We start from the raw sequence: 250,772 nt of genomic DNA, 5'->3' as shown, positions 1-250,772 counted from the left end.
TCATCCTGGGACCCCACTAAAAATAATATAAAATGTGATATCTAAATACACTAAATTAAATTTAAATTAAGTTTGGCAGTGCCTATTATTAATATTTAGTTATATTAGGAAGAAAAGGGGCTTAGATTTTTTTAAAAAAGAAAATTGAAATGAATAATCAACTTGCTTAATAGTATTTCCTAATGCTAGACATTGCCTTGTGTTTGATTTTTTTACCCTAACAAATTCTATTACATTCACATGTCATTATAATGGATGAATATGCCCAGGGTAATTGTATGACTGTAGATGTAGCTGAGAACAGCGTAGCTGAAAACACTGTTTGGCAAACAGCAGTTTTTAAAATATATGTTAGTACAAAAATCATTTTGGAATTATGATACATTTAACTCTGGTTCTGAATATACTGGAATACAAGACTTAGAAAAAGAAACAATACATTTCTGAAAATTGAACCCTAAACTCATCTGCTTATCGCTATTATATACCTATAACACAAACTGCTTTAGACACCCATACAGCATTTCTTAAGTTCACTTTCCTTCCATTTGCTGCAGTTGACCCAGTTGTCAGAGACTAGATATTTTTCCATTTCCTCTTTTTTGGCCAATTTTACATATAGTAGAACATGAATGTCACCTTTGCCCGCCAAACACTCCACAAAAATCTGGTTGCCCTTCTTACAAAGTACATGAAAGTTAACAGCCAGCTCTCTGTCTCTCCTTCTTGCATCTTCTTAAATTCCCCACCAAATTCTCTTCAACTCCAATAAACAATCCCCAGACCTTTTCTTGTCTTCTATCATAATTCATAGACCTATAACTGATTCTAAATTACCAATGTCTCACTCCATTTGAAATCTATTTCATAACATTCTATCAGCTCTAAACAGGGTAGTCACAAAGTCTGGAAACACAGATAAAATTATTTTATCATATATTGTAATGTAATGCCAACAGCCCATTTATTTTGTATTTACCACTCTTTCCAAATGAGGTGGCCACTTGTTTTTATGTAAATACTTACTGCAGTTAAAAACATCACTATTTTAGGACCTACCAAAAGTCCGAAATTCGGATACGTGTCCTATCAAGGATTGGTAAATCTAGATTTTCATGAAGTAAATTTGAAAGGCAATGGAAAGCAATGTAAGCCAGAGACTGTTGAGAAGCAACTCTTCTTTTCTATATATGCATTTACTGCTAACAAGTTTTCTCTAGGAAATAGGGATTAGAGATTTATTTACCTACCACCCGGCAAAAGTAAGGAAGAACTTTCTGCAGGTGTGGCAGAAGGATCCATTTTTCATTAGTCATTGATTAGAAGTAAAGGCATTGGTATAGGGATGGGGATGATGACTTTCAATTTTAAGGAAGAGATTATATTTTTGTATTCTACTAACAGAATATTAGTTTTGTTTTTAGTTTGCTTTTTAAATATTGAACACAAAGTATAATTCATGAGTTTACTCCGCTGAAAATCTCAATAGAAGTCAGCTAACTGACTTTAATCCAACCAGTCTAGCATACACTATCCAAGGCCTGAAGTGTCAGGCAACAACTCTAGGCCTGATTCTGTGCCAAGACTGTAAGGCCTGATGCTGTCTCTTACCACCTTCAGAAAAAGAATCAAACCCAATAATTGTGAACCAAGATAAGAAGATGTTGAAAAAATGGAAATACAGCAGGCAAACAAACACATGGTGCTTATCATTCATCAGATGGAAAATTAGGTTTCTGTTGTAAAATAAATTATTGTTTACTTAACAGCACCGCTCAAAGTACTGTTTATTCAGTAACTATTACAATGTAAAATGGAATCTGTTCCTTAAAGGATTAAAGAGGAAATTATCATCTCACAGTTAAAAATTTTCAATGTTTAAAGTATAACTACGCCCTCTTTTGGAGTAGTTGCAAAGGGTCTGGGATGAGCCAAAATATGTTCCATATAAACATTAAAAACAACTAATTTACATGTTTAAAATGGCACTTAAGGCTGGACACAGTGGCTCATGCCTGTAAAATCTCAGCACATTGGGAGGCTGAAGCAGGAGGAACCCTGAGACCAGGAGTTCTATACCAGCCTAAGCAACAGGGTAAGAGGTCGTCTCTAGAAAAAATAAAAAAATTAGGCAGGCATAGTGGCCTGCACCTGTAGTCCCAGCTACTTGAGAGGCTGAGGCAGGAGGACTGCTTGAGCCCCGGAGTTCGAGGCTGCAGTGAGCTGTGATCAAGCCACTGCACTCCAGCCTGAGCCACAGAGTGAGACCCTGTCTTTAAAAATAAACAAACAAAATGGCACTGAAGTTTGAGATTAAATGTTACGGAAAAAAGATAACCAAAGAAAAAACTTTTAATAAAGCATGCCTTGAAAATTGTAACATTAATCTCAATATATTTAGATAAAAATATGTGCTTGTAGCTTAATTTTTAAGAACATTTCTTAATTAAAATATTCAATGAGATATTCTTTGATAAATCTATCATAGAATATAAACTACAATACTTAAAAATAAAATCATAGAATTTTGTCATCAATGTTATGGAAAGCAAAAGCAACTGAATACAATTGACGTTTTTCCATGTGTAAAGGTAGTATATAAATGACTGTTAATGTTTCTGACAAAATAAATGCCCGCAGAGCACAAAAGAACTTCTTAAAAAAAAAAAAATGAAACAATCAATATCCTTCAAAAGTAGTAAGTCTAGAAGTACTATTCTTACCTGCCAATTTTGCATACAGGAAATATGCACTACAATATACTATACACACAATTTTAAGACAATTTAAGAATTAAGTGAAAGTGTTAGTAATTGATTTCCTTAATTTCTGGGTTTTAAATTGAGTCTCTAAGATTAAAACAGGTAAATTTTGATAAGGAAATTCTCCCACATAATTATCAAACAGCTTCAAAACAAAGCTTTTAAAATGTTTAAATGTTCACTTAACACCAGTAAAAAAAACACTGTCAGTGCAAGCTTAAAAATAAAATTATTTGACTAGAACCATCTGCCATAAAATGCCTGTATCTTCTTAAATTTTGTTATTCATATGCTGACACAGTGATCACTTAGTCAAGCCTCCACTTTCCTAAAAACTGATTCTGTCTTAACTAAATTGCAATTCTCTATTCCACAATCCCAAGAAACACTGCAACCATTCTATTCAAACACACAAAAGAATAGTCTTCAAATGATAGAGAAATTTTACTTTTAAAACTTAAAACATGTTGCCATGTAAGCAAATATATTTTGTTTTAGTTTTAGATCCATATTTTAGAAAAATGATCTAAAATGTATAATGTATATCAAAAATAAAGCAGCTATTAATAACAACTACAATTAGTAAAATACTGGAAATTTTTTTTTTTTCAATTGAGCATCTGCTCAGAGAAGGAGGACTATGGGTCTAAAAGAGAGGTCTAAAACTTTTTGCCCTGTTTCTATGAACCAAATACACAATCCTATGGCTATGTGGTTTAATATTTAAAAAGCAAACATTTCAGAACTTGTTGAAAACTACTTATGGACAGTTCACCATAAAACCATAAAACAGTGTATCAGTGAGAAAGTAGGTTTATTACATTTTCCTTCAATAAAACTGTGCTTCTGCGTTCAAAATGCAGGTTTCATACGCTGCCACTTAACAGGTCATTCCTACAGACTGTGCTGTCTCAAGCGCACACATTCTCCTAGACTTGAAACTTAAAGGGGCCAGACCATACCAAACATCCCTGCAAGGTTCAGCGTATCAGCAGTACCACAGATGTAAACATTACGTCGGCAAAACAATCTGGGAATGTGACACACAGCCCTAATGTGTTTAAATATTACTGAAATATGACCAGTATTGTGATTGGATTTTAAAAATGTATTTTTTCTTTTCTTTTCTTTTCCAATCTGCAAACTGATGTCAGAGTGCCTCTAGTCCAGGCGGATAGTTAGAACTAATACCAGCTACCAGCTGCCATAAAGTCTCTTTCAACTTTGTCTCTACTTACCCCTCTGAGAGGGATAAGAGACAAATGAAGCGTTCTTCCCTACAGTGAAACAAAGAGCCTGGGTGAACGTCAAAATCCTGTAGTCGTATAGTTTGAGGATGGGTCGCGTACGCCAAGTGGTTTATAAGGCATTAAAATAGAATCAGATCGGTGAAAATCACTGAAACAGCTGCAACTCGCCTGTTCTCTGCTCACTGATTTTTGTAAAAACTGTTCACAAACAGTAACTGAAAATGCCCCCATTAGATGAGCACAAACTTTCTCTGGACGAAAGGCAGCTGTGAGTAGGACGTCTACATGAGTCCAGATGTGAACACGCCCTGGGCCCACGCCACAGCTGGGAACTCAGGAGGCAGACGAGGGACCCATGTCGCCGCGACGTGGAAGGGGCCCTGCGTGGCGCGCGCCGGGGAGAGCCGGGCCGGGAGGCCGACGGCGCGCGCATGCAGACACACAGACACGCTCCCCGGGTGCGAAGGGGTGGTAGGAGGACCACCGGCCACCCCCCGCGCCCAACCCGAGGGAACCGGGGAAGCAGGACTGCAGCCGGGCCACCTGAGGGGCGGCAGAGTCCGAGCCCACCTCCGCCAGGCGTGGGGTCCAACGGGACCCCGCACCCGGCCGCACCGCCTGGACCCCTCCTCGGGACTCCACTTCCCCACGTTCGGGGGCTCTGCATCGAGGATAGAGGGAGTTGGTTCTGGCGCAGCCCGGAGCCCACCCGCCAATCCCGGCAGGACCGGGGACACGCGAGGCGCAGGCCACTGACCGCTCCGGCCGCTGCAGGTTCTCTCGGGGCTGCCCCCCTGCGAGGGGGCTCCTGTCCCGCCCCACGCCGGTGGCCGCGACAGGACTCGTTCTCTAGCTCTTGCCGGGAGAGGCGCCGGGTAGCTCCGAGGGTGGCAAGACCCACTTTTACTTTTCCGGACAAGCGCCGACAGTTGTGACCTGGCCCCCAGTGAGGTGACTCCCGGCTACGACAGCAGCGAAGAGGACCGAAGCTTACAGTTGAGGTTTGAAAACTGCAGCCGCGACTGGGGGCAGTGTCGTTCGCTAGATCCCACCCCCTGGGCCGGGAGAGCCAATCAGAACCCGCGTGGAGGGTGGGTCTGTCACGGGGCGGGAGGGCGGGGTGCAGGCCGCGGCGCGTGCTGCGGGGCGGGGCCCAGCGGTGAGAGGGTGTGGCCCGCTGCGGAGCAGGTGGGGCTCTCGGGCAGCTGCCTCGAGGGACGCGTGAGGTGGCGCTGCCGAGGCTGCGTGCGGGACTGGCACTCTACCCGGGTGCACTCCTTCCCACCTTCAGCGTGGTCAGTCCACGAGGTGTGAACATCCGGAGACTGGAGAGGGGGAAGAACCAAAATTGGTTTCTGTGCCTAACAAAGACCTGTTTTCTGAATCGGTCAGCTTCCCTGTGACCTGGACCTACCCAGCAAGTGGAGAGCCCAGTTTGCTACAAGTTGGCAGAGGTCCTCGGAGCATCAGCATCACTTGGGGATTTATGGAACCTGGACCCCTCTGCTGCTAAAGTCCGCTTCAGGAAATGGTGTCCTTCTGAGGTGTTGACTGAAGGCAATGGAGGGAGAGTCAGAATAGGATGAATTTCCGATTTTGCATATATGGTGCTAAGGAAAAAGATGAAGGTCTGCAACCTGCTCAGGATCTGTTACCCCTTGAAGACAATGAAAAATTTCAGTGCTCTGTGCGAGGCCCAATTGTTTCACGTATATAATCTTAGATTACCTATACATACATATATAGAATTGTGTGTGTGTGCATATATATATATAAATATATAAAATCCAGGATTGGTTGCAGAATATATTTACAATAATTGTAGAAAACTATTGGAAAAGATACTGGGAGTAGAATTGGCCTATTGCTTTCAAAAGACTTTAACAGAGGAAGTTTCTTGTTCTATCCCACTAAGCCAAGCAAATTTCCATCAGGCCGGCTGTTTTCTCTTCCCACTGAATTTTTTCCCAAGGTAAATGCATAGACTGCATCATAGCCATTTAACAAAGTCTGTTTGTCATTACTTACACTGATGCCTCCTCCCAGTTTAGTGTGTCTATCCCTTAAGCCTTGCCAGGTGGAGAATATTGCTTCCTTCTATCTAATGTCTTGTTGCTAACAATTGCTAACTTCTAGAGAAGCCTAAAGTTAGGATGGAAATAAAAAACACTGTATGCTGAAATTGACTTTTTAGGTGTCTAAGAATCCATAAGCCAATGAGGCTATTTTTGTCTCTTCTTTCATGAACATAGGTGCTGCACCCAGAGGTCTCAGCACCAGCACTGGAACCAGTAGCCTCTTGGGGTCACAGGATTACATCATTGAGGTGGTTTTGGGGGGATGTGTGTGTATTTAACTCTGGACCTCCTTAATTTCAACATTTGATCAATCACCAGTTTTTAGCAATCTTTTCACACTCAATCTGTCTTTCCCTCTGTCATTAATCCAGTCCCACATCACTTCACACCTAGACACAGACTTTTCTTTCTCCATCACCACTTTACACAAGTCCTCTTGGTCATGCTCCCTCTGCTCTAACCAACCAGCCCCCTAGGGGTCTTTTCATGTTTTGCATTTTCCTGCTTCTGCCTTGGCTCCAGCTTTTCACCATCCTCTTCATCAGCACCTGTTCGTTAATTTCCACCTTTAAGAAGATTATTCTCGCCAGAGATCACAACTCTTTACTGATTTCTACTTTCTACTCCCGTCCAATCAATTCTTTGCTCTGTGTTCCTTGACCCAGGGCTTATACTTGTTCCATGTGTTTCTTTTATGACCCTAAACAGGTTGTTAACCCTTGTGCCTAATGTCAGACTCATCAACTAGGATTTATCACACTATCCCAAGGACATTCAACTATACTTCCTTGGTCTCAGGCACGATGGTTCAAGTAACAAGGAATTCCTGGTGCTGAGGAGGAAACTGTACCACCTGTGGCCCTGTGGGAAAAGTCAGGAGTCAACACATCCTGCCATTCCACCTTATTGGCCTAAACTCATTCATAATCATGTCAAAGATATATGTTCTTACTCTCATTCCCTTGAGGAAGAAATCCCCGTGTGACCTGATGGTCATTCTGTGGTCTTTGCTTCTGACTACACAGTTCATTAAGCTGACAGTCCTTGAATGCATACCGACCAGGGATAGTGATTGTTATGGGCTGAATTTGGTCCTCTCCCAATACATATGTTGAAGTCCTAACCCCCATTGCCTCAGACTATGACAGTATTTGGAGATAGGGCCTTTAAAGAGGTAATTAAGGTAGAATGAGATAATATGGGTTGGCCCTGATCCAACATGACTAGTGTCCTGATAAGAAGAGGAGTTTGGGATATGGACAACACAGACTGAGGGACAACCATGTGAGGACACAGCAAGAAAGTGGCTATCTGCAAAGCAAGCAGAGAGGCCTCAGAAGAAACTAAACCTGCTGACACTGATCTAGGACTTCTAGTCTGCAACTATGGGACAATCGATTTCTGCTGTTTAAGCCACCCACTCTGTGGTATTTGTTATGGTAGCCTGAGAAAACTACTGCAGCAGTCCTCCCTGATCACTGCAGGTTAGTCATCACACCCTGAGTAGGGCTGGCCATCCTCCTTTGTCACTCCAAGTGAATCACCACACGTGACCAGGGTTGGCGATCCTTTCTGATCATGCCACGATATCCGCTATATTCTGTCCAGGGAAGGTGACCTTCCCCAACCACACCAGGTCAGTCACCAGATACTGACCACATACTGGGCAGAGAAGTTAATTTTCCCTGATCTCATGTTTACTCCCTACGGACACAAAGAAGGAGGGTAGAATTTTACACACAGAAGACTCCAAACTCAAAACTCCTGCTACTGACACACCCTTCTTCTGAAGAAAGCCTTACCAGTTATTTTTTCTGTCAAGATCGTACAGTTCAATCCATGTCGAAAGAGCAAAACAAGCAGTATTCTCTACCTACAACTGAGTAAACCAGAAACCTGTGGTCAGGCTAAAGGTACCTAGGCACAAATAAGGCCAACGGCTTTGGGAACATGGCTCAAATCTGCACCCAACAGGGGGCTCATATTGAAAGGAGACAGGCTCCTCCAAACAGATCTCTGGAGGTGGAAGTGCTGGATGTACTCAGATGGAGATGTCACAGTATGTTTAGCCATGGTGCCACTGCACATGCCAGTTCTGGAAGCATTGAGAACCAGAAAGACTCTAGGAGCCCTGGCTCTCTTGAAGCAAATCCTGTTAGCAAAAGTAATTGGGGCAAGTCTTTCCTGATGAGAATAATGACTCAGACTGGTACAAGTGTCTTCCTCAAAGGGTGACACAGTTTTCTCTGAAACACCCATGATTGACGAGGGCCAGTGTGTCAATCCACCCACCAACGACAGTTTATAGGGCATAACCCTTGAAAACTGTCCAAAAGAAATACCATACATATTTGTAATTTGAAATGTTCTGGTAGCTACATTTTAAAAATTAAGAACAGATAAAATTAATTTTAACAATATATTGTATTTAACCCAATATATTCCAAACATTGTCACTTCAACATATAATCAATATGAAAATTCTTGAGATATTTTACTTCCTTTTTATATTGTCTTAAGTCTGGTGTGTATTTTATACTTACAGCACATCCCAACGCAGATGCCAAATTTTCGTCGGAAACACTTGATCTGTATTTAGATTTCACAAAATTTGCCCTTGAAAAGCAGATTCACATCCCTAAGTTGTTTGGAACATATTAAAAGTTTTTTGATAACTAAATACAGTATTAGTTTCCTAAATTTAATTAAGATTTAAGATTCAGTCACACTAGCCACATTTCAAGTGTTCCATAGCCACATGCCGTTGGTGGCTACTGTATTGGACAGCATAGTTCTAAAGGGCCAGAGAAGTACCTTCTAACGGTGTTTAAACTTCAAGTTGTTTAATGTAGAACTAGAAACAACATAGGTTTCCAATAAATCATAGCATCAGAGCAGTTTCAAACTTCAAAATCCTTAAGGTTCAGTAACCCATCCCTCGTTTTTGAAAGGAAAAAACCTAGAAAGAGAAGTTAAGGGACTTGAAAAAGATCACACTCCTGAACTAGTGGGTGCATATCTGAACAATAATTTAGGTATACTGATTCTTAATCCTGAGATATTTTTACCTCCTTACACAACAAACATACTTCAGGGGAAAATGCTTTTTAAATTTACTTGAATGATCACTTAAATGATACGGGCAAGAGAAAGAAAACCTATATCCTAATTGCATTTTCACAACCTTATAAAAGTATGCCCTACAATATTTAAGGTATCTCCTTACACTGTGGTTTGAAGTCTAGGTGATTTAATCTGTCAGTCCCTCTTACTTCAACCTGTCACCGCTTCCTCTGCTTGGAGCAGCCTGACTGCATATGGATCCTGCCCGCCCCCAGAGCATCCGGCCACATTTTTCTGTCTGCAGCTGTCCTGTTCCAGCTGTCTACCGCACTTTGTTTAAGGTTGCGCTTCAGAGAATACTCTATATTTGCAAACCAAAATACTCAGTAGAAACTGAAGTGTGTGGCATCATCAGACAGACCTGCAGTCAAGTCCCAGCTCTGCCCACTCCTCACAATGTGACTGGGCGATCCTTGGTTTTCTCACCCATATTATGGGGATGAGAAATCTGCCTCCGTGAGATTTAAATGTGATAGCGGGGCCGAAGCACAGTGCCCGTCAGGAGTAAACCCTTGGTTTGTACAAGCTGTTGTTATTTACCAGTGGTCTGCAGGCTCCCGAGAAGAAGCACTGCATATGTCTGGCTCACTACTGCATCCTGTGACCAGCAAAACACTTGAGACATTGTAGGTCCCACATAACTATTTGCCAAATGACTTTAAAAGATACTTTTGATTGCCCTCAAATCTTATGATTGATGCTAGGAGGGATCATTGGGAAAAAATATGGCGAAGTTACTGGTAAGGCAAGGGAGGGGCAGGTGACTCCTTTCCCTTTCAGGATCTGCTTGGCGGAGGCACCTGGGTTCAAAATGAAGCTCAAAGGTCAAAAAGTGGTGAAGTCCCGGGGGCTGTGTGAGATAAGAAATTAGTCACTAGTGTTTAAAGGGAAGTAGATATTGAGTGGAGCAAAGAAATAAACGTAGGGTTTTAAATGGTCATTTATTTGATTTGAGTAAATAATGCCTACTAGCTCTACCCAGCAAATATCCTCCCTTTTCACTCTGCTAAGAAACTTCCTCTATCTACTGTGTGTACCCTGAATCATGACCTGGTGTCACGTTCTCCAGAGCATAGGGAAGGTAAGAAATAGTAAAGTTCCCAGGAACCCTTCACTGCGTGAGTCTTCCCACAACAGGCAGTAACAAGTGTAGATAAGGCAGGGCTAACATTTAACCTCTACCAACTCCCTTGCTAGGACTGATCTTTGCCTCAGTTGGTTTCAGGTGACAGCATGAGCATTGAAAAGGCCAATCTACTCCACTAGTTGAACCCTTTCATGGCATAAAAGCTTTGGTAATGTGGGAAATGGTGCTGTTACTGATTATCACAGTATCCCTGACATTGTGAATATTCAAAGCATTCTTGAGTCTTTTTAGTAGTTAGCCTTAGCTTTGGATTTATAGAGCAGCATTTCATAGCTTCATTTTAACAGAAAAAGAAATAAGTTCAGAGCTGTTCAGAAACCCTTTAAAGGTCACAGATTACGACAGAGTGATTCTGTAATTTATTAGCTGTGAGACCCCTAAGCAGGTTAGAAAAATCTCTGTGCCCCTGTTTTTTTCACCTATAAAATGGTGATGATAATATACCTGCCCAGTAGTGTACATAGTAACACCAGCTCATAAATAATGAGCCTGGTACTGTTCTAGATGTGCTGCTTGTGTTGATTTATCTAATCTTCACATACTCCTGTGAGTTAAAGTGCTATATTTTCCTCCTTTAAAAATAAGAAAACTAAGGGACATTGATTTGAGTAAATAATGCCTTGCTCACAGTAACACAAGCAGTAACTAGTAGAGCCAGGATTCTAGTCCATTCTCTACTACACAGTCCTGTACTGTGGATGTTTAATAACTATAGCTACTAACAAAGGAGCACATGTTCTTGGATATTTAATTCATCTAGTTCCTGGAGTCCCTGCTCTTTTCAGCCTTTTGTTTCCTCTCATATCTACCATCCCAAAGTTGCTTTATTATTAAAATAACTTTACAGTATATAAAAAATGCAAGAGGAGGCAGTTAGAATGATCCATGTGGCAATGGATCAGAATTTAGACACATCTGACATGAACTCATGTTTAGCTTAATAGAGATACAGATGTTTATATATAGAAATATTTGTAGATATGTATGTATACATGGTTTGGTATTTACACATATCTCTCCTTGCTCTGTCAGCTGAGAGTGCCTGAAAGAAATGACACTCCAGAAGCAACAAGCACACCTACTCGGGTCTTGGTTTCTAATACCATTCTCCAATAAAAGGAACCGAAACTCCTTGGGGCAGTGGCTGATTCTATGATTGGGGGTGGAAATATACAAATAGGCTTTAACCATCTTGTAGTCCCTGAAAGAAGGAAGTGCAAGCAAACACACACCACCACACAATAATGGGGGTATGGCAAAGGGAAGGGACCCAGGAGCTATCTGAAAGAGCTCACAATGGCCAAAGCTGGGACAATTTGAACAACACGATAAAGAAAGCAGTATTGGACTATAACCCCAAGCATAAAATAAATATCCATGAGTTCATACTGATATAAATAAATGATTGAACAAATAAAGGAAAGAATAGACAAATCTTCAATGCAGAAGAATTATGAATAATTTATAGAAACTCCACTCTCAAGTTGGTGGTTCATAACTTCGCACTCCTTAAGTATGGCCACCCCTAGTGACCCTGCAGTGGCCCCAACCTTTTTGGCACTAGGGACTGGTTTCATGGAAGACAATTTTTCCATGGGCCTGGGGTGGGGTGGTGGGGTGTTGTGGGTGGCAGGGGTATGGTGTGGAGCTCAGGTGTTGATGCACAGCCCATTTCCTAACAGTCCACAGATCAGTACCTGGCCTTGGCCCAGGGGTTGGGAACCTCAGTAAAGAGTACAGTATGGGCGGGGCGCGGTGGCTCACGCCTATAATCCTAGCACTCTGGGAGGCCGAGGTGTGCAGATCGTTTTAGCTCAGGAGTTCGAGACCAGCCTGAGCAAGAGTGAGACCCCGTCTCTACTAAAAAAAGAGAAAGAAATTAGCTAGAAGACTAAAAAATATATATATATAAAAATAAGCCGGGCATGGTGGCACATACCTGTAGTCCCAGCTACTCAGGAGGCTGAGGCAGTAGGATTGCTTGAGCCCATGAGTTTGAGGTTGCTGTGAGCTAGGCTGAGGCCACGGCACTTTAGCCCCGGCAACAGAGTGAGATTCTGTCTCAAAAAAAAAAAAAAAAAAAAATGCAGTATGGAAAAGGAGGGGAAAAAAGCAACTTTAGAGAGGAGAAAGCTGTCAAAAAGTACCTGAAGCCAGATAAGCAAGGTTAACATCAACAGTCCTAAGTCATGTTGATAGTGTGTACCTTTATTATAATGTGATGAAAATGATGACTTTGCCTTTGTGGTCTTCTTCCCAAAAACTCATGCAACCATGAGAAAAACATCAGACAAATCCTAACTGAGGGACATTATATAAAATACCTGACTTGTACTCCTCAAAACTGTCAAGGCCACCAAAACCAAGGGAAGTCTGAGAAATGGTCACAGCCAAAAGGAGCCTAAGTAGACGTGATGACTAAATGTAATGTAGGATCCTGGGTGGGGTCCTGGAACAGGAAAATGACATTAGGCAAAAACTAAGGAAACCTGAATGAAGTATGAACTTTAGTTAGTAATGTGTTAATATTAGTTCATGAGTTATGACAAATCTGCCCTACTGATGTAAGACACTAAACTGGTTATAGGATATGCAGCAACTCTGTACAATCTTTGCAATTATTTTATAAATGTAAAACTGTTCTAAAATAAAAGTTTTTGTTTAAAAAAATGCATCTGCCTTAGCCGGGCATGGTGGTGCATGCCTGTAGTCCTAGCTACTCGGAGGCTGAGGCAGCAGGATCACTTGAGCCCAGGAGTTTGAAGTTGCAATGAGCTATGATGACACCACTGCAGTCTAGCCCTGGCAACAGAGTGAGACCCTATCGCAAAAAACAATGAGTCTGCCATTGTTAAAATACCTAAATATAGAGAACCATAGAATCAGAAATTAGAGCTAGAAATAACCTTTGAGATCAAAGGAGAGAACAAAGCTCAATAAAATAACCAAAATACAGTCCTGCTATTATATTTGCAGTCTATTCAAAACACCATTGTATTAGTAATTTGATGTAGGTTCAATCCTGCCAACCTCTGAACAAAATTTCCAAGTCTTCGATAAAAGTATGTGTGAGAGGAATATGGAAAGAGATCCACAAAATTGTGTTTCACTATAATATTTATGATCTAATTTTAATCACAAAGTGAATCTTTCATGTAGCAGTTCTCAGACTATGGTAAGGACACCCCAAGACATTTTCAGGGAGTCTCCAACATCAAAATTATTTTCATAATAATACTAAAATGATATTTACCTTTTTCACTCTTAGTCTCTCACAAGTGTATGATGGAGTTTTCCAGAGACTACAGAATATGTGATATTACAACAGATTATCACAGAAGCGTGTATGACAATCCAACTGCTTTCTGAAGGAGATGGCAAAAATGTAAAACAATGCTACCCTTATCACTATTTTGTTTGCTTTGGATAACATAGCTATTTTTCATAAAATATATTATTTATATTAACATGTAATTATTTTAAATAAAGTGATAAATATTTTTAAAATTTCTCTTTTAATTTCTAATATATTAAGTGTTGACCACAGTTCCATGTTACCATACTTACCATCTACCCTGTGTAGATATAACCTACATCAACAAAAACTTTTTCAGGTAAGTATTTTTTTACTTTGTTTTTTTTTATTGGTTTTTTTGTTTTGTTTTGTTTTATCTTTTGAGACAGGGTCTCACTCTGTCACTGGGCCAGAGTGCAGTAGTGTCATGATAGCGCACTGCAACCTCAAACTCCTGGGCTCAAGCGATCCTCCTGCCTCAGCCTCCCAAAGTGCTAGGATTATAGGTGTGAGCCACAGCGCCTGGCCAGAGGTCCTTAGTCATTTTTAAGTGTGAAAATTTCAGAACCAAACGGATTGAGAACTACTGTTCAAATCATAGTGATCCGTCTTCTCCTTCAGGATTGGGACATTTGTTACTCTTTGGTTACTCTGTATCTTAATCCCTTCAATATTTAGAGAATTTCTCACTTTTTGAGTGTATGGTAACAAAAGTGACAAATACATCCCTTGCAGCTTGGGAGGAGCAGTTACCTTAGGTTCCATCAACCACACTGGCTTACACACTTGAACCTTTGAATCTGGAGCAAGTGAGGCTGGGCCATGAACGTCTCTGAGATGGAAGGAGGAGTAGCAGAGGGATCAGGCCCTGAAAGCAGCAGTTGTAGTGGCACCTCTTGTGTCTGCTGCTAGTGGTGTCCACAGCACAAGCTGTGGTGTGGAATCCTGTGCTTGGGCGGTGGTGGTGTCTTCACCTGAACAATCCACGGATGTGGCTTTGAATGTTGTTCGTAGTTACCTTGTCCTGATCTTGGTTTTCCAGCCTGGGTCTCCTTTCTATGAGTTACTCAATATCCTTTAAATACATTCTTCTTCAGCTTCAGTCATCCAGAGATGCTTAACTGCTTGCAATTAAGAACTCTGACTGATCCTATGAAATATTGGTTTCTCAGTTAACTTCTGTAGTTATATATTTTGACCTCTTCTACGCCAATCAGCCTTTCTGAAATTCTACAAATAAGCTATGGTTAATTAAAAGAATAAAGCAAAATAAACCCATTTTTTGCTTTATCTGCCACAGAAAACAAACAACTAGGACAGGGTGCAATGGCTTATGCCTGTAATCCCAGCACTTTGAGAGGCTGAGGAGGGGAGGATCACTTGAGGCCAGCACGGTGGCATGCACCTGTAGTCCCAGCTACTTGGGAGGCTGAAGCAGGAGGATCCCTCGAGCCAGGAGTTAGAGGTCATAATGAGCTATGATCACACCACTGCACTCCAGCAGTCTATGTGACAGAATGAGACCCTTTCTCTAAAAAAGAGAAACAAACAAACAAACAAAAAAACAAGCCAAACAACTGAGCAAATAAATTAAAACATTTAGTTTTTTGAAAGAAGAAAAAAAAAAAAGATGCTGGCATTCTACTCTGGTTATAAACTTTTACCTAGACTTTGGAATTGTAATCCAACTTTCAACAAGCAAAGTGTAAGATTTTCATTGTGTTACTTCCCAGTTATGTAATTTCTATAAAACAGGCAAGAGCTCTGAAGAAAATGCCTGGTGATGCTATGCCATGTGCTTAGTTCATTATAAATTATTTCAAGTACCTCCAGCCATTCGGAGCCAATCAAAACAGAAATGTTCTAACGCATTTGAGAGTATCTTGTTTTATAAAGTGCTTAAGAGAGGCATGAAAAGCACACTAGATTTCAAATGTACCAAATTATCCAGAAAGGATTTTGGAACTGGTTCCTATTAGGTGACTTTTTGTTATTATTTAATGTGGTGTATAAAATATAATGCTTTTCTGTTTGAGCTGCTAGGGCCTGGAATGGTTCTGACTTCTACAATTTGCAAGTAAATTTAAAGTATTTCTATTCTAGTTACTTTATTGCCAGACATCAAAAATGAGAAGTGTGCAGGCCAGTTAGACCCTTCAGATCTTCCCATTTTATGCTAACTCAAATTATTAAGGGTTTAACTAAATTTTGACTAGAAAAAGCAACGTCTTTATACAACTGAAATAGTACCATTAAGGCTTCTTTGAATTGGTGTCTTGAAATAATTTAAGGAAAACATGCAAAGAAAGTAACCCATTGCTTTTTCTTCTCATGCTCTTTGATTACTGGATTTGAGTTTAGGGCTCCCTGGATGTGGTCCAATATTTCCACAGTTAACTTCACAGAAGAAAGGCTTGTGTGTAGGAGAAGTCAAGAGAAAAGCATAAATCAGCACATTTCACCTTGACAACAGGTTGAGAAATTGAAAAACAGGCACATGTAATGACCAATGTTAACCTATTTCTTGCAAGCCTAAATTAGGGAGGTATCTTTTTAAATATGAGATTTTTGAGCACCTTACAAATGATTATCTTGTTGTACTTGAGAGAAGTTGCATAGGCATAAAATCACTCATCTTTATTTCTTCCTGTCTCTCACCCAGGGTATTTGTCTTTTTTCTCTTCCTGCTAAGCACAGGAAATTACAGAAATAAAGGTTTGATCAGTTCCCATTACTTCAATGAGCTTTGTTCAGTTTAACCTAGGCCAACCAGCACATTTATATTTGCCCATATAAATTACACAAGTTATCAGAATAGGCTAGTTTTGTATAGTATTTAATTATCTCTTAATCATCTAGCCCTTGCGTTCTTCTCCCTGTTAAGCCGATCTCTAAGAAGGTTGCTGTTTCAGAGTAAAAATAGGCAATACCTTTGAGACACTTTCCATTACTCATCGACCTAGAAAAATCCCCTTCTGGTAGCTCAGTCAAGAGCAAGTCTGAAAGCTTCGAGGCCAGCATGCATGCTGAATGTGGCACAGGATATGTTAATATTAATAGTACCTGAAGTCTGTACAACATTTTAGAGTCACAAAGCTTTCACATGCAATGTTTTATCTGAGCCTCAACAATCCTGAGACTTTAAGGAAGGCTAGTATTATCCCATTTTACACATGAGAAAAGAGATTGTGAAAGTGATTTGTCCATAGGTCAGGGCTCAGTCTAGAGCTGAAGACTGTAGACCCTTTTGGGCTACCCCTAACAAAGAAGATTCTCCAGAGAGCAAAAGTATCTGACTGCTTTCTCTTCTTTCCCACCCCCACCCCTTTTCCAAAACATTAGAGGAGGCCCTACGATGCAGCAGCTGTGGACAACGTGGAAGAAAGGAAACATGATTTGCCTGGAGGACCCAAAGTCCAGATGGCAAACCAGGCCGTGCGCACGGCTGTCTTACCTGCAGCTGTCTGCAGCCCTAGAGGCCCCTGATATCACCCCCAACTTGCTGTTCACGTCTCCTCCAGCTGGCTGGGCCACACTCCCTCCCTGCTGCTACCTGTATTGCCTGCGGGGGTTTCGGGTGGAGATTTAAGAAAATCAAGATTGATTTACCACCTGAAGTAATAAGATTTAGCACACAACTAAGAATGGCAAACCAAGAGCCAAAGTTAGAGGAAGATATTTAAGAGAAAGGAATGTACCTGTTGTTTTTAAAAGTTGACATTTCTGTAGTTAGATTACACAAATAAGAGTACAAAGAATTGATGTTTTATAGCGAAATGACACACAGGAATGTTCTAAATAATGCATGGCAATATTTTTTATGCTTGATACAATGTTTATGTCATTTCTTTTAATTCTTTTAATTGTGGGAACACAACCTTGAATCATTATTCCCATTTCTCAAATGAGGAAACTGAGACTCAGAAAGTATGAGTGACCTGTTTAAGGTCATACAGCTAGTGAGTGAAGACAAAATTTGAACTGAAACTACAAATGCCGTATCTTTTTCAGTATACTGCACTACAATCTAAGTTATGGGTTACCTGTTTTCATTTCTTATTTCCCATTATGTCCCATCTCCAGAACTCCTTATACAAATGAGTTTGTATTACTATAGTGGAAGCCTCTTGTCTGGCTGTCTAACTTCTAAGGAAGAGGAAGTAGGCCAAAAACTCTTCTGAGAAGCAGAATATATGTTACAACATTCATATGTGAGAAGATTCTCCTTGGCAGTAATTCTGCTTTTATGTATACCCTGTAATTATTTTGGATGTTTACAGGACTGCAATGATAGGATACTGCAAGAGCTTTCCCTCTGATCTCCCAATGACTGGTGCTCTTCCAACCTCAGTTCTCATCTTAAATGTTACATCCACTGAGAGGCTTTCTCTGTCCATTGCTGCACCCTGTTCTTTATAGCACTTTTTATAACAATTAGTAATTATGGATTTATTTTTTTATTGCCTGTCTTCCCCATGATGTTGGAAACTCCTCAGAGGCAGGAACCATGGCTGCTTTATTCAGCAGTGTTTCCCCAGCACTCATTATGGTGCCTGGCACAAAGTAGCAACTCAATAAAATGTTGATTGGATGGATGGAAGGATGGACAGATGGATGGATGGACCTGAGGAAATAGGTGGTTTGGTCATCTGATCTAGGGAAGGCTAGATTACTTTTCTGGGCCAGGGAAAGTCAATTACCCTTCCCCTACAAAGAGACCTGAGATTTGGTGGCCGCCCAAAGATGATACACGGGAACTATGAGGCCAGTCTACTGGGGCAGAAGGGGAAAGGGAAGGAACATCTACTCAGCACTTAACAAGTACAAAGCAACGTGCCAGATATGTATTAACTTATTTAACATAAAAAGCACTACATGAGAAAGGAATTTTATTTTACAAATGAAAAAAGTGAGACTTAGGTTGGTGAGGCTGCCGGAAGTCACATAACAAATAAGTGGCAGAGCCAGGATACGGAGCTAGATTTGTTATACTTCAAAGACCACTTTTTTTTTTTTTTTTAATAAAGCAAACTCACTTTATTTAAAAATTTTCTTTTTATTGACCCATAACTTACATACAAGTGCTAATATGTTAAGCATATAGTGGATAATAACTAAATATGTATATACCCTGGTAACTACCACCCAGGTCAAGAAATAGGACATATTTAGCTTCTCAGATGTTCCCCTGCACTTTTTGCCCAGCCAATATCCCCATAGCAACCACTGTTTTGACTTCTGTCATCATAGGCTCCTGTTGCCTACCTCTAAACCACACATAATAGTGTCTTCTAGAATGCCCTCTTTTGTGTGGGGCTTTTTGTCTTTGAGACTCATCTATGCCATTGTTTGCAGCAGCAGTTGGTCTTTCTCATCACCAAGTTATATTCCAATGAATTAACACAATCACTATTTATTCTACTGTTGACAAACATTTGCATTGTCTCCAGTCTTATTAATAAAGTGCTGTGAAAGTTCTTGACCATGTCTTTGGTGGACAGAAGCGCTCATTTCTATTGAGTACACACTCAGAAGTAAAATTGCTGGTCATAGCTCTACAAATGTTTGGCTTTAGTCAATGCTACCAAACAGTTTTTCGAAGTGGTTACATCAATCTGTGCTCGTGCCAGTAATGCAGAGAATTCCCATCCCTCCATATCCTTGACCAGTGTGGCTATCATCAGGCCTTTTAATTTTAGTCACTCTGGTGGAGGTAGGCCATGCTTTTATAAACTCTTTGGTGCCTTAGAATGGGTTATAAGCCCTCAGAAAAGGAAAGACAAAGAGTTTGCTTCTGGTTTGTGGATGAATCTGATGTGATACTACTACTCCCATGTCTCTAGGATCTCGGGAAAATGGGGCTCACATGTTTGGCCACCTAGTGAGTGAAGTGGAGCCTCCCCGAATATTAGAAACAGACTCTAACAATTGGCTCACAAATGCGATTCAGGCAAATGGACCCATTGAGAGAGAAATGGGTTAGAGCCGAGGGAAGGACTTTCCCCTCTCTGGTCAGAGCCGCAGAGACATGTAGTAGAGGGGAGAATAAAGCCTCTTCACCGTCAGTCCACGTTTGAACAGAACTATTCTGAGGTTAGTAAGGAAGTGCCTACCTCTTGCAGGTGGTCAGATATCACACAAATGCCATACTACAGTCATATTTTGAACACTTTCTGTGTGCCAGACATACTACTATATGCTTTATAGAATGCAATAGTTAGGACTGCAGATTTTAAATAACAGAATACAACCTGATTATTAATAAAAAATAACTTACTTAAAGGACAACCATTTATTCTGAGCTTATCCTTCTCTTTGAGTGTTGTAGTTTATTCTTTCTTGTGCAATAATGAGGAATTGCTGATACTTGCCAATTTTTATTGGTGAATGTCCCTTTTAACCACATGTAAAGTCTGTAACACTAGGCCATAATTCTGTCCCCACCAACCAAAGTTTTTCTTTTGAGGTGCATGTGGGGCTGAATTTCACTGCGGCACGGAAACCAGGTGAGAAAGCCACTGTTTCACACCATTCTCTAAAACACGGGCACTTTGCGCACTTCCGTCCTTTTATCCAAGAATAGCCCTCAGGTTCTTGTCAACATCCCGTCTATTATGAATGTTAGGTGAGCTCGTGTACTTGGTTTCCCAGCATATGGCTAACTTAAGACAGCAAAATAGAGAATAGGAAGCAAAATGGAGTTTTAGCCAACCAGAAAGGAAGATTAGAAAGGTATTAATGGTAAAGCATAGCCTGGACCATTTAATTTAGGGATAAAACAGTTGAACATCCATCAGTATAACAATTATAGCATAATATTATATTTGTTGTCCATAAGGGTGACCTAAGTCATCAACAAATACATTTTGTCCAATATATCCTATTTAAGATTGTAGAAATTTATATATCTTTTAAAATATTCCCACAAGAATGATTAAAATTTTTAGGTTTTCGCACTTAGGGAGTTTTAATAAATTGTAAACTCTTTTATGTGGAATAATTTAGTTCTTGAGAATGGAAGGTAAATAGAAGTATTACTCTAAGAATGTAAAAGAGAAATAAATGTATTTATCAATTACTTGGCAAACAAAGTCATGTGTAGCTTGAATGATGAATTTAGTTGAATACTCAGTGTGAGATTGTTTCTTTAGATTTTTGCACACCCGTCTATACAATGAGTTAACTATTCCAGAACTGTGCTAGGCATGGCATTATAGTAGCTGGTTTCCAAGTCTCTGGAACTTTCCTTATTTCTTTAGGCAGATTCTGTCACTGAGGTATTTTCCTGTAACCTATAATTCTCCATTTTCCCTTTATATGAAATATCAGATTTACTATCTATAACACAATTATATTACTTAGAATGAAAACATTGATTCCATCTTCCATATCAAGCAAATATTCTTCCTATTGCTCGATATTTATGCAGTTGCCTGTGCTCATTTTTATAGTTGCTATTTGGTTATGGTTAAAGACTGGCCTCTGGTTACCCCGTGAATAAAGAATCATCAGTGAATTGATTTTGGGGGCTTTGTTACATGATCTGCTTTTAGAGCTCACTTTTCTCCATAAACTCAGCTTTTAATTTTTAACATATTTTATTTTTTTGAATAGCTTTAGACTTATGGAAAAATTGAGAAAATAGTAGAGAGAGTTCTCATATCCTTCCCACCTGGTTTCCCATTAACATGTTACATTAGTATGGTGTATTTGTTATAATTAATAAATGATATTGATATATTATTAACTGAAGTCCATACTTTCTTCAGATTTCCTTAGTATTTACCTAACGTCCTTTTTCTGTTCCAGGATCCTATCCAGGTACCATATTACATTTCGTCATCATGTCTCATTAGGCTCTTGTTGGCTGTGACCATTTCTCAGACTTTTCTTGGTGTTGATGACTTTGACAGTTTTGACAAGCACTGGTTAGGAATTTTGTAGAATGCCCCTCTATTGGAATTTGTCAGATGTTTTTCTCATGGCTAGACTGGGATTATGTGTTTTGGGAAGCAGGACCACAGAGGTAAATGTCATTTTTATCACATTGTGCAAGGGTACATTCACTATCCACATCATTTATATCCATTGATATTGAACTTGATCACCTGGCTGAGGTGGTATTTGTCAGGTTTTTTCACTATAAAGTTACTTTTCTCCCCTTTCCCCCTTTTCTTTGCTGTACTTTTTTGAAAGATGTCCCTGTAGGTCACCCACATTTAAGGGTGGAGTATCTACATAAATTATTTGGACTTTTTAATAAAGGCCATTCTCACTGGAGTTAAGTGATATCTCATTGTGGTTTTGATTTGCATTTCCCTGATGATTAGAGATGTTGAACACTTTTTCATATGTTTGTTAGCCATTTTTATATCTTCTTTTGAAAAATTTCTATTCATGTCCTTTGCCCACTTTTTGATAGGGTTGTTCGGTTTTTTCTTACTGATTTTCCTGAGTTCTAAATAGATTCTTGTTATCAGTCCTTTATCTGATGTGTAGTATGCGAAAATTTTTTCCCATTCTGTAGGTTGTCTGTTTACTCTCATGACTGTTTCTTTGGCTGTGCAGAAGCTTTTTAATTTGATCAGGTCCCATTTATTTATTTTTGTTGTTGGGTGTGTTGCCTTAGGGGTCTTTGTGGACGTGGAGAGACAGGTACACTCATACACTGCTGGTGGGACTGTAAACTAGTGCAACCCCTGTGGAAAGCAATGTGGAGATACCTTAAACAGATTCAAGTAGACCTACCATTCGATCCAGCAATCCCATTATTGGGCATCTACCCAGAAGAACAAAAGTCATTCTATAAGAAAGACACCTGCACTTGAATGTTTATAGCAGCACAATTCACAATCTCAAAGATGTGGAAGCAACCCAAATGCCCATCAATTCATGAATGGATTAGTAAAATGTGGTATATGTATACCATGGAATATTACTCAGCTATTAGAAATAATGGCGATATGGCATCTCTTTGGTTCTCCTGGAGAGAGCTGGAACCCATTCTATTAAGTGAAGTATCCCAAGAATGGAAAAATAAGCACCACATGTACTCACCAGCAAACTGGTTTCCCTGAGTGCACATTTGGGAATAACACCAACTGGGTATCGGACAGAGGTCGGGGCTGGGTGGAAGGGATGGGTGCATACCTACATGATGAGTGGGATGTGCACTGTCTAGGGAATGGACACACTTGAAGCTCAGACTCGGGGCGACGGGGAGGCATGGGCAATATATGTAGCCTGAACTTTTGTACCCCCATAATGAGCTGAAAAACAAAACAAACAAACAAACAAACAGTTATTTGGAGTCATTCTGCACAGGAGGTCTATCTCTTCATTTATTAATTATTCAATTATCAGTGTGGACTTACATTTATTTTATATGTTTTGTTATAATTTGATATTACTTTCTTTACTTTCTAGCATGCACTATAAGATGCACCAGGCTCATCTTGTATTTTTCCTAGAATCAGTCATTTCTCCAAGGAGGAGGGCTAATTTTTGAAATATGATTTTGTGTCTTAACTAAGGGCCTTAGCTAAGGACAGGTCAGAATCAGCTAGGAAACATTCACTAATGTGTACTTGTACAACTCTTACCACACCTAAACTGTGTGGCAGGGCAGAAAAGATGTGCACATATACTCCAACCACAACACCGTTGGCATTTCTGCTTGGTTCCAAGATTCAGACAGCCTGTTATCTTCATTCCTCCTTAAACATTGTTATGAGTGATATAACAGACAGGCTAATTGCAGATGAGAGAAAACAAACCCAAACATTTTAGCTCCAAATCATCAGTAGTATTATGTGAGAAGAGACTCTGATGATATAGGCATTGCTTTGCAAACCAATGTATACACACCCCTGAGTACACAGCAGACAGCCAAGGAACAGGCAAAATCAAAGTGGTATTTTCCTGGATCATCAGGTAACTTTAGTATTTGAGGGGAGGGGGCAGTTGTTATTAAAGCTAAAGAGGAAAAAATCCTATTTGCAAACTGAAACCAACTTTGATATGTAAAAAGTTTACTTAAAAATAAATAAAACATACAAATAATTTAGTATCAGTAGAGCTGGCTTCAAGCTTCCTCTCCATATTGAAGGATCCTCAATCATTATTGGTAATATGATGCAACATTTAAGAAATGCTGATAAGATTTTCTAATCTAAACTGGAGTACTAGTAAATTAGCACTAATTGGTGTATAGCTCTTTAGCCAACGTTAAAAATGGCTTGTTTTGTTTGTTCTGGGAAGTCAGTCATTCAAGACTAAAATTGGCCCCTAAGAAGAATGCACAGCTCCTCCCCAGTCTCCCTCCCTCCCTCCCAAAGGAGAAATGCCGTTCTGCACAGGACAGGCTCAGAAATCCAAACTTACATTTTCTCTTTTGAGATTTTATCACTTGAGATTTCTTTTAGATTTCTAGGCCATGGAAAGTAAAGGGAGCTGCCCAACCTTAAGCAAGTCTGATCCTCTTATTCCGGGGCCCTCCCATTTTTCTGGACCTATCAGAATGACCTGGGCTGGTTCCATTCAGGGCTTTGCTGCTCTGAGAAGACCTGGAGTGGGCGATCTGGACCAGTGCCACTTTAAGTATTAGAAAATACATTATCTTACTTCTTTTTACGGGCTGGCTTTCTCTTCTGGAACTTGCCTTTCCTTTAAAGTAAGATATGGGGGGTCAAGCTGGGAGTACGGGCTTAGGAAGAAACAGGCACTGGAAACCTCTTGGCCTCTCTTAGTCCATTTGAACTGCTGTAACAGAACATCAGAGACTGGATAGCTTATAAACAACACAAATTTATTTCTCATAGTTCCACAGGCTGGGAAGTCCAAGATGAAGGCTCTGGAAGATTCAGGGTCTGGTAAGGGTCAGCTTCCTGGTCCGTAGATGGCCGTCTTCTCACTTTGAGCTCACATGGCAGTAGGGACAAAGGAGATCACTGAGGTCTCTTTCCTAAGGGCACTAATCCTATTCATGAGAGTTCCACCTTCATGACCTAATCACCTCTCAAAGGCCCCACCTCTAAACACTATCACATTAGGGATTAACTTTTTAACATATGAATTTTGGGTGGACACAAACATTCAGTCTAATCCATTCGGTCTCTTTAGACCTGTTTCTACTTATTCTGCAAAAGATATCCTTATATGGTTTAATCCAATTCTAAAGAGATGGCATTGGACATTGGGACAATCCTTGCAGTAAAAGTAAGTCTTTACTTAGCTGGGAAGTCAGGAATTTAATTTGGGGGTGGGGACAAGGACAGAGACAGGTATGTGTTGGCAATGTCATCACAAGGTTCAAGAATTTGGACCTGGGGTCCATTTTCTAATGCAAGCTGAACACCAACCTGCATATGAATTGTGACACTATCCAAGTATTTTGTGTAGCAAGAGGTGGTATTTTATAACATCATTATAAATTATCAAAGAAACAGATACTGTTCCAATAATTTAAGCTTTGAAAAATTGCTAGTTTTTCCTTTCTAAATGAAAAACCAGTGACTAAACAACTTTTGGAAGGATCTATCTATATGAGGGTTTTTAAATAATTGAACAAATAAAGTGTGTAAAACTCATGTGTCAATGTAAACACTATATCTTTATCAGATATTCTCGTTTCAATTTATTTTGTGATTCCAAAGTTTACTTTGGTTGACAAATGAAATACTAGTGACGTATCTATTTAGAAGGGAAAAAAGTTATTAATGAATAATTTTAGAACAAGTAAAGGAAGAAAATATGAAGAGAAAATCTTCATTCCTTGATGAAGAGGTTAAAGGCTTTCTGGTCCAAGGATGAAGTAAAAAACAGCATGAAAGACTTCCCAAGATGGTAGATGGTGGGAATTATTATTCATTATTAAACATTCACTAATTAAGTGGGTTTCAGATTTATACTAAAAGAAATAATTAAGGCTGATAAATTTATCACAATAAAAGTACATTGAGGACAAAGGATATAGAGGAAACATTATGACACAAAAACCAGGAAGTTGGTGCCATGAATGCAGAATCTTTCTCTTCCCCTACATAACAATGTCACACTTAAATCAGTGATAGAAGATGAATCTTCTGCTTTAACTGCTCTCATGTGATATATGAAGTTCCTTTCTAATCTAAAATAGAGACTAAAAAGTTTAATGCCACATCTGTTTCATGAAATCTTGACAGGAATCATCTTAACTCACTCGATTAACATGAGTCAGTTTTCAGAAAGATAGTGGTATAAACACAGATAATTTTCAAGAATATCCTTTAGTGACTGACTGTGCTTATAGTATGTATTTGCCATTCTCCTTTCCCCATCTCTTCTTCTTAACTGCCATGTCTTAGTCACATTTTTTTATTTGGTCACTTTACACCACCAGTCAATCAAGTATAAAAGATAATGTTATTGATTAAATCAAGGGTTCCAAACTAGCGACCTGCAAGACAAATTCAACCTGTAGACATGTTTGGTTTAATCCATTCTTGATAAATCAGAAGACCTTTCAACACTGAACCTGAATTTCAAGTGGCTAGGATCTGCTGGAGCAAAATATTAGAATGCTCTCTTTAGGTTAGCCCCACCATTCTCTGTTGTTTATATCCAGTCAGATTCACTCATTAAATACCCACCTGGTCCCTGCAGGCATGTGAATATGCGACCCCCAGACTCAACTGCTGTGGGTGGTGGTGGTGGTAGTAGTGGTGTGTATGTGTGTATATGAAGTAATCATTCAACCAAGATGGTTTAACAAATAGTCTCAACCCATGTGAGTTAAGAGATGATTTGTGCTAATTCATCCCTTTACCATTCGTGGCCCATCAAATAGTGAAATATTCTTTAGGGAAAAACAAAATAGATTCCAAATAAAATAAACAAATAATAAATAAATAAAATATATCAAATAAGAAGATATAAAAATAAACAAAATAATTATTAATACCAAAAAAGAGAACCTCCTGTTTTCATAGAGCTGCAAACTAATCCCATGAGATCTTATCTGTACTTTTGTTCTCCTCCCTCCTGTTTTGCTTCCCAAAAGTCTGACAGAAAAGTCATAATCTATTTTTTTAAAGAAGATTTATTTTGGATTAAGTGATTTCATGATGCAACATGGTTTTAAACAAAAATAGAGATCAGTATGAAAATAAAACAAATTGTACACATTAAAATATCTTCCCCTCAAAGCATTTCAGAATCATAAAAAATACAACGAAAGAGTCAGGGGTGCAGGTGAGGGTGAGGATAAGAATACAGATGTCTCAGAAAATAAACAGCTAGTCCCAGTTGAGAGTCTTAGGCTCTATATAATACCTCCCACAAACCATTTCTAAGATGTCAACAATCTGCATTATTTGCTTTGGAAAAAAAAAAGAAATTTAAATGTAAGGTGAAATGAGAGCTATATAATATTGATACTAGTAACAAGTATCCCCCATTATTATTCTCTACTAAAAGCCACATAAATATGAAGCTTAAATCAACTCAAAAATAGAAACATCACTATTAACCGTGATACATGGTGTAGCGGACATGAGTGGGGTTGGTGAAGAGAAATGAAAAGGCTTAAAAAAATACACCACCTGTACTCTCCTGAAATCTTAGAAATAAATATTTTTTTTACAGAGCCTGAATATTAAAAAGTAAGCATTATTATAAAATTAGATTAATACTTCCAGTAAGAGACGAGAGAGATGCATGTATTTTTATTCATTTATTTTGGAATGCCTGCATCCCTATTATAAAAACATGTAATCTTAAGCACTTTCCAACATATTAACAGCCCCAAATTTTACTTATGCTATTATATAAAGAAAAATAGGTTGTAATTACATCTTTTAGAGCATTAGGGTCCAAAAAGAACATTCAGTTCCGTGTTAATTCCTGGCTAATCCTTCCCAAGGTATTTCTTGAACATTACCCTTTTCTTTATTTTATTTTTTATTTTTTTTTACAGAAGGTGATAGTAACCAGAAGTTGTTTACTGATGGTTCCTTACCTGCATCGATAATAGCTGATTCAGTTTGAATCATACAAGTGCCTATCAACACTCCTCAGGGTTGTAATATCTCAAAAGTTGGCTAGAAAGATATCACCTGCCCAAGGCCACTAGACATAAAAATCACATGTATAAATTTGATTCTCCTGTGTTCCCCAGAAACCACACAACTAGGGCTGTCCTATTCTGCTGAGCTGTTCCATCACGAAAGCCAAATCAACTACCTTGCAGATAAAATCTAAGCAAATGTATTTTCTTTCTTGACTAACTTCCTAAATTGGAAACACTGATTCGGTCTCCATTTGCAACCCTCACTTTTAGGGTTTTCCCTTCTAGATTAACAGAGAATATTTGAGTTACCATTAGAAACCATGAAAATGTCTCCAAAGCTATTCTAATGTCAAAGAATGTCTGCTCAAAACCAAATTAAGTATAATCAAATATAAGCACCCTTTCTTTTATTTTATACACCATGTTCAATAATGGTAACACTAATACTTAAGTTAAAAAAATTCATAACATAATTTAATGCTAAATTGTTGAATCTCCTGATTAAGCTATGGTTAGCTTTAATACTCTGAGGCTAAATTCCCTTTTGCAATACAGAAAATGTTAACCTAGTGAAGTTATAAAATGAGGGCATTTCCCACCAAATAGATTATCAAACAGTGCCTCAGTTAGGCAACACAGCATTCTTCTCCAAATTGAAGGATGTTTCTACCCCCACCATGTCCTAAGATGATCCTTCCACCCTTGTTCTCACTTTCCCTCTGCTACACTCCTGTCTTCACCATCATTTTGCTCCTTCTGGCCCACATTGCTATGACATGGGCAGCACACAATCCGGGTATCCTTTGTGCCAGCTCCTTGGAATGCAGTTGCCATGCGGAATCTTGACAGTTGGTCAATAATTAGCATTACATTCTTGGGGGTGGCACAGCTGCTGGGCTCCTCTTTCCTACTTTTTATTTTTATCACCCTTTCAGTGGGCAGCAGTTGGCCTTAAGCCGCAATTCAGATAGCTTTATTGACTCTGGTATTCCTTTGCTTCCATGCTAGACAAACAAATTTATCTGGAAAACACAATTGAACTAGAAAGGAAATAAGTTTTGCAAAATTGGAATCTAAAAGTAACATTATTATTAATTTCAACTCAAGTCTCAAGGAAGTAAGATAGCTAACATCTAGCGTGTTGTCTCATCAACTAAATCAGCCCATAAAATGGAGCACAAGGCCCTGAAACTCAGACTCAGTTTGGAAATTAGACCACATTCTTCTATGCATGTTTTTATTATGCAGGGTTGCAGATACCTTTTAATGATGATACAGCATCATTTCACCTCCCTCTGAATAAGGTTAACTTGAACAGCCTCCCAGACTCTTCATTACAAGAGTGACAAGTGGTCAAGTCATAAATAAAATTTGTGCAGAAAGATATTAAAAAATCATTTGAATGAATGTGAGGAAGACAGGGAGGAAGAACCTGCAGTGGTTCCTTCATGGATATCATTGGAACTCAGCTATCAGGGCTTACTGGATCCATCATTATTAAAAATTAAAAAATAAAATAAGGCTTTTGATTATTGCTTTTTCCATTATCTTACTTACAAATATTTGAGAAAACTATACCATATAAATCCATCAAAAGCAACCAAATTTTGCCCCCCCTTTTCAATTTCTCATGACAAGTATTAAAATGCAAATATTAGGTCTATGGGGAGTTTTTTCCATGAATAGACTAATTTCTTCATGGATTTTTCAGGTGTTACATTTTAAGTGTGTTTGTTTCAGAAAGAGAGTTTGGGTAGATGAAGCATCCTGCAAAAGTCACTGAAAATGGAATATACTGTTACAAACATTACTATCCACATTTCTCGAGATGAAACACAGAATTGTGACTATAGAGTACTGAAACTGATCCCACAAGCCATCCATGAAAATCAGTCTCAACCCAGATGGGACTTGACATTTGTACCCCACAAAGAATGTGAGGATCAAAACAGAGGATGTACCTGAAAGCACTTTGAAACTCTAAAGCACTGTGCAAACATATTCTACCATTACTGTCATTCATTTGAATGCATTTTTACCATTTCTGATTGTTATGCAGGTTAAATGGATTTTCCTTATTATAGAATTTCTACTAAATTATAAATATTATACAACACATGCTAGAAAATTGTGACCATACTTCTTGGACCCGGATCCACTCAATTTGTGCATGAGAAAAAAGTTTTGATGCCAGAAGTTGTTTGGGCTCAGGGACTAGGATTTTTCACACTGAAAACTGAAGGTACACTGTGGTACAGATGAAGGGAAACTGAGGGAAACTACCAGACTTAATTCTGGCATTTCCTTCATAATTTGAAGACCTTGAGTTGCTCCTTCACAGTTCAGCTTCCCACCTACACACTTTAAACCCTCCTGGGCGTCAAAACACTTGACCAGTATTGATACATTATTACATGCCATTAGTTACCAACACAAACAGCACTTATGTGATTTTTTTTTTTTTTTTTAGCTACACTATTTCTCTTATGTGAAGTCATCACTGAATCTCCCAGATAAAATAAGTTGTTCTATCTTCATTCTTTGATTGTAGAACTTGCCAAATTTTATTAAAAATACTTTTTTAAACCTTGGTGTCTACTCTACTAGACTGTGATCTTCTCAAGGGCAGATTTAGTTAGAATCTTGTAGCTCCATCATCAAACACACTGACTAGCACAGAGTGAGTGCCAATACAGTGCCCGTTCTCTCATCCAAGAGATGTTCTGCATACATATATGATGTATTGTGGCTGTCTTCTATAGTATAAGGAGCATCGCTTATGAATTTCTTAAAAAAAAAAAAAAAGACCATAAATCCTAGTTATCTGGGTTCATAGTGCAGAAGAAAATATTTATGGATATTTCTAATTGTAGAATATATTAAAGTCTAATTTATTCTGTGGAAATGTTATTTAATATTTTATATAGTTAGCATTGGCTGTTTTTTATTTTAGTAATAAAGAATAATAGATAGGTTATTATGGTGTTATGATATGCTAAGTATATCTTTGATAACTCCCAATTCTGAGAACAGTATCAACTAGACAATTATACCAAGAATGTCTGCATATATTAAAGTGAACTGTTATTTGGGAAGAAGTTGGATGCCTTAACAAAGAAATGTGTTTGTTAGGAATAAAGAGATACATTTTATTTCAAATCTTTTTTACCTAATAATATGGAATGGTAACAAAGTATATCAAACCAAAATGAAAGCAAACATGGTCTATGAATGTATTTTTGAAAGAAATGCAACCTTCTATATCTGCTGCTTAGAGGATGCCAGCTCTAAAACATCTCATATACCATCAAAAATGTGATTTAAAAAAAAGTGTTATTACTTTTACTTATAATGAAAAAATACAAACAAGTGAAAACAGTTTGCAAAATTAAATATATACTTGTATTCATGATCAATAAGTACAAACTAACATTTCCAGTTAATTTTTTTTTCTTTTCCCTTTTTTTCTGGTCCAATTATTGTATACAGAGAAATCTTCCTTTCTTGTGTCCAGATTTCTATTATATATTTTCTAATATAACCTTTTTTCAGAACGTTTCCCTACATTGCAGTACCTGCCTCTAGTGCAGGAATGCAACATGAGTGCTATTCCTCTTGAGGCTTCCAATAGTAAACACAGCTTAAGCAACAGGAGAGCAATCAGTTCTCATGAAACACCTATGAAAACTATGCATATGACCTCTATAAAATACAAGATTGCCAACATCCCATAATAGGAATTCCATGGCTGCTTATAAATGTAAGTCTCAAAGAAATATTTGGGGAATGCCTGTAAACCCATAGGCTGGCAAACCAAATGTTAATCCAACGCTTTTATCATCCTCAATTTAACTTCACTCTATTGAATGTCTGATTATTTATGGCCATAAGTCAAGAAATAAACAATGATGTGGAGTAATCCCAAAAGCAATTAAGATGAAGGACACCCTCTCATAAAAATTAAGAAGAAATAAGGTGAATGATATCATGCAGTTTTGGAGTTACCATAGAAAACCTGTTTCTTAATAAGAAAATTATGCATCAGTGAAAATGCAGGCTTAGAAATATAGTACTGAGAGTTTCAATTCGTGATGTCTTCATTGATGAGGGAAAATGGAATTCTTATTACTAAAGAGAGCTGATCTTTTCAGTGTTGCTGATGGCTCCTTAACTGAGCTTAGTGTTTAATGATGCTGTACAAATAAAAAGCAGTGGGGGAAATACGAAATATCTGTATTAAATGCCATCCTATAAAGTATTTGATGGATGGAAGAGAATCTAATGCATTTTAAATAAATGCATATCATACTATCACATATAGTGAGTCTTAAAAAATTATTACTCAGATGCACAGTCCTTGTAGTGGTAGACACGGCACTGTGAAGGAAGTCTGATTTAGAAGCTATTTTCTATTGTACTTGTCAAGTGATGGAGTTGCTGTTAGTCATATAGTAATGTCCCTTCAACTTTGGTACATTCAGTGCAAAATATTTTGGGGATTTTGTTTTAACCTTTATAAAAATAAAAGGCCCTTTTGTTCCCTTGAGAGTGCTTAAATGGATGCATACTAGCATGATGCCCGAGTAAGCATGGAACATGACAATGGAACAGGTGATACATACAGCATGATAGGTAGGTTCTTATATACATCTTAAAGAACATAAATATAATGAACCTATAAAAAATAAACAGAACTCACTGTGTACTTTTTCCTGATATGCTGTGATTAATTGCTAGTTATTTTAAAATTGTTTTCATGCATTATAAAGCATAAAATCTGTCATTAGTAATTCATTGAATAACGGTTTGTCTTCAGCCATAATTACACACATACCACTTGCATATACATTGTCACAGACCACCTTATTGCAAATCTTTAAAGTTACCTCATATTGACTTGGTTTCATTTTCACTCATGTCCCATGAAAGCTGAAACCTATGGTGCACACCATGCAGGCACTCATAAGCAAGAAACGAATATTCTGTTATAACTTAGGGCTTAAATGAATATACTTTCAGGAAATATATTTGTTTTTATTATATTATTTAACTTGCACTAATTTGGAGATTGGGCCAAGTGCTGCCAGTTTGGCTTGAACCACATTCAAGAGTAAGTTTCAAGATTCTCCTGAGTCCCTAGAAATTACCATGGAGCTGATAATATACAGGTTCATCTCTGTCTTGGAACATAACAAATGGAAAAAGTTTGGCAGTCAAGAACTGTTGATTGAAAGACTATTGGGTTGTTCCCTGGGCATCAAGCTCACCCAATCCTTCCAAGAGGACTCATCACCAGTCCCCATACGTGACAGCGCACGTGTTCCTGGAAAATAACAGCACTCAGCGTTACCCTAAAGGAAGCAAACTCTTGAAACTTCCAGTGTTCAGTCATTCTTCCAGAAGGCAGCGTCTGAAATTGCCTGTCCACAAAGAGCTGGGCATTGTGCTTCCAGTTCATTCAAGTCCAAAGGTACTGGTCTCCTCAACTGCTGTCAAGAGTTTTTCATAAAGCATGGAAAAGGATGGGTATGGGGGCAGATCCAGACGGTTAAAACAAGTATGAGCTCTGCAAACAGAAGAGGCAACACATAGTTTAGGACAGGCAAGTGAAATGAGAATGAGAATGTGTGTGTCTTTCATATTCAAATTTACTTGTTACCAATTTTCATATTACTTTTGGAAAACCTTTGAAAACATTTTAACTTTAAAAATTCAAAAGTTAATTTCTCTAAGGGAAAGAGTATATTTAAAAAACATTTTCACAACCACTTAAAAGCTACATTACATATAAATTAGTTTGTTGAGTTGTCTAAGAATTATAAAGACAAGTTTGGTTTTTTGTTTCTCTTTCGGTTTAGATTTTTTTAGGACATGGGTATAAGGCCTTGCAAAGTAGTTCATTTTCAGAGCTGGAAATTTGCCTGCATGTCTCTCAGATAATCTGCAGTTTTGCATTTTTTCTTTTTCTTGGGCAAGGAAGAGCACCCAGTGTCTCTGAAGACCTGTCTCATGGCTTAGAGTCTTGGGAAATTCCCTGGCTGGACTTTTCTGTGTAAGTCAGTAGACCATTGTTACTCCTTTGGATCCTGTGCTATAATCTGTTTTCTCCCCATTCACAATGCAAAAAAAGTGCCATTTAAATCATTACATTAAGTATTCTTTTTTAGAAATACCTCTCCTTTTGCCAAGATAGGAAAAAAATGTTTTCCTGTTATGTGCACCTGAATCATAATAAAAAATAGACAGTCTCCAAATAGTACATCTTATCAGGAAGCAAATCTGCACTTTTGACACGGAATAGGAGGCATTCCACTCTGAATGTACAACAGCCTGTTTATAGGACCTAAATAACTTTGACTTAAAAAATTCTTCTGAATGAGTATGAAATTGCAGGAGCTATAATTATTAGCAGGCTATTTCTACAAAGTCACATGTTTAAATTTTACTCCTATAAATTACTTTTCCCTTATGAAATAAATATAATTAATATTCCTAGATGCAGTATAGCATAGAGGGAAGATCAGAGGCTTGGAGTTAGACAGACTTGTGTTTGAATTCCAGCTCTACCAACAAGGAGTAGTGAGGATTTGGAGTTATTAAAATGCTGAGTCTCAATTTTCTTACCTGTAAAAGGAAGGGAATAATATAATTTGTCTTGGAAGGATGTGAAAATTAAACAAAATAACAGAAACATGCTTAACAGAATGCCTGGCTCATAATGTTTGATCAATTCATAATAGATATATTATTGGCTATATCTCATTATCATCAAAAAGATTTACTCTAATTGCCATTGATAAATTGCCAAAAGTATTAATAGCCCAAGAAAACTAAGAGATAGTAAAGAGATAATAAGACAGGTATGTGGCCACATGGCTTATTAGAAATAGGAACATGAAGGAGATCTGTTATAAGAATACAGGTTGGGTATCCCTTAAATGCTTTGGGACCAGAAATGTTACAGATTTTGGATTTTTTCAAATTTTTGGAATATTTGCATATATGTAATGATATATCTTGGAGATGGGATGCAAGTCTAAACACAAAATTCATTTGTTTACTATATACCTTATACATATAGCCTGAAGGTAATTTTATACAATAGTTTAAATAATTTTGTGCACGAAACAAAGTTTTGACTGCACTTTGACTGTGACCCTGTCACACAAAATTTTCCACTTGTGGCGTCATGTTTACACTCAAAAGACTTTGGAGCATTTTGTATTTAGGATTTTTGGATTAGGGATGATCAACCTGTACCAGTTTTACAACATAGAGATAGTATTCACTCAGAATTTGCCACTCTTATTACTATAAATTGTGGGATATACTGGTAGAAATCATTTAATCTTTTTAGGCAGACACTTTTTTTTGATACAACAAACATTCGAGAACTGCATTTAATATATTTCTTCTTACACCTTCTTATAGTGGACTCCAAACTTGAACCTCAAGGAAAAGGTTTTAATATTTCAAAAATTCAACTAGCATACTAAAATTGAGTCCCAGGAATGGTTTAAAATTCATCTTGCATGAAACACTGGAATAAAAATGTTAAATGAAGATTCTATCTCTGTTCTAGGAGGAGAGGAAGAAGCAGAGAAACGAAATATGTTTTGAATATAATTATATGCTAGACTTGTGTGTTAGACACATAACATTCATTAACCCATTAGACTCAAAGATGGAAGCGCATTATCATTTTTAAATTTTTATTTCTTTGGTTACCAACAAAAGCATCTTTCCTCAAGTCTGCTCTTGTTTGTAGCAGTTCCTGTTCTGTGATTTACAAGTTCATCTCCCTTGCCTGTTTATCTTTTCTTTTTCATATTTTTATTGTGGTAAAATACACATAACATAAAATTTATCATTTAAACCATTTTTAAGTGCACAGCTCTGTGGCATTAAACACATGTACATTATTCTGCAACCATCACCACTGTCCATCTCCAGAATTTTTTCATCTTGCAAAACTGAAACTCCATAACCATTAAATAGTAACTCCCATTTCCCCTTCTCGCCTGCCTCTGGAAACCACCATTCTACTTTCTGTCTTTATGAATTTGACTATTCTTGGTACTTCATATAAATGGAATCTTAAAATATTTGTCCCTTGTGACTGGTTTATTTCACTTAGCATAGTGTTTTTAAGATTCATGCTGTAGCATGGTTCAGAATTTCTTTCTGTTTTAAGGCTGAATAATATTCCATTGCATGTGTATACCACATTGTTTATCCATTCATACACTGATGGACACGAATTGTTTCCACATTTTGGCCACTGTGAATAATGCTGCCATGAACGTAGGTGTACAAATATCTGTTTAAGTCCCTGCTTCCAATTATTTTGGGGATATACCCAGAAGTTGAACTGCTGGATCATATAGTAATTCTATTTTTAATATTTTAAGGAACAACTATATTGTTTTTCATAGTGGCTACAACATTTTACATTCCCACCAACAGTACACAAGTGTTCCAATTCTCCATATACTTGCCAACACCTATTTTGTTGTTGTTGTTTTTTTAATAATAGCCATCCTAATGAGTGTTAAGTCCACTTATCTTTTAAAGCCTTCGGATTTCTTATTGAGTCATATAAATGATACAAAATAAAGGAAGACTCTCACCAAGGCTGGATTTGAAGAAGCAAACTATCATAAATCCTGCAACCACAAGGAATGAATTCTGCCAACAACCTAAGGGAGCTTGGAAGCAGATCCTTCCCTAGTTGACCCTTCAGATGAGAATGCAGCGCAGTCAACACCTTGATTTCAGTCTTGTGAGACAATGAGCAGAAAACCTAGCTAAACTGCCTGGAGCTAAGCTCCCTGATGGAAACAGTGAGATAATGAATATGTGCTGTTTTAAGCTGCTAAATTTGTGGTAGTTTGTTTTGCAGCAATAGAAAACTAGTAACAGGTCTCAAGATAGTGAAACAGTCCAAGAAAAGGTGGCAATGTGACGTTAGGTGTGACATAGCAGAATCATCTGTCAAGGGCAGGTGGTGAAGCAAAGCTGGGAGTAGGCAGCAGTCCTTTCATTCTTCCTGAGTTCTGCGTAGAGAAACAGGAAGTCTGCACGCCTCTCTGCAGTTTCTGTAGTATCTTTGCAGATGCTATTGTACCTTATCCAGTAAATCCACAAGCCTGAGTACTCTTTTCAGTTATCAACACAAGGGGAGGAACCTTTTTTGCTATTCTTTAGTTGTAAGACATCCTCATCATTACTGATCCATAATCTAAGGCTATCACTGCCTTACATATGGTTGTGTGACATATGGTTACCATAATACAACTTTCTTCTTCAATAAACTAAACAGCTCCTCTGGAAAATATTTCATTAGGATTGAGAAAGCATATATTGTAGAGGGGAAACTGTGCAGAAAGATTAAATAGTTTTTCCAAGGTCAAAGCTGAGTCAGTGGCCAAATCAAGAACAGTACCTCAACCTCGGGTCTCCCTGGGGAAGTCCAACATTAAACTGAAAGCAGGGAGACAAAAGCTCACTGGAACTACTCTTTTACTTTTGGAGCCTATGTGTTAACTTCATCTCACCCCTGACTAGGAACTGCTAGACCTCAACATCCTACCAGATTACATACATTTTGAGGACTGGGATTGGCAAAATAAAGCTTCAGATATTTTTTAAACGAGTAACTCAATTAGAATACGCAGTAGCTCTGGGGGAAAACTGCTAAGATTGGGTCAGTCCAGAAAATCCTGGGAGATACCAGGGGATTTTCAAGTGACCAAATCATCTAGTTCAATCTCAGACTTAACAGAAAGCAGAGATACTCAAAGGAGTACTTTGAAGTGCCTCAGAATCACCCCAGGAGCCTATTTACAATGGAGATTTTTGGTTGCACCCTGTGAGATTCTAAATCAGAAGGTGGGGGGGGGGGGCCTGGGGATCTGCATTTTAACAATCACTCCGAGTGAGTCTGATGCAGGTGGTCTCCACTACTGGAGAGGTATCAAGTGGCTCAGAAATAAGAGATCTGTATTGTATATTTGCACCAGTGTTCTGTGTGCTTGCAAAAATTTCAAAACTCCTTATAAACAAGACAGCATTGCTAATAAGGAAATTGAGGAATAGTGTGGTTAAATAAATTGCCCAATATTTACCACCAACTTGCTGTATGAGCCAAGAACAGAAAAAGAAAAAAAGCAAAGCAAAACACAATCCTCTGAGGTTTTTCACACCCCCACCCCCACCCCATTCCATGTCCTAAGAAAACTCTAGTAGAAAATAACAGGAGGGCCCTGGGACTGTGTTGATATTGGCAGCAAAAGCACATCCAGCTATTCAGTCTCAATAAAAGAACATTTTTCAAATCTTTCAAAGCCAGCCACACTAAAGCTATAATGAGTTTACCTCATTTTAATCTATGCAGCCAGAACCACTCAAGGCTAGCAGGTCTGAACCCATCTTTGGGAAATCATGCTGGCACCAATATTAAGAAGATTTAAAAATTCTCCAGACATCTGGTCTGACTTAATAGATCTCTTGGTGCTTTCTGGATTCTTCAAATGTTAACCAGGAGGACATATGCTTACCCTTTTTTCTTTCCTATAGATAGACAGGTCAATTATCCAAATCCAGTGAGCCAAAAGTATCACAATTATGTCTATATTTCCATAGACTGGTTCATTCATTAATGTATTTCTCTCTGTGTGTGTCAATGTTCTTACTTATTCATTTATTCCCCATTTTTCCAGAGGCCATTTTTGGTACCTTACAAAAACCCAAAATATATGACAAAGAAGAGATTACCATCAAAATTTTAAAATAAGAGGGAGAGAGAGGGAGGAGAAAACGATGGGCCACATTTTATCTAGTAGATGTAGTCCTAGAAATAAAATGTCTGTGCATCAAATAAATCCTTTTTATTTTTGCATTGTAACTTATAAAGTGTTAATACTCTTATTTTTAATTGGCAATGGTGCCTCACCCTGCAGATTTCTGCTTTCTTACTCCTCTACCTACCATTTCATCAAGTAATTAATAAAAAAAAAAAAAAAACCACACAAACACTTAAAAGCACTCTGGAGAATTCCTAAGGAATTTTGGAACATATTACTCTTCACTGTCAAGATTTCTTTGGAAATGTAAGTATTCCTGATCTAATTTACCTACCAAGTCCAAATTCTACCTCTCTGAAAGTGTGTCCACAGGCTTCCCCCAAAGGAACAGGGTGCGCATGCAGTGCTAGTTGTCCCTGCTGGAGGAAGAAGCAGGGAGGGCCAGGAGCTGGACTGTGGAACAGGTGAAGCTGGATTTCCTTTGTGCATCGACAGAGGTTCTGGTGCTTCCTCTCCTTCCTCCCCTTCCTCTCTGGCTTTCCAAGGCCCCCTAACCCAGGACCCAACAGGTATTCATGCAGAACCCAAGCCCTTTCACCTGTAGAACTTCTTTTATTATTTTGCTCCTTGAATATCCCATATTTTGAAAGCTTGCTGTTCCCATACAAAGTACTAAGGTGGATAAGACTGAACATGCTAAGCACGTCCTCTGGTAGATGAGTCTGGTCTCTCTGGCAGCAAACCACACAGGCAAATGGACCCCCTAAAGGTTGTGCAGCCTGTGCTCTGTACAGTTCACCCTTGAACAACATGGGTTTGAACTACAAAAGTCCACTTATATTCGAATTTTTTTCAGTAAATATATTTGGAAAATTTTTGGAGATATGCAACAATTTGAAAAAACTCACAGATGAACCATGACCCCTAAGACAGCAAGACCAACCCTCCTCTTCCTCCTCCTCCTCAGCCTGCTAACGTGAAGACAAGGATGAAGACCTGCATGATGATCCACTGCCACGTAATGAATAGTAAACATATCTTCTCTTCCTTAATTTTCTTAATATTTTCTTTTCTCTGGCCTACTCAATTATAAGAATACAGTATATAATACATAGACCATATAAAATATGTGTTTTGTGTAAGGTTTCCGGTCAATAGGAGGTTGTTAGAAGCTAAGTTTTGGGGGAGGCAAAAGTTACATGCCCCTAACCCCCACATTGTTCAAGGGTCCACTCACTGTACTAGGGGATCTGCCTGGGGTGAGTGGGTACTAAAATCCAGTCTTTGGCTCTGCTCACCAAACTGTGAGCCCTGGCCCAGGGATGCATTCTCCAGAAGACCAGGAGGCACCTTTGCTTAATCAATCCCAAAGATTCGTATGGAGAATTAGTGGCCCCGCATACAAACAATCATAACACAGTGAGTTACAGTCTGCTCAGCAGAGTCAGGGAAAGCTTTGTAGAAGACACCATTTGTCTGAAGGCTTGAAGGATTTGTAGGTGTGCGGGGTTTTTCTGGATCAACAAGAAGAAGGATGTTTCCAGAAGATGTCTCGGAAGCATGAGAAAGCATTCTACATCATCAGGTAACCTGAGAAGGACAAGTACCCAAGTGACAGGAGCCAAGGCTGCACCTGAGGCCAGACGGGAGGCAGGGCCACATCAGGAAGCAAGGTGTGCTCATGCACAGACCTTTTCTATTTATTTCATGGATGAAAGGGAGCTAGTGACTGGGTGTGCCGAGTGGGATGGCAGAGGTACCATTATACAAGGCAGGGAATATAAGAAATGTGCAGGGAATAGATGAATTCAGAGCTTGAAATCAGCATGAAAAATCCAAATTTACCAATCCCACAAGGGTGATAAAATTCAATTAAAGGAATCCAATGATAATTTTCTTAGCCCAGGTAACTTTATTAATACAATTAAAGGTGTAGCTTCTGTTAGGATTTTAAAAATATTCATAACTGCTCAAATATCCTCATTAATATCTTCTTAGACCATGAGGTTTAGAGCAGGAATTCCTGCTAAGACTAGGTCACAAATATTTGTGTAACCTATGGTGGCACAGCACAACCTCTGACCCTCACCAAGTGTTCAATAAATGTGAACTCATGGAAAGGAATTCTGTGGTACTTACTACCCCAACTACTATTTGTGATATGCCACTTGGGGCCAATGATATTGGTTATATGTTCATGTAAATATCCATTACTTCCCTCCCTTAAACATATTTAAGGTCCACATGGACAGAGATCAATTTACTAAATATATCTCCTGCAAGGTTTTGCACATAGTAAATGCATGATGAGTTATCTATAGACTGGCTAGAAGAATTAGGTCTATTAACTAATTAATGTCTTATTCCAAAGTCTCATTAGGTCACCTTTGTCAAAATGCACCTGGATCTATAAATACAATGTGGAATGTTACTGTATGGGAATTTCTGTATCTGAGTATAACTAGCAGAAGAAACTCTTCAAACTATGCACTCTGAGAAAGTGACTTCTTCACTTGTGGATTCCTCTGGAGAAAGATGCAGAGTACATACTTTTTAAATGTAAGAATTTAAACTCAATAGAAGAGATCCCCTTAAGAACAGTTCCAGGGATAGAGACTCTTGGAAGTCCACATAGAATATAAATACCCTGGGTAAATGTGGCATATTTCTCATGCACCTGAAGATTGTAAAATACCAGGCTAGCCTTGAAGGCTAGATATTAGGAACAATAGTAATAAAGCCTAAATTTATTGAATTATGTGTTAGGTCTTATTTTAAGCACTTTGCCTATGCTATCTTATTTAATGTTCAAAACAACTTCGTACTGTAAATACTAGTATTTATCCCAACTTTTCAGATACATTTTGGAAGATCTTGTCTAGGGTGATCCAAAGTCACCACTCAAGTTTAAGAATTCACTAAAAACAATATTCCTAGGGAACCTACTATGTGCCAGGTACTGGGCTCAGAGCTAGGAGCAAAGCCATGTTTAATTCAAACAAGTTCCTTATTCTCACAAGGTTATATTCCGGAGGAGGAGACAGATCATCAACAAGCAAACCAACAAGTAAACATGATGACTGAATTGAGGTAAGTCCGATTAAGGAAATAAAGTGTGACAGAGTGACAGGTGCCCTGGGGGCAGAAGCCTGGTGGGCCTTTCTGAGGAAATCTGGTCTAAGCTGAGTCCTTGGGGAAGATAAAGAGTCAACCACGTGAACAACCAGCAGAAAAGAGCCCCAGGCAACAAGTCCCTAGTCTTGAGGCAGAATTGAGTTTGGCATGTTTGGGGAACAGCTAGAAGGAGGCCAGTGACTGCCATGAGTCGGGGCAGAGTGTGCGTGTTGAAGTAGGAGTGAGAGGTCAGATCAGGGCCACCACCCCAAAGTCCTTGGGAAGGAGTTTGGATTTTATTCTATGCCATTGGAGGGTGTAAGCAAGGGAGGGGGGTGACCCTAACATGTCAGCAGATCCCAGCGGTTGCTGAGTGCAGAATGAATGAATGACAGGGAGTACAGAGGAGAAACAGCAGGGTGTTTAGCCAGCAGGCTGTGACTGTAGTCAGGGTGAATGGGGATGGTGTTGTAGACAAGGCTGGTAGAAAGAGATGAACCCAAACTAGTTTTTGCTCTTGAGGCGAAGGAGCGGGGATAAGCATTCTTTAACAGTTGCAATATTTGTCACCCACAAATACACATTTTAAAATACGACCTGTGAAACAGTTCTCAAAGACCATTAGCCAGTTTGACTTGGACGATCCTATCCTCTGTTGCCAGCAGCAACTAAACCTCCTTTCATTCCATTAAATAGTCACAAACTCTTTCAATAGCTTGATTTTTTACATTAAGTACTGAAGATACAATCTTAGATATAATCTGTTTTTATATTTACTCACCTCTCAAAGTAAAGACCAATCCAAAAGCTATATCACATTTAAGCACGTTAATATAGTGATATTAGGAGTTATCTCTGGTCTATTTTTGCAAGTACATGCTGATTCAATGGTAAAATAAAGTGGGAAGGCAGAGGGGCGAGGAGTTGAAGAGGACCTTGTATCGGAGATTAAACTGTGGAGCAGACTGCTGTGTGACAATCTACTGCCAATTCCCGCCCAGGGGAAAAGCCACCTCAGCTGAGCAGCAGGTGGCGGGGAACCGGGGAGACCAAGGAGGAATGCCTCAAAGAAAACTAGAAAAGAGGTGGCACCAAAGGATCCTTACTTCTTCTGACTTTTTTTTTTAAAGTGAGGAAAGTGAGATTATATTTCAGAACTCAGTTATTTTCCTATGGACTAGCTGATAATTCACTTTGACAACAGACAATGCTCTTTGTACCAGAGGAGGAAAAACTGAATTATTGATGATACTGTAGAGTAATATTTAATGACATGGAAAGATGTCACACAGTAATGTGTGATAAACAAAAAGCAGGTTTTAAACAGTATATGGAGGGTGATTGTATTTTTGCCTTTAAATTTGTGTGTGTATCTGAAGAAACAAGTGAAACCATCTAGTCCAAAATGTTAACAGAGCTTATCTTAGCAGTGGAATTTTGATTGATATATGTATATATTTTAATATACATTTAATATATTTTAATATATACATATGTTTCTTGGCGCTTCTTGTAAAAAGTTTTCTTTTTATATAAGAATAAAAAGCAGAGTTTTTAAAAATGAAAAAAAGGTTACCATATCTTTAAGAAAAAATAATTTTATGTTTTAAAGTTCTATTCCATTGGAAAAACTAAGGCACCTATTTCATAATTAACTCTTGCATTTTATTTCTTAATTTTAGTCAGCATTTCATTCATAGTCATTTTCAAAACTGAGCATTTTCCCTTTGGTGAAAACCAACGCTCACCCCTTGCGGCTGCAGCTCTCCAATCCTGTCCCAACACCCTGCTTGGGAAGCAGCTTGGGATGAACACGGGAGCTCTGTACCACAATGGGAGAGAGGATTGCCCTGCATTTTCCAGGCTGGCATGTTAGCAGACTACTTTTTGGACTGTTTAAGAGCAACTGCCATAAAATGAATTTACTCCTTTTTCATAAAGTCCATCAAAGCACCAGGGCTAGGAAGTCTTCTACCGAAATGCAAAATACAGAGCTGACCACCAACCGAGATGCAGAGGAAGCGCAGTCACGTGTTCCGGCTGGAAGTCTCCACGGAGGGAGACACGCTTCTGCCTCCATCATTATTTATCATCTGGTCTCTAGTTACTTTATTACCACAAGAGAGAAAAAAGATCCATGAGACTCAACTTGTACTGGCTTCAGAGGCAGCCACATATACTTTAATACACTTCTTGGCTCACACTGTGGGCAGCGCTCTCCACCGCTACCGCAGAGCGAGAGTAGGAAATCTGAGAAAAGAATGAGACTCACAGCGGCCTGTGTGGAAGGCTGAGAGGCCCTCCATCATCCCTGTCTGGAAGGACTAAGGCGCTGCCTCTCATCACGCCAGTCGCCAGGACTGCAGGACCTCACCCTTTACTGCCCCTTCGTCCCTCCAGCTACAACCTCCCAAGCCCAACACGAGATGATGCCGCACTTTTCAGAGGATTAATTTTTTAAGTAGGAAGGACATCCATCCATTTTTTTTCTCTCCAGTGTGTACAATGTCACATTTTCAATGTTAAACATTGTCATACTAATAGGAAAAAGAAACACATTGGGGTTGAACTTGAGACCCAGCAGCAATTCAGTTGTGCAACTTATACCTATTAAAAAATAGCAGGAAAATAGCTTCAATGTATCTATTCTGATAATAGGAGAACTGGGCTGGGCTTGATAAAATAAAAACAATCCCTTTAGAACAGAACCAATCTTACAGATCTTTTTACATCTAGCTAATGGTCCACATTTTATAAAGGTGATGATAGTGCTGTCAGTGAAGAGACTGCTCCTCATAAAACTATACTGTCTTACACCGATGTTCTTCTTTTTATTTTTTCTCTCCAAATGTACGTTATTTTTGTGGAGCACATTTTAACAGTTATAGTAGTATGGTGACTTACAGAGGATTCAGGATAAAGGGTTAAAAAAAGAACAAAGAAAATCTATTCCCCAAGGACTGTCATACACATTATCTCACAATTGTCACAAATATTCTTTGAGCATAGCATTGTTATTCCTACTTTGTAGAGATGGATCTAGGGTCTTGCTTAGGATCATATAACTAGTGTGTCATAGGGCTTAGATCTGTGCTCACGCCTCTTAGCTAGGTCATATAATTTGACAGCAACTCTGAAGTAGAACAGGCAAATATTTCTTTCCTCTCATCAAAACGTTAGAGCTTGTTAAAGAGATGGTATGAAAATAGGCTGCTTGCTCGATGTACTTTGTACCAACTTTATTTGTGCTATTTTATAATCTGGGTAAAACTAGGAATGTGGAAGCAGCCTTAGGGCATAATGAAGAGAGGAAGAGAGGACAATGCCTGTTGCCCAACTGTGTGTATGCAACAGTAATGAAGAACACCACCACTTACAATGAGTCAGCACATGAGCTTCCTGGAGCATCCAGGGGGAAGTAGAAATGCAAACCCAGACTGACCCCCAAGATTCTTCAGCAACCTTTGGTGTTAATTCTTATTCAACCAAACCTGATAGACCATCCTTCTTGGCCCTTTACAGATGAGAAAACTGAGGCCCAGAGATCAAGTGATTTTCAAGGTCCCAGAGTTAGCTGGTGGCAGAGGTGGGACTAGAACCCAGTCTCACAACTCCCAACCCTGTGCTCTTTCCAATACGCTAACAGCTGGTATGTACCATAGATGATGGTGCCAGAAATCACAATGGCGGCCACCACTGACTAGATGCTTGCTCATGACTAGAGACAGTGTTAAGTGTTTTACATGAATGATTTCAGTTAATCCTCAGAATTACCAGTCTGCAAGGTAGCTGAGGAAACAGAGGCTCAGAAAGATCAAGCAACCTCACTAAGACCCTGCCACTGGTAAGCGAGCTGGCATTAAGCCTGGTCTCTTTGAAGCCAAAGCTTCAGGTCTATACCAAATTACCTCTCTCTGCCCTCCAGCTCTGGTGAAAATTACAGTGATTAAATATGAACAGCTGATATATCTGCTTATTGTTACAGTTTAGTCCATATACTTTAGTGGCTTTACAGAAAGATATTTCAACAAGAAGGTGACACAATTGATCTGCCCTTTCCTGCTTCTTTGACACTAATTCTTAAGAGTTTTTCAGAAGTGTGAAGCCTAAATCTTCTCAGTCTAAATCTGCTTTTGAGGTACAAATATGTGACGAAGGGAAGAAAATACCATTATCCAAGCATAAATCAAATAAACTAGCTTTTAAATAGTGAAATTTGGAACATGAAGTGTGCCAGGTGACATCAGGTGTTTGGATGTGGCACCTCTGTTCACGGCTTGTGAAGCGTGTGAGGTGGCTGGCGAGGCCCAGGCAAGCCCTTGAGCTCGCCCTATTCACTGCTCTCGGCACCCCTTTTTGTAATCTGTTGATGCTAAGAATATAATTCCTAAGAATTTGCAATTGCTAAGAAGAAAGCCTTGAAAACAGACTTCTCATAGTTGCTCGTACTGAAAGGACCAGGATGACATCTTGGGGTACCCCAATATCACTTGGGTATCTTATATCACCTGACATCACTAATATAACAGGTTTCTCAAAATCATCTGTACTTCAAGAAACTTAGGCTGGTATCCTGGGGTATCTAATATCATTTAATCTCTCCAGACTACAGTTTTATTATTAGTAAAATTAGAGGCAATCTGAGGTCCTTTTTACCTGAAAAAATTCTATAGTGTCAGTAGTGAATTCTAAGGTGAGGAATTCTAAGGAATTCTAAGGTGAATTTTTCTCCATTCCTCTTTTGTCATCTGCTCCCTTCTTTTTTTTTTTTTTTCTTTTTTTTTGCTGCAGCTCCAGATATCTCCATTCAACCTCAAACACTTTTTTCTTCACAAATACGACATTACCAGTCTCAGGCTTTTATCAGCAGCAACAGCAAAGCAATTTGTTTCCACTTCAAGGAAATGTATGATATAATTATGAACGAGAATGCAGTGCAGAGAGCATTAATGTGGAATTAAGACATGTATGACACAGGCTAAAGAGGTATAGAGCACATTCACTCGATTTAATATTCTTTAGAAACCACAATGGTGATTTTTAGTGAAGGGATTCTCAGTAGCTATTAATATAAACTTACAACTAGAGTTTCTGGAAACATCTAGATTATGCCACAGTCATAAGAAGCCACAAGCATGATGACCAATGAATGCTTTGCTTTTGCTGTGTTTTCTATTTTAAGATATAGATGTATGTATTTTAAATGTGACCAGAGAAATCATTCTTTCTCTTTCATTTAGAAAGACAATCAGAGAAAAATTCATTCTAAAAGTTTTTTCCACTCTCCCAAATTTTAAACATCAAAACAGTAATTAATCAATATACACATAAGGTCAGGTCTCCCAAAACACCACAGTAACAGTAAAGAAATGTTGTTTTCTATTTTACCTGGGAAGAGCAGTGATTTTCCCCCACTTCTCCACACAGAATCTTCTTGGGCCGTTACTCCCTCGGAGAGAAGCAAATCCTTCGTAGGGAATACTGGATGTGCCTGTAACAAACTAGCAACCCAAAAAACAGAAGAGAAGGTGAAGCCAGAGACCAGCCGCCGGGAAATGCATCACATCATTCACGTGCAGAGCCCCTGAGGAAGAGCTGGTGGGAAAGTTTGGAAGACGAAACTTTATAGGGATGTAGTAACCGTAACACAAGAATTCTGATAAACAGCGGAGAAGAATACTAAGAAAGGGCAACGCATCATACAGGGAAAGGTGATGTGCAGGGTTTGTAGCGGACTAGCTCAGAAGCTGCATCCAGGCATATTTCCCAGTATAGATGAACAAAGTGGGTGTATATCAATTAACCTGAGTCTACTCAGCATATTCCCTCATCAACTCAGGGTGAATTAAAAAAATAGAATTTCTGGGCTTTCAAATTTGAGGTCCAGACCCTTAATCCAAAGGAGCTAAGACCCAGTCTACTGGTAAGGCTCTGCCTGAGTGTCCGAGAGAATTCTTCATGTCTGATATTTCTTTAGCTGCAATCAACCAGCAATTGCCCTGGATGACTATAAACACCACAAAAAAACAACAAGCTAGTGTTCCCAGTGTTCTTGAATGTCGTTGTTTTCTCAAGTTTGTGGAAAGTTAGATGAAGGAAAAGAAAGGGCTCTTTAACAAGGCACTGGGGCCCTTCTTCATGGATTGAAGATCATCTCTTTCTGCTAGAAATGTTGGCCTACACTGTGGGTAACCTGCATGCCTCTCGCTACAGGGACCAAACTGTACTGAAGAAAGATGTTGTTACTGGGATTCTTGGACTGGACTTGGCACTTCCTCACAACTCTCATGACTTGGCTGGTCGTGTTCTGCATGGTGATGGAGTCACATAACCATGCAATCAGAAGAGTCTAGAAATGGTGTACCCCATATTTCCAGATAAACATGGCATGTATTTATGGAGAATACTTAGCACTTATTAAAAATATACACTTCCAACAATAATTATATTAACACATTAAAAATATTAATTAATGGCATCTTACCTGTAACAACCTTAGTCGTTGTTCATTGTTGAATCTTTCCACTGCAGCCCAGAACCACCGAATTACAATATGATTGTCATGGTATCCTATCAAACCAATCAAAAAGGCCCATATTACTTTGACTCTTCTATCTTAAGCCACTAAGATACGTGTCAAAAGACCTCCCAGACATAAATCATCATCTTGGATTCTATAAAGGTTGTCTGTAATTAAGACTAGGGAATAGCATAGTAAATATGATCATGAGTGTCAGAAGTTAAACAAAAATAAAACTAAATGAAACCAAGATGTGTCTGCTTTCATTTAGATGTCACTAAATGAAACTAGAAGAGAAGAATAACAAATGAGTTATTTTAACCATATCATTTCTGTAAAATATAATTGCTGTTACTGGAAATGCTTAGCTTTTTTTTGTCATTTACATAAGAAACAATTTTTGAGCACCAGTATGCCAAACACGGTACTAAGCTTTGGGGTACAACAGCAAAGAAAACAGACCCTACCAGGGCTGTTGGTAGAGGAGAGACACATTAACCAAATAATTTATACAAATACATATAAAACTGTAAGCTCTTTTAAAAGCTGCATATAATATTTATATTTTAAAATAGAATTATTTAATACTTTCACATTGATTTATTAATAAAAAGGAAAAGTGACCTTTAATTCCTCCAACCAAGAAATCCTAAATAATCATCAACTAAATTTTACTTTTGTTCCATCCTTTAGTAGAATTTAATAAAATGTCAAAAATTTCATCTCACACTGGGTTAAGGCAGCGGTTGTACATTCCAAAACCTTTATTAAGTTCAGAGAGAAGGCTGACAAGGATTAAGATTATAATTAGTGATTCAAACCAGTTAATAGACATGTTTTAATGTACATAAAAGCTACTTTCTGAGTCATCAGTCCAAAATAGAAGGTGAGTAGAAATTATTTTAATCTGAATTTTCCCTCAAGTTTCAGTAATTGTAGAATTTGGGGGGGAATTTCACCTTATTGTTTACCATTTCATCAGGGATGAATAGTCCCCTTTGGAGAAGAAAAGGATCCAAGTAAAGAGTAAACAAAACTGGATTGGACACGGGGACACACAGGGTCCGTGTCCAGCCTTTGGCAAAGACCAGCTATTCATTACTTGCAAATAGTTTTCTTAACTATAAAATAAGTGCATTGGCTCTTTGTAGCTTTAAAGTTTTCTGACCTTATGAATCAGCCCCTTTTTGCTTCTTTTCTACTGTTTGTGCCAACCTTTTGGAGGAGGAAGAGTGAATATGTCTCATCATATTCTCTAGTGGCAGCTGCTGTATGAACATACAGCAAGTGGCAACACAGCACTTCTTCATTCAGTGCCAACTAGCTGGGTTAGCACACATGGCAGCTGAAGATCTCACCCTTTTCCTGCCCCCCTCAAGGATTTCATTTGATAAGATTTACAATAACCATAGAAATAGGTCCTTGATTAGTCAGATCTAGTGAATAAAACTTTATACTGTGTAAATACAAAAATGGCTGACTCCACTAACTGCCTTGCTCTTAGAATCTCCCGGAGGGAAGACATGAGCTAATAGTATTTATGGTAAAATGTGAGTTCTGTAGTATGTCAGAGAAATTGTGTTCTATTCAGTTAAAATAGTTTGGTTAGCAAAGTTATAATAACTAAAGCCATATATGGATTATACATGGGGCTGACTAGAAAAGACTTATTTCAGCAATTGGATTCCAGAAGTAGCAGCAATGAAAACTTGCAATTATATATACAGCCTTTCAGAGAAAATGGGCCAGCAAAGCCAGCTCATGGCAGTAGGGATGAGCTGGAAGAACTGAGAATGGCAGAACCAAAAGCAGTTTAGCAAATGTTAAGGCATTTTTTACACCGAATTTTTAAAACTGTCTTTTTTTAAAAAAAAAAAAATCTCTGTTTCCACTTACAGATAACTGAAGAACTGTTCAGCTCTCAATTTATTCTGCTAGTGATTAATTCAGTGATGTTAAGTTTGTATTTTTCATTATTCAAGTTCAGAACTACTACTAACCTCTTACATTTTGAATTAAAAACAAGACATAAACTAGAAAATAATCAGTATTTGTCATGAATTTCTGAATTTCTATCACTGCAATAAATTCCAGAAAATGTATTCCTTCTTTGCTTAAAATTATTGAATAAAACTTTAACTCTGGATTAACTATCAGGTCCGATGCAAAGTGCACTGATTTAACAATCAAATTTCAATGGCTTTGGTCCCAGTTACTAATTTATAATTTGTATTGATCTACAGAAATGGCACTTCTAAAGCTTCCCATTTTGGTGAAATGTCAGATAGCACAGTTTTCAACTTATAACAGTTTTCTTTTCAGTTGAACTTAATGCTTGAATTTAGAAGGGCTTCTCCAATAAACTTGTTGAATTTTGAGAACTGGGTCTTATTCCATTCAGGTGTTTCAAGGGTGAATTATAGCTGGTAAGTAGTTCAAAGAACTGTAGAAAAACTGTGCTGATTAGGAAGCTCAACGGGTGTGCCTCTTTAAGTTTTAGAATGAAAATAGAACAGGTGGAGTCTGACCAGCTGGATGCTAGCTCCAAGATGCTTCACTGACAACACCATAAAGTAATTAATTAGTGTTCTTATGGTCACATTTCCTCACCAACCATTATGACATCCTTTGATGGTGTGTAAACAGTTCTTCCCCCATCTGACAGATGAGGTGAGTAGGAAAAGAAGGGAATGTACCTTGCCCAAGGTCTCCAGGGAGACTGCATTAGACCTATGATTACAGTGCAAGTGCGTTTGTCTGTCCTGTATTCAGACAGCTGAACCAGGTCTTCCTTTAATTGGAAACTTAAAATCCAGCCCTCTATAAATCAAATTTTACCTCCTCTGTATTCTGTGTTGTTTCTCCAATCACTTAGGTCTATTTCAGCTGTGCCTGCAATGACCAGTTCTAGTTCTCTGGCATCAAAGACAGATACCAGCCTGGCATCCACCACCTATGGAATAAAAACAGTACAAAGCATGGCTGAAGAACCTAGAGAAATATCTGTAATTAAGCCTCAACAGAAAAGGTGGGTATAGAGTTTTGGGAATAATATGGGTGTACCTTGTGTAGGCACTTGAAAAACTGTAACACTCTCTACAAATGTAAGGTTTTTGTTTTCTTTCTTTTTTTTTAGTATAAGGTTGATGAGATTTGCCTCAACAGAATTTTTGTTTTAGAATTGACCACTGATTAATCTGGTTGTTTTTTTTTTCCTCTTTTGAAAAAGACCTCGTGTTCCTACTGAAAAAGTCACATGTAACACATGTAACGACTCATCGGCCCTCAGTTATAATCATTTCACACATCAAGCATGAGATTTGATTACCCGTATCTAAGCATGAGTAAGATGCATGCCTTGGATATTATTAGTGGTCATTAAATCATCAAATGCTCCTTGAATTCAGGTCATGATTACTATTTCAGTGATCTCTTGTAACAAGTACATTAAACTTTTTTTGGTGCTCTTGAAACATATGGGAAAAAATATTGGACTTTTTAAATTGAAAGAGCAACAGTAAACACAGCAGAAGAGAAAATGGAAATAATCTACACGTGTCAAGTACAGGAAGATGGACCAGACCGTGGCATCACTGCTCTCAGGCTGCGAAACCCCACTACCGCTGATTGCCTTTACCTCATAGAAGCCGCGCACTAAGCTCTCTGTTTGTTGTACAACACCCCTCTCAATCCTCCACTTCACCATCCTCTCAATGTACTCCTTCTTGTTCTTCTCTGTGACCGGGATATTGGCACCCCCTGGCTTTAATTCTCGTTCGGTAATCTGAGATATAAAAACACACGGAATGACCATAAAGCAATACTCTTGATGTTATACGAACACTGCTACCAGTGAGCTGCAATCATCCAGCTACCTGTCCCAGCCCTGCCACAGGTGCATCCCACAAGCAGGTGGCGTGACCCCCTACATGTGGAGCACTGCACGCAGTGATGTTCAGCAAAAACCAGGCATTAAGCTGATGTTAGAAAGCTCTAGTGTTAAAAAAAATAATGCCGGTGCTAAAGTTAAGTTTTAAATCCTGACTAACAAAATATGCCTTTTAAAATGCATATGAATTGGCTCCAGATACTAGCCTGCTGCTCTTTGAATATTTCAAAAATTCCTCTAAGGTTCAGAATCAACTACATCTAGAGAGCCAATATTCAAGGAAAGATTTGCTTTAAGGAAGCAGAATTATATTCAAGTGAATGTTAAGTTGAGAACTTCTCTTTCAAAACATATGAAATTCAGAAAACCAGCCAATTATTAACACCTAAAGAAGAATATTACTTATAAACTAGTATATAATTTCTGAAATCTTTTCACCTACCCTTCTATTAACGTTGGAAAAAAAACCCAAAAACAGTATGTCCTCTGTTTTCAAGCCTTCCCCAAAATATTATATATGTTCCCTCAGCTTCAAAACAATCAATTTCAGTTCTTAAATCTGAATGAGAGCTAAATATAAATGCCAATTAAATAATTCAATAGCATAGACTTTTAAAAACTGTTCTATACAAGGCATATTCTCATATCTTTTGTGGATATTTTAGCTGGAAACAAGAAGACTGTTTACAACACAAATGGTTATCACAATCTGTACATTAGAGCATCTTAATCTGCAGCTGGCATTAGAATAATCTTTGTAAGTGAGATTACTGTAACTGTGTGTGATCCTGAGTTTAAATCACCTAACAAGCCACAAATAAATAATCATCTGATCTTTGCCATGGAATTAACTCTTCACCAACCAACAGCCTTCAATTACCACACTCAGGCACCAGGTGTGCACATTCACAGACCTGCCCAAAAACTTCTTCGTTCACAGTGAACGTGAGGTCTAGGATGTCATGGATATCATTGTCTTTCATCCACTGCAGGCTCTGGTGGAATTCTTCATCAAGGTATTCTAGATCACTCAGGTCACACAGACTAAGATGACAAACAGATGGAAACAAATATGTAGGTATGGCTATTAGCAAAACCCCAGAATCATGAGGGAAGGAACTTACAATTAAAGATAAGAACAAGATCAACTAAATGGGCAGTGATTTCTTGAATGTTCTTAATTAAGTTTAATAACTAAACCAAATAATTCAGAAATTTGGTATCAAATTAGGAAACCGTGGATATACAAAAATGCCTCAGGGGTCACTCAGCCTGGCCTTCCTTTACAGACACAGACTGGAGGCGGAAAGAGTGGCTGCTGTCTGCACAGTCATCCACAGTTAATGCCACATCGGGAAGTGGCAGTCGGGCTGACGACTGGGATCCAGTACTCTTTTTGGCTGTATGATACTACCTTAAAATATTGCTCTCCTGATTTGAAACTCTTTATATATTTCTATACTATATTTTCACCTTTAACCTTGATTTTTGTTTGAAGACTAGATTCTAAAAAAAAAAAAAGGCAGGTTGTATGATTCACATATATCCCCTTTTTCTTCATGGTTCTTATTCTTTCTCTGATTCTGAAAACAGTAAGCCATAGACTCTCTCTTTATCGCAGAGAGAGGATCCACATGAGGTGGAGTTACCATTATATGGCCCTGTTGTAAGGTGAGAGCAATGGATTTGCTACGGTTGTTTTGAAATCCCCCCCCCCCCCCCCCCGCCACTGCCCACTGCCCAATTTAAAGGGTCATTTTGTTTGGTTCAGTCTAAACATTTATTAGGCACCAAGTACATACTAGACAACAGCTACTTGATGAACAGTAGCTGCTCTCAGGAGCTAATGGGCTAGTTGATGAACAGTAGCTGCTCTAAGGAGCTAATGGGCTAGTTGCAGAGACAAGCACACAAATAGATAAGTTAATAGGAGTTGATAAGTGATAACATATAGTACGTAATGCTTAAAATTCATGCACTTTTTAAAATTAATGTCATACTTCAATTAAAAAAAGAAAAGGTAGGTACAGGGGATTGTGGGAGCAAACATGAGGGACATTTGCTTTTACTTAGAGATTCAGGAAAAAAGTGTTTTGGAGCAGATGATGCCTCTATTAAATCTTGCAGGAACTTCCTAGGGGAAAAAAAACTTGCAAGATGTTTAACAGCTAGAGAGGTAAAAAGGAATAAATGAAGGAGGAGAAGGGGAAAAAGAGAAAAAGGAGAAGGAGAGAATAACATGAACAAAATACAAGGCACAGAGGGTACAGAATACTCCAAGCATATCACCTACTAAAGAGTTCACCACAAGACAAATTCTAGAGAACAAGGCTAGACAGGTAGCTGGGAGCAGGCCCTGAGTGTCACTCTAAGGAGCATAGTGATTCCAAACTACTGAAAGATTTTAAGATAGGGCATGGCACAGTCAGAGGTGAGATGTGAGTTATAAATAACTCCTCTGAAAGTTGCAGTATCAAGAATTATTTACAATGGGGAGGGGGTATGGTTATCATCAGAGAGTAGAGATGAATTAATAGACCATTATAGTTATCTGGCCAAAATAAGGGTTCTAATTAGGGCAGGGCCATCAAGGGTGGACAGGAGAAGGTGAATTTGAGAATTGGTTAGAAGACAAACAAGGTTTTATTGTGGGGGGTATAAAGAAGAATATCTAAAATAGGGGTGGCACATGAACTCATGTCACAAGCCAACTCTGATTAATTGCTAGTCTTGAGCACTCTAAGTTGAAAAGATTTCTGAGGCCACAGTGAGTTCAGTGGCAACATGTACTAGCAATGACTTGTGGACTACACCATGGCAACGGAATCAGAGGTGGGAAAGAGTAGAACATGTGCTGTGTATTTGCCATCCCTGTCTAAGGGGGAATTCCAATTACTGACCACAGTGACCCGAGAGTAGTGACACCATTAACTGCCACTGTGCATGTGGGAGAAGGTACATTTTTAGGTCAGGGAAAATTGATGAGTTTACTTTTAGCCGTGTTGATTTAGAGGTCCCTGTGAGACGTCCAAGTGGAAATTTCTGATGGAATGTTGAGCATGTGAGACTCCACACTTCAAGCAAGATTAAGACTGAGGGAACAGATTTGGGAGTCAGCAGGAGATGGGACAGGTGAAGAAATTTCCCCATGAGAGCACATTGAGTGAGAAAAGCAGGGGGCCAACCATGGAAACTTCAGGAACACCAAGGTTTAAGGACAAGTCAGAAGAAAGGCCCACAACGGAGACAAAAAACTAAAAGGAGAAGCAGGACAGTACAGTGATGCCAGTGGAGGAAAAACTCAAGAATAAACAAGAGTGAGGGTGGGGGTGGGTCATCCACAGTGTCAAAAGCAGCAGAATGGTCCAATAAGATAAGAACTAAAAAGTATTCTTTAAAAGCCTCCATAGGTTACTGGTGGGAAAGAAGTCAGGCTCAAGTGTGTTGAGGATGTGAATTTGAGGTAAGTGTAGACAATCAGTACAGACTACTCTTCCAGGAGGCCTAAAGAAGATGAGAATTAAAGCAATGAAACACAAAGATGCAAAATGAGCCAGCGAGAACCAGAGAGGCAGAAAGTGGCCTCTCTTGCCCAGGGCTACAGTTGCAGAGACAATGAAAGGAGGAAGGCAAAAGTCTTTCTCCTCATGGCCCTAAGGGCCCACAAGAAATATTTTGTTTTCTTTCATCTGAGGTCTACGGCCTCCATTTTACAGAAAGCAGATACGTGGCCTTGGTCTGGGAATGAGTTGGACTGAACCAAGCTATAATTCATTGCTTTCTCACTGTAAGTTTTAGCTACTACCCCACAGACAGCTGCCTTCTCCTGTTCAGCCTTGTAAATGACTACTGATTATATGACAGCAACAGTTAACTCTACATTTTACAATACTTGCAATCTTTCATCGTGATAACAATGAAGAAAAAGTTCTTTAATGCTAAATTTTCATCTGCCATCCTAAATTACTGTTTTGCATACAGGGAGATCTTTAGAAATGCATGTCACTGTCCACCCGCCAAACAGAAAATAAAACAAAAACAAAAGAAAGGAGAATGAAAATTTGAACCAAGAGTAAGCAGTTGGAAGTCTGCATAAAGCCAAATATAAAATGCATCTTATAAAGGATGGGGGCTGTGAGTCACCAAGAACAACCCACAACTATTCTATTAATAATCGGCATTAATACCACAAGAATTCCAGGGCTGTGTCTGAAGCACAATTGTTTTGAAAAAAACATGTGTTACAACAAATGAGAGTAAGTTATTCAGAGTAGAGCGAAACAAAGACTTTAGGACCTAGACAGGAATAAAGGGTCAGAAGTAGGAAAACACACTCTTTGCAATTGTTTTAGTTTCAGAAATCTAAACTATTACATTTAATAACAACAGATTTGAGATAGTGAACAGATAAACAATGACTATGACATCTAATTTATTTTCAATAAAGTAAATACTGCATTTTTACATGCTAATTACACAAGCAATAAATACACTTACATTCTCAGAAGAGCCTTATAAAAGGGCCGTGTGAAGAAGGCATCCAACAAATACTGGTGTATTAGTGCAAGACCAAGGATCCTACCACTGAACCGGAACCTGCGAAGGAAAACCATGAGATAGTTTACACTTCATGGAGCAGTTTCTAAATGGTTTTATTTGCTTCCTAGAATGCCTTCCAGCTCTAATCTTCTAAATCTGCCCAAGAATAATTGCTTACTAGGTTCGTGAGAGTTTGTGTGCACTGTAGGCTGTGTCTTCATTAGGACAACAATTCATACCGTTGAAGAAATCTGCTTCACCCTGATACTCAGACGCACTGCTCTACCATCACCCCATGTCCATGATGTCCACCATGTAGCAGCCCACATTGCCAGTGTGAAGCCCCCAAACCACTTCTAAGAGATATTGACAGAATGAGATCGCTGGTGTGGGGAAACTGCTGTCCCCTTCTAGCATGTGTGCAGGAATATTAGCAGGATTTCTCAAATACAAACTCAGTAGCAATTCCCTTCTCAGGAAAAGCCCACTCTCAGATGAGGAAAGTTCCTACCCCTATTCTCATTCAAACTCTACTCCTGATGATAATTTTCACCAAGAATTATGCTGATGGACATTTGGGGGAGTTTCCTTCTGGGACATTCTGTTCTCTAAAATCTCAAGGCTCAATTCTATTCTGAATCACTTTGGAAACTTTATTAAATATATTTGTTATGACTGGATTTACTGCCTTTCAAAAGTACTCAAGTTTCTAGTTCTTTGAAAGTCTGATGCCTTCCAAAAGTATAAATCCACACTGAGATTCATACTTTAAGTTTGCAATTTTAGTGTTAGGCAGGCGTTTTAAGATTAATGCCCAGCATGTTGTTTCTCTTTATTTCCACTTATGTTAGCACAACTGTAATAGCCACAGTTAGGAGGACTCTAAATTGTAGCTAAACGGAAGTTAATCTGAAGAATGAGTCCTAAAAGTCAACACCCTCCACCCACCAATATTAATCTCATGACTCAAAGAAGCTTTTTCCATGAGCCCTACTCATGTTCCTTCTTTGTTACTATCAGTGAAAATGAACAGGAACAAGCTAAGAGGAGCTATACAAATATTTAAAGTCTATAAATGCAGGGATTTTAAAAAGATGTAAGGACGTTTGGAAAGAGTGCAATTTGAGATTTTCAGAATAAATAATCCCCAGATGGGAATCCTAAATCAATTTTCCTTGAAGATTTTGTGCAAGAACTTAGGGAAGAGGCAACCCATGGTTACAAACTTCAAAAGGCTAATGCGGTGAGTAGCCACGGCTTGTGACTCCCCTCTCCTGCCCTTCTACTGCTGTTCCTCTGGGTCCCCCCACCTGACCGGACGGCCACTGGAACATCACCGTCACCTCAGCCAGAGGCCCAGCTGCTCCACACCCCACCCCCGTGCCAGCCACTTCCCCATAAGCTGCTCTAGAAGCCGCCAGCCTCAGGCCGGGCTCTTCCTCTCTTCACCCCAGCTCACACAAGCTCAAAGCTGCAGAGAGGAATTTAGGGGTCTCGCCAAGAACCTAACATTATCTGTTACTTTCTTTTAATGGGAAAAACTTTCGAAGGTTTTTTCCAATTCACTTAAATTGATCTTATAGAATACAATCTATTTGTAGCTTGCAGACTGCCTGAGTATTTAAATTTGACCTCAAAAGCAAGAGTCAAATGAGGTATTTCACTGGAAATACGATTTTGCCCCAAAGGAAAAAAACTGTTAAAAGACATGTGGATTCCTATTAAAAAAAAAAAAAAAAAAAAACAAATTAATATCACAGAATATCACCTGAAGAAAAATGTTGGGGAAAAAATACTTACCATTCATGGTGATTGTCTACAAAAGCAGACATGGGACTTATTTGTACTGTGTAGGTGTCATTGGCTGAATATTCAAATAAGCCATAATATGGGTTAAAGAGTTCTCTGGATACCAGGAAGAAAAACTCTCTGGAAGGTCCACTGTAATCCAGGCTATAAAAAAAATGCACAAAAAGAATCATCAGTTATTTTTATTTCTAGATATTGGGTACATTTTCTCCAGAGCTCACCTTCCTATAGAATGCTCATTACAAGTCTAATTGTCCACACACCAGAGCTGTCCAAAACAAATTGAATGATCACAGTTCCTGATTTCACCATATCTTGACACAGAATGGCAAAATAGACATTTATGTGGAGCATAGCCACAACTAGGCTACATATCAGATAATGCACAACATAGGCAGTATGCATTAATTTGATTGTATAAATATATACAAAAAGGTAAATCTTTTAAATGTTGGGAGCAAGTTTACGGGCAAAGGGAATACAAGAGGGAAGCTTAATTTAAAGCAGAGTAAAACCAGAGGGAATCAGCTATGTACACTTATAGGACATAGAGTCCTTGTGGATGTCTGAGACATTTTTAAATGGGAGAAGAAAGAAATGTCTATAAACTGGAGAGAGGATATTACAGATACAAGGCCCCCTAGGGGGTTCAGAGACCAAAAATGGAATGATAGGGTGCAAGTAAAAACTTTAAGAAACACCAAGGAAGATTACAAACAAGAAAAATGAGGGTGTCTAAAGCTTCCTAAAGAAGATAATTAGAGAAGAGGCTGAAACTCTACCACCTGAACTGCAGTATAAATTCTACTTTATTTATGAGGACACTAGGGTCAAAGTGAAGTATAAGAAAATATTGCGTTAGGTTTGAGGAATGACAAGTGGCCAAGAATTCTGAGAGCAAAAAATGCAGTAGAGTTTGCAATAAAGCTAAATTTACAATGCTAACTTTATAAGTAAAAATATAAAGTACATCTACCCTATGGTAAAATGTATACACATGGCTGCAAAGACAGGCAGGCACACTGTAGGGGGAATGAAAGCAACTGAGAAATTGGGGTAATAGAATTTTAGAAGATTTTTATCGTTGTTCATTGTATTTTTTTTCCTCTTTTTGAATTCTTCTATGGGCATTATGGCATTTTTTTAAATGAAAAAGAAATCTGAGTCTTGTCCAGTGATGGGATTGCGTGATGAAGAAAAGGATCCTATTAGAGGCAAAAGGAGTTGGGATACTAGCAATAAAAATGATTTTTATGTCTTATTTGAGAGTTTAACAGAATTTACATAGAACAGACTTCAAGTATTCACATACTACTTCCCAATTTTTATCATATATAAATATATATGTATTATTATTTACATATTTTTCATTAAATCAACTTTAAATTTATTTGCTTTTTCAACATGACCTTGTCTTACACAGTATTTATGAAGTTTTGATGTGCTAGCTCTATTTTGCCAATACACATTAAAACATATACATAAAATAAAAGTAGATCTTCGTGGCAGCTAAGAGGTTTCACAGGCCACCAGTGGTATCAGTATACTCGTACCCACACTGCACTGACAGGAAAGCCATGTGTGAAGAAAAATGCAAACAGCAGACTTCTGGGTCACAGAGGCCCTAGCAGACAGGACAGACCTGCCCTCTGGGGCAGCTGAATGTAACGGCTAACAGATAGTCCCCAAGATTGGTGGCACTACCCTTAGGTTACCCTGAGGACTTTAGAGCAGTCCTCTGGCTGCCTTCCTGGTGCAGAGATGCACAGACGAGCTACCCCTCCTCGAGCCACAAGCCTCCTGTGGCTTCCTCCCGCTGACCGACTTCTGGTCTCTGACGCCACCAAGAACAGGCAGAATACTTCTTTCACTTGAATGTTCTTCACATACTCAGAGGCTTGCTTTCGACAAATATTTGCGTGCCAGTTATGTTTTGGGTACTAATCTAGATCTTAACAATATAAAACTTTTTGAAAAGTCATTTTCTATAGGAACTCTAAGTTTAGCAGTTCCCGTATCTCTGGTCTCTGCCCCCTCCTGCCCTGTCCCCACTCCTGAGCGTCACTGCTTCCTTCAACCTTCTCTCAGGGCGGGAGTGGGAATTCCCTCGCCACCCTGGTGGCATTTAAGACTGATGGCCACACTCGAGGTGCAGTCTTGTCAGCACAGAGCTTAGAAAGTCCTGGACACTTTTCCCCACTAACGCAGGTTGAGACTGCCCTGTTTTGGGGGGCAGCCGCTTTGTTGACTCATAGTGAGTCAGTCATCAGCTAAAGCCCGAACCTTTCTCTGCGCTGCCTTAACCCAGGACTCCCCCATCCTGTCTGCATGTAGCTGTATCTTTTAAAAACCTACTAAATTTCACTCTGTGAGACTGTGGCTTTCCAGAAAGAGAGAATGCCAGTGGTAGAAGCCATCTTATTAACAGAAGTCATTTTGTCCAATCCCCTCCTTTTACAGAGATGACTGAGGCTGAAGGAAATCCCTGACTTGCATCAGATGAAAGCTGCAGTGGGAAAACCGGGCCCTGAGGCCTTGGGGCAGGGTCCAGACCCCAAGTGTGATGCTTGTAACTCCTCACAGCCTCCCCTTTAGTAAATTTTAAATGTTCCTCAAGACCAAAAATGCACTGCCTATATAGCAGGAGTCGGCAACCTATACCCTGGGGGCCAAATCTTCCCCACCCTCTGGTTTTGTAAAGTGTTATTGGAACCCCACTGTGCCCATTTATATATTGTCTGTGGCTGCTTTCCCGCTATAAAGGGAAGAGTTGAGTAGATGCTCAAGAGAATGCATGGCTGGCAAAGCCTAGAATACTTACAATCTGGCCCTTTACAGAAGAATTTTGCCAGCCCCTGTTACAGGAGAAAGCAAGTAGGAAGAAAATGCTACTTTATTAAAATATGTAGTTTACTATAAATCCTCTTCTTTAGTGACGATCTGTCTCCCCAAGGAAATATAAAATCGCTACAATATCCTAGCGTGTATGCAACCTCAAGGAGTGGTCACAACTACCAAGTGTGAGACACCCAGTGAGCTCTGGTCTGCCACAGTCACTGCTCTGTGGGGCTTTCAGACACACTCAAGGCACGCGATAGATCAGGGCCACAGACAGCTGAAGCATGAGACAAATACTTCACAAGTCAGTTTTCTTACGAAGAGACAACTAGTAGAAGTAAAATGGGATTTTACCTGCTTACAATTAAACTGTGGCATTCAATTAGAAATAGCAGGTTTTCTTTAAGCTTTAACTCCGAGAGTTTTACCAGAGTGCACTATGATTATCTGTTCATGTGTCTGCCTCCCCTATACACACATGCTCAACTGTAACCACATTGAGGGCAGGGGCCATGTCTTACTCATTTTTGTATCCCAAGTGCCTAGTCTGATACACAGTGGGGCTCAATTTATATTGCTGAATCAATGAGTGGAACTCTCTGACAATCTCTAAAGGAAATCAACACCATTGACATTATGATTTGGCATCTAGCACGGTGAATAAATTTGCACAAGTTTGTCTTTGAGTGGATATTGAGTCAATGACATGAACAGATTATGCCAATCCCTACAAGACAACTCAATTTGAAAACATTGTCAGAAATCACACAAGTATTAATAAATTATGCTTACAAAGTTTGGTGTATAATATCTTCCAATATGGTAAAGTTTGTTAAAACAACAAAGGTGAACTCATTAACTGATTCCTGTTTTTTAATGATAACAGCTGAAGATAAAATGAATGTTCCCTGAGGAGTTAAAACTGAAAAGTAAAACTCGTTTTCCCAAGAGAGAACAAAGCTAATAGTTCCTCTAGGAGGAAATGTGTCTTTCACTGGTTAGGTTTTGATCGGCTGTTTTTTAACTCTAGAGGCACTGACAGAATCACTCTAAAGCTGAGACAGTCTTTAAACTTTGATATGATTATAATCCAAAATTTAGAACTTACTGAGAGTGGGTTGTAGATTACAATTTATATATAAGTCTACTAATTCAATAAAACATGTCACAGCAGAGTAGATCATGCATATGCTTCCTGTAATGTTTTAGCAACCTCTTCATATAAATAGTTAATATGACTCATATCACAGGGATCGTTTGTTACATTCTTGTTTTGCCAGTTAGGTTGGTTCCACAGCTAAGAGCTTGGCACGGAAATACAGAAACTGTGGACAACGGGTGTGTAGCCACACAACAGCTGCATCTGAGGGCAATTCTGAATAAGCGCAGATGTCTGCAGGGTGGCCATGTAGCTTGGAGCCCCAAGTGCTGACAAAATATTTTAAACATCATCACGTTGCTAGGCTGACACACCACCCAAGTTGTTAGTGGCACCCAGTATTTGTTAAAATAATGCACTTTATTTTCCTGTTCTCTATTTTCAACTAAGAAGTACTAAAAACAAAATAGTCCAACAGAAGTGGACTATAACATGAAAGAAGATCATGGCCTTGGGAGGTCACGCCATCATTTCCTACAAGTTTGTTCAGGCACACGTGGCCTTGTGTACCTTCTGATTCACTCTTGGATATTTATAGCAGCAAGGCATTAGTTCTTGGGCCACTTAAGAAGGCCTGGAAGGTGAGTAAGGCATTTTGATGTGATAAAGTTTTACCTGGTGATCCCAAACCAAAGCCTAGACACAGAAGTGCCTTTCCTTAGCAAGACTTAGGTCTATTTAGGTTATCCTGCAAATGTCTCTTCTTGGAAAAAAACATGCAGCACCATAAAGTGTAACTTGAAGCTTTACAGATTTCTGAGAAATGAATGAACAAGCTCAGGAACCCACACTGATGAGGATCTGACCAGTCATATGTAAGAACTGTTGGTTATTTTATAAGCAGGCACTAAAGAAAACTGTTTAGGATCTCATCCTCCCTAACTGCTTTCATTGGCCTGTCTCAGGAGAGAGATTAGAGAAAGAGCTCAACAGAAAGATATTACAGAAAGTTCTTAAACCCCCAAACTAAAACTGCACTCATCTCCTCCTTAGTGTGGCTTTGCAAGGCAGATAATTGACGTCATGTTGATGGCTCCTCACACATAATGAACTCATTCTTTCTTAAATGAAGGTGCCTTTTTATGGGGTTGGCCATGGAGGAAAAAGAGGTGGAGCAATCACAGGGTAAACATCCTCTCTTTATCCAGCCCATTATTTCTGTACTGTTTTGGGTACTAAGAAGTTAATGGCCCCATGCCTTATCAGAACACAATAGTCTAATTTAGCTGACTTCTGACATCACACACGCTTTGGTTGCTAGGACTTTTAATTCAAAAGAAAATAATATGCAGGAGAATATGTAGCATAACAATAAAGGTGGAGATTATATAGAACAATATGCTGGAGACTATGTAGTATTTCACTGGCCTCGTCCCTATAGAAGCAACTTCTAGGCAATTGTGTGCAATTTCTCACCACATTCAGTCGCGATGACTCAGTTTCTAGCCACTCCACCACTGCTGACCTCCCCTCCCTGAAATTTTGCCAGGGCAGATAACCAAATTAAAATGGGTAGAAATTTTAATGACTAGAACAAAACCTCCAGCTCTAACAAATTTACATCACTAATCACAAGATAGTGCTTAGTAACAATCTACTTTTTCAAAAAAGCCAAAGCACACACAAAATATTATTTTAAGGAGAAATAATAGTTCATTGTCAACTAATGTATTTGCATTAATAGGCTCTAGGATTATTTTTGTATTTTTAAGTTAAATATAGACATCCCTAGTATTCTGGGATGAGTTCTACCTCACATGGAATTTGTAGCCATCCTGCAAATTTTTGACTATAAATGTTTCCATCATTTCTCTGGACTCGACTTTTCTATTTCGGGAACAATCTACATATCATGCATGTTTCAAGCCTATGCAAAGAAACAGCTTAAAGTAAAGCTTAAGTCTCTCTGTGAATCTGCTAATTCACACCTTTTTGGAGGGCAGGTAAATAGATGTATTATTCTTAAAAATAAATCCCTTTTTCTTTATGCCTTAGCTAACCTACTATAAATAAAGACTCTGATCCTGACAGGTAGAAAATATAATCATCTAGGTGGTACCAATAAGAATTTCCAAGTATTATTCCCTCACAGATAAAACATGAACAATGCAAAATAATACTCTAGATATACAAAAGTCCCTACTAATTTGGGCTTTCCACAGAATTAATTCTATCCATGTAATTATTACTCAACTGACCTCAAGTACAAACGGAGGTACATACAGACCAAAATTTACTCTCATGGCAGTCACTCATCACACAACAAGGAAGTAAGAAAAGCCATTCAGGGAAACATTTCCTAAATCTCCCCAAATCCTGACTATATGTTTTCTTTTAATAAAATTTTTATTTTAGAATAGTTTTGATTTACAGACAAGTTGTAAAGACAGTACAGAGAGTTCTTGTATACCTCACACACAATTTCCCTCTTATTAATATCTTACATTAGCAGTACATTTGTTATAATTAATAAACCAATACTGATACATTATTACTAACTAAAATCCATACTTTACCCAGATTTCCTTAGTTTACCTAATGTCCCCTTTCTGTTTCATGATCCTATCTAGGAAATCACATGACATCGAATTGTCATGTCTCCTCTTGGCTGTGACAGTTTCTCAGACTCCTCTAGTTTTTGATGACCTTGACAGTTTTAGGGAGTATTGTTAAGGTGTGTTGTACAATGTCTCTCAGTTGGGATTTGTCTGATGTTTTTCTCATGGTTGGACTGGGGCTATGGGTTTAGGAGGAAGACCACAGAGGTAAAGTGCCATTTTCATCACATGATCTCAAGGGTACATATTACCAACATGACTTAGTTGTTATTAATGTTAACCTTGGTCACCTGACTGAGATAGTGTCTGTCACATTTCTCCACTATAAAGTTACTTCTTTTCCCCCTTTTCCATACTGTACTATTTGGAACAAAGTCACCATGCACAACACACACTTAAGGAGTAGGGAGTTATGCTAAATTATTTGGAAATATTATGCATAGGAGATTTTTCTATTCTCTTCCATTTGTTTATTTATTCAATCATGTAGTTATATCTGTAAGGATATTTATTTTATACTTTGAGTTATAATCCAGTACTACTTTATTTATTTTGTTACTCAAATTATTTCAGCTTTGGCCATTAGGAACTCTTTCAGTTGGCTCCTGTGTCCCTTTAATGTACCCCCCCTGATTGTGGGCTTTTTGATGACTTTCTTACTGGCAGGTACTATAAGATGCTTCAAGGCTCCATCTTGTATATTTCCTGCCCAGGTTCTAGAATCAGCCATTTCTAAAAAAAAACCCTAGGTTCTTTTTACTGAAGGATAATATTGGAAACCAAGATGTGGGCACCAGACATACATGTTTTTAAACACCTACAACTAGACCTAGACATGAAGAACCTGCAAAATGATACATTTTAAGGCTGTTAAAACTGGTGAAGGGAAACTAACAGAAAACTTCCAGCTCCATTTTTATAGTTTAATGGAAAACTTGGGGTAGCTTTCACTTTGGATATTTACTATAATCCAGAAAGAAATGTTATGATCTTTTATTTTCATGTGATAGAGTCAATGTGTTTGAGAAGGTGGCAAAGGCTGAAAGAGTTCCTTACTTTTATGTTGTTTTCAGGCTTCTATTTTTTCAGCAAGAGTAGTATGTTAGTCTTTCAAAAACAATATATATATTCTCTGTGCCTCAGTAGCAAAATAAAGTCTATATCTAATAAACTATAAGTATGATATTGATTTGATAAAGCCACGTGTCCAGAAATCCACTTCAATAAGCCATACGTAGAGGGAACAGATTAAGAGATTGGCCCTGATAAATGGAGCTCACACCTCAAAACATCCTCTCCCTTGTTTTCCCTCTGAGGTCACAGGAAGGAGACAGGTGGTGGAGGCAGGAAGCATTTAGACATCAGTGGCAATCGAATACAGAGGTATCAAGCTCCACTCGGCCTGGGAGTCTTCCTATAGGAACTGATGTCATCAGTCCAAATCATGGGGAAACCACTTTAAGATGATCAAGCATGTTAAGTACCTGTTCTACTAAAACTTCAGTATCAGTGCTTCCAAAGAATCTTCCCTGCATCTCTGAGGTCTCAACAAATTTTGATCCAACAACAAAGAGAGGCAGCTGGACTTCTGGGGGAAGAAAAGTATTCTCATCCAAACTAGACTCATTATGTAAGGAAATATTTGGAATCCCATGCATACCTGTGATTAGGCTGACAACATTTGCCTTCATTTTCAATTGTGCACCTGCATCTTTAAACCAACTAACATAGGCTAGAAGTTCACTTGTGCACATCAGCAATGAAAGGCTCAAATCTCAGACAAGCTTTTGTCCAAACTTCATCATGTCATAGTGTGTTCCCATATAATACTTTACTTTCATCTAGGCATAGTTGGGAGATTATATGTGACAACAGCAGAAGTTATCAGTCACTAGCTGGAATGGTATAAAAGTCCAGGGGTAGGAAAAAAATTCAGATACACTAGAGTTCACGAGTTTTGTTTACATCCCAGTGCTGGTCCAAGAGTACCAAATGAAAGACAAAGGCCAGGGTTCAAATCCTGATTTTCCTATTTCCTAGCTCCATCAGCACAGGCAAGTTACTGTACATGCTGGTGTCTGTTTCATCAGCTGTATATTGAATACTGATTTGGATATCACTACTATGATTCCATCATCTAATGTACTTTATTCCTGGGCATACTGAGAGGAGTACTCTTAAAATGGTCCAAATCAGCAGCGTCAAGGAGAACGCGAGCAGAATTCAGACAATTGTATGGTATTTTTAAAATTCCTTCTAGTGGCCGCTGGGTTATAAGTAAGGTGCTGAGACCCAAACCCAGACCTGGAATGAGGAAAGAGGAAGGGGTCCGGGAAGGATGAGAACTGCCATGTTCTAAGTGATGGAAAACAACTGTTGTGTCTGTTCGGGTGCAACAGACACTGTGTAGGAGTCTTCACCCCTCAATTTCCTAACCCTTATCTGTCTGAGCACACTCATGGATGAGTCAGAGAAGGCCGAACATGTTTGCTTACAGTAGGTAGCTGTATTGGTAGGTGCGCTGCCCTCCCAAGGGAAGAGAGAATCTGAAGGAGGAGAAATAAGGACCAAGGCCCGAGTTACTACTGCAGGGGCTTCCTGGAGGAAGAGCAGGAACAGTTCGTGTTTCTGAACTTATTTAACAGGTGAAACACGTTCTACTTAGCACTCCAGGGCAGGAAACAAAATCGTAGATGTTAAAATGCAATTTCTCATTTTTCCCCCCAAACCCCACTTTTTCCCTTTAAGAGAAAGAGAGCTGCAGAGAGAAGAAACCAAACCAGACTTCTGCTCTCAAAAATGACCTATAGCTACAAGTTTGTACCAAAGAATTTCTATGTCAAATGATTTAAAAACCAGAGGAAGCCTTAAAAAAAAAAAAAAAAAAAAAAGCCAAAGGTTTAAGCGTATGAGAACAGCGTTTCCTGCCACAAGGATTTCCTGTTTTAGGCAACCACAGCGATGTGGAGAAACATCCGCCCCGTGGCCGCAGCTGAGCACTTCTCTGTTCTACTTACCCTTCCTCCCCAACGAAGGTGACATATAGCTTGTTTCTCTGCAGATCTTTTCTGGAGTAGCCCATAATCTGATTAAAAGCATCTTCTAGTAAGTGATCTCTTCGGATAATTAACCTGTCCATAAAGAGACAATGTGAAAAATACAGATTATGTCCTGATCCTTCCTTTCTAGAATTTCAACTTGCCATTTGATTTCCATTTACCACAAATAACTAGGTGAGAAGCAGCAGAGTTACTTAATATCACTGCTGTCTGCAATAAAGTACACATTTCTCTTTAACTCTTAATAGCATCAGCAAAAGTTACATAAGAAAATCACTGGTAAATAGAGCACCCCACCTATGACCTGTAAAAACAACCGCAGAATCCTTTCTGAATGGTCAAATCTATTTATCCAAGAAGGAAAATGATCATAAAACCACACACATGCACACATATACAACTTTTGTTTAGTAAAGCAAGAACATGAGGTAATAATGTTTTAAGTCTCGATGTACCTAGACAAGGAATTCAATTACCAAGTGCCCAGAGAGATGATTTTGAGAACCAGGAGAAAAAAAAAATTCCCAGTGGCTTCCAAAGCAGAAGAGTCTACAATTGTGCTTAATTTTTAAAATTAATTTAATTTTTTAAATTAAGTGAATCTTGAGATTCCCTAAAGGATAGATACAAATGAATGATGCTTGTGGCTGGTTAATCTACTTGTGATGATGACAATTAAAGTCATCCTTCCACAGATACCAATGTTCCCTTAATGTCAATGGCAATGAACAGGGAACGATAAGGAGGCCAGTGCACGACAGCTGGATCATCCAGACCTTTAAAAGTAAAGTGTGAGTAAAGTAAAGCTCGGAGAGGTATGGTGTTTGGGGCAGGCTGATTTTTTGACAGCAATGAAGGTGGAATTTAACTGAGCAAGCCCTTTTGTGCATGGGGCAGTGAGCCATGGGGCTGTTGCTGGGCTGGCCCCTGGCCCCTCTCTCTGCGTCACAGGGGTGCATTAGTGGAGATTTTGCCTCCTTTATCCTCTCTTAGTGGCAGAATGATCTCTAGTGGGGCATGGAACGGGGTAGAGGTGGGGAGAAGAGAAGGATGTTACCTTAAGTAGGGAGTGAAAACAATTCTAGGGCGAACAATTCAGCTGCCCCATTTAAAGGGAGGTAGATGAAGAAGGGCAGAAATGACATTCATGACATATTCTGTTGTGAAGTTTGTTTCAAAGAACCAAATAGAGCCAAGCACTATTCCTATACTCAGGTCAGCTCAGGAGACAGGGACTTGCAACATAGGACATTGTGATAGCTTTATATCTAATGAACATGCTACATGCCAACAAAGAGGTGCTTTTCTGAAGAAAAAAATAAATCAGCTCTTTATTCTGCATGTATTTTTACATGGAAAGTGAAAGTGTCTTCACCGTTTTCAAATCTTAGGCTTAAATCGTGCTTAACTCCAGAATGATATTTTAGATGACACTAGCCTAAAACAAACGCTAGTCATCCCAAGTCACAATCAATTTCCTACATTCCCAACCGCATCCCATCCTTTCACCACCTATAAGTCATGTGGTTGGTATCACTCTGACTTACTTTAATTTCCCTGGGCCTTGTCCATATCCTTTAGTCTCTAACTTCCTGTAAAAGTTCCTTAGTTTGGCTTCAAAATCTCGCTTGTAAGGGGCTGGAGCCCTGGCATTGGCACGCTGAGTACCTACGGAAAACACAAAGAGGACAATCTGGATTTGTGCGTTGTCCTAAAGTTCATCACATCACCATGAAAAAATACTATCACAGGTAACAAGGAAAGGAGGCAATACTTTCAGCTTCTGCATTTTTCATCTCTCCAAGTTGAAGGATGTAACAAACCTTAACCAAGGTCTTAAGAGATACCTTCTTTGTGGCATTTTGGTTGAGGATAAAAATCCTGTTTGAATAGTTACAATGGTGCCCATGTGTTTCTCAAATATGTTCCCCTTTTCAGTCCAAACTAAGATGAGTCAAACAGAATTACTCATGTCTAATGGTAACTGTTCGGGATGGAATGTCTTTGCTTGCTGCTGAAATGATATCATGGCAATTAGACAGGAAGTTACAATGCGTAAGTATGTGCTACATAAGGCGAGAATAGTGAGTTTTTATCATTTACTCTAAATTCCTCACCAAAAAAACCCCACAAAACTCCTTCAGATACACATTATCACAAGAATGATTTTAGACATACAATTACGTGTATTTCATATTGCACAGTAAAATAATCTTAATATAAAAACTGAATTCATAATTGCCAAAGGCACATACCTCCTGGTTGTATAAAAAGTAAATAATACTAATATTTATTACATTTTTAATATGTGCCAAGTACTATGAATATCTATAGATTATCTAAATATATTTTATATGTCATTCGATGGCAAGTATCATTAACAAAATGTAAAAGTAACATAGTTTGTACTTGTTTCCATAGAAAAATCTGGCTTTGTGTTACAAGGTGACTAAGCAACAAGGCGGGATATAAAACTGATGATGAATATGAGAATCAGACACGGAGCCATGACAAAAACACTGGATATTTCCACTAAATATTTCCAACCTCAATGAAAGAAACCAGAAAGCAAAAATTGTGAAGTCGGGTTCATCACATACTGTGTAAGTTCATTAAAAGTTTCTTGAGCAAATGAATCAACTAAATGGTTATTATTCGTCACTAACACTGTGTTAGGTTCAGCAGCAGAAACCCTAAATGAACAAGGCAGGGTTGCTGGAGTAGACATCTTAGGTGGGGAGACAGAAATAAAACATTAAACAATTATAGCATAATTAAATCCTACACTAGATGGTATACAGACTAGAGCGCCAAGGGAACACCATTATCACCCTGGGGCTGTACCTAGCCCTATAGATCTATTTTGTTTGTCCTACAATCTTTTTGGAAGAGTTTAATTGCCAACATTTGAAAATTAGGAGATTTCGAGTAAAAAAAAATCCCAACTTCTCTCTTGAAAATTATTTGGGAAGTCTTGCAATAACAAGCTTGCATTTCCTTGGAGGTACAGCAGGTAGCTGCAGCCACTCTGTTAGATGAGGCACGTGCTCACCACTCTGCCATAGCCACTCCGTGACACCTGCCGCCTGCCCCCCTCGGCATTTGCATTTGAGATCAGTGTTTTAGAACAGTAACAGCAATGTTACAGAAAAGGAATGAGTATAAGCAGAGAACAAAATGGAAAAGCACTTAGGGAGGAGGCTTATTGGAACCAAACCTTGTAAACAGAAGAGAATCTGTATTTTATACTGGGCACAGCAGCAAAGCTGGAATAAGCATTGCATGTGTGTTCAGAAGACACTGAGGGGACCCTGGGAACCTAAAGGGGAGAGGGATGGCTGGGGAGTAAATGGAAAATTTAATCAATCAGAAGGTTTGGAACCAAATCATGAGAGGAATTTTAAAAATCTAGCAGAGTAGTTTGGGTACGATGCAGGCAATGGTGGGAAGCCTTTATAGGTTCTTGACCAAGGGTATGGCATGCAAGTGGTATTTTATTTAAGAAATTATTTTCAGAGTGTGTTGAGTGAATTAAGGGTGGCAAGAGAAAAGAGCCCCAGTTAGGAGTTGCTGCTGCAATCGAGGCCTGAGGGGATAGGCCCAGACTGGAGTGGGTGACTCAGAGAGGCATTTACAATGTGAGATAAGCATGGGGAACAGAGCAGATAAGTACTGAAGAGGAATGGGAAGTGTTGATAACAAATATAAAGTTTTTTGTAATAGTAACAACAGCTATCATTTGTTAAATGCCTGCTATACATTAGGAACAATGCACTTTGCATAGGGGATCTTGAGAAATCCTCACAAGTCTCTGAAGCAGGTTCATTATAACCATCATCACCACTTTGCAACTAAGGAAAACAAAGATGCAGTTTCCTGCCGAAGTCACATGCCAGTGACAGTGGGTTTGGGATTTGAGCCAGACCTGTTACATGCTATAAGTAGTTGGAAAATGATGCTGGTGGACAAGGCATGTGAAGTTTTATACACATTGAGTTGGAGATGGCAGCTAGCCAGGTGGATATGCTCTAGCAGCACCTGAAAATACAGTGCTTGAGTTGGAGTGAGAGATTAGGGCCACACGCGTGGATTAAATGAGTTAGTGTGTGTATAGCACTTGTGCGGTGCCTGTTGCTTAAGAAGACCCATATCAGTGTTAGCTCTTGTTATCCGCATAGAGATGAATACTAAAGACACGGGGAAATGGGCTTTTAGGAAGGAATTTGTAGAAAATTTGTATAATTATCTGTCTAGAGATCTGTTTGCATAGTTATGAATCTTTTACCCAAAGAGCTAAGAGTTATGTTACAAAGAAAACAAATAAACTTGACCTTAAAAGGTATGGGAAGCAGAAGGGACTCCTAAGCAGTTGTTCTCAATCTTGACTGCACCTTAGAATCACTTAAGAAGCTTTAAAAAACCCGAATGTTCAGGCCACACCCAAGGTCCACTACGTCAGAATCTGTGAGGGTGGGACTCGGGCATGAGTGTTTTGCACAGCTCTCCAGATGATTCCAACGGGCAGCCATGGTGGAGAACCACTATTCCCCTTGCAGAAAGGTCAAATATAACCAACACAACACGTGAGCAGTACCCAGGCATTAACACAGGGCAACTGCTTCCTGTGTATTTGAAAGGCATCGTTTGTAACACGAAAGAACATGATCTCCATGAGCACAGGCTACTCTCCTAGTTGGACGAAGAACATGACAGTGCAGTACAAGTCCACTCAGAGGTGGCACAATAAAGTTACCAGTGCTCCAGTCTGAGCAACTGCAGACTAGTAAACCCAGACAGTGCAGTGACTCAGCCTTCCTGAGCACAATCATTGATAGGGAAGAGGAAAATGAAGAACAAAAGACTGAATGAGTATCTTCCAGAGTCAAAAGAAACATGATTCTTTAAGAGTTGATTACTTTAAAAAACAGCACATACAGTATACTATTGCTGTATAATTTGAGATGCTTAAAAGGATATGGGAAATGCCACAATGCTTTCCATCAATATCAGTACAAACACAATAAAAATTAGCTCTGACTCTGTTTACACTCTAGGGAAAGGGATTTAACTACAAAGACTCTGGAGACAGCAACTGTTAAATGCAAAAATTCTTTTGCCACTAGTTCGATTATGAAAAAACCACTTACATATTACTTCATCTTTTTAAAATTACAGTAAATTTTGCTGTTGGCCTTTGTCAAATTCTTAATACAAGTCAGGTATAAGTGCCAAGAAATTCCAGAGCAGGAACGATGTTACTTCCACTTTGGAAATAAAAAAGTTCTTGGAAGATTGAGCTAACAGAATTGTACGGGAGCCACAAGTGCAAGTGAAGTTCTAGGATATGATATTTTTACAGAGAGAGTAATTTTATGGTCTTTACAGTCCTAAAAATGAAAATCAGATATAAAAAGTCAGTGTCACAGTAAGTGATCAAATGAAGGGTTGACTTTATGAATAGTCAGCATTATGCTAATTATTTGCAGGAAAAATTTCAGTCACAGATATTAAAGGTTTTCTTTCTTTGTCATTGCTAGGCAGATCTAAAGAACTTCAATATAGCATTACCCCATTTTCATATACTATTACAAAATTGAATAATCATAGACAAACTAAAGAATTCCACCTGACTAAATATTTCAGATGACACTAGAAGTATCTTTGCATCAAACTCCTGAGTAGTCTGAGTCTTTTTCGATGCTGGGTGTGCAGCCTGGAACCCGGATTGCTCTGATGCTGGCACCCACTTTGTGTTAGACAAGGCTTGGAGCTTAGCCTAATCCAGTATGGCTCCAGGCCTCTGTCCTGGGATGGCTCAGAAGCCCACTTCTTTCCTGGTTCACTTTCAAAACATCTCTATGACGTTAAAAAAATCCCCTATTAGTAAATGAGAACAAAATATTGAACATTATAATAATTTCTGGAAGGCTCTATCTTCTGGAACATAGCTCAACACTGGAACTTAAGAAGAAAACATCTCCAAAATAGCTGGCACAAAGCACAAGCACTGAAGTCCGTGCACGTTTACTTCATTCTCTAAGAGTAGTGAAAGGCCTTCAGGTCAGTTTTTGAGCTTGCTGATGCTCATGTACATATCATTTATGGAAAACACCAAGTGATGCTCTGATTTCTCAGACCTTGGCAAAGGTGTTGGCAAAGAAGCAACTTCCTAAAATAGGAAAGCTGAAGGGTCTGTCAACGGCAGGCATACTCTGAGAGCACTGGGCTTGAAAACATGGTAGACTAACAACAGCAACAAATAAAACCTCTATACTGTGATAGGGACAGTATCTGGGGCTTTCCTTCAGTCTCCAGAATTACAACTCTACCCACCCAGGGGGCACCCTTCACTTGTGCTATTTGGTTCCCACAACATCTTTGTAGTGCTGAGCCAAGGGAAGGGGTAGAATACTTTAAAAAAAAAAACAGGTATAAAGCTACTTCAGGGATTGTAGGAAAGATGGGGGAAAGGAGAGTGAGAGAATGAGAGAAAGAGAGAACTAGGAAGAGAGAGGAAGGGAGAGGAGGCGGGAGAGAGAAGGGGAGGAGAGAAGAGAGAATGTTTGTGAAAAGAGTAGGAGATGAGATAAACAGATGCTAAGACTTCACAGGAAGAGAGAGAAGAAAAGATCCTTAAGGAGTCCACCATGTGTTGGGAGAAATAATTCCCTCTCACAGCCCATCCCCTCAAGACAACCTTCAGCAAAGACCCATAAGGCTCTTCTCTATGCTCTCTGAATGTATTTTACTTCTGTTGAGTGTGACTTTGTGCTGGTGCTAGCTTCCAGGAAGTCCAGTTCTAGTCAAGTAACAACAGCTCTGCATCATAATTCCTCAGCACAATGACCCCCAAACCATGAGATATCCTCAATGTGCTGTATATAGGAAAGCAAGGAGAAATATAAAGCACTTACAAAAGAGTTTCAGCAAATAGTGGGTTAAACAAATTCTCATGCAATTAAAGTCATGCAGTTAAAGCTTTGGTTAACCTGGAAAATTCACATAAGAGAGCACATCTCCAATAATATTAGACAAATTAGGTGTCATTGCATTTAAATTCCTAGAAATGTGCAGCTTAAATAAACTGCTGGGTCCCATATTTGGCATAATAAACCATATGGTGTTTGGAAAGATCTTTTCCTTCTGGCATCGCTGAGGTTGGGATTGGCATTATAACGGTCCTAGAAAAACAAACCTCCACATTCCACAATTTTGACAAATTTTAGGTGAGCACTCGAACAGCTGCAAAAAGCAGTGAGTCAAAGTTTCCAAAGCCCCCTTCTCTCTGTATTTGAAAAGACATGTAAATGTGTTTGGAATGAGGAAAAGTGTGGAAAGTTTACCAGGTTCCTAGGCATTCTGAAGGCAGATCATTAAAATTTATTATTGTCGTATTTTTCATGGTGTTATTCTCACACCACTAAGAGGGGTGAAATTCTAGCCACAAGAAGGAGGATCAGATCACTTTTAAAAGTCTGTTTGAAATGGGGCTTTCACAAAACCTTCAGGAATACTGGTAGAAGGAGAAGCTATTTTATACAAAGAAATGGAAGATTCCTCCACAGGGGAAATGAGGTTAGCTAGTCCTGCCCTTGGCTCATGTGGATCTAGTTACAGTTACTTCCACTGATATCAGGCCGTACATCCCAATTTCAAGATCAAACAAAGCCCACTGAAACAGAGTAGGCCAAAAATATGGAGATGATTCTTCCTGAAAATTAAAACCACCACAAACACTGCTAGCAATTTAGATATATTTGGGTTACACGTCTTTGGAAAATGTTTAACTCTAAAGCTAAGTTTCCAGAATGCATTTTTTTATTGCCACCAAGGATTACTCATGTGCATTTGTGATGCTAAATGAAGAAGTGCATTCAGTCAATATTTAGAATGCTCATATAGTCTCCAAGAATGTTCAGCCGTCTTCAAGAGCATGCCTTTGCAGGACTCCAAAGAGACAGAATCTGGTGATCTCCCTTTCCCCGGGGAGGGTGGGCCACAGAAAAGGGATGGAAAGAAGAGTCTAGACTGGCACGAGCAATAATCCACACGGTTCCATTTCCTTAACCATAAACACCAGGTAAAGGGACAATCCATTTTAAACTTCAGCACAGGTTTTACGAAGATAAAGATCAGTCAGGATGATTAAATGTCTAAGAAGCCAGCTCTGCAAATCAGGAAGAAATTGATTCAATTATTCCAATTATTAATGGTTCAAATAAGGACAAACCATGCTTCTTGGAATCAAATTTTCAGAAAGAAAGAAAAAGGGATAAATTAATGTTCATCAGCTACTCATTATGTTCCAGGCACCAGGCAAGGTGTTCTCTCAAAAATAACCATGAGAAATGGGGTGATTATTATTATGCCCATTTTACAGAAAAAGAAATTCAGGTTCAGGGAAGGAGGTAAATTGCCCAAAGTCCCACAGTTGCAAAATGATGGAGGCCAGCTGGGAATTCTATCCATTTCCCCCTACACCTTTAAACTTACCTGTAGTGTCATACACTTATTTCCTCCCAGCCTGTGTCATCAAAATAGGTGTCCCTACTTTGTTCCAAAGCTGGCTGTGCTGCTGCCTCCACTGTCCAGCTTCCCACAGGCCTGTGCCATGTTTGTTGCATTCCACCAACCAGTCTCCTTCCTCTCACATCCGTCTCTACACACACATGCTCAGCCTTCCCCACCTAAAATCCCTTCCTTCCCTCTTCTTCCTCTAACTTCTGTCCTATTTTGCTTTCTTTTCACCTCCATACTTTGTGAAAAGAGTATTCACCACTCCTGGATTCTACTTTACATCCTGGATCCTTCTGTAACCAGTCACAATCCAGTGGATGACCTATCACTTCATAGAACCCGCTTTGGCAAAGACCATTTATAACTTCATGATATTCACATCTAATGGCCTGTTTTCAGACTCATCCTTTCTGAACTCTTTGAGCATCTGGCCCTGTTAACCACTCCTCCCTGAAAGCTGGCTCTCCCTAAAAGACTCCCTGATGCTACTCCAAGAGCCATTGGCTCTTTCTTTCACTTGCTCCTCTGCCTCAGACCATCTCTTAAATATTAGGGTTGCTCATGGCACCAATCCTCTATTTTCTCATCCTTTCACTGACTTGTCCTCCCTAGTTCCTCTAAGCTACACTCTGGGTTTAAACCGCCACCATTACACTGAATTTCTAGCTGTCAACCTCTCCTGAGCTCCATGACTATCTTTTCCAGTTGTTTTTGGGTATCTCTAATCGATGGCTCAAAGATTTCATGCCAAACACATCTAAAATCAAACTCATTTAACCTCTCCCCTTCAATCTAAACCTTTTCTGTTCCTGGTGGATGGTGCTACCATCTGCCTGGTGGTTTAGGTGCCGAGGACCTTCAAATCTGCCTTGACTCTTCCCTACCTTGGCTTAGAGTGCTAATGTCTCTGCATCCCACAACACATCCCTTCAGTTAATTCCCTCGTCTCCCTCACCACTGCCACTGTCCAGTCCAGCCTTGTACCATGTCACCCAGGCTAACATAATAGCCCCTCAAACAGAGTCTCTCACTTTGGTCTCTCATCTTCTAATCCATCCTTCCCACTGCCAACAAACTGATCTTTGAAAAACAGGGTATTACTGGTATTCCCGTTTATAAATTTTCTTTGGCTTCACACAGACTACAAAGTAAGGCTTCAAAGACAAACCAGCTCTAGCCTATATTTCCAACCTGAGCTCTGAGAATTTCTCTTCATGTGTCTTTATTAATTCCCCTGAACTGCTTTCATGTTTCTGAGGCATAGCTTCTGCTACCCCTTTGTCTAGAATGTCCTTTTTTGGTCCACCTGGTAAACTCCTAGTCATCATCCTTCGAGGTTCTACTTCATACCTGATATCTTCACCTTAACCCAAACACCCACCCCCAGCACTGAAGGAATAGTTGTTCCCACATCTGTGCTCCCATACATTTCTTCACTATAGGACTAACTACAAAGCTTTACAGAGTCATTTGCTGACTCACTGCCCCGCCATGAATTCTTCAAAGGCAGGAACTATATCATTCATCTTTGGAGTCCCAGGGTCTAATTCAGTGCTTGGATCATAGTTGGATGCTCAATAAATCTGTGTTGAATGAACAAATTAATAGACCATTTCCTGTTTGCAGTATTCAATTAGGCTACAGATTCATTATCATAGCAATATGGGGAAACACATGTTATATATCAAAGAATGTAACAGAAGCTTTTTATGACACATGTGGAGTTTGGATCTCTACTTGAAATAGTTTTAAATTCTAATAGCTGTTAAAGTGTGAACAATACATTGCCTATATAATAAGGATAAATATAGCTGAAGTTCTGTCAACATTATGACTATCTTCCTTTAAACAAACTCATTTGCTAAGCTGCATTTTCTATCATTCTTCCATCCATTCATTCACCCATTCACTCCTTCATTCACACTCTTTCAAAAAAAGTTTAAACTTAGTTTATCTATTAACACGTTCTATCTACCCATCCATCTCTGTTCTTCCCATTTAATGCAATTAGTGAATACTGTAGGGAAAAATATCCAAGTCCATTAAACTGAATAATTTAAATTCTATTATATTTCTTGAAGAGCAGAGACTTTACTTTTATTGTGTATCAAATCGGTCTCTTCACTAGAACTTTTTAATGCCAAAAAGCAACATAGTATTTTGTGCCCTAATATTTTCCAAGATACATTAGGCACTACATAACATAATGAAAAGTAAATTCTCCATCTGAGTATGTCATACTACTAATATTTATCCTCCTATTCATCATCTCTCTGTCAAAGTGAATCCCCATGGAAACAAGCCACTCTTAAGAGAAAGGAAATGCCACACACGAACCTGTGCTAACATTAAAGGTGTATCCAAAGTGTTCCCTTCCTGTGCTTCATGAAGGACAGAACGTGTGACTTGAGGGCTCACTCCTTAGAGAATTCATTGTAAGCAGCAGGTAGACTCACCTGGCGAGTTCTGAGGAGACGACACGGGGGAGCCACGTGGGGACTGACAGTAGCTGGGGTGGAGTAAGGCATGTGGAGGCACATATGACATTATCTCTTCTTCAAATAAACTGGGGAAAGACAGGAAACAAAATGGGCACTTTAGCCAAAGAAGTGGGGAAAAGCCTAAAGCCTCAATGTGTAAAGCAGTCGATCTCTCACCCTGACCCATTCCATCAAGATCAAGTTCACTTCCCGAAGGGAGCACCTGTCCCCTTCCCCTTGTAGGTAATCCTTGGGCAAAAGACCTGGCTGCTGTAGCTTTTGTGAAACCTGTGCTTATTTGCCTGTTTTCCTACCAACTTCAGAGAACACGGTTTCTATTTTACCATTCTAATATGTGAGTTTGAATGTACATGTTTGTTTAAAAATTGTACCTGGGCTTTTAGATTTGGAAATAAGATTCAAACACAATAGAAAATGTTTATTGAGAACCCATAATACATACACAAAGTACATTCTGTATCTTCATTCCCAGAAATATGCAACATGGTCTCAGCCTTCAAAGAGCCTGGGATTTAATTGGATAATTAAAAGCAAAATACTTCCTAAATAATTACAACTGCTAAATAATTAGCTCCCTTGTTTACCCTGGCTACTGTTTTTCAAATGTGAGGATTTTGATCTTAGATTATTTGTCATTTTTTACTTCCATATTGAAATTTCTGTTTCTAATACTCTCCTAAAAGATAGTAACCAGAGACCTGAGTTCTTGGAATGCTAGACTTTTCATTAAATATTATGAGAAAGAAAACAACAACTGATTTGAGCACTAAGCTCAAATATATAACCATTTGGCAAAATAGAATTAAGATAACCATAAAAGTAAGAGGACTCATTTTTTTAATTAAGAGGTAGAAGTAGGTTTCTTTTTCTTCAAACTTGGCCAAACCTAGAAACCTGTCATAACCTAGCCAGAATTTTATAACAAAATTCTGTAACTTAACTATTTTATCACCAACCAAACTATCACAGAAACATCATATCCTAATAGTAATTGACCAGTAGTCTTCCTGACCACTTAGGCTACTACATGCTGTTTTCAGAACTAGCTCAATATACCATAGACTGAGAAATGAGTCCCTTCCACCTCCCGCTCAATGTCCTGTTCAGAATCAAGTGAAGTGAAGTATCTATGGAAAGTGATTTCATCCTTTTGAATTATGCTTCAACTACACAGTAAAGAAACAAGTGGCAACAATCAAGTGGGCAGTCAGAAATATAGCAACAAATATGGCAATGATCCAGGTGGAGAATTGGATGGACATGGTCAGGGTCAAGATCACCATGAATGCCACGAAACGGTTGTCAGCACCCAGGGTAGGTAGACAAAGCATTGCTGGAGTGGCTCGGCATGGCATTCCCTTTCATTCTAATTCTATGCAGGTTGCAGAAGTGGGTGTCCCAACCACTGAGTGAAGCAAAGCTGTATTTTCCTCTGGTTTGCCTTCATTTGAGGGACAATATCAAAAATGAGAAAGTCTTTTGAAAACTTGCCAGTTTCACTTCTAAACTACTCTAAAACCAACGCTGATGGTTATAACCATCAGGAAAGAAAATACAACAGGTCAGTTTTATGAAGGTCTATCAAGTTGGCAGTAAGTACCAGGGACCAAATTTCAACTTTCTGCTTTGATTTCCCAAACCTAAACTCTCAAAACCATAATGTAAATAAATAATGTCTTGGATCAGCTCAAGGGGACAAAGCACATTTTAAGAAAAAAACTTGAAAGAAAATATAAGTATGTATAGCCTCTCTTCTACACTGAAGGGGTAAACTGTATGTATGCCTTGTTCAGATACCCTACTGCTCCGTTCTGTGAGGGGGACTTTTTATTCATTAGTCTCTAAGACCTTTCCCTTCTCCAATACCACCTCCTTTACCAGCAGGGTAAAAACAAAATTAAATACATTTCAGTGCTAACAAATGCAATCTGAAACACATTATCACTCGATCAGCATCTAACTCTTCAACATCAATATTTCTGTAAGTCTTTAAGAATAAACGAGACTTTTTTTAGGTGACCATTATCAGCATATTATTTTCTAAAATGCTCCATAATATCCGATGACAGGAGACTTTCTGCTTTAAGAGCTAGTGTTACGTACCTCAGCAACATAACAAGGTCTGCATCACTTGAAAGGCGCACCAGTCCTGGGGTCCCTTCAGTTCGGATAAATTGGATCTTCTCCCTATTTAAGCAAAGAAACAGCTCAAGATATATGTGGCAAACTTTTGGGAAATAACTCAGTGGTAAAGCACATTTTTTATGATGATCACAACACTTTTTGCTACCCATTATGGGGCAGCTACTACGTGACACCCTAGGAATACATATCCAAGACAGACATGGTCTTTGCCTTCAAGGGTACCTTGTGAACATCAATATCTTCCAGTTCTAACTAACAATGGGCAACAAAATTTTTTTATTGCTTTAATCATTTTGCTGCCCACGTACTACTACAGGCAGTATACCATCCATCCAGTAAAACTCAGTCTCTGCTTTGAGTCAAAGCTGATTGGGGGGCCTGGATCTAGGTAACAGTCTTAGGCTGAGCCCCTGCTATTCCAAAAACAGATCGTGTTGGGATAGTTATCTATTTTCCTGAGGGTATATCCCTTTAAGTTATAAGTGATGAGCTCATTCCTAATTGGAAGTAGATAATATCTATGCATTGCATATTCAATGTGAAAGCACATGGCTTTTTTTAAATAAGGGAAAACCTGAAATATTTTTAGTTACTGCAGTTGGTGAAATAGATTGTGTGTATATCTGTGCAAATGTATATGTATATATACACATCAAACACAACCATGTGAGTTATTTTTACCATTATTTTATGTGATAACACCAGTTTTTTCTTTTTGTTTGGTAAGTCATCTTTATGTTACTATTCCCAATTTGTTATATGACTACGGTTTTAGTAAAATTTTTCCTAGTTGCTTTCCCTCGTTTACATCACACTATTTCAAAGCACACCATATTAATTTTTATAAGAGGAGGCAAAAATAAAAACATAAACTATGGTACTAAAACCATTACATTTGGTTAGAACATAGAGGCCAATACAGATATGCAGTTTTACTCTGAATGCTAAGGACAATACCTCTGACTACTGTGTTATGAAATAAAATATCAATCACTGATATGTAAGTATTTATTTACAGTTAGTTCTTATCTACAAAGCATCTTGTTTTTCTATCTGATATTTTCATAAAGCCCCACTGCATTTTCTATTTCCAAATTCCAAACTCTCTTATTAAGATTACTTACAGACTAGGAGGCAATGAGGTAAAAGGCAAGCTTTAATGTTCAGAAGAAAAATTCCCTAATGCTCAGAAAAGTCAGTTGCCTTTCCTTTCACCACACAGCTCACAAGGCATGATAAACAGATTTCAGTTCTTGGTTTCCTCTGGCTAGATGCCTTTTACATAATATGTTAGTATATGAAGCACCTACCCTGTAGTATTTACCACATTTTCCTTTTTGTCTTTTATTGCCAGTAGCTAACTACTATTAAAAAAAAAGACTATTAAGAAATAAGTGGTGGATATGTATGTAAAGAAATTGCTCAGAAGGCCAGCCTCTCTGCTTAAAGTTATTTCAGCTTGAAGGCTTGAACCAGACAGAACATCATCTCTCAAGTGTTGAAATCGTATGTCTGAAGCACGTGATGGAAACCAAGGCCCATTATCTGGTACATAGTTTTTTGATAAAAGATATAAACATTGGTTGAAAAAAGCTCAATTAGAAAAAAGTTATCTTGGAGAAAAATGAACAATAACTTAACCAAAGAAGTACGCTCATAAGGGTTGGTAACAATATGCTTTGATCTTAAAGAATCAAAAGCTAGCTCCAACAAATACGCAGTTTATCTCCTTAGTCTATCATCACAATGAACTCAGGCAAACAGAACAAAACCGAAGAACAAACTGGCTAAGCACTCTCCTCTACTTCCTCAGCAGGAGCTACACAGAGCAGGCTGAGTGATGGTGAAGATATCATGCTCCAGATTGTGGCCTGTAGGTTTCCTGTGAATAAGAAAAACATCATAGCTTCCTGAGTCACAAGGATGACAGGGCGAGGAAAGGAAAGGGGGAAGGCATCAGAGGACATATGCCAATTGGGAAACTGTTCATCACTTTCCAGATATTAAAGTACCAGGCAGTGAAGGCAACTGGTCTGATTTTTCAGGTGACAACATACCAGAAGCAGGCTGGGACTAGCTTTCTACTAGGCCAACTGATTTATCACAATGACAAGCTATGGGTCATATGCTTCCAGGAACCAGACACTGGAATATGTCATCTGAGGTACAGCACACCACTAAGTACTTTCTTAAACTGATACTGATTTATTCTTTTGGCAAACACTTTCTGAGTACCTACTATGTGCCACGCATGGTACCACACACTGGGAATCCAATAGGAAGTAAGACAAAGTCCTTTTGGAGGAGTTAATGGTGCAGTGGAAGAGAGAAAGGCAATGAGGAATTCTAATATTAATATTATTTGAAAATACTTAAATTCTTCTGTTCACTTAACAGAACTCTGTCTAGGCCTTATACCTGCACCAAGCCTAGATAATCCTTTACAAAGTCCTTTCATGTAGAAACAAAGAAGAAATTAGTTTACTGACAAGAGAGCAGATCAAGGGTGAGGAAGAGAGAGAAGTCAGCAGACATCCTCGGATATGTCACCAACCTTTTCTAAGAAAAAAAGGAACAGCTTCTTGGTTATCAGATATTTGCCCACTGCTCTATAGACCAGTGTTTCTCAAACTGGTGTGCTTGTTTACTAGAAATCTGTAGAAATCAGCTAGAGTTCCGCAAGAATACTTAAATTTTGTGTTTTCACTTTGATGATCAAAGCAGCCAAAATGATACAAGCATATTTTGGATAATATAAATGACATTTATGACTGAATATTTCCATATGACTTTGGGTCCTATGTCTGCATTTACAAGGTGGTTGGTGCCAAGATTTCAGAGATGAACTTTTAAAGTGCTGGTGAGTAGGCCTGGCTGCCCTGAGGTCGGCAAAAACTTGATGTGATAATAATATGACAACAACAGTCCCTGTCTGCCACTCATGCACAATTCTCTTACCAATGAAAAAGATACACTTTTCTGTTACAGTGTTAATTTGCATCATGAAAATGATCAAGTGAGGCTAGGTAATGTATATATAAATTGCCATAGGCTAATGAGAAAAGAAAAGAGATGGATTTAAAAGTAAATTATGCATTTATGCTAAATAATGCATAAAGATGTCCTGGCTTATTCTAAGAACAAAGCTTTGCAATAGTTTGCAAACTGAAAAGTAGTGGTAGAATCCACTCATCCTAGGGCACATTCAACGCTATGGTTTTTTTCGTATTGTATTTGAAGATACACTATTAAATAAACTGGCAATGAAATCAGTAGATAAAGATAAGCTTTTTGTTAACAAGAAAAGGTGATGACTGTAATAATGTCAATTATTATATCTATACACGTGATAGACCATTAGATGCAAAATCAAAAGAGTCAAGTCAAACACAAGTGAAACAAAAAGCACAAATATATCTTTCCGCTGACAAAGGCCTCGATATTGGTGATTGGGCTTCTGAAAAGCAAAATCTTCTCACATTGATGGCATCAATTCAAATGTTATTAAATTTTTTCATTTTTATTTAATTTGTATATCACTTGGTTTTATAGTTTATAAAAGCAATAAGCATAAGAAGTTTATACATACTTTGTACACATTTAAGTTTATTTAAAATAAAAGTGGTTAAAGTCAATATAATAGGTATGCAATATTTCTTTTCCTTTTAGAATGGAAAATAACAGATGTGACTCCTACAAATTCCCATGAGTCCACTCAGTGTTTGGAATAAACAAAACAAGTTTGAGAAATGTTGTTAAAGATACATCTGAACTTGAATAGAGGAATATTTGAAAATTTTAATATATTTATGCAAGTTTATTTATTAATTTATAGAGTTACAAGGAATCTGTGGCAGTCTTCTAATTTCTTTCCTTACTGCCACCTCCTTAATAAAGACATTCTATTGAATCTTAGTGGTTTATAATGAAGATTAAGGTTAGACTCAAATAACATGTATTATCATTTGACCCTCTCTGCATGGGTATGTTTCTTTCTCTGTGCCCTTTAGAGTACATTCCAGAACTTTCACTATTGCACCTTCTCCCCTGGCCAGTGAGATATAACTTAAATTCCTTTTGAAACATGAATTTCTTGAGGGCAAAAGCCCTTCCTCCTTTATCTATGTGTTCTCAGAGTACCGAGCAGCATGCTGTGGGCACAATGAGTGCTTAGTAAAATACAAACCAGGCACACAATCAATTAAGGCCAAAATAACAGATTTGGCTCCTGACAATTTCTTTAAGAATACAATCAATGTTTGGAATAAACAATCTTGTTATTTTTTTTTTTTTTTTTTGTGGTGGCAGAGAAATAAAAAGAGAATTAGAAAGCTGATAACAGATTATTTGCAGAATCCACTGGAGGGAGGTGCAAAGGGCAGGTAAAGAGGCAACCTCTTAACATGGAAACTCACAACTGTTAAAACAAGACGCTAAACTGTACAGTGACAACCTCAGGAAAAAGTCTCTGGCTATTGCTCCCTCTCAGACTCTCATGACATTTACGCCTTTGCAACCACTTCCTCCAGGGCACAGAATCACCCCAGAAGAGCAACTCTAGCAGAAGATCATTTGAGGACAATGAACAGCCTCAAGACTGAATTCCCACAGAAAACATTCTCACTGAAACCACTCAACATTCTGGTGAAGTTAAAGAAGGGCACGTGTTCAGAAACAACCCGAAGCAGCAATACTCTCAACCGCAGAACTCTAGATTACAGACTCCGCACATCCGGGTTCCTGTAGACCCTGTTCAGCAGCACATTCACAAATACATTGTTTTTAAAAACTATCTTCAGGCAGTTCTAGGGAAGTACCCTTGACTTCCCTAATGGTATAATGTCAAGAAAGGAAAATCAGCACTGACCATTCACACTCTGTTACAGTCATAGGGCACTGTCTGACTTGACACATAGAACCAAGCAGGAGAAAGTTTAACTTTTCTTTTGATCTCCCTTTATATAGGTTAGATTTGGGAATTTAAGTCCATTACAAGCATGTGATTATTATGGCCATGTAAAAGTGAAATGAATTAGCAACACGATTAGGGGCACAATTTGCCATAAATGGATATAAATTATCTCTATGGTAAGAACTTAGAGACCTACCTAACTCTCTTTTCTTGTTTCTTCTTCTTAAAATAAGTATAATTATAGAACGTAAATGAAATGCTCAGCCTGGAGTCTGCTATATGGCAAGTACTCAATAATTTTAAACTATTGAGTATATTATTAGATAGGCCCCATAATTATTTATTCCTTTTTCAACAGACAGTATGATCTATTGAAAAGAGAGCCAAACTAGATTTCTGGTGACCCACTCCTTTTTCTGCTACCGTTGCCGGAAAGTTGTTCTAAATCAACTTGCCAACAACATATTATTAACACAGAAGGGATGCTTATTTTTGTTTGCTTTGTAAGACATGCTTCTGTTTCACTAATAACTAGGCAGTTTGTTTAAATACATGTTAAAAATAAAATTTCATTAAAAACCATTTTGTGCTATCATAAATAATTCGTTGCTCTCTATGATTTTAGAGATGGATTTATTATTCTTTTGGGTTTGGGGAAGGCACTGGGACTGGATTCAATACTGATATTTTGCTTTGGTCCACAGAGAGTCCATGTCTAACGAGCTACTGATGAGGGATGATATTTTACTTAACTGTCTTCTTGATAAATGGAACAGAATATAGCAAAAATCAACAGTGAAACACATATACCTAAAACATGGTTATTCCTTGCATGAGAAAATGGTTTTGAAAACCACGATTGAACCAGTTATTAGCAAGAAAACACAATATTTTAGAGAAATATCCAGTGGATGAATTTGTAACTTGGGGAATCTTTCAAAGTTATAGTAGGGAACTATATTTATGGTAAAACACTTTAACAAATACATGGATTTGATACTTTAAAAAGAATCTCAACTAATTTTGGCTATTAAAGCTCTTGCTTTGGGCCTTTTTTTTTTTTTTTTTTGAGACAGAGTCTCGCTCTGTTGCCTGGGCTGGAGTGCCATGGCATCAGCTTAGCTCACAGCAACCTCAAACTCCTGGGCTCAAGCAATCCTCCTGCCTCAGCCTCCCGAGTAGCTGGGACTACAGGTATGCGCCACCATGCCTGGCTAAATTTTTCTATATATATTTTTAGTTGTCCAGCTAATTTCTTTCTATTTTCAGTAGAGATGGGGGTCTTGCTCTTGCTCAGGCTGGTCTCGAACTCCTGACCTCAAGCGATCCTCCCGCCTCAGCCTCCCAGAGTAATAGGATTACAGGCGTGAGCCACCGTGCCTGGCCTGGGCCTTTTTAACTTTCGGTGTTTGTTCGGTGTTTTAAAGTTAATAGTTATGAGATTTCATGCACGGAAAATGTGAAAATTAGACACATACACGATGAATATGTCAAAAACCTATATAAATCTATAAATTAGCACATCTACTCAAATAAAACGAGGAACAATTATTTCTTTTGCAGAAGTCATAGAATACCTGACAGGTTCTAAGAATCTGTGTTCCTTTCTGTTCTAAAGAACAAAATTGAAACCTCTCATTAGACCAACAAGATAATTAGCTTCTTGGGAAGATCTTTTATAGTACGTTTGGATGGATTCTGAAATGCTATCTCAATGACATTACCCTGCTATTTTGGCCCTCAGTAATTTCTGCTGAACCTTGAGCCAGAAGGCTCAGTCCTCTGTCTAGCCATAGAATAGTCAAGGCTGACTTCCTTGCCTATGTGTAAAAGATTTTAGAGTAAAGTTCCATGTGGAAACAGTGTGAGAATAACACTAAAAAGCCCTTTACACAGAACTTAAATCATGGAATCAAAGGACACCAGTTGCATTTTAATTATATCCACAGAATCACATGGTTCCATTTATATGAATATCAATCTCAGGGACAGTGATTTACAGAATTACAGCAAGTTTAGGAGCAAATACTTTAAACTGAGTCATCGTGATACAATAAAGGAGTAAAGGGCAGACTACTAATACAAAATTAACTTAAGTTTATTGTATGCTTATTATGCTTACATAGTACCAAGTGCTTTACATAATCTCATTTAATCTTCAAAGGACCCTGCAAGTTAGAAATTCCTAAACCCATTTTACAGATGAGGATAACAACTTGGAGGTTGTTAGATGTCTCATTCAGTCACCTGGTGAGTAAAACTGCAGAGCCAGAATTCAAACCTAGGTCTCTCTGACCCAAACCTGAACTCTAAAGATCTATACTCAACTATTTTCTAAGAGCTATTACTGCTGACCTCCCAGTGACAGACAGAGCCTTTTATTTTAGGACTTCCCAATGACCGTTACCGTGGTGTCGATAAATTATTGTAATCAAGTGTCTTAAAGGATTCAGTTACTATCCCTACGTACATGGTCCATAGGAAAATAACAGTCCCAGTCTAAATTTTCTGTAATTAATTTTGTACAGCAAAGATCAGAAGCTTGCCATGTTGGTCCAGACATCTGAGTGAGTAGTAAACAAATTAGAAAAGGACTAAGGGAGAGAGCTAGGCAAGTCTTAACAGGAAAATGCACAAGGATTAGCAGAAGCAAATTCATGCTATTTTGACCAAGTAATTCAGATGTTAACTGAGATTAACATTTCCAGTCTAATATTAAGTGCAGAAAAATTCATTTGCCACAAAGTTTGATAACAAATAGGTGAGAAATTTTGAACTCTGGGGTTTGTTTTATGTAAGCCAACTTTTGACACTTTAACTTTTTATTTCATAAAATCCTGTATTGTTTGATAATTTAAAAATGGGCAATTATTTTTAAAATAAAAGAATTAAGAGTAAAATTAAAGTATAACAAAACTCCACGGCTCTTAAAATAGGATGATGGAAAGAAACAGAAGGTCCAAGTCTGCATTTGCTTCTGGTCTCGTGAATCCTGAGACACATATCGACTTGCCTTTTGTGGCCCACAATTTCTTGACTTCCAAGTTATTGATTTACTAATAACATAAAACCTGGAATGGTCTGATTTACCCAGAATGAAAAAAGCATCACAGATCATGTCCTCATGGCAAGGGAATTGATATAAGAAGCACCTAAGAAGAAATCGGCCTGGTGCCCAAAGTGATAACCACTGATGTGTGGGGAAAGCTGGGCTAGTTGGGAACAGATTTACTGGCTGGACGTAATAGCCACATAAGTGGGGAAATTCTCAACTCTTAATTCAGGTTTATAGCCTTTCTCATCATACACGTTGTCCAAACACCAATACTAAAAATTTTATTGAATTTATATGTTACATTCATCTATAAAATATTCTTAAAAGGTTGTTTTTAATGAGTATATTTGAATCAAATATTAGAATATTTTATTTCAGCTTTTATTTTAATGTCACCACATACAAGCATCTTAGTATGATCACTGTCTTTCAGTGAGAACCAGTAGTGGGATAAAATAATCCAATGAGGACAGTGCCCTTTTGACAGATTTGGATTTTTCTAACCAGGGAAATAAATCTCTTTTGAGATTAAAAACAAAATAAAAAAGAGGGCAACAACTTGGTACCATTCACATTCACATGACAGATGAAGTTATAGGGAGCAGCGATTTAAATGCAACAGTTGAAAGTGAAAGCCACATCCCATGGCACAGGCAACCGCAGCCGTTCTACAGGAAAAGATACACAAGTGGAGTCCTGAAAAAGAGAAAGCTGTATATGGACACAAACTAAATAAACTGCTTGCTATCCTCTGGTTTATGAGGAATCACAAGCAAAACAGGAGAAACACAAAGTAAAGAGGTACATCTGCTTGAATCCTCCAAGGGCTACCACTTATTTCCTCATTATAGTGAGGGAAAATTAAGAAGGAATATTTCTTCTTCATCATGGCTGTTCCATGGATGAAGAAGAACGCATATGGAGCTATGTTGGTACTGCGAACTCTTGCTCCAGATATGAATATAAGGCCCACGGTTACCTTTGGCACATAGATTACCCAGCGGCTCTATATCATGCATAAATCTGTTACCAAAAATGTCACTGAAGTAAGAGATTAAAGAACCTCAGCTGCTTCACCATCCCTGTGTTTGTGGAAATGCTCTTTACAATGCAGTTTTTAAATGAAACAGAATGTTCTCTTAGATATACAAACTTCCCCTTTACAATGTTATGATAAGCAAAATGCTTAACTACCAAAAACTTTTTAAAAAATGAAAGTACAGTATGACACACACTCTGGGTAAGAGAAATGGCATTATCTCATTGATTTAGGTTCCTGCTTTCTTCTACTTGTCATAACTGCATCTGCTTCCCATGGTCAAATTCTGTAAGGAGTTTTTAAAAAGTGTAAATAGATGGAAACATATTTCAAAGCCTATCAAATAATTTCTTAATGATAGATTACCACATGAGATCTATGTTAGAAGAAAGATTGTGCTTAACTGAGGATACTGTCACTAAAAAACAGAAATCTTCAACAGTCTTTAGATTAGAGACTTCTAAGACTAAAAAGGAGAAAGAAAACAAAAACAAAACTAGAAGCTACCACTGGGGCCTGCAGCTTTTCCCTCTGTTAGGATCTGTTAAGGTTTTGTCAAGTCATTAAAAAATAATGATAGATGCCCTGTTCAGGTAGATTAAATCACCTAATGGTGGACATTTAAAGATATATTAATTGCTTTAAGTAATCATGTGGAGTGCAGAGAAAAAGTAAAAAAAATTCTTGAGTTTCCTCTTTCTTGTTCTTTTTTGTGGGGGATGGGGTACATTAGTAGGAACAGACATTGACTACAAGTGTGTGTGTGTGTGTGTGTGTGTGTGTGTGTGAGTGAGTGAGATGGCTGTAAGTGGTTGAAGAGAGAGAAAATAGAGTTCTCCTTACTTTGTGATTAGCAAAAGAACAGGAATTTATTTTGTTTGCCTGTTTGTCTGTCTTGCTTTGAGGTTTAGAATCTCCAAAATCTCTAATTAGACCATTGAGGAGTTCATTCTGTAATTTTATTAACTCAAACTTCTTACATAGGATTCTCTAGGGGACCACGGATTACTGAGTGGATGCCATAATAAACAAACATACAAAATACTCACTTGTATAATTTTTATAATTTTTGTGTGATTGAGAACAGAATGCTTATGTTGGGGAAAGCACTAACACTTGAGTTAGATGTTAACCATGTGAAACCAGGATTTCTGTATAAGCAATGTTTGTAGTGTCATACTTGAAATTTTGTATAGCTTTAGCCTTTAAAAACTTTAGAAGGTAATGAAAACATTAAAGACATGACATTGAGAATATTATAAGAATATCTGGTAATTTGTTTTCAAATCATCAACTATATGTATTAATATATAGGTGCATTTACATTTGCTATATGCAAAGTGCTATTCTAGATATTTGAGCAGTAAGGATAAATAATGATGAGGTGGATAAGATCCCTATTTGCAAAGACCTTATAATATAATTAGAAAATAAAGCATAAGGACTTGAAAAGTCAAATTATAGCACAAAAGTCAAATAGTTACAAGATTACAAAGGACAATTTGATTACATAATTAATCATCACATTAGTGTCTAGGCCAGAGGTTATTACACCTGGCCATGCCATCAGAATCATATGGAGAGGTTTTTAAAAATTAATGGTTGGGGTCTACCCCAGATCGCTCTTTTTTTTAAATTTTTTTTATTTCAGCATATTATGGGGGTACAAAAGTTTAGGTTATGTATATTGCCTTTGCCCACCCCCAATCAGAGCTTCAAGCATGTCCATATCACAGTGCGCATCACACTCAATATGTATGTATGCACCCATCCCCTCCCCACCCCACATCTGCCCAACACCCGATTAATGTTATTCCTAAATGTGCTCTTAGGTGATGATCAGTGAAAAAATTTGATGGTGAGTACATGTGGTGCTTATTTTTCCATTCTTGGGATACTTCACTTAGTAGAATGGGTTCCAGCTCTATACAGGAAAATACAAGAGGTGCTATATCATCATTATTTCTTATAGCTGAGTAGTACTCCATGGTAGACATATACTACATTTTATTAATCCACTCATGTATTGATGGGCACTTGTGTTGTTTCCACATCTTTGCAATTGTGAATTGTGCTGCTATAAACATTCGAGTGCAGGTGTCTTTTTTATAGAATGTCTTTTGTTCTTTTGGGTAGATGCCCTATAATGGGATTGCTGGATCAAATGATAGGTCTACTTGTATCTGTTTAAGGTATCTCCATATTGCTTTCCACAGAGATTGCACTAGTTTGCAGTCCCACCAGCAGTGTATGAGTGTTCCTATCTCTCTGCATCCACGTCAACATTTACTGTTTTGGGACTTTTTGATAAAGGCCATTCTCACTGGAGATAAGTGATATCTCATTGTGGTTTTGATTTGCATTTCCCTGATGATTAGGGATGTTGAGCATTTTTTTCATATGTTTATTGGCCATTAGTCTGTCTTCTTTTGAAAAATTTTTATTCATGTCCTTTGCCCACTTTTGGATAGGGTTGTTTGATTTTTTTCTTGCTGATTTTCCTGAGTTCTAAATAGATTCTAGTTATCAGTCCTTTATCGGATGTGTAGCACGAAAAATTTTTTCCCATTCTGTAGGTTGTCTGTTTGCTCTCGTGACAGTTTCTTTGGCTATGACGGAACTTTTTAATTTAATCAGGTCCCCTTTATTTATTTTTGTTGTTGCTGTGATTGCCTTTGGGGTCTTCTTCATAAATTCTTTGCCTAGGCCAATGTCTATAAAAGTTTTTCCCGTATTTTTTTCTAGAATTCTAATAGTTTCACACCTTAGGTTTAAGTCTGTTATCCACTGTGATTTGATTTTTGTGAGAGATGAAAAGTGCCGGTCTTGTTTCAGTCTTCTACATGTGGCTATCCAGTTTTCCTAGCACCATTTATTGAATAAGGAATCTTTTCCCCAGTGTATGTTTTTGTCTGCTTTGTCAAAGATTAGATAGTTATATGAGGATGGTTTTATATTTGGATTCTCAGTTCTGTTCCACTGGTCTATGTCTCTGTTCTTGTGCCAATACCAAGTTGATTTAATAACCAGCCTTGTACTATAGTTTGAAGTCTGGTAAATTGATACCTCCCATTTTGCTCTTATTGCCTAAAATTTCTTTTGCTAAACGGGGTCTTCTCTGGTTCCATACAAAGCATAAAATTATTTTTTCTGTATCTGTGAAAAATGATGCTGGTAATTTAATAGGGATTGCATTGAATCTGTAGATCACTTTGGGTAGTATAGACATTTTAACAATGTTGATTCTTCCGATCCACGAGCATTACCCCAGATCTCTTGAATTAAATTATGGGGAAGGGTGTGGGTGGATAGGGAGTCTAAATTCGGAAAAGGGAGAGAAGTTGGAGGAGGTGAGATTTGGCATTTTGTATTTTATAAAGTTCCCCAGGTGATCCTGATGAAAACAGTTTGGCATAATAAAGTGGATCAGTATTTGAGTGTCACTGCTGTGGGCCAGGATGGTACCATTGTGCAAATACACTTCTACCAGTAAAGGTGACATATAGACCAACTGGGCTTTGTGTTAAGTAAGATTTTCAGGAGAAACTCTCCTTTTTCCAGCCCCACTGATGTCTAGCACAGTGAGATTGGGAACTACTAGGCTAGATCATGAGAGTGAGAATCCACAGTGGAGTTCAAAGATTTCAATGAGAGGGAGCTTTGCACTGGGTTTTAAAGGAAAAATCTTTCTTGTCAAACTGAGAAGAGAAAAGCTTGCCAGGGAAGAGGAACAGCATGTATTCAGGAAAGTAAAACTGGGCTTGAAGCATGATGCATTGAAGAGTTGTTTAGAAGAGAGGGTTCATGCAGGTGAATGCTAGACTGTAGAGAGGATCGGATTCCCTACTCAGGTTCCACTCTGTTTTTATTATGGAAAAATGTGAATACCAAGTCTAAGGCTGTACAAATCTCAATCCAATAAACTCTGTTACTTTTGTTTACTCAAGCTACACTCACAAAGTTAATGTCTTGTTAATATTATTTTCATTATAATTTGCACATCTAGGATGCACTCTTGGCTTAAAATTTTGTTTCTTTTTAAATATTTCGTATTTAAAGAAGGTTTTAGGCTGTTTGGTTGATCTTACTCAACTCTTATACTTAATAAAGAAAAGCCAGGACTACAATGACCTGTCGTTGATGACTTAAACTATCTGTGCACAAGATGCCTTTATAAAGAATGCCAGAAAGAAAGAATTTTCAAGACAATTATCAGCATTACTAAGATTTACTGGTTGGGCTTATACAACTTGAACCAAAAGTACCAATACTATGGTTACCTGAGTGAGTGATTCCTGGTAAGATCAGGTTGACGCTCCTGTAGAATTTCAAAGATATTGGGTTGACGCAGAAATGCAACAATCTTGTCATTGTAAGCTGAAAAGATCAGAAGATAATTTTTTGAAAATCTGTTATTAGTTTTGTGCATAGAAATCTAAACTTTTTAAAATCCGTTTTTCTGGTTAATATTCCTTATACTCAAAGTCCTAGCTTAGACATACACTGTTACTACCACTACAGATGATTACATTCCAATTTGTGTCTAACCTGCTCTATGGTGATTGCACTTAGATCTGTGAGGTGTGGCTTACTTAAGCATTCTTATTAAACTGATTTGATATGCCATATTTATTACCAAATGGCAAGATGAGATCACCAACAAGGTTCTAGATCTTGATAGTTTTAAGCTTACCAAAATCAACCTCACAGAAATTACAACAGTCATAAATGGAAAACCACCTTCTGATTAAATATCAGTCAGCCTATGAGGTAAAGAGGCAGAACCAGAGTTGACAAAATGCAATAGTTGTCATCAACAGCTACGACCAAAATGCAGAGAACAAACCATTCTCAAACTCTATGTGGAAATAAATGTCCTTAAGCCACAAATAGCTCTTTACCAAACCAACTATACCAATAGCTACAACACAATCATCATTGTCACCTATGTATAAAACATGTTAAGTAGACTGCTAGACTTTGACCCTAGATTTCTTCTTATCCAGTGGTTGTGAAACTTCTTTAGTCTACATTGTATTTCATGATAAAGTTCTTTTTTTTAAGAAAAAATTTTAAAGCAAAAATAGATAAATGGAGAGCTACTGTAACTGAAGATGGAGCAGGGAGAGTCTGTATGGCTTGCCACCAGTCTGGCTACTCCACCTGTCTGAGATGCTCCACTGATCTACTTCAATTTCATCATTTTAATAACAATTTGAGTTGTTTTTTTAGGCCATACGCCCATATTCACTTACTTTTATTTTACTATTTTGGAGGCTCTAGCTGTCTTTTTTTTTGTTGTTGTTGTTGAGACAGAGTCTCACTTTGTTGCCCAGGCTAGAGTGAGTGCCGTGGCGTCAGCTTAGCTCACAGCAACCTCAGACTCTTCGGCTTAAGCGATCCTACTGCCTCAGCCTCCCGAGTAGCTGGGACTACAGGCATGCGCCACCATGCCCGGCTAATTTTTTCTATATAGATTTTTAGTTGTCCATATAATGTCTTTCTATTTTTAGTAGAGACGGGGTCTCGCTCAGGCTGGTCTCGAACTCCTGACCTTGAGCGATCCACCCGCCTCGGCCTCCCAGAGTGCTAGGATTACAGGCGTGAGCCACGGCGCCCGGCCTCTAGCTGTCTTCTATTTGTCACAAAAAACCTTAAGAATGTGCTATCATTCCTTGTTTATTTTGTGAGGCTACTACAGATTCATGCACCATTTAAATTCTGTCTCAAGCCTTAAATATATACTAAGTATATGTTTGTCCAAATGCTTAACTGATAATATTGCATAATATATTGCCTTAAGAAATTATTTTTTCTTAACTTGAATAATATGATACCTTTACTCAGGAAAGGTAGAGTAGTATTAGAAAAATCTCATCCTCTAGAATTTTATAAGACAGAAGCCCTTTGAGACTCAAGTCTCTAAGATGTTATAAATTTCATAAGGATAATGCAACAACTTCTCAATACAGGGCACAGTAGGCTGACAACAGGGAGGTATCAGCACAGTATGCATAGTATATACTATAGCATGAAAGCACTGATAAAAATTTTTGGAAAGGGGTGACATACCCACTGGAACCATGTCCTGGTACTGTGGCCTACTGACTGTATTGAACGTGCTGGATGGCCTGGGAAGAACTGGTGGTCCTGCATGTCGAGAATCCTCTCCTACCTGCAAACACAAGCATCATTTATGTTCTGCACCAAGAGCCAGAGTTTTCTCTATCAGCATTTCCAACCAAGTTGTTCCAAATACTTCATGAGCATGGTGAAGTACCACCTGAGCAGAACAGACACCAGCTGTGGAGCTGAAGCAGAGTTCTCCATTCTCAAAAACCTTGCTTCACTGGCTGGACGGGGGAAGGGCTGAGACATCCACATCCCTAACGGGGGTTGGGGCAGTGAGTATTTACCAAGTGGCACAGAAGTAGTTCAATATACTTATAGTTATTAAGACTTTAGCAGCTAAACACCAGACCTCTTGATCAGAAATAACTTCTACACTGACAGAACACAGTCTGCGACAATACAATCAACGGGAGGAACTGAGTGCTACAAGATGTATTGAGGCGGTGCCAGGATATTCCTTCTTTGGCCAACACAGGCCCGGGAATTCCCTGGCTCAGCAGAGGAGGGGCTGAAGAGCAGCAATCTTTGTGTGGGGTTCTAAGTCAATGTGTTACCTCCTTAGGAGCAATTTTACATGCCTATTAGAGCATCCAGCACAACAGCTCTTTCTGGTTTGAGCCTCCCACACTACGGAGCTAATAGGAGCAGGTGTGGAGGAGCTAAATAGGGTTGCCCTAAACTGAATTATTTATTGTACCTAGTATAGATTTAGAAACTCATACACACAGGTAGATAACCAAAAATGCCCATTAATATTCTCACCAGAAAACTTAACATTGCTTTAGCTTCTGTTTTAGCATTTTCCCCCATATGACAGAAATCTTTTAAGACAACAGTAGGAGTAGAAGAAAAGCATAAGAGAATGAGAAAACAAAAGGCAAAATAACAGACTGTACTGGATTTATACACTGGTACTTTTAAAATAGAGCTTCTACTCCCACTTACAGCCATTTTATCATATTGCATCAGTTAGGTGTTTGCTAAGGATTTTTCTAAAGGCTCTAATGCTACAAATATCCTCCCCACCCTCCACTGCTTGCCTGTCCTTCAAGAATGCAGCTCACTCATTCTTCAAAGTGTCATTCAAATAACCCCTCCTCCACAAAGCCTTCCCTTCCCTTCAAGCTGGAGTTAAATGCAACCTCCTCTGAGCCCCCATAGCTCAGAGTGGTGTATATTTCTAAAGCAGTTGCCACTGTGAACACTTCATATCATTTGTCAGTTATACCTCAATAAGGCTGGAAAGAAAGAAAAAGAAAAAAATGTCATGATTATCTAAAAAAGTTAATAAAGTATACTTTTCTAACTACTCCAAAAACTGTTTATAAAGCATTTTCACTCTTACTTTTAATCATTTGTTATATGGCTCCACATTTTCTCTTCTTATTAAGAACACAGGAAATGTGTTATTTGTTTGTATCCCTCACAACACCAACCACTATATTTCTACATGATAGTAGGTGTTTGGTAAATGCTAATTTGTTCGATGGAAGAGATACCAATACTTCTACTGACTGGAATATTTGCTGAATGAGTATAAGATGGTGGCTGGAAAGACCCAAGTAAGTCTCACCCTGTTTCTCTTGAGTTATTGGCCTAGAGGAATGAATTCAGCCACTTTCTGGGGAGATTCAATCATTAACTACACATTGTTTGCCAGAGAACTTAATCATTTCAGCACACCAAAATATACTGTCCCTCCTGTCAGTATGTTGCCATGTATCACCATTTCCCAGGGAAGTCAAAGGTCTTCTTGGTGAGACCTCACTCCCTTGAAGCCAGACCATCAGGCAGTGGGCAATCCATCTGATGGGTGGCGCTTCAGGATATGCATGCTCCCACAGCTGTGTCCGAAAAGACATTCCCCTGGGAGGTTTCACAATGCTGTGGCTCAATGCTGAGTCTATGTGGGGTTCTCTCTCCTCCACTGATCAGTTTCCATCAACAGGAGGAGAGGTCTTAATGTACCCCTTCGGGTTCCTCTCCCACAACAGGCTACTACCAGAACATGAAAATAATTTGAGTTCTAAGGTTGAAGGAAAATACAAGTATAGCTATCAGTCTCATGCATGTTTTCCCAGGAAAATAGTCCTGACCTGATCAAACAGTCAGCTTCATATTGTGAAGTCAGGATAAGACAAATGGCTAAAGTTCACTGGCCATGTGATACAGTCAGATAGGGACCTAATTATGCTAAAGATCACACATGAGGTCCAAAGGTCTGTTTTGCTTTTAAGATGAATGCTGTTAGCATCATCCAGTTCACCAACAGTGGTTTACATGACAGCAAGCTAAAGATTTATTAGCTACTCATAAAACTTAAATATTTTCGTGCATACCTCATCCTGCAATAGATTTATATATCATTTTTATATGAGCTTCTCATGTATACTCTTCTATATTTGCACTTACGACCAGCAAACACATGATACATTAGACCAAGCACGTAAATCACGAGGGGAAATTCCAAGAGTGGAATTTTGATGAATCAAATCCAGTTATTTATTACATTCATAATTTTTTTCTTATAATAGAGGCTACAAAAATATTTGACCTACAATATAATATTGAAAATATGATATGCACATGGACATAGAAAAGGCATGCAGGAAATAATTCTATTTGTCTAAAGGAATTTTTGGAAACAATGTACATCAAGTGATGATATACACTCAAACCACAGACCCATATTAAGGGGAAGAAAACTTGACCTAAAACATTCCTTTTATTTATTTAAGCTGCTAAAGGAAGTGAAACAAGAAGAGATTTGTTTTGGGGGCTAGGATATTAGAGGGCCCTCATGTGGTTACCATGGGCCACTGCAAACTGGCCAAGTAGAGCACAGCAATTTTCAGACATTCTTAGTTCAGCCCATTTTCTCCAGGCACTTAGAGTGCATAAACCAACTCTCTCAGCTGTATCTTAATTTTAAAGAATACTAGGGAGGATTCCACAACTCCATAGCCTTGGACAAAAATTTTAATGTAATCCAGAAAAACTCAATTAAGAAATTCTTCCCTATATTTAACCAAATTTTCACCCTCTAAAAGTTACATTCATTTCTCCATCGCTGGGTGTGCAAAAGGGCTTACGATCTTCTCTTAAGTATTTTATAAATAGTACATTGTCAATCCCTTCTCACCGTCCTCGGAGTTAAAAAAAATCTTTAATTTCTTCACCCTTTCCTCATATACCCTACCTTTTAAATTTGCAATTTAGGCTGTTTGTATTTCCAGAGAAGCCCTGTCAACATTCCAAAGCTTTTCAGCCTCCAAATGATAGCTAAATTAAACTCGGAAAAGAAAAGAAAAGAAAAGAAATGAAATAATAAAAACCCAAGCTGATTCCACAAACCACTACATCCTAGTGGCTTCTACCATCAGTCCCTAAAACAGGAGACTCACCTCACCCGCGCTGTGGCTGCGTTGCCTCGTCAGGTGCTGCCGATGGACCAGCGCGCTGGTGGGTCTGCTGCTCTGGAGAGGCAGCCGGGGGTCGATGAAGGTGGTGGTGCGGGAGTTGTGGTCGACAAAGAATGCCTAGGACACAATCCACTGAATCAATTGTCAATACATGCCACCTACATGTCTTAGTGGACCTGTAACATCACTCAGTCAGAACAAGATCCCCTTCTGGGTCATGATCTTAGCTGCGTCTTCTCACAATTTCCAATCTTTGGGGGCAAATTCTCTGTGCCCTCTTAGGACAGACCAGAATAGATTAGATCCAGAAGGAAGAAAGCAGGAAGGAATGTTACCCCTGGTTTTAGAAGTACTCTACAGAGATCGTCATCAAAGATACGATCTGAGAAGGAAGCCATAACAATGGACATTTGGGCCTCTCTTAACTGATGCTCTTGAAGCTCTTATTGTCATACATGGTTATTACAAAGGTCTTATCACCTGAAACTTCAAACACCATTGACTTTTCTTTCTCTTTTCCTTCTCCTATGCAGTCAGCCACCAAGTCCTTCCCATTTTCTCACTGTAGTGTCCTTTATTTGTCCCCTCCCATCCTGAATACCACCCCACTATTAATATTTCAGGGCTTAATCTTATGCACATAAGGACTAGTAGTTTCTCAGTTGTTCCATATCTCTGTCATCTTTGCTCATTTAACTAGTCCCTTACTACAAGAATATTCTTTCTAACCACTTTGATTACATCACCACTTCAATCCAAAGCCTCTAATGGCTACTCACTGTCTACAGAAAAAACATCCCAACTCTTTGGTCAGTTTTTCATCACTCTTTAGAAGTCTTCCTACTGGTCTTTCCAGTTTAGTCACCCATTACACACCCATCCAAACTCATCACATACTGACTATAACTTTGGGCATGTCACTTAAGTTCTCTACGCTATAGATTTCTTATAAAAACAGGTCTCCCTCATTCATGATAAACATTTCTCCCCTGTAATGTATTAGGAGGATGGAAACCACATCTATCATGTTTACTGCAGAATCCCTGGTGACAGGAAATCAGGAATGAGCATAAACCATTTACCTCAGTGTTGCATTGGGGATCAAATACAATGTAGAAAAGCATTTTTTTTTTATTTGCTTGTTTAATTCTAAAACTACACAAGCGCTACTTATCATTATCATTAGGGGCCAAATGTTGTAAGTTTTCAAAATAAAATTCACTCAAGGTAATAATGAAACCCATTATCTCAAGGACAACTAGAAATTTTAAGTTTTCCATGATCAGATAAAGTAAATTAGGTCATCAAAGATAAAAGAGACTATTAGGAGAGCCAGGAGAATCAGTACCTATAAATCAAGTGTCCAGGCACATGATGTATGACAAATAACCGAAGCAAAAAAGAAATGACTCTTCAAACCGATGGAGCTCAGATAACAAATTATCTTAAAGACTAGGGATGAATACCTCTAGGCAAATCTCAGAGGCAGATGGTATATTTATGCCTATTAAAAAAAAATCACCTTCCCATTATGGAACAAAATGTTTCTGCATGTACCTAATCAGGAAATGACACAAAATAATTTATAGGTAGGTCCCAGATAAAAAAAATTTTTATACCTTTATAAAGAAATAACTTTAAGATTAAGCAATGGATGCACTAGAAAACAAAGCAGAAAAATGGACACAACAGGAATCTTTCCCAGTCCCTTCTCTTAATATTCAATTTCCAGGTACAAAGACTGGAATAAATGGAGGTTTTGTGTGAGATTTTGTCGTCAGCCTCACAAATCCTGGATAATGCTCCCTCTTTCCACAACCTGTCAGATGAAACCTCTTTCTTCTCAGATCTTATAAAAAGTACATCAGTGATAAAACCTACCCAGACCTGAACTGACAGGCTCTGGTGCCAAATGTCACATTGGTCCCGTTTCACTGGGGCTTCTAATACACTTGTCCATTATTTCTGCTACTATTCAAAATGTCATAAAATAGGAATTAAATTATTTTTACAAATGGACATGGTTAATACCTATTTTTAAATAACTCCATATCCTCTTTATGTTGATTAAGGTTAACAAGCTTTTATTACTAATATAAATAACATAAAACTTGTTGATTAAGGGAAAAGTACAAAGAGTACTAAAATAGAATTGCCTATTTTACTCTACCTAATTTCTTAGGAATGTTTTGAAGGGATGGGTGGCCATTAGAGGTACAACGATGCACTTGTAATTATAAGGATAAATGGGTGTCTACATCTAGGTCAATTGTGACTTGCATGTAGTATCACAGCCTAATGTGATATTAAGAGGCTTGTCCAAATCCATTCTCTAAACAATTATACTGCAAATGCCTTGAGGGTAGAGACTCTTTCTTACTGTGTTATCCCAACAGCTTTTAGGGTTGTGCCTGGGAGAGAGAGGGTGCTCAGTAAATAACAAATTGCTAAAAACTCTAATATGCAGATTCCTGACCAAAATACAAGGAGACAACTCATAATTAACTAATCAAGTATTAAAAATCATGGTCTTTTACTTAAGTACAAAAATACTTAAAGATTAGGAAAAAATAAATGAGGAGTGTGTGTGTGTGTTTGTGTTTTTGTACTAGATGAAAGGAGGGAAGCTAAAGACCATAAAACTACACACAGGAAAGAAGGTTTTAAAAATCTCATTGTAAACATGCATAAAGTACCAGGTTAAAACTTGAGAAGTAGGAGACAAAGTAATGATGAAATACTTGGGACTTGGAAAAAGACAAGCCTGGTTCTGAGCTCTAGCTCTGCCATGTACTAGCGATAAAACCTCCAGAAAACTGCTTAAAACTTTTAAAGCTTCAGTTTTTGTTCTTTTAAATGAGGATAATAGCATCTATATTAAAGGAAGGCTAAATGAGATGGTTCATATACATTTTTGAACACAGTGCCTGTGACATCTCAAATGTAAGTTACTATTATTATCGCTAATAATAATTATCCTTTCTAAAACATTTTCCTAAGGATCACAATGTTTCTTGCTACAGCCCATACACAAGGCCACAAGGCTCAAAAAAAAAAAAAAAAAAAAAATGGAGAACCAGTGAAAACTGTGCTTCCTAGGCTCCTTGTAGATATGTGTGACCAAGACTCAGCTCTGGCCAATAAGATGTAAAACATGGCACTCTGGGAAATCTCCTTGCAAAGGACAGGTGATCTCTCCTTTTGTCTTCATCTATCCTGCTATCTGAAACAAGGATGCAATAGGTGGAGCTCCAGCAGCCATACTGAGCCATGGAGATGAAGGATGGCTAAGCAAAAAGTTGTAAGGAGCCAGGGGCTCTTGCAACTTGATGAACCATCTGATAAACCCTAGACTGCCTACCTCTGGACTTCTTTACTTGAGAAAAGACAATCTTGTGGGTTAAACTTTGTATAGGTTTTCCATCACAATTCAGCCAAATTAAATCCTAACTGGTAACACTGAACTCTCCAAACCACAGAGGAAACGTGATCTCTCCAAAATTGAAGCCAGAAACCACCATTATACATAAGGATGTTCATTACTTGATAATAACAATATCTCATTATCATTCCCCTTTAATACAGTTGAATGACAATTCACGGTTGGGAACTTACAGAGCTGAGATTTGAACCCGTATTTCAGTCTGACTCCAAAGCCCAATGAGTAATACCTCTTTCTCTACCTCTCTTCTTTTCATACATCTTTTCTTTTTTTTTTCCATTCTGCTTTCTGCCTACTATCTTTTCCTTTTTATGTTCTTCCCACTCTCCTCACACCTCATATCATACTTGATTTTAGAAAAGCATTTAAGTATGTATCGAAGTAGGCTGACAATAACAGCCACTCGCAGCACTTAGCCTCTCTACTGTTTCAACACTGAAAAGGCTGCTACTGATCCCAGCAACACACTCCACATACTCTGCACAATCCTCATTGCTAACCTCATCACTAACCTGTGGGAAGCATGGCCACGGGTGGGGAATAGGTGCTATTTGTATCCCACAGGGGCTCCATTTCAGAGTCAGATGGAATGTGTATATTGTTTACACATGCTTTTTAAGTCTGCCAAGTACTCGGGGGAAAAGTTCTCAATTAAGACCTCCATCAAAGCCACATAGCTCGAGCACTAACAGAAGACAGCATTTCTAAGAAGCAATTCTTGGCATGCATTTTGGCTCTGCTGCAGGTCCACTGTGTGACCTTGGACAGGTTTCCTTAGTGCTTTGCTTTATCCATGTAAAAGGGATTTCTCAGGTCACAGATGAATTGTGAAAAGTATATTCTACTTTAAAAGGAAGAAGAGAGGACAGTGCAAATTCCAGGCTTGTCATTTCTATTTGTGACACACATTATCAATTATGTCAGGAAAGTGGACCGCTTTCCCACAGGAAATGCTAACTAGTTCAAGCCAGCAATGAAATTGACCTAGTACTTTTTTTTAAATTAGGTCACTTTTATGTCACAATTTTTGAACAGCCTGTAATTATTTATGAAAGTATGTAACATATATTAATAAATATTGTCTAGATAATGTTGAGAATGCAGACTATGTGAAAAAGCAATTGCATGAAAAAATAGATTATTTTCATTTTAGCCACTAGCAAAGCAAATTTTGAACAATATTGATTCCCTACTGTTAAGTTTCACTAAGAAAATTCACTCAAGCTTTACAGTGCTGGGCCAACTAAGACTAACAACTCAAAAACTGAAAGGAATGCAAATACACAAAGTCAAATCTCATTTTAAGAACTGCTACCCTTTCACGGCTTCAGGGCATAGTCAGAGTCAGGAAATATGGGCTGGTTGGAGCCAAGTGGTATTTCAGTGAGGCCAAACAAAATACATTTCTTTCTTTACACAATTCTTTCTTTCTTTCTTTCTTTTTTTTTTTAACTTCTATTATTTTAAGAAAAGAAAAAGTCATCAGTATTTGTGAAGAAATACCAACCTCAGGCTCAACAAATCTAAGTCAAAGGAGTTTGAAATTGTTTCCAGTTAATATTTTGCCAAACCAGGAATACATATTAAAAGGCCATGTAAACAAAATAAAACAAAAAGTACTTGTAACTATGCTACAGAAAGACAGAATATCAATCAGATCTTCTATCTTTTTTTCTCTAAAGAGCTATAGAAACAATGAAAGTATAATAATTGGCAAGTCAGAAGCACTGTATATTATATCTGTTCTAAATTCTCATTTCTCAGCCCTACAAAGTCTTAGAAATGCTCAAAAAAGGTTAATTATAATTTACTTTAATTTGTATAAAGACTGTATTTAGTCACCCATTCTCTTCTTTTCAAAATACAAATTTCTTCTCAGCTCCTGGTCCCTTCCCTCAATATTTCTCCAATTATAAAGGAATAAACATGCTATTACTTTCTCTACATTATATCTTAAGACAGACTTTGTCACAAATAGTAGAGATGAAAAGGGCTGAATGATACAGTTTATTCTAAGTAAAAAATAGTCATGCTAACTTGGTCCTTTTGAAGCAGCGAGTAGTACCATGACCGATACAGTCATGACCTCTATATTGGTCACAAAAAAGGTTAAAGAAGATTATTTTGTTAAACTGCTATGATTGCAGCTCTACAGCTGCTAGGAAAGAAAAGAGGGATCCATGGTACTTGGGCTAGAGTTATGGAAACAGCTGGTTAGTAGATGCGGATAAGTGCTATACAAGTACATACCTTAGATGTAAAGTGTTAGCTAAGGGAGTGATTTTTATGTGTTGGGAGTGGCAGCATTTAGGTGTTAGACATGCAAATGGGGAGCCAGTGTGGTATACTAGAGATGGCCTGTACCAGCTTGTGAGAGCTGATTGTGAAATTTTCAGGAATTCCATGAGCTAGTTGATAAGATGCTGATAGCACATAATTGGCCATGGAGGGAGAATTTATACCATGGAAATTGGCAAACACTACAAATCAGCCCTCCTCCCCATCTCACCTGGAGAGCTGATTGTTAAACATTTGCCAGCACATCACTGTGGAAGACTGGGAATAGATTTATCCAAATCAACACATTTTATGTGGAGTAGAAGGGCATTACCATGAAATTTAATAACAGTATATGTGTATATATACGTATACGCATACATACTTTAAAAATATTTTAAAATACTTATAAATATTTTTAAAAGATCCAATGCAGGTCATGAACACAACCATTTAAAAAGAAAACGCAAAGGCCATCTCTATACTTGGGCAATTCTTTCAAGATTCCATGAGTCTATCATTTTACTCAGAAATATATCCATGAAACCAATCTCTGCTCTATTCTCTCATTCAAAAAAGTATACAGCCCAGGAAAGATACTTTACTTTTGCCATTTGCCTTCTATGTATACTTATTGGTGGGTTATTTTCTAATCTAACATCTTTACCCCTTTAGGCAAGAGAATGTAAAAAAAATATGCTATCTATAAATTTAGGGTTTAAGCATCTCCATATGGATTACTGCATAACTTGAGGTAATTAAACCAGGTAACTACCACAAAGAGGTATTAGTTGTTTCAAAGCAATTAAAGAGATGTGTCACAAAAGTATCAAATGTAATGGTCACATAGACAACATATTTTTTAAAATTCATCACTTATCCTGCTAGGAGACTTTCACTTGAGAACTCCAAATATTAAGTTGCATTTTACTCACTGAGCTAAATAGAACTTGACCCATAAAGAGTGGCCACAGTTTCATGTAGGATTGAAACCAGGGTCTGGGTCACCAGTGGGACAACTTCTGCAGCCACACAGGCCATTAGGGTCTGGCAAAATGAGAATCCTCAAGTAGGCTCAGCCTGTGGGAACTTTCACCATACAAATATTTGTTCTGTTCTAAAATTTGTCCTCACAACTGTAAGTGCTATCTTCTGTGGTTATAAAGTTTGGCATTTGGACCATTCTGATACTTAAACCCCCAATCTGATGCCCAAAGTCACAAACCCCCAGAGTTACAAAGCTTGGATATAGAAATGGATGTTGATTTAGCTGGGAGATATTGTAGCACATGATTTTTGTAGGGAAAAACACAAGAAACTGTGGGAAAGATATTTCACTTAAAATAAGAAGATGGCTACCATTTCGCATTTTTATTTTTCAAAAACCCATGATGTTTATGATATATCACTTACAAAGTTTAAAGTTTCTTAGTATTTCAATTTAAGCCCAAGCAGAATAATCTGGGAAAAACACCGTGTTAATATTGTTTGAGACTACAAAGCAAAGAAGCAGAGGGAAAAAAATTCACATTTAATATTTGAAAGGAAAGTAAATTTGTTTTTTTTTTTTTTACTTTTAACACTTTTCCTAAAAATTAAATCAAATAAGCCCATTATGTATACTTGAGAAACAATCAACTTCATAGTATTTTTCTCATTATCTATGTCATTTTAAAGTTTTTTCTCTCTGTTATGCTTAACTCTCTGCAATGTAGCTTCCACTAATTTCATTGCATTGAAATAAGTCTCTTGAAATTCACCCATTATTTCTTCACAGGAACCAGGCATATCCACCTGGTGCTTTCCCATCTTGGTGCTTTCACTGTTGATGTTTTCCCTCTGTATCCTATGTTCACTGTTCCATTTTATCAACATCTTACCCATCATTCAAGGCTCAGCTCAAATACTACCTTTACTATGAAAACTTTCCAGCTATCCCATGCCAGAAGTAAGTCATTTGACACTGGACCCTTGAATAACATACACCAATGCTAAGGCACACATTCTTTTATAATCCAAAGAAGAGGCATTCAGAGTAAAATAGCAATGCCTACAGGAGGCGGGGTTAGTGGCCTTACACAAGAAGTGCATGATTTTGTGCAAATGTATAGGTCTGATTTCAGTTCCAGTTCTAAGTTTCTTGGCTTCCAAGGATGTTTTGAAAACCCTACTTTCATGACTATGGCTGAAGAAGAATGCAACCATCCGGTTAGAAGTTCACTGATTCAGCAAGAGAACTAATCTACCAGAGATACCACAGTAACAGAGCACTCACTGTGGAGAAACAGAACATTCTGTGTTGTTATACAGGTGTAAGGCAGAAGCAAACATCCCATATCAGACTACCATGCAGTGGTCAAGAACAGCACGGACAATGACGAATAACAAAACCAAATCCTGCTATGAAAAAGCCATTCTGTTGGACCACCACGGTGAAGGGACACAGCAGTTCCTTAAGAAAAGGAATAGGACACTAACTTTAATCCTGTAGTATATCCTTTATAAGTCATCATGCATTTCCCATGAGAGTAAGGATTCATCCTTTAACAAATCTGTATCATTTTCATGAAATCCCAAATTGATGAAACTCTTTAGTTACTGTCCTTTCTTCTACCTCTAAATTTCAGTGAAATGTGAATAATAATAATATCCACCTCATAAATTGCCACAAGGCTCCCATAGCATCCTGCAAAGCCCCCATCATAATTGCTGGAAGATACCCATTCACCCTCACCACAGGATAAGAGCACAGACATAGGAGATGGACTGCCTGGGTTCAAATCCAATTCTATCACTTACTAATTGTGGAACATTAATCAATTCACTTAATCATGCTAGCCCTCAGTTTCCTCTTCTATATGGATAAAAATAGCACCTGTCTCAAGGCTGCTGTGAGCATGCAATGAACTAATCTAAGTGCTACAACAGTGTCTGGCACATAGTGCTATGTACTACACAATGCTACATTAAGTGGCATTATTACTGTTGGCACAATGGGACCCACATAGTAGACATTCAGAAGTGTGTTGATGACTAGATAAGCGAAAACACAAAAGGAAGATGTACTTGAGAAGATAGAGCCAAATTTCACAGGCCTGAAGAGCTCAGTTTGAGAACATTCCTCTTAAGAATCATTTCCTTTCATGTAGATGAGGATATGGACATCGTGTTCCATGTCAATTCTAGAAATCAGTCATCACTGTGGGAAAATAACTTCGTAATATTTAATAGTTTTTGATGTTAGAAAAAAGTTTTCTCCCTTTGAATGTTCTGGAAGCAAAGCATTCATTTTAAAAAGTGGTCTAGCTGGTCACAATGGTATACACGTGTAATCCCAACTAGTGGGGAGGCTGAGGTAGGAGGATGACCTGAACCGAGGAGTTCTGGGATGTAGTGCACTATGCTGACAGGGTGTCTACACTAAGTTCAGCATCAGTATGGTGACCTCCTACGAACGGAGGACCACCAGGTTGTCTAAGGAGAGATGAACCAGCCCAGGTGAACATGGCGTAAGTCAAAACTCCTGTGTTGGTCAGTGGTGGGATCATGCCTGTGAACAGCTACTGCATTCCAGCCTGGGCAAGATAGTGAGACCCAGTCTCTTTAAAAAAAATAAACAAAATATGAAATAAAATGAAAATAAAATAGGGTTAAAATTCCATAGCCAGAAGAAAACCTATTAGCTGCCTATTTATAAGACAGGAGTTAGGATTCCTAACGTGCTGCCCAAAGCAGCGCAGCCAAGTACAGACCTAGCACCAGCCTCCCCAAATGTTCCTTTAAGTTATTTTAACTCACTGGGAGCCAGTCACCTGGAAAGGAACATACACAGGGGAATCAAAAGGTGATAAACCTGCTTTAGTTAAGGTGTCCAGCTTAGCTAAAAATCTTATTAAAGTCTTAATGCACAAAAGAGGGCAATCAGGCTCAAGTGATAAGCCTTGGGGTTTGTCTGATAATCCGTCTCATCCACAAGGCAGGGATCCTTCAAGTCTTTCATCTGGAATAGCATTCTAAGGCAAAGCCAGCAGCAGACTGAGGTCCGCTATCTACCAGCCTATAATCAGGGTTCTGTACAATGCCAACTTTAAGTTGTAATCCCAAATCAGTCAAAAATCCCCAGGGAATAAGACGTTTTGGACAGTCATCCTATGGACATCGTTGAGATACTGTTTCCCCTATTTAACCATCAAAATTTTTATGAAAACTGAGACTGAAATTATTCTTAAGAATACATTACAACTCCTCTTAAATAGTATCATAAATGTAATTTAAACTTTTCTCAACGTCAGGGGTTATTAATAAAAACCTCTCTCCTGAAGTGCATCTGGCAGTTATGATTGGCAGGGACTGCCCCCTAACTTAAGTTAAATCTCTACACAGAGCAGAAATATATATAGCATTATCTCAGCTTGGGTTTTTCCAGGACCCATGGTTCTCTAACGAACATAGCTCCTTTAAAATTTTGTCTGAGTTGAGAACAGAGATGAATTCTTGGTGTGATACTGTTCTTTTATACCCAGGTATAATATCACCAGTATTTTCCACAGTCCTTACTTGGATCATCTATGCTCTTCCATTTAGTGCAATGTTTACAGACATCGTGCTCTCACGCTGTTAAATCAAACTCAGCACCAGAAATGCCACATCCTCCCCTGGTGTCCCTACTTCCAGCTTCTAGGTGTCCTGGAAAGGCTCCTCTGTCATGCCCCCCTGACTCTGAGTCAATACCATTTTACCTGTGTTCCAGGGACATAATCACAAATCCATTCTCTTTCAACTCTTTTAAACTTCATGCTCGCCACTTCTAATCTTCTCTTGGCTGGGAATTAGAGTTTTATTAAAAATACTTGCAGAAATAAAGTTAATAGTTTCAATGAGAGTTTGAGGGCTCCTCCCATGCACTAAAAAATACATGCACTTTGTAAAAACTATTTCCACCACTTATAGGTTCTCGGATAACATTGCTAGAAGCTAAGTTCAGGATGAGTAAGAGGCTACTGTGGTATTATTGCTAGAAGGAACTTTGGGGGGAAAATGGCATTTACTGAGTACTTCACATGTTCCATTTGCCTTGAATGCTCTTCCCCTGAATAATCCTCACTTTGTTCAGGTATCTGCTCACCTATGGCCTTATCTGTGGCCTTCCCCAACCACCCTATGTAAAATGACATTCTTCATTCCTATCTTTCTCTAGACCCCATTCCCTGCTTTATTTTAGCTCTTTACATACTATGTGCAGTATTTATTTATTTGTCTACTGCCTCTTTCCATGACAATGGCAGGTCTATGACACAGTTGGTATATCTGTTTTGTATAGGTGCTCTGTTGAACAAATGACCATAGATTATTAAATACTTTAAATATCATGTCATTTTAATCTTCCTAACCCTTCAAGTCACATATTCTGAGACTTTTTATAGACAGAGAAACTGAGGTTAGTTGCTCAATACTTGGAGGGTGTAGTGTCCTGGCTAAGAGCATGGCCCCTGGAACCAGAACGCCTGGCTTACAGCGTGGCTCAGCCACTGTCTGTCTCTGTGATGTTGGGCAAGTCCCTGAACCATTCTGGACCTGGGTCTCCTTATCTATAAATGGCAATAATAATGGTACTGCTTTATCAAGTTGTGGCAAGAACCTTCTATGTGTAAAGAACTTAAACAGTTCACAGCTCATAGGAGGTGCTACATAAGAGTTAAATAAATAAAAATAAAATCTTCGCTGAGGAACACCTTATAATAAGTACTAACTTTCTCATTCTGAACTCTTACTCATTTAACAACTTCCTGATTATAACCAGGCTTTCTGGTTCATCCGTCTATGGAGGAGGTGCAGATGTGGTTATTCTGGCCCATGTGACACAGTTATGTATTTCTCATCATCAATTAGTCAATCAGCGAGTCCTGTTTCATGTGCTCACAAAATCAGGGTTTTGAACCAATAAGACAGAGGCCCAAACCTGGATAGTGTCACAAAGACACACCTCCTGCAGCCGCTTGCTTGGTGACCTCCTAGCCACTCTCTCCAAACAACGCTACGCCTTTTTATTCTAGTATCTACAAAATAAGCTGTATAACTGGGGAGAAGGACGTGTTATTGCTTAAGGAATCCTTTCTCTAATCAGCGGAAAATAGCGAGAGATGACAGGAAGGAGAAAATCCAGGGAAAAGTGAGTGTTTCACAAACTTCACACCCCTCTACTCCACAGGCTCCTTCAGAATAGCGCCAGTCATAAACAGTGCCTGTCCAGGTTTCACCTGAACCAGGAGATGGAATGTTTCACCCCACAAAGAGCCTTCACCGTCACTTGAAGGGTAAGGACACGTGCCAAAGCCACAGGCAGCCCACAGTCATTCAACAGCTCCCTACGGCAGCAACCCCGTGTTACCTTGCCCTGATGATCGTGTTTCATTTCCCAGCCCCTCGGCAGCTCTAGCTGTTTGTTCGCGAACATGTTGAGGAATCCCACAAGGTCCCGGTTATGCTGGTAGCGTTCAAAGTGGTGGGTGTCCCGCCGGACTTTGGTGATCATGTGCTTCAAACACGTGTTGTTTGTAAACATGCGGTAGGCACTCTGGAGACAAGAATGGAGAACCAGCGTTAACCTTGTGACACGCAAAAGAACCACAAACGTTACACATGGGTATAGCGAGGCTTCCAATAAGTATATAAAACACACATATAGGCTTCGAAAGAACATTAGATCCACATGTGGAAACAGCAGACAGAGAAAAATATCTTGAATAAAATAAAATACAAAAACTACAGAGGTCAAGCAGTCTCCACAGTTGGAGTGTAGTTTTCTAAAGAGTGCTGTGGAGTCTCCTTCCACAAAGGACGTTAGGTCCTAAAGTGGCTTTTGGGCAAAAAAACACAGTCGGAATTACAGTATGTTGGAAGTGAATATGCCACCTTACAGGGAGCCCCAACACAGCCAGGTTTCACCCCAGCATTGGACTAGATCATTGGCTCTTCGAGTGAAGGCCAGATGACTCAGCTGGCATACATTTAGGGGTCGAGTTGTATGGAAGAGCACCTGCCATGACTCAGCTGGCGTACAGTTAGGGGTCGAGTTGTATGGAAGGAAGAGCACCTGCCATGACTCAGCTGGCGTACATTTAGGGGTCGAGTTGTATGGAAGGAAGAGCACCTGCCATGACTCAGCTGGTGTACAGTTAGGGGTCGAGTTGTATGGAAGGAAGAGCACCTGCCATGACTCAGCTGGCGTACAGTTAGGGGTCGAGTTGTATGGAAGGAAGAGCACCTGCCATGACTCAGCTGGCGTACATTTAGGGGTCGAGTTGTATGGAAGAGCATCTGCCATGACTCAGCTGGCATACAGTTAGGGGTCGAGTCGTATGGAAGGAAGAGCACCTGCCATGACTCAGCTGGCATACAGATAGGGGTCGAGTTGTATGGAAGAGCACCTGCCATATGTTTCAGCATCAGAAGGACATGCAATGAGATGAGCTGCAGTCAGTGACAGTCACACTCAGCTGAGACCACAGTAGACTGAGGTTTTCATCTCACCCTCCTCAGAGGCATAAGCTCAGTGAATAGAAAAGCAAGAAGAGCTTCCTGAACTGTATATCTCACTATTTTTTTCTTTCTCTCTCTTTTTTCCTATGTATATATGGTTGAATGTATATGACTGAAATGAAAGTTTAATAAAAGTGCACTATACTATCACACATAAAAGTGATTGCTTTGTCAAAAACCGTATAGTCTTCATGTCTATGATACTTAAAGAAGATTCCAAAAATTGATTGTAAGCCATGGTTGTCCACACATGAGTCAGCCAACAGAAAGATATTCATTGCATAATTCCCTGTGCCAAGCAGTAGAAAGGGAGTAACTGTATGTGAGCTATTTCCTTGAATCATCAGGAGGAATATGATATCATGAAATTGACCAGCTATTATTGATCTATCCTGTTCTTCTCAGATTGATTCAAAGGGCTTTGGATTCCTCTTATTTTTAGTATCTCAGGGACGCTAGCCTGAGTCTAGAGGCCTTCGAGCTTTATTTCATGGGTTCTGTTATTTATTTCTAAGACAGTCCAAGGAAAACCCCAAAGACACCAAAGTCCCTGGAAATTATTTCATTGTAATAAACATTTACTGTCTTTGCTATGTCCAGTACTATTAGCTATTAGGGCTAAAAGATGAATGAGTATGAGGACAGTCAACATTGCTCCTGTCTTTCCAGGGTCCCTCAGGACATGCTGTGTCCTGGGCAAAGCATTTATTGCCAGTGTGTGTCCCTCTAGAGCTTTCTTCCCTTTGGCACAGCAATGTTTGAAATGGAGGCTGCTCCCAGCCTGGCTCTCTGCGTCCCTGAGTAACTGCAGGGATCAGAGAACCCTGACAACCTGACTTGAAATGAAAAATAAACCTTTGTTAGCTTAAGCCACTGAGATTCATTGGTTGCAGTTACTGAAGTATAACCTAAACTACCCTGATAGATTCACCATCATTAAATACTTGTTCCCTATCAAAACAAATGGACGGACGGAAGGAAGGAAGGAAGGAGAGAGAAAGGGAAAGAGGGAGAGAAGAAGAAAGAAGACCACACTGAACCATCCTCAAATCTTAGTTCCTTAGTTCACCTGAGTATAAGATACTCTGGGGTCGTATTTCAACCTGACAGTCCCAAGGAGTAGAGGTTCTGATGGCTGCGAGCAGTCATGCAGTTCACAGCACAGGGTACTGCCAATGCAGGCAGGTCTATGCAGGGGCTCTGGGCAATTAGAGAGGATTAGAAAAAGTGATACCATGAAAGCAGAGAAGGAGACTAATAAAAGAAGTTGTAGGTTGTCAGAGACAACCTAATTTACCTAACTAATAGTTTGGCCTGTAGCTGACTCTGCTTTGGAATTTTAACACATTGAGTGCCATGTGAGTTGTATTTAAATCAGGCTAGTTTTGAGCCTGGGGCCTCGTGAAGCAGTTGGTCAGTGAAAATCTTGATGACGTTCTTATTGTTACAATTAATATTGACAATTTAAGTCTAAAAACATGGATTGCATTACATATAACTCACGCACAGAAAACAATAAAAAATAACAAATTAGAAAAGATCTTTTTGTTTTAATAGAACACCGTGGCCCCAGTGAAAAAGATTTTTTCTAGTATGGTAGTCGATATGTTAAACACAATCAGAAAGCATCTGTTTTCTGCATTTGGCCCAGTGTTGCTCGTATACTTTCACATAAGCCATTGCAAGTTAGAGGCCTGAGACCACACTGGTTTACGTGCCAATTGCAATGAGCTTTCAAGTCTTACTCCCTGGTAAGTCTCTTTGTGAACAAATTATTGTGAGGGTAATTCTGTCGGATAAATCATTACATTAGCTGTTGTTCTAAACAGGTATACCTCTTGGTCCCCTTCACTTCTCCTGCCTCCTATTAAAATAAGGAATCTAGATGTGGCCTACTTACTTATCTAGAGCACCAGAAATGCTCCTCACTTCGCTAAAGAACCAGAGCTTCATTATGGCAAGAAGTAGTGGCAATTAGGTTAAAGAACCCATCCCAGCCCCAGGCTTGAAGTAATTCTCTGGGGTTGAACAGCTCTTTAAGCACAGAAATCTTAAGGCTGAAGTTATAATTAATTATGTCCTTTCATCTTCCTCTTCGCCACTCAATGAGACATGTACTATAGTGCCAAGTTAGACTGATCTTTGTAAAAAGCATCTACCAAAGTAACTTCAGTGCAAGAAAGATTTCTCTCATTAGTAGCCAGCAAACAACCCTTAGACTCACAGCCATTTCAAGTCTGAATAATGTGTATTTGACTGGTAGGGTCTATATAAAACACTTAAGGCAAATAGGATTACTCCTTTAGACTGCTACGTTTCTATAAGGAAACTATTTTTGAATAAGCATGTATGTTTATACAAAATTGTGTGTGTGCATAGTGTGTGTTATGTATATACATACATATATATATTTTTTAATTTTTTTATTTCAGCATATTAGGGGTGTACAAATATTTAGATTATATAATTGCCTTTGCCCCACCCCAGGCAGAGCTCCATCCCCCAGATGGTGTGCACTACACCCATTAGGTGTGTATATACCCATCCGCTCCTCCCCCTAACCTGCCCAATACCCGATGAATGTTATTACTATATGTGCACTTAAGTGTTGATCAGTTAATACCAATTTGATGGTGAGTACGTGTGGTGCTTGTTTTTCCATTCCTGTGATACCTCACTTAGTAGAATGGGCTCCAGCTCTATCCAGGGTAATACAAGAGGTACTAGATCACCATTGTTTTTTGTGGCTGAGTAGTAATCCATGGTATACATATACCACATTTTATTAATCCACTCATGTATTGATGGGCACTTGGGTTGTTTCCACATCTTTGCAATTGTGAATTGTGCTGCTTATATATAGCTCAGAAAGGATATAAAGGATATTTATATTCCAGTTCACAAAGAACAACAGTGAGCATTTTAGTCATAGCTCTGTCACTCATGGACAGAGACAAAGAAAGCCATTTAATCTCTGTCTGCTTCAATTTGTGCAACTATAAAATGGGAAAATAATAACTCCCTAGCTTTCTTTATAGGTGTGTGAGATTCAAATCCATTGAAACAAAGGATGTAAAGTGCTTTAAAGAGGTAAAAATCACCATAGAAATATAGGTATAAGTAAGTAAAAAAACACATAGGGGTTTATACCTACCATGCCTATGTTATAACAGATAAATGATAGCAGTAAAATTGTTTTCTACTTTTAGTCTTTGAAGATCTTGGACCAACATCCACTTTCTATTAACTAAAAAAAAGAGTCTCATAACTTTTGTTAATAATCCGCTAAGCCCTGTGCTAAACCTGGAGGATTCTAAGATGAGCAAGGCCTGATCACTCAAAAGGATGAAGAAGGGGAATTCTGGGGGTGGGAGGAAGATGTTCACTAGAGGCAGATAGTAGAGTTGGAAAAATAAAGGTCACAAAGTACTGAAAAATACTGACACACACTGATAGAACGCAGAGCTAAGAATGGGAGTGGTCCGAAGAGTCAAGAAACATGAAACAGACAAGATTAGGTTGAAAAGAGTTTAGTCTTCATGGAAGCTGATGTTGACAAAGCTGTGGGTTAAGAGAAAAGCAGCAGTTTTATTCTCCCTCCTAGGGTTTAGTGGTTCTAACTAGGTGAGGATTCTTTTCTGTTTGTCTTATAGAAGAAGATGCAGTCAATGGATGATTTTTTACCTGAAGCAAAAGTTGATTAAGGAAGAGCAAATGGTACCTATTTCATAACACAGTCTCACGATAATGTACAGAATGATTTCACCTGGGAAGCTGCTGCACGTGGACTCACAGACGTTACGGGGAATTGGCAATTGTTAACAGAAAAAGTCCCTTTAAATGATCCCTAAAGGACAAAAAGTTTTGTTTTCCTTTGATATAATTTAAAATTTTCTTAATATATTTTTTTGAAATTTTTAATTATTATGGGTATATAATAGCTGTATATCTTTATAGGGTACATGTGATGTTTTGATACAGGCATACAATGTGAATTTATCAAATCAGGATAATTAGAGTATTCATCACCTCAAGCATTTAACATTTCTTTGTGTTGGCAACATTCCAGTTCCACTCTTTTAGTTATTTTAAAATATACCCTAACATTGTTGTTTATAGTCACTTTGCTGCACTATCAAATATTGTCCATTCTACCTAATTATCTAACTATATTTTTGCTCGCATTAATCACCTCCACTTTATCCCCCCATTCTCACTACCATTCTCTGTCTCTAGTAACCATCATTCTACTCTCTGCCTCCATGAGATCAATTGTTTTTAATATTTAGCTCCCACATATGAGTGACAGGATGCAAGATTTGTCTTTTTTGTGCTTGGCTTATTTCACTTAGCATAATGTTCTCTAGTTGCAAATGGCAGGATTTCATTCTTTTTTGTGGTTACACAATATTAAATTGTGTATATGTATCACAATTTCTGTATCCATTCATCTGCTGACGAACACTTAGGTTGACTGCATATCTTGGTTATTGTGAACAATGCTGCAACAAACATGGGAGTGCAGGTATCTATTCAATATACTGAATTCCCCTCCTCTGGATATATACTCAGTAGTGGGACTGCTGGGTCATATTCCATACTGTTCTCCAGAATGGTTACACTAATTTACATTCCCACCAGCAGTGTACAAGGGTTCCCCTTTCTCCACATCCTTGCCAGTATTCATTTTTGACTTTTTGATAAAAAGCCATTTTAACTGGGATGAGATATCTCATTGCAGTTTTGATTTGCATTTTTCTGATGACCAATGATGTTGAGCATTTTTTTCATGCCTCTTGGCCATTTGTATGTCTTCTTTTGAGAAATGTCTATTCAGATCCTTTGCCCATTTTTAATCAGATTATTTGCTTTTGTCCTATTGAGTTGTTGAAGCTCCTTATAGTTTCCAGTTATTAATCTCTTGTCAGATGGGTAGTTTGCACATGTTTTTCTCCCCATTATTTGGGTTGTCTCTTCACTTTCTTGATTGCTTCTTTTGCTGTGCAGATTTTTAGCTTCATGTGATCCCATTTGTCCAATTTTGCTTTGGTTGTCTGTGCTTTGGGGGTATTACTCAAGAAGTCCATGCCCACACAGACCTCCTTAAGTGTTTCCCCCAATGTTTCTTTTAATAGTTTCATAATTTCAGGCCTTAGGTTTAAGTCTTTAATCCATTTTGATTTGATTTTTGTACACGGTGAGAGATAAGGGTCTGGTTTTATTCTTCTGCATATGGATATTCAGTTTTCCAAGCACCATTTATTGAAGAGACTGTCTTTTCCCCACTGTATGTTCTTGGCACCTTTGTTGAAGATAAGTTCACTACAGATGTGAGGATTTATTTCTAGATTCTCTATTCTGTTCCAACTATGCTATGTTGGTTACTGCAGCTCTGTAGTATAATTCAAAGTCAGGTGATATGATTCTTCTTGTTTTGTTCTTTTTGCTCAGGATGGCTTTAGCTATTCTGGGTCTTCTGTGGTTCCATATAAATTTTAGGATTATTTTTTCTATTTCTGTGAAGAATATCATTGGTAATTTGATGGGGACTGCAATGAATCTGTAGATTGCTTTGGGTAGTACGGACATTTTAACAATATTGATTCTTCCAATTCATAAGCATGGAATATCTTTCCATCTTTTTGTGTGTTCGCTGCAATTTTTTTCATAAATGTTTTATAGTTTTCATTATAGAGATCTTTCACTTCTTTGGTTAAGTTTATTCCTAGGTATTTTATTTTATTTGTAGCTATTATAAATCGGATTACTTTCTCATTTCTTTTTCAGGTTGCTTACTGTTGACATAAAAAAATGCTACTAATTTTTGTATGTTGATTTTGTATCCTTTAACTTTACTGAAATTGTTTATCAGTTATAACAGTTTCTAGATAGTCTTTAGGTTTCTCTGGATATAAGATCGTATCTCACTTGGTAAGTGAGCTACAAGAAATTAAATAAAATAAAAAATAAGTTCATATCATCTGCAAACAGGATAATTTGACTTCTTCCTTTCCAATTTGGATGCCCTTTATTTCTTTCTCTTGTCTGACTGCTCTAGCTAGAATTTCCAGTACCATATTAAATAACAGTGGTGAAAGTGGGCACCCCGTCTTATTCCGGATCTTAGAGGAAAGGCTTTCAGTTTTTCCCCATTCATTATGATACTAGCCGTGGGTTTGTCATATATGGCTTTTATAGTGTTGAGGTAAGTTCCTTCTGTACACGGTTTTTTGACAGTTTTTATCATGAAGGGATGTTGAATTCTATCAAATGCTTTTTCAGCATCAATTGAAATGATCATATGGTTTTAGTCCTTTATTCTGTTGATATCTGTGTCACATTGATTGATTTGTATATATTGAATCACCCTTGCATCTCTGGGATGAATCCCACTTGATCATGATGAATAATCTTTTTAATGTGTTTTTGAATTCAGTTTGCAAAATTTTCTTTTTAGTTATTCCTTCTCTATTCCATTACTCCTCTTCCCAATTTCCCTGTTACTTCTCATCTTCTTAGTAAGAAATAAATACTCAATGATTGAGCAAGTGAAAAACTGAGTTTCTTTAGTGGAATTTTGTAAGTTAATTTTTTTTGTTATTTAACATTTTAAATATTTTTTTAAATTTGGTTTTTTATTTATTTCGTATTTATTATTTTTAGTTCTTTCGAGCTCAAATGTATTTGGTTAAGTAAGGTTTTAGAAGTGAAAAATATTGATAGGAGTTGAGGGGTATGTTACTGCCAGTTGGCAGCAGAATAAGAAAATTATATGTAAAGTTTCACAATGAAAATAATAATCAACCCCTTTTTTTTCAGGTTTTTCTTTAGTGTTGTGGTGACCAAATGTTCTAGGATTACCTGGCCAAGTCCTGATTTCACCTAATTTTGTTCTTTTCAACAACACAGTTAAGTATATTACTGATAAATAAAATCTATCTTTCATATTTCATAAATCCTTCATCAAGAATAGGCATGCTGAATGCAGATTTGGCAAACTGCATCACTGAATCTATAGTGAACATCTCTCATATTCACAAGGAAGCAGATTCTAGCAATTGTACACATGATTCACTAAGCAAAATTTGTTATAAACAAAATCAAGAAACATTGTTTCCATAAGATATCTGCTGGGTTATGGAAATAGTCCTGTCTTACACAGTCTTCTCCATGATATTTTTAATTATATAGTATTTTACATTGTTTCCATCTAGCCAAAGAATAAAATGGAGGGAAATTTTAACTTATTTACAAAACTAACTATGAATGATAAATATATCTAGTTTGAAAGAGAGAAATTCTTGATTTTTAAGAATATACATATGAATTTTGGAACAATATTTTTCTTCATTAAGTACTAAGAAATTTAAATGACAGAATTAAAGTATTTTTAGAGCTCATTAAAAGCCACAGTAATAGTTATTTGGAATGTATGTTGGAAAATTATTCAGTCGAATTAAATGAAATATATTTACATATGACATTAATTGGACAAATACAAGCACATCAACTATAAAAGACATGGCACGAATAACTAAATTTTGAGCTAACAGAAGTAGTTTATTAGTACAATTTTGAAGGAAATCTGATCACAACCAGAAGAGGGCAGTAGAATAATTCTTAAAGCAACCACAACGCAAAAAAGAAAAAAAGAAAAAGAAAAAAACCAAAATTTTATTTCTCAAGTTTTCCTTTAGAGTTATGACAACCATATATCTATTTATTTTTTTCTTTTCAATAAGGAATATTAGATTTTATGGCTACATATAATCTATTTTTCATGACTATCTTTCAACATAAACTGATAGCATCAAATCATAAAAAAAGAAAATGAGAAAAACTTCTAAATATATTCCTTTTGCATATTGAACATTTTCAAAAATAGAAACAGGGGATCTACTGAAACAGCTATAGATCATAAATAATTCAAGGAAAAAACCTAGACAATAAATCTTAAAATAAAGCAATCGATAAAAGTTTATTTTGTAACATTTTCTACTAATGTAGGAAAAAAGAAGAAATTACAAAAAGTAATGCTCTTTATAAAAGATTGTCTTAGTTATCTCCATTAATTCATACCTTGAGACCTTCAGCTAGAAAATCCAGCCACTCTAATGTCTGCCGTTCATAAGTCAGGGAAATAAGACTTCCTAAACCCACAGAATTTAAACCTTACAGAAATGTGTAGATGCCCAGCATGGATCGCCTTTTTAGCCAGTATGAAGGCAGTTCAGGTAAGAGGAAGAAAAAACATTAAACTACTTTAAAAAGAATATTTTGAAATCAAGATGGGCTGTCCAGCAAAAGAAATTCTAAAATCGTGCCCAACTAAAGAAAAATGAAACATGACAACAATATGATAACAAAATAAGTAAAAAAAAAAACCCTGCAAGCTGGTTTTTAACAGTATTTTCACACTGTTAAAACAAGTTAGTTGTCAAAAGTCCTGATGAGTTATAGCTGTAACAAAGGCAGTGAGCTCATTTAATGCAACGTCTCTTTGGAGTTGCCAAATTACAAGCCACAGACCAATTGCATCAGAATCACTTAACGGGCCTAAAACAAAAAGAAATAAAAACAGACTCCTGGGACCCACTCCAGATGTGAAGCAGAATCTCTAAGGTTTGGAAACCAAGAATATGCATTTATTTTTAAAAGTCTACCAAGTTTAAAAACTGCAGCTTTATAACATAACCCAATGATGATTAATCCAGCCTCTACTTGAAACACTGCAGTGATGTGCAACTTGCATAAAAGGCAGCCCATATAGAGAAGCAGAGCTTCATGTTTAGTGATGTCACTGGTAGCTTTAAATTGGCCATAGATGGAGTATTAACACTATAGAAATTAGAAAATGCAAAACAAGGGCTTGATTTCTTGTTTTGTGGGCTGTCTAGACTAGGGGTGGGAAACCTATGGTGTTTGTAAACAAAGTTTCATTGGAGCACAGCCAAGACCATTTTTGTACAGGTTTGTCCTTGTCCTGAAAGCCTAAAATATTTATTCTCTGGCCCTTTACAAAAAAGTTTGCTTTATTTTTCTCAACTTCAAGTCTAGACGTAAGAAATTAATGGAGAAAATAAAATGCTAAAAATGCAGATGAAGCTTAAATTGTGCTGTTACATTGTGAACAGCACACACACACAAAATGAAGATATGTAAGTCCAGTATTCAAAAACTATTATTTGGCTTATCAAAGAAAGTATTGACCTCATTGAGAAAGGAGTGTGAAGCTCCAACATGTCTCCCTTGTTTCACTGTTGTCTTACTCATTAACCCAAACAAAAATAGTCCTGTTGCAACTACACTTGTTCATCAATCACCACTGTAGGTTGGCTACTGACATGATAGTTCAGCAAAAAAGTCAACAAAAGCATTCAGTGTCTATTTTATTATTATTTTTAAATTTATGCTATGCATCCTTTGTATCAGTAAATTTTATAATGAATATATACATGTGAAATATGTATATTTGTGTACATATGTATATGTGTCTATGCATTAATATATATATCACATGTACGCGCACACACACACACACACACACACATGCACACTTTTTTCCCAGAAAGTTAGTGGTTAAACATTTATCAGAAAACCCATGAACATTACCATCCAATCAGCTGCTCCTTCTTGAAGACCTTTTTTCTCTTTACACTCTGATCTATTAGCAAAAATATCAGCTCTCTCCCCAAATATATCCCATATTCATCCACTTGTCACCATTTCTACTGCATGAATCCAAGCCACTTCCATGTCTCACTGTAGGGCCTTTTTCCTTCTCTCCCTGATGCCCATCTTGCCTTCTAAAACCCATTTTCCACCTAGCAGCCAGAAAGAACTTTCAAAAATCTAGATTACTCCCATATAGGAAACAACTTTTAGAATAAAATCCATTTAGAACAAAGCCTGAACACCTTGCCAGATGATACAAGCCCTCCATTTTGCAGCCCTGCTCACTTCTCTGACTTCATTACGTACTACATCAACCTCGTTCCTGCCCTCAAGCCCCTGCTTGTCAAAGAAGCTTGGCAAAGAGGGTTCCATTCCCAGACCTTTACCTTATCAGCTTCTTGGCATTTTACAACAGCTTGAATGTGGCTCCCCTGGACAGGCCTTCCCATCCACCCGACTAAAACAGTGCCTCCTCCATGTCGTCCCCATGTCCTTTGTCCCAGTGTATTGTTTCAGTTGCCTCGTGACACATTGCACTATCTGAATTATCTTTTTCATTCACTCGTCTGTGATCTATTAATATATTCCTCTCATTCTTGTTTACCACTCTATCCCCAGAGTCTAGAATGCAAGGCAAATCACAGGCATTTAGCAAATACTGGTTGAATGAATGCATGAACGAATGAACAAAAAACAAAAGGAAGCTTGTGCACGATACCTTCTGTGTTACAGTGACAACTCTAAATGCTAGCCCATTCTTCCTTGTATGAAAGTCTGTCACCTCATAGAATTGTCCCATGTACAAGTTTAGAGGTTTGTGTAATCTGCCTTCTGTCTACCTTTCCAGGCTTAATTCTGACTTTCACTGGTGTTCTATGCTCTCAGCACACCAGCAGTACCACACTGCTATACAGTACTAATAATCCAGTTTTAGTACTTCTGCAGTCATTATCAAGATAGGCTGTAGCTTCATGAATCTCTGTTTTGCAAATGCTGCTCCTTCTACCTGGGGTGCTCTTGCCCATCTTGTTTCCCGGGTGAGCCCCTATTCGGCCTTTAAAACCCATCTCAAATGCAAACCTATATATGGCTCCTTCCACGTGTCTTCCCTTGTAACTCTGGTCATAGCATTATAATGTGTTTTAAAGTCTGGGATGCCAGGGCCCACAGTTGCTGTCATCTTTATATCTCCAGGACTTAGCCCGGTGCCTAATACATAACAGAGAATCAACAAGTTGTTGCTAAATTGAATGCACGGAAAGTCTAACCCCTCTTGCATGATCTATGAGGACAGCTAGCATGTTATTAATTGCTCACCCTCCTCCCAAGTCTGCTCTGTTCTGAATTAAACCTGTAAACCAGGAGATAATGAGTAAAGGCAAACAGATGCTTATACTTATAAAGCAAAGCTAATGAAGTAAGGCAGAAATGTATTAAGTCAATAAATATGTACATACTAATGACCTCACCAACAATTCCTAGTGATATGACTATGCTGACTTCTATTTTTCCCTGTGGTCTACTCTACTTTTCCTAAGCTGTATAATCCATCTCACTGAAGTCAGTATGTTCTCCTTCCATTCCTTTAACAAGTCCCTAATTCTAACTTCCCTATTATTATTAACTATGTATTGTTAGTCATCATTTATGTATTATTAACTTCTAAACTGAAGAAGGGTCACCTTCTTAAGTTTCTATTCTAGCTATTTACCCAACAAATTTTGCCAACTCTCTGCCTGTGATTCCTCTCATGCTAGATCCTTCTTCTCTATTTCCTTATCTCCATGTCCAGGCTCCTATCAACACATACCATGATGAATGGGTTATGTCCAGCTGGACTTCTACAGCCAGTGTTTCCCTCATTCTAAATCACTCCATGTGCAGCTAAGGCTTCCCCTAATTAATACCTTCTGCAAGCCACTCCCTCAGCCCTAGAGACCTATGGAGTAACCATCCTGTTACGGTCTGAATGTTTGTGTCCTCCAAATTCATATGTTGAAACCTAATCACTAATATTATGATATTAGGAGGTGGGGTAGGAGGTGATTAGGAATTAGTACCCTTATTAAAGAGGCCTGAAAGAGACCCCTGACCTCTTCCACCATGTGAGGACCTGGGGAGAATATGGCCAAGGAAACAGGCCCTCACCAGACACCAAATCTGCTGGTGCCTTGGTCTTGGTCTTCCCAGACTCCAGACCTGTAATAAAATTTCTGCTGTTTATAAGCCACCCAGTTTATGGTACTTTGTTATAGCAGCTCCATGGACTTAGTTTGTTTGGACTAAAACATACAGTGCTCAACACAGAGCTTGGGACACACTAAGTGCTCAGGAAATATTTGCCATTGTCATTCTTACTATTATTATAAAATGAGGATAGTTTTCTTTGGCCCGTTGCTTTTTCCATTATATTCTTTCAGAATTGCTACTCACAGGGTTAGAATGCAGCACGGTGAAGAACTCTGGGCTGATGAGGAACTTCACGGGGGGAGACTGTAACAGCAACGTGAGCCTGGATCTGGAGGTAGAGTGAGGCAGGACGTTCTCCCGTCGGAAATCTAGACGGGACAGACCACCAAGGCTTTCAGGGAAACCCTTCTATGAGTTGGAAACTGTCTATTCACTTCAGTCTATATTTCAAAAGGACCAAAGGATACCTATATCATTTGCTATCATTTTAATCCCCCCAATACTTTTTCTTTGCTGTAAATTCATACATAAAACCCAACTGTTCTTAATCACACTGTGATGGAATTGGAAAATATTTCTAGTCACTGTTAACATTTTAATGCATTCTTTGATTTTTTTAAATGATTAGATTCTTTTCCCACTGTCCCATAGATCCAGAGATTAAAGTAATTTATATTCTATTCAGTTTTGTGATTCTTTTTGTAGTACTAAAATAAAATATCAAAGATCAGAAGAAGTTTCTGGTGAATTCTGCTTTTTGAGTTGGATCACCAGATCTTATTGAAGATCAAAAGCTCTTTAAAAGAAAAGCCTAATTGCTTGGGAATCCTTACTTATTTCTTTTCTACTTTCATGAGATTACAGAAACAAACAAAGCCCAAGGCTCTTACCTGCACTGGCTTGGTGAAAGTCAGCTTCTTCTCCTCCCCCATCAAGAGCATTGGTGTTTTCCTCGGGCCTCTCATTGGTCATGGTTCTGCGGATACTCTGATATCTAAAACCATGAGCCTAGAGTTACATTCCAGCAGTATCTAAAAGGCAGGACTCAGCTGCTCCCCTAGAGCCCAGAACTTTTCACTATCTTCTCCGTCTCAATTGCTTCCTCCCCACATCCCTATTGCCTGACCTGGATGGGCCATCTGTTGTTTAAATAAATTATATTGCATTAAATTTCTTCTGTCCATTGTTTGTGGGACATCTTCCTGACAAATTAATAACACTACAAACATTTTATGGCCCCTAATGAATAAAAACTAACTTCCTATATTGTTAAAAGGAAAAAACCCATTTTATGTTCCATAGCAATTAATTCTTGAAAAAGAACAACTGATTTAAAAAGATTAGGTTGATAATGAAGATGCACCACAAATGAAGATTCTAGAAATTAGAAAAGATATTAGGCTTCAAATTATAAATGTGTATGTTCTGCTTTGCTAAAAATTAATGCCTTTGGTTGACTATAGGAATTATCATTATTTATGTCCCCTTTTGTTTCCAGACAAGGTGTGTATGTGTGTGGGTATTATTTTTTTTAACCAAGAGAAGTCCAATGAAGTCTACGAATCAAAAGAGGTAATAGTGACACCTTAATGACAGGACATGCAAAGATGAAAGAGACAACCGTGTCTTCTACTGTGCACCATGTAAAAATTAGCCCAACCACAAAATAGAACAATAACAGCAAAATGCCCATCCTCACCGCCGGTTCAGCTGCTCCATCTGCTGTATGGAGTTAGATCTCTGCAGCACCTGTGGGGCTGGGGGAGCTGTTGGCCGCTGCCACGTCGTGGTTCTGTTCACATGATCCACGTAGAAGATTCTCCCGTGGCTGTCAATGCGCGCCTCCCAGTCTAAACAGCAGTAAGGCATGGAGAGGGATTAGGAGGAGGAGCTGAGGTTATTACTGTGCTTCATTAAGTTCAACATGTGTTTTCTCCCTCTGACATGCTATAATCTGGGACTAGTAACATAATATGCCTCACTGCATAATCCGGCACTGCTCTCCTGTCCACTCTCGAATCTGGTGACTGGTCATTAAGACTATCCTGTGTGTGTAATACCAATCCCTAAAAATCTTTCAATGTAGAGAATCTTTCCAAAGTTGCCCATAGTGCTCACCTTTCATATATAAGCACCAGCATTTTAGAAATACATGAAGTTCGTTTCATAATACTTCAGATATTCACATCAAAATTGGAATCGATGCTTATTTTCACCAAAAATTGATTTTTCTCCGTTTTTCTAGGTTACATGAAAGACTCATAGCTGGAAACTTCCACATGCATAATTAAACACAACTGTAGTAAATTTAGTCTTCAGAAGAAAAGTAGCTAATTAGTGCTAGCCTAGTGATGAAACAGTATCATTATCTACAAACTTCCTTTAGCACTTTCCCAAAGACAAATACATTTTCAGAGCAAGGGCAATTTCTTGCCTCCAACCTCAAATAAATGTAATGTTTCAAAAGATTATTTAATTTTATTTCATTTTAAGCAATCACATTAAGTGTGTTAAATCTTTGTAAACACACGTATTAAGTGCATGTTCAGTAAAAACAGAAAGCAGACTGGTCTTCAGAGCCAGACATCCCACCTCCGTGACTCTCTAACAGGCCATTCCCGTATTAAAATCCACAGAGCATGAGCTGATCTTTTCAAAAGGCAAAATCTTGAAACTTACTGCAGTTATGAAAGGCAATTTATACAGAAACATGAAAACAGCAGGAATCTATTCTTTAACCAGGAAAGCTCTTTATACATTTATATTGCTGTGTATGTAATTTTTTTAAATTGATAAGCAACTTTCTCCTGAGCAGTTCAATGATCTCAAAACTCTCCATGTGATCACATGGCTCATCAACAGACACTGTGGGTCTAATCCTGGAGACCAGGAGGAAGGCATATTGTCTCCTGACCACCTATGGCATTTGTTCTGGAAATGAACAGAGCTTCAAGCCGTCCAACAAAATTCTTTGGGTTGGAAAGGCCTGCATGGTAGAGCCCAGATGGCATCAGACCATCACCGAGTATAGTCGCCTCAGCTGGGAGCGGAAAGTTATCTTTTGTTGCTCTCAGCACATTGTAATTTATGAAAAATGGTAAGAGAAGGAAAAATTGGGCTGAAGAAAAGCACCATATGGACAACAGATAATTCAATGCCATTCCTTCTCCAAGGTAACAGAGACTCAAAATGAACCAGCCTGACAAATCTGAATTCTTTGGGCACAGCTACAGTCCCATCGGTAGGGCATTTCCAAAAGACCTCATGCTCAGGCTGTGATACACTGACGAGCAGGAAGTACATTAAAGCATCTTCAGGAACTATTTTCCCAAACCCTTTGATCTATTCCATTGTTTGCTCTGCTGCCGGCATGCTTTCCCATCTCAAAGATCTTAAAAACCAGTTACTCCCATCTCATTCCTTTCTCATTAAAGCCAGAATAATGCAACCACATATATGTCAAATCAAGTGCATCTGAAAACAAATGGCCATTCCTTCCTCCAAGAATGTTTACAGTAGTTCCCAATTTAAAAAATGTAGAATAGGTAAATTAGCGATTAAAAAAAAGAACAGATACCAACTAAAGGAAGTAGAGAAAGTAGATGCTGCCAAGCTCCCAAGATTAGGTTATTACTAAATTTGGCTCTAAGTTTCCTGGCAGTTAAGGCAGAAAAGAAAACACATTGTTGCATACTTTCCATTTTCTAACCAAAAAAAAGTAAAAAAAAAAAAAAAATCTTCAAAGATGGAGCTTTTTCCTGGAAGTAACTAAGAATTTCCCAAATGAGATGTGTATTCAGTCTGTTTGAGGGCTATATGGATAGCAAAATAGGCAGGTTGAGGGAAAGATTGCCAAATAAATATATTCACCACTGTGCCTTGTATGTTATAAATGAACAAATGATTTAAAATGACACAAAGCCATACAAAAAGAATGAGTCTCATATTCACCTTCCAGAAAGGCCAGGAATAATCTTAATTTGAAGTTCAATAAAGACATTGTGCAACAGGGAGAACAAAAAAAAAATCAAGGACCAAGAAATTTGCTTTCTAAGAACATAGGATGTTAACTGCACATTAAGACTATCCCTATCAAATATCGTATCTTCAAACTGATGTTGTTACTTTACTCTCCATAAAAAGAAATTCTATATTGCTGATTTCAAGTGAATGCTTGGCACTGGCTCAGGAATGACTGTTACGGTATTGGCTTCTTCCTGAACTACTTATCCACTCCTACCCGAGCAGTCAACACACTTCCATCCAGGCAAAGGCAGTAGAGGTGCCCGCGGGAAGGGTAGTCCTCTGTCTTACCTGACAAAGTTACTTTGAAGAATACAATTGCTTTAACATCTTATATGTCTTTATATTGGGCTAGGTTTTCTGTCTTTCTCTCTCTCTCTTTTTTTTTTTTTGTGTGTATGATACAGTCTCACTTTTTCCCCCGGGGTAGAGTGCAGTGGCATCGTCATAGCTCTCTGCAACCTCAAACTCTTGGGTTCAAGTGATCCTCCTGCCTCAGCTTCCTGAGTAGCTGGGACTAGGGTGCATGCCACTACGCCCAGCTAATTTTTCTATTTTTTGTAAAGACAGGGTCTCGCTCTTGCTTAGTCTGGTCTCGAACTCCTGGCCTCAAGTAATCGTCCTGCCTTGGCCTCCCAGAGTGCTAGGCTTACAGGGGTGAGCCACTGTGTCCAGCCTTGGTTTGTTCTTGACACAAGAAAGCATTTGAGAACTCATTCCACAGCATTAAAGTTTCTTTAGACAGTGCTAAAATCAGATAGAAGACTGGAATCTTAACATTTACTTCCTTGTCTTTCCACATTGTAAAACAGGGTATATAATCAGGGTGCAGTGAGACTGAGAGCAATGTTTTGGGGTGTGTGTATGTGTATATGTATGTAGAAGGCCTGGTTTCTGGCCATGGCTTGTCACACCTTCGCTACATGACCTTCAAAAAGTCACTACACCTCTACGGATCACAGTTCTGAAAAATTAGAAGAAAGAATCAAACATCTGCTAAGGTCCCTTCCAGTTCTGAAATTCTATGACTCTATACAGTGGTGCCCATTTTATTACATTAGGTTCAGCAAGGACCAAGCAACGTTTTGGCAATATCTCATGTCTCAGTTAAAATTTCCAAACTAAACTCTAATTAATTATGCCTTACAGGGCCAGGAGCTTTGGCCCAGAGGGAAGGGGCTCTGGAAACACCTGAAAATCCTAGTTTAGCCACGGCAACTCCAATATTATCTATTGTATTCCATGTAATATTGCATTTGCATAAAGAGCTTCATGGCAATAATAAAGTTTGAAAACTACTACCTAGAGAAATGTTTCTCAAGGCAGGTGGGACTCTGACAACATGTGCAGAATCACCTTGAGGACCAGTAAAAATGCATATTCCTAGGACACACCCCGGGCCTTCAGAATCACACTATCTGGAACTAGGATTCAATTATCTACATTTTTAACAACCTTCCCAGGTGATTCCTAGATACACTAAAATTTGAGATATACTGAATAAATTACTAAGAACTTAAAACACCAGCTAATTTGCTGGACAAAGCCATGGAACAAATGCTAGATTTCTCAGAGGTCATGAAGTGTGGGCTCACAAGAAGCTAAACTTCAGCCTCAACACCCCAAACTGGACTCTTAGATGCTCTAAAATTTAAATAAAACTAGGCCCCTTTAAGTGGCTGGACAGTAAGGGGAAGTCAGAGAGTTAGAAAGCCTATAAAACTACTCCATACAGTCACTGTCACAGCACTGGTCCCGTAGGCAGGGCACAGAAGCGGGCAGAACAGGCAAGGCTTTAGACATTTTCTATTTTTAGAATCAACATGTGGGAGGCGGGTAGGCAGGGTGTCCCCATGACCCTCCAGTCATCTCATCACTCCTTTCCCATGCCCTTGGTCTCCACTGGATCACCCCCTGGTGATGAGACAGGAACACATCTCAGTGAAGGTTGAGACTGGGAAGGTCAAAAACAGAACAAATCACACATCAGGGGAAGCCAGCATTGGACTGTCTACGTGAGTCAAGAGACAGAGCAGACTGAGTGGGGGTTGATCTGGTTATCACTGGATTTAGTAAAATCCAATATCTGAATGTTGCAAAGTAAATTTATAAATTCACTATTAAAAATTATCATAACCACAGGTACCTTCGACAAAATGTCAAGAGGATAAAGTTATAATGAACTCAAGGTACTTTCAAGGAGAATTATAAGCTTTGTGATGGACGACAGATGGCAATGTTCAAAAGATTATTTTTTCTTATTTTAACACTCAAGGAAGTATGATTCCATTTGTACAAAGTACAAAAGTATGTTAAACTTAACCATGATTTTGGGAGTCAGGATAGTAGGCCCACTCCCCCATCTGGAGTGGGGGCTAGTGATTAGAAGTTCCCCTTAGGGGCCTAAAGGGAACTTCTCGGTGCTAGTGACATGGCACTGACTGCACAGGTGTGTCCAGTGGAGAACATTCAACAGGCCGAATGTGCTCTTTCTGCTATGTTTTATTTGAACAAAAAGTTTTAAAAAAGCAGGTAGTTGCATATTTTGCATCTTAATCTTCAATTTTTAGGTAAGTAGCTTTTTAGATTAAAAGTATCACTTATTTTCCTCAAAACTAAATTTTAAGCTCTACAGAATAAGAGCCCCTAACCCTAGACATAGTAGAAACTCTAAGTTTAGATTATACTTGTCAGATTCACTGTGTACGTTTTAGGCCTTCATTTTAAAGGATGTTTTAATAATGAAAGTATACAACCACAAAAAAAAAAAAAGATAAATGTTCCCTTATGGTTTTCCAGACCTACCCATTTGAACCCATCACATTAAGTAATAGCCTAGTCCTAACTACATAGCAATCTCCTGTGATCCTATCAGAGTCCACTAATCCAGACTATTCAGCCTGAATCTATTCCTGTGCCTAGAAAAACTACCTTTTTGGGGAAAAAACACATACACTTATACAGCAAGTCCACATTGTCTCCAGTACAGCAATCACAATTACATTGGAGTCAGTAAGAAAAAAAGAAAATACGTTTTTCAGAAGGGGCTGGGCTGGCCATTCTTTTTTCACTCATTTTACTGCTCAAAAGACCAAGATCAGTCATGCTGATAATGTTCCAAGCAGCTTCAGCACTGAACTACCTCTAGCTGCCAGCACCATCAGTGACCCCAGAATGAGAAGATAAAGCAAGTTCTTAAGGCACTCTGTGCATATTCAAATCCATGCTACTTCCCTGGAAGGCTTTCAGCAGTGTCATGCCGCCTCCGAGACCTGGAGCTTTCTTATTTTCTATGAGTTGTTAGAATATTCTCAACCAGTGGTTGGAGTTAAATGGCCCACAAGGTCGCAGTGCACTGTTCATGACCCAAGGCAAGAGTTAAGATTTTAAGAACCAACTGGTAAATCACCAGCACCACTAAGCACTCTTAGTAGTAGGTCCAAGATCCCCGATCCTGAGATAGGAGGAGTAAGACTGAAAGAAGCAAACAAACAAGGAAAACCCTGTCACCCACCTATGACCATACAAATCCCCAAATATGCAAGTTGCTCTACATATAAGGAGTTCAAACAGATGTTCAGAAACTAAGTTATTACACGGACATGTAGACTACCACGTGATCAGCTTCAGGACTGAAGCCGCAGAACAAGGGACACCCTGGATCCCTGTAAGTCAGTTTTCAAACCTCCAGAGAAGAGCTCAAGTTTGCTGGACAGTTTCTTCACTATCCATTTGTACACAAGTATTTTATAAGGTGAAAATAAGCTAAAATAACAACAACAACAATAGTAATGATAAGGAAAAACAAAGAAAAGAATCAAGAACGGGGCCACTGAAGCTCAAAGTGCAATTCTTCAGTCACTTGTCCCACCCAGAAGGGGAGAGAGATTTGCAGGGAGAATAAAGGTATTGCTGAGACAGAGCAAATTGACCTGGGCCACACAATTTAGGCCCCCAGTCACTACAACCACTCCTCGTATAGGGAGGGGCCTCCTGTATAAACCTATCCCTGAAGAAGAGAAAGCTGGGCACTTTCTGAGCCTTCCTGGGTCTGACCTCAAAGCAGTACAATATAATGACGTTTCAGTGAAACCCCCCAATTCTCTGATTTAAGGCACTGCTGATGCCCAATAAATAACATATCACAATATAAGCCACCTTCTGCCTCAACCCAAACTTTCAGAATTTACATTCATCTACCCATATAATGGTCCCTTCCCTTCTAATCTTAGATCAGATCTTAGATCAGAATGCCTGATAGAAAAGAGGAAATATTTGAGACTGTCTCAACTTTTACTACTGTGGGATCTTAAACAAGTAACTTAATTTATCTGGGCTTCAGTTTTTTCACCTATAAAAGGAAACAGATTAGCTGACTTTGATCCATCAATCTACAAATTACAGATAAGACCTGTTTGACCTACCTTACAAAATTATTAGAAGAATTGTTGGAAAACAAAGGAAAGTATGTAAAAGTGCTTTGTAAAACACACACAAATTTGAGTGATTATAACTAATAGTGTTTCAATAAGCACAACCCTTAGCCTTAAAATAATTCACCCAGGTTATTTAAGAGATGGACTAATCTGCATACGCCAACCAGACTCCCCTTCGCTGAGCCTCAGAAGGCACCAAGATGCCATCGAAGGCAGATGCTGTAGCTGTAAGCCAGAGGCATGGCCAAGGTGGTAGCAGAGTTGCCCAGGTAGGAGAGGAAATCAGAGACCTGGCTGAGGTGGGGACAGACTGCTAGCAGCCAAGTGATTAAACAGATGGTCAAAAGGATGAAAGACACACGTGGGAACAGAGCTGAATGGTATCAGGTATGCTCAGACCATAATCTATAACCTACCCATGATCATATGAATCCTCAAATTTGCAAGTTGCTTGGTCCTACAACATGAATGTGCATGTGTGTGTGTGTGTGTGTGTGTGTGTGTGTATTTAACTCATTTTTAAAGCAAGATATCTTCAGTTCTGAGATTTTAAAATACAAAAATTCTGGTTATAGTTTATAAAAAATATTGAGTATTAAATAAATTAGTACAGAGAAGTGTTTCTCCGGGGGATACTGTTATAATTTTAGATGGACAATTCCTGGTTGTATCAGACTGTCCCACTATTGCAGGATGTTTGGCATCCCTTCCCCCACCCACTAAATTCCAAAAGCACCCTTCAGACATTGTTCGAATGAAAGATGCCCCCATAAACTCCAAATGTCCCCATGGGGTAGCACCCCCACCAATACTGAAAACCTCTGAATAAGAGGGAACATGTCTTAAGAATTTTCCTCCTGTTTGTCAGTTACTCATTAAATAGAATATACCATTAAATGGCTTTTACTTTGGATAGATCAACTTATTAAAATGAACGGCCAATTGTTTGTAAGAAGAAAAATTCTTAAGATATATTCTATGTAATGCAAGTATCAGTGTTAAAATAATACATTGAGTATTATTAATACATAATCACAAATAGTGGTCATAATTTAAGCAGGAAAGTACCTGTCTTTATTAGATACAATTTAGAGACCAAAACTATGTCCAGAAAAATTAGAGGAAGGTGCCAGTTATCAATGCACTCATGCAATGCTATGCCTCCTATCCAGCCTCCTGAAACTCTAATTACCATTAATCCTTATATAAATCAGAACAAAGTTCTCCCAGAACTCTCTCCTGGTGTTCCTAATTCATTTTTCTCCAGTTATACCTAAGTGTCTTCTGGGAATATTTTTATTTTCTTACTCTAATCTTTTCTCCCAGGGTAAACAAGAAGAAAGTCTTCTTCCTTCTAGCCCTGCCCTCTGCCTACTGAAAATGACACATGGTTAATTAATCTCTTGGTCCATTTTTCAAAAACTGCATAAATTATATGTTTCCTATGAGTAATGTCCCTCAGTTATCCAAACGTATGAATGAGGGAAAGATCTGTGCCCAAAAGACTTTCAAAAGAATGAAGCCAATATTTTGGCAAACTCTGCATAGTACCGTTCAGCTCTTTTGTCAGTACTCACCAAAACTAAGCACCCTTTAGGTGTATGCCCTCTCTTCTTTATGTTCCACAATTTTTAAAACACAGAGGGTCAAAGGCATCAGCCTCTTGCCATGAACACACATAAGAGACAGTGAGCGAGAAGGGAGAGCAAAGAAGCAAGAGGGTGTACCTTCCAGTGTTTTCTGAAAAGCAGTATTTATAGGCCTTTATAGTTAGTCAACAAAATGCATTGCTCACACAGTGGAACATTACTTAAAGGGACTCCAGAAATTTAGAGTTTGAACTCCATCCAGACACTGATTGGCCATGGGTATCACTCATACCTTTGAATACAAGTTGTGCCACTATTTCCCCACATCCCTAATCCTCAACCACCTCTCCTTTAAGTGCTAAGTATTTTCTGAAAGTGAAAGAAACAAAATGCCTTTGAAATCCCCAGATAACTGCCCTGTCCCAAATAAGCAGTAGACTAATTTCTGAGATTAATAACACTTCTCTGCATATCCCTAAGACAAAAATCAGACCCTTGTGCTTAATGATTTAAAATGATGTAAGTGAACAAAGAGGCAGGATATTACACAGAGTGAGGTTTTACTAAGAGATTGTACCACTTTGTCTACTAACTGAAAGAAAATTCATGAATAGGCATACTTTTTAAAAATTCTATTAAGCACCTAATTTTCTAAAATATCCGGGTCTGCTCCCATAATTGCAATATTTACTCCATGGGCAGTACAGCACTGGCAGCTGCACTTTGTTTCAGCAGAATAGTGCCAAAGAGGAGTCATGGGCTTAGCACTTCCCAGATAACACCCGCTATGTGCAGCGGCAGGCCCCAGATTCCTTCCTTTCAAAGACTTGTGTATCCATCTCTTCAGATTCTCGCAATGGTTCTGCCTGTCAACTTTGCCACTTTGATTAAGGTGGAAGGGGGGCCCTTTAGTGAACAGGTCCTCACTTGGTGGGAGAGCCTCGTCCACCCTCTGGTACCGGCTAACATCTTGGCGCACTGAAGGTAGTGACCGCAATGGCTGGTGGCCGTTGGCTTGAGAACCTAGGATTAAAGGTAGAAAGTTACCCAGGTATTGTTTTCTTTATTTAAAAAAAAAAAAAACCTAACATAAATCCTGAGGCTAATCTCTTCTCTTGGTTTAGTCTAATTTCCCACGTGAGGACCTAGAAACAAAAGAAGAGAATGACTAGCAGGTGAATGCTTAGAAGAGGGCTTCCTAGAGAAGGTTCTCTGTTTGCATCCCTCCCCCTTCTGCCTCTCTCCATCCCATCCCTCACCCACCCTGGCTCCTGCCCTGGTCATGCATTCACGCTTTAGGGTCACCTAGTGGCCACAAGATAATGAAGAAAACAAAAACAAAAACAAACAAACAAACAAAAAACAAACAAAAAAAAAGGAGGAAGAAGAAAAGAAGGGGATACTTTAGATAGAAAAATAAATTACAGAAGAAGAAAATCATAACTATTTCTGAGTCTATGAAGTTACCCTTTGACTTTTTAATGCATCTACAATGAGACATTTTAAAGGAATCATTCTAGAGAACAACATTCAATAGATACAATACCAATTTTAGCGTAAGTTTGCATCCTCAGACACTAAAAAAGATTATTCTTCAAGCCAGAATGTATCATCTAACTTAGTTGACATTTCTTATACTGTAGAAGACAAAAACATTGCCTTTGATGCAAAGCACATATTAACATCTGCTTTGAAGTTTATAAAGGAGAGACTTACAAAGTCTCTGGTGTCCCTGCTAAGCTCTGAAGATCACACTCATGTTGAAGCTGTCAGCCTGTTTGGTTTATCTACAAACCCAAGTCCCACTAGAGATTCATTATTTAAGTTTGAAGACTGTTGTTTGACAGGCCTCTTATTTCAGCAGAAGATCCATTTTTTAAAAAGGGCACTGCATTTGGACTCAAGCCTAGCTGTACGCAAATCACGTGAGCTTCTTCCTAGCTGTGGGATGGGTTAAGTCCCTCAGTCTCCCCACTCTGAAATGGCAGACCTGGTCTACAGAAGGGGCTTCAGATGCCCCTACATGTGTTGCCCGTTTCCTTCTCTTCCTGGCCCTGTTTTCAATCTTGCCTCTCTTCCCCTTCTTACTCCTTTTGCTAACTGCTGAACCCAAGGTTAGGAATTCAGGTGACATGCAACCTGCAGCACCATTTGCATTGAGGGGAAAACTACAGAGCTTCTCTTCAGCAGCTACGGGAGAGCCAAGAGCCCAGGTGTCTCCCGTACCCTACCTCCAGTAGCGCCCTCCTCCTGGGCAGTGGCCCCTTCACAGGCACCTCGGGCACCCCCGGTGGCATCGGCATCGGCATCGCCCTCTTCCGGGCGCTGGCTCTCAGCGGCGGCGGTGGCTCCCTCCAGGCTCCCTCTCCGCTGCCAGACCTCCCCCAGCTCCTCCTGCTCAGGTAAAGCAGCCGATTCCGCCCCTGGCCCCTCCTCCTCCCCACTGGGCACCTGCACCACAGGTAGAGAACCCGGGGTGCATATGGAATCCTGCGACCCCTCGGCAGGGCTGCCGCCGGCGGGCTCCGCTGCGCAGGCTCCGTCTTCCTCCTCCTGAGAAGAAAAGGCTGGGGTTTCGGGGAACCGTGCGCTCTCCTGCGACGAGCACCGCGTCTCCACGGAGGACAGCTGCGTGGTCACGCTCTCGTTGCAGGAGCTGTCGGCGCCCTCCAGGTCACTCTCTCCCTCGGGCCTGGTGCTGGCTTCGCTCACACTCTCTGTCCTGGCAGGGTCACTGGGTTCTGTCTCAGAGGACACCTGGGAAGGCTCGGACCCCTGGTCCAGGGACTCAGTCTCACTGATGGCTCTGCGGCTTCCTCCCGACGTGTCTGAAGTCCCCGTGTCTGCCCCACTTGTGGGCTGATCCACCTCCTGAGAGCCACATAGTTCGGCGCTGCCCTGGTCCCCACTGGGTTGAGACTCAGGGCCACCTTCACCTTCATCTGGGGCTGGGCCTGAGGGTAAGGAGCTGTCTGTAATCTCTGGAAGATTTTCCGGCTTATCCTCCAGGGAAGCAGCTTCATGCGTGGAGGCGTCCTCATACTCAACGGGGTTGTCCTCTGGCTTTGTCTGAGATGTCAGGCTCGCATCGTCAGTTCTGGATGCCCTGCTAAACATGATCAGCCCTCCCTCCTCCTTCAAGGAAGACGGGTAAACCAGGTCTTGCTGGAACTCGTGGTCTTCTTCATCCGAGTCGATGTGAAGCATTGCGTTGAGTCTTGTGTCTGTGGGAAAACTACTCCTCAGTTTGGGAGAGGCTCCCATGGACCTCTCAGAGCAGGTCGCTGCCCCCGGCCTGGAATGGCCGTTGTGTTCAATAGCATCTAAGTAATCATTGAGTGAATCCTGACGTCCTCTGGGAGGTGACGTCCTTGAAGAAGTAGAATTTAAATCCTCTGTGTCTATTTCCAGAGTGGAGCTAGTCCTCAATGAATGCTTGGGGGTCCCGTCAGCAGTACTTTCCTCAGAAACCGGCCCATTAGCACAAACTGGGCCGTCGTGATGGCTGCCTGGCATGTCCTCGTCATCAGAAGGGCTTCCTAGGTCCCCGTTCACAGTACTGACTCCAAGTATGGTGCCAACGGCTTCTGGAGAAGCATCTGAATGAGAAATCAGCATTTATAAAAGTGAACTAGAAATAATGAATGAACTTTTTACCTATTTCTTTGCCACCAATCAGTTCAAAGAATTCAGTCATCCTGTTGAGGCTTCCTTACAGCACTACGACTTGCAAGACTCACCACTCACTACCATGAGGTAGGTACGTTAGTACCACTGGAAATTCTACAGCCCAGTTTCAAAACACAGGCATAAACCTAAGAGATGGTTTTTGGTAAAAAGGCTTTCCTATCTGCTTAGAAAACTTCAGCAGCTAATCATTTGACAGCTATTTTATTTTTAAAACAGGACGCAAATTCAATTCTATTCAAAAGCAAACTGACAACTGAGAAAGATTTAACAAGTTTTTCCTACAGCCATGTATTCATACAGATGTCTCACCTTCGTGAACAGAAGACGTAACCTCCACCTTAAACTGGAGGTACCCACTCACGTGGTCAGCTGGGAGCCTTCTGCCAAGGTTGTAGCTGAGCATTTGATCACTGCAAGAGGAGAAACGGTTCTTTCATCCTTAGGACACTCGAGCCAGCCTTCGCCTTCTTCCTGCAGGCCACACCCCCAGTCCTGCATACCTCTCTTAAAACCTTCAGACTCACGAATAAAGAAAATAAAAGGCTCAAGGCACATTATAGTCCACTGTAATATTATTCATTCTTAAAAATGAATATTTACAAACCCAGGGATAAAAGGAAATCTTGTTGTAAGGAAAATCGTTACTAAAAGCAGAAAAAGCAATGCAGTATATGATATTTTTTAAGGACACCTGATTTACTCTCTCATTGCTAAGGGGACCAAGGAAAGGGCATTTTGAAGGTCATCAAGGAGCTGTGAAAGGCCTCAAGCTATAGGTGCTTTTTGACTCCAGTGTAAAAGTAGCAAGGGCCTGGTTCCTTAGCCTTTAGCAAACAGGAAGCTGGTTCTAAAAGGACACTCACAGATAAGGATTATCACCGACAGCATGGCACAGAGGGCGCAGTACTATACTCTGAAGGACAGGAGCTGGGAGTTAGGAGAGAGCAGCACAAGAACGGGCCACATGTACGAAGACAGCAGCCCCAGCTGTGTGATGGGGATTGGGCCGCTGAAGGCTCCTTCCTCACCTGCAGAGCAAGGGAGCTGGTGCTGCCGCCATCGGGGAGCGTGGCCTCCCACTAATCCTCAGGGAGGCTTGTGAGGGATGCTGATGCCATGGTTGGAGAAACTACATGTGCCACTGTGGTGGGGTCATGTCCCACACCTGGCAGTGGGCTGGAGGGGACCACAGTTGGGCCTGCCCAGTTTTGCTCTGCCTTGGCCCCAGGCTCGGGTGACAGCCCCGAGGATGTAACTGTTGATCTGGTTCAAGTCCATGTCTATTTATCAAAGTCTAATGTAATTAGTTCATTTCCTTGTATGAAAGCAACTTTTATTCTGAATTAAATGACATAATTAAGGAAACTAATCAAAGGGATAGTACCAAATCACTCCATCTCTGTTCTCACACTGCCCTCTAATGGCTATTTCAGAAGGAAAATAATGCTTCTATCTAGCATTTCCATCACTGTACACATTAGCGCTTCTAGCCAGCTATTAATTATTAATTTGCTTAACTATTTTTTTTGTTCCCTATCTCCTCAGTATGACTTCTTTACTTGACTCACAACTTACAAAAATCTCACAAAAAGAAAAAGACATCAATCACATTTTAAGATTCTGTCAATGAATAAATTTTAGTTGCCTAAATGAATGTGTATGTCTAGAAGCTTTACTATAATACTTCCCTGGAGTCTAGGTCCTGTTTTAAATGACTCCAAAACAAGATTGTTTTTGTTTTTCAGCAATTACAAATTCCTCGGGTGGGATTAATGAGGATAAGATAGGCATCAACCTGACACTAGAATTCTGCTCTAGAGACAGGGTTTTATAACAAGATTTCAATATACTCAAAAACAATCAAATACCATGAAATTTGATGCTGAAATGCTAATGGTAGGTACATCTTGGAAAAGATAAAGATACCAAAAAAAAAAAAAAGGTACATAATTAAAGCAAAGTACTTTTTGTCCAGTACACTTCAATGAGTCTAAGGGCACTTTTGTTGTTTAATTTTTTTTTTTTTTTTTTGAGACAGAGTCTCACTCTGTTGCCCAGGCTAGAGTGAGTGCCGTGGCGTCAGTCTAGCTCACAGCAACCTCAAACTCCTGGGCTTAAGCGATCCTACTGCCTCAGCCTCCCGAGTAGCTGGGACTACAGGCATGCGCTACCATGCCCGGCTAATTTTTTGTATATATATATTTTAGTTGTCCATATAATTTCTTTCTATTTTTAGTAGAGACGGAGTCTCACTCTTGCTCAGGCTGGTCTAGAACTCCTGACCTCGAGCGATCCACCCGCCTCGGCCTCCCAGAGTGCTAGGATTACAGGCGTGAGCCACCGCGCTCGGCCTGTTGTTTAATTTTTTACTGAGGTAAAATATACATATATAATTTACCGTCTTTACCATCTTTAAGTGTACAGATCAGTGGTAATAAATACATTCATATTCTTTTTTTTTTTAACCTACCTTTCCCTGCTCCCCACCCCTTCCCGGCCTCTGTTAACCACCAATCTACTTTCAATTTTCATTCAGTTTTTTAGCACCCACATACAAGAATATGTGATATTTGTCTTTCTGTGCTTGGCTTATTTCACTTAGCATTAATAAGGGCCTCCACTTCCAACCATGTTGTTACAAATAACAGGATTTCATTCTTTTTATGGCCTGATAGTGTTCCATTGTGCATATGTACCACGTTTTCTTTATCCGTTCCTCCACTGATGACACTTAGGTTGATTTCATACCTTGGCTACTGTGAATAGTGCTACAATAAACATGGGAGTACAGACATCTCTTTGATAGTATTGACTCCCTTTCTTTTACATATATACCAGGAGTGGAATTGCTGGATCATATGGGAGTTCTTCTATTTTTAGTTTTTTGAGGAGCCTTCACACTGTCCATTTACATCCCCAGCGAGTGACAGTGTGCGAGGGTTCCCCTTTCTCCCCATCCGTGCTAGCATCTGTTATTGCTTGTCTTTTTGATACAAGCCATTTTAACTGGGGTGAGATGATATCACACTGTGGTTTTGGTTTGGGGGCGTTTTTATTTTTAAAAGAATTATATTACCACATCTTACCAGTAAGGGATGTCCTAGGACTACCACGTATCATTTCACTTGTTTCCATACAAACTGATCTCAACTAGATCCCTAAAGGTAAGGGCTGATTACCCGATGGCTTGTCGCTCCAGCAGCCTCTGGACTGGAATGGTTAGTTTCCCCAGAAAACGCTTGATGATAGGACGGCTCTTGGCAAATTTGTCTTTAATTTCAATTTCTAAGACATCAGTAAGAAGTGCAAAAAAGGAATATTTCTGAAAACACAAACAGACACCATGTTGGTTCAAAAGGAAGATAAATATGGTATTATATCATTTTATTAGTATAAGCAATGGTATCTCTCAAATTCTAATGACGTACAGAGTCCACAGCGCTAGAAATTTCTGCAGCCACTGTGAATCTTTTATTCACTCAGCTTCACTGGCATTCACAATGATTAAAAAGCAACAGTCAAGAATCTGTGTGATAAAAGAAGCCCTTTGGTCAATCATACAGCCCTTCCTAGTTTAACAGTTTTAGGAGATGTTATCAAATATTAAGTTATGCACAATACAATTTTAGTACTCACTGCACTGATTGTATCTTAATTCTTTGATATGTAATATCTTGTTATAGAATGGTTTAGAATTAACTAGTATTTGATTAACAATAACTTTAATTCCTATTCTCATGGAATTCTAAAGTTGTGAAATAAAGTTTTAAAATACTCCTCTACTTAGCAGTTAAAGTAGGAATACCTACAGAATACTGTGGTTTCCCTGATAAATATTTTTGAAAAACACTATTTAAATGATATTATTGCTGAAGTTTAAAAGGCACGTGGGGTCTCTTCTGGGATAGAAAAAGTATGAAGTTAAGGTAGCCTTTGTTGTTTCCATTTAGGAATGACATTGGAGAAAATTAGATTGGACATTTATAAGGATATAAAATAAATATAAAGAGGTTTACTCACTTGCAAAGACTTTTACATGTATTATCTCCATTTTATTTTTACAAAGATAAAATTTTCTCTTTAAAGATGAGCATCTCAGGATAAGTAAATGATGGAGCCAGGAATCTAACTAAATCATTTCTCTGCTTCCCTGGCAGTATCCAAGCAACTAGAGTGATGTGAATAGTGCTACCAGCTTTACACTACATGCCCCTAAGTTTATCTAGTCTTCACAAAGTTCTCGAAAGGGCCAGGCAATTTGGCCGTCTGCTTAATGGGAAAATGCACTCGCTTAGAATAAAAAAGCTGAGTTTAAGCCTCACTGCTGCCTCTGACTAGCTAGTCACATAAATACTGTAAGCGTCCATTTCTTTCCTTTTTCTTTCTTTCTTTTTTTTTTTTTTCAGACAGAGCCTTACTCTGTTGCCCTGGGTAGAGTACAGTTGGAGTCACTATAGCTCACTGCAACCTTCAACTCCTAGGCCCAGCGATCCTCCTGCCTCAGCCTCCTGAGTAGCTGGGACTACAGGTGTGTGTCATGACGCCCAGCTAATTTTTTCTGTCTTTATTAATAGTAGAGAGGGGGTCTTACTCTTGCTCAGGCTGTTCTTTTTTTTTTTTCCTTTTTTATTTCAGCATACTATAGGGGTACAAATGTTTAGTTTATGTGTATTGCCCTTGCCTCACCCGAGTCAGAACTTCAAGTGTGTCCATCCCCAAATGTGCACATTGCACCCATTAGGTGTGTATATACCCATTCCCTCCTGCCCCCCAATCCTCCTGCCTCTGCCTCCCAGAGTCCTAGGATTACAGGTATAAGCCACCACAACTGGCCAAGCTTCAATTTCTTAATCACCAAAATGGAGAGATGATAATCTCATCCCATATACCTACCTCCCTTTCAGGCTTGCACTAGTGACATGGTCAAGAACTTTGTAAATATAAAATGTTAGGAAAATAAAGTTATTGCTTCTCTGATTATCATATCCTTTACATGCCTTCTAGAGCTCATATTGAGATATATTTTATGTCTTCTAGATTTGAAATGTGTTAAATTAAGTGGTAAACCTTTAAGAGTTATTTACCATGATGAGATAGATCATAAGCACTTTTTAAAACCAGGATAAGAATACAAGCAATATTCATTTATACATCTCCGCAACCTCAGGAACTTCCCAGAAGAGACACCTTGCTGTGCTGCAAGTCTCAAATTATCATGCTTTTCCCCAGCTTGTTTTAGATCCCCTGAAATATCTCTCTCCAATTAAATATTTCTACAACATTGTTAGAACATATTGTTGTCATTAATTATGGCATTGTACCCTTTTTCCAACAGAACCCCTGGACACCTCAGCTATCTTGCCACACCCATAAACAGCTAAAGGTTGCACACAGTCCTGAGGAAAGAGAGGAACTTGGTGGACTTCCTAAATACCAAGTAGAAGACCCCTGAAAATCATCTTACCTCTCGGTGCCAAATTGGATTAGTGGTGTTACTGATGATAGTAGACCTTCTCTCCTGCCCGTGGTGGGCACAGGTGGGAAAACTGCTCTTCTTCCCTGGCTGAATGGACATCTTGAGATAAGGGTCAGGATTGAAGAACATCCCTTTCTTTAGCCCAACTGCCCTAAGGTCTTTAAAGAAAGAGAAAGAGAAGGAGGGAGGGACAAGAGACAGCAGGAAGGAAGGAGGGAAAAGGGGACAGAAGGAGGAAGGAAGAGCCCATATATCCTGATTAGAACAAGCAGCTCAAAGACAATTTGTTCTTAAATAAACACACAGGAAGCTCTAAACAGAAACTATTCAGTAAAACAATAGCAAAGTTATTTATGCTGTGATTGCTTAGATAAATGAAGACAAGTGGGTTAGGGCAGTAATTCCAGCAGAGGGGTCTCCTAATAGGCTTCAAAAATGAAGCCAAACCTTTACCACCACCTCACACCCTTCAACTGGATTTCCCTGGAAACCATTTTGATTCCAACATGTACACCTTCACCACCTTTTTCCTAGAGCAATGATGTGGTTTGGCAAGCAGAATTCAATGTCTTCAGAGAGATCCTTAGTAAACAGTTTACTGAAAAACATGTTCCTTCATGAGAGACAAATGAATCTTTTATATCTATCTATGTAGAAATGAGTATGAACTAAGTTTAACTGGAGATGAAACATCAGAGAACACATCCATTTGTACCAAATTAAAGTGTCATATATATTCTAGAAATGTGATGAATGTTAAGGGAAAAAAGTAGATTAGAAATATTTTGAAAATGTGAATGCTACCTGCTATTGTAAATAGCTGGTAAATAACTTAAATAATTGATGAATGTCCCATAACTCACTTTAGATTCACAAGTTGTTTCACACCATATGAGCTGCTAAAAGTCCTCGCTAAAGTCCATTTAGTGTGAAGACTGATATTTTTTTCAAATGGTCAGGCTAAGGAGATACAAAAATGTCAGGAAATAAAACTGGCATGCTGGGACTTCAATGCCTTTCTAAGAATATCAGTTTGAATAAGGTAGGCCTGGGAGCTAAGTGATCTTGAAAAATGCTGGATGATCGGACCTGGGAGGTCCTGAACACTCGGTTCACATAGACATTCTGCACGTGGCTCCTAAACCTCCAAAGACCTTAGGATAATCCAGCTCAGCTGGGGAACAGACCTTATACAGTGAGCCTAAATTACAGGAGGTCACCAAGGCCATTCCATACAAACCCATTCCTGAAACAGGTCTTTCTTAGGACAGAATTGGCCTGAGATTGCCCATGGAACCATATTCTCTAGGGAATGCTCCCTGGAGGAAGCTCACCAACGGCCCACAAGAACTTGTGGCTTAGATACACGTGATGAAAACCCAGAAATGTCTAATGACACAAAACTGGCAGTAAATATTTAATATTTATTAATATGTCAGCAAATATTTAAAAATTCAACCAAGAGGATCTTATGTTACGAAACACTGCATGACACGTAGTAAGATCTTTGATCAGAAAACTGATAGAAGGAAAAGACAGGAGCTAGACAGGCACTTCAGAGAAGCTGCCGTGGCATCATTAGCCTCACAGTCCCCATTCTTGACACTCCATAAGCTACGCAGTAATTATTAAATGCGGCATTTGCATTTTACTGTCAATTTAGTAACGCTATGTGTTTTTATTTGGTTTTATTTAGCATATGGAAACTTTGACAATAAAATGCAATTCACATAATTATTTTCTTGCCTTTCTTGATTATGCTCCCTGGAACTCAGAGACAGAAGAATGAAATTCTTTAGATATTAAATCTACTCTAAAACAAGGGATTTCTTTGTGGTAAATGAGGAGTAATATGGATAGGAATGGCTGCCACAAAGTCTGAAAGAGCTAAATCATTCACAAAAAATAATCCTTTGCCCCAAAATCATTCCACCAGATTAAGTCACTGTGATGAAAGATGTCACTGTGAGATAACCATGATACCAAACTTTTCTTCCACAATGGAACATTATACAAATAAATATTCATTAATAAATACAATAAACTACCAACAATTTGCAATCTGATTATTCAGTTTCCTTTATTCATATCATTTCTGCTCTTCTCTCTTTTATATATTTTATTGTTCATAAATATTCATACCACATATTAGGCCAAAGAAGGGCTCAAAGTCACAAAGGTATGACATGGCAAATATTCTAGTTAAACCCTAAGTTGGAGGAGGTTTAAAATATTAATCAAAACATAATTTTTATTTTATCTGTAAAATTCAATTATTTGTGTCCCTACTTATCCACAGGTAAGCGTAGACATTTGTAGGTAGCCATTCTACAATGTCTACATGCTCTCAGATAAATATTATCACCCACTGTCAATATGCAATAACCAGATTAATTTTTTAGAATTAACATTATAGAACTGGTTCCATCTCCTAGCCATTTCTGTACACTATCTGCAACTGTCTGACTGTATGGTAAGTAATAAAACAGATGTTAGGCAGCTAACCTCCATGTGAATAGAGGTGAGATGTTGGAAGAAGCATCTGACTGTGCCCCAAAGCTTATCTTCTACTTTTCAGGAAAATGCCCTAGGATTTTTGGCTTCCAGATGGTCATTCTCCTATACTGAGTTAAAAACATCCTCTGTAGACTCAAAACCAGTATGTGAGTACAGTATTTGGAAGGATACGGATCACTTGAAAGCACAGAGCAATAATCCTAAACTAAGAAACCCATGGCATGGTCTTCCTATAAATTTCCTGAGCTTTGGGGTTGGCTAACTGTTCCCTACCTATCACCAGGGATTTCAGTACCTGCAGTCCCCTCAGTCCTGTGAGGGTCTAAAGCACAGGTCGGTAGCCAAAATGTTTTTAGGAAACACGGATAAGGGGAGTAGGGCTGTAGTACCACAGGCAGTGGTATTTTAAGTGCCCTTCTAAAAACCTAGATATTTTTAAAACCCTGAAGGTTCCAAACAAAATATATTTATTGGCCAAATTTGAACCACAAGTCACCAGTTTACAACCTCTGAGATTCACCAAGGAACCAAAGCAAAAAAGGATTTCATATGAAGCAAACTCCTGTGGCGGGAGAAGGAACACACAAAGACAAAGACTCTCAGAAGGCCACGGACAGCAGTGAACCGATATGTACACTTTCATCACACATGGTAATCATGCATTGCGGAATTGTCTCTTTCAAGATCAGGTCTCCTAACTCTCACTCCTGAGAACATCTATTTTCACTCACAACATACTTTTGCCGTCAAGAACAATGGATCTAATTTAAATTTCAGAAGCACTACATCTACAGAAAAATGAAAACAAAACATCTTACAGTGACAGACATCTGTTAGACTTTATTTGTATGTATTGTATTACAGTAGTCTGTTTTAAATGCCCATTTCAAATACTGATTTTCTTAGAGTGTACTTGACTTTCTGACTGCCAATTCATTTTTTAAAATCAGTGACTTTCAAATTTTTTTCACAGTGATCTACGTATGGCAGACATTGTAGATTGCAACCCAGTACACATATACATAGTCATGCTTATTTTTGTGTATGTAAATTTTCAGTTGGCATAAACTGCTGCTTTACCAAGAATATCTCCCTTTGGTGGTAAACTCTGATATTATTCTATTCTTTTTTTTTTTTAAATTATTGGTTTCAACTAAATCAAACTTACAAACAGCAAATGAGTCCCAACTCATAACCTGAAAAGTAGTGTTTTAATTGTTTGATAAACACACAAGCAATATGAATATTTTACTAACCATAAAACAAGCAAACACATTGGCTTTTTCACTTTCCAATTTTTATGTGCATTCCTCCACAGAAAAAGAAGTATACCTTTGTTTTTTTCCCACTAGTCTTCAAATCTTTCCTTCCTCTAGCTGAGGTAAGCATAAATTGTTTTCAATAATCAAAGCTCCTCAGTGGGATTAGCTTATGTTATACTACAATTTTTCTTAAAGGAACTATACATAGTTATACAGTATTTTTAAATCACCAGAAAACTTGGCAGAAGAAATAATTTCTGAATTTATATTAATGATCTAATTTTATCATAGTAAGAGATATACTTGGCTTTCCGGAAGTATGATAAAAAACTAGTTCACATATCATATATCAAAATCTGTAGAAAGAAGTGACTGTTCATACCTTTGAAATTACATGCCTTCAAACTGGATGCTACATTTAAAGACATTCTTACCTGACAACGTAAAGCTAACAAGTTTCCGAGAATGCAGATTCCCTGAAGCACCTCCTTCCGTGCCTTCTGCCCCCATCTGATGAGATAAAACACATCTCTTTCTAGGGAACCACATATATGTCCAAATACAATTTTTTGTATCAAACATGTATTGTATTATATATCTTTTCATTTCCAAACCTTGGTACAGAGAAACAAACACAGATTCTCAGAGGCAAAAGAAAGGGTCATACTTAAATTTAATCTTTGCCCAAAATAAAAAACTAAGCTTTGAAATTCCCTATGAATATGAATGAATGTACTTTTCCCCCTTAATAAGAATATAGTTGATATGTAGTAAATGTACTTATATTACTATTACTGTATTAAACATCCTGTTTAGTTAAAAACCAAACATCAAATTCCATCAGATTGGGGAAACCTAGAATAAACAAATTGATTTCTATCAGACTAATCCATATATACAGGATTATTCTCTCTTGTCAGATATTTCTGTGCCCAGGTGGGTGTCCCAGCTCCTTTGTAGGCTTCTGTTCTATTGTGCTTCAGGTACACGGCACATGCTATTATAATTAGCAATAATAAGAATTTGCAGTGCTATTGTACTGATAACTTTTTCCTAAAAGCTTTTGAGTAAAGTACATCTCACGTGAAGCCAGTAATTTATAGATCACATAGCAAATTTAGACCTTTCTTTCAATTTCTATACAACTAGTATATAATTCATGGTATCTTAGGAAGAAAAACCTTCATGATACCCTGAAAAAGAAGTCCACATTCTTGTAAGAGACACAATTGAAAGCAGAATATATTCTGAATAGCCGGGAAATAGAAACCACATTTTAATTCTAAAGTTTAGATTATTTAGATTAAACCTTTCTGACAAAGATTTTTTCCTTGATCAAACTTTAGTCAGGCTCTTTCTGAGCCCTATGCTCACCTAGGCCTGACCTTGGACTTCCATCTCTATCCTTGTAGAGCTTAGTTTTGGAAAAACCCTGCTAAGTCGGTTTAGAGAGACTCTCCACCCTCAATATGGGATCACCCTCGATATCAGACCAAATTCTTCATCCCCTTCCATCCTCTGGGCGATGTCTGATCACTTTGGCCTGCCTTCAGCAAGATTCTGTTAAGTCAGCTTAGCAAGAATCACCCTACCCTCCTAGTAATTTTTCATCCACCGACCCTCCCCCAACCCTGCTCCCGGGCTATAAATCCCCACTTTCCTTTGTTATAGTTGGAATTGAGCCAGTTCTATATTGAGGACTCTCTTCCCCTATTGCAACAGTTACTGATTAAATTCTGCTTTTACAGCTCTAAATTGTCCAGTTCTGGTTTTCTCTGACACTTTCTCCATCTTATCTTAGCAGCCTCCTCATACTCCTGATAAAAATCACACACTCCCAGGGGATTAAAAACCATCATTAATCTAACTAAGCAAAGTTGAGAAATTTCATTCTGATTTTCAAATATAACTTTCTACTGCCTTTGCTGTGATTCCTGTACCTTAGACTATTTTGTATGGCACTTAACTGTCTGCTGATTGTTTCACGTGTCATCTGCAATATACCAGAGTATCATCCAGGGATCTTTATTTCCTTCCACCCAGAGAACCAACTCCTTGATGATCATAGAGTTGGCTCTCAACAAATATGTGTGCTTTACTATATTATATTCCTCTGACTCATCATTCCCGGTTAACTGGGGCAGAGGCAGTGGCAACCTGGCCAGACGACTGATTGCTGCGACTATCTCAGCCTGCTTTCACCACGTGTGATCCCAGGCTACAGTGAGATGGTGCAGGTGGACGACAACTGAGACACGCACTCAGCAACCTGCCCCTCCTCTGTACCTGGGCACAGGAAGACACCCAAGAAACTGTGGCTCCACCTCAAATGGACCACACTGCCCAGTAAGATGTGCCAGCCCCAAAACATGACATCTCTCTGCCTGCTATGGATACTTGTGCTGAGTTAAATATGTTCATAACCTACTTTCATTTAAAATCTATTCAAAATATTAAAAGAAAATATGAGAAACAAAAGGCAATGTCCTCTAATTCTCATTTTTCAAATATAATTCACCATCTGACAAAAGGCTAACCTGAAACACTTCTCAAAGAATTCACAGAAAAACAATGTCCTGCACAGCAACTCTGGCAAATGCTCATCTGAAAGAATACTAAAAAAAAAAAAAATTCAACTTTATCATTCATTACAATAAAGCCAGGAAAGACCAGGCATTACCATTAGATACAGGGACATTAGTGATAATACAGACATCTGCACTCAATGTTTAGAGAGAGGTTTTTAAATAAACTCACTCCATAGATTCAGTCCAGGAAAACCCCAAAGCAACAATGTCAACCAAGTATTGAAACAATACATGGTAGTGAGTGATGGCAGCTTTAATCTGTCCCTGAAGCCAAAGGATTTCCTGTTCCAAGTGTCTGAGACACATATCGCTGTGTACTCTGATGAATGACAATGACGTCAAAATACAAATGACAGAGGAGTCACAATTTTTTTGTTCTTGATTCATTGCAAAAGGATATGTGAGAAAGGAGACCATACAATTAGGATAGAAACTCATTTCCTTCTCTGTGGAGTTTCTCAATTACTTCTTCCAGGTCTATTCTTTGCATCTGGTCATGGTATAATTGTACTACGTGGGCTTTGTGAATATCAGTGTTGTCAATCAGTCACAATAGCTAAACACTTGTCATATTGCTAGGTGGCCATCATGCTATTATAGAAATACAGTGCTAACCCTAAAATAAGGCGCCCATGTGACAAAGCCTTTCCATTTTGGATATAGATCAAACTCTCTCAAATTTGGTCAGAAATCAATTAACCTCCAATGCCATTAGTGAGTTTTTGAACCAAAATATGCTATTCTGATTGCCAGTGTTTTATCTATGAAGCTTTTAAGGTGCCCTAAAGCCTGTCTGAAGCAAATTAATTATCTCCAAACTATCCACAGGCTTTGACAGAGTGATCTCAATGCAAAATCAATGGAATGAAATCAATGTTCACCAGATTGTAAACTCCCACTGCCTTCAATGATATCTGGATACTGAAATTGTTCAAGTCTAAAAAAGTCTGAATCCAGAAAATGCTTACTCGTGTTTGGAAGCTATTGTCTAATTTCACATACAATGAACTTTTCAAAGGATTTATTATAAACAGCTCCATACTTCTAGTTTTGTAACGTTTCTTTTTAGAATATTAACTAGAACAAAGTCTGTCCAGAGCATACTTTGTGACATGGCAGATCTTATAATCAACAATTGTTATTCTCTTTGTGATCTCTAAAGTCTTATAGAGTAAACATGGGCTAATCTTTTATATTCTATACTATGTTTACTACAATGAGAGCTCAAATATAATTCTAACATGAGCAGAGCACTTAGATGTTGAGGATTTTGCACATCCTGTTCCCTCTGCCTGAAATGTTCTTCCTTCCCCCTTCACCTATGTAACTTCTATTCATCCTTAAGACCGTCCTTCTGACACGCCTTCTTCCTGGAAGCCTTCCAGGAATTTCCTGATCAGGACAAAACTTACTATGTAGTACACGCTCTCCTAGCCCCATTTCACTCTCCCTCATGCAATTATCACCCAAACAAATATAATTTGATTGATGTCTCTCTCCCCCACCAGACCAATGAGATCAATGACTGTGTTTTTCTCATCATTTTATCTGTAGTGGTGGCACAATGTCTGGCACTTAGCAGGCATCTAATGAATAACTGTTTGAATGAATAAATGAAAGGGAAGACTGCTTGATACAGAGGCACAGGTACCCTCAGAGACAGGAGAGGGTGGGTCCGGACAATTTCAAAATGCCATCTGCAGAGACTGCTCTCTGAATTTCAACCTGACCACTTAGTATTTCCAAAACTGCAAGCATCTAAAAATGTGTGTCTACACACCCACACACAACGTTGTGAAGATTGTTACAGGAGTCAATTTTTTTTACTATGTTTTCATGATCTCATTTTTATTAATGACTAATAAAAACTGCAATGACTTACATATCTGAGACTCTAAGAATCTCCCCAAACTACCTGATTCTAACAACCTATGTATAATGGAGCCACTTATTGTGAGACTGTTAGATTCTGAAGTTGGTCTATTGAGTAAAAAAAAAAAAAATCACAAAACTGTGAAAAGTTAGGAAAGTACCATGTTGGAAATGGACATGCTTTCTTTCAAAAGTCCAACACAACCAGTTTCATCCAAAAGTAAATTAGATATCTGTTTCTCCAATTGAGGGCCTGATAAAGAAACTGATTTCCACTGGGTGGCCATGTTTTACAAAAAATATATACAGTATCTTTAGGCACTGGACCCCAGCTCAGCATTGAGAAGGATCTGGTGCTAAGACTTCCTGAGGAAAGAGCGCATTTGTGACTCCCCAACTCACACCCTCTTTGGGGCAAGAGCTCCTTGAGTTAACTGGCAGGTAGAATCACCCACTGCTTGAATGGTTTAAATTCACATAAGATACAACGCTACCACTTCCTACCAACAGGTCGGTCACCCAGACTAAGTTTAAAATCTTCCATGATGGGGCACTCGCTCCTTGGCTTTAGAAGTGGGTTCCCTGAAGAGTTGACTCTACCCAGAACTGTTATAAATCAAATTGTACTTTTCCATGGATTTGTATCAGGGATTCAGGTATGCCAGCCTTGTAAGTTATTTCCTTTTCTAAAACAGCACCCATGCTGTTATGTGTTTCCTTTTTCATTGTTCCTCATAACCCTGTCAGGGCCGCAGAGACAAAAATAGAAATCAAGTCCCGGCACGGGTCTCATGAGGAAGCCGGCAATGGCGGGCACTCACCATCACAGCTGGGTTCTTCACCGTGATGCAGGGGGTCGTGGCTCGCAGGGCTCCACTAATGCCGTGGTAGTATTTAAAACAGATTTTTATCTCCGCTGCAAAGTAATTGGAGAAAAACAATAATTTAAACTCTGAAACCAGGCAGTTAGGAATCAGCTGAAGAAATCCACCATATCACCTCTCAGGTAATCCTACTCATGAGTCTTTGAATGGCCCCTTCTTTTCTAATCAGAGATCATACCAATTCCTGTTTGGTTCTATATGCTTCTCTGAAACTTTCTAACACCACAAACATATCAGAAAATGATGCACAAAAACACATGCCAAAATAGAAATAGTGTAGTGATAAGAATAGGACCAGCTAACGTTTACTGAGGTGCTCCACAGAGTGCCAGACATAGCGTTATGCCTCACGTTCGTGTTGTTACTGAACCTTCGCATCAACCTTGCGAGGCAGAAAGTCCTGTCCCCACATTACAGATGAGATGTTGAGGTTTGCTATAGGTCAAAGAGACAGGGAATGACAAAGTTGGGACTCAAACCCCATCTGTCCAATTCCAAAGCCTTCATTTATAATCTCTACAATATATTATAGACAGATTGCAGTTGTTAATGGAAATAGAGAAAAAGCAGTCTAACAAGTATGGAAGAATACAGGAGTAGATTCTCTAGGGATAGGGTCTGGAAATATCTATTATTTTAATTTTCCAAGTCACTTAAATACATCCACTAGGCAGAGATCAAATCTAGGAATAATTGATTGAGATATATATACATACATATATATATATATATCACAGCATGTGAAAACCCATATATTTCATAACTTGTTCTGATAATTTTAGCTTGATAGAAATCAATATAAATGCCAATTATGGTTTTTGGAAAGTAACTACAATTCCAAAGAACATGAAGCTAAAGTGTGTCAAAGATAAACCCACAGTCTCCAGAATTCCTCTGCATACAGAGCATCTGAGTCACTGAAGTGTCACCGTGAGATGCAATTTTCCCAAGGCTTGTTCTATATAGGCAATCCAGGTGACAGGCAGGCCCCTGAGGCAGAGTCCTAGGCTACAGGAGGGAGCTCCCCTCTCAGCTGAGTCACCTGGATTATTAAAGTGGGGCTGCTTGATGTATTTCCCCATGGAAGTTAATCTTCCCCTGACTTTCCTGATTGCACCAAATGGCCTCCTACAGAGTATTTGGTTTCCTTATTTTGAGAGGAGGATATAATAACTTCAGAAAAATCCTCCTCCAGGATTTTATATCATTATGCTCTTCCAATCAAGGACTAAATACTAAATCTCAAAAAAAGGTCTGTTGTGGGGTGAAATATTGAGTCCTTCTATTATGTACATTAATTGCTACCCAATAATTGGCAATTTAATTAGTATCATCAGCCAAAAGATTTTTACTATGTACCCACCACAATACATGGCCAGCACTGTGCCAGACAGTGCAAGAGAATCAGGAAAGGTTTCTGGTCTAGTAGATGTTTTATGGGGTAGCTGCTGAGATGACAATCACAGGTATGACAAAATCCAGGAGACAAACACTAAAAAGGAAGAGCACCAGATAGAAGAGGACAGAGACCAAGGAGAAGATGAGTGAGGTCACAGTGGAGTCAGAAGGGCATCATGGAACAAACAGGTCTCATGGATGAGAAAAATAGGGGTGGGGAGAGTTAGGTGTAAGAAGGGGGAAAAGCGGGGAAGTAGGAATGGGCACCCTGGAGTTCAGGAACAGCAAGATGACCTGGGCAGGAATCCTAGCTTGACTGTCACTTTGCCTCCCTAAGAACACTTCTGCAAATGGTTTTCCTGAACACTAACACAGGTTTTTGGTTATTTCTGAAATATTAATAGTAACAGCTGGCTACATCTGAGCGAACCTTACTCTCCCACTTGCATTCTTCCAAGACCAATAGCATGAATTCTGCAAAAACAAACCTAAGTAGCGTGCACAAGGACTATCATAGCAGAACAAAGCTTTGGTGACATGCACAAGGACTGAATTTTGTGGGCACTAGCTCATTAGTATCACATTCTAAATGCCAGGGAACCAGCAGTCCATGACTCTGCCTGCAGCAGTGTCTCATAGATCAAATCAATGGCTAGTGAGTGAGCAGTCATTTTTCAATAAAGAGAAGTGCTTTTTTTTTTTTTTTTTTTGAGACAGAGTCTCGCTCTGTTGCCCGGGCTAGAGTGGGTGCCATGGCGTCAGGCTAGCTCACAGCAACCTCAAACTCCTGGGCTTAAGCGATCCTACTGCCTCAGTCTCCCGAGTAGCTGGGACTACAGGCATGTGCCACCATGCCCAGCTAATTTTTTCTATATATATTTTTAGTTGGCCAGATAATTTCTTTCTATTTTTAGTAGAGACGGGGTCTCACTCTTGCTCAGGCCGGTCTTGAACTCCTGACCTCGAGCGATCCACCCGCCTCAGCCTCCCAGAGTGCTAGGATTATAGGCATGAGCCACTGCGCCCGGCCTAGAAGTGCATTTTTATAAGACATCTTCCCCTAACTCCCTCTCAAGTTAGGATGCCATCTGCTCTTTTCTAGGGTTTTAATAGTTAGCTAGGTAACAGGCTGAGACCAAAAAAAAAAAAAGAGACTGCTTATTTTTATTTGGAGGATGTCGATAACCAGGCCAGCTTTGCCAGCTGACCCATTTTGGGTGTTATTTTATTCCTTGATATAACAAAAATCTCCAACCCTGACAACAAAATAGAATCCCTGAAACTACACAATCAATTTATTCTGAATTGTACAGAAAGAGATTTTGTGAGCATTACTACCCAAAATGCTACAGAGCTGTGTTACAGAAATGCAAAGCCAAGGGGATTTACACAGATCCCCCACTACAAAACCACACAGAGAGAAACACAGTCTTGGGCAGACTTGGGAGTTGTTTGCGCCTGGATGGAAAACTAGCTGGCTCCTTCACCAGAACATCAGTGAAGATGCCTGCCCCTTAAAACATAGGGATGTTCCATTCTGAGTGGGAGTTTTCATCTACCAAAATTATTTAGTGTTTTAGGAGGTCATGCAAGATTTAAAAAAAAAAAAAGGGTATAAGGGATTTTGTTTACAAAATCCCCTGTGAGTAAGGGAGAGAGCTGCATTTTGATTAATGTACGTGGACATCTGGGTTATTGGAAGAGGTAGCTGAGCAGAATACACGGAAGGGGAGAAGAGGGGAGTTGGTGCCCAGGTGCCTGTGCTTCTGTCGCAGCTACAATGATAACCTCTAACTGCAAGAGGGAATAAAAGCTATTTCTGAGAAATAGATACAAGGGCAGGTGGAAGCAAGCACAGGCCTGGTGACTGAGCATCTGGTTAGGGAGGAGTCCAGTTCCCAAGCAGGGGAGGTGGAGGATACGGACCAAGGAGCAATGAATGATCCCATCTACCCTAAATGGTTTTCCCATAGCCCGATGTGGCAGGCAACATCCCAAATGAAAAAATATATGTGTGTGTGTGTGTGTGTGTGTGTGTGTGTGTGTGTATCTCCATTCCTTTGGGCTGTAAAAAAAAAAGAAAAACAAGAGCATTTTGAATCCATTTACAAAAAGCACGCTGCCTCAGGAGAACGGTAAGACCTTCCATGTTAATCTATAAGGATCCACTGTCAGCTGAGCCTCAGGAGGAAGAGAGCACAGCCCGAGTGGCATCTTCTCCTCTCTGAGGTCCCTTCAGAACAGCTGAAGCCAGTCATAGATCATGGGAATATACTGGCCCCTTTCAATAATCCTCAGGATTAACTTTAGGGTTACCAAAATAAAGATTTGATACTCTCTATTTAAATGCTCACAGAACACAGAAGCCCCTTTATTTTTAAAATTTTTAATCTACTAACTTTCCTAAGCACAAAGGAAGACATCCCCAGGGCAACAGCAGGCCCGCTCCATCTCCACCACAGAAGGGTGGGGTGGTGTGGTCATTTGTGAGCTGTCACCGTGAACTTATTGCAGGGACAACTGGGGAAGGCAGAAGGGACTTTGAACAGTGTTTAGGAACTAAAACATGTTCTTAAATAAAGGCGTTTCTGTAACTGTGTGATTCTGACATTGCATTTTAAAGCAACTGCTCTATCACCTGTTTCAAAGCAGAATATATTCTTGGGTTTGTATATGAATATTTCCAGAGAGATAACTTGAAGGTAACAGTGGTTGTCTTCAGGGTGGCCTGAAGCTGGGGAGACACTGACTTCCACTTTTTGTATCTTTTTAACATTATACTATTTTCATATATTACCTATTCAAAATTATTTTTTAAAAGCAATCTCAATTGAGATTAACCTTAGGCATTTATGTAAGGTTACATTTCAAACCCTCTCTGAAAAAAGGTTCTTCAGACCACTCCCTGCAAGAAATGGTTTTGCCTCAAAGACTGGGCTCTCGTCCATCACCTTAAATAGAGACAAGATTCACTTAGGCAGTAGTTAACAGCTTGTTTCTATTTAGAAAGTCTGGATTTTTCCCAAGTTTCTAGAAGTTGAATATTTTGAACCATAAAGATAGATAGAATATACATGTCCTTCTTCCTTTAATCATCTCTATTTCACTTAAATAGTAGAATAATCAAAAAATCAAGCTAATTGCAATTTATTCTAAAACATGATTTTAACCATTGCCCTGTGTGTTTTTATTAAACTCTTAATATTATGGTTCCTATTCACAGCTCTTTTATTCAGAGGACACAAATTGTGAAAAAGTAAAACACTTTAATCCTCATGCTTTTGAGGAAATTTGCCCACTTTCCCAGTGACATGCTCACTTTGCATTTATATGTGACTGCAAGTTGTCTTCTCTTTAACAAGGGCCAGTGGAGCCTGAAATAGCCAGGCTTTCCTCGGCTAAGCTAGAAAAACAATCATGAAAATGAAAGAATCAGCGTAGATGTGGCAGGAACCTAACAGGACTAGAGAACTAACTGAACCCAGAACACCAAGCATAAGGATGAAGAATGAAAAGTACCAAATCTCCATCCAAGGGGCAAAAAGACCCTTCTGATGTTGGTGGGAAGGGGCTTAGGAATGGTGAAGGTTAGAGTAGGGGATCTAATAGTAAAAATAAAAGACTGAGGACATCCCGTCTTCCCAAAATAAAAAGCCATTCACAACACATGTATTTTGGCAAGGCACCAACCTGAGCACCACTCAGAGATGAGACTCTTTCTCCTACTTGCCATTGGCACCTCTAATACTGTTTCCTAATCCTGTATCTACTTATCAGGGCTGAGACAGGAAAATATGTGAAATCATTATATAATTTATATAAATATCAATGTTTTGCTATTATCCTCAATGGTCACAAAGCAATTCAGTGCACAGTAATGCAGAATGAGGTTTACTATTTCTAAGCTCACTCATTGATCTAGGATTTTGTGAGTACCTAGAATAGGTACAAAGTTGGCACTCAATAAATATTTCATGATAGGTGAAAGGGGAGATGGATGGATAGAAGGAATGAAGGAAGAACAAAAAAGCAGTATGAATGAGTGAATGGCCATAATTTATGAAAGACTACATAGAATAAAATAGATATCCTGACATGCCAAGACAACTTTTGAAACCTCTTCAGTTTTAAAACTCAAGAACGCATACTGCAAAGATGACCCATTCAGCTCCTCTGTGCATAAGCTCACTTGAGGAATAGCTGATAGTCTCGTGACAAGTAAGTACAGATGAAGCGGATCCTTCTCTTGAATGCCTAGGAAGGTCATCCAGCCACAATTAAACCTATCTTTGTCCTTTGCATCCATTCAAGTAGGCCCTATGATAATATAAGTCTGCCAGCTGCTTGTTCTGAGGATTTATAGACAAAGCAAAACCACTGTACATTCACAAATAGCCTAGATAGTGCTCAAATCCAGGTTTGCCCTGGAATACGGATAGATCAATTTTCAGAGAATTTTACTTTGTTTGGATTTCTTATGAGCTAAAGATAAACAAATTTTCTTTCTGAAGATAAAAGAAAATTTTTAAATACCATATGTTTCCAAGGTTAGAGGTGGAAAATGTTTTAGCAGCTGTCTAACCTTCCCCTCCTCCAATTTTTTTTTTAAAGTTCCACACCATCAGCTCTAGAGACTCAAGCAAAATTTCATGATGCTATGAAGTCCCGTTAAGAATGCTCTAGCCAGACACTGGGTTTTTTTAAAAACATGGGCTATGCTTCTATGCACTGATACAAACACCACTTTTTTTTTAAACATTGCAAGCGTAAGGATATATGTTGGTGGGGGCGGGGGGCACATTCTGATTAAGGAAGATAGACTTATTCCACAGCAGAATCTTTCTGAAATTCCTATTAACTGTCCTGAACTTAGACTACTTACCTCAGTCCTTAAAAAATACATTACTGAATAGTTCCAGTTTTATAATCACACTACACAATACTCCCAATTTTATGTGTGAAGAATTAAGATGGAAATGCTAAATTAAAGGAGAAAATAAAAAGAAAAAAAACTACTTTTTTCTTCACTCCCAATTCCTAGCTTCAATGTCAAGCCCATTTCTATTAAATACTAGAGTGAGATGCAGAGAAAACATTTAGCAAGACAGAGATATTTACCATCGCCTAATCAGCCAGGACATTATGAATCTCTAACACTTTTAGGGGGAGAAGGAAAATCAATCAGAGCAAATGGGATACTTAGTAAATGGGTTTTTTCTCACATAATTTTCCAAATTACAGCAGCATGTGGTACTGACTTCTTCCCAGGTGTTCACATGAGCCCCATAATATAAATCTGCACACTCTATCAACAGGCTATAATTACTAGCAACCTTGAGCATTTTGAAGCGAACAGGCAGGTGGTTTTGCCTTTTCCCCTGAAGTTCGGTTGGAAATATTTCTCAGCTAGATTAGCTTCTAAAACCCCTAGATCTTTTTGAAGGAAAAATCACATTGATAGTAAAACCAGCTATTTCTCATTCCATTTTCCCACATTCTTTCATCAACTATTTTCCTCATTACAGCTGGGTCAATCTTGGGAAGTAAAGAAAAGTAGATATAGGTAAGAAAAACAAATCACCCATAATTCCACCTCCTAGAAACAACTCTAATTCACATGTTGGCAAATTTCTTTCCAAATTGTTTCCTGCATGCTATGCTATTAGCTGGGAGTCTGCTCTATATAACTGCTCTCCCCCAGCTGGCTTTTTGTTATAGCACGAGCATTTTCCCTTAAAAACTATATTTAATTTAAGGTTTAAAGAGAGAATCTAGCCAGAAAATTGGACTATGAAAAGAAGACATTCCTTAGGGGGCAGAAGCAAGATTAGAGAAAGTTCTAGAATGCTGACCTACCATTAAGGATAGTGGAAGAAATTATCCCATGCCTTTAATGGCAATTCAAAGTAATATACATTAATCTTTTAAAATAACTTTTTATATTATAGAAATTTTATATGCTTGCAGGTATGCTTGCAGCAGGTTTCCATTTAATCAAACCTTTTATTTTAAGGTTTAATAAGTACAGTTCTTAAGTATTAGTATACACACATTCTTTCTTATATTAAATCTTTTACATGCAGGAATCTTAATGCTCACACAGAGCTCAACAACACAGAAAAATTTAAAGAGCCCATTTTTTCTACATTAAAGAAAAATAAATTCTTTAAACGTAGAAGTTAACCTGGACCAACCAGTAAATCATTTATTCATTTATTCATCTATTCCATAAAAGTGTATTGAGTATTTACTATGTTCTCAATAATATTAGTGGCAAATGTAAATAACCAAAAATAAAAATAAAATAAAAAGGGATGAGATATTGCTGGGAAGCAAGTACTACATATGAGCATTTGCATTTAAAAATAGACATAATTACTGAATTAATTGGGCAATGATTGAGTTATCTGCAGCCAATTTCTGATTCCTCGTAAGTTGACCTCTAGAGCAGTGTGCCTAGACTACCTTCATCAACACTTTCTAAGACTTAAACCCAAATGCAAAGTTATTCTGTTGCTGGCAAAAATGATAATGAAGTATTCTAGCAAGAGCAAAACCCTGTCTCTACTAAAAATAGAAAAATTATCTGGGCATGGTGGTGCACACCTGTAGTCCCAGCTACTGGGAAGGCTGAGGCAAGAGGACGGCTTCAGCCCAGGTGTTAAAGGTTGCAGTGAGCTATGGTGATGCCTCTGCACTCTAGCCAGGGCAACAGAGTGAGACTCTGTCCCCCACAATGCTAAAAAAAAAAAAAAAAGTATTCTAAAGGCAAATAAAATTCTTAAATTAACCAAAATCTTGAATTATTCTTTCTGCTTCCTGAAATTAATATAATTCAATATTAATTATAAATGTAAATAAAGGGTATATAAAAATGTATAAAGTATTAAAATAACCATACATTCATAAGGTATATGTAAATATATATGTACTGTATATATTTATGTATATATACATTTTTGCATATGTACATGTATATATGTGTGTATAAGCAAATGTGTGTATATATACAGTCACATGTATATACATGTATGTATTTTTATATATGTAAGATATGCATGCGCACACACATGTACACACACACACAGAGTCATCCCCCAGTATCCACGGGGGATTTGTTCCAGGAACCCCTGCGGACACCAAAATCCATGGATATTCAAAGTCCTTTATATAAAATGGAGTAGTATTTGCAAATAACCTATGCATATCCTCCAGCATACTTTCAATCATCTCTACGTTACTTAGATACCTAATACAATGTAAATGCTATATGAATACTTATTATATTATATTGTTTAGGAAATAATTCTTTTAAAAAAGGTCTGTACATGTTCAATAGAGATGCAACCATCCTTTTTTAATTTTTTGAGTGTTTTTGATCCATGGTCGGTTGTGGGAGCCATGGATACAGAGGATCAACTGTATGCTTACATACACACACTTTTTTCAAAATATGTGAACAACGTCTAATGAGCATTTTCTAAAACTATATATTTTCCAACATTGGGCTAAATGGTATAAATATGTAAATCCAAACCCAAAACTCTTAAAATAACATTCAGAAAGATCCATAGATTTCTGCATATTAGGCAGTGTTTAATAATAAGCTATATTTCACACTCAGTTACTTACGTTCCATGAAATAGGGCCCAGGCTCAATTCTCCATACAATTTGCCCTTTTTGTGTTCCGGTCACACCCCTGTTTTTAGAATCCCAGAAGTTGGCTGGAGAATTCTCATCTGAAAAAACCAAAGAAACACTTTTCAGCTTAATTATAACCTGTCTTTCCTTGGCTAAAAGACTAACACAAGCTCTAAAATAAATGGGAAAAAGACAGGGGAGGAAATAGTAATGAACACTCCCAGCCCCATGTCACCCTGAGTTTCTACACTTGCATTCTTACGAAATAAGGGGGAGGCATGGAAAGAAGATGGTACTTCTGGGCTTGGCCGGGGTGGTCAATGTTGCCAAAAGGCAAAACTGCAAAGAAAAAGAGTACAACTGCTGCAGCTTCAGCAATGAGCTGATTTATAAGAAAGGGGTTGGGGTAACCTCCCATCTGTAAAATCCTTTATAAAAAGCAAAGGAAGAGCAAACCTGGGAGAATGTAACAGAACTCAAGATGAGATGAACAAAAGGGGCATTAAGCTATGAAACTGAGTTAAGATACAGCACAGCTTTGCCAGGAACATGTTTAGGGAACACAAACCAAGTCATCACATCTGCTAGGACAGTCTTTTACAAAAGGCCAAAGGCAGTAGACCTTGAGATGAAATGAGAAATGGAAAAAGAGAGTGTTTAGGCTTTTGTGTGGAAGGAGGATAGAAAGGACAGTGACTCCCCACCCCCAAACCGGCCTGAAAGCAGCATTTTCTAAGCTTTCTGATCTCATGGTGCAAAGAAAATGCTCATGTTTCTAGGGAGCACTAGAGTAAACAGAAGCCATGTGTGCAACTTAAGATGACAGACAGGGATCCTCGCCTCTGGCCTCCTCAGGCTCTCCCCCACCACCCTGAAGGCTGAAGGATGCATTCACACACTACACCTTGCTCACATCACACTAGTTTGAAGCTCTGTCCTAGGGGCCTAGAATAGGAAACGAAACTAGAAAACATGAAAAGGAAACCACTCAGACTTTTATAGAAACATTAAAAAGTATTAACATATAGTGACACTGTCTCTTGAAGTCAAATGTACTGCATTTGTTTCCTCAAAGCCCTTTCCTAGGAGGAAAGATTAATGCACCTTAACTGAGAGTTGGAATACTGCAGACAGGGCGAAGTAAGAGATACACCAAAAAAGGAAAGATGGAGAAAAGGTCCCACACCCGAAAGAAGAGTCCTGAGGAAAAAAAAAAACCTTTCTTCTTTTGAGTATGAAAGAAACAGAAAGTGGGTCGAAGTGAGGGGTCAGAGGGATTTCTGTCTGTGGTTGTCCTTAGGGCCCACAATATGGGCCCCATACAGTTTCATCATATTGAAAAGCCAAAGAACTTTGGGAGGGATGGTCCTTCAATTCCATTTGCATTTAGCACATTGTAAGTCAAAGGTTCTTTATTGTGAAAGGTCAGGAAACAGCCACTGTTCTTTATAAGCACGAAAAGATATAACTCACACATGGCATCATCTCCTCTCCTAGGCAAACAACACAAGCAAACAACTCTATTTCATCACACAAATATAACCAAGACACTGGTATTTAGAAGGCACTCAGGTAATTCCTTAAAACTGGATTTAAAAGATGCCATGTGTCTCCTCAGGGCAGACCATGTTTACTACCTAATGACTGAGCTTCTTCCTTACCAACCAATCACCAATTTCATTCAAGGCAACAATGTGCCCAGTTAAAGATGCCTCTCCAGAATCCCTTGCAGCTAAGGGTGGCATGTAGTTTAGTTCTGGCCAGAGAGATGTAAGTGGAAGGCTCCAGGGTGGGACCCCAAGGAAAACTGTTATTTTCCTAGTTAGAAAAGGACAGACTTGACCTCCTTTTGCTCTCCTCTTGACCCTATTCTTGGATGACAGCCACATGCTAAAGACAGCACAGCAAGAAGCTAGAAGCAATCAGGACGATTCATTGAACCACCTGCCTCCAGACTTCTTGCTACCCAGGGAAAAAAATCAATTCCTATTTGGTTAAGCCACTGTAGTTGTGTTTTTGTTACCTGCAGCTGAACACAATTCTTAACAAATATACCCACCATTCTAAAAACTGCTCAATGATTTAGATTCATCATTCCTGGCTCGATCTGCAATCCCCGAGTTTGCATCACTGCTCTGGGTTACACAACAAGAGTAGCTGCTTCACCTCCTGAAAGGTACTTTAATGGGCAGAGCTAGAGCTGCTTGGATGGGGAAAGGGACTCCCATATTTTCACAAATAAATTTATTTATTGGTCACCTGGAAGGCACAGAAGGCTGGACCCTGAAGGGAACAGAACACAGGAATCGGGAGTAGAAGGCATTCAAACCTATTCAAAATGCATTAAAAAAAAGTAGCTATGCATATGGGAAATTCACTAAAAATATTGTCACAGTTTCCTCTTGAGGCCTCAGGAAAGATGCAGCAGTATAAAATCTGGCTTTAAGGAGTAAGCACTAGGATCACTATGAAAAAAAAGCAACAGTAAGAAAAAAACTTCACTTGTTCATGTGACCTTGCTGTAAGAGTGCTTGGTCTTCTGGTATTACTAAACTTTTTCTCTTGAAGCAATCAATTAAGCCAAACTAAGTATACACTTCTGACACAACAACTTTGGGAAGATGGGACTCTTGAGGAACGGAAATGAATGGAAGGGTGGTGATGGGATGAGGAGAATTATTGTAAGAGGTCTGAGCCCTGGACAGAGGCTTGACACAACCCTGCACATGTTTCCTAGAAGGGAGCTTGGACAGAAAACCAGTGTTGGCATCTCTTGTTCCAAGAGGGTCACTAATATCTCTTTCTTTGCAAATCACTTTCACCCTAGGTAGCAATACTGCATTACCTGAGTATTCCTGCTTAGTCTCAGAAGTAGAAAATAAGAGAGAACAAGTGTTGTGTGTTTCCCTCCCAGACTCTTAACCAAGAAACAGGCCTAGAGATAAGCATTCAGTTCACCCACCAAGTCATGTGGGTTGGGATAAACTATGTTATCCCTGACTTCATTTCCCTAGTTGGTTCATAGGCCATGTGGAAAACTCCATTTGGTTAAATTTATGACACTTAAAAAATAAAGGCTTGCCCCTTCACACCAAATGTCTAAACTGTACTGTAAATATTTAGGTTCATATAGAACACAAATGTTCCATATATGATGAGAAATTGGTCCGAATTTGGATGAACAGGCCAAGAGCAGATGCTTGATGGGCCTGTTCTGATTAAAGCCAAGCACGTGCTTGTCAAATAGGAGATAACCAAGATGATTAATATTCTGCTTATGCTAGATTGAAATGTTTCATTGATGAGATTATATTTCTGGTAATTTGTTATCCTTGCCGATACTAACACTTTTGCCATCGAGTGGCAGCTACTCTTGATTGCAAATATAAAGTCTCTAGACTTTATATAACCAGTTTAGGGGCACAGAGTTTAAATTATTGTGAAATAACCACCACAAGCCCTATCACTAGTGCCACTCCTACCCCAGCTGGCAGGACCTGGCACGTCCTAGGAAGGCCCCAATGACTCACTCCTTTGCTTTGTGCCAAGAAGACCAATTTTAATTGGTCCTTCAGATTAAATTTTTTTTTCTTTAGGTAGGTTCACACCTTTGTCTGGGTTGCAGTCAATTTTTGTCTAGCCTAAGAATACTTTTACAGTGACAGCATTTCTCTGCTCAGATCTATTTTTCATGGATTTTCAAAGACAAAATATTTTTTTCCTGGATTGTATGAACTGTTCTTCTTTACCCTCATTTAACACCTATATTTGGTGATTCAGTCTTTAAAAAATGCCCCCATGCCCCAGTAAGAACAATCACTGAATATAAAATGGTTTACCAAAGAAAGGATTCCAAATCCCCTAAAGTGTCATATAGAAGTAATTATAAATCTATTTCTTACTTTAACTGACTAAAGGTTCTGAAAGATCACAGCAATGCCACCAGTCTTTAAAACCAACCATCCCTTGTTCCATTTATACTTGGCTTCTTCCCCTCCCAGTTTCTCCCAACAACTATTCCAAATCTGTTCCCTACCTTCACATCCCTTACCTAATTTCCACCCTCTTACTTGGAGCAGGCTACCGTGCACCCTACAGCATCCGAAGCAGGGAGTACATGAGGTCTGCTCTCCCTTGGTTTCTGTATCCATACCTGCTACTTGTCCTCTTGCTTAGGCTTCTACCCCCTCTTTACAATGGTGCCTTTGACCCAATTCCCTCCATCAGTCACTTCCTCCCACCTTCACCTTTAACCTCTCCGTTAGGGACCCTCCCCTCAACCTAGAAACATGTCCACTTCCATGAGGCCTACTCTACTGGTTTTGCCTTTGCTCTTTGACCATTACCTTCCACGCCCCCTTTCCCATCCTCATTCATACTTCCCCTCCCTGTAGTATTAAAGCATCTGTTTTTCAGTTACGGAAGAGTCTAAATTATAGGAGTGTACATTCTAGATACTTAGGTAACATCCTAGCTAGAATATAATTACAAAGAAAATACATTGGAGATGTTTAATGCATACACCTAAATACCTTCTTTAAATCTAATTTTGTTTGTTAGGGTTTATATAAAGCTTGTCCCTTCATGTCTCATATGTCTTCTTTGTTCTCTTACAAGTCGAGTTGGCTACATAGTTTCTCTAAATAGAAAGGCAAAACATGTGCATGCACAGCACACACACACACATGCACACACACAGCTCTAAAACCCTTCTAATTTTCATACCCATCTGTTTGTAAATATTGTGGGAACACAATTAATAAAATTTTTGAAAATCTTTACACTTGCCTTATTTTAGCAATCCATGATGCTTTTCCAAAGTTCTTTCATTTAGTTTTGTTTTTTATGATAATTACTTTTTAGGGATACTCCAATTAATCTGGTTATTATTAATAATACTGGAATTATTTCTGTTTAGTCTGCTTCTTCAAGGGAGAAACAAATAAATCATTTGGACTCAGGAAATAAAGGAGTAGAGACAGAAGATTACGACACACAACCCTCTTCCAATAACTATATAGTGGCTCAGAGAATTTCTGCAGGGCTTCTTAATGGAGTGAGAAACAGGCCCCCTTTCCTTAATTAAAATAACAAGATTTTTAGGAGGAACACCTAGTGATCTTAAACAAAATCTCTATATAAGCAGACTTACGAACATCTGCATATTCATGGCCGCAAATCACTTGTTATCTTCTCTTTTAGCAAACTGATCCTCCAGTTAGAAGTTGATTCCCCAACTCCACTGCCCACAGTGTAATCTCCCAGTTGGGGTGGGACAGTGGGGGATGTTTTTAAAATGCTATTTCCTGTGTTGCTTCTCCAGAGATTTTCATCCAGTAGGTTTGAGTCTGGGCCCACCAATCCGAATTTAGCAAGCATCCCAACCAGATAATTGCAGGTACAAGGACCACACTTTGAACAATTCTGCCCCATGGGAGCAATTCTGCTTCCAGGGAAATGCAGCAATCCCAGCAATGTTGTGGACCACGTACATGTCTTTGATTGTTGTCCCAGTCACTTGTTAGCATGTTCATTACTGCATTCCTTCATTCCTTCATTAGATAGGCATTTATTGAGCCTCCTATGAAGATCATGAGCACCCACTTCCTACCACAGGAGTTGACAGTGTAGTGGGAGGAGACTGGCACACAGATAGAAGGCAACGCAAAAAGTGCTGATAGAGGTGTACACACTTGTTAAAGGAAGACAGAGGAGAAATAATTAGTGCTTACTGTGACTGTGTTTGATTAATATGGCTCTGGAGCTGTTGAGTTTGAAGTGTCTTTGGGAGTTGGCTACTGAGATATCCTCCGGGAGATCTACAAATCAGAACCAGTTATCAAGTTTTCCCATCCATTCCCTAGACATTTTTTTTTACCTTCCAGGGCTCATATTTTTGGTTCTATGAATGGTCATCAGAAACACCAAACAAGTGGCCACATTTAAAGCTGAATTTAGTGGTAAGTTACTGCTGTTGCCTGCACCCTAGAACATTATCCTTTTTTCCCTTGGAAAGTGGATTAATTATATTAACATACAATGTGATAGTAAAAAGTAATTTTTTAAAAAAACTAAATTAATTCTTTTTAAATGCCACAAAAAGCTAAAATAATGGAAACATAAGGAGTTTTAATTTTTTCCAAATTCTTCCTTCCCTGTAACATTTCACACAGAGATGGGTGTGAAAATTATTTTTAAAACTTTAATGTTTTCCCATACATGATTTTTGGATTTCCAAAATATGTCCTGTGAATAGGCTTTTAAGATAATAAGAGAATATATAGGAGGCATGACCAGACACATTCAAATATATATTGGATTTGGAAACATTTCGATGTCTATATTAATAGCTCCAAAACCTCCATACAGTACTACAGACAAAATTGAAACAAACAAACAAAATATTCAAAGCCCTCACTTTCCTACCAATAAACCCAGCAGAGTGGAAAATAGATGAGAAATTCTGTGAGAAGGATAGCATGTGACAGATGTGCCAGAGAGGTGAAAACGGTGCTTACAAACGTTATTTTGCTTTAAAGTAATTCTATCTCCTCTCTACATTTTCTCAAAAAAAAAAAAGGGGGGGGGGGACATAAACATCTAAATTGATTTTCAACTACCTGTTGGATACAAATTGAAAATAACTACGTCCTGAGATTAGACCATAAAGGTGCCTGACTTTGTTCTGGGTACACTCGGGAATTAGATGCCATGTCTGAGATCTGGGGTTTGGATAGCAATACTAAATAAACTACAATTCAAATCAAAACCATCATTACAGACCTGGGCACGTTCAGAGGCTCTGCTTGAGTGTTAAAATGGTACAAATGTATCAGCACGTACTAGGCAGGTTACAGGAATCCCACTGCAATGTTCAGATGAAAGTTTTGACAACGACTTTGAGATCTGAACTAAGGGGAGGGGCGAGTCTTCAGCACTGAATGTACTAAACAGGGCACCGATTTTATTAACTGCTGCGAGAATTCACTAACAAACTTCCTCATGAATTTGCAAACTTAGCATTAGTTTTTAACCCAATCTCCCTAGATGCCCAGTTCTTTACATTAAAGCCCTCTCCAGGGGGAAAAAAGAGTGTAAGTTTCAGACATTACTCAGAGATTACAATCATGGCCACCCGCTGAGAGTGCACCCACTGGAGCCTCTGGCTTTGGAGCTGCTTGAATGGCTATTTTCTTATAGACACCAGAAAGATGTGCTGAGAATAACGTGCTCGAGACTGGAGAAAAGGACACCGGCACAGTATAGGGCAGATAACACAACACAGGCCGAGAAGAACCAATGGCCAGACTGAAGCTCTGGCCTTGGAGCTATTTCTGCGCCAGAAGGCCTGGGATCCCTGCCTGGGAGGGGACCACACGGCTGCCCCGAAGGGAATGCTGGCAGGGTGGAGAGGTGCAGGGCGCATGAGCCAAATTCAATGCCACATACCACCCAGTTTGAGAGAGATATTTTATTGGTCTCCTTCACAGGAGGCCATCCACAAGGGGGTGGGGACCTGGAGAATGGGGGCGACCTGAACACTCACACCTCCACACGGGCTGGGCAGAGGCAAGAGGTCCCGTTAAGCAACTTCCTATTTAAAAACACCTCATCCTACACTATTTCACAAGGGCGGACATCACTGACAGCCCCGTGAGAAGAAACACGTGGACATATTTCAGTAAATCCCTCTCAAGGGTTTCAGTCATGGCCCAGAATACCAGATCACGAGGAGCAGAGATGGCTTGTAAAGGAACCAATTTCAAACACAGGTCACGTGACACGTTGAAACACGCCTCTCTTCTGTTCAGTGGCTCCCTATCTCGTTCAGAGTAAAATTCAGTTTTTATGACACCTTACAGTGCCCACGGGACAGGGCCGCCCACTCCCCTTTCAATTACAGCTCTGACCTCATCCTTCCCTACCTTCTCCCCGTCCCTCCTCACTCTACTCTAGCTACACTGACTTCCTTATGTCCTCAAAGCTGTTGTCAGGATTCTGCCCCAGGGCCTTTGTCCTGGCTATTCTGTTTGTCTGGAACTTTCCCCCAGATGTCTTTATGGCTCAATCACTCCCTTCAATTTTTTGAACGAGGCCTTCTCACCAAGGACTGCTCTGACTGCATCATTTAAAAATGCAACTCCTCCTCCAGCATTCCTGGACTGTCTTAGTCTGCTCAATTTCTTTGCCATGACCTTTATCGCTTTCTAACCTACTACATAATCTACTTATACATCTTGTACATTGTCTGTCTTCCTCTCTAGAATGTAAACTCCCAGAGGTCAAGGAATTTTGTTTATTCTGTTTACTGATGTATCTCAAATGCCTAGAACAATACCTGGCACATAGTAGCTGCTCAGATTTGGTTGAAAGAAAGGTATCTTTATATCTTCTTTTAATTATATGATATTAATCAAATATTAGTATCATACTGTTAAGATATACAAAAGAGAAATAAAATTCTCACCAAGGAATGCATAAAGCCTCTTTGAAGAGATCTCCATCTCTTTCAGAATAGAGAAAAACAAGGACAATATTGCAAAAATCTATGGGAAGCTTTATTAGGGCTAATTCCACAAGATCAGTTTAAACTCCTAATCTTTATACCAAGAATTTCCAATTAACATTCACACTTAATTCAACCACACTGCTGAGGTGACATTCAACTTTGTTTATATCTTACAGTGGTTCATATCGATGCATAAAGAAGATAAAATGGCTTGCCTAAGATCACACAACACGTTTCTTCTTGACAAGGACTTTCTTTCAGAGCATTTCTAAATTAAGATTTTTTTTCCCTAACTGAATGTTTTACTACATAGGATTTATGAGAACTCAGATTTTTTGATAATACTTCAAATGGAAAAATGACTAAAGGCTTACTTACATTAAACAAGAAACCTCTATTTTATTTGGCTCTTGTAAAAATGTATAATAAATTTCATCGTGAAACAGAATAAGTCATTTGCAATAGTTGTATCCAATTTCAGAATAAAAATCATAGCAGGAACTAAGTGTTCTTAGTAAAATTTGAGGCTTAAAGATTTCCGAAGTCTGTTTCAAGTACACATTGCTGTCAGTACACAAATTTCCCCATCATACTTTACCTGACTGTTTTCCTCTGGAAATTATGCTTTTATAATGAGAATGTAAACCCAAGCTCTTTTAAAGGGTCAGGTATGGCCAGCATTTGGTAACTTGGTAAACACCTGAGTACAAGATCTAATATTAGGCCCTTCAAGAATACTCTATGACAATGACAGTAAAATGTCACAATCCTATTCCCTGTACCAAGGCTGAAAGGGTAGAACAAGACTTACTGCTGCTAAATAACTTTTATGAGAAGAAGCAGAGTAAATGATTATTTCCAAAAGTCCATAATTTGGGCCAAGAGATAATAGGCAAAAGAGAGTTGAAAAGAACAGTTTAAGCCTCAAAGACAAAGGAAAAGAGCAATTACAGAAGAGACAGAAAAAAATGAAATTTGTAAAAATTAATTAAACAAATATTTACTGAGCATCTACTGTCCTCCAGGCAATATTCTAAGAGAGAGGGATTCGGGCAGGAATAAAAGAGGCAACGTCCCTGTCCTCATGGAGATTTTGGTTTGGTGGGGAAAGTGATTGATAAGCAGATACATAAACATACGGTGTAACGTCAGGTAGTGATAACATGATTTAAAGATGGACAGCCAGGGCATGGGGTGGAGAAAGGTTGGTAAGAGAATACAATTTTACATAGGTTGGTCAGGGAAACATTTGAACGGGAACCTGAATGAAGCAGGGGAGTTAACCATATAGAGATTTGGGGGAAAGGCACAAAACCAAAACCTGAAACAGGAACCAGCCCACCATGTTCCGGAGAACATCAAAATGAAGCAGATAGAGCAGCGTGAACGAGACAGAGAGTGGGAGATAATGAGATCAGAGAGAGGGCCAGGTGCCAGCTTGCAGACCATAGTAATATTATAAGAAATACTCTCTAGAGTTTACTATGTACCAAGCACTGTTCTTAGAGTTTTATCTTTATTAACGCATTTAAACTTCTAACAACCGTTTGAGGTAGAAACAAACTACTACCTATCAGATTTTTAACAATGAGGAAAGTAAGGCACAGAGAGGTTAAGAAATTTGTCTAAGACCACAGCCCTCCCTTATCCACGGTTTCACTTTCTGCAGTTTCAGTTATCCGTGGTCAACCTCAGTCCAAACATTAAATGAAAAATTCCAGAACTAAACAATCCAAAAGTTTTAAATTGTGCACTGCTCTGAGTAGTGATGAAATCTCAGCCAACCTGCTTCATCCAGCCTGGATGTGAATCATCTCTTTGTCCAACATCTTCACATTGTACGTGCTGCACATCCGCTAGTCACTTAGTAGCCCACTCACTTATCAGATCTACTACCAGGGTATCTCAACATGTGGGCATTTTATTCTCTTATATCATCACAAGAAGGGTGAGTACAGTACAATAAGATATTTTGAGACAGAGAGAAAAAGAGACCACATTCACAAAAATGTTATTACAATATAGTTATAATTGTTCTATTTTATTATTAATTATTGTTAATCTCTTATTCTGCCTAATTTATAAAGTAAACTTTATCACAGGGATGTTTGTATAGGAAAAAACAGTGCATATGGGACTCGGTAGTATCCGTGGTTTCAGGTATCATCCACTGGGAGGTCTTAGAACATATCCCCACGGATAAGGGGGGACTGCTACATGTGCAGAGTGAACCCAGGGTGTTTCTCCAGAGCCCACGCTCCAAAGCACTACACCACACTATCTATCCAGATCACGCTGTGAGGATGATGGAAAGTCACTGGAGGATTTAAAACAGGGAAGTGACATGATCTTCATTAAAAAAAAAAAATTCTGGCTGCTGTGTACAGAGCAGACTTAGAAGGGCAAGAAAGGCTGGTTCACAATGCTTCATGTCCAGGCCAGGCACCAAGCATTGCAGCCTTAACCTGGACATGACCCTCCTCCCATCTCCATCCTTCCTGTGTAGATAGCGCTACAGCAGATATAAATACCCACCCTTAGTGCAAAAGGCTGTGAACCAATCTAAGGCACTTCGGTTCAGTGACCCTGGGGGTGACTCATCCACCTCTAAGCCCTCAAACCACCATCCTGTAATTTCACTCTCTGAGCCCACCATGCTCTTCCCTCCCTCTTTATTCAAACAACTCCTGAAAGTCCAGCTTTCCCAGAGTCAACCTTAATCGGTCAAAACATAAAGCCTAATTCTCTATCACTTAGTAAACTCAGTAAAACACTTAATGTAACATATTCATTCTATCATTGGTGTTTAGTCCACATGGACCCACTGTTTACCAAGAGAAGTATGTTTTCTGTTTTTAGGTATATATCATTCATTGCAGATGCAATGAGAATACTACACTGTTTGATACTGACGTCACCAGGCTGTGGCTGCTAGGTGACAGCAGACCTGAGTTTAAATTTCATTTCTCCTATTTACTGGATTTATGACCTTGGGCAAGTCTTAAAACTGCATAGACTCCATTTCCTTAATCTGTAAAATGATAATAATAGCACCTAGCTCAGAAAGCTGTGAGAAGCACGTGAATACAGTACGTGAACCTAACATATATTAGGAGCTAAACGTGTGAGTTCTAAAAATCTACTTCTTCCTTCTTTCAAAGGGAGCTATGTTTTTATTTTAATACTCAAAAGCACAGTTCTTCGAGCTCATTTCCTTAGCTTTTACTTTTAAATTTTATTTTATTCTAATTTCTCATAAATATATATAACTTAAAACAAAAGTATATTTATTTATGGTTTTTAAACACTGCTTTCTTAATCAATAGTTGCCAAAAGACCAGGCAGCGAAGTCCTTATTGTACAGTATTCATAAACTATGTCACTGAGAGCCTAGCACAGTGTCTTACACATAGTATTGCAAAATTGCCCAGTTCTTGGACCGGAGGTCATTCAAAGCTTAAAATTTTGTCAATGAGCTTTAAACCTTGCTTGATGAAGAACCAGGTGGAAGTACCCTCATCTCTCTACACAGTGAAACCAGGACCTTGACTCCAGGGCTCAACTTGAGAATCTCTATCTCAACACTATGTATGTAAAAAGTTATTCTTTAGGATCACTTGGATATGACAATGGGGTTTGATCACATGTTCTCTTTTCTTTCCTCTATTTCCATGCATACACTAAGTTCTCACTCAAAGATAATCCCTTTTAATACTAAGTGAAGTTCAAAAGCAAACAGGAAGTTACTTTTACGTTGCAACTAAAGCTGAATATTCAGAGAAGTATACAATCATTATAAAACAATGTTCAGCTAAAAAAAAGCATCCTTTGTTTAGGAGTAAATCATTCCTTTGACCTTAATGAGCTCATACAATATGGATCAAGAACTGTTAGAGCTTACTTTATTTAAAGGTTACTCTTACTGAACTGAACCAAATACTTGATGGAGCTAACCTGAATTCAACCTGAAAATATTAGCTGGAAGCAGGTGGGAGCAATATTTCTGCAACATTCATTGCTACTGATCCTAAAGAATAATTTTGCAGAAGTAGGTGCTCCCTGTGGGTCCCTCCCCAAAACTGCTTTATCAGAACATGGATGACCTTTCCAGAGATTAGACTGCTCACCTGAATCTTTACTAAATCATCAACTTACTTGTCACTAAACTGAGCTCAGTGAGGGTGCTACTGGCATCCTAGCGGATAATTCTTTGTGAGGGTCTATCAGGCACATGGCATGAACATTACCATTCCTGGCTCTCGGGCACTACAGGCCAGTTGCACATTATATGGCAATAAAACATAACATTGCCAACCCCTTGAGAACCACTGATTGGCATTTTACAGCCACAAAGTAAAAATTTGCAATGGACAAAACTAATTTGCATAGGATTAAGATAGAATTGAAATTTTGCCCTGGATTCATTCCAGTTTTTAAACAATTAATTAAAGCAGATCTTTCTGCTTGCAAATTTTAGAAGGTCTAAAGAAAACTGGGTCAGATTGCCACACTTACCACAAGGAAATATCTAAAAATGATGGTTATATTCTCAAGTTAAAGTTTTGTTGTAAGATTATTAAATCAACAGTCTCTGGAATAGGAATGTCTATAAATATTTGTCCACATAAACCTTACCTTAAAAATAAACCTGTTTTAACATTTCATTTTAGGCCGGGCGTGGTGGCTCACGCCTGTAATCCTAGCACTCTGGGAGGCCGAGGTGGGCGGATCGTTTGAGCTCAGGAGTTCGAGACCAGCCTGAGCAAGAGCGAGACCCCATCTCTACTAAAAATAGAAAGAAATTATATGGACAGCTAAAAATATATATAGAAAAAATTAGCCGGGCATGGTGGTGCATGCCTGTAATTCCAGCTACTCGGGAGGCTGAGACAGGAGGATCCCTTGAGCTCAGGAGTTTGAGGTTGCTGTGAGCTAGGCTGACGCCACGGCACTCACTCTAGCCTGGGCAACAGAGTGAGACTCTGTCTCAAAAAAAAAAAAAAAAAACATTTCATTTTCTGACAAAAGAGCTCAAAAATTCATCAAAAATCATTATTATTCCAGGGACAGATAACCTGTCATGAAATCTATTTAGACTCAATATAATGTCATTTGCAAAAGCATGCTTGTAGGTAGAACCTGTACTTAACATCACAGTAAAGTCATCCATTTAAAGTCAGTGGGACCCTGGAAATTCACAGTGAGGGGACTGCATATTTATTTGTAAAAGTTTTACATACTTTGATCCCAGCACTGATCTATACCGAGTTGTCTAAATGTGATAAACATTCTGGAAAGTTTGTTCACAATTGTCCCTAACCATGCTGAAAGAACACATTTAAGAACTTTTCAAAGTGAAAGGCAGAGAAGACTAGAAATCCCAAACACTTGGACAAGGAAATCAGGTGAGAACAGCATTCATTCCACAGAACTTCCCGATACCTTACCTTATATAATCCCAACGAGTTTCTCTCTGCCTTTGCCAGCGTGAAATCCATCATTTCAAATCAGATTTAGGAAGCAGCAAGAAGAAATACGGTTCATTCTCCTTAAAATCATACACCCGGCCTACCCACTTAGCAATTTCATTCATAGGGGCGACCAGAACTGAAGTCAAGGCGGGGCTGGAGTTCTAAGGTGGCTTTGAAACCTCCGAAGGTCCACTTCACTGATGGTCCTGCTTCTCTTCCTCTTCCCCAAAAGTTCTAGAAAGGAAATTCTGGGTGGGATTCAAGCAGGCCTCCCCTGGGAGACTCCTGTCCAGCTAAGAATGACAATGAAGCTGCTCTTGCCTTTCACCAGAACTTACCACTGTGCAGGCATCCCGAGTGAAAAACATAGTGTATTATGTCCCTTCAGCTGAGGCAGTTGTGGCCACACCCCTGTAAAGGGTACAGGATGCAATCGCCCCATCCTCCCCTCAGCTTCCTTCCTTTGCTTTTCCATGGGAGAATTCCAAAGAATGAGTTATGTGTATACACACACACACACACACACACTCACAGTGAGCTGATGTCAAACAAGCTGACTGCTATCACAGAGAGGGGAGCTTGCTGTTTGGTTTACTCAGAATAGAGTGGCCACCACCTGGGAACTCCAATTTAACCATTACCCATTAATTAGACATGGCATTCATCTAGGTTACTGAAATAGGCTTATAGGATCCTAGCCAAGCCACAGTGGAATTTGTGGGCTTGTGATTTCCAACTATAAAAAAGGACTAAAACTTTTTCAGAGTTTTTTATATAGTTTTAACGAAAATCCAAAAATGTGCTTATCAATCCAGAAGTTATTTTTAGACCTAACTTTTAAGGCAAAAATAGATATGATCATCAACCTAGCTAGTGTTTTTGTCTTACGGTGGAAAGAGCTGAGGTGGGGAATCCCCAGTTCAGATCTATTGTCCTTTAATGGAGAAAGGGGCTTCCTGGAGCTGTTAGCCCACCTGTGTCAGCCATTGCAATTATTAAGTCCTGGATGGATGCAATCAAAGGCTGCAAGGCCATCTCTTTCTAGCAAACCTCCAGGAAAGCAAAATGAAATGTCCTCATTTGTCAGGTGTATTTGCTGTGAAGTGAGGAAGACCAGATTTGAGCTCCACACTACATAGTTTTCCCTGAAGCTTCGAGGGGCCACAGAACTTTGGACTGGTTCTGGAATTGGACGAGTGAGTACAGCAAGTCTGGCACTACAGATGTAGTCCCTGACACACAGTAGATGACTTAGTATGTCTCTAATGAGTGCCACTGTGCTCTAAGTAAGAGGTCAGTAGTGTCAGTAGGCCCATATTACAGACAAGAAAACAGAGGCTCACCGAGAGGAAGTGATAACAGCCAGGATTTGAAGACAGAGCTGAATGGTACCCAAACCGAAGCTCTTTTGCAATACTCTGCCTCCGTCCAAAAACACTCCTGACAATGCCAGCAACAGCACTAATTCACAGGTGGCCAATGGGTCCACAGTGGCCTCACCATTAGGAAATTAAGAAAAATAAATCTAGAAAGGTCAAATTCATTTCCTCTTATGGGTATCAAAGGTGGCTACAGCCTGTGAACAACAAACAGACTTCTCAACAATGTAAGCATCTCTCTTTTTATCCCCATTCAAGGATAGTGCATAACCTGAACTCTCAACTACTTTCTAGGCACGGACCAATATACTCTCCTCGAGGTAGAAGAAAGGCTCCCCCCTACTCTGTTCCTGGTGCAGCTCTTACTGCCACTCACTCCCCAGTATCTGGACCCTGCCTGATGCTCCTACCACTCTGATCCTCCAAGCCACGATTCTTTGCCTTCCAAATACTGTAACATCGGCCAGACACTTAGCTGCACTCTAGATTCTGGACCGCCCAAAGGTTATCGATATCCCCATGTGACAAACAGGCTATGTTCCTATATAGAGGAAACGTACTTTCCCCCAGCACAAGCCACTGCCATAATGAAATTAGATTTCCCAGCTGACCAAGAAAGAAACTTAAAGTGTAGGGAAAGGGAAGTTAGATGAATGCTGGAGCTTCAATTTCAGGCCATCACACACACATCCTCTTTCACAGGGTTGGTATTTAAGCACAGGTAGTTCAGCCGGCACCTCTTCAATCATAGTAATGAAGAAGGTACAGCCAGAGGATCATAGTGTAAGACCTCAAAGTTCACATACACGATTCCTTTCTCTAATCCACACCCCTTTGTGGGGAAAAGCCCAGCAAAATCAACAGCATCAACTAAAATGGGGAAGTACATGAATAACAATTTCGTATCCATATGACACCTTCGTGTTTTCACTTACTATGGTACCATATGGCCCTAGCCACTGAGAGACAGTTGTGGGGTAAAACAAAAACAGAAATAACCCCTGCCCTTGCAGGGTTTATATTTTAGAGAGGGGGAAAGAAACATTAAATAACAAATATATAATGAGTTCTTTAATTACACTTATGATACATGATGCAAAGGAAAAAGAGAAGATCCGAAGGGTTCGGATGAGCTGCTGACATGACCTGGTCCCGAAATAAGAGAACACTCACTAAAGGAATCGGTGTATGAACCAAGCTATGAAGGAAGACTAGGACTTGGGTAGGGAGGGGAGAGGAGAGGAATGAGAGATGATTCCAGATAGAAGGGCTGTGCAGAAGTTCTATGGTGGGAAGCAACACGGTGCTGCCAAGAATTGAAGGAAGAACAGTGTGTGACCAGAGCACACAGGGTTAAGGGAGAGATGAGGCTGGTGAAGGAGAACAGCACCTAGAAATTCTAGGCATCGGTGCACAGGGAGAGAAAGGGAAGCTTAAGAATAAGAGAATGGAAACCGTCCCTTTTCCCATCTCCATCAGATCTTCTGAAAGTCTAGTTGATTATCACAGTTCTCAACATTCAGAGCTATTGATCTAGCAAGAATGCCCATGGGTAGAACTGTGATTTGCGGATGCTAAATGGATTAATCATAGAAAATTAAAGACATCACTTAACTAAAGTAGCTCCCACAGCTTGCAGAATATTTATGGAGAGTGAAGCGAGGAAGAGCGAAGACACTGTCCTTAGATTACAATACAAATTGACAATGGAAAAATTCAGCAGTGTCTCCTCCATCTATCTTTATGGTGGCACCAAAAACACAAACCAGAATCAAGGTTAGCACGTCAGGAAGGAACATGCCTTTTCCTGAAAAGCTCGTTATGAATTTCCTTTGTGTTTATGCATTTGCATGCCCCTGAGGCTGACATCACTCGCATACATTATTGAAGCCTCGCAGCACATGTCTGCCTATCTGCTGCAATTTTTATTGGAGGCTTTTTCTTCTGACCTTGTGTTCATAAAGCAGCCAGATGAATACTCATCTCAGCTTCAGTCTGTTTTCAGATTCCCAATATCTTCCAACTGGGAATACACATCAGTTTGTGTACAAATCAGAAAGCTTTTTGAAAATACATACACAAGTGAGATAGCTGCTAAATCTAAACCCAAGTTGATACATACATACCAAATATGTTTTTTTAAAAATTTAGCTTTGAAAGTGGTAGGCAAGCAAATTCACTGAAAATAATAATGGCTATTATCTATTAAGAGCTTATTACATGACAGGCACTGTAAGTGTATACACACACCCATTTAATCCTCAGAGTAACCTGAGACATACAATCCCCAAGTCACAAATTTTAAAAAGTGGGGGACAGAGAGATTGCATAGCTTACTCACACAAGATCACATAGCTAGAAACTAGCTAGAATTCAAATCTACAGTCTGCATGACATCAGACCTCACCTCCACTTCCACCACTGTTGTACAGCTTCCCCCAACAGTAACTAACTACCATTCACCAAGTGCCAAGAACTACGCTCGGTATTTCAGAATCATTCACTGATAGAATTCTCACAGTAATTCTGACAGTTGTCATTATCCCCAAGATGAGGAAACTGAGCTTGGAGAATTCTATAACAGCAACTTGATCAAGGGCACACGATGGCAAGGCTGAAAGGTACAGAGGGAGATTTTCCTGCACAATTTCATGATAGCACCATTTGTGTGGCTCTCTGAGTTTAGTAAAAGTAATGGGCATGTTACTTTCCTAAGGTTTTGCAGTTTTATCTGAGAAATTATCAATATGCTTTGGAAAAGAAGAAAGTCCCCAAAGGACTGATTTTTTCATCTTAGGTGGACATAGAAATTCCTTTATCAATGTCCATTCAAGCCAAAATATCAGCACTGTGATCCATTATTTTCATAAACAACAACAAAAATGACCCTCACTTTTCTATGTCTAACAGATCAACACCCCCAAACCAATGTAATGTGACAAAAACTCTGAAACATATGCACAAATAAGAATAAATGTGGTTCTTTCCTTTGGTTATTTCCACAGCAGAATTAAAGACCCAGTTATAGTGGTGTCTGCTTTACCTGACTGGCATACATCTTGGGGCTCTTAGATATATTTTTCCTGGGCAAATTTCACATTAACATCTAAGCCATATTTTTCCTTAACAATGATCTTTGTATTAACCCCACATTAATGTAAAGACAGGTGTTTTTAAGTGGAATATTAAGGGGGTTATATACAACCCCACTTCCCTCATTCAATTTATAACTTGTTTAACTGCTTGGTTAATGGGTTCTGCAGCTAGGCTATTTTTTATTCCAAATAAAATTATATGATTGTAAACCAGGGAAGATTGATTTGAGAACAGATTTTAGGCATGTAAAAATCTTCAATTAAGATGAAGCCAGTAGAGAAGGATGTGAAATTATTTTATTTGTGTATGTATGCTCTTTGTTTCTGTCTGTAAAATGGAAACACTACCTTTTTCCAATAATGCTTTCTATATGGCCGAGATAGCAACAGTGAACCCAATAATATATCCTGGAGATGCTCTGCTGAAAGCAAATATTTAGAGACTCCAGTATATTCACATTAGTGACCAGTTTCAAAATTGGCATTTATAATTTACCACCATAGTATATGATACAGAATCAATCATATTACACAGCTCCCCAAACCCTGAAAGAGTAGTTCTCAAATTTTATTGTGTATTAGAATCACCTGAGACGTATGCTTAAAATTCAGACTCCACAGAGCAAGCCACAGAAATTCTGATTCAGTAGGTGTAGAATGAGTCTTAGGTGGCTGCATTTTTAAACAATTACCCCAGCTAATTCTGATGTAGGTGGTCCCTGAATCAGGCTTTAAGAGACAATTGTCTAGGGTCTCAAAATCTAATAGATCATATACTAATGTACATGTGTTTGTGAATGGCACATTTGATTTCACATATTCATTTTATTAGAAAACTCAAAAACAGACACGCATCTTTGTGCCTGTACAGTGTCTTCAACCCTAACAATTCTCATGATGATTTTATGTTCAATTCACTTTCAAAAGAAGAAAAAAGAGCATGGTAAAAGGACAAGCGAGTACAGGAAAAATGAAGACAGGAAGGGGCACTAACATGAGAAAAAAAGTCTTAGTCTCTACTTAAGTCAAGAACAGAGCTCCTCAAATACGGGCCATGGGTCAGCACTGGTCCAGGAACTGGCTATTAATAATCTAAGTCCAGAAACTGAGCATAAGCCTTAGAAACTTTTATAAAAATTTGTCAGAGTAATTTTATGTCTATTCAATCTACTAATAATATTTTGGAATTATATTTTGTAGGTCTTGTATTTTATTCCATTTCATTTTTTCTAATAGTTCATTTTTATTCTATCTTACAAAAGACCAATATATCCATGATGGGTTTAAATAACCACAGGCAACCTGAGAAGCAGTGGTGGACTCTAGGTAGAAGAATCCAGCCTTTTTGGTCAGTGCAGTGAGCCTCCTAGCCCAGGATTTGGATACAAAAATGGCATTCTATGATAGCATCTCAAAAGGTTAAGGGGCCAGAAGGAAATTACTGAATGAACATCTGAATGCACATCCTCAACTTCTCATAATTACTCATTCTGAATCTGTCAGCAATGAACCAATTTTTGTTTTTTGTGAATCTACCAACTTTTTAAGCTTATGCCACCTTTTAGGAATAACGCTTTCATAACACTTCTCAAAAGTTTACTTTCAACAGTATAAAGCAATTCTTTTTCACTTATTATAAATGCATTTCTTTCAACTTTCAAAGAGACTCTCAAGTTTTAATATTTGAGTATTCAGTGATGAACATTATCACTGTATCCTATCTGTGTAGTTTTGCAGACATGGAACTATTTTTTCAGGCTGTTCTCAAAAAGCAGTTCTTTTACCTGCTTTGCTCATCTTAGGGTTGCATCTCTGTCAGCTATCTAATGATTTGTTTTTTATTTTTGGCAAGGACAACAGTGATAAGAAGCACAAAGCATCAATAAATTATTCCAGTCATAAATACACGGGACAAATCTCATTTTGCAGTTTTCCTGCCTCCTTTGAATAATAATTCTCTCCCTATTGAAGACTTGCATTCTAAACAGTATTAATGTCAAATGATAGACATATTCTTTACATTTCCTGCTTGCCAGTCAGTATACCCCTTGGTGGTCCCCTGCAGTTTCTACTTTTGCTGTATAAGTGTTGCCAAGAATAACTTTTCCTTTTCCAAGTTAAACATGGTGTTTATAAAAGGGTAGGATGGAGAACCTGGAAGTATTCATCTGTACATACAATGGGTAAAGTCACAATAATAGCAACCACTTTCCTAGTTGCCAAGATCTCTGGCCAGGAAGAATGAAAAATGAGAATTTTCCTCCCATACATAATTGTGTCCCCTTTTAAAAAAAGTCAACTTTTCAGGATCCAAATTTTGTTCTGTGATGCTTAAAAGTTATAAGTTAAGGTACATACAAAATTCGTTCATTATATTTTCTTAACATCTTTTTAAAAATCCAATTTAAGACATTTTCTCATTTAATCAGTTAGTTATACTACTAAGAACTCTTGGCTTATAGGCAGGCCAGGATAGCCCTGGTTCGGCCACCAAAATGGAGACCAATTAGCTGTGTGATGTTGACCAAATGATTAAACTTCCTATGCTTTAGTTTCCTCATCTGTAAAATGGAGACAAGAACAAGGCACAGTCAGTACAATTTTGAGAGGACCGCAAAGCTACATACAGTAAGCAGCACGGTGCCTGGTACAGAGGACATGCGCATTGTCAGTAAACTCTCAGTTATTGGTGGTGATATAATTCTTGACAGGGAAGACTCTAAATCACTGAAATAAAACCTGGAGAAGTTTTCGAAATTTTCTCACCATGACAAGTACTTACACTAAGTAGATAAGTGACAATCTGCCAGGAAGGCAGCTGGCTAGATGAACTGACCCCTGGAGTCACCCACATCCAGGTTATCCAACAGGATGAAACTATGTGCAAATTCAGTACTTTTATTATAATTCAAGTAACATCTTTGGAGAAAAAGAATTGCCTGTCTTCAATTAGCTAAAGGAATTATAATTATGATGTTAATTTCCTTTAGTGTACTACATACATTTGTTTCAGCAATCACTTTGGGAAAGGTTAAGTGGAGAAAATAAAACTAAAATCATGGGACATCTTTGTAAAAGTAGATGGCGTTCATCCAAAATGCCTTTCCTGGAACAAACTGTAACAACTTGCTTCACTCCTGCCCTTCCCTACCAAGCTATATTTAAGGGTCTGGAAGCATTTCCATTATAAACTGCTATCATCAGGATTTGTCATTTTGCCTTCTAACCTGTTTCAGAGTTTATATATAAACATCTCAATCAAACTTTAAAAAAAAAAAAGCTATTGTTCTGTAAATTTAAAAACTTCCTCCCATAAAGGATAAGAGTACAAGGGGGGAAAAAACAGAAGCACCAAAAATGTAATGATTACGCATGGAAAAACAAATTATCTACCATGGTTTAATAAGCAAAATAAGGTGCATGTTCAAGAAATATGTGCCACCAAAGATCATATAAATTTAGTGGTGATTATGTCATAATTCAAAATAATCATGACAAGAAGCTAAATAAACGTCCAAAAATCAATTAAAAGGAAAATTATGGTACAGGTTTATTATAGAGTATTAAGTCACTATCACATGATATTCCCAAATAATTGTTAAAAACATGGAAAATGTTCATTAAATAATAAATGGAAAAACATACTGTAAAATCATATGCACAATATGAACTTAACTGGGTTTTAAATATATTATTATGTAAACACAAATAAAGTTGCAAAGGAGGTATGCCAAAATGTTCATAGTAATTACTGTTTGGCAAGAAAACTTAAGTTCCTTATATTTTTCCAAGTGGTGTACAATGAGCTTGTATTACTTTAATAAGCAGAAAAGAAAGGCTTCAACCTGGCCAAGTGTCCAGAGAAATATAGAAACACTAACACACATAAAAAAAAAAAAAAAAAAAGGTTGGCCTCTCTCTTACCTTATTATATCCTCTGTGTTTCCCTTGCAAATCTATTTTTAATCATCAACTATTTTGACATTTGAAAACCTATGGATTTATGAAGTACTCATTCAAAAGTTTTCATTTATCAAGCAGTTTTACAAAAAAAGTGGCACTATAGCTAACCACATAGTATTATCAACACTCACGTCTCAAGATTCTAAACTACACAAGTATCACCCATCAGAAGGGCACCTCTCCAGGACAAAACACAGATTCAGGATACTTCTCTAAACTTTGCCTCAAACATCATATGTGTGAAGCACTTCATAACTTACTGGTCTCCAAATTTACGTATTTAGGAGCAACTATTTAAATAAAAATTTAAAGAGATATTACAAATGGAAGACACACAAAGCCACATCTAAATAATATCATTATACTGAGAAGTAAAAAACAAGAATCTAACAACAAAACAAATTAAAATAGTTTTTCATTCCTTAGGGTAAACAAAACAGAAAGAGTTGCAAACTCTATAAAAACTATTGTTTGATGATCCTAAAATTTCATAAGCAGGCCAGGGAAGTTTTAATAACATTAATCCCTAAATTAAATGGAAACCAGGTTGATTGAAGCTATCCATTAGTTAGTGCCAAGGAGAAGTAGCTTGAACTTTTAGTGATAAAACAATGAGTAAATTCTTAGAATTCTGAAGAGAGAAAGAGAGTCTCGAACATAACCTAAGAAGCAAATTATATTAAGGTCATTTTAATTTTTATCAGCTTATTTACTTGGAACAATTGTATTTTTGATCTAAGTTACTAAAAATTGTCTTGATACAGATTTTCCTGAACTATCCTCAGCATAATTAATGCACAAATGAGGCAAAACTTCCATTTTACAAGTTGCTCTTACAATAACAATCATAACATCTAAAAGGCCTTAAAAGAAGCTTTTCTCCTTGTTTCTTACTGGCAGATGAAATCAATACTACTAAATCAAAAGTAGAAAATGTGGACCAAACAAACAAGCAAAATACAAAAGAAAATAAAGGAAACAAAACCAAGAAGTATATATTTTCTTGGCACAAGTTTACTCAGCTGCATTCTCACAAAGCATTTCCGCAATTCTTTTAAAACCAGGTGCCATTGTAATTCTGTGTTCACATTACTTTTCCATTCAGTACCCGGACAGTAGCAAAGTCACAACGGCCTCCTCTTTGGTCTTTCCTTGGGTTGTGAGTCAATGGAAGTGCTATGAGTATGGGAGAGTTTTAAGAACCCAAACTCAGGAGTCAGATTGTTGAGTTTAAATCCACACCCTGCCATGTTATCTTTCTGTCATCCCAGCCAAGTCACTTTAACTCCCATTGCCTGGGGCCAAAATAGCATATATGCTGTACTACACACACACACACACACACACACACACACACACGCACAATTTCACACAATTTGCTTGTATTTATGGAAAGAAACAAGGGAAAGATGAAGAAAAAGCCAGGAATGGTTACCTACGCAGAGAATAAGGGTTCAGAGTGGTGCTATCAGGAATGAAATATAAAACTACTCTTAAAACACCTTATGTAGTTTTTCCCATTGGCCCAATTTTTAATAAACCCTGTAACTCATTGAAACATATGAATACTTTCTTAAACACATGATTTCATAACAATATTAAAATATAAATAACCATTAACCAAAAAAGAGCAAACACCATTAGTCAAAATTGGCAATAACTAGGGCACCAATGCCCACATATTCTAAAAACTGTCAATGAAAATTAAAGAATTAAACATTTATCTTGCCTTTCCAGAATGAATAGTATTTCAGAGGAACTAAGGAGCCACAGCTGATGAGGAGCCGTGCTGTTTGCACAAGAATTTTGGGAAATAAATGTGGAAGGAATAAAAGAATTAGAAAATTCACAATTTTTCAATGTATAAGAAAATAACATATTTGAAAATATCAAGTGAAAAACTGAATAGAAACATTATAATGAGGATATTAGGCTGCACAACCTGAACCTACTTATCAATTGGGACAGCCAGTCATGAAGTATCTCATGTGTCTTTTGAAGGAACGCAATGTGAAGTACACAGCCCTCAAGGAAGCATCGTTGGGGGAAAAGATGAACTTTACCCCATTCAAGACCTTTTTGTTACCTCCAATTTATAAGAAATATGGCGGATAGTGGAATAAGTTAAAAGATACTACCAGGGACATAAAAAAACCCAAAACAAACAGACAAAAAAAAAACCAAATCCAGAATGTGGGACATTCTCTGGGATAGCTGTTAAGAGTTGTCAATGCCACTAAGAAAAATAAAAGGGAAAGAACATAGAGAAAGAAGCCAGATAAAAAAATAACATACTCTATATAATTTGGGGGTTTTTTACAGTTCAATAACAGGCAAAATTAATCTGTGGTTTCAGAAGTTAACTCTTAGAGGGACTGTGATTGGAAGGGAGGGTGAGGAGGACTTTTGGGTGCTGAGAATGTTCTACATCTTGATCTGGGTGGTGTTTATATGGGTGTGTACATATGTAAAAATCCATCACACTGCACACTTAAGATTTAGGCACCTTAAGGACTTTCCGAAATATGTGCAATTTTTCAATAAAAACAATAAAAAAGGCATAATTAATCTACGGTGTTAGAAGTCAGTACAATGGCTGCCTTTAAGAACGGATATGATTGGGAGAGGCAGCAGATGTAAATTTATCATTACTTTACTTCTCTGTGTATATGTTATTCTCCAGTAAAAAAAGGGGGGGGGAGGAGGGAGGAGGAGGTCTTGCTCTATATTAAAAAAGATATAATAAATAAATATAACTGGATTTTGCTTAAAGAAAACCAACCGATTTTTGAAAAATGGTGAAATTTTAATATTAGATATTCTTGTGCATTGTACTAAGTATAATAAAGGCATTGCATTTATATAAGGAAATGTCCCTACTAGAGGTTTATAGTGGTGAAACAGTTGCCAAGTGTGGACACTGAAGTGTCTGCTCAATTCACTCAGTGGTCAGATAACAAATGGACAGAGATTTGCTTAAATGTGCTGAACCAGTTAAGTCTCCCAGGCTTTGTTGATGGGCCATGTGTGTGTGATGGATCAGCCCTGCAACACGCCAGCAGTTCACATTCTGCCTTGGCTTTTACTTCCTGCTTGCACTCAGCCTCAAGGTCAGGCTGAGAAGAAAAATCAGTACTTTTTCAGGTCTTTCCTGGCCATGTACACAGCCCTGCATATGCATCTGGCTTTCCCGCTTCCCAGGAATATATTTGAGCTTTTCAAAGCCTCCCCTCGACATCTCTTTCTCCATGCTGTCCTTCTCTGTTTTTTGGAATCACAACCTCAGGCAGTTGTAATGTTAAACAATTGCCACTGATTGTTTTTGATAAATGTTCTGAGAATAGGGCTGTTTGCACTGAATAAGCTCTGAGCCAGATTAAAAAGAGATTCTGTGAATGGGGCTTTTCCAGAGAGCTGCCAGACTTGCCAAGTAGTGACAATTCTCTAGGGATGAGGCTTCTGGGGCAGCTCCAAACACATTCTGCCCCTATTAGTGGCTGGTAAGGTGTTGTTTTTCATAGCTATCATGGTCACTAAGCTATTGGTTTTCAAAACTATTGTGAAGCTGGGGAGAGAGAGATGAAATAAGGCAAGTTAAAACATCACAAAGCCAAATCCTGCTGTGCTTGTAAACTAAAAATAAAATCCTAAGTCCCCCAACTGACCAAGCAGAAACCCCCTTGGCCAAGGGGACCCCAGCGAAACCAGTTCCGGGATATGACAGGACGGAAGGTCAGACATGCCTCAGTATGCCTCCTCCGTTTGGAGTTTAGAAACAACCGAGCAGCGTTAATGGTAAAAGAGAAAACATAAGACAGACTCTTCGTGGCAATAAGATACCAAAGGGCCATGCAAGGCACGGGTTGAGCCTTGCCTTGCAATTCATAAAATCTAGTTAAACAGGTCCTTTTTTTTGGCTGCCATGGCCTAATCTTAATGTATTAAATATTCCTTCCTATTAACTCCAAATTTTTAGACAAAACTTAACACTCTCAACCATTTGCCAACTAAAGATTCCCTATACCCACCAAGACCAGGGAGCCCCCACTTTGAGATGTCCCGCCTTTCCAGGCTGAACCCATCTAAAAGACTTTCCATGTATTTACAATTTATGATTTTACCTGCCATTCCATGTCTCCCTAAAATGTACAAAACCAAACTGCCTCGGGTGCACTTTCTCAGGACCTCTTGAAATTGTGTCTCCCTAGGCCACAGTCACTCATATTAGGCTCAGAATAAACCTCTCTAAATTATTTTACAGAGTTTGATTTTCTTCATTAATAGCTCATTGAGATTCAACCTGTTTCTTTAATAAATGCTCCACTTGTACTTGAAAGCTTTTAGTTGATTTCTAGAGTTCTGAAAAAGTTGATTTTAGCAACTTCATCCAGTCTTCTCATTGCTTTTTAGAGGAGCAGATTTTTGGAGGTCCTTACTCTACCGTTCCAGATGACTTCGCACAGTCAGCCCTTGAAGAAGATTAGAGCAAGAGTTTTCCTACTGAGCTTCTCAGTTCTACCAGCTGCCATTTGTAATAAGCACAGTTGCTTAAAGCATGATACGCAGAAAGTCAGAAGTCCCTTCTAGACACTGTTCTGTGACCACACACTTCACTGATAACCCCACACGGTCATCATGTCACTGATTCTAAGGATCAGTTCAGCCCAAAGTCATCCCTCCTACTGGAAAAACAATTAAGTACAACATGCCCTACTAACCATATGGGCTGTAACAGCAGTTTCTATGAAGGTTGTATCTTCATTTCATAACACTTTGGTGCCTGAGTTGTTAATAAGCTGTAAATCAGTATAGAAAAATAAAGTCAAATCAATGTCCATATAAAATATTCACTAAAAATGAACCAACAATGAAATTTTCAAGCAGGCCACTGATTTGCTCATAGTGTCAGGGATTTTAAAGAAGTAGGTTCCAGTCTATTAATAGCCAAAAAATGTTCCTTATATCATAATAAATAAAATCAGAGAAGAAGTTCTGGGAAGTCAGGAAGCTGACACTTACCTCCTACCAGGAAGGCAAGAGTTTCCCAGAAACCAGAGCCAGCTGAGGCTGGCCGAGTCATTGATAAGGCAATATCCCTATTATAAGGCTCTCTGTGGACCATGATTTGGAAGTTTAGTGTGATATGAAGATGTGGCTTTTCTAAATTGCCAGGAGTATAGCATTTAATGCAGGGCATGGCTGACATTAATTCATTTAACTAGTTTAAACTGAAATAAAATTGAATATAATATTAAACAAGACAAAAACTAATGTCCCTTAGGAGTTAAGATCAAAGAGAGGTAAATGGATAAACCACAACATTCCCTTTTATGGCTAGGAGCAAATTTGCTTTATAACCTTAAATAAGGCCTTCTTAACCTCAAGTACTTGGATCCTTAAAGGTGGACTTTTGAGGACCTTGAGATCCCTAAAATGATAGGCAAATTTTGTGTGTGTGTATGTATTTTATTTTATATATATATATATATATATATATATATGCTTTTTCTTTTAGAGGCAGGGTCTCTTGCTCTGTCACTCAGGCTGGAGTGCAGTGGTGCAACCATAGCTCACTGCAACCCTAGAACTCCTGGGCTCAAGTGAGCCTCCCACCTCGGCCTCCTGAGTAACTAGGACTACAGGTGTGCACCACCATACCTGGCTAATATTTAAATTTTTTGTAGAGACAGGGTCTCACTATGTTGCCCAGGCTGGTCTTGAACTTCTGGCCTCAAGTGATTCTGCCACCTCAGCCTTCCAAAGGGTGGGGATAACAGGCATGAGTCACTGCTACTAGCCTATATATTTTTTTGAGACAGGGTTTGCTATAGCTCCCAGGCTGGCCTTCAACTCCTAGACTCATGCAATCCTTCTGCCTCAGCCTCCTGAGTAGCTGGGATTACAGGTGTGAACCACCACACCCATCTTATTTTATTTTTCTGAGGAGAAGACCCCACAGTCTTCATCACATTCTCAAAGGTTTAATTATATGTGCCATAAGACTACCTGTATCACAAGTCAAATCCAATAGCATATTAAAAGGATTATACCCCAGGCTAAGTGAGATTTATCCCAGGAATGCTAGGGTGGTTTAATAAACAAAATATTAATCAGAGTAATATACCACATTAATAGATTCAAGGAGGAAAAAAACCACATGATCATCTCAATTGATACAGAAAAAGTATTTGAAACAATCTAACACCCTTAAAATAGAAACACTTCATGAACTAGATGCAGAAGGGAACTTCTTCAACCTGAAAAAGGAGAAAAGCCTAGAGAACACCAATATTTAAGGCAGAAGAAAAGACAGCAAAGAACAAAGCAGAAATAAATGCAGGCTGGTAACCAGGGCATAATGGTCTTAGGCAAGCCGAAAGGATATACCTTTTCAAGAAGGAAAAAGTGACATCAACAGCATCAAATCCTGCCAAGATTAAAGAGGAGGAAGCCTCACAGCATTTTGCAATGACCAGGTGCCGTGACCTCAGTGGGGCAGTGAGAGTGAAAGGTTGGAGTTGGAAGCGAGGCTGAGGTAGGCTGAGGAGTAAAATGGATGGTGAACATTTCAACCAGGGAAACTACATCATTCAACAGTGACCTTTCATATTGTCTACACACATGATTCATTTCAAATCTCTAGCAAGCGAACATGGAAACCGTATTCTCATTTATTTCATGGCAAAAGGTTAAACAGTTTAGAATACTGGTTAAATATATACTCTGTGTTCAAATCCTGTTTCTATCACTTGTGTGATTTGGCGCAAATAATTTAACACCTCTGCGTGCCATATTGCTCATGTGTAAGATGGCAATGGAAATTGTACAGCTTCAACAGGTTATTGAGGATTAAAGTAATGCATGCAAAGCATGTAGCTTAGGGTCTGCTCACTCAATCAGATATTATTATACTTCATAATTCTTCTATCTGTGCAAAACCAAAAAGAAATTAAATTTAGATCTACCCAATGAAGGTCTGATTGTTTAACGTAACAATCTCTTTCAGGACTGCTCATTGAGCTTACTCATTCACTTGACAATCAACATTCATTGAACCCTTTCCATGGGCCAAATATGTCCTGGAACCAGGGGACAAAAAAAAAATGATTAAGGTTTGGTCCCAGCTCTCATAGGACAGGGAAGGCAATAGCTACAAAAAAAAAAAAAAAAAAAAAAAAAAAACCCACAAGGCAGCAAATAAAATAACAGAAGTGTGAAGAGAGAATTGTGGGGGAAGCAAATAAGAGAACACAAGTTCATGAGTATTTAAGTATTTACACAATGAAATGATGAAAACAATATTTGTAATACCCCTCCCAAGTATTTTGCACAGTCTTGCATTACAATGTCCTGAATTAAGGTTAAAAAAACAAAAACACTAAGCTCCAATTGATTAATTTCTTTTGTGTGCTTTATAAAATATTAATCACGTCTCCTAAATACTTATATTTAATCTATTTTATTCTTCTCTGTAATTCTCAATCTTCACGAAACTAACAATATATCTCCTGATTCACCTGACAGTTTCTTTTCTTCATCCCATATGCAATAAATCACAATGTAATCTATAAAAATAATAAAGTCTTCTTTGTCTTACAAGCACCAGCTCATTTATTCAATCAGAATATGAAAGCTCTAGTTACTTAATGAAAATTATTCAATAAACTACTGAAAATGGGAATATTAAAGCAAATCTTTTCATATGATCTTACTAGAGAGAAATTAATTTTTCATTCTGCAAAAACTTCTTCCTAAAATCACGTATCATTAGCCATCCCTCTCCACTGATATCCCTATAATCTGATACAATTATAAAAAGAGCACTCTGCTCACCTAGGTAGGACTCTAAAGACCTAGGATGCAGGTCTTAGAGAATCACTTTTGTGATCTTTAGCTAGTCCTACCTGTTCAGTCCAGTCAAGGTTGTTGAAAAGAACATCCAAGGAAATTTTTACCAAAGCTGCTTTTCAAACTGTCAAGTACAACACAAATGCCAAATAATTTATTGGAATATAATATAACTTACCTCGGTTACAATAACTGCTGTAGTAAATGAGTTTTGTTTTCTTAATGACTTATTTCAAATTAATCCAAAAGAAACTAACCTGATTGGAAGCCTATATATAAATATCTATTAGGTATGCTTCATTTCATGTAAAATTCTTTATTTAACATGGAAAATGTTAGAAAAACACAGAGCTGTGTATCCTGAACTTCATCCTACTAATATACACAAATGTGCCACTTTCACCCGCAACCTCGAAACTTCTTAGAAAGGAGAAACTTAGGCTGTAACTTTATGAAGAAATGGATTGAGGAGAGGTAGAATAACCAATTTATTCAACAATTATTTACTGAGTGCCTACTTTGTGCCAGGGACAATTCTAAGCCTTTGAGATACGTAAGTAAACCAAACAAACAAAAAACCTCTTGCCCTCATGGAGCTTGCATTCTAGCAGGAGATAGAAGAGGGAGCTAGACAACAAACAAGGAACATATTAAAGTGAATTATATGCATATTGGAAGGTGTTAAGTGTTTGGGAAAAGAGGGAGAGCAGGGTAAGGACCTGAGTAGGGAAGCAGAGGAAGGGGACATTTGAGCAAAGAATTGCACTAAGTCTGGGAGTTGGTCTTACATCCCAGGCAAAGAAAAAGACCAGTGCAAAGGCCCCAACACAAGAGCTTACCAGACATGCTTGAGGAGCAGCAAGGAGATAAAAGGAACAGAGACACTAACAGCAATGTAAAGAAACAGACCACCTGTCTAAAATAGCTTTTCACTGTAGCTATGTGCATAGTTTTGATTTGCCTCAGTTGATAAACTGGGGAGTCCAGCACTGCAAATTAAGAAAAGGTAGGAAAAATCTCTTCGGCCTTCTGTGCTCTGGGTCTCTTCAAGCAAAATGAAGGCCTCAAGGCCAAGACCATCTCTTTCCTCAACAGTGTTTTCTGGATGTGGCTAATGAATGGATCCCTTATATGAAGGTGAAAAAAATGTTTGACATGATCCCTACTGTAGGTAAGTTATTTTTGTTATGGTATCATTAAATACACACAAATGCATAGCTAAATGCTATCATGCTAAGCAAATTTTTGAAACAAAAAATTTATGCATTAACTATAGACAAAACTAGAAAACAAAATTCTGATTAACAACATTTACTTACTAGAGGTTATTTTGAGTTCATCATGAGAATAATACATGATGCTGGGTGGTGACCCAATTTTCTCATTTTTCTCTATTAAAGCTATTATCAAATCTTTGTTTTCAGCCCTCTCTTGACAGAAACAGATTATTTACATATTAAATCTACCTCTTTTATCTTTTCTTATAAGCTCAGACAATTAAAGCAGTATTAGTTGGTTATAGCAATATAAAAGCACAAATGCTATAAACTGATGATCTCAATTAATCAGAATATGCTTAAATAATTTGGAGGGTGCTATGATCTGAATGTTGGTGCCTCCTAAAATCCATATGTTGAAATCAAATCCCCAATGAGATGCATTAAGAGGTGGGGCCTTTAGGAAAGGGTGATGCCCTCACAAATGGGACTAGTGTCCTTATAAAAGAGGACTGAGGGAGCTTGTTCATCCCTTTTGCCCCTCCCCTCTTCCACTATGTAAGGACACACAGAAGGCACCACTTACAAGGAATAGACCCTCACCAGACACCAAATCTGCTAGTGCCTTGGTCTTGTACTTCCCAGCCTCCAGAACTATGAGCAATAAATCTCTGTTGTTTATGAATTATCCAGTCTAAGGTGTTTTGATATAGCAATCTAAACAGACTAAGATAGGCAGATTATCTCTGAAAGAAAAACACAAAGCTTAAAACTTCTTGTAAAAAACATGCCCCTGAAAATATGCATATATATATCCAGGGATCAGAATCTTGTGGCCCTATTTCAGCATGAAGTCATTCTAGACGAGACCACTGAGGTCTGTGCAGAGTGTGATACAGGTAAGAAAATAACATGCCAAAATAGAGCATCTGTCTTCCATGCTGTGACTTTGGGAATATTATTCAGCAACTTCCTTCTTTCACTGAAGAGTAGCAGCAGTAGACACGTTTTTGTCAAATTCAAAGCCCTCATTCACCTCGACTAAATTAAATAAGGCTTATAAGCACTGACTTGTTAATAAACATTCCTTAAAATATAATTTTGAAGATATAATTGTAAAAAGTCATTTTCTAGAGATTGGTTTTTGCTTTTTAATGGCTTTCTTTAGGTATATAGATTTAACACTTTATATAATGCTTACTATCTGCCATGCATTGTTTAAAGTGTTTTATACCTACAAATTCATTTAATCCAAACAATCCTATGAGTTAGATGCTATTATTATTACCATGTTACAGACAGGGAAACTGAGGCACAGAGAGGTTATATAACATGCCCATGGGTACACAACTAGTTAATAGCAGAGCCAGGATTCAATCCAGATATCTGTTTTCAGAGTATATGTATTTAACTGCTACACTATCCTACTCTATATTTACTTGTGAGACTTCAACATACATGTATTAATATTTTCTTTTTCCTTAATCCTATGCATGCTTTTCAATATATAAGAATGGAAATCTATGAAAATGAAATAAGAAGTAAATTTTTCTAGCTACCAAAAGCAAAATATTGTGGCTGTTTTAAAGAAGGGAAAATGTTAGGATTACTGGATGTGTCTGCTTCTCAGAGTCACTGGCCCCCAAAGCTGTTTTATTATTATTATTATTACATAGGTTAACTTTTGCTGACAAGGAAGACTAGAGCTGAGAAGCATGGCTACTGCCATTATGAGGAACACCCTGTGAAAAACTGAGCAGAAACATAAACCTCTCTACAGGATAACTTTTATAAGCAATAGGAAATCTATAGCTCCTAGAGTCTGAAGCATAAACATACTGGTAAATAATAAACTGTGAATGAAATGCAATGTGTTGCAGATTTGTCACTTTATGGACCATTCAGGACAAATTTTTTACCTACAGCTCATTTCTCTCTCCATGTGGCACAGCCACCTCACACCACTTACTGAAGAATATTTCATGCATGAAATTAACTGTCATATTGCAGAACTGTCTGTGGCAGGCAAATGGATATGCTACCAAGAAGTCCTACAGAGAGATATTTCCTTAATGCAGCATTTCCTAAAGTGCACTTTGAGAAATGCTGGCGCTTTTAGAAGTTACCAGGAAGAAAGGGCTCCTGGTCAAATAAGAGTAGAATGTAGGCTGGCCATGGTGGCTCACACCTGTAACCCTAGCACTCTGAGAGGCCAAGGTGGGAGGATCGTTTGAGGTCAGGTGTTCGAGACCAGCTTGAGCAAGAGCAAGACTGTGTCTCTACAAAAATTAGAAAAATTAGCCAGGCATGGTGGCATATTCCTGTAGTCCCAGTTACTCGGAAGGCTGAGCCAGAAGGATTGCTTGAGCCCAGGAGTTTAGGGTTGCAGTGAGTGCTGATTATGCCACTGCACCGTAGCCAGGGGAACAGAGCAGACTCTGTTTCAAAAAAAATGTAGGATGTAGTGGACACTATATTCCCGTCTTAGAAGTTCACAATGTGCATTAGCAAATATAAAAGCTCCAGGAGCCTTGTGGTTTCTATGGCATCCTAAACTGATTTGACTGGGGAACTCTTTATAACAGAACATCTACAAATAGCCTGCAGAATGCAGATGGAAACATTGTGACTTGATGAATTTCCCACTTTTCCGGATCTGCCTCCTGGCCTGGCAACTCTTGCCAGACACCCAGAGTTGGTCAGAATCATAAAGGCAGACTAAGTTGACTAAGACAGAGGTAACTCTGAAAGGACCTAATTCTTGGCACCTTTTGGCATTCTAGGAAAACTATAGAGATAGCCAATTTATCATCATAAGTTTGCTTGGTAACAAGAAATCAGAAGTAGGGGAGTGAATTCAGATGTTTAAAGGTTTATGGCTGATAGTGTCTGAGTCAGGTACATTCGGGCATTTGGGACCACACAGACCCCTCCTTGGATCAGCATGTCCTCTCCCTGAACTGTGATTGGATGGACACTACCAAGGGCGACATTGCAGGCTAAGCTTCTATAGCCATCCAAGACCCCTTCGGGTTTTTCATGACCTCTTTAGATACTTCAAAACCTTAGGTCTGCTACAGTCAGGGTTTGGAATAATAGTTAGCCTATATTCAGTACTTCCTCCACGGCAGATACTGCATGAAGTACTGACACTGATATGCTCAGATAGTATATTCATCATCTCTTACAATTTTCCCAAAAAATCCATGAGGTAGACCCTGTTACAATACCCATTTTATTCATGAAGTACCCGAGGCTCAAAGAAGTCATGTAGCCTGCCCAAAGTCACAGAAAAAAAAAAAGAGGCTGACTTAAAATCTGAACCCAGGCCATTCATTCTGTGCAGTCCACACTCTCTACCAGCTGCTTTACTGACTCAAAGACCTGAGAACATTTCGAGTTCTCTAAGGCTATTTGGAATGATCAATAAGTCAACTTTATAGTGTAATTCTGAGAGGAAATTGGCTTTACATTCTTGCCAGCACCACTGGTACTCCCCCAAATTATCACATATCATGACTTCACAGCAGCCACTGTCACCTCCGAAACTGAACAGCAAAGGTGGCTGCCTGGAATACTAAACACACCAGGGGGCCCAGGGTAGCTTACCAGTTTTTCCTATGCCTTTCCTTTTTCATCTGTAAAACAGAAACTGCACTTGCACTCAACTCATAATGTGGTAGTGAAAGTACCATGAAAGCACTTTTAGTATCCATGGGGAAATAATGCCATCTACAACCTGGTTATTTTTTATTAACGTAACACTTTCACACTTAATGCCTATTGAAGCCAATGCATTCATGCATCTAGAAACAAATATATTCTCTACAAAATCTGTCACCGTAAGAAACAAGATACTTGGAGATTAGTAGATTATGACCTCACAACAGGCAAGAAATGTTTTTTTTTTATTTGTGATAAGAATGGGCTAAGTACTTAGACGAAAGAGGATTTTCTGATTTGAACTTTGCTTATCGTCTAGGAAATTCTACATTATGATGGCTGAATATCTTTATTAATCTTACACTGTCTTATACTCATTGGCATTGGTTATCTTCTTCCATTTGTCTCACCCCAAACCCCTATATGCTCTGCTCTCTGACCTGGGAAACTGACTTGGATGGACTATAGCACTAAGATCCTTTGCCCTCAAGTTTGCAATTGGTTTCATCAACTGAGAGCACTAGCAAGAGATAAAAAGGAGGAAGAAGAGTAAGGTTGGGATATTTAAACTCCCAGTCCTAAATATATAGCCCCTCCACAGGTTATACAGCTCCTTCTAAGCAGCCCCCTCCACACCGCTCTCTGTTACCCAGATTCTAGTAACTGCTGCCTCCTCTAGTGTCTTCAGACCCAGGAGTGGTGATGGTAGCTGCCCCACTGTTACTGGCCACACTGCAATGTATCATGCCCTGCAATTTCCCTATGCTCTTTCCATATCCTTGTAAATAGTTCCTGTATTAAAGGCTCCTGAAATTACCTAAATTGAGACAGCCATCGGCATCCTGCAGGGACCCAACTGATTAGGGCACTCAATCAAAAACTTCCTTGTAACATTTTATGTACTGAATTGATATTGTTCTCATTATGTTATTTAACTCTCAAGAATGTATATTTTAGATTATAGGATCTCACATTTGGGACCCAAACGTTTACCAAGTGTAACCTGGAGTTTTTCCACTTTTCAAAGTTTAGTTCTTCTACATTTTTTTCCCTCTCATGCTGTGCTTAACTCTTTGGGACTAGATTAAGGAGATAGGATTTCTAGTCTCAGATATTAATTAGCTTCTTTGGGCTGCCATCATAAAGACGAACTGAGTGGCTTAAAACGACAAAAACTTACTCTCTTGCAGTTCTGGAGGCTAGAATTCTGAAATCAAAGTGTTAGCAAGCCATACTCCTTCTGAAGGCCTAGGAAAGAATCCCTCCTTGCCTCTTCCTAGTTTCTGATGGTTGCTGGCAACCTTTGATATTCCTTGGCTTGTAGCTGTATCACTCCCATCTCTGCCTCTGTCTTCACATGGCCTTCTCTGAGTCTTTCTTTCTATCCTCTTCTCTTCTTTTTAGGGACAACAGTCATTGGATTTAGGGCTCACTCTAATCCAGTACGACCTTATCTTCACTAAATATATCTGCGAAGACCCCATGTCCAGTCTGAGGGTTTGGGTACACATGACTTTTGAGGAGACACTACTGAAATCACCATAAATATGTAAATCTGCACAAATTATTTTCCTTTTTAGATTCAGTATCTTTATCTGTAAAATAAATTATATTAAAACTGATAACAGAATAAAATAAAATTGAGCAATATTATTTTCCATCTCTTGCCCATGCCAAACACTGCTGATTATACAACTCTTTCCAGAATGAAGCTTCAGTCATTCTAGACATAGCACTCCATGTAGTTTCTTCTATTCAACTCAGATAGGCACACAAGATAAAATCTATTTTCTTTGCCAGGGCTATGTAATCTCTAGGGACCCTTCTAGTCCTTTGATTTTAAGTTTTGTACTCATTAATTAAAATGCTATGTACAGAAGTTTAAGGAAGTGTGTCATATAAAAATTTATTTTTAAATAGCAAATGTCTAAGTCAAGGACTTAGGAGAGAAGATTTATTTGTTTAGTGTTTTGTCAGCAAAGTAACACAATACATTCCATCTTCTAAAACATCAAAATACTAGTTTATAAATCTCAGAAGTAGGAGAAGGTAATAAAAAAGCATGAATCATTCCCATTAACAAAATATAAAATACAAAATTGCCAGAAATATGATCTCAGAAATACACTGCTGGAAAACATAAAAGAAATACAAAAGCAATAGAAATCAACACTGAAACAACAGTTAGCAAATAAATGGAGAAAAGGAAGACATGAAAACACCAATGTTCACATATAAAACTTTTTCATATCTAGAAAATGATGCCCTGAAAACAGTGATAAAAGAGTGAAGACAGAGCACAATTTGCTTTTTATTTCTCTTAGTACCCAATGTATAACATAAATAAATTATTTCAAAGGAAACTAAAATCTACCATTTTAGAATAAAATACTTCCTCCATCTCTTTACCTGAACTTGGGGCTGATGTAGTTTTATCAAGTCAGTAAACCACCTCTAGGTCATGGTAAGTTCAGACCACCTAGGGGCAGATACAGGAGCCAGAAAGACGAATGATCCATCCAATATCCTAGCTCAGTTCATCTCACGACCACTAATGCTGAATATGTGCATAGGGCCTTAGAGCAGTAGTTCTCAAAGGCTTCCCTGGACTGGCAGCATCAACATCACCAGGGAACTCGTTAGAAATATTATTTCTTGAGCTTCACCCCAGACCTACTGCATCAGAAACCCTAGGGTTGGGAAACAGAATGTGTGTTTTAACAAGCCTTTCAGGAGATTCCAATGCACATAAAGTCTGATAATCACTGCTTTACAGCTTTCTAAGCACTCCTTATATCCCTAAACTCATTTAACCCTCAAAATAGCATCAAAGGAATTGGCAAAGAGACTATAATCATAATCCTAATTGAATATTACATGCCAGGCACCGTGCTAGGCAATTTTTATACATCTCATTTAATTCTCTCTGATAAGTGTGATTCTATACGAACTTGAAGGAGAGCTCACTCTGGTCCCTAGAGTAAGTCAGACTGTCACAGGTGTCAACTCACGCCATCCTTTTATCCTGCAGGTCTGTTCTGGAAGGATGACATCACTCAGGATGTGAGGACAACAAAAATGGAGCACATCAACCCCCAAGATCCATGTCTGAGGGACGAGAAGGCAGTTTTTCCCACTGAAACCCCTGGGATGAGGTATGAGAGGCCTGTGGTTGGTCCACGCTGTCTGGCAGACAGACAGAGGAGGGAAGGATATGGGTATTAAAACTGCAGGTAGGAGCAGCCAGCAGCACTGAGGAGAATAACTCAGAGGTCCTGTCTGGTGTTAGCAAGGAATGATTCTGAGATCCATTAGTGATTCTGCAAAGGGAAGGGAGGTGAGTTTTAGCAAACCGAGGCCCTGTTTGTCATCCTTGTCTCTTCTAGGGGCAAGCAAGAAGAGAAACTCCGGTTCCTGTTCCCCAAGGTGAGACTTCGTGTCCTCTCAAGAATTGTGGATCCCTCACTTTGTATCCCATCACTTCCCTCTGGGGTCCTCCCACCCTTTTCTGCCTCCTTCTTGACTTTTGGCTTCCCTCTTCACACAGCCCAGTGGTCAAGGTGAGCAGGGATCAGTGCTCTACTTCCAGAGTGGTTTCAAAGGCCCTGAAGCGAGAGGTGGGCAACACTGTCAAGATGAGGGGCTCACTTTTCCTAGGGAGATTGGAATCATCAGGGATCTGTTTAAATGAAGGAGGCAGGGAAGATGGGAATGGGTATTGGGGTGATAACAGGTAAGCTAAGAAAAGATCTTTCCTTTTCCAATCAAAGAGAACCCCACTTTCCAGTACTTCTCATAGACCCTCATGTCCACTTACATCCACCCACGCCCACTTACGTCCACCCGCATCCACTAATGTCCACTCGTGTGCACCCATGTCCACGCACGTCCACTAATGTCCACTCACGTCCACCCATGTCCACCCACATCCACTAATATCCACTCATGTGCACCCATGTCCACCTGTGTGCACCCATGTCCACGCACGTCCACTCACATCCACTCACGTCCACCCATGTCCATGCATGTCCATGCATGTCCACTGATGTCCACTCAAATCCACGCATGTCCACTCGTGTCCACTGATGTCCACTCATGTGTACCCATGTCCACTCTTGTCCACTGACATCCACCCACATCCTCTCATGTCCACTCATGTCCACTGACGTCCACTCATGTCCACCCATGTCCACTCATGTCCACGGATGTCCACTCACGTCCACTCATGCGCACTCATGTCCACCGATGTCCACCCATATCCACCAATGTCCACTTGTGTCCACCGATGTCCACTCACATCCACTCATGTGCACCCAAGTCCACTCACATCCACTCATGTCCACTAAGGTGCACTCACGTCCACTCGTGTCCTCCCACATCCACTTACATCCAGCCACGTCCACTCATGTCCACTCACGTCCATCTACTAATCACCTGTTTATGGGGAAAAGTCCAAGCAATTTGTCTGACCCACAAAACATTCAAGTTCTTGTCTCACCCACCTCTTCAGGGCTGTGATGCTTCCCCCACTCCGCCACCTATTTGCTGCGGCAGTTGTCCCTATTTGTATTTCCCCAAACGTGCCCAGCTGCCTTATGCTCCTGCGCCTTTGTCTAGGCAGTTCCCTTTCCATGTAAGTGCCCCACTCCCAACACACCTTGTCAATCTTATCCTAAAAATCTAAATTCTCCTGTGCTCCCTCCTCTGACCTCCTAACATCTCTCCACCTGCAGAGCACAGGTGCACGGGTTGGAAAGATGAAACCTATAAGGGACATTAAATAATCTGATAATTCTGGAACAGAGTGAGTGAGTAGGAAAGATGAGAGTTTTTAGAAAGGAAAAGTAGGTGTAGTTCTTATTGAAGAGGACCAGCTTCTAGGATTTGGATCCTATTTGATAAACAATGAGGACACACTAAATGTTTTTGAGCAAGAGAATGATACATTGAAAGCAATGCTTAAGAATAGGTCACTTTTCTGTATAAGGATGGGGTTAGGGAGGGGGAGAAAGTGGAAACACTTTAGAAAGACTGTAGCAATGGTGAGAGTGCACCACACAGGGCCTGAATCTGAGGGAAAGAGGGCAGATATGAGAGGGAGTTTGAAGGATGACTTAATAAGCCTTCGCAACTGTTATGTATTGAATTTTGTCCCCCTCAAATTCCTATGTTGAAGACCTAATCCCCTGTACCTCAGAATGTGACCTTATTTGGAAATAGAGTTGTTACAGATGTAATTAGTTAAGATGAGGTATTAGGGTGGACTCTAATCCCATCTGACTAGTGTCCTTATAAAAAGGGGAAATCTAAAGACAGACACACACAGAGGGAAGGTGATGTGAAGAAATAGAGGGAGACAAAGGCCACGGACAAGGCAAGGAGAGAGGCCTGGAACAGACTCTCCCCTGTAGCCCTCAGAAGGAATCAACCCTGCCAACACCTTGATTTCAGGTTGCCAAACTCCATAACTGTGAGACCGTAAAACTCTGTTGTTTAAGTCACCCAGTCTGGGGTACTCTGTTACGGTGGCCTTAGCATACCAGTACAGATGACTGGGTTTTGCCAGAGAGAGGAGCCATACCTGAATTTAGAGGTGTTTTGGCTGCGGAAATAATGGTGCCACTCACAGAATAGGGACATCTGGAGGACTGGTTGGGGGAAAGAAAATGGATTTACTCTTAAGGGTTAAAGCTGGAAGCTTATTTAAAGACATCACAACAGCAATTTTCTCCTATCCCTCTCCTACTTTATTACTTTTCCTGTGAATGCCTGATTATTTTCAACATGTAAGTATGTCGCAATATCTGAATTTTCTCAATTTCTGCTTCTGGTAATGATACGCTAGGTCATCCATACTCCTCAAGCCCCTGCTGAAGACAATTTGTCTTAGACAGATTCCTCCCAAAATCAAAGACTGAAATAAGGGCTTGCATAGGAGTTGTTCAGTTTGGGAGGACATCACAAGAGGAAGAGTGGGAGAATGAGAAGAGTGGAGTGAGAGGGCTTGGGAAGCTAATTCAGGGGTGCTGCAGACAGCAGGGGATCAGTGCTTCTGGGGACTCTCTTAAGCATCATGTACAAGATACACCTCAGAATTGTCCTTCTAAAGAAAAGTATTTATTTGCTCATTCCCCTTCCCATTGGATCAAGAGTTACACTATAGGATGTTAATTTCCTCATACATTCAGGGTTTCCATGCACAGGAATGACTGAGCAGATTCCCATGGGTGTCTAATGCTTTGGTAGCACAGAAGAAAGACCCAAACCAAAAACAAGAGACACGCAGTGCATGTGAGGCAGGTGATGTCGGATTATGCCTGCATGCAGCTGGTGGCTGCAGCGATGGCTAGAGTTGAATGGTAGCCCAGGAAAATTCAAGATGCAGCTATAAGTGATGTCTGATATACCTTAAAAAGGTAGATGAAAAATTACTTCCAAATCTTCTTAAAAGCATCAAGGAGCAAGCAAGAGAGTGAGGAGTAACTGGCATAGGTCAAGGTCTAGGAGAGGAACAGAATCCAGAGACGATAAACCCAATGTTTGAAGTTACACTGGACTGGGGAAATTTTCCGTTCTTAACAAGCAGAAAAAAGACTGATTTTGACAGCCTGTGGAGCTAGACAGTAGATGTCACAGTCCAGGACCTGTGAAAGGAAGAGTTCTAGTAAACTTCTCCCTGTTTTGGCCTGGGGCCAAGAAGCAAACTCCAGGAATAAGGATAAAATGGAAGTAAATTAACCCTTGCTCAGACTGCAGCATGGCCTTGAAATTGGATTAAGGTTACATCTGATTGCTAGTGCTTTTAGGCACCTGCAGATGTAAATGAGAATTCTCTAAGACCTTAAATTATCTCTACAAATAATTTTTCAAATACTATGTTCTGCACAATAGGTACCAGAATCAGACCCACAGTGATTCCTATGGTTCCAGTACAAAACAACTGTGCTTACTACATTCAAGCATATAAAATGCAAACTATAATTTTTGACAGGAAACTAAAAACCACAGAAAGTAGTATAGAAGATTTTTTAAAGAACGAAATATGTGAAAATACATGAGGCAACTTAAAGGAAAAATAGAAAAATTCACTTTTATGGTTGGATATTTTAACACCTCTCTTTCAGTAATTAATAGATGAAGCAGGCAGAAGACCAGTAAGTCTATAGATGACCTGAACAGAACTATCAATCCAACTTGATCTAATTGACATTTAAATACACCATCCAGCTGGGCATGGTGGCTCATGCCTGTAATCCCAGCACTTTGGGAGGCAGAGGCAGGAGGCTTGCTTGAAGCCAGGAGTTCAAGACCAACCTAGGCAACACAGCAAGATTCCCATCTCTATAAAACAATAGAACTACAGGTGGCACATGCGTGTAGTCATAGCTACTCCAGAGGCTGAGGCAGGAGGATCACCTGAGTCCAGGAGTTTGAAATTACAGTGAGGTATGGCCATTGCAATTTAGCCTGGGTGACAGAGGGAGACCCTGTCTCTAAATAATAGAAAAATAAAATATACCATCCAACAACAGCAAAACATACATTCTTCTCAAACTCACACAGAACTTTTGCCAAAATAGATCACCATAAAACACACCTTTACAAATTTAAAAGAACAGAAATCATACAAAGTATATTCTCAGATCACAATGGAATTAAATTAAAAGAGAATAGCAGAAAGATAGCTGGAAAATCTAATGTCTTTAAAATAACGCCTTTTTTTTTTTTTTTTTTTTTTGAGACAGAGTCTCACTCTGTTGTCCGGGCTAGAGTGCTGTGGCATCAGCCTAGCTCACAGCAACCTCAAACTCCTGGGCTCAAGCAATCCTCCTTCCTCAGCCTCCCGAGCAGCTGGGACTACAGGCATGCACCGCCATGCCCAGCTAATTTTTTTTTTATATATATATTTTTAGTTGTCCAGCCAATTTCTTTCTATTTTTAGTAGAGATGGGGTCTTGCTCTTGCTCAGGCTGGTCTCGAACTCCTGAGCTCAAACAATCCACCCGCCTCAGCCTCCCAGAGTGCTAGGATTACAGGCGTGAGCCACTGTGCCCGGCCTAAAATAACACCTTCTAAATAACCCATAGGTAAAAGAAGAAGTTTCAAGAGAAATTTTAAAATAAAGCACTTTAAACAAAAATGAAAACACAACTTATCACAATTTGTGGGATGCAGTGAAAGCAGTACTTTAAGGGAAATTCACAGTGATGAGTACATTTATTAGAAAATAAGAATAATCTAAAATCAATAAACTAAGTTTACACTTTAGGAAACTAGTGAAAGAAGAGCAATTTAAACCTAAAGCAAGGAGAAGAAAACAAATAATAAAAATTAGGGTATAAACCAATAAAATTGAAAACAGGAAAATAATAAAGAAAAATTCACAAAACTCTAAAGCTGGTTCTTTGAAAAGAAAAGGAATCAAATAGATATTCTAAAACTTAAAAATACAAGAACAAAAAAATGTTGTTTTGAGACAGCATTTCGCTCTGTTGCTGGGCTAGAGTGCAGTGCCATCACAGCTCACCGCAGCCTCCAACTTCCGGGCCCATGTGAGCCTCCCGGGCAGGCTACAATGCACCACCACGCCTGGCTAGTTTTTTTTTTTTTTTTAGAGGCAGGGGGGACCCACTATGTTGTCCAGGCTGGTTTCAATCTCCTAGCCTCAAAGAATCCTCCCACCTCAGCCTTCCAAAGCACTAGGACTTCAACACATGCATTTTTGGGGGGAAACAAACATTCAAACCATAGTAGACTATGATACTATACTATATATAAAAATTAACTCAAAATGGATCAAAGCCTTAAACATAAGAGTAAAACTATAAAACTTTTAGAAGAAAACATAGGACAAAAGATTTATGACAAGTATTCTTAAACATTTCTGGTTGTAACATAAAAGATTGTTTCAATCTTCTAAAGAATAATTTCTAAATGTTCAACACAAGTTATGAAAGTATCCCTATTGTTTCTCCTTTTAGAGAAATATCCCCCAAACGTGTGCCCTTGGGTACCTACCTCCAAGTCAAGTATGGTGCCATGCACTTCACAAACATGAGTTCATTTTTCTCCAGTCCCACAGGAGTTATGGTGCCCACCTGACATAACTTGCCCAAGTTCAAGCAGCTAGTAGGAACAAAGGTGGGATTCAAACACAAACTATTTGAACATGAATGTTATTGTTCTTTCTAAACCACAGAGTCTCTCCTAAGTAGGACTGACAGATGCTTGGATCCACAGGCCTAACCAGTTTTCAAGAGAATACTTCAAATTATAAGCAAATATTAGCACATCTTTGAACCAATAATTCAATAGCCTTTCACTGCCATATGTACTGACATTTTCTAGGAAAGAGAATAGTGCACTAGATGCTGCCAGGCTCAGTTTTCAGCAAGGAAAGGGTCCTCTGAAGTTAAACAAACTGCTGGAAAAGGTCCTAACATAGTAGGTACTCAACAACTATATCATATATCATTGAATTATAAGCGTAATTAATAACTGAGTACCCCCTAAAATAATACAATAGGCTAGAATCTGAAAGCATGGAGAATTTGTCTTATGAGAAATTAACTGCTTCCCTTTCTTAGGCCAGTTTCACAGGAGCTTCTTCATAGATCTAAGAATCAAATCTCAAATTTTCAACAATTTTTCCAATCATACAGTGAATAGAGTTTGGTGCCTCTGTATCCTTCACTATGGGATTCTTGAGTCCTTTCCAAAAGAGATAGCCTAATTATAACTGCCAACATTGCAGAGAAATTGCATCACTCCTGTACATACATCAGCCAGGAAATGGGACAGACAGAGGAAGGATTTTCACGTTGAGGGAAGGAGAGTAGAGTATATGACTAATGCCTGCATACCTCTGGAAAAGATATAGCATTTTCGCTCTTGAGTGAAAAGATAAGCCTGTGTATTGTATTAAAATGAAGCCCTTCGACTGAAACAGGATAGCCTAGAAATAGTTCAGAAGCATGGGATGCTTGGAACTTGAAAATGTGCTTTCAACGAGGTTATTTTTATAAACCAAATATGCACAGGAAATTTTATTATTCTACTCCTATTCCATAGCCTAAAGATCTGTATTGTCCTTGCACAAAGACCTTCTTGGACTGAATCCCAGTCATAGTTGGTTTACTTAAAAATCATGAAAATCTTATTAAACAGCATCTTGTTCCAGATAGAATCTTCCTATAAAGATGCCTTTCATTCACTTCCACTCCTTTCCCAAGACCAAATGGTGACTCTTTTGCACTCTCTCTGAGCCACTAACCTACATTCTCACAGAATGTAAACTACAAAGTCTAAAACAATTTCCATTTCTTATAGTCAACTTACGTCTACTTGAAACACAAATTTTCAATTTCCACAAAACCTAAAAAGTTACACAACTTCCCATCTGTGATCTATGCCTGTGGTCCCCAACCCCAGAGGTGGGGGACCGATACAGCAGGAGGTGAGGTGGAGGTGGGGGACCAATACAGCAGGAGGTGAGCTGCCGGCAGGTGGGCAGTGTGCTATCAAGAGAAGCTTCCTCTGTATTTGCAGCCACTCCCTATCGCCTGCATCACAGCATAAGCTCCCCGTCGGTCAGATCAGCTGGGGCATTAGATTCTCACAGGAGCGTGAACCCTACTGTAAACTGAGCATGCGAAGGATCTATGTTGCGCGCTCCTTATGAGAATGTAATGTCTGATGATCTGAGGTGGAGCTGAGGTGGTGATGGCAACGCTAGGGAGTGGCTGCAAATACAGATTATCACTAGCAGAGAAGTTTGACTGCACAATAAATGTAATGCGCTTGAATCATCCCAAAGCCATCTCCCACCCCTTCCATCCCCCCTTCCTCTGTTCCAGGGAAAAACTGTCTTCCGTGAAACCAGTCCCTGGTGCCAAAAAGGTTGGGAACCACTGATATATGCCCTAATCATTCAGCAGACTTGTAATTCCTATTACTTGAGAAATTTTTAATGTATTTCATTTCATGCTTAATAATGAGCTTTCAGAAATTGATACTTCATCTCTGGAGGGAGACATAGCAGTATACCTCAAATTAAATGTGCACACTCTTTGTCTCAGCAGTTTCATGCCTAGAAATTAATGTTTTTTATAAATAATGATACAAATGCTCAAAAATGTGAGTGTAGGAATGTTTACTGCAATACTATCTGTAATGTCAAATTTTAGAACCAATCCAAAGGACCATTAATAGAATAATGGTTAAATAAACCATGGTACAAACATTTTAGGAAGTACTATGAAGAAGTTAAAAACAATGAATAGGAGATGGATGGATGTCCAAGACATGTTGCAAAGTGGAAACAAATGCAATTTACAGAAGAATGCGTATAGCATGATACATTTTTTGTTTAAAAGTATATTTCTGCATGTATGTGTGTATATATTATTATATATAATCCATTATTACCACTTCTTTCCTTTGGTGGAGAAAGAGAAACAATTATTATCATTTGAAATTTTACAAAAAAATACAATACTCTAGTAGCAAGTTTTATACACAGTTTTTAAAAAAAACTGTATCTCTAAAAATATGCATCAATTGCTCCTCTTACCAAATATTTCAAAATATCAAGATCAGGTAACAGTATACAGTCTCAGATGTTTTAAAATGAACATTTAAAGAACTTCCATTTGTAAATTTAGAGAAAATTTTTTACTAATGGGAATATTTTCTTCACTAATATGATTTCCAAAGGAAAATAAAATTTCCCAGATAAACTGAAACACTGAATCAAGGGATGGCCTACTGTTTACAGGGTCATCAAATGGAGAGAGTACCAGCAATAACTAGGCATCAAAAGAAGAAAAACTTGCTGTAATAAACTTAAGTTACTAAAGGAAAAAAGAAATGACAATCTTTAGGCTCAGAAATTCAATAATCATGCAGCTATATAGTTCCTGGCCCTTTAAGAGGCTTTGGGTTTAGCTTTTTGGGGGGATGGTTTGCGAGAGGTATACTTTTTATTTTTAGTCAAAGAAACTTTGAAACTGTTATCCAACATGGGAATCCAAGTGAGAGACTTTAAGCCATAAATATTGTATACGGTGCACCTCCACACTGTGGGTGACCGAGGCTACCTTTTCTTCGCTTATTCAGTCCCCCTGAGAGACATTATGCTTCATAATGTCTCTCTGTCATTCATTTAATAGTTTTTTTCAGAGTGAGTAATAAGGCATAGTGAATGATCTATTTTTCATAGTATCTAATACAAATTGCCAGAGTGTACCTTTGACAATAACTCTGAAACCTGGAAGACAGCAAACAAAATTTCTACGGCCAACAATCTAATTTGTGAGGCCAAATACGTAGCTGTAAAGGAAACTTAAATGTGTGTAAACCAAATAAAGTAACAATTAATCAACAAATAAATCTCCTTCCCTTGGGGTTTTTATTATTCCGTGGCTCTCCCCATCAAAGACCAATTTTAACCGTGCCGGTCAGTGACAGAGAACAGCCACAGGCTACCAAAACAACACCCAACTAAATGCTGTATTTTGATATTTTATTTGAAAGTTGATGTAATGTGCAAGAAAGTGTTTAATAGATACGTGTTAAGGAACACGGCATATTAATACAGCACCAGATCATTAAGTGTTTCTGCTTTTCACATATACTTGGGTATACACAGAGACTATTAAAAAATTCCAGGGAAAGGTAGACTCTGTCATTAAAAATTCATTTCCTCATATGAAAGAGATTCAGTAAGTGCAAATCTTCAGATCTTCAAGATGCCATAATTTTTAAAATGTCCTTTTAAAGAGACATTTATACTATGCAGCACATATCTGCAAAATGTGACTTGATTACAAAGTCCTCAGCAACTTGCACGATTTATTTTAGGAGACTGAGTCACTTCCCTAAAGTTTTACAGCTATCTCTTGTCAGTGAAAAAAAATTCTAAAGCTTAAAAGCTCTCAAGGAAATGAACCAAAACATTCTGGAAAATTCATTCTCTGCAGGAAAGATAAGATAACCACGGCTCTAAGACCAGTCAGCCTAAGGAAGTACACAGGGAAGAAGGACAACATGCAACAGGGCCTCAGATCTTTTGAAGGAAATTTAAAAAAATAAAAAAATAGGAACACGCTTGTCTCCCAGCTTAAGATACGTAGCAGACTGTAAGCCAGACACTTTTCCAAGTTTTCACTCAGGTTGTATATCAGGCATGTTGCCATGCTTCAGCATCACACTGTCAACCTTTTCTACAGCATCCAGACTCTCTTTTGAAATTATGTCACATTGGTGTGTTTTAGGCCTCACATTCACCTGAGAGCAACATCTGAGTAATATACAGTGGAACCACTTACTGGCTATGGCTGGCTAACCATGTTATGTTGGATTTTTATTAGATGCAATTAAGTGCCAGGGAAAAGTCTTCTGTTTGAATCTGTACAACAAAGAGCTTTCTTGCCATTGGATTGTCTGGAGCATACTGTATTCAGTTGTTTTTTTTCATCATTGTGGACAGGTGAGGAAAAACATGACACTGGAATTGGAGACTGGGTATGAGTCCCATTCTGTGAACTTTAATAGTTAAAAAACATAATTCTCCCTATGACCCTCCCTGTGAACGTATACTTACTTGCTTCTTTGTGCTACGTCTGCCAGGATTATGTAAGAATGGAGAGATTCTGCAAAATCCCTTCCTAGATCTTTTAGTAGAAGAAAATTATGTTCTCATTTCCCAAAACCCAGTAAGTTTGTCCTGACCAGCCAGGAAGGTTCAGAGGGTCTTCTAACGCCTCCCTTAGTCAAAGGTCTGTTACTTGAGAATTAATGACACTTTTTTTTATTGTGGCAAAAATACTCACATTAAACCCCAAAGGGATTTTTGCTCGTGAGATTTTCATTTTATCATCTTGTAAATTGTTTCCTGTCTTTTGGCATATTTCTGTATTCAGACACCTCCTGATTTTCTAGGTCACCAGCTCTGGTGCTCTCATTCCCGAAATTCTTCCATTTCAAGCCCTCTGATCCAATTTTTCTCTATCAATCACCCCAAGTCATCAATGTCCTCCTTATCCTGCCAGATTCCTTGATCTACTCTTATAATCTTCCTCTTGGTAATAGCTCTAACTCCACCTTCTTTCTCCCCCTCCATTGTACTCCCATGGCAAAGCCCAACAGTGATTAAACTAGCTACTACTTAGACCATATCTGCAGCCCAGCTATTAGAAAAACATAACAAAACCAAACACAAGAATGTTCACTGGTCTTACTTTAGACTCATGACCACAAATCTTGCATGTGACTCAATACTGCCAGGCAACCTTGCCACACTGCTCTAATTTATGTGCTCTCTCACTTCCCCAGGTGACAATTTCACATGTCTCCCTCTCTCCTCTACCTCCCCACCACTTTCAAATGCATAAAAAAACAGGAGCAAAGAGATCCATCTTTTCATTGCCAGATCTACCCCTCACCTGCTGTACATCTCTCCTTTCCCTTTTGCTATTCTGGATGAATTGTCTCTGCTCCTGTCCAAGTCCACGCCCCTGACTTGGGCTCTAAATTCCATCTGCTCACATCTTCTCAAGGCTTTATCTCCTGCAATTATCCCCTCCCGCATATCCTCAATGTCATATGGACAATGTCTCCTAGATTGTATCCATTAAACCTGCAAACACACAAGATGCCTTCCCTTTTTCCAAATGCTCCGCTAGACACTCTCCAATTGCTTTAACCCCATGCACGGCAAACTTGAGGAAATTATCTACAGCCAAAATAGCCACTTCCTCACCTCACACTTTCTCCCCAACCCACTTCATTCCACCTTCTACCTCCAGCAATCCTGTCAAGACACCAATGGTCTCCCTTAACGTATTGCCAAGCCCAATGGTCACATCTTTTTTCTTATGTTGCTTGAACTGCTTCTACTTGATTACCCCCTAATTTCTTCTGGTAGCTTCCAGGACATGTCATTCTCATGGTTTTCTTGCCTGACTACTCTTTCCCAGTCTTCTATGAGTCCTCCCTCTGCTCAGCCTCCACCCAGGATCCCCTTCTCTTCTCGACGTACACACTCTCCCAAGGTAACCTCCTCCAGCTCCGTCTACCTGCCAATGATTTCCACACTCCAGACTCACGGACCCAACTTCCTCATTCTCACCATGTCCACCAGGATGGCTAACACACATGTCAAAGTTGATAGGGCCAAAACCATTCTTGACTGTCTCTCTTCTTCCTCCTCCTTCCCTGCAATTACTCTTCCTCAATTACAATTGAGCTACTTTGGCCAAAAGTCAAGGAACCATCCCTGATTCTACTGTTTCCCACACCACTCTGAGTCACGAGGAGTTTCTGTTGATACCATCTTCAATAATATCTTGTACATTTTCTACTTCTGTTACCTTTTCTGTTATTAGCCCAGTATAAGCTGGTATTCCCTCTCATCTGTGCTGCTGCAAGACTGACCTATAATCCCTTCTCCACCAGCAACCAGAGAGATCTTCTAAAAAGTCAAATTTTATTACCCTCCTATTTAAAATCCTTCCCGGTCTCCCCTGTACTTGGAATACAACCCAAACTCCTTAGGCTGGCTTACAAAATTCTCTGTGGTCCGACCCATGCCTATTTTCTCTGACCCCATCCTGTCTTACTTCCCCTTCCCCGCTGTGCTCCAGACGCACTGGCCCACTATCCGTTCCTGAAACCTGCCAAGCTCGTTCTGCTCAGTGCCTATGCTAGAACTGTTCATTCTCTCTGCCTAGAAAGCTCCTCCCTCAGATGTTGGTGAGGCTTGTTGCTTCTTGTCATTCAGCTTAAACATCACTTTTCAAAGAGGTCTTTCCTGATCCCCAATCTAAAGTCTACCAAATCATTCCTATCACATTATCCTGTTTTTATTACCTGCACTGTACTTACTTGAAATACTATCTGATATTTTTCTTGGTTATTTGTTTATTCTCTGCCTTTCCCTTCTAGCTCCAAAGTAGGGAGCCGCTCTGTTTTCTTCCCTGCTGTATCCCAGGATCTAGAACTATGTCTAGCACTAAGTGCAAACTCAATAAATATTTGATAATGAATGGTTATATCAAAGGTTAGTCAAAGAATGTGAGCTTTCTGGTTTTAAAAAACAAAAAGTTCCCGGTTTGCAAAATGAAAATAATATACTTGTGCTTATGTGACAGATAATACTATCAACGCACTGTCATAGACATTTGCTTAATTCTGCCAGTAAACTTTTTTTAGGTCTTCATGATCCTTCCTTTCCCCAACACAGAGAGAAAGGTGCTAAATAAATGAACCACATCAGGTCAAACAGTCAGGCAGTGGCAGTGCTGGGACTAAAACCTAAATGGCTAGACTCCCTGCTCAGTGCTCTTCCTACCAAGCCTAAGTTAACAAATGAAAATGATACATTGAACTGGACCCTTCCTGCCATCGTGTGCCCTGTGTGTGTGCTGAACTTACAAGATTACACTGAAGTTATTTGTTCACATGCCTCTTCTCCCACAGGCTACGTGTTCCTATAAAACAAAGTTGATGTTTTATTTATCTGTATATTCCCAGTGCCTGGCACATTGTAGGCACTTAAATGCTTATTGAATTTAACCAAATAACATCAGAGCCAAGTCTTCCTCTCAATGCAAAACATATGGGTTATTCTATCTCAAGACTGAAGACTTCACTCTGAATATATAAAATCTTTAATGATTTTTTTAAAGCCTTAAGTTTCACATCATCTAGCACCTTCCAAGTCTTTCACTGACAACTTATGGGCTACAAGATGCAGGTGGTTAAAAGAGCACTAGGCAGCTCTCCAAATCAGTACTTCAACTCACTTCTCACTTCTTGATGTGGTCAAAGGGGCATGTAGGAAATCTCAGATTTATTCAGTCTGAAGTCACAGGCTAGAGACATATGCTATATTTTTTTTTGCATGCTCTGAATGTGAAGGAAAAAAAAAATTAGTCACAATTGTGTAATGGAAAGAACACTGAATGAGGTATCAAGAATCACAAGTTACAATCCTAGTGATGACTCCAAACAACTGTGTGATTACGTGTAGATTTCTGTCTCTCAGCTTCCTCATCACTATAGAAGTGAAGCTCATCCTTAGGGTCCCTCTCAGCTCTAAAATCTGTTATTCTCTAAGCAATCATGATATTTACAACATTGTCCCCAGCATCTTCTTCTCTCTGGTCTCTAAACCCAAAATGGCTAGATAGAGAAGTGTCTTAGGTTTGGGTGCAGTGGATATAGTCAAATATAAGTGAATGAATGAATGAATAGATAAATGGGAGATGTTCTATGCCCCTCCAGTGGACTTTCTCTCAAGATGCAGAACAGAAGCAGAATCTTTATAACAGCAAATTCTAAGTCCCACAACACAATAGTTTCAAAATGCTTTAGAACAAAAGGACACACCCGCTCCCCTTAGCACCCAGTATTTATTACCATATGTTAACGCAAGAAGACTACAGAGTCTTATGGAGAGATTAGAATCCAGGGAATGCTGGACTCATTTGAACTGAGCTAATCAATGAATCAGGTCTTTCTCTTAATCACACTATTTTATTCCCCCATCCCCCAGGAGCCTACCTAGCTCACAACGTATTAGCCACTAACATGCTACCAATAATGCCAAAAAGAACATGCAGGAGAACACAATCAGTATTGTGCTGGAGCCTATTGTTAACTGTTTCAGGAATTTTGCAAGCTAGATTTTAGATGGTTGGTAGCTTGAAATTGGCCATGATAGAAGTATTTATACCATGGAAATCTACAAACATTACAAACCAGGGTTTTTGTTTTATTTTGTTTGAAGGACAGAGCCAGTTTACCAACATACCACTGAACACAGTGCTCCGCTAGAAAGACTGGAAAACACCGACAATGCAACACCAACAGAGAAGGAAGAGAAGATTCATAAATCAAGAAACCTGAGGTCTAGTTCTGATACTCCCACTAATTAGCCATGAAAACTAAAGCAAGATTCTAGACCTCTGTTTTATTGACAAAAATGTAAGAGAAGTTAAAACAAGTGAGCTCAAAGATTCCTTTAGGATCTAAAACTTGGGATTTTATAGTTCTCTGTCTGGATCATACCTACCCTGATGAGGTCTTTACAAGGTGAGGTCTTTACAAGAAATGCTCCAAGAAACAAAAACTGGGCAGCACCAAGGCATTGATCCATCTTCTCACCATTTGCTAGACCGTGGTTTGGCACAGTTCAGTTTGATGCATTTGGCCAACCAACCATGCTCAAACCTGGTCACAGTTCTAAGTTCCCAGGATCTCTTAATTTTTGAGTGGCATCAAAGAAAGTTTCAGAAAGCCTTCAGCTGACTCAAGGGTTTCCTTTAGACAGGGTAGAGGCCTACAGTGGATTTCTGGCCATATTTGTCAAGTATGTGCTACTTCTAAATCCTGCTGCAGTGGTGGGTTTCCATAAGGAGCCCTCTAGGCATGAGGGCAGGAATAAAAAGTGCCATGCCACCAGAAGATTTTTAAAAAGCATATGACCTCACACCAGAGTTCCAGCCTTGATCCTGAACCACCATCCTCATTACACAGTTAAGTCCCTTGAAGGAAGAGACTGTATTACCCACAAAACTTGGCACAAGAATCATGAAAGATTTGCTAAATTCAATTCCCTTGTTTGGTAGAGTCTGGGGTTTATTAGCCTGAGATTGGTACATAGGCAATAAATAACATGTAGCTAAATGTTTCTCCCAGAGCAACAAAGGACTTCTCAAAATAACTGCACATGACAAGTCAGCGCAGATTCATCCTGTCATGCAGGACGGCAGTGTCATCGTGCAAGGTTTGATCATGAGAAGATGGAACTGCTGCTCCTGCTCTGCCAAGTGTTCCTACTTGTGGATGCGAGGATTTGTAAATACCGGCATTGTTCCATGCTCATGGGCTTCAAAAGAAAAATGCATGTAACACATCTGAGGGTGAAGCACTTCATTAGTAAATGGCAACAGTCCATTTGTACATAAATCCTAAAAGTGATGAGAAGTATAATACTTAGTGTGCTGGCAGTCAGATTTTTAAAAATTCAGTCACAGAGAACAGACCCTAAAAATAGACAAAAATAGTTTAAACTCAGAATGGATTCTAGAAAATGATCATAATTTCCTAATCTAATGCACAGAAATAGATCTTTAAGAGATTATGGCAAAAAAGGAGGGGGGGTGGCTAAATTATTTAGGTCAATCTGCTGTTTCTAATTAGATCGGTACCTAAATCACTGAAAACAATTCTTAAAGCTCCCTAGGAATACAGGGAGTATATTTCCACAAAGTCTTGGAAATCCAGTCCAGGACTACAAGCATTCTCTAACTCAACAAGATTCTGAATTTAAAGACTAGAAGAACATTTTAGGTATATCGTATCACAGAATTCAACTGTATGTCAAATGGAAATGCAGCATACAGGACACTGAATCTCCATTCTCCTTTTAAAATACACATTGATTCTACAGATTTTTATTAAATTTGTATTAGGTACCAGGCACAAGTGACCCCAAAATGATTAAGACATGGCCAGTGTGTGAACTCATGGAGTCCACGGTATATAGCGGAAGGCTAACACACCCACAAATAGTAATGACATAGTGTGCTGAGAGCCGTGGTGACAACAGCCCACCCAGATAAATGCAGACTCGGAGCTCCAAATGCCACACTGCAGGCAGCAGCTCAGCTGGAGGCAGCAGCATCTTTTCATTAAGGGCCAGGTTCCATGGTGAATTCACACAGTGCTCCTCCTTTTTAGTGGCTGCTACCACTTCTAAAGGTAACAATTCTTTTTTGGTCAGAAGAAGAAGTAAAAAAAGAAAAAAAAAATCACACACACACACACACACACACACACACACACACAGCAGTTAAAGTTTTAAAAAAGCAATGCTGGTTCAATACAAAGGCCTTGTGCAAGGAGGATGGCCCTCAGCGTGACTGGGAGTGGCAAAGTCCAGACATCTAAGGGCACCGTCCGTAAAAGGAGACACACCAGAAGCTGCCCAGGGTCAGAAGAGAGCGGTGCTGGGCATCGCTGAAGCAGGAAGAGAGAGAAGGGCCAATGAAGCCTCAAAGTTCAGGAGGAGGCATGATCAATTTTAAATTTGGAACCACTTTCATCAAAATTACACAGGAAGAAGATTATGTTATTCTGTTTAAGAATTATTATTTAGTTGTGCTGCCAGTATTTCAGCAAAATCCTATTGTACTAATAGTCTGCTAGGGCTGCCATAATAAAGTGCCACAACGTGAGTAGCTTCAACAATACAAATCTACTGTCTTACAGTCCTGCAGGCTGGAAGTCCAAACTCAGGTGTTGGCAGAGCTGTTTTCTTCCAGTAGCTGTGAGGGAGACGCCGTTCCAGGCCTCTCTCCTTGGCGTGTAGATGATTGTCTTCATGTCACATGGTGTTTCCGCTTTTCATAAGGACAACAGTCATATTGAATTAAGGCCCACCCTAATGACTTCGTTTTAACTTGCTTACCCCTGTAAAAGACCCAATCTCCAAATAAGGCCACATTCTGGGGTACTGGAGTTGGGACTGCAACATATGAACTTTGGGGGGACATATTTCAACCCATAAACACCTGGATTATATAAGGCACAGTCCTTGACCACAAAGAGTTTATAATCCAGTTGTGAGGTCAGGACTTAGCCACATGTAATCGAATTATAAACTCTCTGCTTTGGCCGGTAGAGCAGGGGTTTCTGCACTTCACTCACCCAGTCCCCTTCACAGTTACTGCAAACTCTCAGTACCAATATTTACTTGATGCTTTAAAATTTCTACTCTTTTTACTTACACAAGTTGATCTCAACCCCTTAATGGAAAACCAGTATCCTTGCTAAAAACAGAACATATCTTTAAAAATAAACACATTACTACTGAATTTTAAAATATTGTCCATGAATCATGTGAAATCCTTTCACCTTATTTTAACACAGCACTAAAGGCTGGAACACTGGAAAGAGCCCTTTGAGTCAGGAAATTAGGAGACAATTTTGGTCCAAATTCTATTCCCCTCTATTTGACCCTGGGTAAGCAACTTACCCTGTTTAACTTCCTCCTCTAGTTTCCACCATCAGGTGTCATAGTTAATCAGTTGTCTGGATAGTTGACATAAGAATTATACAAAATCATGTTATTAGCAGAACTCTCTAAATATAAAAGCACTGTAAAAATATTGGATAAACTGGGGAGACGGACCAAAAGCATTGCCCCTTACTCCTGCCTTCTTCCCCACTGTCTAATTTGGAGCTCTCCCTGTGTTCTTTGAGGTTTCCCAGTTACACAGCCGCCCACACCAGCCCCCACTTCCCTGAGCCTGCTGGGCTGCTGCTGGTCTCTATAGGATCTCCGAAGCTGCTCCTAGTGACAGGTGACCTCATTTCCCTCTCCCTGAGCTTCATCCCTCAAGGACTGAGGCAGGTACCACCTTCGGTGTTTGTCACCAAACGATCACTAACTACTGTGCGGCTCACCTCCATGCTCAGCTATATCCCACCAACAAAAGGTCATCAAAAAGCACTGAGATGACAGTCCCCTTTCCTTCTTTGCTGCTTTTGAGTGAAATTCTTTGCTTTTCCATAAATAGTTCAGAACCTGATGCCACGTGCATATTTTTTCAAAAGCAGTTCTCCCTGGGGAACTGAGCACAGCTGTCAGTTAGCTTGACTTAGAAGCAACAGACCAGACAAAGGCAACCTTTTCAAACCCAGTGGTACCATTTCGTATCCCATTTTACCTGCCACGGTCAGCTCAGTCTCACCTCTGAATCTATGACTGGAACCCTGCCTGGCTTCCATTCCTATAACATCTCAATTTCCAACTGGAAAAGCCAACCCAAACAAATCTCAACGTGTTTTAGCATCTTCCCTTCAAACTCCAAAGACAATGTTTAACCTCATACTTTCCAATACACATTTTGAAATTGGGTATTTAGTGAACTATAACACTGAACAAGCAGGTCTCACAGGATACCACTTAAAGCGACTTTATTCTTGTACCCTGTTGCTTGTTCTAACCTGCTCCATGGGACAGGTTCTTTGCTCATCATTGGATGAAATAGCAGCTCTCTGGACTTTTTTGGTCAATCTGAAATAATAAAAAGACCTCGAGTCACATCAAGTTACGAAAGTGTTTGTTTCTGTAAAGAAAATTCCACTCCTGTGTAATCGTCAAAACCTCAAACTTCAGTTAAAATGAAATTTTCTCTCTCTTACCCAGGCCTGCTTCAAGCAGAAAGGCTTTAGAGAGAAAGAGAAGAGCAGCTGGTTTCTCTATTTCCTGCCAGTTTCAAACTCTCTCAGGGTAATGGCAGGGTGGAGGGAAAAGAGGTTAGGAAGCAGAGAAGGTCTGACTGAGCTGGTACTGCCACAATCTGGTGCCAGCACTCTATGAGTGAGAGGATCACTCTTTCTCTCCAGGAGGACTTCTTGAGTCCTGGAGAGAAATCCCATTTCTGGAGATTCACACCTACAATTTCCTTGATGTGGTCACTTACAGCCTCCTGCCCCAGATCATGGGCCTGCAGGAGCACCCTCTTTCTGCCAGGGTCTTTGATGTGGCCTCTGGGTGGCCCTGGGTAACATCAGCTCCTCCAGGTACTCCTCTGGAGCAGGAGTGACTATGTCCTCACACCAGCTCTGTTGTGGGCAGACCCCGCCGCAGACCTGGTCCACAAGAAATAGGCATTCTCGTTCCAACAACTCAGCGCAGGTTGTAATCAGTGCAGCTCTCTGCACTCTGAGTTCTAACCACGGCCTCTCACCTTCAGAGTCCCTGGTATGGGTCAGACACCAGTCCACTGTGTCTCTCACAATGCAGAGGACACTCAGGAGGCTCTTGGAACCATGCCCCTGTCATGTGACTTGAGATGAAGGGAAGTAGCCCTGCTTCTCTACAGTATGTGTGTTTTTGATAGAGAGATCAGGTTCCCAGAACTTTGACAATGACCCCTAAAGAAATCCTCCATCAAATCAATAACTCCTCTTTTACCTGGTAGCAGTTAAGGGTCATGAGAGTGATCCTGGACCACCTCCTTCCCAAGTTCTATTTGAGTGGTCAAGCATCTCAAGTTGTCACCCTTCCCCTTAGGGACTCAGCTGAAACTGACCCAGGACAAGTTCTACTTTAACATCCTTGCACATTACTGATGCTATTAATCCTTGAAGTACAATTTTCCCCACCACATTTTCCTATATATTGTGTTTCATGTCTTTTTAACTCAAATAATTTATCCAAAAGTAATGGGCTATATTCGGCAATAAAAAATAGAAATGGAAAAATACAATCTATGACTTATATAAACATATAGTTTAATCACCATCATCGTCGTCATCATCAGGGTTGATATTTCTTACACTCTTGTTAAACCAAATCCTGTTGCAAGCACATCAGTGTATGCAGAAAAATCCTACTGAGGATTTTATTTTTTCCTGTGAGATTGATATTGTTACCAGAGAGGGGTAAGCAACTTGCCCAGTGTCACACAGGAAGTGGCAAAGCAGAGATGCAATCATAGGTCTACCGACATCAGAGCATGAGCACTTGGCCACTAGCCTCTACTACATAAATTGGGAGGTTATAACAAAGGATAATGGACAGAGCACGACCTTCAATTCAGGAGAATTTCAACTCTTCCTGTCTTAACCAAAAAACTTTGGTGAGTTAATTAACTTCTTGGTTTATTTCTTTGGTCATAAAATGGAGAGGTTAATAACTGGCTAAGGTAGATACCTAGCGCAGTACACAGCATCCATCTCCCTCCCCATTCTCAGCAGTGTGGCTCCTGTAACACTAACCCCACCCCCAGCTCCAGGTGGGCCCCAGTTGGCACAGAGGACAATCTGCATATGCCATTCTCTTGGCCACAGGAAAGGGACTTGTCTTTTTGTTTGTTTGTTTGTTTGTTTTTAAGTAGCAAACAAATCCTAACTGATAAACTACTCCATAAAGTCGTTTTATCACTGGTATCTGACTTATGAGTTATGGCTGACAGGAAAGTGTATGTTTTTTGTAAATAGTAAGGATAGAGGTGTTCTAGCTGTAACCTCTTATACAAATAAGAACTTTTTACATACGTAATTTATTTCTTCATATCTTTTTCTTAAAAGAAATATTGAGGCCAGGCGTGGTGGCTCACGTCTGCAATCCTAGCACTCTGGGAAGCCAAGGTGGGAAGATGGCTTAAAGTCAGGAGTTCAAGACCAGCCTGAGCAAGGACAAGACTCCATCTCTACAAAAAAATAGAAAAAAATTAGCCCAGCGTGGTGGTGCACACCTGTAGTCCCAGCTATTCAGAAGGCTGAGACAGGAGGGTGGCTTGAGACCAGGAGCCTGAGGTTGCAATGCGCTATGATGACACCACTGCACTCTAGCCCGGGTGACAGAGTGAGACTCTGTCAGAAGGAAAGAAACAAAAGGAAACGAAAGGAAACGAAAGGAAAGAAAAGGAAAGGAAAGGAAGTGAATTTTGTTGACATATTTCAGCTCATGGACACTGTTGAGTATTGGTCACATCTACCTTTAGAAAACAATAACTTACAACATCAGTTACAGTTTAGAGACGGAATATGTTTAAATTTTTACAGCAGAGAAATTTTTGTACTATATACAATCATATTAGAGATCTCTCCTATGCCTAAGGCTCATATAAGCAAGCACTCAGCCCTGTGGATTTAAAATCCCAAGGAAGAGGTGCTGCACCAAAAAGGAAACATAGACGCTAACAGAAGAAAAAGTATTTCTGTGTATCCGATAATAAAAGTCACCTGAAAAACTGTCACAGCTTTACAAAAAACAACAAGCATTGGAGGGGATATTTTAAACAGCGCTATAAAAACTAGTTTAAAAACCCCAATTTATTACTTAAATCTCTACAAGCCTCCATTAAAGAAATGAATCTTCATATCCCACTGAAACTTCTAAGATGAAATAATGTTCAGGGGAGGCCCAGCAAATGCCCATTTAACATATTTCAGTGTAACCACACAAGCTCACTGGGTACAAAAGGAGAGATTGAGAAGGAGAACAATCTAAGTAGCATGGGAACCATGCCAAAGCCCTAGTGTACGCCCCGAGAGGGAATGTGAAATACGCAGTTATTCCAAGCATCCCGCTAGACTGAGGGGAATTGTAGTTTTATTGATAAGGGTGTTTTTGTTGTTGCTGTCATCATTTTTTTTTTCTTATAAAAACAGCCCCTAAGCACAGGCCAACTTCTTCTCTGGCACTCAGTTTAAGACAGCCGTCTGTTCCAGTGCTGGAAGAAAACTTGCTGTGTTGGATTCAGTACTAAGTCACACTGCCTTTCTAAGGGTTATCGAGGGTAATTTTGGCTACACTAAAAAATCACCAGCAGGAAGTGACTTTAGCATCTAACACCCTTTAAGAAGCAACTCCACTGTGAAGGAAATTCCTATTAGACACTGTATTTTTTCCCACTATTTTACTGAACAAACACGGGCACATTCCTTAATCCATCTGGGTCCTCAATTTCTCATTTGCAAAATGGGGCTAGTACAGTAAAAGATCAACAATTGTCTTTCTAAATCTAAAGCCTCTATGACTTTACGATCTAAAATAAACTTTAACAGACAAATGCTATATTTTAATGATTCCAAATGACAAAAAATACAGTACTTCACTACCAGTGTTTAACTTCCTTACATAAGTAATATGGTTTCCTTACATTTGAGTAAAATTTATTTAAAATGTATCATTTTGGAGGTTCTAAACATAGTGTCACATAATACTAACTTGCTGCTTAACAGTATTGATGTACTTATAAAGAATTTTACAAGTAATAATTCTAACTTTATTTTTTATTTTTTTAGAGACACGGTCTCACTATGTTGCCTAAGCTGGACTCAAACTTCTGGGCTCAAGGGATCCTTTTGTCAAAGCCTTCTAAGTAGTTTGAACTACAGGCAAATAATCCTAGTTTTTAAAAAGAAATTTTATTAGTTTCATAGCACTCCATTCAGGCAAATGAATCACATGATGGACCAGAAAACTCTGAGTTACCTGACATATGCTGACCTGCAACCTTGCTCAAATCAGCAGTTACAACAGGTCCCGTGCATAGCACAGTTCACCTTGTTTATAGACTTGCAATGTCTCAGAAATGACAGGTTTTGGCAGTTAAAGTGAAAAGAGAAAAAAGTAGCTGTCACAGAGCCCAAAACTAAGAATTTAACCTCCTCCAGATGTTTGCTGAATTCTTAAAGCTTTCCTTTTCACAAGGAATGTTTTATCATATCGAAAATATACCACAGACTTACACTTAAAGAAAAAAAATCAATTATATCTGGATGCCTTAAAAAGATATATGATAAATATTTAGAATCCTATGAGTTAAATTAATGTAAATTCCTAGTTGAAAATTTCAGTTTTTTTTTTCTTTAGGTGAGTCATTCAATAACGTATTTGCTTCTAATATTATAATTTAGTGCTATAACTACAGTCTTCAAAAAAGCAGCTACCGGCCGGGCGCTGTGGCTCACGCCTGTAATCCTAGCACTCTGGGAGGCCGAGGTGGGCGGATCGTTTGAGCTCAGGAGTTCGAGACCAGCCTGAGCAAGAGCGAGACCCCATCTCTACTAAAAATAGAAAGAAATTATATGGACAGCTAAAAATATATATATAGAAAAAATTAGCCGGGCATGGTGGTGCATGCCTGTAGTCCCAGCTACTCGGGAGGCTGAGACAGGAGGATCGCTTGAGCTCAGGAGTTTGAGGTTGCTGTGAGCTAGGCTAATGCCACGGCACTCACTCTAGCCTGGGCAACAGAGTGAGACTCTGTCTCAAAAAAAAAAAAAAAAAAAGCAGCTACCCATGTACACACAATTACAAATATTATCTTGTTCCACCTTCCCTGAAGTTTTATGAGGTTGGTATTATTCCCATTTTGTACACAAAGACACTGAAGCTCCGAATGGTTCAATATCTCTTCCAAGCACCAACTAAGTAGCAGGGCCAGAATTTGAATCCAGGTCTGTCCCACACCCCGCCTCCAAAACCATCCTCACAGCCACTCTATTACATGATGCTGAGGACAACTAATGCACTGGACCTACCCAGTTCAAGCTTTGTAATTAAGGCATTACTGTGGCTCTGGTAATGATTTTATGAACTGCAGTAGATTGAGAAAATGTGACCATTCATAGTATTTGACTGTTGTTTTATAAATTTTGATGCAGGAAGAGAAAAATTAGGCTTTCTCAATGAGCATACATTAGGAGTTTTGCAATTCATAATTTAAATAAAATCAGCACAAAAAATAAAACTATAAAAACCTGGAAGAATCCCTTAATGTGACCATTAAATCTGAGTTACAACACTCTGGTCTCCACAACTAAAAACAAATTGAAAATCTGAGTTGCTCTATATAGTTTCTCTGAAGTCCATATGAACTGCACACTATTGTGAAGCAAGTCTGTATTTATTCCAGAATTCAACATCAGCCAGATCGTAGGAAACAACTGACAGAAAAAAATATAATGACTCTGATAGTTACCTTGGCTCTATGATAACTCAAAGATTGCCAGAATAAGGCTGGTTTAAGGCCTTAACTTTATAAATGATGATGAAAATAGCTGCTGCAAAATGAAATAGAGAACACATGAGAGCCCATTAAGGGAAAAATCCACTGTAGAAAATGAAGAGAAGATTCTGGACATACCTGTCACCTTTTATCATAACCTGCATTAACCAGGAAAAAATATGATATTCAGTGGTTTGGTAAATCAACAAGGCTCTGAAGTTAAATTTTAAAGTTCTGGCTGAGCATGGTAGTTCACCCCTATAATCCCAGCACTGTGGGAGGCTGAAGTGGGAGGATGCTTGAGCCCAGGAGTTTGAGCTATATCGCACCACTGCACTCCAGCGTGGGTGATGGAGTGTGACCCTGTGTAAAACGATCAATTAACTGATAAGTAAATAAATAAAATTTAAATTTCTCCCCTGTGCTTCCGTTTATTTTATAATGAAACTTTTGCTGCGTGTATGTGTTTTATAAGAAAATCAAGCACAGTGTACTCTAGTACTGCTGATTCAGGCAAGTCAGTTATTTTTTTCATCTTTAAATTATTTGCTTATTTGATAGATTGTTGTTTTAGGCCACTGTTTTGTGGAGGTTTTTTACACAGGTTTGTTATAACTGAAATAATTCTTGTCTACGTAAAAAACACAATAATAATAGTGATTAATATGGAAGAAGGGGTTTAAACAGGGTGGAATTAAATGTTGTCAACAACAAAAGAGAAGATGGGGAGGGAAGTGATTGGAATAGAAAGATCCTAAGATTCTTGTACACTTTGAGGCACTTAAAGATACTGATTCATTATATGTTAACTCAATTATACATGTCAAAATTTAAAGGATAACCATTAACAGACTAGAACTAGAATGTTTACTTCTAAGCAAACAGACTTAGGAAGAATGTGGGAGGTGGGGAGTAGAGATAACTCTTCATTTCAATGGAGGGCATAAAAACGGGAAAAAGAACTAAGAGAAAGCAAGATATACAGAAAATAAATAAGATGTAAAAATGAGTCCAAACATATAAAAATTGACAGGAGATATAAAAACACTAAGTGTACCAGTTTTTAAAAGATGCTCACTCAGATTGGATTAAAAATCATAAAGCTTTAGATAATTTACAGCAGATAAATTTGAAGCAGGTCAAAGAATGGCTGAAAGTGAACTGATGGCAAAAATACACCAAGCAAAAACTAACCAAAGTTGATATAGCAACTGATTAACAGACCAAACAGACTTCAAGAAAGATATCAAGATAAAATTATGGCTTTGTAAATACACTTTCTCTATAGGTGTACCCACTATTGAGTCCTTAGGAAAGTATGAAAAGCTAATTATAACAAACACTATAAAATTAGTGTCATAAGCAACTCTTTTGTGGGATAGTAATGAGTATAATCAGAACAAAGAGCTTCTAAACCTCATGTGATGCTAGCTTAACTCCATCAAACAATATTTACAATTATTTAACATTTACTACTTATGGCTATCTAAGCCTCCTTTAAGGAAACAGTAATATTTTTAGAATAACTTGGTAAAAAATAAAAGTCTTCGCAAACTATGGACAGAAGAATGCCTGTTTCAAACATACTAAATATACTAAAGCCTCTTTGGATATGCCAACCTACACAACTTTCAAAACCCTGCCTAATGTCCTGGAAGTCCTTCATAACCATTTTGAACATATGGACTACTCTCTGAACTAAATGTTCGACATACATATTATACTAAGGAAAATCCGTGATGGTCCGAGACACCAATGCTATGCTGTCAATTCAGATTCCAGCATGAATGAAAAACTGCTGTTTTTCAGCCATGATTGTCAGGCACTGTCCTTGGTACTGCCCTGGGTGGGTTGCTCATTCCGTCTCTGGACACCTTGCAAAGTATATCCCAAAGTATACTACTTTCTAATCCCCACCATCCATTCTTACAATGACCATGCAAAGATGTCTTAGGCTTTAAAACGGACTAGAGAACCAGACCTGCTGATAGCAAGACATAGCTACTATGACAGAGACATTGACTGCTCCCTGAATAGCCAAGGACTTCTCCACATTTCCCAGCCCCCTTGCATTTAGGCAGAATCATGCTAACAATGCTGAACAACGGGCTCTGAGCAGAAATAAAACGTGTCACTTTCGTGCCAAAGCATTTAAGAGCTGGTATAAGAGTCTCCAGCTCTCTCTTCCCCTGACACTTGCCCAAGGAGGCCATGTGTTCCAGATAGTATAATGACAGGACGGTTGAGCCTTTAATAATCCAATATGGCAAAAATAAAGAAGGCGATGAACCTGAGTCCCTAAGTGACAGTATGAATCAAGACCCCTGCCAACCCACGCTAGCTTCAGAATTAGTTAATGATTGCAGCAAAATCTGACATACCCTGACTAATACAAATCGTTGACAAAAATGTAGAGTTAAGTTGTTCCAAAAAACAATTCCATGTTCAAAGCTAAGAGTATTTACAAATTGTAAAGATATGACCTAAAACAACTTTTATTTGGCAGCTATCATGTTTAAGTATCAAAAGATATTAAAAACAGGCACTCTTAGCTGTATCTGATAGCTATTCTGGAAATGAAATACCTACTACATTAATTCTTTGTTCCATTTGATTGAATTTCAGATGAAATTGTAGATTTCCCATCACCTGGGAGAGCATGTTGATTTAGAATTTACATAATACTCAAATTAAAATACTGTATTATTTAACATTCCTATTTTAAGTATTTACATTAATAATTTCTAGAGCTCTGTTTCAAAGAAAGGGATTTTATTTTCTGTAAGCAGAAGGGACCCAGTGTTTCCTTTAATCCGGAACTCCTTTTTTGTGGATTCATTCAGTGGGTAAGTTTGTGCTGCAGCTTCAGACCACCAGAACAATGATTGATTATTATTAAGAGTGGCCAAAATAATAATGATCATTCACAAGCATCACCTTACAATGAGCATTTTATACACGTTATGTCATTTAAATTTCATGATATTGGAAGTTTTCTTGGTCATTTTTTTAAAGATGAAGAAACTTGAGGTTTTAAAAGATGAAATAATTTGCCCAAGATCATTCAGCTAGTCATTCATTGACTTTATTAGTGTGTTTGACTCTAGCACCTGTGCTCTCAACCACTGATAACTCCAGAGCTTCTCAAAGTACTTGTGATGGTCCCAGGTAGTTCATAGACAAAAGTTATTTCTTAACAGATAGTGCATGTTATCATAGAATGAAATATATCTAACATAATAAACACTACACCTGACACAATAAACATATTACTCAGCACATGGTCAGGGTAGATAGCTAGTTTGTTCTGTTTTAATCAGTTGGGTTATTTCACTTAACATAATGTCCTTCAGGTTCATCTGTGTTGTGGCAAATGATAGGATTGCCTTCTTTTTTGTGGATGAATAGTATTACATTGTGTATATATACCACGTTTTCTTTACCCATTCATCCATCGATGGACACTTAGGTAAATTCTATACCTTGGTTATTATGAATAATACTGCAATAGACACAGAAGTGCAAATACCACTTCAACATACTGATTTCATTTCCTTTGGATATATATACCCAGGAGTGGGGGGATGGGATGGGGGTATACCTACATGATGAGTGTGATGTGCACTGTCTGGGGAATGGACATGCTTGAAGATTCCTTTTAAAATATTACTGCTCATTGAAAATGTACCTGGTCATCCAAGAGCTCTGATGGCGAGGTACAAGGAGATTAATGGTGTCTTCATGCCTGCTAACACAACATCCATTCTGGCGCCCACGGATCAAGGAGTTACTTTGACTTTCAAGTCTTATTATTTTAAAAATACATGTTGTAAAGTTATAGCTACCAAAGATAGTGATTCCTCTGATGGATCTAGGCAAAGTAAATTGAAAACCTTCTGGAAAGGATTCATCATTCTAGATGCCATTAAGAACATTTGTGATCCACGAGAGATTAAAATATCACTATTAACAGGAGTTTCAAAGAAGCTGATTCTAACCCTCATGGATAACTGGGAAGAGTTCAAGACTTCAGTAAAGGAAGTAACTGCAGATGTAGTGGAAATAACAAGAGAACTAGAAGCAGAAGTGGAGCTTGAAATATGACTGAATTGTTCTAAGCTCATGATAAATTTGAAGAGATAAGGAGTTGCTTCTTATGGATGAGTAAAAAAAGTAGTTTCTTGAGATGGAAACTGCTCCTGGTGAAGATGCCATGAACATTGTTGAAATGACAATAAAAGATTTAGAATATTCTATAAATTTAGTTGAGAAAGCTACAGCAGTATTTGAGAAGACTGACTACAATTTTGAAAAAAAGTTTTACTGTGAGTAAAATGCTACCAAACAGCATCCCATGCTACAGAGAAATCTTTCATGAAAGGAAGAGTCACTTGATGCAGCAAATTTCATTATTGCCTTATTTTAAGAAATTGCCACAGCCACCCTAACCTTCAGCACCCACTACCTTCATCAGTCAGCAGCCATCAGCACTGAGGCAAGGCCTTCTGCCAGCAAAAAGATGAAAACTCTCTGAAGACTCAGATGGTCATTAGCATTTTTAACAATAAGGCATTTTTAAATAAAGGTATGTACACTGATTTTTTTAGACATAATGCTATTGTACTCTTAATAGACTACAATAGTTTTTATAAGTACTGGAAAACCAAAAAATTCATGTGACTCACTTTATTGCCTTATTTTGTTTTATTGTGGTGGTCTGGAACCAAAACCACAATTACTCCAAGGTATGCCTGTGCTGTTTACCATAATGGTTATACTAATCCACATTCTCACCAACAGTGAGCAAGGGTTCCCTTTTCTCCAAATCTTTGCCAACAGATACCTTTTGTCTTTTTGAGAACAGCCATTCTAATAGGTGTAAGATAATATCTCACTGTGGTTTTGATTTGCATTTCTCTGATGATTAGTGATGTTGTGCATTTTTTCATATATCTCTTGGCCATTTATTAGTATGTCTTCTTTTCAGAAATGTCTATTCAGGTCCTTTGTTAATCAGATGGTTTAAAAAATATCTTAAAGAATATTTTTAATACTAATATTTATATTATTTATATTTACACCATATATTAACATTAAATGTTAATATTTTTAAAGAAAAATATTAATAATACAGCTGATAATCCAATATTACAAAAAATTAAGAAGGTGGTGAGCAAGTAATTAAAGATTGGGAAACACTGGACTACAATTCTAAACACAAAAAAAACCAATGAAGACTAGAACATTGGACAAAAGTTCTAGCCTTGACTTTGCCCCCTGCAAGCTGTATGGTGTCACCATTCTGGACCTTAGGTAAATATTTATTTATAAAACATCAGCTTAAACTTTTAGTATCTTTAAGCTCTAAATTACATGGTCATAATGCCTTGGCTCACTATTACAATCTTACTTTATTTTACTGTCCAAATGCAAAGAAATAGAAAAAAATATCATAACAATTAGCCATGATACATTTTAAGACTGACAGTCAAAATACAGTTGTTCTGTCATGTCATTCAGTTTTGAAGATACAATCCATGTATGGACACTGAGAACTATACTTATAGTGTGGTCTAGACAAACACCGATAAATTATTTGTTACTGATCTGACAATATAAGAAGCTTGAGCCAGAATAGGAAATACTCACATTAAGAAACTCATTATTTAGTTCAGGTGAATTTCTTTTTCATAGCAAGATTTTCTCAATGAAGGAAGCAGTACATTGATTTATATTCTAGAGAAAGCACCTTATCCACTCACAGCTCAGTAACAGTTTGCAGACCAACACTTTGAGTAGCACTGGTGTACAGCACAGCACATTCTTTTAAATCTCCATAATGCAAATTTTCCTAGTTCTGTTAGGTACCTGGATTTGCCTACAAATGAGAAGGGGCAAATTAAGCCTCTTGAAGTGTTTGTTTTTCTTTTCAATAGCCAGAATAATAAGCACAAGTCCCAAGGTTAAGGGGAATTAGAAAGTGAGCCTGAAACAAATTTAATATGTTCTGTCTCCTCTTTAAACTGTTTCTATTTGATTTTTCATGGAAAGCTGTTTATGTTGGGTGTCCTAAGTGTTTTTGCCAAGATAAGCATTTGGTTCTTTTTATTTGATGCACTCAGGAGGAGGCAATGAATAGCACTGTTAAACTTGTGAGGAGTCAATTCTAATTTTAGAGGCCAACAATAAATTATAAAGCTAATGATTTCTGAAAACCATCTGCAAGCCATTAATTGTAATTTGAAGATTCTGGGCTATAGCTACATTGTAATCTTATGATCATCTCTAGAAATCTTCGAGTGTATATACGAAGCCTACTGGAGGGAGAAAATATAATTAGCATATGTTTTGAGAACTGCGTTCACACCCAAGGTATCCTCAAACGGTGTTTTGATATTTTCAACTTTTTTCTTTGTATTTCCAATAGGACCTATTTACTGCCTAAAATGCCTAAAGAAAGGTTTGTTTTTCCAATCCAGGAGGATATATTTTCCCTCCAGATTAGCAAGTGCTAAAAGTCATCTGGAGTGAGCTGTACAGTTCAAAACATGATTCACAATTAGCCAAACAAACACAAAACTCACACTTCTAGAGGGGAAGAAAACATGAGCCAAGAGAAACAAAATCAAATGTAGAGTGTGCCAATAAGCCACACCTCGTCAGCCCGATGTTCCACTAAATTCCTTCTCCTTTGGGACTTATTTCTATAGAGACCGTCTCTCTGTTCCATAAATAATACTAGAAGTTGCTAGGAAACAGTCTGGCTTCTCAGGACACAACTGAAGGGGAGAGGCTGCTTCCTACCAAGAGGTATAGAAATCTGAAGCTATTTCTGACATATGTGCATTGTTATGAAACCTAGATTCTCAGCACCTCTATTTCACAGAGCCCTGGAGAAAATTTATTATGCATATTCCTGTTTAGTCACAATAGCCTTAAAGTCATGACTTAATTTGGACCCCCAAAAATCTTTTCCAATCCTAGCCTGGTTTTTCCTGTTTCCTCTTTTCTTTCAATTTCTCTCTGAATGTACCACTTCACCTATTTTCTTTTTCTTTCTTTCTTTCTTTTTTTTTTTTTTTTTGGAGACAGAGTCTCACTCTGTTGCCCAGGCTAAAGTGCCGTGGCGTCGGCCTAGCTCACAGCAACCTCAAACTCCTGGGCTCAAGCAATCCTCCTGCCTCAGCCTCCAGAGTAGCTGAGACTACAGGCATGCACCACCATGCCTGGCTAACTTTTTCTGTATATTTTTAGTTGTCCAGCTAATTTCTTTCTATTTTTAGTAGAGATGGGGGTCTCACTCTTGCTCAGGCTGGTCTCGAACTCCTGACCTCAAGCAATCCTCCCGCCTCGGCCTCCCAGTGTGCTAAGATTACAGGTGTGAGCCACTGCCCCCGGCCCATCTCACCTATTTTCATTTAATAGTGACCAAAAAAAAAAAATGTTTTGCCTATGTTCAGGTTGCTAACTACTGATGTGAAAGATTCTTCCCATCACATTATTGGTCCTATCAAACCTCTGAAAATTCCACACAGCTTGGAGTTGGAGTTACAGTTTTCAAAATTTTTATTTCAAATTATTGTTACTTCTTTAAAAAACAACCTAGTGGTTTTTGCCTGCATTAAAACAGCCCTAAGCACTCTACATGAAGTAGCAACTACTGAAGTAGCCCACTCATTCTTCATCCTGCCTTTAAAATCAGTGGTTGACCCTTTTCCCTTTCTCTTCTTCTGCTGTGCTCAGTTAGAAATAACTGCTGGTACAAGAAAGCCTTATACTAATGGTGACTTGAACAAAGAGGGGAATTTTTTTTCCCATATAACATGGGCTTTGGAGTGCCAGTCTAAGCTCTTTTTATCTTTCTGCTCTGCCCTCCTGAGCTGTTTATCCTCTTGATGGACGGACGCCTCATGGTGCTATTATACATGCATACGCTCAAGACATCACATCTTCTCACCAGAGTCCCAAGTATAAGAGAAGAAGAAGTTTAAAAGACCCTGTCTCATGAAATGCCGACTTTTCATTGGAAAGTGAAGTTCCCTCAAAGTTTTCCCCTTTGATCTCACTGGCCAGAACTAAATCACATGCCCACACCTTCGCTACTCCGCGGTTGGATTACCATAGAGGTTTAGACCTTGCCTGAGGCCAAGGAGGCCCTACCTATCCTGAGATCAAGGACTCATTGCCCACACCCCAGTTCCCATAAGAGTTCAAGAAATGGCTGTCAGACTACCCACAAAGCCCTCTCCTCTTTGGGTTTGCAAAAATCCCAACACAGGTGAGACTCCCTTTCCAATCTTGAGATCAAAAGAGCCCAATCTAGCCCCAGAAGAGAAATGGCTGTCTCTGCTTAAGGCCAGGTTTCTGTTTACTCAGTTTGAGGGCCCAGATAAACAAGTCTTTCTTTTAAACACAGCTACAGCCCTGCAACTTTAGAAACAAGCCATATTTAATGTTCTAGACCTGAGACTAAGCCTTTTAAGGTCATTCATTGTGGAAGATTTGCTAATACCCACAGCATGCCTGACAACACCAAGTATCTTAGTTTACCTTCATTCAAAAATGCCAGTTTCTTTGTTAGTCCCAGTGCCTTCAGAGGTCTGGCAGGCCAGTTCCTCACCCCTCTTTCCTGCTAAGGATCTAACTGATAAATATATGGGATTCAAACAATCAACTTATTCGGAGTTCTCTAGAAATGGCTATATGGAAAACTTAAGAGAGACCTCTTACCTCCCACGCTAAAATCTGAGTATGGGAAGAGCTTCTGCTTCAGGCCATATGAAGTAATTATCACCAGACTAGCATTCCTAATGTAAACAACTGTAAAACTAGGAAAAAATGGTTTTCAGATATTAGCTAACAGATGGTATAAGACCATAATCCCAGTGAAAAGAGAAACTTAGGAGGTGACTCCATGATCACTCAGATCGTAGCCAGAGGACTATCTCCTGCGTGCAGTACAGGAAGCTAGAGTCCATGGCAGTTCTGCAGAGCTGTGGAGGCAGAGATCAGAGTTTGGGTCAACTGAAGTGACTAGAATCTCCAGGCCAGGACCCTGGAAAGAGCTGTGGAGGAGTAAGGGAGAAAGTACACAAGGGGGATCCCTATAAATCTTTGGCTAAGTTAGGCTGCACATGCTCAGGAAAAGGCTTTGTAGAGAGCAGCTTCTTATAAGGCTGAGAGTGCAACGGAGTTACTAGAGGTGAAGCGGCGCTGGTGAACATTGGAGCTACAGCCTAGCCAGAGTGAAAGAGACCTAGCTAACATACCAGGCATCCAGCTAAGACATCAGAAATGCTACCACTTAGAAATAAGTACAGTGTCCTACCTTGACAAAGCCCAAAACAAAAACCTAACAAAGTCCATAGGGAAGACCAAACTTGGAGGCTGAATTCCACCAAGTTAGAAATGCTGGAAAAATACATTGGGCTTTCCACAGATCCATCCAAAAAAAATGTAAACTCAAACCTACATAAGTTCAAGGAAATAGATCTGCCTACTAGAAAAAAAATTAACATTATTATTCCACAGAGTTCAGAATTATAACACAAAATCCTCAATGTCCAGTGTAATATCAAAAATTGCTAGGTACACACACACAGAAAAACAGAAAAATGACATCCATGGTCAAGGAAAAAAAAAAGGCAGTCAAAAGAAATTGGCTCTGAATGGCCAGATGTTGAAATTGCACGACAGAAACTTTACAGCAGCTATATTCAATTCAATTCAAAGAATCAAACAAAAATATGATCTGAATGAGTTAACACACAATGAATTGCATAAGAGAAACAAAAACTATCAAAAGAGAAAGAAATTCAAATTCTAGAAATAACAAGTCAAATAACTGAAATTTGAAAATCCACTGGATGAGACTGACAGTAGAATAAAAACAAAAAAAGGAAAAAGTTGGTGAACTTTAAGTGAGATCTCTTAGCTCCCAACCTAAATCTAAGATACAGAGGAATTATTAAATTTAAATATCGAAGAGAAAACAGATTGAAGGAAAATGAACTAGCACCTCAGGGCCTTGTAGAACAACATGAAATGATGTAACATATGTGCAATTGGAGTCTCAGAAAAAGAAGAAAAAAGTAAAAATAAATAGAAAAAATATTTGAAGAAAAAATAGCCAAAATTTGTCCAAAATTCATCAAAAACATTAACTTATAAGGCTCAGGGAATCCCAACTAAGATAAATGAAAAAAAAAATTACACCTGGTTTTCACAGACAAACTGCTGAAAACGAAGATAAAGAGAAATCTTGAAAGCAGCCAAAGAAAAGAAAGACATGTTACATACAGGGGAACCAAGATACAAAGACAATTTATGTGAGAAAGATACCGAAGCCTCTTGAAATAGAGTTAGCATTTTTGAAAAGGAATTTATTTCCTAATTCTGCTTTCCTAGCTATTCCTTGGGTTAATTCCAAACTTAGAAATCTGACCTATACTTTTTCCTCTAGAAAGTAAGAATGCCAAGATTTTGTGGCTTTGGTCACCTGGAGGTAAGATGAATTGTGGTTTGAATTCCCTAGCTCCTTCCTGATTAAATTTAGAGAGGGAAATATAACAAGTAGGGTGGGGAAACAGAAAGGAAGGTGGGGAAAAATGTATGAAGTAATATGAGTCAATGTCTTAAGTGATTCTAGTATCTTACAGATTAAGTTATTCACACACTAAAGAAGTAATCTTATATGAGAGAGTGAAATTGATTATTTCCCCCAAAAAACCTACATAAAGCATTTTCAAAAATATGATCTACTATTTGTAGACTTATGTTTAGATTTTATAATATAAAATGGGGAGAAGGAAAATAATTATGAACAAGTAAAAAGAGAAAAGTTATATGAAGTCCAAAAGGATGAAATTACATAAAAACCAAAAGGGTTCCCTCTAAAGTCCCATCAAAACTGTAAGACTGTTTTATGAACATAATACAAATAAATTTTTTAATCATGTATCTTCCTCAATTTGAATAAATATTTAAACACACCTTGGAGAAATGCTGAACTATGAAGACTTTTTGTTGCCATAGAGAAAAATAGATAACTCACTGAATTTTTTTGCCATTTTAGATTTCTTATTATCCAGCATGATATATCACTAAGTGTTATATAAGTACCAATTTTTTTTTTATTTTAGTCAACATAAAATTCTCTATTCCAGAGAAAAGTAAATTTCAGTGGGTTTAACATTTTAACAAAATTTCAGGAAGGATGTTATTATACTTAGCCTCAAACCAGAGTTTCTCAACAATAGCGCTATCGACATTTGGGGCCAGATGATTCTTTGTTGTGGGAGGCTGTCCTGTACATTGTAGGATGTTTAGCAGCATCCCTGGCCTTGCATCCTCCCACCCAGTTGTGACACCAAAAATGTCTCCACATATCGCCAAATGTCTCTTAGGTGGCCAAATGGCTAAGAAGCACTGGCATGAACAGATAGGTCTTTTCCCTCCTAATTTATTTCATTTAAAAAAAAATGATGCTTGGCTTACAACATACATTGAAAGGAACAATACCTTCCTTGTAAAATGGCTGATGTTAAATTTTAAAGGAATTTCCATCATTCAATGAAAAAGTTCTCCAACTTTGGGGAATGTTAGAGTTTATTACTGGGTTGGATTTAGATTTTCTTTATGTTTAATAGGTAGGTTTTGATTTTTGCTTTCAAATACAGTAGACTATACTTTCTGACATGCTTCATTCATCATTCACTCACCTATGAATAACAGATGCAAATTAGCTAAACAGAGCTCGGATTGTTTTTATTAAAACAAATAACAACTATTTCTAAGTCATTTGTCAGGAGAACACGATACTTTCATTCCCTAATTGATCATGGACACATTCATGGAATTCTGAAATAAAAAGATACCTTAGACAGCAAGCAAATTGTCCTCAATGAAATTCAACCTTTAGAAAATACAGAACATTTTTTCCTATCAGTTATTTAAATCTAGACATCTCTTTCATCAGTTTAAAAATGTTAGTAAATGTTAATAGACACTTTCCAAAATGTAATAGATGCTTTCCAAAATGGGACTATTGATCGAGGGCAATGTGAAGTTTTAAAAAGAAAATACTGTAACTTCTGCAGTTTCTGACATTACATTAGGTAGAGATGTAACCATAAAATTCATATATACAAAGGTATTGCTGCTTCTCCTCCTCCCAAAGAAGAAAGAAAATTCCCAGAATCTGCTATGTGTATTTGTGTGTGTGAATTTTTTTCCAGGAGAAAATACAGAATGTTACAATGTCAGAGGAGAAATGTATGCTCTGAGTCACATGCAAGTCCATCTCATTTGACTCACCTATGTGATAAAGTCCAATCCAATCACTGGGATCCACCTCCTCTTTAATATCCCAGAAGATAATGAGGTTCTGGGCTTGCCCCAGCGTGTACTCGTACATGCTGGCAGTTAGGCTGGAGCGGCTCTCCGAAGTCACCAGGTCCGTGTCGCTGTTGGCTCGCTGCAGGGTCATGTTCTCTGGCATGGAGCTCTGGGCAGCCAGGCTCTGGAGGTTCTCTGGGCTCAGTGTGTACCGCATCTGGGGATTTCGACGCCGCACAAAAAGCAGATGCTCCCTGGCTGAGCTAGCCATCCCGTCTGCCTCGCTGAGGTTGGCGTACTACAAAGCTGCAAGAGACAAACAAGCATAAAACACCAGTGCAGTGCTACAACACAAAGAATTAGATTTAAGCTTCCCAGATACAAATCCTGACCATGCGATAATCTTCTGCTGTCAAAATAAAAGCTATTATCTTACAGTCAACTGATGATGTCAGAAGCAACTTCTATAGACTGAGGTCACACGACAGCAAAGGCTACCACACACCTGTGGCCCTTGATTTCACTTGGCACAGCTGGCTCCTAGCAACTAAAGAGGAGGGGATTTCTCTGCCATCCCTCTTAGGTCTATCTTTTCCCAAATACCCCATGTTCAGAAATGGCATCCTCTTCTTTCCCATCCCACACACATATTTATTTCCTGCTACAATTAAATTTTAAAAGAGCAAGATAGAAAATTCTGACACATGCTAAATACAGTTGAAATAAACCACTGAGTACAAATATACCATTGAGCCTGCTCAGTCTCCTTAGCATAAGAATGTAAAGTCTTTTTCAGGAGCTTGCTCAAATGTCACCTCTTCACTTAAATACAGCGGCCATCACACTTAAAACTGCAGTGCGCCAGCATTCCCCATCCCTCCTTTCTTGCTTTCTTTCTCTCTATAGCAATTTTTATGATCTGAGGTACCACACAGTTAACTTACTTATTTGGTGTTGTCTACTTTCCCCAGCAAGAATGTAAGTTTCACAAAGCAGAGATTTGCATCTGTTTTGTTCACCACTTTATCCCTCGTGTCCACACAGTGCTTGGTACACAGCAGGTGTCGATAAATGTTTGTTAACTGAACAGATGAAGGAACGGTGAGCAGCTTTCTCCTACATACTCCTTGGCATAACTCATATCCCTACTCCCTCTTCTGAGCCCGCCCCTTGCCGTTCTGACTTTCTGGCTGGTCCACACCATGTGCACCATCTGGATCAGAAAAAGCTATTTCCTTCGGCTCCTACTTGGCCTGCATCTAAAGGAACAGGGCCTTCCCTGATGGAACTTAGACACAGCCCCCTGCTGGCTCACCGAGTCTGATTCTAAAATGCTGCCAGATGCTGGGAGAGACTCTTCCCAAGACCTGTGTACTTTAACACGGTACATTTGAAGTTCTATCTGCCAGCGCCTTTCCCATTTGCCCATGAGTTTACACTACCTCACCCACACCACACTGGCTTTACACAGAATAAATCTGATTCTCCTCTGTCAGAATCATCAAATCCACTAATGCATTTATGGAGTTAACATTTATTCTGCACTCTTAGTATGCACTGGCATCTTCAATATATTATGTTTCACTTCAAGGCAAAGCCTATGGGGTCCTGGGAAGTCAGCATGAGCTTCCATTTAAAAAACAAACTGACTAACCTTGGGTAAAATATACACATTGTAATATTAATAACAATCTTAGATATTCAGTCTTAGAGGAGAGGAAAGGAAGGGAGAGTTCCCTAATTTCTTCCATTCCCTCATCCAGTTCACAAACCCAGTGGGTGAAGAGGACATGCTTCTGAATAAATAAATGTATTTATTCATGTAATTTCTACCATAAGGCTTATCTCATACTGTTAGCACTATCTCTTGAATTAAAATAACTTGGATTGGTGGACAAGATATCCTATGTGAAAAGGATAGAAATAACAACAAATAGATAAGCGGATTTACCCAGCTTAATGGTATTAAGTCCCAAATCCCTCTTCATAAATTTAGCACTTCTTTTCCGTATGTAGTCTATGGTAACTGACATCGTAACATGACCCATAACTGTCAGACACTATCTCTAACCCAGGAAGCCTAAAATACAGGTTCTATTAATAATCTGATGATTACATGAAATTTCATTTTAGTGGATTTCAACCAGCCATTACTTCTTTTTAAACTCAGTGAGTCAAGTACCACACCAGTTTCAGCAATAACTGTAAATAATTAACTCCTAACACATCATAGTCAAATAGAAAATGCAGGCTGTATGTAACTAAACTACTTCCCTGAATGAAACAAGTAGCCTAGAACCTTTATAACTTAAAACCGCAACAGAAGAACTACTGACAATTATTCTGCTCAAAGAAAAAGTGAAAAAACACAGATATACAACCAAATAGTTGTTTTAAAATGACATCTATTTAAGCAGAGAGAAAGGTTAGCATAGTGGATCAGAGAATAAGCTCCCAAGCTCAATGTCTGGATTTCGATCATCTCTCTACTATTAATTCATTCTATGATCTGAGGCAATTTCTTTTAACTCTCTGTGCCTCTGTTTTCCTAGTTGTCAAGGAGGAAGACAATAACACCTGCCTCACAGGATTTTGGAGAGTACTAAATAAATTAGTATAGATAAAGCACTTAAAACAGCATTGCATATGATAAGTGCTCAATTAAGTTTAGCTATTAATATTACTGTGTGACTGCATTCTACTTTGTATCAAGAACTAGTTTTAACACTTCCATGATTCCCACACTCACCCCACCCCCACCCCACCCCCACTTAGTGGGAAAGCAGCCTAACATAATAAAAGGTCAAAAACTTAGTATATAACATATTTATTTTCAGTGCAAAATTAAAAAGAGCTAGAAATGTGTAAATTTGCTTGTTTAATTAAACCCCGCAAAAATGTATGAAGCACCTACTACATGTCTAGCATAATGCTACATAGTATGCCAAACAGTAAAAATTAAGGGTGTTTTTTTTCTAATTGTTTCTTTTCTTTTTCTAAGGAATGTAACATGACACTTACCCTCTGGGAATTTGGACTTTTGTGGGACAAGACCAAATGTTCATATATGAAAGAATCCAATCTGGTATCAACAGCACATCATAATCATGTACGATCTGTCCTAACAAATATGTTGTGGACACAATAAATGTTGTGAGGCATCAGGAAGTGATTACAATATTATATTATTCATAAAGCATTTAACATTTCTAAAGCACTTTCACACCCCTTACCTCAAGTGAGACCCCAGAATATTGCGAATTCAGTTTGAGAGATATCATCATTATCTCTGTTTTCAGGCAAGGAAACTGAAGATTTGTGAGGCAAAAGGGCAGCTGAAGAGGACAGAAAACCCTTGGTGGCAGAAGTTATATTTGAGATGAGCCTTAAAGAATTAAAAGAGGAAGTGTATAAAGAGCATTCTAACTGGAATCACATCATAGGTATGGGGAAGCTACCAAGGAAGAGGATATGGGAGAGAAGGAAAAAAAAAACACACAGAAGCTCCTCAGAACCTTTAAAGACGATGAGAATCCTGCAAATTAACCAACAAGAAGCCCCTGGAGGGGGCAGGTCACCATAGCACCCACTGACACAGTGAGTCCCAACATGACACAGGAGACACTGAAGTTCCATGGGTTGAAACAGCCCAACACTACTGAGCTGGTAAGTCAAAAGGGTAAAAATCAAGTCAGAACAGAAGAGAGAGAAACACATACAAGACAGAGAGAGGGGAGTGAGGGGAGAACTAGAGAGTGAGAGAGAGCGAGAGAGAGAACTTGAAAGTCAAGGAAGAAGAGACTCCAAGGAGAGTGTCCAATGCTGCAGCTGAAGGCTGAGGAATCATCACTACATTTGAAAACAGGAAGAACCTAGTGGCCTTAGGAAAAACAGTTTGCATGGAGTGGTAAAAGTGGTAAAAGTGTCAGATTGTTGAAGTTTGAGGAAGAAGGCTGGGAAGATAAAAAGGGGTAAAGGGTTCAGACTCTTCCTAAAAAGGCTGGACAGTAAAGGGGAGGAGGTACATGGAGAGAGAGGGTGATGTGGTTGAGACAGGGCTGCGCTTGTTTTGTTTTGTTTTGTTTTGTTTTTCAGATGAGAGAGATTTTGCATGTTTATAATACGAGCATAGGAACTAAGAACTCAGGAAATATTTGTTGAACGAATGAAAACTAAGAGAAAAGGGCCAGTAAAGAGAAGGGAATGAAAATGTGGGAAAGGGAGGAGATACATGACAGAGCAAGATTACTAAGGAAGAACAGAAGTTTGAATACACAAGACAGGTGGCAGATTAGTCTAAACCAGCACCGTCCAGCTGAAATATAACGCAACCCACAGATGTGATTTTCCTGTCACCACATTAAGAAAACATAAAAGAAAGCAGGTAGAAATTTTAATCATATATTTTATTTAACTCAGTACATCCAAACTATTATTGTTTCAACATTAATACAAGTAATAATTGAGGCATTTTGCTTTTTTTTTTTTTTTTTTTTTTTTGTGCTACAAATCCATTGTGTATTTTACACTTAAAGCACATTTCAATTTAACCACATCTCAAATGCTCAACAGCCACAGGTGGCAGGTGGCTGCTGGCTCCCGGGCTGGGCAGGATAGATCTAAACCAGGGAAGTGCCCCAGCTTTCGAACAGCTTGCTGCCTGTTCAGCTCCATCCTATCAGAAAAGCCCTCAAGGGAGCTAAGAGGAAGATGTCACTGAACAATTATGTGTGAATAACCAAGAATTCCTTAAGCCTTCCAAGGGTTCTTTCGTTGTATTTTAGCACGAAGATGCTTTTTGAGCCAAATACGATTATTCTCTAAAAGGAATAATCATATAATCCTGTTATATGAAGATATCCAGTCCAGAGAAGAGAGTTTTCTGGGGATAGACTTGAGGATGAAACTCTTTTGTCTCCTTTAGCCTCTTTTCTTCTACTTGAATCTGTAAAGTCTTCAAAAGCATAACAGTGTTCCACTGGTGCTTGTGAGTCAGGGGAGGAGAAGTGGGGAAAGGATGGAGGTTATCTGTATATGTCTTTAACCAACACTTACTCCTTCTAAGTGATTTACAAATATATACAGGTCATTTGTAAGTACTGTGTTCATAAATTAATAACTGTATACTTAAACTTCACCTTGCCTCAATATATTTATCTACTAAAATGGAGGTAACCTTAATGTACCATGCAATATTGTTGTTAGGATTAGAAATACTGCAGGTGAAAGAGTTCAACACAAAGTAGCTACTGTTATTTTAGTAGGCAAATAATATAATTACTGAATGAATCGATATGTTATTTAGTTTGGGGTAGCTAGCTATGCCTTAGAGACTGGGGAGAAAAACACTAGCATTTGCAAGAAAGTTAACAAAAAACAAATGCTGAAGACCAACTTTACACATTAAAAATCACTAACAGTTCTGCCTAGTCTAGATGACTCTGTGCTTTGAAAAGGAGAAAACAGTCCATCCTTCCCCTGCCTCCTCCCACTCAACACGGCTCCCGCCTTCCAGAGCTTAGAAATCAGTTACGTAGGGTTGGTTACACAGGCCTCTGAGCTACACAGCTTAGGAACTCAACTACAGCTCTTATAGAATTGTTTCTACATAAAAAATTTATTATAACTTCCAAACAACCCACTCGGAAAAGAACTTGCAGAGCCCGCCACTCACAAGCTGATGACTGGACACTGTGAGAAGTGAGAAGTGAGAGACAGAAAACCAAAAGAACCCTGGACACCAAATTTGAAGTACTTCAGTTGGAACCTCACCAAGAGTAGTGAGTGAAGAGCCATTCCAGGGTCTTGAGCAGAGAAGTGAGAATATAAAAGGAAAGCTTGGGGAAATGTAACCTGAGAGTTTCTGCAGGGCTGATGATAACCGGAAGAAAACAGAGGTGGGAAACCAACAAGAAGCTGATGAGTTAGGGCACCCAGCACTGAGTGCAGAAGAACGGATTTTAGTGACATGAAAAAGAAATATCAATCAGGAATATTTCTAAGAAAGAACCCAAATGCTTGTTGACAGATTAAATACAGGGGATAAAAATGAGGGAGAAATTAGGACTAAATTCTGGATTTTCAATCGGAGTGACAATGGAATCCCAGAAACATTGACAGGGTGAGAAAATATCATTTTGAATAAGTTTGAAGTAAATGCAATATATCCAAGTAAATACATCTCAAAGACACTTGTGAGGGTAGGCCTTAATTGCTTCTTATTATGAGGCCAGGGATAAAACAAATATTCAAATTAAACTTTCTGCTTAATAACAGCTGTAGTATTGCAAAATTGACTATGCCCATGTAACTCTAACAGGCTTAGCTCGGGGTTTAAAAATCTCTTTCTGATGTTTTACTTCATACGACTTAGGTCAACTGGAAAAGAAATAAAATCAATGATTTTATGTGGATTATAATGAGCAACTATTTCCAAACATGCTTTGGAAGGCTTCATTTTTCTCTTACAGGAAACATAATGTATTTTTTGGAGTTCATGTTTCCATAGTAAATGAGAACAAATACTATGTAAAAATTAATTTACAAAGTTGAATACAAATGAAAAAAAATCAAAACACTCTAAATTTTCCCATTAAAATTTTAGTTTATTACTACTTTATTCAATTCGGTGTCCTATTATGGAGAAATGAGTGCTACTCAAGCAACAGGGAACGGCTGAGGCTCGCTTTCTCCTACTGAAACCTCAAGATTCTTGATTTGTGTTTTGGTTTCATGCCTATCCCTTCTGCAATAAAAAAGACAAATTTTCTTCAAAAATTATCCACGTTCTTCTATAAAGCTTTAGAAAATAAAGCTCATGGTATGCGAAAATAATTAGTACTCACTATATTTATTAAACAGAAAGCTGGTCCTTCAAAGCTCCTTAGATAATCCCTCCCTCCCATGGTAAGTTAATGCTGCAGCTATTTGTCCCATTCACAATGGAAACAATTTAACATGATGGACCACTCCTTTAAAAAAAAAAAAAAAAACCTCCTTCCTCTGATAATGATTAGGTCTGCACTATAATGCTCTCTCAGATACAGACATCTGCTTTAAACAGCAACCAAAAACAAAATCACTTTTCTTCCAAAGGTCAAGAGAGACTTAATTACTAAGCAAATTGCAAAACACCATAGTATACAACTTCATTTCCAAAGCCAGCAGATTTTGTTCAGAAGATACAGACAGCAGCAGATGATAAATACACTAAGTAAGTGTTTTTATTTAAAATATTTTTCCTAATGAATCTAGAGGTGAATGTCAATTTACTAAACCTCACCTGAAGGGCAAGTACTGAAAAACATTAATTGTCAGAGGATTTTTATAAAATAAGAAATGCATCCTAGGACTCTAACTTCCTAGACTGAACATAAATATATAAGACCAATAATAATAACAAACATACTTGTTTGCCCTTCAAATTCCCCCAAAATACAACTTATATTGCACATACACACTGTTCAACTATACTGTGCTTCAAACTCAGTGTTTTTCACTATATAAATGAGGAAAAGAGGTAAAAAGACTAATTTATAGTCAAGAGACACTAAAGAAAACATAACTGGCCTGCTATAAATATAGCTGTGAGAAATCTAGGAAGACAAAGCATTGCTACCAAGGCCAGTTGGCATCTGAGACAAACAAAGCCATCACCAAAGTCTCCACGAAAGATCCCTCCCCAGTGGATTTGCCCTGTGTCTACTAAAAGCAAGCATTTATAGAGTCATTACTCAGTGCTCATCAAAGATAATCATAACTCAGTGCTCTGCTTACTCAGCAAGAATGTGCTAGCAAAATGATTACGAAGACCAGAAAAAGTCCTTCTATACAACCTGTTGGGATAGGATAATTTGACAGAGATCCTGGAGTGGCTGGCACTGTCTCTCACTTTCTCTTCCTAAGAGGAAAGTATTAGAAAATGCAATTTCTCCTCCAGGCTGCCGCCCTTTAGGAAAAACCTATTCCCCCTGCAATTTTACCAAATAATATGTTATGAGCCACAACATAAAAATAGCCCACCTGTAAATTTGGAAATGGGATGTACACAAATAGAAATAATTTTAAGTTCCAAAACTTATTCATTTTAAAGACAGCTTTCAACAGTGCTTTCAAGATGTTGATTTAACTTTTAAATCACTAAATATACAACTAGATTAAAAAGAAAAAATAAGATTTTAATTAAGTCTTTTCAGTTCTTTAAATTCACTAAAGTTTTTAATTCAATTATTTAAACCTTTTTTTTACAGATATGAATAGGTAATTCACAAAAGAAAAAATTAAATCATCAATAATTATATATCAAAAAAATCAAAATGAGATATAATTTTTTGTCCATTAAAATGTCAATTTTTAAAAATAACAGCAATCGAGCAAAAGTACGGTAAGATAGAAACTCATATGCTGCTGAGAGGGCATCCTGGAGCCTTAGATATTCTCACACCCTCACAGTGATCCGTTCCCAGGGCTCCAGCCTGGGCAGAGAAGCAGAAATGTTGGCAAAGATTTATGAAAAGATGTTCATCACAACAGTATTCAAAATTGAGAACAAGTTGAAAGCAAAATAAATTTCCAACAATGGAGGAATAGTTACAATTATAGTATATCTACATTAGACTATTATGAAGCTATTAAAAAGAGATTTTTAACATTTGACATAGAAACTTGTTCACCGGCCGGGCGCAGTGGCTCACGCCTGTAATCCTAGCACTCTGGGAGGCCGAGGTGGGCGGATCGTTTGAGCTCAGGAGTTCAAGACCAGCCTGAGCAAGAGCGAGACCCCATCTCTACTAAAAATAGAAAGAAATTATATGGACAGCTAAAAATATATATAGAAAAAATTAGCCGGGCATGGTGGCACATGCCTGTAGTCCCAGCTACTCGGGAGGCTGAGACAGGAGGATCGCTTGAGCTCAGGAGTTTGAGGTTGCTGTGAGCTAGGCTGACGCCACGGCACTCACTCTAGCCTGGGCAACAGAGTGAGACTCTGTCTCAAAAAAAAAAAAAAAAAAAAAGAAACTTGTTCACCATGATATAATGTTAAGTATAATCAAATACTGTTCCCTATCACAATATAATTAAATTATGTTCATAACATATATAAAAAAGAGGACACTTTTTCAGTAGTTATAGATAGTGGCATTACAAATAGTTTTCTTTTCCTTACGATACTCTATTTCTAAAGTTTTCTAGAAATAATATACATAATCAGAAAAAAATGTTATTAAAAATATACCTTTTTTTTTTTTTTGAAACAGAGCCTCACTCTGTCGCCCCAGCTAGAGTGCAGTGGCGTCATCATAGCTCACTGCAACCTCAAACTCCTAGGCTCAAGCAATCCTCCTGCCTTGGCCTCCCAAGTAGCTGGGACTACAGGCATAGGCCAACACACCAGCTAATTTTTAGTAGAGACTAATTAGAAAAAGGGTCTTGGTGTTACTCAGGCTGGTCTCGAACTCCTGAGCTCAAGCAATCCTCCCGCCTCGGTCCCCCAGAGTGCTAGGATTATAGGCGTGAGCCACCCTATACATCTTTGATATGAAAGGATGGTTCTTACTATTTATTGCATAAATGGTTATCCTTGAGGACTCATTAGTTGCAATAAACAGAAACTTCCCTCTGATAAACTAAAACAGAAAGGGAAGTTACTAGAAAGACACTGGGTAGCTCACAGAATCAAAAGAACAGGAAAAAGAATGAGCCAAAGATGCTCTTGCATAACAGTAGCTACCAGGATGGATCCACCTAAACCTTTGTCCTCTCTACATGATGTTTGTTGCTCAGGAATTACTCCTGGGAGGGAAAATCCTACAGGCCTATGGAGAAGAGGAGAAGGCATGTAGATGGATGATTCTACCAAAACTGAAGACAGCTGGGAGAAGTGATTCTTTAGAATGAATTGAGTTAGTAAAAAGGAAGGAAGTTACTAGATGAACAGAAAATGAATGCTGGATAAAAATAAAGGAAAAAGAAAAAAAAACACTAACAAAATACCAATTCAAAAATTACAGACCCTTAAATATGTAAAGAGGGAAGAATATAGGACAGCAAGCACGGGAAGAACAAAGGCAAAATCTATTACTCATTTATCTTAGTTAAGGAAAGAGTGTGATAAGTCCTTACTGGAATAATACTCATTAGCATAGGTATCAATTTTTTTAAACATTCATCTATACTTTTAAAGTGCTATTAAATTAAGAAAAGCAAAACTTCATTTCAAGAATCATTTTTAACTGTCAGGCCAGATTAGGAAAATGGAAACCAAAACTTCATATATTTTCACTAACTTTTTTAAAATTCCAACCTATTTTTCAATAAACACATATGAAGTTTCATAGTATATCCAGGTATCAAAAAAAGAAAAGAAAAAAGAAAAGCTCTTTGCTTTTATCTCAACCACTTTTGGTGGTTTGCTCTCCTATTAACAAATATTGATGGATTGTGTGGGAAAAGTAGAATCAATTCATCTTAGATTCATCCCTTTTAAAAGATATTAACCTTTTACCCCCTATACATCCTTGGGGCGGGGGAAGATGTCTTTCTTGTGGAATACATTCCAAAACTTTATTTATAGCTAAAGTTGCAGATAATTATCAACTCTTGGTAAATGAAATTCAAATACTTAAGAATTCTGCATTACTTTGTGGTGGCTGGAGTGCATTACGTGGGAAATTCTTTCCTGAAAAGCAAACCACAAAATATAAGCTCCTAGTTACTGATTGTCAAAAGCTGCTAGAAAACAAGACCAACTGTATTTAAATACAATTGTTTATTCCATAAAACACCAGAGGACATAACGATAAACACCAGTAATTCTAGCATATACTCCGTACCCCACATAACACATTTTTTAAACCTAATTAATGCTTCTCTTTCCACTCCCACTGCCACAAAAGCACTAAGCCAAGTTCACATCATTTTATATCTAGACCATCGCTTCTTAACAGGCCTCTCTGGTCCTTCTATTTCCCCCAGCCAATCCACCTACTCTCTTCCTACAGCACCTTTTCAATGACAACCCTTCCAATCAAGTAAATAACATAATTAAAGGGCCATGATGGATTCGAACAAAAGAGCAGGGGTGGGACCAAGTTTGGGGAGTGTGAGCAGGGCAGGCTTCTCAGAGGTAGTGACACTTACACTAATTAAGCTAAGAACTGATGTTAGCAAGTTGGTGCAAAATCCAGGTGAGAGGTGAGGATGGCATGGATGTAAGCAGTGGCTCTCCGGGTCAGGGTGGAGAGCAGAGGGTGGTTTTTTGAGTGTATTTCTTTATAGTTCCTTGAATAAACCCACAGTTCCACGCAAACTTTCTCCTTGCAAACTTATCTATTCTGTTACCCTTGGAAATGCTTAGTATGTCCAGCATTACCCATGCCATTCTCTGCACCCAGTCCACCTTCAAGACCTAAGGACCACTCTCTTTTTGAAGAACACCCAGCCAGAAGCCAACATTCCAACTACTGAATTCCAGTGGCCTTTTTTATATCATTCATATCACCTGTACTTCACAATGCCTCATGTTCTAATTATGCAGATTCATGTCTTCTTTTGTCAGATGATAAGCTCTTTGAGGATAAATTACTCTTTCTCTTACACTAGTTGTGTTTATTTTCAAATGAATGAAGGGATGAACTTAACTGCTACTAGAGAGAAAATAATAATGCATAAGAACGAGACAACAATGTGAATAAATGTTGACTTTTCTTTAGAATTAGCTACATCAATTCACCATCAAATTGGCACTAACTGATCAACACCAAGGTGCTCACATGGTAGTAATATTCTCCAGGGATTGGGGGGTTGGGAGTAGGTAAACTCACAACTAATGGACGCAGTGAGCGTTGTAGGGGGGAAAAGGCACGCCTCAAATCATGGTTTGGGTGTGGCAAAGTCATAACATGTAACCAAAATGTTTGTACCCCCATAATATCCTGAAATAAATAAATTAAAAAAAAAAGAATTAGACACATCAGCCATCTAAAAAGGATTTCTTTGAGTACAGTGCCTACTGTGTGCTAAAAAGTATAACACAAGGCCCTTGCCATAGCGTAAAAAAAAAGAAAAATTGATCTAATAAAAGAAATAGAAAGCAATTACGCTCTATACTATAAGGTGTAAGTACAAAAGGCAGTAGAAGCTCTTTCCAGGGAATGATCAGCACAGACTGAAGTAGTTAAGAAAAGCCTAAGAGAAAACTTGAGCTGACCCTTGACAGATACAAAGAAGCCATGGAAATATGATGTGCATTCTGGGCCAAAGGAAGAATCCAACTAAAAAGTAAAAATAGACAGGAATTAGTGTTCACTGTCTTCATTCCGGTCCAAGCCACTATTATCTCTCCTATAAATGAATCAATTGCCTCCTTCCCCACTTCCATACTTGATTTCTTATTGTCTATTCTCAATACAGCGGCCAGAGTGCTCCTGTTCAAATGTACGTCAGGCCATGTTGTTCTCTACCCAAAATCCTCCAGTAACCCCCATCTCAGAGAAAAAGCCAAAACCCTTACAGCAGCCTACACATCCCACATGATTTGGCCTCTGGTCCTCTCTGACCTCATCTTCCCCTACTGCCACCCATGTCACACCACTCCAGTCCACTGCTGCTCCTAGAATGCTCCAGCCACACTCTTCCACAGGGCCTTAGCATCTGCTATTCCCTCTGCTTTTCTCTTCAATATCCACACAGCTCACTTTGTTACCTGCTTCATGTTTTTACCAAACAGTACCCTCTCAGTGGGACCTTCCCTGACCACACTGTGATAAATTTAAACTACTCCAATACTACCTACCCCCTCTCCTTTACTTTTCCTCCATAGCACTTTTCATACTCTAATTACAGTATAACTTATTAGTCTGTTTATTGTGTCTCTCCCCACTAGAATGTATGCTTCATGAAGAGTCAGAAAGGACAGACAGAAGTCGTTTCTAATATTGGAACTACTTGGTTTTCTCAGTAAAGCACCTAGAACACTGCCCCATTCAATTAATCAATTACTGTTTAACCTTACAAAGATTTACAGGACAGTAAGGTTTTTAATTAATGGCAGAATGCAATGGTTGTGAGCAGATGTTGCAAACACACAGGTTAAATTTCAACGTCTGAGATTACCAACTGATGCTTACCGTTGCTACAGAAGTGAACAAAAGGTACATTAAAGCACAAAAAAAAGAGGGGAGAACACCTGCCTGATTTTTCATGCAGATAAAAATTATCCAATGTCTACTAAGTATAAGGCACTATTCTAGCTCCAAGGATACAACAAATGAAACAAACTCCATTCTCAAGGAACTTACAATCTTAAGACTTGAAAAAGAGTGAATTTAAAATAATACTTAATAAATTGCCCAATGCATGAGATTCCCAATGGTGCAGAGAATCATCTGGAAGAACCAAAAAATTAACTGAACATGCAGCATGTGAATAAGGAAACAGTTCTGTTCAGTACCATGATCCTGCTTATTGACAAAAAGTTTAATTTTAAGTCAAGTACTAGGATAAAAAATATTTGAAGACTTTTCCTAATGGACTACAA

General features: G+C 38.7%; 1 protein-coding gene across 1 annotated transcript; it reads right to left on the bottom strand.

The window, feature by feature from the left end:
* Positions 1–32,866: 32,866 nt before the first annotated feature.
* Positions 32,867–237,506, bottom strand: HECW2 (HECT, C2 and WW domain containing E3 ubiquitin protein ligase 2). The gene is made up of 28 exons (XM_069469056.1): positions 237,215–237,506; positions 162,206–162,313; positions 153,113–153,207; positions 148,266–148,341; positions 144,041–144,210; positions 141,756–141,898; positions 138,886–138,986; positions 137,118–138,485; positions 135,814–135,909; positions 126,538–126,688; positions 125,729–125,832; positions 125,082–125,206; positions 111,823–112,008; positions 99,698–99,832; positions 96,234–96,336; positions 94,442–94,538; positions 81,114–81,197; positions 78,966–79,075; positions 69,540–69,660; positions 67,951–68,064; positions 58,370–58,522; positions 56,528–56,626; positions 52,945–53,074; positions 51,779–51,925; positions 50,980–51,094; positions 48,106–48,191; positions 47,010–47,122; positions 32,867–33,268 (listed from the first exon to the last, which is right to left on the bottom strand). Exons 1-28 carry the CDS (start codon positions 237,504–237,506, stop codon positions 33,157–33,159), a joined length of 4,734 nt encoding a protein of 1,577 aa, XP_069325157.1. The 3' UTR covers positions 32,867–33,156.
* Positions 237,507–250,772: the final 13,266 nt, after the last annotated feature.

This window comes from Eulemur rufifrons, chromosome 1 (assembly GCF_041146395.1).
Source record: "Eulemur rufifrons isolate Redbay chromosome 1, OSU_ERuf_1, whole genome shotgun sequence".
In the NCBI taxonomy this organism is placed as follows: Eukaryota; Metazoa; Chordata; class Mammalia; order Primates; family Lemuridae; genus Eulemur; species Eulemur rufifrons.
This window is presented reverse-complemented; position numbering and strand designations above follow the sequence as displayed.

What these genes read in the sequence shown, in the direction of transcription:
- HECW2 (XM_069469056.1), bottom strand. Translation starts at nt 237,506, where the DNA reads ATGGCTAGCTCAGCCAGGGAGCATCTGCTTTTTGTGCGGCGTCGAAAT. An exon ending in GATTGGACTTTATCACATAG is followed by an intron (nt 162,314 to 237,214) that starts GTGAGTCAAATG and finishes TGGTTTTTTCAG; the next exon opens with ATGAGAATTCTCCAGCCAAC. An exon ending in GCAGCCACAGCGCGGGTGAG is followed by an intron (nt 96,337 to 99,697) that starts GTGAGTCTCCTG and finishes TTGTGTTTGCAG; the next exon opens with GTAGGAGAGGATTCTCGACA.